The sequence below is a fragment of the Thermobia domestica genome, chromosome 7, assembly GCF_964235325.1.
Source record: "Thermobia domestica chromosome 7, izTheDome1.hap1.1, whole genome shotgun sequence".
Taxonomy (NCBI): domain Eukaryota; kingdom Metazoa; phylum Arthropoda; class Insecta; order Zygentoma; family Lepismatidae; genus Thermobia; species Thermobia domestica.
Genome location: NC_137460.1, coordinates 202,784,470 through 203,026,747, shown reverse-complemented (window position 1 = coordinate 203,026,747; position 242,278 = coordinate 202,784,470). Strand labels below are relative to the sequence as shown.

Below are 242,278 nucleotides of genomic sequence, written 5' to 3'. Positions count from 1 at the left end.
TCTCAATTACTCATTGGATGTAAACAGTTATTTATTGTTATTATTATAAGTGCTAAAGTACCATTCCATACTTTGGACTTATTTTACAAATTATTGCTTGCCGTCACATTCGAGATGTGCACGCAATGAAATGTTCGTTTTATTGGCAACAGAAACGTAAATTTCTACGCCTTAAAAAGCAAAATTCTTAAGAAGAAAAAGAACATAAATAAAAAATACAATTCAATCGAAAATACAAAAGCATGTTTAAGTCAATGATCTTATTGGTTTAAGTGGAGAATTTAATTTATTCACAACCATCATATTGTCCAAAGAATGCACTTTTAGAAATATCTAATAATATTCCTATTGAAATTCAAATATATAAACTTACTGCTAATTATTTACTTTCAAGAATGGGCAAAAATTCGACTCTATTATTCAAATACTTGGACAAATTAATAATATTAAATACAAAGAAAAACACGTCGTATCAAAACAGACTTCCTTGGATATTTCATGTGTATATTGAATACAACCAATATAAGACAAGTATCTCTAAAGTTCCTTCAATAATTCTATTTATATTTCAATATAAAGTAAATTTAATTAAAATTCCATCAATAATCCCTAACTATATACAATTTCATTCAAAAGAGAAATTACCAAACATACATAAAAAACATATGGAACTATTATGGGGCGTTTACACTTACTCGATTTGTGTTCGATTCAGTTGAATTGATGTCACTTTCAACTTAATCGACCGTGTAAACGGGAATTCAACTTAATCGCTTGTTGATCGAAGGCGACTAATCGACTGGCAACTAAATTGAAAGACGCTCTATTTGGGCGTTTACATTTGATCGATTTAGTCGCACGGCTAAATCGACTCGCTGCATTTGCGACTAAATCGAAGCAACTAGGCCGAATCAGATCGATGGATGTGTTCAACCGAAATTAAATACTGCATGTCGACTCGCTCTCCTCTGGTCGATTCGAAATCGACTGGCAATTTTAAGATGTCCCAACAAAAATAATTGGTACAATTTGCGGTGTTATAGCAGAAGAATTAAGGGACGAAATTAAATAGCAGTGACAAGAAAAAGAAAAGAAAATTGTGTTGGATAAGGGAATTTATATTAAGAAAACAGTATTTAGAAGCATAGTATACGTGTACTTTGAACAAAGAATTTTCAGTAGAGAATCTTTGTGTAAGTTTTGCTGCTTCTAGTCTGTGCGCTTTAAATACCATTCTTGCTTTACTTTCAGTGTGAGCGGTCCCGGGTTCGATTCCCGGTGGGGGCATTCGATTGAAAAACTATAAAAAGCTTTTTAATGCGAACCATCCTAAATGAGGTTTCCTTATTCACACTAGGCAAACGCCGGGGTGGTACCTGACATAGATTCTAGGCCTCTTCCTCCCTTCCTTCCTCAATTCTTTCTCTCTACCCTTTCAGTGTGCTCGCCGAGGGACGTAATCCCTCAAAAACGTGACGCGCTAACATGCCTCTTGATGCTGAAAGCCGAAATCTAAATCCTAAATCTAAATTCTCGGTTTTAGTAGCTAACTAACACAAATAGCTACCGAACACACCAAGGATCTTTCAAAGTAACGTAACGTAAGATCTTTTAAGACTTCAAATTATGTTAATGTTGAATTATATATTGATTATAGTTATCTGAAGCTAGCGCACATAGACATTTGTCTACATGTGAGATCGTAGGTTAGCTTTAGTGCTCTGAAAATACATCTATGTTGACATTGTAGATGTTGCATTTGTGTTTCATGGTTTGTCGTAAGACTCGAACAAGATCTGTCGCTCCCAGCCAGCACTAAGTAAACTTTGTGGTAGACAAACAGCGTGTGCGTGAGTTTTCTTGGGGTTCTCCTGTTTCCTCCCATTTACTTCATTCCACCTTTATCATCCGTTTCATCTCACTGTCTTTCTTAGTCTTGGTGCATAGTGATGCAACGTTAAACTTTTAAAAAATGATCTGTCACCTTCAGTCCAAGATGAGTATTCCAGTTCCACAGCGGTAACCGCAACCATTTATTTATAATTGAGAAATATTGTATTCCTGGCAAACACAGCGGAACCTTCTAAAGGTAGACTTTCTCTCTGTGTGTATGTTTCTTGGACATAGCGAAAAGGAAAAAAACATATATTTTTATTAGCTAGTGGTTAATTAACAAACTTTGGTTAATCTCATTATTCGCTTTATGTGGTTAAGGATGTGAAAAAATAGAGGAAAATAAATAAACCTTTTCAAGCAGGATCGCATCCAGATTTATCAAAATACGAAACTCGAAAGCATACACCTCTTTAATCATACAAGACAAGAACAGCTTCATTACTGTATATCATTCGTTAACTTGATATATTTTCTCGTGTTAGCTTCCTTTATAATCATATGAGGAAGATAGGCTTTGATAATGCAATGTGACAAATACAATACTAAACATGGAGAACAAACAACCTTATAACAAAATACTTTGGCTTGAGTAATATTTACCTGTACCTTGGGCAGAAAGTACTCATACATATGCACTATACTTAGTAGAATGTTAGTTTCCTATTAACAAAAGAAGAATGTTTTTAATATATGTAAGATTATTATGGGATAGTTGTTGCTATGGACATGTTTTATGGTTACTTAGCCAGTGAGTTTGTGTACTTCACAGTTTAAAGAAAAGGATATTTAAGTTATATCAAATAATAAACCAGTTTAACACCATTTATAGACGTTGTCATATTTATTAAAAAGGTGAGATTAATGGTATTTACATATCGAAGCTAATTTTTACATGAGGAAGAAATACTACCACTTCGAATTTTTATTTTAGCAAACGAACCAGGTTTACGACTATCATTTTGATAAGTCGTTGTAAAAATTTGGTTTACCTCACCCGGGACTTTGTAAATTCAGTTCCCGAAGAAGAAGAGTAAGGTTGAATTTACTTTTATATTACAGTTAATGAATAAGAACTTAACCATATTGCGAAGTGGTAAAGTAATCATAAGAAAAATGGACAACGAAACATGGCAGCATGAATCAAATACTAGTGACCAAGGTGAAACTAGTGTAACACCAGGTTTGTCATCGGAAGATATCTTGTTAGCTTTACAGCGACAATTAATGCAGATGTCTACCGAGATAAAGAAGCAAAATGAAGAATTAAAGCAGACCATAGATCAAAAGTCTGACGAAGCTAACAAGCGAAATGAAGAATTAAAGCAGACCATGGAACAGAAGTTCAACGAAGCTAACAAACAAAATGAAGAATTAAAGCAGACCATGGAACAGAAATTCAACGAATCTAACAAGACCATGGAACAGAAGATAGAACTGAAGTTTGACGAAGCTAACAAGCAATATGAAGAATTAAGTAGACGGATAGAACAGAAATCAGATGAAACGAAACAGACAATTGTCCAGGTGGTGAACGACATATCCTCACAGTTCGAGGAAAAGTTAAAAAGGATATCCGATGATTGTCAGGAAAAGCACAATCACCAAAATCAAGAAATCTGTGCTGTAAAAAAAGATTTAGAAGTAATAGAATCTTCCCTTAAGCAGCAAAAGATCCAGGTTAGCAACAACTCTAATAACATACGTGTAAATACACAGTTGTTAGCTACTATTCAGGAAGAGATTAGAACGTTACAGGCTAAAGACAACATTTACCGAAATAACTTGGGTAGTGATCGCTTTGAGTTGCCCCAATCACCTGAGATGAACTCGCCTTCGCCGGGGTCTGATGAAGATATTATACTAGAAGAAAGTTGTCCGAAGAGTACTGATGAGCGAAACATAGATGGTGTCACGACACAGCACGTCACGGATAGGAACTATCACTCAGCAAGAACAAGGAATGAGAAAAAGAAGGTAAAATTAAGTATTAAAATGAGTGAAATTAGAGCTATGAGCAAATTCAGTGGTAAGTGTAATGAGAATGCTACTTCTTTCTTAGAGAAATTCCAAGACGAATGCAATATAATGTGCATCGATCGATCCCAATATATGAAATTAATACCCCATGTATTACTCCCACCTTGTTCCTTATGGTTTAAGGCAATACGTGATCACATTAGTACATATGAGGAATTCAAAGCGGCATTGATCGCTAATTATGAAAATGACTTTTTGCTGGCAAATAGAGATGCCACCCTTAGAAATCAACACTTCAATCCTCGATTGCACAAATCTGTTGTAGAGTTTGTTGTAAATGTCTACAACGAATTAAAGGTCGTTAATCCTTTGCAATCGGAATCGAGAATAATAGCATCGATTCGAAATTTGCTTCCATTTAAACTGCAACAGATCTTATTTTCCACACAGTGTATGAGTTTCAGTCATTTATTGATGCTTGTCCAATGCTACGAAACTCAATACCATGCCATGAATTCACAATCAGGAATGGGTAAAAATAAGAATAATTCAGATCATTTGGTGCCTGTTCGGAATTTAAATATTCGGAGTATGAATAATACAGAACCTAACCTAAGCCGAGTATACTCTAGCAATCAAAATGAGCACAATAGGCAAGGTTATGTAGGGAATCCGCCTAACCTAATTAATAGTAGCAATTCATATGTTAGACCATATAGTCAAAGTAGATTTAAAAATCGACGTAATGTATGGCGAAATTCCAGAAATACAGCGAACTATGCGGATAGACGTAATGGAAGGACAAGAGATGGCACTTCGCATCAAGATCCAGGCATTGAAGTAATTTCTGTACAGAACAATAATACGGGTCATAATCACGATTGTGCTGTACAGTGTACCTTATTGGAACCATACACGAGTATGAATTTAAACTAATCGCGGCTGATGTGGTAGGGGTTAAACCCATGTCAGCTGTAGATTCTCATGAACATTTATCTAAAAATTTTAGTGATAATTCTTACGAACATTTATCTTCCAATGTACATGTTCATGCTAATTATGAAAATGATCTTTCACATGACGTCACTGTAAATAATTATTCTGAAATAGCAATTAATAGGTGTCAGTACCAATTTATACCGGTTGTAAATCGTTGTTGGTTTGAAGATGATACTGTCAATGATGGTTTTAATATTGAAGAAAATTTTGTATTTTTAAAGTCATATAGTACAGCTAAAATACCTATTAAAGTCAATGGGTTAAGTACCGAAGCCCTACTTGATACAGGAGCAAATGCCTCTCTATTATCGTATTCATTATGGAAAGCAATTACTAGTAATTATTCGAATCCTAAGCTACAAAAGGCTGAGAATCTTATTATAGTTGATTTTACCGGTAAACATAAAAAGAGAGTAGCAGGAATTACTCGTGTGACAATATCTATTCAAGATTTTGAAATATCAATCCCTATTCTGGTAATAAAGGATCTTAACGAGAAATTAATTATGGGCTTAGATTTATTATCCCAATTACGTGTCATGCTTGATTTTAAAAACCAAACGTTGACGATACCGGGTATACCTCAGGAAATTGTTCAGAAACTGCTTCCAAAATCAGATAATCTTGCTTGTCAATATAATGATATGTCTCCTATAGTGAATAATGTTTCTATTAGTGCAAAAGGTGATAAATTAAATGATCCACGATTGGAAGACAAACAAATTTTGATGAATATAAAGGACGATGTATTATTTTCTGAACATGTTAAATATCTCGAAAGCAGCCTTGATTTTGCTGATAATACAGTAATAGCCGACTTTAAGAACATCTTATATAAACATAGAAATGTCTTTTCAGAACGTCCTGGATGCTGCAAGGATTTTGTTTATTCTTTTAAAGTTAAAACAGATAAACCCATAGTAACCAAGCCCTATATAATTCCATATAGATACAGGGAGAATGTACGACAGCAAATAGCAAATATGTTAAGAGATGGGATCATTAGGCCTTCAAGAAGCGTACACCTTAACCCACTACATGTTGTTCCAAAGAAAAATGGTTCTCTACGTGTGGTATTAGATTTGAGACGTACTAACAGTCACATTGATCTGGAACAAGTGAGGTATCCTCCAGTAGAAGAAATACTAGCTTCTTTACAAGGGAACACTGTATTCGGAAATCTAGATCTAGTGATGGCGTATAATCAGGTCGAGTTACATGAAGATTCAAAACCATATACAGCATTTAGTTTTGAAGGTCACTTGTACGAATACAATCGTGTAGTCTTTGGGCTTATCAATGGTAGTGCAGCATTAGCATCCTGCTTGAACCAAGTTCTAGGTCAAGACTTACGTAGCAACGTGATAACGTATGCTGATGACATCTTAATCATGGGGAAAAATCCACATGAATACCTGAAGTACTTAGATATAGTTTTAGACAGATTGGAAAGTTCAGGCCTTACTATCAATCTACAGAAATCCAAATTTCTGCAGAATTCTATAGAATTTCTTGGGTACCAAATTGATGCCTCTGGTTTACAATTCAGTCAATCTAAAGTTCAAGCCATAGAAGATCTCCCTGCGCCAGTAAATGTGAAACAGACACGACAAATATTAGGACTCTTCAATTGGTTTCGCAAAGCCATCCCGCGATTCGCTGAGATAGCCCAGCCTTTATTTATGATCATAAAGAAAGGGGTACCATGGCAATGGGGTCCTATTCAAGAACACAGTTTTAATAAGTTGAAGGAGTGCGTAAAACGAAACATCCATTTGAACCACCCCAGATACGACGTTCCTTTCTATGTACAGTGTGACGGTTCTCAGCTTGGAATCTCTGCAGTACTCTGGCAACCTAACCCAACCATTCAGGAACCAGCTGTTATACATTGCGCTAGTCGTACTCTAAAGAAAGCTGAAAAGGGATACACCACGACAGAAATTGAACTTTTGGCTATACGTTTTGCAATACAAAAATTCGCTCCATATCTTAGCGGATGTCATTTTATAGTACTTACCGACCATAATTCATTGCGATACCTCAATAGCGTACAAGGATATAATAACAGATTACTTCGCTGGTCGTTAGATCTTCAAGCTTATGATTTCGAAGTACAACACATTAAAGGGGTAGATAATGGACCCGTAGATACCTTATCACGTCTGTTTCCTGGAGAAGAGCAACATATTTTGTCCATTAACGAATTTAAGATCTTACAGGATGAAATAGCTACCATTTCGATAGAAGATTTAAGAGAACATCAAATGAAGTATCATGAATATAAACAAATCATGGAACATTTATCTTCATGTGGCGAGGGATGTAGTTGTCCCAAACACTGGAATTCCAGATTTAAATTAAACAACGGGATTTTACTTATTAAAGATTTCAAATTCAAATCTAGGAACAAAATTTGCATTCCACCTACGTTAACAGCACGTATACTAAAGGCCTACCATGATGATTTCGGACATTTTGGGTATGTGAAGGTATGTGCCTTGGTTAATAAATCTTTTTACTGGAAGGGAATGAGAGCTCAGGTCAAAAATTATATCAATGACTGCATTGAGTGTATGCAAATTAAGCATAATTATCAGGCTATACAAAAACCAATGCTCTCAATAACACCAGAGAGACCACATTCATTTCTATCGATTGATTTATATGGACCGTTACCCAGAGCAGCTACTGGAGAAGTTTATTTGTTAACAACTATGGACATCTTTATAATAGTCCTATGGACTATGGACTTTTTCCTTTATAATAGTTTGAATTTGAGGATCACGGGAGCAGGAAAATTCGGTGTAGGAAAATTCGGTGTAAGAAAACTCGGTGTAGGAAAATTCGGTGTACGGAAAACTTGGTGTGGGGAATGTTCGGTGTAAAGAAAGATTCGTTGTAGCAGACCGTAGGATTTATTAAAAACTCAACTTTGAGGATAAATGAGCGTGTTAGTTTTAAGTTCAAACTTTGTGTAGAACGTACTTTTACTGTCTACTATACCAAATTTTGAAAAATTGTGATCGTGAAATAATTTGAATTCTAGATTTCGACGGATTTTAACATTTCATGGCACTTACATGACGAGAATTTGTTTTTTGATGTCCGTTTGTGTGATTTAGCGAAGCGATCATCGCTACCAATCGACACTTAATTTAAAATTTAAGTTTTTATGCTGCTTTGGAGGATGTCTCCTAGAATTTTCTACTTCAAAAAAAAAAGTAGGTTACTAGACGGGTAAAGTAGAAAATTGTACATTTTTCAAAACTGTTCAGACGATTTTATGTCTATTTTATAAATAAATATTTAAATCTTACATATGTATATGCAGAATGATTCTTTCAAAACTCACGGATTCATTTTCTCTAGAATTTCTAACAAGTCCGGTTTTCATGCGGTTTCTTGCAAATCATCAAGGGAGAATGGAAGATTTATGGGACTATGTTTACTGGTTTAAATTCATCCGGGGTAATATCGAGCAGGCCGCAAGAAAAGCAGCAAATATTCGCCATTGTACGTTACAGTTCAAATGAGATATTGGATATTTGAAGCGAAATTGAAGAATACAAATTAAGTGTTAGTGAGAATACAAATTAAGTGTTAGTGAAATGAAATGAAATTTTTAATTTTTACGTCCCACGGTTATGCCGGTTAAGCTAAAGGAGACGGTGATGATGAGAATTGAGTGAAATGATGGAATGAAGAAAGTGGAGGAGACGAGGGAACTTCGAGAAAACCCACGAGAACGGTGTTTGTCCACCACAAATTCCACACGGCGCGCTCTACCATTGAGCCACCACGCCCCCAAAATTAAGTGTTAGTGGTAACACACATAAATCACATGTTGAATGTCCTGATCATATTGATACAGTAGCACAGCATAATTCTCAATACAACGGCGCAGTTTCATATTTCTTATTGACCGTCGCGAGGTTGCCATCTAACGAAGAAACTCAAATCTCCACACCGCACCTCACCTAATTCCAATTCGGTACAGTGGCGAATATTTGCTGCTTTTCTAGGGGCGTGGCCGATATTACCTCAAATTAATTTAAACCAGTAAGCATAGTTCTATAAATCTCCCAACGTTCCTTGATCATTTGCCACAAACCGCATGAAAATCGGACTTCAGTTAGAAATTCTAAACCCAAATGAAATCCGTGAGTTTTAAAAGAATCACCTTGTACATGTATATGTTCTATGATGCACCTTATAGGAAAGGTGTTTTTAGTTGTTCCTATAACTATTCTCTGAACTTATAGTTGGAAATGTTTTATTTCCGACAAAAAGTGTCAGCTTCATTGTGTGATGAAAAGTAATTTATAGTAATACCCCGCAAAAGACATGAAACAGGTATTGGACTCAAGGCGGAAAAATAAATTTGCTTTTCTTGAAATAGGTAATTACATTTTATTCGTTACATTATATGGTTTTCGTTTTCAAAATATGAAGTGTCGTAAATTATCGTAAGTGGTAATATTCAATATGTATTACATCGATTCTACCTTACACCAAAATTTCCCCACACCGAGTTTTCCGTACACTGAATTTTCCTACACCGAGTTTTCTTACTCCGAATTTTCCTACACCGAATTTTCCTAGACCAGAGGATCACAAACAATGCTTCCCAATTCTATTGTGGATTATTTTTGTCTTCGATATAAATCATTGTTTTGTGTGTGTGCGAGAAGTTAAAAAACATTCATTTTGCTCAGGTTGAGTGCGTCAACACAACTACAGAGCTTAGGCCCCATCCTGTTTCCTGTACTCACAAGATCCCATCTGCCGAGGGCCTCGTTTTTTAAGTATTGATTTCAGTCACGAAAAATATGACATTACATTGTACATAAAGGCAGGCATTTAAAGTGCTGCTCTCTATCTTTGTTTGTTGCTCTAGGAAGATGTCTGATGAACAATTTTAGCGGTAAGATGCGGACTTGTACATTTTGAAGAAATAACCTCCATGATGAATCCAGGGACGAAATGATAATCGAATACCAACTCGATCATCCAGTGCCGATTGAGCCAGTCACATGAAGCTGAACGTTTAATTATTACTGAGACACTATACGCCTCACGCTACTATGAATGAAGAAGGCACTCCAATATAGTATATGTTAACCACATTATAAATCGTGGCTATTCACTATGTAATATTGTAACAGATGATAAAGAAAAAGGTCTGTTTTTTAGAGAATAAGAATACTACTGTAATAAACAGAGTTAACGAGTATAGTGTTTATCGAATTGTAAACAGTTGTTAAAGAACACTGAAGGGTCAGGTGGTCAATAGAACCGTCTTCTCCACAATACCACAATCGAGACAGGCACTGCTGTTGTTTTATTGCTGGATGTGTCTGATCAGTACGTAGACGGAGACAAACAATGATGTTTTAGTGTCTAATATTGAAGAGCTTCGAATTTTCTCCTAGTGAGAACACGTTTTATTTGTGAGTAATAAATCCCAGCTTCTGATTGTCGCTGTTGATGGGTGAGCCATTTGGTTTGCCGTTGGGGCAGCCAGAGCTCGGAGAAAATATTTACTGCTGAATACGGAGATTAGAAGACATGTTCTGTTGTGTTGCATATCAACTAAATATATAACTAGCTTTGTACTCTAGGATGTCGCAGTGGAATGATGTGTGAATTAGTGTGACAAACTGATTATTGATTTCTACGAGTAGTAGTCGAAGATGCTTTCGAATATTAAAGTGTAGCACGTGATTGCAGACGTCCATGGGTTTCTACATATTTCTTGTAGAGCATTAAGGCTAATACTGCAAATGCCAAAAAAGAAAGTTTCCATTGAAGGACAACTTTCAACTTCGTGCGATAGCCCAGGTCTAAGCAAAATTAATTGATATGTTGGAGAGAAATGTCTGAATCTCTGCATAGCTAAGCGCAGGAATATATATTCCCGCTCCAACGATAGGTCCATGTTCATCATGTTGTTGGAACCATCCATGTAGATAAGAATATTATTATAATGATGGGATAAGGTGGTGTTTCCAGAGACGGATATTATCTGAGGCTGGTTACAGGTAACCTGTTTGAAGGAGGTTACCAGATGCTCAAGTTTTGATATGTGTGTATAAGGATTGCATACTGCATTATAACATAGTTCTTTTAGTTCTCGATATAGTAGGTTTAACAAAGTACGGATAAGGTAAACGCGCCTGAATTCGACAGGCACCCGAATTCGACATACCTGTGCTTAAGTGTTGTGAAATAAGCGTAAGATGTCATCCCTGCGATCGTGAAAAGAAGTGGCAACATTATGGGAGTGTCTTTTCTCGTGTCAAAAGTGCGGTTACAGTAGATAAGTCATACGCATGGAGAAAAGAAGTACATTGTTGTGTGTGTGATACACTCTTCGAGAAAAAACATAATCTTAAGAAAATCATAAGACAGCAGGTTATTTTCGTAAGACTTTTATTAAAGTTAGGTTTGCTTCAAGCAAATAGTGGTGCTTTAATGTTGTAAAGGAGTTTCAATCAGTGCGTTTTGTTTTCTTCTGTGAGGACAAAGGTTGTGATGTAACCTGAAAGGGGGGTTGTCGAAAACACGAGCCTTTATTTGTACCGTGAACCGGATTTCGACAAGGTTGTCGAATTCATGCTCAGTAGTGCAAATATAATTTTAACTGGATATCTAAACGTACAAGTATATTCAAAATCTTTCATAAAGCAATTTGTTGCATAATTCTCCGATAGTTGTAACCTCAGTTCGATATGGAATGTCGAAATCAGGGTCCTGCATGTCGAATTGAGGATCATCGAAGTAACTACTCAGTTCAGAAAATTTAAGTTGTGTTCTTTGCCCGTCTGATAATTTCTGCATAATAATAAAACAATATTTGAAGCTGAGAAGAGATTACTACTAATAATAATGACGACTTAATGTTTTACAGGGATATAATTGAAGGTGTCGAATTCAGATACCGCAACTGTCGAAACCAGGTGAAGTGTGTCGAATTCGGGTTCCATTGGCGAGTTCCAGTTTCATAAAAAAATTTAACATTTCAAGAAAAAAAATGGGCCAACACCGACCAATATTATGGTCACAATAAGCAATTGATTTTGAAAAAGGTCCTTAACCTGTCGAAATCCGGTGCGTTTACCTTATTATCATATGCTCAATAAAGCCAAGGTAATTGTTTATGATAAAGGCGTTTGGTGTAGATGTTACTATGATATAGGAGTAGTAGTTTCGGTAATAGTGAGAAGGCATATCACATCTTTTGGCGGAGGAATTTTTTCGCCATAAAATATGCTTTCACACAAAAAGGAATGATTCTAGCGTCTTCTAATAGTGCTGAAGATGATGCAGTCTTTAATTGTTGAAATCAAGTGACTTGTTGCTTGGATATGGATATAAAATTCGCTGATGTGTTTAGGTAGAGGATAAATCCCTGTATTTGAGTTGGTGTCCACACATTTACAATAATAATAGTAAAGAATTTTATTGCCGTTAAGCTATACATAGCAATAGACAAAATATGATACAATATCGATACGTAACTATAAATAATGATCTATAACTAAATTAATGATGAAATGACATTACAAAATAAATGACAATAACAATATGCATTTTAAATAATAGCTCAACACGAGATTAGAAAATACGTTATATATCTATTGAACAATTAAAATACTCCTGAAAAGAATAAAAGGGCGTTGCAACTAACCAATTGTATAACTTACTTTTAAATCTATCTATATGCTCATCTTTTAGTGTTGCAGGCAACTTGTTATACAGTTTTATTCCAAGTGTCTCATAATTATTTAACGATTTGGACCGTCGTTGATATGGGACATTTATGAATTTACTGCTTCTAGTATTATATGAATGGATGTCTTGCCTGAGTTGTAAATTTTGGTGATTACTTTTTGTATAGAGGAGTACTGTGTAAATGTTTAGATTGATTATTGTCATAATTTTAATATTGATAAACAAAGGTCTGCAATGACCTAATTTGTCTGTGTTTGAAATAATTCTGGTGGCCTTTTCTATATTAAAAGAAATTGTTCCATTAGATTGACTACTGTTGCATCAGGTTGTCAATAATATTGTGTACTTCATCTACAAAGTTCACGAAAAAAATACTAAAATTTTCTGGATTGGGGTAAACACAGTCCCGATTACTCTTAACTATAGAATTAATTACATTCCAAGCTTGTTTACGCTTATTAACAGACGTTTCGACTTTTGCCGAAGTATACTACTTTCTCGCTTCATTAACAGCTTGCTTATATGTTTTCCTAGCTTTCAGGTAGGCTGACCTAGTTACTTCATTTTTCTCTCTCTTATATATGTTTAAATGTAACATCACCTCACACTTCATTGAGTAAAGTTAAGGGGTATACCATGTGGAATTATTTTCTTAATGTGGCTTTTTAAGCAGACTCTGATTAACTTCACAAATTCTTTGTGTGATGAAGATGTCAAAGTTATAGAGAAATAAATTCAAGAAGCGTTCAAACAGTGCAGTAGGGTCATTGTAATTCGACAGCAATTCAAACCAATTCATGTTGCAGAGTGAATTCTTAAACGCAGATATTTTACCCTCAGTGATTGGCCTAGAAACAACTATTTTACGTTGTATGGACAAGGCATCACACTCCTTACTTAATAGTGCGTTATTCAATTTTATCCATACACAATCATGATCAGAAAATGGAAAAATTGATACATCACAATGAGTTTGACATAAATTGAAATTTATAAATATGTTATCAAGACGAGCTAGACCTCTTGTTGGCTTCATATTTATAATACTATAATTAAATTGCCTTAACATTTTTAAATTCATCTACACTGCTCTTTGTTGTTGTTACATTAAAATCAGAGTTTAGATCACCACCTATGACTATCTTAAAATGTTTAAAACTAGGCCTACTCAATAAGTTTAGCAGTTCCTCGAGCCTATCTAGAAAGACAATTGAATTACCGTTTGGGGATCTGTATAGTGATACGAAAACCAACTTAAGACAATTAATAACGATACCTGTGGCTTCGAAATCGATTTCAGTACATAGAAAGTCAAGGTCTAATTTCTTACATTTAAGTGAGAGTTTGTCTCTAACAAAAATAGCTAACCCACCGTGAGCACAGTGATTTCTACAGAAACTATTAACAAGTACATAGTAATCTAATTTATTAAACACAATTTCATCCTCTTTACACCAATGTTCACTTAAACCTAAGACATCTAAATTATTATCATTCCCAAAGTCATTTAAAATTACATGTTTATTGTTGATCCCTTGAACATTTAAGTAGCCCATTTTAAAATCAATAGCGTGGCTTTGTTTCGAATTAACCTGTTGTGCTATAACCGCTTGCAGATTTTTGCTATAACTTAATACCCATCTTAATGCTCAACCCGTCCAACATAATGTTGCATTCATGGAACATAATCAACCGCAGTACAGGCTTCGCAACTCAGATCGTTCACCGTCTCCTTCCTACTCCCGAAATTTCTCCCGGGGACGGGATGAACACACTCATCGTTCACGGCAACGATCACAAAGTAGGGAACGGAATGACAGGAACCCAACTCAATCCCCACCTCCTACTCCCACACCACCCTCAGCTCACACCCATAAATGTTGTTCTTGCCGAACTCCGAAGCCACAACAAAACTCTAAGCCCACCACTCAGACCCCTTCCCAGCAGAATGTTAATAGAAAAAGTCGTCCTCCTTTTAGAAAAGGTGGGAACAATCGAAAGGGAGCAAACTATAACGAGGCTGCCTTGGCTACTATATATCCTATGCCTTACCCACAGTTTTACCCTCCACCATACCCATCTCCCTTTCCATTTCCACTACCTACAACTTCCCAAACTCCTTGTGGTCCCACCCCTTTTGTTCCAACTTTACCTTCGTTACCCTCAACAAAACAGCCGCCAAAAAACGGCTAAACTTAGAGGAGGACCATCCTCCTCCTCCTCCAACTAACCATTCTCTCAATGACTTACAATCACAATCAACATCCGACATACACAAGAACACACAGATCCAGCAACCTTCTCCAGTTGCTGAAAATAATCATATTCCTCCTCCCATACAAACAGATGAGCATATTAACCAGTCTGGTAAACAGTGTACGTTGAATGTCCCATTGATCTTTAGATGGCAATTAACTTACATTGAGGGCTCTATTGCTTCAAAACGACATTTAATAATCCTTGACTCAGGAGCAGAGCTAAATTTAATTCCTAGCTATTTAGTTCCTCAAAAAGCGCGACCTTTTCCTTTGGCCACGGTTCTTCACGGTGTCTCAAACCTCCCGTTTACCCTTACCCACGCAGTTACATTACCAATTACAATAGCGGGTCGTACATTTTCGGTTCTTTTTCGCATTTCACCCCTGCAGTCATTCCCCACCATTTTAGGAAATCAATTTCTCAAACAGCATCTGGCTAAACTTGATTACGAAACAGGCACACTAAGCTTAACATATTTTGGGCGCAAACCGGCACAACCCATATCACATAAACCCGAGGAGGTTCATTTTCTTTCAAATTTACTGGCAGTTAAGAAAAACCCCAAATTTGTTTTTCAACTTGCTAAAACACAAACCATTCCGACAAATAGTGTTGGCATGCTAAGATTAACAATTCCTCTAAAAACAAACATAAAACATTTTTACATCAATTCCCCTATACATGCCAATCTTAAAGGGTGTTACACGGTTCACACGGCTACTTCAATTGACAACCTTAAAATACCAATTATTAACCTCTCTCCCTACGATCAAACTTTTTTCAAGGGTCTACCTATTGCCTCGGGCACAATCTTCCCTATAGAGCCTCATACCTATAAGGCATACTCTGTTAGGCAACTTTTTGAACCGACAGAAGAACATGCGGAACAAAATAGAAGGGAAAGGATGGAAAAAATTAAGGATCACATTGATCTCACTAAATTTAACATTAATCCTGCACTTTCTCCATCCCAGAGGCAACAAATGTTGGAAATTTTAGAAAAGCGGGTCACTACTTTTAAATGGACAAAAACTGATTTTAGTAAAATAAAAACCTTTGAAGTTTCTTTGGACTTAATCGATGATAAGCCCTTTGTTATGCCCCAATTTGTAATTCCACATCGCCTTAGGCCTATGGTGAAAGAAAAAATTCTACAGTTTCTTGAACAGGGCATAATCCAACCATCTAACAGTCAGTATAGAAATAATATTATTGCAGTGCTGAAACCAAATAGTAAATCGGACATCCGTCTAGTTTTGGATCTCAGAAATTTGTCTAGCAAATGCCAAACATTAGCAGATCCCATACAGCCCATGACAGACGTTTTGGATAACATGTCGGCTGCTCGCTAAATTATTCATCTTGACCTAGCACAATCATTCTATCAGTGTCCTTTGGCTACTGAAGATCGCAAGGCCACGGCATTTTCGATTCGGGTTTCTTCATTTGCCCCACACGCAATTTGAACTTACAGTGCAACCGCAAGGACATAAATCTAGTACGCTTAACTTGCAACGCATACTACGCACTATCTATCGCGATATACCAGCTCAAAATTTCTCCCTGTATGTTGATGACTTTTTTTATTCTTCTTCATACTCGCATTTATTGGAACTATTAGACCAAGTCTTAGCTATTGCTGAAAAACATTCACTTTTATTTAATGTAGACAAATCTGATTTGGGGTCACTTCTGTTAAATGTCTAGGGCACATAGTTGAAAATGGTACAATTAAGCCAGACCCTGACAAAATCGCTGCCATTACTAAAATACCAAAACCCAAAATCATAAAACAACTCCGTAGTTGGCTAGCGAGTGTAAATTTTTTTCGTAACTTCTTTCCATATATTTCGCTAACTCTAGAACCACTGTACAAAGCACTTAGGGGAAATCCAAAAACATTAACCTGGAATTCTGATATGGATGAAGCATTCGAAAAAATGCGAATAGCTATGGTAAATCCTCCAATCTTACAATTATATAGTACACAAAACACAGAACATATGTTAATGACGGATGCTTCGGCCGAAGGCATAGGAGCGTGTCTCTTTGAGAGAAAAATAGGAGAAAAAATTATCATCCGGTATGCTACGTCTCAGCTCGTCATCCCCAAAGAATTCGACCTCTGCCAATTCACAATTTAGAACTTTTTGCGATTTTCTACTCGCTAATGAAGTTAAAGAAATATCTACTAGGTAAACATTTTACACTCGTAACGGATAATAAGAGTCTGCTAGCATTAAAGACTACTACCCAATTAACTCCTAAACTTACGAGGTGGTTGGAACAGATACAAACCTTTGATTTCACAATAGTTCACGTCAGTCATATCAAAATTCACTGTCAGACCTATTAAGTTGGAACCCTTTGCCTTTTCATGAAAAAGATATGGAACTTTTCGACACTGAAGTTCATCCCTTTCACCTCTTGGCATTAGATGGAAACACTGACATTGCGCAACTCCAAAGGGATGATCCCTTCTTTTCTAAAATAGTGCGAACCTTACTAACGGAAAATAAAAACGATAAAAACTACAAAACATGGCAAAAGCAATACGTTTTCAAAAAGAATTTACTATACCGTAACATGTATTCACCAACACAACCACGCACCTTGTTATGCATACCGAGGGTACTGCGTGATACGGTATTTAACGAGTTTCACAATAACTCTTTACTACATCCTGGATACCTGAAATTATACTACCTCATTCGTAGCAAATACTACATACCGAATCTGAAAAATTGGTTACATCACAAAGTTAACTCATGCTTAGATTGTGGCTACTTTAAACGTAGTTGCCAACAAAACATTGACACAGTTGAAAGAATACCGACGGGTGACTTCTTCGACTGCTGGACCATAGATATATGTGGCAAACTTATGCCATCACAGGGTGACGAATACACACACTTTTATGTAGGTGTGGAACAAGTATCATCATTTACGGTCACTAAACCTATAAAATCTCCTACTACAGATGCATTCATAGATTTCATTACAACTGAAATAATTATACCCTACGGCGTCATGCGCAATTTACGTCTCGACCAGCAAAGCAGTCACGTGAGCTCCAAATCAAAAGCATTTCTCAATTCGCTAGGCATTAAGGCCATATACGCGTTGCCGAATTTGCATAAGTCCATAGGACAAGTTGGATCAAGAATTTCCAATTTACAAACAGCCCTCAAATTTCTTACCAGACAGGACCACAAACAGTGGCCATTGCATTTACACAAGGCTACGGCTACAATTAATCACACTGTATTAACACAGTTTGGGGTTTCACCATTTCACATTTTATTTGGAAAGGAAGTGAGATTCCCAATTCAGAACTTTCTTCATGATAATACACCTCCCACTGACATCAATGACAGGCTAGTTATGCTCAAAGAACTACGGGACCTAATAGAATTCAGGAGGGAACAATTCTTTCAGAAGCATAAAGAAAAAGAGGAAGCAAAAAACACCCCCATCCAATTCATTCCCGGTTCCCAAGTTCTTTTCAAAAGACAGCACAAAGAAGGAAGAAAGTGGACCTTTGAGGCAACTTTATACAGGCCCACACACAGTTCTCAATAAACTCGATGACAATTCATATCAGATTGATGTTGGAGGGAAAATAATTACTGTTGCAAAGAACAGACTTAAACTATACCTTCCAGACACGGAGAAAAATACAGTTTTTGAAACTAAATATAACCAATACCTACGCGGCATCACGGTATAGGCAGCAGACATGGCATACAACCCCACCCAAATCAAACTTATAGCCCAATCCACTTCCACAAAGCACGCAATCTCCGTTGCAGACAACTCATGTAACTCCATTGCATCCTTTCCACGCGTTTTTTTCAACCACATTGCTAAGACCATATTGTGATTATCTAAAACAGTAGTGCTCAAACAGTGTGTCGCTACCTATGTTGTCTCATGCAGCAATAATTATCGTTTCACCATATTAAAGCATCATAGATGAGTTGTAAAGACACGCTGCATGTATCTTTTGACAATCTTTAAGTGCATGGTATAAAAGCGTATAGTCAGTAACGGAAGTTGAGCACCACTACTCCCGAACAAACTCACTGCCATTCATTAAGTATCTCTCCTTAGCCCATCTAAATTGTTAACAAACATCCCTAAGGAGATTTAATATCTCAAACAGTCATGATTTTGCACTTTCAAAACGGTCTAGCAATAGGATTAGTGATTTACATTCACTCTATCCTTCATTCACATTTGACCCTTATCCTTTTCCTTCCCATTCACTAACAGACACACTCATGCAAGCTTGCCGCCTTTGTCTCCCACTCGCATGATTCACTTAATCCTCCTATGAAAATATACACTGCACCTTCAAATTGAATTCTCACAGATAACGAAAATGCAGTTCTCCCCCCCCAAAAAAATCTCTGTACTCCGCACATAACAACCCACGCAGCTGAGGTTTACGCGGATTGCTGATAACATCCAACACGTATAGCAGGACAACGAACTGTAAGGTTATAGGTATTCATATTCTGGAAAAAAATTCTACTACGGTGAAAGTTTACTCCTACTCCCCGCCCCCGGTATTTTGCCTTGAACCAAATCCAACATTTCAACATCACACTCCTTACATACACATCAAAAAAAGTAACGACATAGGTCGTCACTAACATGCGGGCCTACCCAGCAAGTGAACACTCGCGACCACCTCATAAGTTTTAGACCCATTCTATTAGGATAATTGACATATTAAATGCTCCTAATAATAATAGATTAAATTCATTTTACACTTTAGAACGAATATTGCATGACACAAATTACGTCCCGATAGATTTTATAAGTACCGAGTGAGAGACCGGGATACATCAATGACAGAGGCTAAGCCTCACGTATTTAACGTTTATGAATTGAACCAGCCTGAAAAGAGACATATGCATTACGTTGTCTTTCAGGCATAAGTCACATTTTCAAATAACAATAATAAAAACCAAAAATACTTTTAACTGGGGGAAAACGCCCCACCCCTTTCAGCCGATGAATTCAAATTGATAAAAGAGAATGTGCAAAGAAGAGGGAATGACTTATTGAGTGGGCCAAAAGCCCCCTCCCCAAATTGAATACCCATTCCTATCAACAGTTGTTTCACTTCAACTTACGGAAAAAAAACTACCAAAACATAACTTCTTTTTCACTTTTCTCAGTAACACAAATAGAATGAAACATTGACCTTAGCAGGATTCTAAACCAAAAACAAAAAAAAAAAAACAAAGAAAGAAAAAGAAATAAAAGGCTGGGGTTGAATATAGACTAACACCCACCCTCAATAACCTCACATTACAGAGCACCGGATTACATTCAGCTATTTTACATACGCATGTCTTGTAAACGTTACGTACAACGCTGTGAAACTTACGGCCGAACTCACCTGCATCACAAATGCAGTTCGGCACTATCATTTACTTAAGAGGCTCTAATTGTGACGTCATCACTGACATATATGCATCCATCCTTCTTTATCAAATATCTCATGGACAAAATAATCGCGGTCATTTTGAACAACGACTTCTTCCTTCTAACCATCTCGAACATCATTAACCATTCATTAAAACTTCTTACAACTCAATTGGAGACATCTGTTCTTATAGACAAACATCACAAAATAAATATAACATTCAACTCTCATCAGATAGAAGAAATGCGTTATTAACTACACCAGTTCATTAACAGAATGAAAATCCTATATCGTTTCTGAACGAAACTTTATTAAGACCTAATAGGAACGGCTGAAACCTCACAATCTCATTGTGGGCCATGTCGCCTTCAAGGCATCCGCTCCTTTCGTTTTTCCTGTGCCTGAAACCTAAAATCTCTTTTCAGAGATATTTGGCCATGTCGATTTCCTAAGCGAAATCATGCACAGGAAGCTAGCATTTACCTAATGAAATTCATGCAATATTGATAAAGTCACGTTCCAACATTAACTCCAATTCTCATAATGAAACCATAAAATTCAAATTTAACAAAAGAAGAAAACATACCTATTATCTTCTAAATTGATGTCGTTGCTTTACTCAAATTCACACTGATATATTCTCACAAATCTGTGTCCTTTTATCAAGGCAATTTTTAACGCATTAGCTCCGTATATACGCCCTCGGCGACATAAATGACGAACAGATCAATAACAACATACACGTCACACATAACGTCTACAAGATAAAAATACGATTAAAATCGGCAAAACTATGTTTTCGGTAGGCAACAAATTGCTCCGTTGTAGATTACGCCAACCTTGAAATTTCATTGATAACTAGGCTGCAAATGACACACGTTTCCAGTTCATTCCAATTTCATTTTATAAACAACTCTAAGGACAATTTATTATCTCATCGTTAACTAACGTTCATTTCAGTTTATCTCATACTTAACAAAAAAAGACAGAAAAAATAAAGAGCAGAACTAACAAGAAAAATTCTGAAAGTAACAATTAGATAATCATCTTCAGTTCACCTGATAACAAGGAAGTTCGTTTGCAGTACTAAACTTAACACCTCATGTCTTAAAAGAGAAATTCCATAGTATTGCATAGTACTTTAAAAACAATGCTGAATAATACAGAAAGCTTTAAAACGATTTACCCCGCAGCTACTAGTCCGCCTTGTTTTCATCATCCCATTTTCCGTCAACGAGAAACAATACACACACACACACACACAAAAAAAAAAAAAAGATCACGGACTCATTTCCTTCCCAGAACTAAACAACTATATGTCATTGAAAGTACATACACAATATGAAGCATTTCAGTCTCTAACTTTTACCAGAGGTCATTTTCACAGTAACATCCTAATATTAGCACCAAGCAACTTACGCTGCCACACAAGAAGACATAGAACACCACAAGCTTCTTGATATACAGAATACAAATAATAATAATAATAATAATAATAATAATAATAATAATAATAATAATAATAATAATAATAATAATAATAATAATAATAATAATAATAGCATTCATTAACGTCAAAGGGTTACCTTCTCAGCAACCATGTCACTGTATTCAACCATTGTATTACTCATAATATGCATAGGGAACGTTAACAAACCATTACGATTTTCAATTTTATTGACAACAAATAACTATTTCGTTCTTTCATTGCAGGATACTAATCCTCATTCTCTTTCAAACCCCAACTCTCCATGCAACTTTGGATCCGCAAGGAGTAGAAGTAACGATTGGGTTAGATTTCTTAAGAATACACCAAGCAATTACATATACCTCCTTAGCACCCCTCATTTATACCTTTGATATCCCTGTTATTGAAACCAACCAAGTGAACATAGATTGTTCTCCTGTCAACGGCTCAAAATTTTGTTTACCTTTACTTCAGATAATACAAGCGGCTAATAACTTTTCCCAGGACTTAATGCAGGCTACATATAATTCGAAGTATGGGTTTATACCCAAACAAAATAAACAAAAAAGAGCTTTACTTCCCTTCTTAGGTAGTTTTTTAAAATGGAGTACAGGAGTAGCCACTGAATCAGATATAGCACGATTGCATTCCAATGAAGAAGAACTTAAGATACACGTTCAAAATCTGGAACAGAGAGAAATAACAGTGCATTCCCAGTTGCAAAACGTGTCGAAACTCATGTCCCGTCTGTCAAAAGAAACTAAGCAGGGATTCCAGGATGTTCAAACTGCTTTTAACAGAATAATTCGGGATGAAAAAACTATCCAGAACGACATTCTTTCGAATCGGCAACAAATGATCTCTTTTTCCGAATTATTTTTTAATTTAGATACATTACTTTTGAATAGTGTCCATCATTTACTAGAAGCAAGTATTTTTAATGACATTTATACGGCATGTAATGATAATAGGATCACGCCTCAATTACTACCACTCACCATGCTGGAATCCGACCTTAAAAAACTAAATATCAAATTAGCCAAAAAAATAAGCAAATTAACCCCTTATTCACATCTCATGCAGCTTATCAAATGATGGTGGTCTATTGTAACATTTCCCCATTGAAAGTATATCTCACCATCAATGTCCCGGTTATGCCCACAAATACACTTTATACGTTACACAAATTATTTGTATATCCTATTGCTTTACCTAACGAAACATGTACACTGCATACAGGTGTCAAATATGCATTATTTACAACATCCCGCACTATCTCTATGACAGCAGAAGCAATGCGGGATTGCAGTATCACTAGTAAACCATTCCTTTGCAAAGTACCCTCCATTTCACAACCTAATAACGACATAACCACGTGTCTACATAATTTTCGTTTTCCTAAGGTAACAGGCATATACAGGCAGGTCTGTCCTTTCATTTGTACACAAAATCAAACAGTCGTAATCACTCAATTCTCCAACAATGAATATATACTCACAAACCCACCGCATCCTTTAATCGTTGAAACCCCCCAAGGCATACAACATGAACTAATTACGCCAAAAACAAATACCATAAGACTAACTTTACCCTGCGAACATAAACTCTTCTCAAAGGGGACACTACTTATTACACAAGATGATCTATGTGGTACTAATGAAATCATTATGAGACACATCTTAATGCATCACGCGTTGTCAATCAATGATTCCTTTTTTCAGCTCACCCCAGACAGACTCTTTACATATAAGACAAATCTAACCAATATCCCATTTAATTTTACTGACACTATTTCCACAATAAACGCCATAGAAGCAACAGACAATAATCCCTCCTGGAATAACTGGATACCTCCAGAGCTCTCTGATCCTATAACCACTAGTTTAACGACACTTCAATTCCTTTTAACCGTAACTAATTCCATTTTCCTCTTCCGGTTATATAACAAATTTAAACAACTGCAAACAATGTCCACTCCTACAACTCCAGAACTCATCCCATTACAAAATATAAACTAACAGTTCTTTCTTAACTTTTTTTTTTTTTTTTTTTTTTACAGAAAATGGGTCGCAGTGCTATCCCAACTTCCGCATCCTATCCTTGCACTCTCTTATTCCGATTTCACATTAATTACAGTTACTCCCCTCTCTTTCCTACTGTTAATCATTTTAGGGCTATGCTGCTATAAAAAATACCTAGCCCACAAAACCTACCAACAAGTTAGACAGCATGTGGCTATCCCCCTTCAACAGGTGATAGAACCCCCTCTTCCCATCGCTAATCCGTACTATTCTCCACAAAGAATTAGTAATTGTGTTTTATAATAAGTACCTATCCCCAGGTACCAGGAACAGGTACAGTACTGGCGAATCCATTCAAAAAACAAACAAACAAAAAAAACGAAACTTCAACATTTAATATTTTTTAGTTCCTTCTATTTTTTTTTACATTTGTCCTTTATGAACCTACCTCTAATCCACATATTAACCTTCTCTTAGCCCACAGATCTGTAATTTGCTGCATCTTAGTTTAATCCTTCTATATAACCCATTCACACGCATACAGACAAAATATATAAAAATATACAATTATAATTGCACTGGGAATTTGCTGTCATGTCTCTGCCTTGAATTGAGAAAAGCATATCTTTTTTCTATCGCATAAATCTGGTATAACAACAATACCCAACCCACCTACGCACCAAACAAACATACAAGCCTCTCCTTTATTTCATTCCTTTCACGTCATTCATCATACCTCTCATACATTGATCATCTCAAGCAATGATGCTTCCACCAGTAGCATCGAGGAATGGTGCACAGTGGTTCGATTCTCCATGCTCAATTCTGCTTCCGTTGAACGACGCAGACATCTCCTCAAGCAACATCGAGGGCCGCACAGGATGGTGCACATTGGTTCGATTCTCCATGGTGGATTCTGCTTCCGTTGAACGACGCAGACATCTTCTCAAGCAACATCGAGGGCCGCACAGGATGGTGCACATTGGTTCTATTTTCCATGCTGGATGACGCAGACGTCTCTCCCAAAACTCCAAAGAAGAAGATGGTTCCCACACCCATTCAACCTACTGCCAAGCTCGTGTAGTGAATTCTCATAGAAACAGACTTGCCAATGGACTATCATGGTACTTCAAGACAACAACGGATTGTTATACTCCTTCCTCAGGCGGAGTGTATTAAAGATGAGGAAGTCCAGGTGACGAGCACCCGGAAATTTTCACCCCCAATGAACGACAGTCTATCCCCCCTTTCAGCGGACTGGAGGACTGTGTCATGCCATATTCTTGTGTTCATGGAAATTGTGATGCAGTGTAGAACATCGTTATACAGTGATACAGTACGATGTTGTGAATGTGAATTGTGATTCCTATTCTCGTTTATTCCTTTACGAATTCTTTTTTTATTCTTTTTTTTATAACATGATTCACATTATTTTGAATCTAATACATTCTATGATAGTGTTAAGTAGCTCACTACCAGGACAGATTTTTAAAAAAATGAAAAAAAAAATATGGATAAGACAGACACACACTAAACGGTGTTATTCGAATCCTGTACTATTTCAGTGGGGGAATGTATTGGGAAACAGGTTTAAAAAAAACAAATGGATAAGATAATCTGTAGTTAAATGAATTTTAAGAAGATGAACTATTAAAATGTTTTGTTCAAATAATTTGGCCTAAGGGACAAGATAAACAAAATAACAAGGCCTCTTAATTGTGAAAACCATGATAAAGTGGGGGATATAAGGAGAATCCAGACTGGCTAAAGGGGACGGAAGCAGCCAAAGACGAAGGAAAAGTTATTCAGCCATGTGGGTGAGAGGATTCCACCTAACATTCATGTAAGATCTTTTCTCTCTTTGTAAAATCTTAGTTAGAGAAGAATCTGAGCCAAGTAAGGTTTCTCGTGTATAATATTTTGTGTTTACGAAATTTTCTTTATTTCAATGTAATTTTATTGTGTTTTTGCATTTTCATATACTCTCTCTCAGTGTTAATAAAGTTGCTTGCTCAAGTATAATTCCTGGTTCTTTTACTTACTTCCTCAGAGAAGGGATAAGAACCATTATTTTTAAATTGACTTTAGTAGAATACTGACTAAAGATACTCAAGAATGTTGAATTACCAATTTTATTATTCAATAGATTATATAAAAGCGGTGAAAGTACAGCGCCCTGTGGATTACCTGCTTTGATAGATCTAGACGTGGATTTGACACCGTCAACAGACACATGAAATTTTCTGCCAATGAGGTATGAATGAAGTAAGAGTAGAAGACGATCCGGAAAACCTTGAGTGTATATCTTATATAACAGTCCTGATAACCAGACTTTATCAAAGGCTTTTGAGACATCTAGATAGACTCCAAGAGTGTGTTGTTTCCTGTTAAAAGCCGCTGTTAAGTGGTCCACCACTCGTACGAGTTGTGTAGTAGTGCTATGTTGAGTACGAAACCCAAACTGATGGAAAGGTAGGAGGTCTCTATTAACTACCTGTTGTTTCAGCCTCGAGAGTAACACACGTTCAAAGAGTTTACTCAAGTGCGACAGAAGACTTATCGGTCTATAGTTTTCCGGGAGCAGTGGATTCTTTCCAGGTTTGGGGATGGTGATGACACGAGCTTCCTTCCAGGTCTTGGGGTAGTAACATAATTGAAATATGGCGTTAAATAGGTTAAAAAATCAGTAGTTTTCTAGTTGGATGTTTTAGGATCTCAGATCGAATCCCATCAGGCCCAGATGCTGTCTTTCCTGGCAGACATTTTAGGTGTCTTTCTATTTCCTGAGGTGTTACTATGGTGATGTCATGTGTTGGGTTTTGTGTCCTTATGGTATATAGTGTGGTTCGGATGTGCTGTTTGAGGTAGAGATCGAGGCGTGCTCTGTTAGGCTGGAACTGTTCTGACTACCAAAGACATGACCTTCCGATCATATCAGAAGTTACTAGTAATTGTCAGCGAGAATTTTTAATTGGATTTTATTGTTTCCAACGAACAAATAAAGCTTTACGCAGTATATTTGAAATGTTTGCCATGTAACGAATAACGTAATATGTTCAGCTGTAATCGGTCATGAAAATAGTTCTTTAAGCCTATGAACCATCTGAAAACAGTTACAGCGAGTAGCAGTGCTACCACCTATTGTTCTTACGTCCTACCACATAGAAAAACAGACGGTAGCAACAGGTGGCAGAACAGTTTTCAGCGGACATTACCAAGTTATCATCATCATTCAGCGCTCATTTGTCGAAAAGTCTCTGTAACACCGCCTGGCGGGAAAACGACAACTGCCATCTAACGTTACGACGACGACACCCACTTCGCTTCCGCTTGGAACCGAAAGCGGCACTCATTTTTCCTTCACTTCGGCGGCTATTCGCCAAAAGAAGACAGAAGACCGATGATAGTTGGCGGCACTTTCACATAGGGAAGTGATCAGCTTGGTGGAAGTGTCGGGATCTTGAAAGTTCTTGCATCTATAGTAGGCCGATTATTTGTGGCGGCAGACCCATTTTCAGTGGCCCAATCTCCTCCCATCATTGCTTGACTGGCGAAATACATGTGGCGATTCGAAATTTCGCATAATAAAGAGAGTATTTTTCCGGTAGGCGTTGTGAAGTAAAGGTGAAAACTACAATAGTGGTAGGGAGTAACTCATTGCTCTGCCGTCGATATAAGCGGTGGATGTGCGTTATTACATTCTAATTCCTGTTGGAGTTCAACATCCGTGATAATAATGCCCACCCCTTGGTCACTTCAGCTGAATGGATGGCATAAAATGTAAGTCTTTCATCCATTCTCAGTTCACAGTGGATTGCTGAGAAAATCATTCTCCTGGTTGTGTAAAATAAAACTCATAAGATTCCGGTCGGTGGGTTGAAATGACTTTTTCTCTGGCATATTGTGAAATAATAAGACTTAATGAGTGCTTGCGGCAAAGATTTGGGTTAGTGGTGTATAAAGGACTGTCACAAGTACCACAAAATCAAGTAAATGATATTCTTGGTAGTAATTTACCAATACGTGGTGTTGAAAGTGATTTTGGACACTATCGGGGTAACTGTATCTTAAATTGTATTCTCTGTTGAAGGGTCGCTGATCATAGAGTCATGGAAAGGATGATCTCTTCCCAATTATTCAGCCGTGATTACCACTACACTACAACAAATAAAATATTGTTGTAACAGGATGAAACATTGATACTAATATTAGAAGAAAGGAAACAATAGCTAAAATGAATATAGAACGTTGCCCACTTCACTCGCGATTGATTGTGATCATTCGTACACACAATATCTTACGCGAGAACTAACTGTAAAAAGGGCTGCTTTGTGAAACAAGCGATCGCCAGAAAGAGCCAGAACATGTGAACAGAGAGTAACATCAAATTTTGTGGATTTACAATATGTTGGCAAATCTCTCATAGACGTCAATCAGGATCTCAAACTCCGTAATAAAATACTACAATATTTTTCGGTCGTTCCTCATTCGTATTTAAAATTGAATATACATATTTTTATTAATTATTTTTCTTCGTATTAATTCAAAAGGTGCGTGACTTTGTGACTACAATACAGATTCGCCCCTATGCTGATGACATACGATGCAAAACAAACAAAATTTGTGTTACTGGAGTATAATTATCCTTTCCATCGTATCCTTTCCGAATACGCATCAGTCACAACGAACTAAAAAATACTTGTCATGTCAATTATCGCAAATAAAACGCAATTTCCCGTTTACTTCGCAATATTCACTATCATCGGTAAAAGCCCCAGCAGGATACTTTCCAAAGGGGGAAAAAAACAGACACACAAGCGAAATCACGAATATGAACACCATTTTTCATATAACCGTTTATGCACAACAGTTATTATTAATGAGTTTACATAACTGTATTGACTACAGTAAACATACTTAATAAATACTATAGTGGACGAGTATGATTTCATGATGTTTCGAAGAATGAAAATCCTTTTCGAAAATTTATTGTGTGCAACTTGTCTCCTCTGTATGTGTAATGATTACTGACATCATTTAAAATGTGTCTTTGTTTGCCAGAATCAACGTAAGTTATAACTGATTTTTGCGATTTGCTGCAATAAACTTCTCAATTTTTGCGAAAGCTGATACGGAATAGGTCGCTATGTGAATTTGTGATATGACAACGTTAACGCATCTTCTGTGTTTTTCTATTATTCATCCTTCGCAACACTATTCACAAATTCGGCTCTTCATTTTTTTTATTTTGCGTTGAGATCCAGAAATTTTGCACAGTTACGGAATAAGGCTAGTTTTAGACTGAAGCAATTATCTCGTAGCAAAAATCTTATCATCGATATCCTACCGTGTCAAAAGCAAATGCTATAGCATTTCCCACGCCATGGCATATCCTATGGCATTTCTTGTCGATAAAACCTGCTCTACTTCGTAGCATCTTCCCCAGCATTTCTGGTCCGATTGCAGTGCCGTGGTGTGTTAAAAGGAAGCAAAAGATTTTGTGCCAAAATCCATGCTCTTTGTTTTGTGTGGGAAATTGAATTCTAGTAAAGAAAAATGAGATGGAGAAGGGATGCTCTTTGCCCATGTATTTCTTTGCGGTTTTCGTTTTTTTTTTTTAATATAATCGGCGAGAACTGTTGTTACAACCACTATAGCTTTAGCAACCACCATGTTACGTGATTGGTTTATTCCATTTCTGCAAGATCTAGGACTGCTCGGTCGTGTATGGTTTCGGCAGGATGGAGGACCAGTTCATTATGGTATTAGAATTAGTGAATATCTAAATGAAGCAGAGGGTGTCCACATGAATTCTCTCTGTTTACGAATATTAATTACAGGAAACTATTAGTACCAGAGAATAACTCATCTTGAAGCGTCTTGCAGAATCTTGAAGAGCAACTCAAACAGTTTTTTGTTGTTGATTGTTATTATTTGTTACAGGGACAGTAACAATGTTTATGACTTTTTGTTATTTCTTGCAAGTGTTCATGAACAAAGATGATAACAGCACAAGAGAGCGCGCAATGTTGTGGTGTGGTTGGCTGAGACTGAATCACCAATTACCGTGCAAGGGGTCTTCAGACGAAAGTACCAACGGGACCCACTAGACGTCAAGACCATTAAAACATGGTTTGAGAAGTTTTTAGCCACGGGGAGTGTCAACCGAAAGCCTGGTTCGGGCAAAGCACGAACGTCTGAGGAAACTGTGGATGAGGTCAGTGAGGCCTTCACTAGAAGCCCAACAAAATCAATTCCCAGAGCGTCCGAACTGAACATCCCACGTTCAATGGTCCATAAGGTGCTCCATAAAAGACTGCGTTTGTAAGCATATAAGGTGCTAATTGTTCAAGCACTACAGCTCGATGATCTGCCAAAACGAACCAGGTTTGCAATGGAGATTCTGGAATGGATCGAGGATGTCCCGAGTTTGGAAGGGTGATTTTCAGTGATGAGGCAACCTTCCACACATCAGGCAATGTGAATTGTCGCAATGTGCATGTGGAGTTCCGAACCCTTATACGTTGTTCGTGAAGATGTCAGAAATCGCGAGAAAGTGAATGTGTGGTGTGTTTTGGGAGCGACAGAATTATCGGACCACTTATCTTCATGGAGCACACAATAACTGCTGCCGTTTAGCTGGACATGTTTGAACACTTTGCTTTTCCACAGCTACTCCCTTTGCAACCAAACGTGATATTCCAACAGAATGGTGTCCCACCGCACTGGTGTTTAGATGTTCGTAGAGCTTTAGACCAAACGTTTTCACAGCGATGGATTGCACGCGATAGTCCCACACTTTGAGCCCTGCGCTCTCTCGACATAACCCCTATGGATTTTCTCCTACGAGGCTATGTCAAAGATAGTGTCTACGCCAGGTCTGTATGTGATACCCTGCTCTTCGTCACAAAATTGAAGAAGCTATCAACTCGATCATACAGAACATGCAACACAACACATGGCGGGAGATTGAATATCGACTGGATATTCTGAGAACTACTAACAGGACCCATATAGAAGTGCATATATAGACCCAAAAAAAAAAACTTTTGAGTTGCTCCTCAAGATGTCGCAAACTGCTTTTTCTGGCACTAATAGTTTTCATGCAACTAATATTTGTAATCAGGGAGGTTTCATATGGACCCTGTATTTTCTGACAAATGGATTGGACGTGGTTCTGCCCGTTTGTCTGTACTTTGGCGTGGCCACTCCTCAGGAGCGTCATTTCTGATGCCACTCCTAAATTCTGATCTGTCATCTGGCGACAATGGATAATGGGGGTTCATTAAACAGAAGGTTGTTGCAACACGTTACGAGACATTTGGCCAATTTAAGGATAGTGTTCAACGTGCATTTACTGCCATCCTGCCGGTAATGTTGAGCAGAATCTCACTGTATAGTCCGCTGAAAAAAAAAAAAAAAAACCTGCAACATGAGCATGTAAGTTTATTGTGAAACTACGCCTAACAGCGCAGGGAATCAACATAATGTCTAAGTGACACGAATCACGCGAGGAGAAACCTCGTCGTCCTTCCATGCACACTTATTTTGAACCAAAAGACTTCGTTGTTTCACAAATAACTTACATGCTCATGTTGCAGGTTTTGTTCTGCGGATTGTACGTGGAACATTCATTCATTCATTTCTGCATAACAATCATATTCTGTTATGCATGGGCGGCGATTAGGGGGGCACTTTCCCCCCACTTTTCTGAAATGGCCTGTTAATGTATATAGTTTCAACCAGGGAAATTTGTATATTAACATTGATATACAAATATTCAGATCATGTCTTGCCCCCCCCCCCACACTTTTAATGTCCAATCGCCGCCACTGCTGTTATGAAAACGATGTTGTACATACTGAGACTCTGGAATAAATAGTAAAGAATAGTGATACTACTTCAGAGTTGTCCTCCGTAATGATCCAACATTTATACAATGCGACCCTCTATGAATATATGTGGTTACGCTATAGGAAATAACAGAACTTCGTGTTCAAACTGTATGGATCGTAAACTAAAACACTAAGCTCTTCTTTGGGTTATACTACTATGGAATGCGGCCTTTTAATTGTTTCTCTTAGCTGTTTGACAACGTTAGATATCGTTGTATTTACGTAAAGAAGAAGAAAAGGTGTGTGAAGAAGATTCGTTTTGTGTTCTTGTCTATACGTTTGCAAGTCGAAGTAAATATTGTATATTAAAAGGTTGAATTAAAATTGCAGAGAAGTGTGTGAATAGATAATGGCTGAGGAATCAAATTGGAGTGAAAAACTAAATAGTGTGCCAGAAGTGGATATCGATCCTGAAGGAAAGTTCAAATATATTCAAGTGAAAGTTCATCCACCACATGGAAAATCAGATGCAGTAAAGACGGTAGTGCGTGGTTTTCGGTGGGCTGGGTTTCATGCTGATATCTTAGACGATTTAGAAGAAAAAGTAAACAAACTTGGTTTAAAATGCGACGTACGAGGAGGTGGTCGTATAATTCATAATCCGAGCGAGAAATCTATTCTTGTTTACGGCTATTCTCAAGGTTTCGGACGTGCCGACCATCAAGTTACGGTAGATATACTGAAAAGAAAGTTCACTGACTACGAAATCAAATGGTCGAATGAAGGCTATTAGTGATGGTATGCCGTTACATTATTTAATTAACTTTATTACCGTTACTACATTATACGCGAATGTGCCTCAGTGAAATATAGAGGTTCATTGGGTACGGTACAGGATATTTTAAGTTGGAATGTGTCGGAAGTTTTCTCATCCTGTCAGTGATACTGAAACTAGGAGCAGACGTTTGGTGTATAAGGAGTGAAGAGAATATTAAGTGCATGCCATATTCGAAAAAAAAAAAAAAAAAAAAGTGATGTGTAAATGGTGTGTTTAATATTGCTTATTGAAAATAAATTTTGCATAGACGTCATTTCTAAATCACATCTAAATTTTTGTTGTTATTTTTCACTTGGTATACTCGATAACGCTGCAGGTGTTATTAAATGTCCAAACACATTAGGCATTACTCGAGCAGATGGTTCTACCAAATTTTGACACGTTTCTTACATTTTTAGATTAAATTAGAGCGTTGTATTTCTTTTATTAGAGCATGCACTAAATGAGGAGCTCCAAGGCTCAGTATAAATACAATGTGGATGTACACCATAAAAACTACAGTGCATAAAACATGAACCAACTTGTGCTAGATGGCCACTATAAAGCACGAATGCTATTTAACCAAGTCAGCGTAGGAGGGCAGCAGGGGGGAGACAGAGCAGAAAGGAGCAGGCGGGTCAGCAACGAGGGATATGCACGTAAACGATACTAAAAGAGCATATTTGCATATACAGTACTTCCACTGTTACTTAAAATTTATTTTAATATACTGTGCACTAGAGATGTAAGGGTTCGGAATAAAACCGGCTTTTTGGGGAAAAAACTCGTCTTTTTCTGCATTGCTTTTTTGCTTGGGAAATTTTGGGCGCTTTTTTTTTTTCTTTTTAATTCTCCTTTAAATTGATAAAGCAGACATTGTTTCGCTTCTCTATAACAAAAAGTCATTTAATTAATGGTCGATGCTGGTAATATAAAACCCCGAAAATACGTAAACCATGAATTTCGAAAAGATGTTTCAAACAATTTTATTTCAACATATTTACATTATGAATTCCAAAGGATTAACCAATGTACATAATAAGAATCTTTTAACCTCCTATATACAAAAGCAAGCAGGGTTGGGAAGAACCATGGTTGTTTTTGAAAATGTCAAAAATCTGTTTTTTGGGGCGTTTTTTTTTTTCTTTTTTTGTTTAAACCAGGATTTTTGGTTTTAGATATTTTGCTTTTTGTATTTATATTACATATTCACAGAAACAAGTTCGTTTCGCCTTGGTGTTATTATGCAACAACGCGGTTATGCTGGAAGAGGTCCCATAACCTTAAAAAAGTCCGGTCAGTAAATTTTTGTTATATTGAGAAACTCCCGCCCTAGCCATTGGGAAAATCCCGTCATTACTTTAAGTGTAAAACAATAACGGGGAAAATCCTGTTTTGCTTTGTATGTAAAGTTTAAAGGTCAACGTATCATAATCAGTACGCTAAAACTCAGGTATTAAATTACAAATTTAGTATGTATATATCATTGAAATTTCAATCCAAGCTAATGTTGGAAGCTACGTAGGCAATCGATAAATTTTGCCAATTTCTTTATAAAACAACGGGCATTCAGGCATGCAGAAATATACAATTTGGTTTCGTTTCGTATGTTTAGGCTTAACACAAGGGTTTGAAAAAACCCAACCCACCTGGGCCCATGTGGGTTTTTTCGGGTATTTTCGGGCTTTATTGGGTTTTTTCGGGTTTAATTGGGTTTTTTCGAAATAGTTCAATCTCTTTGGGGTACAAATGTTAAAATATGATTTACATTTTATGAGTGTCATTGTCACAACTTGCAACAACTTTCTATTCACTGCTGTTTTGAAAAAGTTGCCGCCATTTTGAAATTTTATATTGGATCGCCGAAAAATCTATACAGCAAATTTAGAAGGTCTTGTGCTTCTGCCCCTTAAATATCAACTTAAAAAGTCCGAAAATTGCACCTTGCATCATGGATACCCGATATTTTGAATTTTATGCCGCCAAAATGTATACAACTAATTTAGTCTCTCGTGCTTCTACTTTGAAAATATCAACTTGAAAGACCTAAAATTGCGCTTTGTAGCGTGGATATCAGCAGCGGAGCAAATTTGTCTTCAACATTGGTTGGACGGGTAAGACGGTATATATATATATATATATATATATATATATAAATATATATGCGATGTACAAAATATTTATGAAGGCGAAAAACAATGCTGGGAGGATTACCCATGTCGGTCCCGGCGTCCTCCACAGGGGAAATAAAATATGACGACATTATTATTGCTTTATAACTTTAAAATCCGACTGGCAACATTGAAAACTGTGTGCAAGGGATGATTCAAATATGATCATTCGCTGTAAACAGTTTACAATGTTGCCAGACTGATTTTAAAGTTGTAAAGAAATAATAATATCGTCATATTTTATGTCCCCTGTGTGGGACTCCGGGACAACATGGGTAGGAGAGCAGAGTTGTCTTCAACATTGGAAGGCGGTCAGATTTGAGGCTTATTCTGGGAGGTATCAATTTCATCTCACTTTCCTTTGTGACAGTTGGACACAAATCATCACATTTCTTCCTAAAAGACACATTTCCAATCGGATTATTGAGGGGGACAGGTCCAAGATTGTAAGAGATATGTCCCCATCTTCCCCCCGGGATTTTCGCCAGTGGATATCAGCTATTTTTTTTAAAAAAAGCGCGCCATTTGTAATTTTACGTTGGTATGCTGCCAAAATCTAAACAGAAAATTTAGATTGTCTCTGGTTTGTATCCTGAAAATTTAAAAGACCGAAAGTTGAACACTGTGTGGTAAAGGCAGACAAACGAACAAATGTAGATCGAGTCATCCTAGGAGCCTCAGTGACGTTCGCCAAATATGAATACCTAATAGCTATATTAATTTAAAACATAATTCATCAAAATGTCTTAAATGCTTTTCAACGTAAAGTAAATGGTCTTATTGTTGAAGTTCACTTTCGATGCTTTGTGCATTCAATTACGGGAATTACCCGAGCACTTGTTGCAAGACCGTTCTTTTCCGAAAATTAATTTAAAACAATTAACAAAGATAGGCCTATAATTCATACTTTATAAAGTAAATGTTTCAAAATGTCTAAAATGAAATGAAATATCCTCCAGCGTAAAATAAATAGTTTTATTGTTGAAGTACTCACTTCCGATGCCTTGTGGGTTCAATTGCGGGAATTTCCCGAAACTTCTTTCACGACAGGTTTTCCTTGAAAGTGCAGCTTGCTTTACTGTACATCGAAACTTCCATTAATACTGAAATTTGAATTCAGCACTTAAAATAGTAAGCGTTACGTAGTCTTGGAAGCTCCGAGCATTAAGCTTCTTAATTTTGACAAGAATTTTTACGCTATTGCTGGTGTTGATTCTGCAGAATGCTAATTTGAAGGGTAGCAACAAATGACTGAACTGTTGTTGTTTCAAAACCAAATTTTACTGAATACTTTTGTTATCATCAAAGGTAAGAAATAATACTAATAGTTTTACTAAACTATTTACATATTTACTGTTAGTACCGGCACCTATGACCTTAAACCCGTCAACATATGAGGGATAACGTCCCTCGGCGGTGTCGAGTCAGGAAACATACTATTCATGGAAAGTATTTTCTAAAACATACAATCGCTTACTTTACTTCAAATAGGCTATAAGCATAATCCACACATTAATTTGTTCTACAATTATCTCAAGCTATGGTGAGGGTTTTATTTATTTATTTATTTATTTATTTATTTATTCATTCATTCAGTGCATTTAGAGCTTTATAAAGGTCTTATGTTGAATATTGTTGTCTATCTTAACATGAAAGCATATAATTCGCCCAAAGAAAGTTTAAAATCTGATAAAAATAACTTTCAATGTGATCACCTTAGTTGTATCAATAATACACTAATAAAAACGTCAAAAACCCAGGTGGGTTTTAAGATGGGTTTTTTCAGGTGGGTCCAACCCGAAAAAACCCGGTGGGTTTTTTCGGGCTGGGCCCATTTGGGCAAACCCTGCTTAACACCCTTACGTAATACCGAGGTTATCAAGAAGACTTTCGCTTAAAGTGACATCGGAACCCCTACTTGGTTTACGCATGAAAGAAGGTTTGTGGTTCGACCGACAATTGAACCACTGACACCTTGATTAAAAGGTGAAAGGGAAATAAAACTAATGCAGATGGTTTGATATGTGGAAACGTCACCATGAAGCTCACACGACTCGCATTTTTCGTTCTTTTTATTTTTTTAGTTTGAACTAGTTATTAAAAAAAAAAAATAGCTGGTGTAAACCAGCCAATCTGAAAAGTAAATACTTTAAAAAAAATATACAAATAACTAGCAAAGTTGTATGTAGTATTTTTACTTCAAAATATACCATACCCTCTTTTTGAAACAAAATAAAATTAAAATGAAACATAAGGTAAATACTTAGATTTATATGATACACTTAAAGGCTGCACATCTAGAGCTTTTGGTTCTGTATATTCTTGGAATTCTACAGTTAAGTTTTATATAACCACCATCAGGGTTTATCCAATCCTGAAGTTTTCTGAATTTTTAACAAGACGGATTCAACATATCATAACGGAACTCCCCCCTCTCCTCCAAGAAAAGGACTACGGAATATATTTAAGTTAAGCTAAATACAACTGAACAACAAACATGACTGAGTGGTTAGCTTTTGCGCTTCTATTGGGAAGTCCGGGAATCAACCCAGCATTCGACCATTCTGACAAAGCTTTTCTTCATTCCATCTGTGAATGTAGAAATAGTGCGGGTACTCTGAGTTGGCCGACTTCCTTTCTTATTGTTTTTAAATCATTATTATTACTAATTACCAGCAGTGACGGTTTTGCGAAGGTTAGGGGAGGGGTCTTTCGGACTGAAGCCTGTTCCCCAAATTACGGAATGTCTGCAACAAACGAAATATCTATTAGTTATGCCTTTACTCATAAACTTGAAGCTCCCGTCAAATAAAAATTACGAATGTTTAGAAAAACTAAACAGTAAGAAAAAAACCCTCCCAAAATACTTGCTAAACATATATAAGAAACGAAATATTAGTTATGGCTGTACTCATAAACTTCAAGCACCTACCAAATAAAATTAGGACATTTTAGAAAACGAAACAATCAGAGAAACCTCTCCCAAAGTACTTTTCTAAATCCGCTACTGATTATTTGTATAAATTAGCATTCAAGGTTGTATCCGGAAAATTATTGTTAAGTCATTGCACAGCTACAGTATAACAGAAATGTGGAAGTATAACAGTATACGGTTTGACGGATATATTGAATAACGGACGCTTTGACGGATATATAGAAAAAAATAAGTTTAACTTTTGCGCTAGAAGCTAGATTACTAAGCTCTTAGAAATGAAACACGGATGACAAACTAAAATGATCTAGAGAAGAAGAAAAAATGTCGATAACTCAAAAGTTAAATAGCCTCTAAAATTGCCCTCAAATACTACATTCTTCATGTTAGCTTTAATTCGTAAAACATGTGCTCCATCCATCTTGATGGTGAATTTGAGAACGAAATATGGCATTTAGGTCATGGAATTCTTATCTAACTATAGAATATACTATAAGAAAGCTATTTAGATAGAAAAATCATGAAAATGAAAAAAGCCAAAATGTCCAAAATTCTCGTTTTTTTCCCAAAAAACCCGGCTTGTTATGTGAAAAAAATCATCGATTCAAAAAAGCCGGCTTTTTTGCATCTCTACTGTGCACTGACACTAATTACTTGTATTCACTCTCATTCCTTCACGAAAAATGTTTCACATCATATCAGGGTTGGCAAAAACCATGTTTTTTATTGAAAAAACAAAAAAAAAAACTGTTTTTTTGGTTTGAACCAGGTTTGTTTGGTTTAAATAATTTGCTCTATATATTCATATCATATTTGGACAGAAATAAGTTTGTTTCATCGTGATGTTATTATGCAACAACCGGGTTATGCTGGAAGGGGTCACATAAGCTTAAAGCGGAATAAAAACCGCTTCTCGAATTACATCCGAGATAAATTGTCCTCCATTTGAACTCGGAACCAGGACTAATTGGCCACAAATGCGATACGTCTGTCGACTCATTCACGAAGGAATCCTGATAAAAATACCTTGAACTGATCTTTACATGCTTCTTGATATAATTGTCAAGAGTAATTTCAGAATAGCAAAAAGATAAACAGTTGCACAATTGAAACTATTATACAGAATTACATATGGACAATTTCAAAGTACTACGGAGTACAGAAGAATTAATTTAGTTCAAGTTAGTTAACAATGACTTTTATTGATCTAAATTAAAGAAATACAACGACTTAATTTGCATATCAGTAAGAAAAGTGAATAAAGATACGAATTATTTGAGTCCACTTTGGCTCAGACTCATTTATACATAAATAGATACAAAAATACTATAAATGATACTTCTCATTTCACTAAATGCCTCTCGTGGGGTCTATATAACCCCCCCTCGCACACACACCCAAAGTACGGCATTTCGAAGTATTTTATCAATAGTAAACATTGAAACGAAACAATATTTAGAATTTTTCTTTGCAATTACATAACAATAATAATATCTACAAAAAAATCACAAAACAAACATTACGGGAGTGAAACGTGATAACCCACAAATAATGTGTGTTCATCAAGATTTTACAAACACTTACACTTTTACGAACATTTTTCGTTTTTTGGTTTAAACTTTTTTTTTTTTTTTTTTTTTTTTTTTTTTTTTTGAAAAACAGCTGGTTTAAACCAGCCAACCCTGCATCATATTTTACTTGTAAATTCTCACCGTCTGCTCGAGTAAACCTGTAATCGGGGTAAGTGCTGTATTGCCGGTCTAATTTTAGGAAATTTACCAGGTCAATTGGAGAATTTATTCAAGTTTATGAGTAAGAATGAGTGAAAGTCAAGTATGGGGAATAGTGAAAGTTAAAAGAAAGTGGTTGTTTTTGATGTAAGCGGCACTGTATATGGAGGCGGATGGACTATTTCTTTCTTTTTTTTTTCTTTTTTTTTTTTTTTTTAATATAGTATACGAATTCGTAGATTGTAATATGTACAGAAACATTTGGACAAGTCTTTAATTTGTCCATGTCATGCGGAGAACAGAACCCAATCAGCCCTACAGGGGCTTCTAACCCGTTCCTACTACTACTAGTTATACTATGGATCCGTATAGTAATACTGGTAACATAATCTAACGTAACTTAACGTTACGTTATGTAATCTGCAGTACATTTTCGAACTTTTCATTCGATTTTCAAATTGGTCCTGCGATACAGCACTAATGCCCCTGTAATCCAGTAAACATGTATGGGCAAAAGTGCACTTTGAGCAGAACATTCATAGATCATACCTAAACGAGCCCTGCATGACTTCTAAGCCCCTTCGCCCGCTCAGGTATAGGTTTTGTGAAGTAACACTGGAGATCTTATATTTGCAAGATTGGCGGAGAAACTAAAAGATACCCAAATCATTTTTTTTCTCAAAGTACACTCTTACTCATTTAGGCCTATAGTTATAAATATATTTTTCTGAAACTCATTCGTGAATATTTTAGAGCATGCTTTCTTCAACGGGTGTGTCGCGATAATTTTTAGAATTTAAAAATAAATTCTATGACACCAAGTCTTAAAATTTCAACTACACATTTTACTTGTACGATGAAGAAGCCTTCAGTAATAAGATAAAATAAATTTTGAGGTAGACTGTAGGAGTCAATGACAGCTAAAATGGTGAATTACCAATCCTTATATACTATACAAAATCTTATATTATATTACTTTACGTATTTGTTCCAAAGTTGGTCATCCGCCTATTTTTAATATTGTGTTGAGTTATATGCAGGCTTAGGGTGAGCTTCATTCTACATGTACGATACGAAGTAGTGTGCAGAAGATACTAACCAACTTATACTTGGTATCCACTAAAAAGAACGAATGCTTTTTAGCCGAGTGAAGGCAGGAGCAGAGTATTATCGACAGGGTGGGTCTGTAGGGAGTAGGTACGTCATCAAAGATGGGTATCCGCGTAAATGAGGATAGTACAAAACCTTGTACATGACAAAATTACTTACCTTACGTGTTGAATTATATATTTGTACGTTACTAAAGACGTTATAGGTATTATCGCGATATTTTAATTGCTTGCTTATTTCTGTTCCAAAGTAACATAACACATGGTTACTAGCTTCCTTATAGGCGAATTCGTGCATAAAAGATTAGGCTTTTATTAATGTATTTTATTATGCAGTGACTTTGCGCAAAATAGTTCCCTCCGTGTTGTAAATAGTTCCATGTTTATAACCGCTTATTGAAAGAAATAAATACTACTTTCGATCTCGTTACATGTTATCAAGTGCACAAACGAGCAAATTTTCAAAGTTGTGATAGAAACGGACGACCAACTTTGGAACTTAACTATCATTTGATATCATTATTAAAATATCTAATAAGTGCGTCACAATATAATTAGCGTCCTGTAAAGTATATGATCTATAAATAGAAAAGACTTTGGTATCACCTCCTTAGGGAGTCTTATTCTAATAATGACTTAAGTTGTTTACATGAGAATTGATTTCCCAGTGCATTGGGAAGTATAAGGTTGAGTAATACAGACAGAATAGTGTCGAAACCGCAGTTGCTGGTGGTCTTTGATATCATTGCACTCTAAAACTTGGGTACAGATCAAGAATTTTCGCAAATTTACGAGTAAAATTTGTTAATTTACATAGTAAGTACATAGTAATTTACAAGAAACTAATTTATGTAGCCAACAAACATCTACTGCTTGTATCAACGTAAATACAGTACTGTAAGTTTACTTGATTACATGGTATTTTGCATATATAAAACACATGTGTTTAGTAATATAACGAAGAGAAATTTAAATTTACAGGCAGTCCCCGAGTTTCTTAAATTTCGTGTTGGGTCATTCCATGTCAGATCATCATTTGTTTTAAAAGTATTTTTATGAAAGGTTACCATACTGACAACGTGCTTCATCTGTCCCCATCTTGGATTTAGACTAACTTTTATTAATACAGTGCGTGAAAGAAGGGGTTTGGGTGATGTAGAAAACTACTGCACGATTACTACATAAGGTAGAAAGTTGCAGGTCGTACGGTATTACCTTAAAGCAAACATTTAAATGCAGACTAACGTTTGGGTAAAAGGAGTTTTCAGGATCTGAAATGCAGCCATCAAAACTACTTGAAACCAGAGGTTAGTGCTTTCTCCGCAAATAATGTGGCAGGAAAAATGTTCAGAAATGGTGAAAGATAACTGAAGTTCATAGTCCTAACTAACTAACTAACTCTATGTCCTATGGAACTCGGAGGTTGAATGCCGCGTTCAAAAAAGCTTTCCACTGACTTCTATCCTTAGCCAATTGGATCCAGTTTGTATTTTGTATTCCTATCTCTGCAAGATCCATCTTAATATTGTCCTCCCATCTGCGCCTAGGTCTTCCAGCCAAGACTTTGAAAGCGTTTCTACTTTCTTCCATTCTAGCTACATGACCCGCCCACTTTAGCCTCCTAGACTTGACGACCCTAACAATGTTGGGTAAACCGTATAAATTATGTAGTTCCTCGTTGTGAAGTTTCCGCCATTCCCCATTCGCGTTTCTCTTGGGTCCGAATATTCGTGTAAGGATCTTGTTCTCAAATACTTTCAGTCTATGTTCTTCCCTCAGAGTAAGCGACCATGTTTCGCAACCATACAGAACAACAGGCGTGATTATCGTTTTGTATATTTTAAGCTTGAAATTTCTCGACAGAATTCGCGACGACAAGAGATTTTGAACCGAATAGTAACTCGAATTCCCTGCTTTTAGTCGACATTTAATTTCTTCGTGAATATAATTTTCGTCTGTTAATATTGATCCTAGATATTTGAAAGTATCCACTTTATCAAAAGTATTATTTAATATTTTAACGCGTCCACAATTTGCCGTATTAGGGTCCCGACGCACTTCCGTGTATTTAGTTTTCTCTGCATTTACTTCTAAACCCATTGTCCCTGCAAGCGTTTAATAAGATCACTGCATTTCTTTCTATTCTTCTATCATCCCCTATTAAATTTACATCATCAGCATATGCCATAACCTGGTGAATACCGTTCAACTCTAGGCCCTGGTTGCCATCTTTGATTTTCCTTATAGCATATTCCAGAACAAAGTTAAATAATAATGACGACAACGCATCTCCTTGTTTCCGGACATTTTTGATGTGAAAGCTCGTTGACAAAAATTTTCCTACCCGGACTTTACTTTGGGATTCATTTCAACATATCTTAATCTAATTAGCTTTCTCGGTATTCCAAGTTCTGTAAGAACGATGTATAATGTTTCTCTCCTAACCGAGTCGTACGCCTTTCTAAAATCAATAAATAGTTGATGTACCGGGATATTGTATTCCCACTTTTTTTTTCGAATATTTGGCGAATGGTAAATATTTCGTCGATAGTTGATCGATTTCGTCTAAATCCCCACTGATAATCTCCAATAATTTCATCTGCGTATGGGGTCAATCTTGCTAATAGAATATTTGAAAGAATTTTATAGGATGTTGACGGAAGAGAAATGCCTCGATAATTATTACAGTAAGTAGCTCAAAGTCCTAGATGTCAATTTTTGGCTTCGAAAACAAAAGATTTCAAGCTTAAATTTATCGAAAGGGGAACAGGCAGAAATTTGAGATTTTGGTCCTAGATACTCCTGTAGTTCGGAATAGAAACTTTGGTTACAGTGGTGAACATTTACAGGCTTACGGGATCCGGGGTTTTGGGGGTATTTTTTAGACTTTCAGTCAAGCAGCTACTGCATCGTCACATCGTCAATATTTATCCTAGGATCATGGTTCATACCTCATTCTACTCAGAATGGAGCAGGCATTCAAATGGTACCACTTGCATGCTCATACCATATACCAGGAGAGGGAAAAATGATAAAAGGAAAATTTCGGGGAGATTTTTTTTTCACACTTTGGGCCCCTCTGGAACGGCCCTGTGGGAACGTAGAGATCTCAAAAAATCTGATAAATAGTACTTGGTATACTGAATGTGTGTGCCAAATTTCAAGTTTCTATCTTTAAGAGCAAGAGCGGGAGAAATTTTATCAAGAATTCCCACAATGCCCTAAATTACCGCAAAACACCATGATCTCACGTAAAAAAATTCCTGAGACATCTCTATTTACCCTAGGACTATAATCCGCAAATCATTCTCTTCAGAATAGGACTGTCTTTCAGGCGGTACCATTCACATGTCTCCATCGTGTATCTAAGGCGGGAAAATCCCGAAAAAAGGAATATTTTGGTCTAAATATCTTTTTTTTTTCAACTTTTAGCCCCTCTGGACCCCCTTGCCTGTTTTAACGCAGAGATGTGAAAAAAATTGATAAATACTACTAGGTGGGCTGAATGTTTATGCACAATTTCAATCTTCTAGGTGCAAAAGTAAGCCAGCCAAAAAATATATATACCGACAATGTACCATGTTCCCTTATACAAAAGGATATTTTGTAAAAATTCCCTGACATCCCTAATTACCCTTGGGTCATGTTTCGCCCATCATTCTCTTCAGAATAGAACTGTCTTTCAGACGGTATGACTCACGTGTCTCCATCGTGTATCTAAGGCGGGAAAATGCCGAAAAAGGGATTTTTGGTAAAAATCCCTTTTTTCAACTTTATGCCCTTCTGGATCCCCCCCATCCTGTTTTAACGCAGAAATCTGAAAAAAAATCTGGTAAATACTACTCGGTGGACTGAATGTTTGTGCAAAATTTCAAACGTGCAAAAATAGCCCGCCAAAAAATAATGAACATAGGCTTCATAAGAGAAAATATATATTTTAAAATTATGACGTCATCACCTCCTATGTCTCGACGCAGCAAGGTGTGAAACCATACTTAAGGTCTTCTACAATGCCTCTGGACTTGAAAAAAAAAAAAACGGACGAAGAAGCTCAAATAGGAGAGTTATAACGCAATAATGTACCATGAAACACCCGTATGGTACAAATTGTAGCATAGGATCCCCAAAGGGATATATATACACACAGGAGGGTGGCCCAATTATCTTAATACACTTTTGTAACTTCTAAAGTAATAACCAAAAGCATTAAAATTGTTTAACCAAGAAATATCGCCAGGGCATTTTTTGTCACACACTGCCATACTACTAGATTAACAGTGTTGCCAGCTCCACATAGAGATATGCTTTTCACATGGCAATATGTCAAGTTATTACGAATTTCAAATCTACATATCAAACGGAAAAACAATGTTCGTTATTCAGTGTTGCAACATAAGTACGCTACAGTATCATAAAGGTACAAATTTTGGGGTCTCTACGACAATTATTAACAGAAGTGAGACGCTCAGGACAGTGCATATCATAAAGTTCTCTAGTGTCTAATTTTGTGATCGTGATATGATAGCTTTTATTGTTTTTTCAAAACCTTTTATTTCGTAAAACTCCTTACATGGTTTTATCATATTGAATCTCGAAGATAGTTTCAATAGATGTAGACACCATCTGTTGCAATGATATGAAAACAATGAGAAAAAATAACCATTTTAAAAAGTCACCATAAATAAATTATTCAAAATTATTTAAATCGCTCTATTCTATCACAAACGACTTCCAAATGTGACAGAAGTCACGTGATCAAAACAAAATGGCGTTCATAAATTTAGCGATACTACAATTTGACGTGACATACTAACTATGGCAGTGGTTCTGAACCTAATTCCTGTCACCCCCCCCCCCCATTTTGTCACATCCTCTTGTCAGCGACACCCTTGTAATTTCTGGCTTTTAATAAGCATGTGTAGGATTTTTAATATACCTATTGCAGGGATCTCACGATATCCATCTATTTCTATAACAGTAGAATCAATTTCTTGTATATAGTGGATACATTAACTTCCCTAAAGATGAATGGATTAAAACCAACTTTGGTCAGTGCATTTATCTTCGGGACCCCAGGTTGAGAAACCCTGTCCTATGATATTCATATATACCACATTCTACCAAACTGTGGTGTCAAACCTTAGATGTAACGTCAAATTGTGGTATCATTAACTTTATGGGTTCCATTTTGGGTCGTGGTGGAACGTGGCTTAAACGTGGTTGTGCATTTCATTGTCTTTTATTTGGTGCCAAAATTATGTAAATCGTTCTATTCAAACCGGAGTTTTACATATTTTAAGTCAACGACTTCCGAATGTGACCGAAGTCACGTGATCAAAACGGCGTCAAAAAATTAGTGATACCATTATTTGACGTGACATTCTACCTACGGTGTTTATATACAACCCATTTTACCAAACTATGGTACGGTATCAGAGCTTAGATATAGTGTGGGTTGTGCCAATTTCGTTTTTAGATGCCTTTCAGATGTTAGCTCCTTTGGTAATAAAATCCAGATTACATACCGCCTCTGGATAAAGACACTGTCACTAGAAATTGGGTGCTAATATATCTTTCATAAATCCATTTTCATACACATTAATTGACGAATAGCTTTGCATGACAAAGATTTTAAGTTGACAACTAGTCTACTCAGCGCATCGTTCTATTATGACCAAGAATCTCCTTCCCACTGCGCATGTTTCCGTACGCAAGTAAAGCATAAGAGACTCACAAAGCAAGTGAATTACTATATATAGATGTTGGAATGAGTTTGTAGCAAATTTGCAGAAGTAACACGATATCAAGTGGAAATATTTTTTTCTAATAAATCTATATCCGTCCGAGTACGCTTCATTGCGTCTCTTGAGGCCTTTAAAGTTGCCAGCATGCAATAGGTTGTGCCATTTAAGCAAAGCGCCTGCAATGCCCCTCAACCCGCCATACGTAATTTCTGTACTGGTTGCCTATCATCTTAGTTTCGACATGCAACAATGTTAATCTTATGGGATCAAAACAACCCCGATAATGTTGAATAGAACAATAACGACACGGTTTTTGAAAATTTGAATGAGAACTGGACAATCTACACAAAATTTGGAATTGACCATCGGAAATGGCACGTTTCTAGTACTTGTGGTTTTCGAGATCTCATTGGGTCGAAAGCATTGGGGACAAACATGTTCTAATGATTTGTAATTATGTATAGGTAAAATTTCCTTGTTTTTGGCTGGTGACCATGATTGCATGGTTGCCATGTGACCAAATAGTATGAAAAATCTGTCCAGGTCCTCATGCACGTGTCGTGAATATTTCGTCCAATGAGGCATGTTAAAAGATATATTAGATGCACCCTCTATCAGATTTGTATAATTTCCTCGTGACTTATATGTCTGCTTATCTGACCTAGTTTCAGGCATAAAATCGCACTCGGGAAAGGTAAGAAGAAAAGGAGGGAGAGAGAATGAAACTTAGATGGATTTTGTTACTAACCTTATCAGTGTCTGCTAAAAAGTTAATAAAAAGAGCGCCTCGTACAAAACTCCGGTGCCTATCACCATGTAATGATTTTATAGGTAGAGACTAAATTAAGGTCCGGGAGAGTCGTTTTTCCCATCACCAATTTATTACAAAATTCTAATTACAAATGTCTGATTTTACAAAGATTAAGTAGTGTCTTCCCTTAACCCTTTGGGGATCCTATGGTACAATTTGTACCATACGGGGTGTTTCATGCTACATTGCGTTATAACTCTCCTATTTGAGCTTTTTAGTCGTTTTTTTTTCTCTCTTTCTTTCAAGTCCAGAGGCATTGCAGAACACATTACGGATGGTTTCACACCTTCCTGTGTCGAGACATAGGAGGTGATGACGTCATAAGTCTAAAATTTATATTTTCGTGTAATACTTTTTTGGGGGGGGGGTTATGTAAAGTATTTTTGGCGGGCTTATTTTTGCACGTAGAAGATTGAAATTTTGCACAAACATGCAGTCCACCGAGTAGTATTTACCAGATTTTTTTCTTCAGATTTCTGCGTTAAAACAGGGGGGGATCCAAAGGGTCAAAAAGTTGAAAAAAGGGATTTTTTATCCAAAAATCCCGTTTTTCCTCATTTTCCCGCCTTAGATACATGATGGAGACAAGTGAATGGTACTGCCTGAAAGGCAGTTCTATTCTGAAGAGAATGATGTGCGACACATGGCCCTAGGGTAATTAGGGAAGTGTCAGGGAATTTTTATCAAAATATACTTCTGTATAGGGGAATTTTGGACATTTTCGGTACTATTTTTGTGCTGGCTTATTTTTGCACCTAGAAGATTGAAATTGTGCACAAACATTCAGTCCACCGAGTAGTATTTACCAGATTTTTTTTCAGATTTCTGCGTTAAAACAGGGGGTACAGAGGAGCTAAACGTTGAAAAAGGGACATTTTTACCAAACATCCCTCTCACGGGATTTTCCTGCCTTAGATACATAATGGGGACAAGTGGATGGTATCGCCTGAAAGGCAGTTCTATTCTGAAGAGAATGATGGGCGAAACATGACCCTAGGGTAATTAGGGATGTCTCAAGGAATGTTTAAAAATTTCCCTCTGTATACGGGAATATGGGACACTAGCAGCGTTCACCCCGCTTCGCTGCGGTCACCCCGGAACGCAATAAACTTTGTTACTTAGATAATTTTTACTTTTTCGCTTTCAAGTGATATGATAAAAACCATAGAAGATTGCATTAAATGTTAACATTATATCGCCTGTCATTTATGTTAACCCGCCCCGCTTCGCTGCGGTCACCCCGGAAGTTTTCGCTTTCAAGTGATATGATAAAAACCATAGTAGATTGCAGTAAATGTTAACATTATATCGCCTGTCATTTATGTTAACCCGCCGAGTGACACGGTCATGCGGGTTGCATATAAATACGTTTATTTTTACCTATGATGAACTAACAAAGGATTTGTACGTTATGGACACTTGAATGGTCAATTATCTCAAGACACTGGTAATTAAAAATTAAAGTGATATGATAAAAACCATCTAGGGTCCAAATCCTAATAACCCCCCAAAAATAAAAGAAATTGGTTCAGCCGTATTAGCGTGATGAGGTAACAAAGGATTTGTGCGTTCTCTTTTATATATATAGATTGTCGGTATTTTTTTTTTTTTTTTTTGGTAGGCTTACTTTTGCACCTGGAAAATTGGAATTGTGCATAAACATTCAGCCCACCGAGTAGTATTTACCAGATTTTTTTTCAGATCTCTGCGTTAAAACAGGGGGGTCCAGGGGGGGCTAAAAGTTGAAAAAAGGATATTTAGACCCAAAAAATCCCGTTTTTCCTCATTTTCCCGCCTTAGATACATGAAGGAGACACGTGAGTCATACCGCCTGAAAGGCAGTTCTATTCTGAAGAGAATGATTGGCGAAAGGTGACCCTAGGGTAATTAGGGATGTCTCAGGAATTTTTTTACCTGAGATCATGGTGTTTTACGGTAATTTGGGGCATGGTGGGAATTCCTGATAAAATTTCTCCCGCCCTTGGTATTCAAGATAGAAGCTTGAAATTTGGCACACACATTCAGTATACCAAGTACTATTGATCAGATTTTTTTTAGATGGCTACGTTCACACAGAGTCGTTCCAGGGGGGCCCAAAGTGCGAGAAAAAATTACTCTCCGAAATTTTCCCTTTGACATCATTTTTCCCGCTCCTGGTATATGGTATGAGCATGCAAGTGGAATCATTTGAAAGCCAGCTCCATTCTGAAGAGAATGAGGTATGAACCATGATCCTAGGATAAATAGTGACGATGCAGTAGCTGCTTGAATGAAAGTCTAAAAAATAGCCCAAAAACCCCGGATCTCTTAAGGGTTAATGACCAGATGAAGGGATACCGATGTTCTGCCGGTTGTCCCTTCCACTCAAGACAGCATCCAGAACACTGGCAAGGTTTATAGGTGAGATTGTGATAACCCCCTCAGCTCACGGCAGCCTCGCAAGGTTTTCAGTTGTAGTTGGGATCCCTAGTCCAGTGCAACTAGTGCTCTCAAACGGGTCGGGTTGACCCGACCCGACCCGAGTCGGGTCGGGTCAGGTCAGCTCGGGTCGGGTCGGGTCAGCTCGGGTCGGGTCAATCGGGTCAGGTCGGGTCGGGTTGTCGGGTCAACTCGGGTCGGGTTGTCGAGTCGGGTCAGTTCACTTTGGTCAACTAAGTTTAGGTTGAGCTTAAACTCGGCTGGAGTCGAAAACTGCTGTTTTACACTACCTGCGTAATTAAAAATAGCAATTTTCAATTGATTTTATAGAAGCCATAAATGTATTTTGAACACTTGCAGCTAGTGTTTTTATGGTAAATGCTTATTTTTGTAGTTGTATGTACTTTAATTTTTAAATGTGGAAGATTGATTTTACCAATCGACTGTAATATTAATATCTACGCCAATATGGAGTCTGGATTTAGAACAAAACTAGAAGTTGTTTAAGCAAGGTCAAAAGAAAGATTGGATATGGACGACCAAGCCCAAGCAGGGCCGCGGTAGCTCAGTGGTAGAGAATTCATCTTTGGTGCATGGTGTCCATGGTTCGATCCCAGCTTGTGTTAAGTAGGCTGTGTGGTGGAGAAACGCCGTGTAGTGGGTTTTCTCGGGGTTCTCCTGTTTCCTCCCACTTTCTTCATTCCACCATTTCATTCATTTCTCATGGTCACCATATCCCTTAGCCTCGAAGCAGAATCGAGGGACCTTAAACTCAGGGGTGTAGCTAAGGGGGGCCATCGGGTCCAGGCCCCCAAATGGTTTCCTGCCCCCCCCCCCAAATGACCAGCTTTAAAAACATCATAGTAAAATTATCTCGCTTCCTTCATTTAAAAGTAACAAAGTTATTGACAATTAATAATATACGGTAAAATAGTATGGAGAAATATTGTTTTTCCATACCGATCGAAAAATAGGATACATTTTTGTGACAGCAGATTACACAATTTACTGCGATTTATATTTGACAGTTTAAAGACAAACATTTTAACAAGATATTATAAATACAGCCATAAAACAAAGGTACTAAACTGATTTGTAAGTACATTATATTTTTATATGCTTTAACAAGTATTTTAAAAGACAGAGAATGGAAAATTTGGTGAGAAACAATGTTTTTATTCAGTTTGGATTTCATTCGCTCTCTTTTATTTCTACTCAGTGTAATAAAATAATTGTTTTTTTTTTTTTTAGTCACGAATAATAAATAAATATTTTTGTCAGGAAACTATAAAGAAATTAAGTGAAATTTAAAGAAAATCAATCTTGTGTACATAGGTTCTGTATACAAGGTCTTAAATTTAAATAAAAAGGTAACCAAGAAAAGTTTTGTTGCTTTTTCACCCACCACCTTCGAACATCGATACGTCACCTAACCTGGAAGATCAAAAATAGTCCCCATCAACATCGACGACCTTCTGAAAACGTTCCTGAAGGCCATGGAATTCATCGCGGTAGAAGTTGGTGGGCCGTGAAACGAAGAAGGTATCAGGTGCATTTTGGACTTTTACTAAGGATTTGAATTGGCGGTCTCTAAGGTGATTGTCCAAAGAATGGAACAGGTAATAATCGGACGGTGCAATACCCGGGGAATATAGTGGTTGCAATATTGTTTCCCATCCAAGGCGGAGAATGGTGTCCTGAGTCATCCTAGCCACGTGGGACTTAGCGTTGTCCCGTAAACGAGGACCTATTTGCAATTCAGAAGTGATGGCTCCAGAGTTTTGAGTTTTTGTTGAGCACAGCTCAACTGCTGACACTACACAGTTGCATTGATACTCTGACCAGCTGGTAGCAGTTCCCGATGCACGATGCACCAAACACACAGAAGGACCTTCTTCTGGTACAGTGCTGGTTTCGGCTGTTTTGAAATCGGTTCATGGGACGCTAACCAATGATGACGGCGCAGTGGAGCTTCGCATAGGACCCACTTTTTATCACATGTCAACGCCCTGTCCAGAAATGGCTCCGAAACAGTAAATAAACGTTTCGGACTGCCGCGTTGCCTTCTGGCCCGGAGTCAAAACATGTGAGACCCAACTTGTAGTGCTTCCCAACTTGATGGATGTGCTGCCGAATGGTTTCTCCACACACTGAATTGTATTTTGATTTTGATTTTGATTTTAGTTTAGCGTCCCGTTCAGCAGCGAGGCTATATGAGACGTGGACCTACTGATTAACGTGGAATCCGAACCACATGAGCTCCCGCCGGGAATCGAACCCGGGTCTCCCACGCCAAAGGCGCGTATGCTAACCGCTTAGCCACGAAGGAGCACACTGAATTGTAGTCCCAGTTCCTCTTTGTACGTACATGTGTTGGTCTTCTGGCATGTGGTGTTTTCGGGTGTTTGGTCATCGTTCTTAAACTGGTTAAACCATCGCTGCACTGTCCGCGTCGTCACGACACCCTCAACAAAGGCCTGGCATATTTTCTGTCCCGCTACAGCGGCGTTTGACCTCCATTTGAACTCGTTCAGCATACATGCTCTTATGACGCTCTGTGGATGTCCCATGTTCCCTCTGTCTTTACGCAAGTTCACTGTGTATCTGAATTGCCACAACCAGGTAGTATGTTGGATATACCCACACCAACAACTGACGTTCGCCTTATCTCCACTCGCATTCAACTCACGGTGTGAGTTCCAATTGAACACAGACCTCCACGAAAAGGGACAGAACTTTCTGGTTATTTTTATAGTTATGCACAAAAGTATAGCGTTTGGTCCCGGGCAGTAGTTCTTGATTAAGCATAATAAAAACTATCTTGAATATAGACCTAATTTATGGATAATAATAATAATAATAATAATAATAATAATAGTAATAATAAAAAGATAAAATAGTGTTTTTAGTTTTCCAGAAGGAAACCAAAATTTTCCTTTCTTTTAGGCCTGAAAAACACTAGCAGCAACACATTTTTTGCTTTGTACATTGTAGCCGCCCCCCTTCAAAAACGACGGGCCCTTCCTACACGAACCTGCTGGCTACACCCCTGCTTAAAGTGAATATTTCATTTTATTTCACCAAGCCCAAGGACATCGATACAAGAACAAGATAAAGATTGGATATGCAAGACGAATTGCATAGTAATCTTGCTCTTGGCCTTGTTTTGGTGATCACCAAGTAGCGATGAGCGTATTTTCTAGCTTTCCGTATAGTATGAAATACCATAATCAAAATCACACTTGGTCTTCATTTGTACCGATGAGGTGAGCATTCTTGGCTCTTGTATAGCATGAAAGATCACCAAGACTACGAAATGCAGGACCAAGACTTGACTGCAAGACAAAGAATAAGACGCAGTATTGATGACCAAGACCTAGGGAGCGAATTGTTTGAATTTCATTTGTTGGGCTGAAAGTGATTAAATAAAATTAGTGCTTTATAATTAAATATCAACCTGTATTTTTAAATTCATATTATGTATCTTCTTACGTGCAACTATATATACTGTAAAATACGTTTTAATTACCGAGAAAGAAAAATCAAAGTGGTACGGGTCCCGGAATCATAAGAACCTATTTTGGAATGAAAGTTGAAGGGTTGGAAAAAACCACAGGTGTTCTCCTGTTTCCTCAACCCTTATCATTGTAGTTAAATGATTTCCTTTTGTCTCCGCCAAGAGACTCTTGCTACTGCCTTCCGAGAAGATGCCCTGCCGTCCCAGCAGGTGAGAACACTGACCTTGAAGAAAAATTTCGTCACATAGAACTAAAGAAAAAAAATAAAATAAAAATAAATAAATAAATAAAATAAAAATAAAAATAAATTTCTCCCACGTCGGACATTGGTATCAGTTATAAAAAGAAATAACCAAACCTCAAAAGTGCCAAATATTCATTAAGATGCATATACAAATCCCCGCTTGATCTAGCTAGTGGTTAACGTGTAAGACTTCGGTACACGTGGTCCGGGTTCAATTCCCAATGGGAGTGCATTTTGGTGTTCACCCAGTGTTGTGACCATAGTGCTCTCAAATGGATCGGGTTGACCCGACCCGACCCGACTCGGATCGGGTCGGGTTACGGGTCGGGTCAGGTCAACTCGGGTCGGGTTGTCGGGTCGGGTCAGCTCGGGTCGGGTTATCGGGTCGGATCACGGTTCGGGTCAGTCGGGTCGGGTCGGGTCAGTCAATTCGGGTCACGGGTTGGGTCGGGTCGGTCTTCAACCCGACCCGACCCGTTGAGAGCACTATGTGCAACACAGGGTTTGGGAAAGGTGTACTCCTAGTCCAATGCGACATCAGAGCAGGTGATGGTTAGTTGACCAGTTAGTCGACTTTATATATAAACTAGCCTTTGGCTAGCTGGGGCTCTGCCCCCATTTCCCCGAGTTTGCTCGGCCTCGCATTTCTTATCTATCACCCTTTGCATCAACAGCGAATTTCGTGATCTTGCTAATAAAACTCCAACTGACCAAAGCAGTATATATATTTTAATACTATATATTTTTGTGTTACAGTTTCGGCTATGTAACATAGCCTTCCTCAAGAACTTGCTATTCATAATTCCTGAATCTGCCTATCTGGGGGCTTCTCCCCCCCCCTCACAGACTGTCTTTGCTCGGTCTACGGCCTCGTATCTCTTGAACCCACAATTCTAACGTTTCTTTTCCTATGTCAATTATCTAAATGATAAAGATTTTGTATCCCAAGAAAACGCCCATTTAAATAACATTGGAATTTCTTTATTCCCCTTTAGACTCCTAAATTTTTTTTTTTTAATATTCACTTTTGGCAATTTTCGTGTCGGTTAGCCCTGGAATGCTATAATCATGCCAAATTTCATCATTCTAATCATGCCGGAAGTGCCTAAACACTTTGGGGTGTAGAAGACGTCTCATATAAATAACATGGGAAAGATTTTTCAGTTCCCCATAAAACCACTCTACGGTTGGGAATTTTTATTTCTGATGATTCACTTAGGTAACGCTTACAAAAACGTACAAGCATACCGAATTTCAAGATTTTATTCCAATTCTAAGTACCTAAAATATTAGATTATATTATAAAAAAAACGGCCCGTTTAAATAACATGGGGAAATTCTTCATCCAATCTTTAGACCCCTCAAAATTGAAGATATTCACTTTTGTCAATTTTTCTGTGGGTTTGTCCCGAAAAGCTACAATGATGTCAAATTTAACCATTGTAGCCCTAAAGGAAGTGCTCAGTAATTTGGGGGTGTAAAAGGTGCCCCATATAAATAACATGGGAAGGATTTTTCAGTTCCTTATAAAACCACTCTAAAGTTGGATTTTTTAATTTTTACTGATTTATTTAGGTACTGCTAATAAAACGTACAAGCATGCCGAATTTCAAGTTTTTATTCCAATTCTAAGTACCTGAAACATGAGATTATAGGTTCAATAAAGGCCCATTTAAATAACATGGGGAAATTTTTCATCCCCTCTTTAGACCCCCTAAAAATTAAAAATATTCACTTTTGGTAATTTTCCTGTTGGTTAGTCCCGGGAAGCTACCATTATGCCAAATTTAATCATTGTAGCCCTACAGGCAGTGATTTATCCAGAATTTTGAACTACCACACAAGAACGACTTTTTAAAAATCAAATAGCATCACTTACTTTTCGTAATTAAAATGAATCGTCTTACTGTAATATGCTGAACGTATTTCAAATGTATTACAGATATAAAAATAAATAGGAATACCCAGAACTTCTCATATAAGTATGTGTGAAAGTAATTAAAGCTAATCTGCCCTTTTATTATAACATTTTTACGTTTTATTGAGTTTTCACTATTTTAAAAGAAAGAAAAAGCTATTTCAGTTGAAAAAATACAGATAACATTTTAGAATATATGACAAAGGAAAAAATAATCATATAGGGTGTGCACCGGTACATTCAAATATATACTGTGGTTTTGTTCCTTGGATTTTGTCCTCGTCAGAATTTTTCTTGCATTTTGACCGCTTGGGTTTAGTTCCCACCCTCGTTACTACAGCCATTTTACATGTGAGTTCCGATCTGCATACAAACACGCTAGGAGTGAAGCTTTTCGGTGCTGCATTTCCCTAAAAATGTCCTCCTCGCATAGAATTCAAGTCTCCAAAGATTGGGCAGAACGAATTGAGTTGATTTTAGTTTAGCGTCCCTTTCAGCAGCGAGGCTATATGAGACGTGGACCTACTGATTAACGTGGAATCCGAACCACATGAGCTCCCACCGGGAATCGAACCCGGGTCTCCCACGCCAAAGGCGCGTACGCTAACCGTTTAGCCACGGAGGAGCTCACTAGGCAGAACGAGTATTTCGGTTCTGCCTGAAGATAAGATCGTCGTGGAGGGCTTTAGGCAGAACGAGAATGAATCCTTTTTAATATTGCACCCCCTAGTTGGGGGGGTGTAAAGGGAGGTGTCCGAAAATTTTAGAGGGTTGCTGGGGGTGTTAGGGTTGTGTAGATAAATCACTGCCTACAGGAAGTGTTCAATAATTTATGTCAGCTCATGTAGTTTTATATATAGTTAGGATTATTTAAATAGATCTTGGTCATAAAGTTTATTTTTTAAAGTTAGTGCTCAAAGCCTTTTTATTTTAATAAACCTTATCCAAAATCAATGTAAATGAATTGTGCTGTCATCTTTGGAGTTCTTTTAAACTATGTTTTGGACGTCTATATTAGGGATGGGACGTTTCTACAAAAACCGAAACCCGAAAAACCGACATTTTGGTTTTCTCCAAAAAGCTGTTCGGTTTTTCACCGAAACCGGGTTCGGTTTTCTCCAAAACTGGTTATGGATTTCATCAAAACCGGTTCGGCTTTCATCGAAAGTGGTTTCGGTGAAAACTTTTGGAAAACACATAAAACTATTTCTGTGGAAAAAGATTCCGTTTCCGGAGAACAACGAAAGACTATTCTGGTCAGAAATTGAACAAATTTTGGAAAAACTGGAACCAGTCTTGAAGAAAACCGAAACCAGGCCCGGTGAAAAACCTAACCGGTTTTGGAGAAAACCGATAATTGGTTTCGGTGAAAATCGAACCGGTTTTGAAGAAAACCGAAACCTGTTTTTTGAAAATTTTCAAAAACCGATTTCGGTTTTTCTAAAAACCGAAAAACCGGTTTGTGTTCCCACCACTAGTTTATATGTTTGTGGTCAATTCTTTTGACAAATATTTCGGAAACTACAGGCTCTAGAAAGATGACGTTTTCACTGAGATTGCAAATTGTACGTAGATTGTCCAATTTTAATTGAATATGGCCATTATTACCCATTATATGGCCATTAAAAACCTGTCAGGATTATATAATATGGCCATTATATGGCCATTAAAAACCATGGCCATTATTTCTTTATTACATTTTTAGAGGTACACTGGAAGTGTTGAAATAAAAGAAAAGCATCATATCCTATGCATTATACATTCCAACACCATATAGTTGTATATAGGGGTTGTATATGTCTCCGGCGTTTGTTTCATGGCCAAATAATAATGAAAAACGAGGGATAAATCTAAGATAAATTTTTATTTTTTGGAGTGTTTTGCCCAATGAACCCCATATATCACTGACATTATAATTGATTGTGTGTGTAGTGTATTTGCTTATTATATACTGCATGCAAGAAGGAAGAAAATACTGATCACACATGAATTAGAAACTCAAACCAGAAGTAGGCTCAAATCTTGCAAACGGTGCGAGAAAATTCAAAATATAATTGAAAAATGTCCCCTTTATGATACGCCTTGTCGATTTTTATCACGATATCTCACTTGTGTCTGTAAAAGGACATGAACAGATATTTTGAGGAATGACAGAGAGATTCATGCTAATATGTGAATGATGCGCTGTGTAGAGAGCGCAGGTTCAGCTAGTCTATATATTAAAATGTTAGGTTTATATTGTAAGGATCTGCACATCATAACAGAAGCACATGTTAATATAACACGTGTTATCGATAGGTAAAATTTTGTTTTGATCACGTGACCGGTCACATTTGTAAGTCTTTAACTTAAAATGTGCATAACTCCGGTTAGAATAGAGCGATTTAAATAATTTATTTCTGGGGACTTTTAAAATGATTATTTCTCATGTTTTCATATCATTGTAACAAATTGTTTCTACATCTATTGAAACTATCTTTGAGATTCGATATGATAAAACTATGCAAGGAGTTTTTCGAAATAAAGGGTTTTGAAAAAAAAATCAAAGCTATCATACCACGATCACAGAATTAGACACTAGAGTACTTTATCGGAACTGTAGAGTTGCCGTCTCCCTTAGCGCAACGTGCATACACTGAGAAAAAAATGTATGTGGCGTACGTAAAATCGTATGTTACATTTGTAAATCCTGTAGTTTTTGGACTTAACGTACAGCAAATATATAACTGAAAATACATGTTTTATATTACTTTCTGTAGAAGTGTTCCATCTGTATGTACTTTCCGTATGAAACATAATAGGCGGTCAGGATCTCACATACAAATTGGACGTATACTCTGTATAACATTAGCTGACGAAGGTAACATACATATATGTATATAATATAAGGAAGACTGTTATATATCTGGCATCCCGCAACGGCATGATGCAACATCTAAGGACAGTGGCTATGTAACATACGGATAACGTATGCTTCGTACTAATTTCTGTAGTAAGTAAGAGGATTCTGTATATTTGTACAATATACCACTGTCCGGAGAACGGGTTTTTCTCATTGTAATCCTGATACGTTGAACTGACAGATTTCATTTCATTTTTTCGAAGTAGCGATGCAAAAGAGCCGATTTCGCTTTCTGACTTCGTTAAGCAGATTTGTTTTCTTGTAGTTCATTCTGCAGTTTAAAAAAATGCCTTTACATCATTCATTACTTATGAGTTCCATGTTCAGTCCTGGGCTGGCTATCTTGATTGATTATCGAACTGGCATCTAATAGGCGAACAGCAAGTGTAAGTTCTGCAACCGAACATACGAAAACAGCATCTAATAGGTGCTCAGCAAGTATAAGTTATGCAAGTTGGTTTCTTAACCATCTAACAAAGTGTTTGAAAGTTGATTTTTTTTTAATTTTAACGATTATGCCGTTTAAGCTTAAAAAATGGATGATTAATGAAAGCGATTAATTGTGAAAGTATATTTTTGAGTTCTTCCACCGGAAATCAAACTCAGGACGGCGTACATCAAAGGTGTAAGTGCTAGCCACTAGACCGGGCAGGACTGCCTGAAAGTTATACATCTTGATATCTATTTCATTGGTTGCCTAAACTCAAACTGTCAGACAAGAAAAGAGTATCAAAAACCAAGAAACAGACAAAAACTCATTTTTGTTTTGGTATAGGATTTGGTTTACATCTCGTTCTCTGTTCGGGAATACTTTATTGTGAAGTTCAGATATTCTATTAACACTAAAACCGCGGATGAGTTATTTTTGACCCAATTCATATTCTTTCCTTTCACATAGCTAACATTTGATTAATACCATAATGAGATTTTATGAATTTTATCCACTTGGATAAAAGTAGTCAATTAATTAAAAACAATTTCTTTTGTCCGTTTGTGTCGAAGATAATTGATAATTATAGTAGAACCATGGCTAGGTAATTTTTAAACCCAAAATATAATGCAAATTAAGAACAATTTTATTTGTACTTGCACAGTTTTAGAGTCTCGCTTGATGTAATTCTTATGACTAGTCTTTTAGCTACCAGTGGACTCTCCAATCTCCACCCCCCATATTATCGAGTCAATTTCCACGTTCAAGCGTAAAGTTCAGCATTTTCTGGAGGCTTTGTATGAGGCTGGAGAAGATAAACATTTGACGACACTAGAAATGTTTTAATCTCTCAATTACATGATGAGTTAGAATCTGAAGGGGAATGTGTAATTTTGAATTTGTGAAACTTAATTTTTGGTTAGACACGTGTGGAATATCATTTTGCAATAAAAATCATAGGTTTCGAGAGATAATGTGAATTTATATTTGAAGTCCATTATATCAGAGATATTTAAATAGTCGAATTTGCTGCATACTATATATCTCTGGGTGCAGTGGCGGCGGTTGGACGTTAAAAGTTGGGAAGGGGGAAAGACATGATCTGAATATTTGCATATAAATGTTAGTTTTCCTGCTTGTTTCTAATATTTTGTTTGACGAAAGGTTGTATAGCTAATAAGATACTATCTTTTTCAGTTAAAATACCGTATATTGTATTTCATATTTTATTGAGTAAATTGACAAGAGCAACGCCAGTAGGTAGTAGCCCTTTGTACTCTTAAACAACAAAATTGTAAGAAAATATTTGATTCCTTGCTCATGAAAATCTTAAAATTCTGTCTGGAAAACTATGTGATCAGATTATTAAATAAAAAACAAATAAATAGAAAGGATAATATTAATCATAATAATAAATGATTATGCTTGTTTTGCAAAAGTCATATTGAAACAGGGATTAATGAACAACTTAATTTTTAATTCCACACATGCTATTAAATGTATTTTTCTATGTTATTACTCTTAGAAAATGAAAGACAGTAAACACTACAAGCATATGCTATGACATTTAAAGAAATATTTGCTTTTGCAACTTCCCGAAACATGTTCGTTACCATTAGGTGCAGTTTTCATTTCCTTGGAGCACATCAAACCACAACGATACTTACAAGTAAACCTTACGTTTGGGTGAATCGAGTTGCTGACTGAGACACATATGAGAAAGTAGTACTAAATGTAGTCAGTATTTCAGTGAAGTTATAGGTGCGAAGCTCCAGGGGTTTAAGAGATACAGCTACCAGAACATCACATGGAAGTACAGAATAGTCTTCATACAGTTAGAGGTAAAGACCCTGTAAAACCTCTTGTAACGACAAAAGGTGAATAACAAATATATGGGTACATATTAGGACTAGGAGGAAGTCATATAGTAAGGGTATACCTGACGGCGGCCATCTTGAAATCCGCCATTTTGAATTAAGGTTAAGTTTTTAAAATAGGAATAAGGTCATGTGATACATGATTTAAGGTGCAAATTTAATCAGAAGAACAATGGTGACGTTAATTTTGATTTACGCGCAAAAATAAAAAGCAGGTGGATAAATATTAGGTCTATGGTAAGAGTTGCCTTGACGGCGGCTATGTTCAAATCCGCCATTTTGAATCAGACAAAAGTTTTAAACAAAACGCATAACAGTGACACCTTATTAATAGCAAATTTTACCATAAATCCAACTGTATAACCATTTTTGCTTGATCATTAACCACCGCAAAATTAAATGGGAATAGAGTAATGCAATAGATGACTTCGGGCTAGAAGTTAATCAGAAATACAATAGTGACGTTACAATGTTAGTTGTTTGATGAGCAAAAATGGTTATACAGTTGGATTTATGGTAAAATTTGCTATTAATAAGGTGTCAATGTTATGCGTTTTGTTTAAAACTTTTGTCTGATTCAAAATGGCGGATTTGAACATGGCCGCCGTCAAGGCAACTCTTACCATAGACCTAATATTTATCCACCTGCTTTTTATTTAATTATTATCATTAACACAAAATTTATAAGGTGGGGTAAAGGACTAATACATATGCTGCAACAATATTTAATTTCCCTGTAACTTTTTACCAATTGCGCGTAAATCAAAATTAACGCCACCATTGTTCTTCTGATTAAATTTGCACCTTAAATCATGTATCACATGACCTTATTCCTATTTTAAAAACTTAACCTTAATTCAAAATGGTGGATTTCAAGATGGCCGCCGTCAGGTATACCCTTACTATATGACTTCCTCCTAGTCCTAATTTGTACCCATATATTCGTTATCCACCTTTTGTCGTTACAAGAGTTCTTACAGGGCCTTTACCTCTAACTGTATGAAGACTATTCTGTACTTCCATGTGATGTTCTGGTAGCTGTATCTCCTAAACCCCTGGAGCTTCGCACCTATAACTTCACTGAAATACTGACTACATTTAATACTACTTTCTCGTATGTGTCTCAGTCAGCAACTCGATTCACCCAAACGTAAGGTTTACTTGTTAGAATCACTCCATACTCCAGTTATACAAAATAACACTAAAACCTAGAATTATGTTGAATTCACTAAATACACTCGTACATCCCTAACACACCACTTGACTCATATATTGCACTACAAAACAATGGAAAAGATAGAAGTTGTTTCTTATTACGCTTTTTTCCTTTAGAAAGAAGAAAAAAACATTTTAGGAACTGTCAATTTTTGTGCAATTAAAAAATAACTTGTGAAAGACTTTTTTCTTTCGCGAAATGGCCTCTGAATTAGTTTCAAAGCGGCTGACTAATATGTCGAGCTCTTGTAAGAAGTGAAAGTATGTTGAAATTGTTGTGCTCCAATAGGTTAATTTGGGGTTATTTTCTGTGGCAATTAAAACGCAATTCCTGTAGTTTTCTTTACTCCACGGGAAGACAACCAATACATACTCACGAAACGGCAAATATATGGCACCATTTTTTTCTATGAACTAGTAAATACATACAGAAACTTTAATTTTCTAAATGAAACTATATACATTAATGGGTTACTTCGAAAATGTGCGGGGGCAACTGTCCACCTTTGCCCCCCCCCCCTAATCGCCGCCCATGTCTGGGTGGACAATTATTGAATACAAACTGACGGAGTAAATTTATAGCACAGAAGCCCGACAAGTGGATATAAAATTAGTGTATAATTACCAGAAAGAGAGAAAATATATCATAAATGCATTTCCGTACTCAAAGAAAGAGGAATCACATAATGAACGGCATAGGAAGGTTTGTTGAATCTTTCTCGAACAAAGGAGAAAATGTCATTTGCAGCAATATTGACACAAGATTATCGACGTAATAAAAGACATTGCGAAACACTGATATACGAGGGTGGGGTGAAAAGTTCTCGGCCTGACCCAGAGATGGCTCTCCAATCAGCAAAATTTTATTGTTCTTGCCTGAGGGCGATTTTCAGTTGTTCGTATAACAAGCAAGTATCAACTTGTTCTCTCATGTAGTTTGTGTGCAGGCATTGTTGCAGTTAGATGTCTTGCGTGTTAGTTGTGAAAATTCATAAAATTGAATATCGTACGGTAATATATATATATATATATATATATATATATATATATATATATATATATATATATATATATATATATCGTTTTGGATGGATTAACCTCTACGGAAATTCAGCCGAAGTTGACAAAAGTTTACGGTGACTCTGCTCCTTCCATGTCAACCCGTTAAAATGTGGGTAGCTGAATTTAAACGTGGTCGTACATCTCTTGAAGATGACCCACGTGAAGGAAGGCCGAAAACCGCAACCACACCGGAAACAATCGAAAAAGTGCATGATATCGTGTTGGATGACAGGCGAGTGAAAGTGAGTGAGATAGCTGAGAGTGTGGGGATATCGGAGGAACGGGTGCGAAACTTCTTGCAAAAAAGAACTAGGGACGCGAAAGCTCTGCGCAAGATGGATGCCGCATTTGCTGACTGCCGACGAAAAGCAAATGCGAAAACGATTTTCGCAGCAATCTTTGGACCGATTTTGTGCATCGATTTGTGACAATGGATGAGACATGGGTTCACCACTACACGCCAGAAATGAAACGCAGTCCAAGTACTGGGTGGAAGTCGGTGGTGCAGCGCCGAAGAAAGCGAAGACGGAAAGGTCATGGCCAGTGTGTTTGTTATGCGAAAGGGATCATGTTAATTGATTACCTTGCAAAAGAGAGAACAATTACAGGCGAATATTACTCCAACCTTCTTGACCAGCTGGATGCCAAAATTTACAATAAGAGGCCTGGCTTGAAGAAGAAGAAAATCATCTTTCACCAGGACAACGCACCTGTGCGCAAGGATGCGTTGGCGATGGGAAAACTGTGGGATTTTGGGAGTACGATTTGCTCGGCCATCCCCCATATTCTCCTGATTTGGAAAGAATACTGATGTTGGAGTAACGCTGGATCAAGTGTATTGAAGTTAAGGGAGATTATGTCAAAAAGTAAAATCAGTTTTGAACTGAAATTCGCAGTCTATCATTGTCAGGCCGAGAACTTTTCACCACGCCCTCGTATGAAGTGTCAGTCCCTACCTAAGAAATACTTAGGGTAACTCGGTGAACGAGCAAAATGTTCTTTTATTACGTCAATAACCTCGTGTCAATACCTAGACGAAAGTCTACAGAACAATCACAGCAGTCCTATTGGTATCTTATTGGTACATTACGGTAATAACTTTACAAACAATTCGTTCTACTTTGAAAACTACAAACAATTCGTTCTACTTTGAAAACCCATTGTGTTCACAGATTTGCCCTTTTTCTTTTCCATCAAATGATTTACTATCCTTGATTATTGAAGTTCTAATGACTTTATTTTCTTCAGAATGCAGTTTTGTTGTTTTTGTTGTTATAATGTGAGAAGAAAAGTAAACGTACTGTCATTTTTTTCATTAAGGTTAAATTTTTTAAAAAAAGCAAAATTTCCCGGCCAAAAAAATCCGGGGAAAAGACTTTATTTTCTTTTTAAACAGGCTTTTTTTTTTTTTTTTTTTGTCCCTTGCACTTCTAGTTCAAAGTATCTCTTTTTAATCCCAGGTTGTATCGTTTGGGATGGATAATTTCTGGTTATTGATTTTTTCAGGAGTCTATGTAAGTATAATATTTCATTCTAAACCAGTGATCGCCAAACCGTTGATCGCGAGCTATCAGTAGCTCGTGGAGACATTTTCAGTAGATCGCGTTAACGCTCCAGTTGGCTGACCTTGATTTCTGTAAGATTAATTCCTTGATTAATGTACTTATTTAAAAAAAAAAAAAGTAGGTAATTCTTTTGGTTGGTACCTCACAGTGGGATTTAAAAACGATACGGTAGCTTAGAAGCTTCATAAGTTTAGCGACCACTGTTCTAAACTATACGTCACGTTAAACTATATTGAAAATTTACATAGATTTTTACGAGAATATTATTTATCAACGGAGCAGAAACTTATAGAGTAGATGGGTATATTGTAATTCTCTAAATTTTGATGAAGGAATACTGGGTATAATTTCTTTGTACTCTTCTCCCAAATTAGCATCCTTTCTGCCCTTCTTTTAGAAGGGCCAGTCAGACTATGCTAATAGGGTTTCCATATTTCAAAAATTAAAAAATCCGGGACGATACTAAATTACGAGAATCTTTGAAATGCTTAAAATAAAAAGAAGTGTTATATACTAATTCACTTTCTTCCATTAGATAGAATTGTTCAAGTATTACGTAATCACATTTTTAGTCATTTTAGTAGACGACCTTTCTAGTTAAGCAAACGTAAGCAGTTGACTTACGCCCTCCCCATAGTAATCATTTAAAAAAAAAATCAGGATCTGTTATGTTTCGTGGCTTTCACAGTCTGTTTTAGCTCATTCAAGGTAGATGCTTCCTTTCACAACATATTTTTCTTCTTGAATGGTCAGCGCAAAATTACCAAAAACATCGGTCAGGGATTATTGATTAAAATATTTCAGAAGCAAGACGCAGATTGAAACAGAGTACTGAAAATAACAATAAGATTGAGCAGTAAAACCTTTGGTCCCTGGTCCAATGAAACGAATGCTTCGTTCATTGTCAAAGTAGTTAAATCGTGAACTTAATTAAATTCATGTTTCATGTATTCGAAGTTTTTTTTTTTTTTTTTTTTTTTTTAACTTTTAAGAATAATTATATACCTAACCCTATGACACAAGGAAACTATAATATTCCCTTTATTTCTTCTTCGCTGAAATCCGTGATACTTAAACGTCCCGAGAAATATTTTCGGGACGCAGATTGATTCCGTGATGGTTCCGGATTTTCCGGGACGAATGGCAAGCCTATGTTAACATCTTATTGCCCAATATATTACATTTCATTTTCATATTCTTTATAAAGACTTGAAATAGATAAAATCTGAGATTTAGAAAGAACAGAAATGTACTACTCTGTAAATACATAATTGAGTATTAAAATGCATAAAGGCCCAATTAATTGCTACTTCGATGAGAAGGAAAAGTGTTATCGAAAGCTTTTTTCTTATTTTCTTCCAAATATCCTATGCTTGCATTCCAACGACCTGTCTTATGACGTCATACATAATACTTAACTATTGTTCTAAGAAAGTGAATTTTCCTTAGAATTGCGTTTCGATGCCATAAAGAGGTCATGTGTTTAAAGTCATTCTCTTTCGTCCTGAATTGGCGACAAATGGCTTATTAAAATAGGAAAATATTTACGTAGAAACTTGCAAAACAAATCGAATGTTTTTAACGCTTAGTGACAGTCACCGCTTTACTCTGCAAGAGAAAGGAACGATCATAATCATCAATAAATCAAAGGAAAAGAGAATCAACATATTCAAGATCGTAGCAGTCAAATACTAACCTACAGTCATGTTGTTACGTTGTCATATTTCACTGTTGCTGTACCTCGTTACAACGTAAGTAATTGGCTCTTAATTAATGTCATTAGATATATTTGATTATTGAAATTGTGCTTACAGCTTATTGAAGTCGGAATCGTCATTTTGCATTATAATTATTTGATGAATAGACTTATTACTAATTATTTTCTTTTCTTGTGGTATAGATATGATAAAATTACTACAATATTATACTTAACTGAGGACAGAAGCTAAAAAAGCCATTTAATTTTCTAAATCAAACTATAATTAGTTTAGCCTGATAACAGCGTTTGCCATGTTTAGAAGTAGATTTTTTACATTATTTCGGGACTAGCAGCGTTCACCCCGCTTCGCTGCGGTCACCCCGGAACGCAATAAACTTTGTTACTTAGATAATTTTTACTTTTTCGCTTTCAAGTGATATGATAAAAACCATAGAAGATTGCAGTAAATCTTAACATTATATCGCCTGTCATTTATGTTAACCCGCCCCGCTTCGCTGCGCTCATCCCGGTGCTGGCATATTGTAAAAGTGTCTGTAAAAATAAGCAAATCAATTAAAAAATTTTAAACAGAAGATTCAAGCTATTTTCCGCTGTATATCGCCTGTCATTTATGTTAACCCGCCGAGTGACACGGTCATGCGGGTTGCATATAAATACGTTTATTTTTACCTATGATGAACTAATAACAAAGGATTTGTACGTTATGGACACTTGAATGGTCAATTATCTCAAGACACTGGTAATTAAAAATTAAAGTGATATGATAAAAACCATCTAGGGTCCAAATCCTAATAACCCCCCAAAAATGAAAGAAATTGGTTCAGCCGTATTAGCGTGATGAGCGGACAAAATTTTGTACGTTCTCTTTTATATATATAGATTATAGTGTTCTTGAAAATTGCAATACCAAGAAAGACGCATGTGAATAGGGTAAACACAAAATTTATACCACATGTACAGTTAACAACAAAAGCAATTTCCTCTGGCTGCCACAGCTTCATAAGATCTAATGCAATCCAGTACTTTGGTTAGTATCACCAGGGTCGGCCCCAGGTAATTTGCCGCCCCGTGCAATGGCATCATTTGCCCCTCTCTTCAGAAAGATATGTCTTAAAAGCCACGATTTTACGTATGCTACCCCATCATCAACAACGAAGGGGAGGAAAGCGCATTCGCATTCAGAAAGACCTAAACAGTACAAATATAATTCGTTGTGTCTCTATTTTTTCTTTAAATAATAATCTGTTATGTTAGTGAAAGATAAATCAAACACACTTGCAAAAGAAAAATAGTAATCCTTTTTATAGAATTCAATGTCGAGCTTCAAATTCAATATATCAATCAGTTTGCAATTCCAGTGCAACTAGCTCTTGATTTTCCTTCTACACCTGTTGTTGTTGTTATTATTATTATTATTATTATTATTATTATTATTATTATTATTATTATTATTATTATTATTATTATTATTATTATTATTATTATTATTATTATTATTATACAAAAAACTTGTTTACACCTTCAATGATAAAAAACTTGTTTATTGACAAAGACAAAACTAGTATTTATATCAAAACTGTGACAACTAACTAAATGGAACAGGAGGGCCGCGGTGGCTCAGTGGTACAGCGTTCATCTCTGGTGCTTGGGGTCCCGGGTTCAGCCCCCGCCAAGTGAACTTTGTGGTGGACAAACACCGTTTTCTCGGGGTTCTCCCGTTTTCTCCCACTTTCTTCATTCCACCATTTCATTCATTACTCATCATCACCATCTCCTTTAGCCTAACCGGCATAAACGTAGGACGTAAAACTCAAAGATTTCATTTCATTTTTTAAATGGAACAGGTGTTCACTACTGTTCGAGAATTGAGTTTCTGTATTTGACAACGATCAAACAATGCATGCCGGGATTGGTTTGACCATTTGCTTTAGAACTGTCTATGTGACCTCAAATTAATGCGATCTAAACGAGTTATGAATGTAGTATTCAAATAAAAAATCAACTTAGTAAATATAACTACCGTCATCATGAAGTCTGTTTCCAACAAGAAATATTCATTTTAAACAATATAGTTACGGCAGATGTTGCCGCCCCTCGAAACTTACTCCCCCATGCAAATACACGTGTTGCACATATGGTAGAGCCGGTCCTGGGTATCATAAACGCTTGAATAAATGCAAGCCTACCTACACGTAACATTTCAACCCTTAGACGACAGTTGGAAGCCTATGAAGCACTGAAGCAGCTTTTGCTGTGCAGTTAACGCAATAGAAATTTTTCTATTTTTCATTTTTATTGTTGAGTCTATTTATCCAATGAGTGCCATATATCAATGACATTAATTGATTGTGTGTACAATATATTATTTCAGTGCATACTGCATGTGAGGAGAAGGTAAAAACACTGGTCATACACGAGTTTAAAAACGATTGAAATTAGAATAACAAAACAGTGTTGAATTCAGACATTTTCGTTCGGGGGGAGTGTGAACTCCTCGAGGGGAGGGTTGTTTTTCTGTATTTTTGCAAGAAAAATACAAAGCAGCATATTTAACAATTTCATTCACATGTACGTCTTACATAATATTGAGACTAATTGCTAATAAATATTCAATGTGAGATTGTAATTTTTTAAATAAAAAAACAATCGTTTAATTTTATCTAAAACATTAAATAAAGACTGGCAAAAATATTTTAGACTAAACTTTAGCTGCTATTTACAATAACTATTTTTGTTATTATTTCCTATATTCAGTAGTGACTGTTTGTTACTAATGTAGAAGTTTTTAAAAAGATTAAAATTAACTCAAATATTTTTTGAGTTAATTTAAATCTTTTTAAAAACTTCTGATTCTAAATCAAAAAATTCTTTCTCACACTTCTGATTCTAAATCAAGCATAGAAAATATTAGCCTTGGTTTCTTCACCGCATACACATCAATAGTTTAGTTTACGAAATCTTCAGTAGGATTAGTGCCGTGTCGTGGAAAATCAGCGCTTAGGGCGAGTGTAGAGATGCACGCGAGACGCGAGAAGTCTCGTCTCGTCTCGCATTTGCGAGACAAGAGTGAAACTTTTATGCGAGACGAGACTAAACCATGCGAGACGAGACGCTAGACGAGACTCGGTTACGTCTCGCACGAGAAGTCTCGCTAGACTTCTCGCAGTCTCGCAACATTTATGAATTACATTTAATTGTATATTTAGTGTTTTACATTTATTGAGTCTTCTAAGTTGAGCGTTAATGCCTCCAGGAACAAAAAAGTGATTGGGGCAACAGACATTTTATGAGATTTATTATTATTCAAGGTTGATTTTCAGAATTAAAGCCTTCTTTAGTTTCTAAAAAAGAAAATCTTTGTAAATTGGAAATTTATTACAGCATCGATTTAGGACTTTATTTTGCGACACAAACACATACACGCGGGCGCGCACGAATACATGAACTTCTGTTTTTGGTCTGAAAAGCGAATAAGACTCACTATTGCTGCGAAATGTGATATTTCTGTTGTTTCTGCCTTTTTCACATTACTACTAGCGATTAATGTTGGGGGATGGCGGGGAAATCCCCTCTCGTCAAAGTTTATCCCCGGCCCGGCTCGCAGAAATAACATGATATTGTCGGGGCCGGTGGCAGGAGGCGATCAAAACTTTTGCGGCCACTTGTGAGGGAGTCCCACCACAGGTCACGAACATAAAAAGAGATTATTAGCGACGCTATCTCTACCGAAGGTTGCCGGAATCAAACTAAAAGAATAATTAATAAAGGACCACGAAAGGGTCTCGAAAATATCACTGACTTAGAGAGTTGCCTGACATATAAAATGTAATGGAGCTGAGCAGTCTCTAGGCTCAACAGTTAATTAGTAAGGTAAAGAGGAGGTCTGTCCTGTTCAAACAATGTCCGACCAACAAGGCTGTCGGCAAGGTGATTTGATAGAGAGAGAGAACAGGATGAGTGCCTATGTATGACAATAACTAATCACAAAGTTCAAGCACGAGTTTAACGAGATTATAAGGGAGCCTGGATTCACGAATGTCTCGCAGGTAATTGCCAGCACTTTAGGGCAGTGGCGGCTCCAAAGGGGGTCACTAGTTAACGTGAAGCCCACACAACAACGAGATTAATTAGCACACCAAAATAATAGACAACTAGGACTGGTGCAAAGAAATAAATATTTGTAGCGGGACGACAACTTAATAATTAGGCACGTATTATACAACAATGAATTAAAATAAAGCTAATACAATGTAAACAATATTATTAACACAATTAATGGACCTCAAATAGGTAAACTTCACAAGACAAGGTCAGGCTTGGCTATCGTTAAATAATTCAGTCTAGTAACAATTTAATCGATAAAACAATAAAAATGGAAGAGATAGTTATCGCTAACAACCTTAGTTGTAGAATCACTTTATAAAAACACAAACATTGAAATCGGATATTGGGTGCACAGAAGTAGACGTGATTCTGAGTCGATGCGAGGAATCAAGATACACAATTTAGATCACTAAAACAATTTAAATCACTCACCTCGTAATGAAACACCTACGGAGATGAAAGAGTTCCAAGTGGACTCTAGAGATATCGTCGAGTCCTGTATAAGTCCAGTTGAGCTTAGCGTGGCAACAAGATGTTCGCTGCGACCAAGAATTCCCAGAAGGCGTCTGTATTGGTTCGAGCGGTAAAACCAACAAGAGCGAAGTCCTTTCTCCAATAGGAATTCTCACGGGCGAATGCAGAGATGGTACTGGGGTCGCAGAGCACACACGAGGGTGATGAGTCACCCAACTTCCCAATCCACATAAAATGAAGAGTTCAGTCCTCAACAGGCGTGACTGGTGTAGTGGTTCACGTATGAACAAGAGAGACGTGATAATAATAGACTTCGACGAACGGCTTCTTCGGAGGTACTTCTGAGAGAATATGAGAGTAGGTGAGGTCGTACTTTGAAAACTTTAGATAGGCGTTATAAATGACTGGAACGCCGAGTTAGAAGTAGTATGAATTTTATTGTATGTTGCTTTTGTACAGCACAGAAGAGTTGATAAGCAATAGGTTGTTATACAGCAGAGGTAACGTTAGATGACACCTAAGTCTAGTGGCGTATGTGTGAAATTGAGAGGGTCAGAATATGGCCGATGTTAGACGAGAAATAAGGGCAGTTCAATGAAGAGATCGAATTACGACTGCCTGCATTTAGTAGTAGTAAACTTACTTGAAACAAAGTTCAGCACAATAACAAAGTTCTTACAGTCTTGCTTACAGTCTTGCGACCCACCGACTCAGTATGATCTACCGACCCTCTCTGCTCACTGCATTGTAGACAGTATATTCTGAAGATTGGTAAATTTGTCTTCGTTTTCCTTTCAAGACCTTCATTTCCCTTCCTTTTCCACTTGTTTCTGTCTACTTACCTGAGGTGAGTATATCTAACCAAGTGAAAAAAGAACTTCAGGACTTTTGGATATTGATACTTGTAATTGTAATAATAGCAATAGGACTTCTACTACTACTTGGCTTTTGAGATCTGTGAGTTTTTAGAGGAGCTAACTACTGGAAAAAATACATTTTTGAATCACTGTAATATACAAATTATTATATAAAGAATTGAATGTAACTATGTGTGCCTGATCATCACAGTCAAATTGCAAAGTCAAATGAAATTACTTTTGGTATATAGTTAGACCTTAATCCAAATTGGGATGTTGTATTGCTTTCATTATAATGCATAATATCCTAAGGAGGTAGTGAGGATCCGAAATTTTGCGAAAAAATTAGTATCTCGCACGCCGTTAAATTTACGGAGCTGAAATTTAGTGTATTAACTCTTTATTAAAAATAAACAATGTGTCCTAGCATTTTTTTTTAATTCTCCTTTATGTATGTGTGAGGGAGGGGGCACTTTCTATATATGGAAAATTGGTAGTGAGTTGGTTTGTAAAAATGATCGAAAACGATCGATGTTATTTAAGAAAAAAAATCAGAAACAAAAAATACAGTGCTTGGCTTCATATATCCATTGCTTTCTACTAGAATAATTGCGGAAGCTCATGTTTATTATATAGAGCGCTTACAGCACAGGGCAATCAACCCAAAAACTTGTGACTAAAATAGGCATAAAATTTGTACTGTAAGTTTAATTACACGGAAATTTGAAGTTTGGATTGTACGCATAATTATATGGAAAATTTTACACTTTTTTTCCCTTTCCGTTTACTTATCTTGATTTGGAACTTTCAAATTTCATCCTTTTTTCCACTGAAAAGTATTGATAATTCAACAAGAAAATAATTATACTATGATAATTTAATTGAAATTCATCGTAATTTGGCACATGGCAAACAGCAGTGTGGTAATTGAAGGGAAAGAAGGAGGGAAATTCCCATTCACCTCTGAACACTTTCCAGGAACCTCGTTTCCTTTCGCTTTCTAGACGGGGGAGTGAATTTGGTAATGGTATCAAACCTTCATGTGTAATTACAAAAATTAAATTTATAAACAAATAAGAAATCATCAGTTTATCAGGCTTTAATTGATAATTTATTCACAAGATTCCCTATCGAAGGCGTGGTAGATGAAGTTTCTGTTCTCCATGAGTCGACACTGCCAACTGACATGGTCGATATGGAAAAGATGTTGTATGGTGATAGAGAGATTATACTTCTTGCTGAGTATTTCAAAACTGACTAAGAAAAATTGTTATCAGACTTAAGTCTAACAAATAGATTGTCGATGAGGAGTTGCAGAAATCGGGTAGAAGTATTATCAATTTCCACGACAGAGTGCGAACGGAGATTTTCCCTTATGAATTTACAGATGGCTGATATTAGAAATAGACTAAGTGCTCAAACATTGTCTAACTTGTTGTTCATCAATGTTAATGGCCCACCGCTAGACAAGCTCAAAGTACACGAGCTAGTTATTTCTTGGCTGAAGGATGGACATTATTCCGCTGCGGATGATTTACTACGAAAAAGTTACCAACAGGAAATAAACCCGATTTCAGATTTGTTTTAAGGTGGAAAATTACGAGTTGTAGAAAATGTATACTTGTATTAGTAATGGCTTATTTGTGTTATTCAACTTTGTACCTATTTTTTAGTAAGTTTCTTCTATGCTTTAGGTAAACTACTTTGAACAAATATTCATAATAATTGCAATTATGCATATTTGTAACTTAAATTTAACGTGGTGTTTTATTGATTACACAAATTACAATTATGAGCATAGTTTATGAAGATGCTCTCACATAGGGTACCCGAGTACCTTTATAAACTATGAAAAACTGATTTTTCAAGTTTTTTTTTTTTTTTGTGAGAAAAATACCGTGAACTGAGCAGGGCCGGAGCTAGCAGTATTGCCGCCCTGGGCGGTACTTTCAAATGCCGCCCCTTTAATCCGCAAACCTTATTTTGACAGAAAACGTTCAGGTATTAAGAAAAGTAAGATACCATATTTAAAAACATATATGAAAAAGAAAATTAAACAAAAAATTGAACTACCTCTCTCGAGTGCTTACGTAATATTTAAACGACTCCGTACATGTCACAATATTCAGTATGCTCGATTTCGCTGTACGTGATATACAGCAGGGCATGGAGATTTTTTTTAAAATATATGCTTTAGTCCGACTAAGAATTTTAATTTTTAAGTTTATTTTATATCAAGAGGTGTTTCCAATATAGCATGGGGCAAAAAGATAATATAGTGAATCAAATATTACGGCAAAAGTAAGTAATTAGTTTAAGACTTATTATGTACTAAAACACAATAGAAGTACACAAATTTAACATACTTTAATTAAAAAAAAAAACTTTTCTTGCTTTGGTATGAGCAAATTCCTTTATCTCTTTCACGTAGTCCAATGTTTCAGCCAATTAATGTTCCATTGATATTATCACTAGACCAAACGTGATTGTTTAACTAGACCAAACGTGATTAACTATCACTAGATTAAACGTGTTTGAGATATGGAAGAACGTAGATAGTTTTTAATAAGCTTAGAGTAAGTTTCGAAAAAATTCTTTCTCAACTTGCCACGATTACTGGTAAGGTAAACAAAATCATAACTGCAACACTGACATAGGGAGCAAAGTCATATTCCTTAATTAGGCCTAATTTTAGTCTCTTTTAGTGAACTTTTAGGCTTAATTATAGCGGTTAATAGTTTCAGTTCGTCTTTCAAATCACTAGGGTTAATATCTTTTGATTCTTCGCGTATTAAAATGCAGGCACTTTAAAGTGACATGGGGCAAAAAGATAAAAGTTCAGGTGGCATATCGTTCAGATTACTTATATCGTAAAGAAAATCAAAATACTCGCAGTGATGTTTAAGTTGCTCAAACCTTTCTCTTAAAGCTTACACAATCACGTCTAGAAGTTTGTAATAAAAATCGATCTTGTATTTTGTTATGCGGATCTTCAATAGCTTCATACTCTGACTCGTACTGAAATCGTCTCTTCATCTTTCGACTTCGAGCTTGCACGGCATTACCTATCCGTTGGTCACCCATGTCTAATGCTGATACCAACTCCATTGCATCAACTAAATAAAGTTGAACTTTGCATAATTTCTGCTTCTCCCAAAGTACTTAGATATATTTTGAAGAAACGCGACTGCACCCAACACATGGATACTTTTGTTTACTATGTTTATGTGGAGTGAAAAGTCATACCAGATAACGAGTGAGCAAAAGTAAGTAAAGCCACGCAGCTGGTTTGCTATACACAGAGCATCATGGGCGATCATTCTATTTATTCTATTGTCGATACTTATTTAAACTAATGTATCATAAACCTCTATTTGATATCTAAGTGGAGTCAGAGCATCAACTCGGCTCTCCCATCTTGTGGTGCTGAATGGTTTTAAAGTGAGGCTGTTCCTTTAACATGTTCCCAACGTTGAACTGACACAAAAAAAAAGTCATAAACTTTTTTTAAACTATACAAAAAATAAAACGGTGGACTGAGATGTTGTGACCGCATCGTTAACGACAAAGCTTAGTAAAGGAACATAGAAGGCTTGGGAATTTATTTTTGCTTTTCATATTGGAACTATTGTCACATCTTTGGCCCTTCATGTCTTCGATAGAAGTTCATTTCTTTTAGCTGTTTAATTATTACTTCTGTCAGTTCTAGACCAGTGATGTCTTTTCCTGGTACGAAACCAAGAAAGTGTTCACAAATTTTTACAAGCCATTCTCCATTACTGTATGTAATTTGTACAAAACGAACGATCCTTTGCTCTGTACCAGAAATATCTGGTGTATTGTCTAGCATTATAATATAATATGTAGCAGCTCTTAACATAAACAGTATTTTACTTTCAATTTACTTACTAAGAATTGGAATAAAATTTTTTTGGATATCTTTTCCTTACTAATGGTGGTATTTATTTTGTCCTCCCATTGTTCTTTTAATGTGTTCGGCCATGACGCTGTCAAACCTGTATTGCTTAGATATAAAAAAAAATTATATATATATATATATATATATATATATATATATATATATATATATATATATATATATATATATAACATTGTTGATAAGATACGATAATGAACAATTTGTAAATTGGTTAAAAACTCGCTGCTAGAACCTAAATGTCTCTAGGTGCTGTAGGCTAGAACGGCCTGTCTCAAATGGGAGTGTACATTTTGCGTACTTGGAGTGGAGCGTTAGAATATTGCTGAATAGAAAAAAATGTAAAAGATACTTGACAATCTTACTCGCCCTAGCTGAAAATTTTATCTACGCCACTGCAAGGGAAATCTTGAACGAGATACCTGTGGCTAGTAGTTTGATAATTGGAAATGAAGGAGAATGCTCTGAATTTCCTGAGTGAATATTTTCCTGAATGTGAGTGAATTAAGTTTAATTACATTCTCAGGGAACACAATTTTATTTTTCCATGTGGGACTATTACGAAGCCTTATATTTTAATAGTATTATTTTCTTTTTCAAATTTTGCCGCCCACTAGACGTGCCGCCCTGAGCGGTGGCACGGCTCGACCCCCCTCGCGCCGGCCCTGGAACTGAGAAACCATAACCTTTTCCATATTGTTCAGGGGTATTTTCCTGCGAATAGAAGTTTCTTTTGGAATGCGTTCAGAAATTAACACTTGCAAGAATACTCTCTTAGTACAAGTATATTGTAGGCACACACTAATTTCCCCCCACCTCGAACTGTTTCAATTTCCTCACTGACAAACACTTTACCATTTTATATCATAAAGGTCAGATCCAGCGTTATTCTAACAGAGTGGTGCTTGAGCGATTGACTAGAAATTCAAACTCCGATTAGTGACAATTTCACTGTCTTGTTTTATTACAAGTGTAAACTCTTTAGTCAGTACAGAAGATGCCGTGGATCGCGTACAGAATGGATGACGATGGATTTTGGTTAGTGATAATAGGTCACAGTGGATGAGAGTAATTCATGGTGGGTGGTGGGTCACGGTGGGTCAGAGTGGGTCACGGTAGGTGGTGGGTCACGGTGAGTGGTGGGTCAGTGGGTCGTGGGTCAAGTTTTCATTGACCCACTCCAACTCTGGTTCGGATACCATGTTGAACTCTAGGTTCCGTCTCCTTAGGATCTTATGAACATTCATCCCATGGAAAGCAATGGCAAACCACCATGGATTCACCTTACCAAGGGACTTTTAGGTCAAATACCTGCCTTCGGACAGAATATCACATCATCATTCATTAACAGCCATAGAAGAACACACAGCAAAATTTTGACCCAGAATATATGCGAGACTGCGAGACCATGCGAGAAAGTCTCGCGCGAGACGAGACTCAAAATTTTATGCGAGACGCGAGACGGGGTTTACATTTGCGAGACGAGACGAGACGCGAGACGAGACCAACATTTAAGGCTGCGAGACGAGACGAGACTTTTCCATTTCTCGTCTCGTCTCGTCTCGCGTGCATTCCTATTAATTATATTTGTATAAAGTAACAAATTACTAGCACATACACAAATATATATATATTTTTTTAGTTTTTGGAAAAGTATGATAAGTGTGAATTTTTAAGTGTGAGGTTGTAGACTCATTTTCCTTTCCTTTAGTAGCAAACACCCACTTGTTCAGAAAGTCACCACTGAAAGCAATAGAGCAACAGAGCAAAGCGATATTACCTCAAGCGTTCTTTGAAATGCATGTTACATCTATGTTTTAACTGTGAAGGCTCTTTTTGAAAATGAAACCCCTTTATGTCAATGAAATACTGGTATGTGTGTGGAAACATGAAGAGAAAATAAAATACTAATTCAATTCTATTCGAGTTCGCTATTCGATCTTCCAGTATGTTGGGAAAAGAAATCGTGTCCACTGCTTAATCAGAACATAATTAATAAACTGGCGTTACTGTCGAGTGGAAAGTAGTATATATCCTGGAACATTATATTCTATTTTTAAACATTCATGTAAGATTCAAAAGAAATGTAACTTTTCATGAAACATTTTATGGTTGTGATATTTAAGCTAAGGAAAACAATGACAAATTGATAATGAACTAAAAAATATTTTTTTACAACAATGAAGTGGGAAAAATTGGATGTGTACTTTCAGTCTTAGAGCGGAAGACTTATGTTCGATTCCAGTGGGAGTTCCTTTGGCTTGGAATCCCACGTTAAGCTGTAGATCAATGTCTCATACGGCCTCGGTGTTTAAAGAGATGCCATATTCCTAATAAACCAACCCATGAATCTTAGACCTCGTTAAAGAGATGCCACACTCCTAATCAACCAACCCATGAATCTTAGACTTCGTAAGATTAAAAAAATGAATGGTTTGTGATCCGTAATGGGTTACAATTCATCTAAAAAGAACGCATGGAGGAATTGGCATGTAAACTCAAAAATATCAAAGTCACAATCTGGGTATAAAACTTGATCTCGCTGAACCATCGTGACCCACAATTAAAATTCAGACTTGTAGCTTCCAAAAATTGTGTTTCTAGGTTCCTAATATAGACTCCAAAATCCATAAATTTGTTCTAAAAATCATGAAATAGAATAAACAGTCCCTTTAGAAATATTGACTGAATAAGTCTTCAAAAGCCAGACCCAAACTAGCGAAAAATTTCCAATCTTCATTTAGAAGAAGTTTATGGAAATATTATTTGCGAAATGTTTAAACCCTTTCCCCCAATGGGATACGCATTTCAATCAAAGTGAAATGGTAAAAGCCCAAGTCAATCCTACTATTAACTATGCTCAAGTTTCATTTTAAACAGTTAAAACACTTTGGCCATTTTATGAATACAAAATTAGAAATTAAGATGTTGTAGCAATTTTCTCCCTTTCTTCCTTAGAGGCAAAACTTTCGGAAACAAAGCAAGTGGTCACATATTTTCATGAGTTTATATGCCGAGTTTAATCTTCTTGTGATGAAAGTTTCGTGAGATTACTTTTTTTTTTATGTAAACTTTTAATTCTCCTTCCTTCCCTTAAGGTATGCATTGTCATTTAAGTAACGTGATAAAAACCTGGCAGAGCTAAGAAATGGTCAGCAGGTGCTCACTCACAAAGTTGGACACTATTTAGAGAATGTCAACTACGCCTAAACACAATTTTAGGTGGAAGTACACATACTGTAGAAGAGAAGTTACGGAGGTTTGAAGTGAAGCTTAGCATACAAAGTCAACGAGAAACACTTTTAATGTAGTATTAATTGGTCAGCAACAATCACAGCGCATCTGAGCAGTTTAGATATCCTCAAGAAATAGTCAACCGGTTTGGGTGAATAATCTGTTAATCACATGTTCATGTCTTAAAACCATGTGGGTCAATCCATACGAAGTAGTCCAAAGTTGGTGAAAATGTTTGCTCGACAATCTTCGAAAATTGTAGAACTTTGAGTGTGACGACTCTTTGTATGGAAAGGCCAATAACACTATTCACCTTGTATGTAGAAGTGTTCCTGAATGGCGGTCATCTTTGTTGTCGGTGGAGTGTCAATTTTTGCATTTGTAAGCGTTTACGAAAACTAAAGTTCCTCAGCACGTACGAAGCAGACGAACACCAAACAAAACTAATGTTTACAGAAGAGAATGAGGTAAACGGAGAATATATTATCTTGCTTCTAAATGAATAAGCAGGGTTACAAACCAATACATGAAATCAACAGGAAAAGTACAGAAAATTACATTTTTTAAAGGGATTGTATTTTGGAATGGCATAAAGTTCGGGGTTCGTGAGTTTTGTACTGAATACTATTGCATGTAAAGAGTTTGCAGAAATATCTACAGCTATGATACTATTTGCACCATAGATATATGCGGGTCCGAAATTTGAAGTTTGTGATCTTAATGCCATTTTTGGGGCGTAATATCACAGGAGGACAAAGTGCTAAAAATTGCTGCTTAGGCCACGAAGTAATTCTGTATGTGAGTAAATTATCGCAAAAAAATCATAACTGATATTACATGGAGAAAAAAGTGAGAACATAGTAAAAACTCGAAGAAAGTAGTGCGTGACGATGGAACGTAGCCCAGAAAAATTTAAGTGTTTGGATATGTTTCATGCTAGATCTCAAAAACTACGCATGATGGAGCAATTAGGCCCGCTTTTTTGTTTGTGTTCAGTTGTGCAAAAGTTTGCGAGTGTTGTTTGTTGCATCTTTTTAGCTCCATAATCATTGCCACGTCTATATGGTGAGGAAGTTAGCTCCCCTTTGCACCCACGACGCCCATCGTCGAACTGGACCGCGGTATTACGGCACTTAATGAATCAGCAAAGTACCATTGAAATTCAATCCCAGTTACGGAAGTTAATGTGTTCAAAAGATTGCGTTATATAGTACAAACGGTTGTAATGAAACTTTGTGAACACTGGGATTAACTTCCGCAACTGGGATTGAGTTTCAGTTACACGTTGCTGATACATTAAGTGCCCTAATACCGCGGTCCAGTTCGATGATGGGTGTCGTGGGTGCAAAGGGGAGTTAACCCCCTCACAATATAGACGTGGCAATGATCATGGAGCTAGAAAGATGTAACAAATGCCACTCCCAAGCTTTTGCATAACTAAACACAAACAAAAGCGGGCCTAATTGCTCCATCATGCGTAGTTTTTGAGATCTAGCATAAAACATATCCAAACACTTAAAATTTTCTGGGCTACGACCATCGTCACGCACGTACCAAATTTCACAAAATTAAATCCCCACGTTAAGCGGGTTTGCATATCCAGGCTCCTAACTATAAAAACATTTACGCTCAGTCCAACCTCAATCATTTCACAAATTCAACCTGTTTTACGTATGTTATTAGGACATAATATCGATTGTGATTTATGCTAAAAACACTTTTATACATTGCAAGAGCTGTAACGTCCAAATATTTACTGAGAACTCATAGTCGTATCGGAATAAACAAAAGCGAGTATGGAACAGTAAACTGCTATAACAAAAGGCAAAAGAAGATGTGCAAAGGCATACAAAATGGTCGAGTGGTTTGGGTCGATACACTATCAATCACATGTTTGTGTGTTCAAACCCGGTAGCAAGTTGTTTCTTTTTTAAGTGTCTTCTTATTTTCATCCGGAGGCTGAAAATATTTCTTTGAGTAACTCATTGAAAACTTCTTTTGTTTCAAATTCGATTAGAACGGAACATTATATGAATTGCGAATCTTAAATCCATAGCTAAAAAAAATGAAGTATACTCACTACTCCATTATCCTCTGATTTGTAACGAAAAACTATTTATAAACAGTGGTGACTTCAGAAAATTATCCTCGGGGGGAATTTCAATATGCGGGTGGAGGGCAAACATTGGTAGTCCACATTGAGCACGATCGAATATATGGTCCTGAAGGCGGAAATTTCTTAGCTCAAGAGGGGTCTCAAATTCTCCCTCAGATCACGTCCTGAAAGCATCATTGCTTAAAAGCTTTTCGTGACAAATATAATATTACACTTGTTTCTCGTTCTACATTTAGAATTGGTAAAATCATAACTTATAGAGGATTATAATAAAAGCATAAAAATTACAATACCAATCATGTATAAATTATCTTGTAAGTTACCAACTTTGGATCAGATTAAAACTCAAATATTTATTTTCGGATTGCACTTAGAAGTAAGTCCTCTCTATATAATCCTGATTGGAAAGCCATGTTTAACACTAATTAATTAATCAATATTTATACGAATATTTTTTTTATTTTACTATTCAATATTATATACACTTCATTTCCAAAATCAAAATCTCGAAAATGTATATTGCTCGAGTGCAGACTCGCAAATAAATGATTATTTATCATATATATTGGTCTCTATTCGAAATTCTATTTAATCGAATCCGACAAGAACACAGATAGAAACATCGAGAACATTTGAAAAAAAAGAGAGAAAAATGCGTTGTACCCGGCGAGGACTCGAAGTAAGTTCGAATGGTGCTTTACAAGCCGAACGCCTTAGACCACTTATTTTTTTTTTAAGTTAACTGACTCACCGAACGTGTCTCAGTAACTTACTAGAACTACTTATTACTTAATGTTACTTGCTTTACTCCTTTACTTGACTTTTTTTTCAATCACCTAGAACGACAGGGACACGAACACAGAAACATCGAGGACAGTTAAAATCACAAAGGTTCTCCCACCGGGAATCGAACCCGGGACCTCGTACACCAAAGGCACACGTGCTAGCCACTAGACCAGCGGGGAGGGCACCACTCGGCTATGGTAACAACTAGTGTTTGTAGCAAAGGCTTCGAGTAGTAGTTCTTATTACAGAATAACATTTTCTATTGCCTAAAATTTAAACCTAATTTACTTTGATATAATATATCTATTAATTTGTTACATGAACACGTTTTCGTTACTTTGATGAATGATGTATGTTGTTGATATAGATTCTATTACACGTTCTTTCGTAAATATTATAGAAAGTATCTGGGTTATTTATGATGTTTCATGGAAATTGACTGGCGCATGAGCAGTACACAGACAGTTCAATTGGAAGGCGAGGAAGGAAACGCTAACACACTGTCAGAATATTTCATCGCTGTGAAGTATAAAGAACAGCTAAAATGTATTTTACGCTTGTCATTGCTTAAAGAATCACCAGGTTAATGTTTGTCCAAGTTCTCACTAATCAACTGAACTCATGAAAAATAATTAATATTGTCATTACTGCACAATATGAAGAATAAAGAACGTATATTACACCACTTGTTCTCGAATTCGAACTTAGCTAAGGAAGGGACAATAAACAAAATGTGATTTATTCATTGGAATTGAGATAATTCAATGAAACTAGAAATTACACAATCAAAAGGAAAAATATCGTTAAAAAGACAATAATACTTTTATCCGAGATGTGAAGTAAAGTTATTAATTAACTGAAATGAAAGTAATATTGGTCATGATATAGAGTAAGAAAAAAAAGTAAATGTATTCTTAGAAACGTTGAAAGTAAATTCACAAATACTTCTTGAAGATATACTACTACTCTTCCTTTACATTTTAACGAACTAATAAGTAAACAAGCAAAGGAAAAGAATGAAGAACGAAAGTATTGTTCTTGAAAAAATATAATAAATAAATGAAACTTAAATAAATGTTTACACAAAAAATAACACACTAGTACTTCGTGTAGTCACGTCCAGAGTCAGTAACTTCTTGAAGTCTGGAGGTAATACTAGATACAACTCTCGAGCAATACGACGGTGTGTCACGAAAATGTTGCCACAGTTCCATAACATGATTTTGAAGAAACGTTTGGTTTCTGTCTTCACGTCTCTCTTCCCATTCTTGCACCATGTAGGCCCACAGATGTTCAATTGGGTTCAAATCTGGGGATAGAGGGGGCCTCTCAATACAAATTAACTCTGGATGTTCACTTAGCCACCCTCGTGTTTGCCGGGAAGTGTGAACAGCACTGTTGTCATGCATAAATATATATTCTTCCTGTTCGGGGAAGTTTCTTTCTAAGGACGGTAACAACGTATTTTCGAGGATATTAATGTAAACACTGCTGTTCATTCTCTCAGGCACCGCAACTAAATCTCCAGGACCAGCAGCCGTCATGTATCCCCAAAAGTGTGCTGATATTCGTCCTGAACAAGAAGTTCTGATAATATTTTGTTCAGTATACCTGGTTCCGCGCGGTCTATACAATATAACTCTGCCTTGTTGGTTAGACTTGAAAACCTTCTCGTCGGTCCAGATGACTAAGTCCCAATATGACTGAGGTTGGGTTATGTTATTCTGTGCCCATTCCATTCGTCTGGCCTTGTGAGTTTCAGTCAGGAGAGTCTTCCTAGCGGGTCTTGAACAGTGTAGACCAGCCCCCAATAATCTTCCTCTTATTGTTTCGTGAGAACAATTATATTCTCTGGCTTTGTCCAAAAGGATTGACGTGTGGCGTAGAGGTCTGTTGATTACTTCTGTAACTAAAGCTTGATCTTGAGCTGCAGTTGTCACTTTTGGCCTTCCACTTCTTGACCGAGACCTGAACCATTCACCACCTTCTTCATGTCGCTGAACCCATCTCTTGACCGTTTTCTTGTCACATCCCAGATCTCTAGCAATCTGAGGCACAGTTTGTCCCATTTTTGCTCGGCCTATGATTTCTCCTCTCAGAGCAACAGACAGTTCTCCACAACCTTTAGAACGAGGCATTTTGAGAACCTGTTAGAAATTTGCGTTCTGGCGTGTATGACAAATGTCGGTAAAGTGCATCTTTCTGTTTCTACTTCGCATGCACCAGTCAATTTTCATGAAAGATCATAAATAATTCTGACAATTGCTGTAATATTTATGAACGAATACGTAATAGAACCTATATTAACAACATCATTCGTCAAAGTAAAGAATACCGTAAACATAAAACAATTTCAACAGACTATTACATCAGGCCAAAATACGCTTAAACTTCAGAGAATACAAAATAAATTTCATACTGTAACAAAAAATTGAACATGAAACACGCTTACTATATTTTCAACTTGTCACATTAGCCGAGTGGACTAAGGCATTCGGCTAGAGATTCTGAGGCACCATTCAAGAGTAGTTCGAATGCCACCACAATACAATTTGGTTTTACCTCTCCTTGACGTTTCTGTTTGTGATCCTGCCGGATTCTATTAAATATAATTCCGTAATACGCTAAAATATACGTAATATTTGAAGTTCTTAACCTCCCATTTTTACATTTTTCAAGCTCAATTGAGAAGAAAGAGGGAAAATGAAAGTACAAATATTTACAATAATTACTTAGCATTTACTGTCATTGTAATTGTGGATATTTTATTTATGAAAATGTATAATGAACTAAAAATATATTTAGTAGGTCACATGTCTCCATTTTTACGATTCTAACTTGAAAGTTAAAGTTTAGGCGGTGACATATCGAAGACCCAGGGGGTTGAGGGGATTGTAACCCCTACCATTGAAACTTTTATATTCTATTGAAATAAAAAGTGTTTCAGTTTATAATCATGGAAAAGCAACAATCACTGTGTGTCGAGGACGGTTTATTTATACTACGATTTATCACTTCCAAATGTGTAGAAGATGTGACTGGATATTGTGTATAATCATTCAAGAAATATAAGAAAACGAAGGGACTTCGTAAATCCTTCACACCACCCCAGGAGGACGAAGTGCGTCCTGCCGTCCCTCGGTTGGGAACTACTGCTTGCGAAGGAAACATTCTAACAGTGTATTAGCGTTTCCTTCCTCGCCTTCCAATTGAACTGTCTGTGTACTGCTCATGCGCCAGTCAATTTCCATAAAAGATCATAAATAACCCTGATACTTTCTATAATATTTACGAAAGAACGTGTAATAGAATCTATATCAACAACATACATCATTCATCAAAGTAACGAAAACGTGTTCATGTAACAAATTAATAGATATATTATATCAAAGTAAATTAGGTTTAAATTTTAGGCAATAGAAAATGTTATTCTGTAATAAGAACTACTACTCGAAGCCTTTGCTACAACCACTAGTTGTTACTATAGCCGAGTGGTCTAAGGCGTTCGGCTTGTGAAGCACCATTCGAACTTACTTCGAGTCCTCGCCGGGTACAGCGCATTTTTCTCTCTTTTTTTCAAATGTTCTCGATGTTTCTGTCTGTGTTCTTGTCGGATTCGATTAAATAGAATTTCGAATAGAGACCAATATATATGATAAATAATCATTTATTTGCGAGTCTGCACTCGTGCAATATACATTTTCGAGATTTTGATTTTGGAAATGAAGTGTATATAATATTGAATAGTAAAATAAAAAATATTCGTATAAATATTGATTAATTAATTAGTGTTAAACATGGCTTTCCAATCAGGATTTTATATAGAGAGGACTTACTTCTAAGTGCAATCCGAAAACAAATATTTGAGTTTTAATCTGATCCAAAGTTGGTAACTTACAAGATAATTTATACATGATTGGTATTGTAATTTTTATGCTTTTATTATAATCCTCTATAAGTTATGATTTTACCAATTCTAAATGTAGAACGAGAAACAAGTGTAATATTATATTTGTCACGAAAAGCTTTTAAGCAATGATGCTTTCAGGACGTGATCTGAGGGAGAATTTGAGACCCCTCTCGAGCTAAGAAATTTCCGCCTTCAGGACCATATATTGCCCTCCACCCGCATATTGAAATTCCCCCCGAGGATAATTTTCTGAAGTCACCACTGTTTATAAATAGTTTTTCGTTACAAATCAGAGGATAATGGAGTAGTGAGTATACTTCATTTTTTTTAGCTATGGATTTAAGATTCGCAATTCACATAATGTTCCGTTCTAATCGAATTTGAAACAAAAGAAGTTTTCAATGAGTTACTCAAAGAAATATTTTCAGCCTCCGGATGAAAATAGGAAGACACTTAAAAAGAAACAACTTGCTACCGGGTTTGAACACACAAACATGTGATTGATAGTGATCGACCCAAACCACTCGACCATTTTGTATGCCTTTGCACATCTTCTTTTGCCTTTTGTAATAGCAGTTTACTGTTCCATACTCGCTTTTGTTTATTCCGATACGACTATGAGTTCTCAGTAAATATTTGGACGTTACAGCTCTTGCAATGTATAAAAGTGTTTTTAGCATAAATCACAATCGATATTATGTCCTAATAACATACGTAAAACAGGTTGAATTCGTGAAATGATTGAGGTTGGACTGAGCGTAAATGTTTTCATAGTTAGGAGCCTGGATATGCAAACCCGCTTAACGTGGGGATTTAATTTTGTGAAATTTGGTACTTTCTTCGAGTTTTTACCATGTCCTCACTTTTTTCTCCATTTAATATGTTATGATTTTTTTTTGCAATAGTTTATTACTTTATTACTTTGTGACCTATTGGCCTGTGACCAATTTTTAGCATTTTGCCCTCCTGAGATATTACACTCCAAAAATGGCATCAAAATCACAAACTTCATATTTCGGACCCCATAAATCTACGGTGCCAATAGTATCATAGCTGTAGATATTTCTGCAGACTCTTTACACATTCATCACACAACTTACGAACCCCTAACTTTATGCCATTCCAAAATAGCCCCTTTAAAAATGTAATTTTCTGTACTTTTCCTGGTGATTTCGTGTATTGGTTTGTAACCCTGCTTATTCATTTAGAAGCAAGAGTATATATTCTCCGTGTACCTCATTCTGTCCCGTAAACATTAGTTTTGTTTGGTGTTCGTCTGCTTCGTACGTTATTGGTCGAACAACCTGCTCTGGACCACTTCGTATGGATTGACTCATAAAGGTTGTACAGTAGAAATAGTTTAGCCTGGATATTTTTCACAAGTTCTTAAAACAAGAGATGTATGTGTTCTAACTATTATATATGTTTTAAGTGCTGATCAATTCTATGCCATTTTGTACAAACATACTGGTACATGTAATATGGTCTACAGGTAGAGTATAACTAATCTTCCTGCTGCAGCTTGGGTCACCTTGGTCACGACTTTACTCACGTTACTCGAGTCTGGATCTTGCTTTTCAGGCCCAGTCTCACCGGACAGACTCGGTAAACAAAACAAACGTAGGGACCCGAGGGCCCGGAAGTAACTGAGATAGCCCTATAGCATTTATAGCACTAATGATGTCCACCAGAGTTGTACGAAGGGGTTGGTCCTGGGGATAGGTACACCCGAAGTCCTCACTTTTCTGTAAATTTAGTGTAATTTTAGGAGTGATTTTACAAATTTTAATGTAACTTATCTTCATATTGAGTTTGGACTCCCCGAAAAGCTTTAAATCCTCCCAAAATAGATTTCTGCGGACATACCTAATGTCTACTACTCGAGCTGGAATATTCACGTGATTGATTCTCGGCGTGGCATTTCTTAATTTACTACGTCTTGACTGTTTCAAATATAATTTTACTTTTATTCGTCTTTCCACATTGAAAGTTAATAAAGTGGTTTTGAACACAGACGCAAAAAGATTTAACAAACACTGAACTCAGCGGCATCTCATACTCTACATAGGTTTACTGGCTCGCTTGATATAATTTTGGCGCCCCCTTATAAGAAAAATGTATAGCCTATCTTGTCTGTGATTCTGGCGCGCTTTCTCTTGTGTTTTGACATACACATCAATAGAAAAGGAAAATTATAGATTTAGTAAGAAGAGGGGACAGAATCTTGTTTGTTAGAATTACATTTTAAAATAAAATGAGCGTTATTGAAAACAATAGTTTAATCTCCCATGCTTTGCTCTTTAAGATGAAAGACACGGATGATTAATGAAAGTAAAATTTTAGTGATATCGAAATCGAACTCGCAACTACATGGCCAAGATCCACGCGCTAGCCACTAGACCAGCGGGAGAAGCTAGAATTACATTAACAGCCTCATACAAATGATCCATGTGTATGACAATATTTCGTAGTCTCCGTATCTGTTCGGGTTTGACTGTTTTTAGGTCACGAAATTTCTAACTAGTTCCATCACTGCTTCTCAATACCAAGCATAATACAATATTGGTTCCAACCCCAATGGGTAAAAACTGACTGCAGTCAGATACCTTTCTCTGAAAACGAGGTTCAATTTCCGGCGGAACTCATATGGTTTGGATCCTACGTTAAGCTGTAGGTCCACATCTCGTATGGCCTCGTTGCTAAACAGGACGCTAAACTCAAATCAACTACAACAAATAACAAATATTTTAGAAGGGCTTCAGCAGTCAATTTTCTTCATAATGAAATTTTATTCGTATCAAACAAAACAAACACCTAGGCCAAAATTCTATAAAACCTTGAAAATTATTCAAAAAGCTTTAACCCTTTCACAGAGGAAGTCGACTTTTGTCCACAGAACCAAATTTCCTTAACATGCGAATGTCGACAATAGTCGACGTGTTAAAATTTGTTTGTCCGTATCTTGGCTTTGTCGAGAGTAGTCGCCAAAGTTGTACCGTTCATTTTTGTTTGTGTTCTATTGTTTTCGATAAACAATAGAAATCACACAGAAAACCTTTGGCGACTACAATCGACAAACCCAAGATACAGACAAATTTTAACACGTCTACTATAATCGACATTCGCAGGTTAGGGAAATTTTTTTCCGTCGCTTTCCACAGTGAAAGGGTTAAAAAAGATTTAGTGTAGGGACTCTTACCAAAAATATGTTCTAACAAGCAATGCAGCAATTTTTGGCATTTGAAAATTTGAGAAAGTTGCTACATATGCTAATGAAACGTTGACGTTACTTATTTTTATTCTTAAATGTATATGCAAAGGAAAAATAGGTTTTGACCTAAACTTTGACGTGTAGAAATATATTCTGTAATTAGTTATGTTGATTTACAAACAAATCGGGCAACATGCGATGATTCAGTGAGCCATTCTCTGGATTTATCGGTACTTCAGTCAGTTTATAACAATATTATATCAAACTTGTGTTAAGTTCCTAAGGCAAAAAGTTCAAAAAGTTCTTAACATATTTCAGAATATCTCTAGAAACGAAAGTAGTATATTTCAAGATGAAATATTACGTATCAATTCAAGAAACTTGTGTTTCAGCATTTAAGGAAGAATATTTTTGCTAATTTTCAATTCCTTGCACTTCATTGAGTTTATTTTAATAAAAAACTCGCTCAATTTATCAGAGAATTGTTCATAATGTTTATCACATTATCTTCGACATTTTCAAGTATAAATGTATTCATTTTTTTTCATCTATTCATGTAGTGAAACGTAATGGCATAGTCGCATTTTGAACTAGGTTCTTTGTTTTGCTTAGAATTAAAGATGAGTATTTGCCTTCTAAACAAAAAGAAATTTTGATTAGTTCCAGAAATAAAGATGACGGAAAGTAATATGCTGACCGTACACCAAATAAAACTGAAATTCATCTTGTTGACCATAGCTGTTTATGGACTATAAGGGAAGAGCACTTTATTTAGTTTTCAATTGTCCTGTTTTTTAATAGAAAAATCTAGAACGGTCTTTGTGCTTGTGAAATCCTACTTCGTCCTCTTCATTTGACAAACAAACAAAAAAAAAAAAAAAGAAAGAAGGGCCCATACCTAAAACTGTAATCATACTTTTATCTTTGCTACTGTTCTACCTGATCAACGAAAAACAGGCAAAGCGCAGCGAACAATCGAACACAGGTCGTATGGGTGTGGGTCCTGTACGGATCCAAATGACCCATGGAACAACATATAGCAGAGCTTGTGCACTCTATAAATATGTTGCTAATAGCTGTAAGTTTCAAATTATAACGCTGCAGTTTTCTTTTCTTCTTTTTTATTGTTTTATGATATTTTTATAGTGTTTTGTGTGAACTACAAAGAGAAAGATAATGAATTTACCGATTTTCGTTGGGATTGGGCTTTTAAAATATTTAATAAATCGCAAGGTGGTAGAAAGGTATGCGTACCAATTTCATTTTTATAGTACACTAAGGGGCAAAAGATACTAATCCGCGAAAAAATACTTTTTTGTGAAAGGTAATACCTATTTGGTGTATATGGTTCATATAGAAAATCAGTTCGTTTTATGACACGATCTCTTTTTATCTCGATACACTTGTCCAACGTTTTTATGATTGCAAAAATAAGACTTGTCACATCTGCAAAACGAGCGTTCGTATCAAGCATTGTAACGTTAATTTCTTTCGTCAGCTAAGTTACATATTCCCTGATTCTAAATGTTTATACACTTCACAAGATTATTTAGAATAACTCAACAGTTATGCACTCCAAATATACATGCTTATCTTTCAACTTATATCTTGTTCGCCACATTAAAATATTATACATTCAGAGTACACAAGATGGTTCTTCGTTACATCTATATTTTTTCAGTTACCATAGCAACGACAATAAACGGATAAACAAATCGTCATAGCAACCAAATTAAGAAAATCTCTCGATAGGATACAAATATTTAAATGATTTCTTTCTATTTTTCTTCTTCTTAAGTACTTGTGCCTTCAAAATAGCACTTTTGCCCGACTTACAAAGATAGACAATATGGTTGTATAATGGCTCCCAAACTATGGGACTCCTTATATTAATCACAATTAAAGGATGAATCCTGGACCGTTAGACATTTCATATACAAGTTGCCTTACTTTTTGAATAGCCTTCGTATATATAAAAATTACAGTTCATAAAATAATATATTATTTTCATTTTATCTCATTATCATTTTTATATTTATTTAGTAATCAATTTTATTTTAATTCTATAAAATTACCGACGAGGACATATTCAAAATATGACAAATTTGTTGGTTATTTTAGGTACTAAATAGACTTTAACTCAATGCCATTTATACACATTAACAATAAAGTTGGTATAAGCTGAAATACAACATAACCTTTCATTTATTCGGGCGTAGTTAGCATAAACTTGATAGACAATATTTGTATCGATGCATAAATGTAATTGCATAGAATGTGAAAGAAGTAAGAATTACAAAGAAATCATAACATTCAAAGTGAAACAAAACAAGAACTAATTAATATCACAAAAAGATCACACAATAAAAAATGGGTTACACTAATGATTAATCTGAAACTTCGATATTATCGATATTAATCTTAGATTAGACTTCCGAAGGAAATAGTTTTTCAACTAATTGCATCCATTTATTTTTTTATATGCTTTGACGAATGCCATAACTTCATCAAGTGACATTACCAAAAAATTAGATTAAGTTGCATTGAATGGCATAATATTGAGTACCGTCCTGTGTTATTTACTTCACCAGTTCTTTGGTTCCTATTTTGAAAATTTCTGCCACCTATGAAATTACTACGAAATCCGAGAGTTCGTGGAAAATTAGGTCTATTGTTTGCATGATTCCTAAATGCTGTAGGATTACTATTACTATTTCTGTTTCTTCTAAAATCAGGTTCGGTTATATTACCGGTACTACTGAATCTAACATTACCTCTCGTACTATAATTACAATCCTCTCTAACATGAATATTTCGAACAGGAAGCTTGATTTCTATTACTATTACTTTGCAATCTAATCTTTCATAATTTTGAACAATCATTATTAAATGATTGAAATTTATACATTGCGACGAAATCAATACTTTAAACGGTAGTAATATTCTTACTGATGCGATAATACGTGACTCCTGCTGGTAAGGATTGATTTATTTCAAGTAATTATAGGCTGAGATTACAAAATCGGTAAGGCTTTTAACGACTTTTGGATCAAAACGTCGATTCCTTATTTGGGCATCCCTGTCTGCTAACATAAAGTCGTTCTTAAAATTAGCTAACAATGTATTTTTAAAATCGGAATAGTTAAGCAAACTACCTCGAATTGCTGTACCATACAGAACAGGGTGGTAATAAAATATGCTGTTAAGATTTTAAGGAAATTGGCCTTATCTATGCCAATTAACTCGCATTCTTCCTCAAATTTCTCTAGAAAGAACTCGCTGGGATGTCTCTTGATCTGCCACTGAATTTAGTTAATACCTTATTTCACTGAATTTCACGCGATTCTTATTATTACTAAAATGCCTTAGATGTCGTTTTACGTGCGTGTGATTCCTTTGACGTGATCTCTCTTCATTCTCAGTATTTGGTGGTGTCCTCTCTGTCAGAATAGATTTCTGATGAGTTGTTTTCTTCGCAGTACCTTAACTCTGGTCTCCTATGTTCATCATACACAACATTGAGGACAGGATCGGGATTATAGTTGGCCGCATTGATTTTCTCTTTAATAGTGTGAATCTCTTCTTGCAGTCTTTGAATTTGATTGGCATGTTCGTTGACTTGTGTTTCGACTATGTCAACAGTACTTCTCACCAATGCAAAGCTATGAATAACCTGTTCCATCCTATTGTCAGTTACTTCCAATTTGCTATTTATCTGTTCCAATCTGGAATCCAACTGGTGTCCTAGTTGTTGTGTCACTTGTTCTAATCTGGTATCCAATTTGGAATCCATTTGTTGTCCTATTTGCTGAGCCACTTGTATCAAAGTATTGTGTCACTCGTTCCAGTTTGTTATCCATCTGTTGTGGCATGGAATTGATTTGCTGTCGTAAAAGTTTAATTACATCTGTTGAAGTCTCACTTTCTGGAATATCAACTTCTTGAACTCCTGTATTCACATTCATTGTAGGTCTTCTGCAAATTTTTCTTTTATTTCGTAGCAATAGATAATCCGTAATGCTGAGGGATAGTTTATTAATACTTCAAACTGATCTCCAAGGTTCCCGGGTTCCGGCACCATTAAAATATGTGACGTTAATTTTTTTCGTCAACTATGTTACATATTCCCTGATTCTAAATGTTTATATAGTTCACAAGATTATCTAGAATAACTCAACACAGTTATGCGCTTCAAATATATATTATTATCTTTTAACTTATATCTCGTTCGCCACATTAAAATATTATACATTCAGAGTACTCAAGATGCTTCTTCGTTACATTTATATTTTTTAGTTACCATAGCAACGACATTAAACGGATAAACAAATCGTCATAGCAACCAAATCTCTCGATAGGATACAAATATTTAAATTATTTCTTTCTATTTTCTTCTTCTTCTTCTTCTTCAGTGCTTGTGCCTTCAAAATAGCACTTTTGCCCGTAACTATAAACAATACTCAAAGTATTTACAAAGATAGATAATATCGTTGTAGCATGACCTCCTCATCAAATACAATCTTCTTCCACTGAGCCAGGTCTTCAGGTCTCTCTGGAGACGAAAAACTTCGAGAGGAACAAATCTGGAGAATATGGTGTGCTATGTAGTAGTTTGTAATGTAGTTGGACAGTTTTGGTCATGTCACTTTCGAAGGTGTGGGCTGGAACATTGTCTTGAAGAATTCTTTCTTTGTTAAATGGAGAATTGTGGTCAAAATATTTACGCTTGATTCTGGTTTCTTTTACAGGGTTCTGGGTGAATGTCCCAACTGCAAAGATGTCTCCTGTCCTGAACATCTCCCATCGTTCTGCCGTCATGGATACACTTATGATGCGTGTGGATGCTGCAAATTGTGTGCAAGGGTAATTGATTTTATACTTTTTTTTTTGGTATTCAGTAAGAGGTACTTCATGTCCAAGGAGAGAGACCTGAAGAGCACCCAGTAATGCCATTTCCTTACGACAGACAATAATCCAAAATAAGTATTTAATACGTATTATTTTGGATTGTCTTCAAATCAGGTTTCAACAAAGGGAGATTAGACGTGTTCCCCATCATTATGGTCGAATTATACTAGATGACCGAACGATATACCGGTACTGTAAAATACTTAAGACAAAAGAATGTACTGCTACTAATAGTATGTGAGTTTACTCTAGGCATTCATTTATTTAGCTTTTATACTTCCAAATTATGCTATACGTAAGTAATGCAAGTCTGACAAAACACCTAGATCCGTTCGTATGTTGACAGGTATAAGAGCCAAAACGCTAACAGATAGCGAGAATCTGTTTCTTTGGCATAGATTCAGAGTACCTAAAAGGCTATAAATTAGGACCCATATCATTCGTTAACCCTTTATTCAAAGTGGAAATGATAGAAATTAATTATTTCTGGTTTTAGCACTGATCGCTATGCAACAAAAGTGGTAACATTGACAAGCAGTTTTCTGGAATCGATTCAGGATCCTAAAGAAATATATCTTTTTCACCTGCATCTCTCTACTAAAACCGGAAGCGGCTAAAATTCAGGTTTGACTAGAGATTTCCTTAGAACAAAATAATGACAAGCGGTTTCTTTTAAATCGATTCAACGTCAATCTACCCCGATAACCTTCTGTGAAAGCTGGAAATTAGCTATTTATGATTTCAATATTGATCACCATAGAGCAACAACGGTAAGACAGCGAGAAGCGGCCTTTTGGTATCATTTCAGCGTCCCAAGAATACGTTTTATGACCTCTATTAACCCTCTATTCAAACCGATAATGGTAGAATTAAACAATTTCCAGTTTCAACATTGATCGCCATAAAACACATACGATAATATATAGCAACAAGATGTTTCTTTTCAATAGTTACAGCATCGTGACAATATGTTCCGTTTCCTGTATATTAACCCTGTATTCAAACTGAGAGCAGGGGCGGATCCAGGGGGGGGGCGATCGCCCCCCCCCCCAGAAGAGGAAACTTTCTTATTTTATATATAAAAATTAAACCCATCCCAAAGTTTGGAGCCCCTAAAAGTAGCAGTATGACAACCCACCGCTCCCCCCCCCCAGAAGTCGGTCCTGGATCCGCCCCTGACTGAGAGTGGTAGAAAGCAATCATTTTTGGTTTCAACATTATTTGTCATAGAACATACACGCAAATAGATAGCGAGTTTTTTTTTTTTAGTCGATTTTGCGTCCAAAGAGTAGATTCAATTTTCATCCTTGTCCTCCTACTAAATCCAGAAGTACCAGAAATTTACTACTTTTGCCGGTTTCAGTATCGATCTCCATAGAGCAAAAGTCATAACAGGTAGCGAGAAAAAGCTTTGATATAGATTCAGCGTCCGAGGTACAAGTTCTATGTTTGATCTTATTCCTCTATTGCAACAAAAACTTACAAGAACTTGCAGTTTCAGTATTAATTCTCAGTTTGAAAGTCTACCGTAGTTTGACAATGTGAAACTCATTTGTTAACATTGAGATTAAAGTCGGGGAACCACCATCCGTGCTCCCCAGATATCAGTCTTTGGACACGGAATAATGCTACAAGTTTATTAAGATCCACTGGAGATCATACTTTGCACTGAGTTGCTAGTTCGATTCAAGCTCTTCCTAATTTAGTGTATGATGTACAAGGTATGTTTTCAAAAAGTATTGAACCTTTGGTTGGCAAAAATACATTTATTCATTTGGAAATCAGAAACACTAATCACTTTCAAAGTAGTCTCCTTGGTAATGCACACACTTCTCGCAGCATTCCCACCATTGTTGGAAACTTCTGCAACGCAGTTTTTTTAAAATGGTGAGCAACTGTTCTGTCGCATTCCGCATGATGTCTTCCCTTGACTCAAATCTTGTCCCATTTAGTGGCATTTTCAGGTTGGGGAAATAACCAGAAGTCACAGAAGCCATGGCGGATGAGTAGGAAACCTGACGACACACAGGAATGTTGTGTTTGGGCGATGGAAACTTGAATCAAATTTCGCAGACACTCTCCTCATGCCCAAATTCTCGTTCAAAATTGAATTTATCGATCCGATTGAATGGTTTCCGCTTAGGTATCACCAAGCTTTTGGCAAAATTTGATGCAATATCGCTGCTCGTTTTTCTATCATTTTACCAAAAACTGAAATCCGACGACCGCTCACTACACGTCTTCACTCGTTGGCCGACTGTCAGCGACTGACGCTTTCTGCGGGCGGGAAAAAATATCTCCTACATCTACACTGAAGAAAGTCTCCCGTGTTTCATGGGTTTAAGCGGGAAAAAATAAGGTTCGATACTTTTTGAACACACCTCGCAGTATGTGTATGAAAGAAAATGTGTCTGTATTTCTCATCTATATTATTCACAGCACTTTTGGTTATCTGTTAGCTTATAAGAGAGAACATCACGATAGAAATATTTAAAATTAAATTTTATTTCACAGTGAGTCTACCACTTAAAATACTTTCCAGTTGATGTGGCGGTTTTTTTTTTTTTTTTAATACTCTTTTAAAAGCAAACTTGCATGGAACATGCATTCAGCTGTAATATTCTTGAAGGTCAATTTCCCTATTTTGTTGAATTTTATATTTTAGTGCTTTCCTTTCCCGTTAGAAATACTTTTGTACTAATACTAATACCGGCATATCTGGGTAATGTTGAAACTTGTAATATATTTTCAAAAAGGGTTTGTAGAATCTCGTTGAAAAATGCCTGGCCATCAACCTTTTAAAAAAAAAAAAATGCTCATGTTGGTATCCGTAGAAATGATACTGGTAATGGTTTTTAACCTTAGAAAACTTCACAAGAAGATACCAGCGGGATGCACCATATGCGAATAGCATTAACAATTGGCACAGAATGTTCGCAGAGTCCGATGTTTTTCTTAAGAGAAAAAAGTGGAAGACCGGCGGAAAGTAAGAAAGAAATTGAACGAGTTCTTGAGACATATTATTTAATTCCACAACAGTCAATTTGGAGAGCACCCAGATAAGTTCCAACTGTTTATAAAATGTTGAACAGAAGCTACAGAACTATCCTTAGTTATGTCGCTGCAACATTTGAAGGCTGATCAGGTGCGATCAGGAGCCAAAGAGATTAATTTACTGTAGATATGTTGAGTAGGATTTGATTTTGAGTTTAACGTCCCGTTCAGCAGCAAGACTATATGAGCTATAGCCTAACTGGCGTTCGAATTGCAAAAGCTACCACCGGAATTGACTCCGGCTTTACCACGCCAACATATTGAGTAGGATCGAACGGAAGTACGATTATTTTGATCGCGTTATTTTCTCGGAAAGGCTTATGAACTGCAAAGTGTGAATGCGAAGATGTGGTGTGACATTATGTGGATTGAATTAATCTTATTCACAAAGGTATTATTAATGCACACTTTATTTTTCCCTCCGAAGGGAGTATTTACACCGGACATCGTTTTCCAGCTTCATGGTGGTTTGCCGGTTGGTCTATCTATACTGTTTCACGATTTGTTTAATCTGCATCTCATTGATAGGTGAACTGGTCGTGATGCCACTTTCGCTTTCTCAACTGACGTCATTGGATTTCTTTTTGTAGATTTTCGTCAAGTATAAGGTCTGCAAAGTGCCTAAGATTGCAGACGTCAAGCGAAGGACCAGACATGCACTTCAAGCGAGTATCACGCCAGACATGCTGCAATACACATGGAGATAACTTGATTAGAAACTCTGAGCAATTAGCGGAGAGAAAAATTTCAATGTTCATGGTGCCCCTCGCAGTAGGGGTCCAATCACAGGAAAAGTGGATAATATTCTGGCAAAAGTCGAGCAAGGCCGGCATATAAGCAGTCACGTCATTGCCAACGACCTAAATATCCATCACCAAATAGTGTTAAATCATTTGGAGAAAGTTACTTCAAAAAGAAGCTCGATGTTTGGATGCCACATAATCTGACTCAAAAACATTTACTCGATTGAACTCCTATCTGCGAATCTCTACTGAAAGGTAACTAACTCGAGCCATTTCTAAAAAGGTTGATCTCGAATGAAGAAAAATGGATAACCTATAACAATGTGCAAAAAAGTTTGTAGTAGAAGCGAGAAACAGCTCCACAGTTTGTGGCAAAGCCCATACTAACGCCCAGGAAGGTTATGCTGTGCGTTTGGTGGGATTGGAAGGCCATCGTGTATCATGGGTTGCTGCGGCCAAGCAGAATGATCCAAGACTGCTGTACTATAGACAGTTAGTGCCAGTGCATCTGGAAATTCAAAAGAAAGGCCGGAACGGGTCAACAGAAAGGGTGTCGTATAGCACGCTGATAACGCCAGAACGCATACATCTTTCACGATCTGTCCGAATTAAGAGAACTTGACTGGAAGGATTTAATGCATCCACTGTGCATCTCTGATTATCATTTGTTTCTGTCCCTGCCATTCACGCGCCCGTATCTTTGAGATTCTCTCACATGTTTTCTTTCTTAAAAGCTTGTTTTTTATTGAAGACAAAAAAAGTTTAAACCAGCCAACCCTGTCTTCAAATAATTATGACTCTACACTAGAATTCCTCCCTCTCAATCAATAGAGATCGGCACTTACGAGACATAAATCTGAATCCCATGGCAAGTAGTAGGCGTTGCAACGTCGACAGTGATAGGGTAAGCAGGTCATCGTCCTCTGATAAAATGATGCATTTTCAGCAAAGAAGGAAGTCCATTTTATAAATTTCACGGCGTAGTGCTACTTAGTGAACGTATCATATTTCTCCAGTCCTGCTTTCTTACTGTCTCTAGGTCTTTTCTTGCGTGTAGTAGAAACTTTTATTTTATTTTATTTTAAGTACGATAGAATTTCTGTCACAGTTTCACCATATTTGTGGCTCCCGCTAATGTTCCTTCAGAGGTCTTCCGAATTGCTTCTGAAACAATTTGAACATTTCCCCCTCCCCTTGCTCGCTGCCTGGCTTCAGAAATATGAATAAACGTTTATCAACAGTTCTTGCACCAATAAAAAGTGGCTTCCCTTTCTTTCTTGCTTGTAACACTGTGAAGAATTTGCAGGCACTGCCTCCAAAAATAGCACAACAGCAACTGAAATATGTTCACCACTTGTAACAAAATTGGTTTTCAAACCAAAAGCATTAACAAGATAACGCAAAATAACAAGAAATTAATACACTAGAGCCCCGTTTAACCGAATTCGATGGGACTGATGATGCTTGGGTTAAATGAAGATGTTTTGATATACGGTACTGTACATTTGATATATTTTTGTTAGTAGCATATGCTGCCTTCAGAACTGAACTTTGCTAAGCTAAAATCGTACGACTAAAACAATGAAATTTAATTCAGCTTGTAAGAATAATTATATTTTCTATTGACCTTTTTTCGTAAAGGATTTCTTTAGCGATTTGGTTAACCCGGAAATCCAGTTAAACGGAACTGCAGTATAACAAGATAACACACACACGAAACAAAAATAAATGGAAAAAACACAATTCACTTAGCTTCTCATACAGGTCACAATGTCGATAAATTCTATTCCCGCCGCCGAATGGCGTGCCAACAGCTGAGTTATTGCTGCCAAACTTACCCTATCCCAAGAAATTTGCTCGAGAAAGAATAACCTTGACCTTTCTGTGCTGATATTCTAACAGTCATTTTTACGTTCATCATTTGCCTAATGCAAAAATCACTAATTTTTTTGAAGCTTTTGATGCGCTGTTATTTGAGCATGGATAAATCTTACAATCTTACTTGCGTCCTCATCTTGTTCTCAGCTGCAGTAAGATTGTAAATGCGGGTTATATAGACCATAAAATTATGAAAGTAAAAATACTTCTATAAATAACTACACAAAGTTCCTTATATCATTCGTCTTCCATTTGTTCTATGAATAGAGGCAAGAGTCACATTTGAAAGAAATCCTGTATTGTATGCATATGTGTAACAGATAAATAACTATCTTTACTGCCAGGAAAGTGGCTCGCTCTACGAATATGACGTACTTCCGTTTTAATGTTCTTAATTTGAGACAGAGAATACATATCCTTTCACTATATGTAACCAACTTTCTTTGGTACTGTGTAAGTTGTATAGAAGTTAGATACGTTAACGTCATTGCTATCAGTGAAGACGTTAATGAATTTACTCTATTAATGAACTCGGCCGAGATAATCACTCTAGTTGTCTATTGTAAAAAAGGCTTTCGTTCAAGAATTATCGTGTACAATAACAACACAATCTTGCAAGTTCCAAAGCAGACCTTTGAAGACTTTTGGCCATTATAGGAATATTTTGGTCAGTAATTTTTTTTCAGGTCAGTAGGCTAATTATGAATATAATAGTTGGGATGATATATCAAACTCAATTTTCATAGAAGAAAAATATTACAAATGATGGTCGATATTAACGGAAACAATCCTTACGTGAAAATCAAAGGGGACGTATTCATGGGAACGCTCCAATCTAAGAGACAGGTGACTCGCTATTAAGATGGAATACTTATAATAACAGTACGAAAACAATAGTGTATAGAGGACACACACTAACTTTCGACGTTGATGGGACTTGTAGCATAAAAATGTCTGTTAATTTTCTCAATTATCTAATCTGTTTTTTCAAATATGCGTATTGAAACTGTGTTGTTTCTCTTTTCAGGGCCCAGGAGAAAGTTGTCATATATTTGCTCAACCATGTGCTCAAGGTCTTTATTGTCGCCAAGTAAAAGGCCCTAAAGTAAACAAAGATTTTGATGCTTCAGAAGAAGATATGGACGACGCTGACTCATTAGAATGGAGAAACCTGTTCGAAGATCCGCTGCCGAAAGATTTTTTGAACACAGGAACGGGAGAACGTGTTACTTATTCATACAAAATATTTCCTTTTGGAAATAGAGAAGAGACTGGTTTTGAACAAGTCGAAGATGATATAGTGAAGAATGAAATCAGCACTCATATTACTCCTCTGATCAAGTTTCTAAACCTTGTTTCACCGCCTGCAATAGTAAACGAGATGTTAGGAAGAGATCAAGCAGTAGAAGATCTACCGGAGCTACCAAGTGCAAATGGACGTTCGTTTGAAACCTTTCCTAACGATGATAATGTACATCATATACGAATCATAGCAAAATTCCCAGGTAGCAGTGTTGTATTACAAAACAGAAGAAAGACAAAGCCATTGATAAAACGTGTTTTGAAGAAACGTCCCAGGAAACTCCGCACAGATGAACATCCAAGAAATGATAGTGGTCATGGTAATGGACAAAAAGTATCCACTGCAACCACAGACATTCCCACGCGATCTTTTACTCTGGAAGTACTTCCAGAAACAACTGATGCAACATCGATCTCTAGCGGAACACAGACACAAGCTATGAATCAAAATTCAACTGTACAGCAACCTGAAATTGATTTGAGAGGTACATCAGACTCACAGGTAGACACTTCGAAAGCTAACAATGAAATGAACAACCCAACGGAAAATTCTGTTGCTATTACTACAGAAACTGGGGCTATCACAGAATCAGTAGTCACAACCACCCAGATAACCGATGGGACAACTACTGAGACTGACGAATCTCCGAAGAACACCTTACACCATGATGTAGTAGACAAGACCACCACTGAACAAATCAACCAAAAACATGACAGTGACGAAGTAAATGACATTGCACTAAACCTTGCGGACAAATTCCCGAACACAGAAACAGAAGTAATGAAAGACACGGAACAGAATACTAAATCAGCTACCCGCGACAAAAGAGACACTTTATCTTCCCATTATGAAGATATCTCCCCTCCTGTCCAATGCATTAAATCCCTTTCTGCAGAATTCCAACCTCTTGACAATAGTGTGAAGCCATTATTCAATATGTTATTCCCTGACCACACGGACTTCAACCACAATGACATTTTAACTCCTCTGGCACCATCTAACTTTGAATTCGAATCTCCGAAACCAGTTGCTGAAACATCTTCACAAATCTTTGGTGGGTCAGGTAGGTTCTTGCCGAAGATTGAAACATTGGGTCGTCCTAATGTAATTGCCAAAAGAACGCTTATTACCCTTCCTATTCAGAAAACTAATATTCAAATGCGTCCAGCAACACCTTCGAAGCAACGCAAGAACCATCTTCTCGAAGAAGATAATGACAACTATTATGGCGTTTGTAGTTACTAATACATTGGTTTGGGTTATACTAACATTGTTGTAATTAATGTGCCATGAAATAAAAGTTTCCATTTTACTTGAATACAATTGACTATTATGTGCAGTTATGCTGCGATGTCTTGCCCATACAATACAAATCAGTAATTTGTCGACTTTTAAGCACTACTATACTAAAGTACAGTCAAATGTTCAGTTACAATTACGGAAATGATATTACCCACAACTAGTTTAAACTGAAAACATCTCAACATTCCTTTTATTATTATTATTAAAAATTCATGGTCTATAAATCAATGATAAATATTTTCATGGTATTCTGAAGTTATTTATAAAAAGTTAGACACAAACTCGAGAATAATTTCCCCGCGATCACTGTGACAAGAACACTGTTTTTTATCTCTAGTATTGGTTTCATCCAAAGATAAACAAAATCGAAAATTTAATGTCCCACGTTTATATTGTAACGAAGATAATAACAAATGCAAATAAAGTTTTAAATGATTAAATTTTTAGTAAAACAATAAAAAAATGGAAGGAAATAAAAGAATCTCACATGCAAAGGTTTTCTGAAAGATGATTAAATACAGAGCTAAGGATACTCAAGATCTGTAGAAAACTTTTTTTATTTCATGTATGTACAAAATACATATATACAAAGAATTACTTTCCTTCAGTTGCTTGACGAGTTTAATGTATTACTAAGAAATACTCATGGTTTCAAAGCAAGACTTGTAAGAAACGTTCTACAGGAACAAAGGTAAGTCACCTTTTTAAATTGATTTCAAAACTGATAATGATCAAAATATAGAAATACATAGCATTTGCTTTCACAATAGAACATACATACACACACACACATACATACAAAAAAAAAAAATCTTCTTGTGTGTTTGGAATACGTTTTATTGTAAAAACTACTTACTGGGAGATAGAAAAAATAACAAAATTATGTTAGTTGTTTTCCAAAACTGTGTACTGTGTTGTTGATCATAGTAGATGCCCACAGAAAAACGCGAGAAATTATAGAAAAACCCTTAAGCGCCATTTGAAATAAAACCTCAATCATAATTTAATTTGATTTCTAGTTGTTTAGTTATCCTATTGCAGAGCACACACTATCCTTATTATGCTTAAAATGTTTTTTCTGTATTCAACTTAGAACAGTATTTTAGGGATAAACTGGAAAACTAGCACTACTGGAACGTTTACGTTTTATCATTAAATTCTCTTCAACAGAGTTTATGTCAAGAGTACGAGAACATCAAAATCCTCAATATCGGCTTCCTATCAAAACACAAAACGAATTATTACTTTTGTTTCTATATACCAGTAATGGCCAAATGGCAGCTTGTGAGATCTCATCAGGCTTGCGAATAAAAATTTTAAAAATATTTTTCTTGGTAAAGATATTCACAAACCTACTTGTTTCTATTAAAAGCAATGCTTCTTTTTCTATTACGCATTAAACATTTTTGTTCTGCCATGTTTGTAAGTTTATTATTTATTTATTTATTTATTTAATTTGTTCTTGCCTGCAGCTCATTATAAATTGGCCATCCTGATCTATACAATACAATATAAACTTCCGCCAACATCTTTCAGTGCAAATTAATATTCCATGTGTACCTAGAAAAGCGAAATTCCGAAATAACTAACAACCATTATATAATAATTTATTTGTGTTTCAATACACATACATTTAAACGATAAATTTCGTATGCAAGAAATTCCATCAAAATTACTTAAGCCATGAATAAGCGTAGCCAACTTCAAACTTCCCAAAAATGAAACATTAATATCGAAATTATCGAATTACAGGAGACAAACTAAAACATTGTTAAACTCTCATTCTTCTGGAGTTCAAACTTACAAGTTAGTTAACATAAATTAGCTGCAAAATTTTTCTCAAAAAATTAGAAATATATATAATTATAATGAAATATTAGAATTCAGATTTTTCAGCTACGATTTCTTCGTACAGAATACACTTTTTATGTACTTGTATGTAAACGAAGCTTTCTATCTTTCATATACAAATTCAAAACGGAGAACATCGACAGTTTGCCATATACTCATGCTGCTGTGAAAAGGATAAAATAAATCAGCACTGTCAGATATTTCAGGAAATAAAATTTTACTCATCTCTTACCATTAGTAATTGTATAGTTTAAGCTATTCTGTGTTATTGGCTAAATGTATTTTATCTTTAAAGTAGTCTACTTACATCCTTACGAACGTATTTTCAAACATAAGCCTAACACTTTGGCAACAACACAGATGGCAGTATGCAACGATGGTACATACAGAGGGAGTAACCATTTCAAGACTCATTTTATACACTACTTAGAACAAGAGTCCTTAATTCTCAGTATGAGCATATTACCAATTTCAATTACGCTTTTAGGCCACTAAGGTATTCTGTGGTATTTAGAATTGTTTCTAATCTGATTTTCATGTTAAGCACATACATTCTGAAAAAGGCGTGAGCCACCTGTGGTCCACAAACCGTGCGTTGAAGACCCCTGACTTAAAATATTAACTCATGTATAAACAAGAATGCAAGCAACTTCACTTTAGTGTATCATTCATAAACTTGATAGCCTACTGGAAAATGCAACTAAATTTCATAATGAACTAACTATTGGTTTTATTAGGTCTTATAAAGGTTCACATTGAAGGCAAGAGTTCCATTAACATTACTTATATTTATCTAATACCAGAAGCATCTATTGAAAAACGTAGATATTGGGTTGACTACATAAATCAAAGCACAGGATTACATTAATCTGTAGGAGTCTTCAAAAACTAATATTCTGATAAATTCGTTCACTTGATATATACAAATCAAATCATTGGATTTGGAACTCGTGACTAGATCAAATAATTCGATGAACCTTGACAAGAAGCATTTCTCAATATATATTTCGTATAAATGAAGCTTAGTGCAATTTGATATATTTATTCGAACAACATCTACCTTATTTTTTTATTCGATGGCATTTATTTTAAGTTCCATTCCGAAAGAAACTTCAAACGATTCTGTATTTTAGTTTATATATGTTAAGCGTGCATCAACTAGCCGCAATCATAAGCAAATTTGGCGGTAATCAGATACGTATGCAAATTCTAAATTACTGTTAAAGAACTTATGTAGCCATACGTCTGAGTGCTACATAATTACATTTTTCTAACGCAGAAGTGTCAGTGCGAAATAATTTTGATTATCATTATTAGCTTATATACGAGGGACGGAAATAAGAAAATGTTCATATTCACACTATTTTTTAATTGCACCAATGCAAGGTAAAATAAAATCATATTTACCTTGCACACATTATAATAATCAATTATGTACACTTCAATATTTCGCTCCATCTAATCAAGTTTCATCATGTAAATCAATCAAAAGGCAAAGGATAAAAAGGTAAGCCATAGCTACGGATCAATTATTATCCTATGGTAATTAAGGAATAAAGTTTCTTCTTTCATTAAGAAAATTTAACTAGATTAACTGGAATATTATGATTCTTCAATTCAACAACTTACCTATGTAAGAAATTTTTAGAGAACATACCATAGAGGTTCTTTTTATTGCTCTTTTTATTGCAATTTCGACTTTTTACATATTAACATCTTGTCTCGAAAAATTTATTTCACAAAAATCTCAATATCTCTGGAAAAAGAAAAATATATTTCGCCACCGAAAATATGTCTATATTTTATTACTCATATACTTGCTTCACACTCGTCAAGCTACAAACACACGGAGTACAAACATACTGCATAAGATACATACATACAGAAACTAAGGTGTTATTTTCTGTTCATGAGATCGATGATGGAAAACGAAGCTAATTCCAGCGTCCCAACACGATTTAAGTATAACATCCACGAGACCCTTTTTGTCAGCACAGTGATTCCACTGGGAAAGGTCCGAGGTGCAGTCAGAATCTTCTGGAGGTGGTTTCACTTGAATACGATTCACACATCGAGTGCATTTAAACCTGAAAAATAGAACAATTCAGTCATGTTACATAAAATTGGCATCGACCTCTTAAAACACGCAACGAATTATATTAAATGTAACTAAAGCAACATAACGGAGAATGAAACCTAAATATATTGGTTCCACTTTGCAACCCCCCCCCACACACACACACACATACATACATATACCAAAAAAAAAAAAAAAAAAAAAAAAAAAGACAGTTCAAACAATATATTCGATACTTGAAACTAGTGTCTACTACATGTTGAATATAAAAGTGTTAAGTGTGACGGCAACCGACTTACGTGATTCGCTACGGGCATATTGAAAGTACTAACCAACTACCTCTATTAAAAAAAAAAAAAAAATGTTGCGGAAGTACCGCAGGATTCTGAGACTTAGATATTTGGATAGGACACATACTAGTTCCATACGAGGTCTTCACATGACTACGGTAGATCCCATAGTTTTGGGGCTATGGGCCTTTAAAGTTCATTTTTTCATGATTTCGGCAGCCTGTAACTCCGAAAGGAAGCATTTGTGCATCCAAGTTGGTCTATACTTTTTGCATTATCTTGGTATCAGGAATCATCTCCCAAACGTTGTCGATGTTGTTTTGACACACCATGTACATACACATTATATAATGTGGGAAACTTTGCTTGTCTTTACGAAAACAAAGATATGAACTTGTATAAACATGTAACTCATAATTTTTAATATACAAAATCAATTTAATTATACAAGGTGCTGTAAGAGCAGTTTGCCGTCACTTTTCTGTTCAGTATGTTACAACTAAAACGCTCTGCACTTAACCTCAAACCTATCACTGAGAAGGAAATGCAAATATACCTCAAATAAAATGCTGATTTTACCTTTATTTCCTTGGATTAACTAACTCATGCATTACTCTGAATAATAATAATAATAATAATAATAATAATAATAATAATAATAATAATAATAATAATAATAATAATAATAATACGAAGAAGAAGAAGAAGAAGTGCAAACACATGAAGTTAAATTTCGCAGAATTCAGATATTAAAATCCCAGCTTAATCCCTACCTACCTATATTCTTTCACAGCAAGATACCAAATTAGAAAGATAACAACTTAACTGTTTTTATGTCCATATATGTACTTTGAACGTCAATTAACTCGATCGTTTATTACATAACTGACACTATCATTAAAACTCAATACTAAGTTCTACTTCTATGTAGTATCTAGTTGAGAAATTTTGGACTTGCAAAGAAATTACTTGATAAATATCGGTTTTTACTTGCAAAGAAATTACTTGATAAATATCGGTTTTTACTTGCAAAGAAATTACTTGATAAATATCGGTTTGTGGTAATATTCGGGAGAAATTCTATCGAGTACAATAAAGAGTATAAATACAGTTTCATTGTTAAGTGTCATTATGTTTTTGTTTAGGTTTCCGATAGTGGTGGAGATATTTCTTGTACTGATTTAGCAAAGAGTTACAAAATTATAACTTACAAATTTCTTTAACAAACATTCGGTTCATGACTGAACCCAAAAAAAGTTATGAATGATGAGCGAATCCCGAATTAAATATTAGCTTTAACAATATCTGACAGCCACTGTCATTTCACTACCGGTAATCTACAGTTTCATCAAGAAACTCGGAATAAGTACGAGTGTCTATATATATATATATATATATATATATATATATATATATATATATATATATATATAAGTAATGAGACGTGATTAAGTGTTTACTCTTCTTTCATATTTGAAGAAGCAAAGACGGTGGGAAGAGGCGCGAATTACAATAATTGCAGTGAGTCCATAATTCAGAATTTCTTACGGTTACAGACATAAAATTTGGTATTTGATCTAGAAGGGAAGAAAAATAGGGTCTCCATATTATAAGATGGCCATATCTGGGAATACGTTAACGTTAAACATGAAATTTGGGCTTTCTGTTTATAGTAATTTAATACGTGTTTCAGTGTTCTTCGATATTTGTCGTAGGAGAGAAGAAAAGATATGGAAATAAAGAGGGCTAGGGGGTTGCAATAATACGATGTCCTCATCTTGGAATTTTCTAAGCTTGTCCTGAAATTTGGTGTTTGGACCCTTCATTTAAAATAATATTTATGCGTTTCATAGTTTTTTGATATTTGTCCTAGAAAAGAGTTGAAAAGGAAAAGGTGTGGGTTTGTAATTATTATAAGATATTAATGTATCGGAGTTCTTTAAGATTAAAGACATGAAATTTAATCTTTAGATTTTTCATTTAAAATAATTACACGCGTATTTCAGCGTTTTTAGATGTTGACCTAGAGTGGAAAATAAAGAGGTGGGAGTACTTTCCTAAGATATCCGTACGGGACGTTCGAATTCTATGTGAGATTTCAAGTTCAGGCGAATTCTATGTGAAAGGCAAAAGGAAGAATGCAATATTGTTCACAGCAACATGTGGGGTGCTGGGTGCAATAAAGGGGTGCGGGTAACTCCCTAATATATATATATATATATATATATATATATATACACGAGATGTACAGGTACATGAAGCATGTGGGGATTCAGATTTAACGTATCGCACCGTTGCCAGATAGGCTAATACATTTGACAATGGTCGAGTATCAGCCGCGAAAGAAGATGGTGGTGGACATCTCATGGCAACAGATTCACACAATCTGGATGCACTTCACACATTACTGAAGAATGATTGCTACAATCCTCTGTATACAAAATGCTAACAATAAAGAACCTCGGCGTGCGTAAGATATCCGTAAAATGAGTACCGCATTTCCTGACGAGGTTCAGAAATGACAGACGGAAATGTGCATATATTCTTAAATTGGAAGATAACGCATTCCTTTCTCGCATTATTGCGATTGACAATACAAACATGAAGAAAATTAAAGCGACATTCACTCAAGTGTTCTGCAAGGAGTTACAGTGAACGCAGACTACTACGTTATTTATTTTCGTCTTACTTTGCGCTCTACTCTTAGGGCAAAAATATCACATCTACAATCAGGACCCTTCATTCTCCACGACAACGCAAGACGTCATAAAATACAAATGATGAAGAACTTACTGTAAGAGTGAGGTTGCAAGGATTGGAACACCCAGCTTACTCGTCTGATATGAGTTCCTGCAACTGAGATTAATTTCTCAAAATGAAAGATCGGTTGAGATGGAAGCGCTTTAGAGACGTCCGAGTATATTTCGGGCATAGAGCGATCCCTGCCACGAAAGGAAGATGTCATTGGATCCAATGCTTTCTAGGTGTGAAAATGTGTTCAAACAACACCAAAAGATTTCTTTGAAGGACTGTAAATGATTCCATATGAGTATCCCACTTTGTCAGACATATAGTCACTTATTAAATCTTGTAGGTCGTTTTATTAAATAAGTATAAAAATATTTACTCTTCCATCGTATCTTAAGTTAATATATGATGACCACATTACATTCATAATTAAAATGTATGACTAACTTGAAAAGGAACTGAGAATATACATACATGTTTTTATTTCAATCAACGTTTTTCTTAAAAGATCTACACTAGTTGAAATAGTTTAATACTTATGATTTGAAGGAAGTTTTCTAATATGGGTGTCTCATTCAAACCTTTTACATTGAGTTGCTCCTTACGATTGAGGACAGCTTACGGATTATAATTAGAACGAGAAGAAAGAATATCTAAAAGATTTTAAGTCCAGCTATATAACTTAGCTTTACAACCTCAATTGCTCATGGCAATTTTATTTCCGCTCAAACAAATATAAAACTTGTAAGAAATATTCACTATGAATATTTTTTGTGACAACGCGATTCCAGCACTAAAAATACCTGTACTTTGGATGACATATTTGGCTTGTGTACAAATAGTGGAATGGTGGCTAAAGTTGTTCCTGTCTATAGTTTTATGGGATTTTTACATGAAAGAGTTTATCTTTTATATATTGTTCGTATTGCTAAACTTATGTAGTAGCCTGCGTATCCAGGAACCGTGTGGCTAACGCAACAATCTTGGATCTCCAGCAGTTACCAGTCAATTTATCGTTGTGATAGCTCCGAACGTCCGAAACAATAATGTGATAGCACACCATTCTGCTGAAAGATGAAGTCATCACATATCTTCTTGGAGCTGAGCTAATAATCAGGTATATTAGCATGTCCAGTTACGAAGTACCTATCACAGTGGCTTCAAAGGAAAAGGAAGGCTTTTATTGTGTGTGTGTGTGTGTGTGGATGGGTGGAGGAATCACATTCCGGTGGCAAAATTATTGTTTCTTCACTAAATATCATGTCTGTGAAACCATCCTCTTCTATGAAGAATTGCAGATTCGCAAAAAATCTAGGTGAGGCGGGTTTAAGATTATAAGCAAGTTCAGAGCACTTCTTCTGGGTTAACTCAAGCTTTACTACAGGTTACCTTATGACCCCACTGCCACCTATCCGAGGAGAATGAATGATAACCCTGATTTACGGGAAAACCAGTTAATCATTGGTTGGAATGGTTTGCGGTGAGTTGCCACAACAAATATTGTTGCTAAACCCTTTCGAAGATGGGTAATGGAATACGCCCACCTCCCACTTATACTTATTGGTGGACGGAACTCTCTTAACGAGTAGGAATCTACCGCCATACCTAGTGCGGACATTAGAGGGTTTAAGACTAGCTATCTTTCCCCCAGTAGTGTCAAGATCGCAGAAAAAGAAGCTCGCAAGACTACGTCTGACCTCTTCAGAGATTGCAGCAAGTGTAAAAAAATAAATAAATCTATATATTACACAATCAACTGAAATCGGGAACATTTAGACTATAACTCTGTAATTTCATCAAACTGTTCGAGCACAATCTTGAGATACTATTATTAGATGTGCATAACAGAAAATGATCCAAACTTTGGAAGTAGTTAAGATGGTGAACAATGTTCTTTATTCTTTTCTTTTTATATGTCAGTTTATTCTCCATCTCCTTAGTGCAAAGATTCGAAATATCAGATCAATTTCTTTCTTTCTTTAACTTTAATGACTAATAATAAACTGTACTTATGAGATTATTGACAAGAAGCCTTCAATGCATCAGGCAAAATGCTTCTATACCATTTTAAAATGACCGGGAGATGATACAGCTCCTGAAAATGCTTTTGAAAAATTTACGTGAAACAAATAGAAATGAGCTCTCTCGTGGCTAAGTGGTTAGTGTACGCGCCTTTGGCGTGGGAGACCCGGGTTCGATTCCCGGCGGGAGCTCATGTGGTTCGGATTCCACGTTAATCAGTAGGCCCACGTCTCATATAGCCTCGCTGCTGAAAGGGACGCTCAACTAAAATCAACTCAACTCAACTCAACAAATAGAAATCTGCTTCGTACCTAATTTTCAAAATTTACAAATCATGACAAAATATACTTAATGACCTTCAGAAAAGCTATGTAAAAAAAAAAAAAAAAAAAAAAGTTGAATCAAACAGTATATTAACTACAGAAATGTTGGAGAAAGGACTTTTCATATTGGCACAATTTGGTTTACAGTCTATTCCATTTAATTGGTTGACTGAGCATTACATCTTATGTAACACCAACGGCATGAAGGACGCTACTTACCAGTAAAGTAGGATCCGAACCACAGTTCGAGTTTACCAGATGTTATACTCCCAGCCCAGCAAGTTCTGACTTGTGAAAAAGCATGCTGAAAGCGAGTGTACGAGCCAAAAGGCTATGAGAGAATTCTGAAGAAACTACTTCTTTCGGTAAGCAAGTTCAATGGCATAATTACACACACAAAAGCATCCAAAGAAAATATACATTAACATAAACTAAATTGTGCAAATTCTTTTTAAAATAAAGTTGAGAAAACAAAATGAATTCAGCAATAGTTACTTTATCACAAACAACATACTTTGCTAATAGGAAATGACAAGTTGATAAATGCTTACTTGTCATGTGTGTCACTGATTGTAGACTCCTCTAACTTAAAGAGGTCTCTGAGATCAGCCAAAGTGAAATGTCTTGCAACATCTTCCTCGTTATCTACTACGCATGAACTCAGAGCTTTCTTATGCGCCTGCCTTTGGAATATCTTCTCTTCTATAGTCCCTGTCTAGAAGGAGATAGCAAAATATGAGTAGAACACGCGTACATTGCATCAAACAGGCTGGTACAGGTCAACCTCAACAACTTCACTGAAAAACCCAAATTCGTCTTCAAAATACTAACATATACTTAGTTAATAAATGTGGTAGATAAGTTTACACCTATTCCAATGTGATTAAACTACCATACCTTAAATCTAGGTCGTAAGTAAAGTACTAAACCAAATCTTGTAAATAAAAACCATCACTAAGTTTTAACGAGACTTCTCATACATAAATCCAGAAAGCATAAAACAAAATTAAAATAATTATAGAACATACAACTGGATATCTTGTTCGGTCCCTGTTACCAATTTAGTTTCAGCATAGTGCTTGTATAAATTTACTTAATTTCATTATTAAAATGACTCTACATGCAGAGTATATTAGGATAATGCGGACTTATTTAATATATATAGTTTTAGTTTAACGTCCCACGTTTAATTTCGAAGCTAAGGGAGATGATGTGATAATGAACGATGAAGAATTAATAAGAGATGGGATCGAACACAAACCCTACGCACTAAAGGTGAATCAGAAAATACATGTTGATACATGCATTACAGTATGAAATAAAGTAAATTAAAAGAAAAGCCAGACACTGAAATAGTTAGTTAAAATTTATTCTCCAATGTAATTAAGTTTTTACTATTGTTTCTCATGTGAGAGATCTGGACTTCGGCACTGTAGGTAATTACCTCACATATTTTTTCTCTGGAAGTAAACGGTGAACACTGAATAGGTGTCATACAAGGATCACACGCTTAAATTAAAGCAATATGATAGCAAATAAAAATAATGAAATGGGATGAAAAATATGTTAAGATATCCGTAGGGATGTAGTAAAGAGCAGACAGTACAACAATGGTTTAATAAATTCATGAACAGCGTTCAATCATTCCAGGACCAATTACGTACGGCATGTCAACAAATTATTTACAACGATGTATTCAAGGCAGCTATCGAGGTCGATGTGACCAAACATGTAAGGCATTGGGTAAAGCAATCAATTGCAGTGCAGAAATCTTTGCCAGCAATTTCACCAGCTTGGGAAACGGTATTAAATAGAACGATGGGTCACACGAATTGAGTTCATCTCTGAAACTGACGCGAAAAAATGTCTGTTGAATCATCACGGGAAGGTTTCAATTCTGGATAAAGTACTAATTAAAATTTTAAAAAAAAGTTCTTTACGATATTTCATGGCCCAGTTGCCAATGGTTGACACCACCGCCGCATCAACAGAATACTATGATCGATATTTCATGGACTGCTTGTGGTAGTTTGCATCGCGAACTGCTGCCACTTAGCTCGTTCAACGCAATTATGTATTCGCTGCAATTGGAGTGCGTGCGTAAAATACTGGAAACTACTTGTGAATCACAAAGGTGTTATTCTGCTTCAGCACACCGGGAATCCACATACTGCTAACATTACCTGCGACACCATTATCCGAATTGGTTGGGAAACTGTAATGTATCTCCCATATTTCCCGGACATTGCACTGTCGGAATATCACTTATCAACTTCGTTAGATTACCATCAGTGGAAGGAAAGGAAAGGAAAGGGAAGAGCGAACAGTTCGGAATCCTCGTCGAGTGATCAAAAGTACTAGATAACTTCTTTGGATTACGTTACGGTAAGTTCGACTACTGTTGAAATCATACTCTGCAGTAGCACTGGGAACAGCTTATTACTACTGAAGGGAAGTTTGTCTAAAGTTTCCATGCATGTCTTATTTCATATTATTGACTTTTTGTTTGTAGGGTTAGGTTTGGAATCAGTGAACGTATTCTGCGAAAATCATGTACTTTTTTCCTCCGGGGATGTATCTTTGCAGCATATGTTTACAAGAAATTAAAATGAAACCTTCAAGGCTAAAGCAGATGGAGCATTTGTGAAAGTGAATAATTATGCAAAAATTGGTGAAATGAGAATGCTGAAAGAAACAACCTGAAAAAACTTAAGGACACGATGTTATCCATCACAAACTTACATGGCCTAGGATCAAGAGCTCCATTGTATCATAGGCAATCACTTTATCACTGAGCCACTGTGTCCTCAGCATACGTTTACAGGTTTATATTAGTAACGAAGAAGAAAATGCCTAAACATAACATATCGTAAGCAACATATAAGTTTCCAAACATGTTCACAGACAAAACAGTATCTTTGTACGGATTTTCGTCTGTACCAGTGACAGTTTTACACTCGCGAAAAATTAAATCAGCCGTGCAAGCTACATCAGAAGCGGGAAAATATTCCCAACCCTGTTCACGTGAGTTAGCTTCTTCGAGAGACCTGCTGCTTTCACGTGAAGTCTGTAAGCAGGCGACTCTCAAACAAATCCAATGTCTGCTGAAAAACAATGTTCTTTTTGATACTAAGCTTAGTGCTTTCAGACAGAGATGAAAAGAAAGAAAGAAAAAAACAATATTTGAATTTGTTACTTAGAAAGAAAAACAATTCATTCATAGTTTATTTGCAAGTGCCAGATTCCTTATTATAATTAATTTAGATATCGAAATACTCATGATCTACTCATCAGTAAATTGAGGTGTGAACCGTGAAAAGTGATTTTGGAAATACAAGACTGTTATTGGTCTAATACTATAAAAGGAAATTGAATTTTTAACAACACAGGATTATGTTATGAAGGCTAAGGGAAACGGCTGATGAGTAAAGAAAATGAATGGTGAAATAAATTGTGGAAGGAAATAACGAACTCTTAGAAACCAACGAACACAATGATGTCCAACACACACTTACATGTCATAGCCTGGAATCGAACCTATGACCTTAAAACCAGAGGCGAGCGCATTATCACTGAGCCACCATATCCCAATTATGGCAGAGAAAAGCGCTCCCGATTACGACGTCGATTGGTTGGTTGGTAGTTGATTTGGAGTTGAGTCTCCCATTCAACGCCGAGGCTATTTAAGACATACGCCAAATATTAACGTGCGATTTGATCCACATAAGTTCCTACCGGGTCTCGTGTGTCTGAGATGAATGCGCTAACTATACAGTTACGACGGCTTTCCCCCCGATCACGGCATAAACTTTGTGATTTTTGGTAGTGTTGCTCACGAAATGAGATTTCGGATTCTCTCGTCTCTTAAAGTATCATAAAAATTCAATTTCGTTTCCAAAAAGGATTACCTATTTCTATTGGACGCGGTTGTTTTGTCTCGTTTCATCGGCAACACTAATTTCTGCACACACTAACACATACAAGGGTAAATAGCATCTGTATGAGTTTTCAATATTATGGTGTTGTGTTTACTCGTCATCCATTTCAATTAAAAGATCACAGTTGTAGCATCTCATACTATTGTAATTGTGTATAGGTTAAATATCTTAGTCACCTATTGCGTAGTTGCCGCTCGTGAAACTTTCACCAATACTGCTTCAAGCGTTTAAGTCAACTGGTTCCACTATTCTTTTTGTTTGTCAAGGGGAAAGTTCGGACCACAAATTCTTTATAAGAAAGATTAGGTGAAGGAAGAATCATGCTTAGTCTCGAAGGAGGTAGTAGAAAAAACCTTACTTAACAGGGCTAAGAAAGATTTCGTAGTGCTGCCCACACATTAAATGGGACATTTTAATTTGCAACATTTAAAATGAAGAATGTTCCAGAGGTCTTCATCTTCTATTAAATAATCAAGAATGAGACATCATATAAAAGAATACAACAAATCTGTTGATTCGAATCGTTGCGAAACAAAATATTTCATCCACTGTGTTTTCTTGGAAGAACTTGGCCGAAAAAGGGGTAACAACATTTTTCAGGCCAGCTATTCTCAGTGAAGTATTTCTTGGAGTTTCCTCATTCACACCAGGCAAATGCCAGGATGGTATCTAACACACAGGTCCAAGCCGTTCCCTTGCTTCCCCTTCTCGGGAATATATGTTGGCCAAGAGATGTCATCACTAGACTTCGGATCGATATGCACTAAAAAACGGCAAAATATGCATGCAAATATGCGCTAAAAATCACGAAAATATGCACTGAAAATATGCAAATATGCACTAAAAAGGGAAAATATGCACCAATCAAAAGCTAAAGTTAAATGAGGATTTTTATTATCTTTAGAGAAATAAACTTGTATTACTTGAACTACATATACTTGGTGTACAACTATGATGCACATGCTACAATAGACAACTATATAGTTTTCGGTATTTTGTGGCAAAAGCTTGCATTTGTCAGTAAAAACATTACTGTACATGAGGGCCGTAAGGGGGGGGGCGAACGGGGCGACGGCCCCGGGCGCCGAAGTAAGGGAGGCGAAAAAATCGGGGAAAAAAGGAAAAAAGAGAAAATTGCTTGGAATATATGTATGGGGGCACCGTCGTATACTCTCGCCCCGGGCGCTGATTTTCTACGGTACGGCCCTGCTGTACATCGAAAATATTCCTTCCGTGTCACGGGTCGTTCAGGGACATTATTTCAAAAAAGCAATGCTAATTGCCGATAATTCTTCAATTCGTGCGTCGTTGTTCCCAGGAACACTTTATTTACATTAGAGAATAATTTTATGCCAGGTTTTTTCGCGTCTATTGACTGTGCTTTTCGAAAAAATGTTTGTCCGATTGGTCTTGGCGGAGCCTGTTTCGTTATTGAATCAAACAGCTCAAATGCACTACAATGTCCTAATCATCGGCCTTCTCACCGTTATGATCTTTGAAATTGAACTGAAATGAGTATTGATAAACAAGTTTGCTTTTAATGTTTAATGTTTTCAGTATCCACGGCTCCTTAAATACATTTGATTTCTTCGGGTTCAAACAGCTCAGTATGTGAAATTGAAATACATCCACCCCATATTATATATATATATATATATATATATATATATATATATATATATACAAATAAAAAAACAGAATGCGCCAAATATTGTGAATAAAGAATAGATATACTCAGAGAAGTAAATAAACATTTCTGGCATAAGCATATAGTAAAACCTGACTAGCGAAATTGAACAGGACTCGTAAAAATTTCCCTTAAAGGTTTTAAACTTAACGGAGATAGATCTATGCAAGAAAATAAATAATGGACATAGGGAGATAAAATAAAATGTTATACATACCCTATTAAATTACAGAATTAGTTATGCTACAAATTCATATACATAAAACTTAGTGAACAAAAAAAAAATAAATAAATAAAAAAGCCTACATACATTTTCCAAGGCCAAGACAAAAAGTATATGCTATGTCCTTTTCAGCGCTCGTCCCTCTACTTTTGGGTCCCTTTGACTATTGTGTATATTATGCTCCTTCTTCCATGTCTCTAGACCAGCTAGAGAAATAGTTATAGGTTTGGAAATTACTATATACTATTACTATTACTGGAAATTACTATTACTATATAAATTGCACTCCGTTCAAAAAGTTGCACGGTATCTAGGGCCTTATATAGCGCTAAACTATAAGTTAAATGTGTAGGGTAACAAGTAAACGAAGACCTTTACAGACAACGTAGTTCATATACCTAACCTCTCACAGAATGTCTAAAATTTTTCTAAACGCTGCATTCCGGAACTTGAAAATTTCCGTTAGAAAGTATATTTTAACACCCGTTGTTCGCAACACAGGTTCCGACTAATCAAGAAAATTTAACACTTTTTTTACCTTTAAATTCATGGGAGATGGGACCGTGAAATATTTCCGTTTATTAAATGGCCTTTTTACTGTAAAAGGGGCCTTTAAAAGCCTGCATTTAAATCCTTATGTTCTTGTTTAAAAGAAAATGAATCCACTTCAAATTACTTTTTGTATCAAATTATGTGTTAATCCCAGAATATTTTCTTCTAGCGTAACATTGTCCGTTTAAAACAGTAAGAATTTACAATGTATAATATTGATACTTTAAATGGAATAAACTGATTTGAGCGAGACATGGAGCATCAATGGGAAGAAGGTAAAGTTATTGAAAACATAACAGAAGACTTAGTAGGAAATTTACGTTTCGAGAGACTGAGGTGCATACCAAAGCAATACAAGCTTATATTTAAATAATCTCATAAACTCCTTAAAGAAAATTCGGTAACTTATCTCAAAAAGTAACTGCTGCGACAAGTTTTAGATTTTGTAAAGCAAATATTTTAATTAATTGTAGAGCATATTTTCAAAAAGGTTGTTCATTGCTTCCTGGAAAACTTTTTAAAATGGTTTATTTGCTGTCGAACAAAATGGAAATGTCCTCTCTTGAAAACAAGCATATTTAGTTTGGAAATAATACTTGTTTAGCACACACTTTGCAAAATATATTTTCTCCTTGAATTGTTAACGTCTCTCGACTTCAATCCATTGTTTCAGAAGGTCCATTAATCGTACTGCTACATCTTCAAATTTCAATTTTAACTAGCTCTCAGAATGCTGTCCATTTTTGTACATTCAAGAAAAATTTTGTACCATTTAAATAAACGACGGAAGGCCATTTCAAAATTTGGGCCACTTCGATCACCTGTCGTACATCTCCAAATTCGAATTTTAAATAACCCAGAATTTTGTCCGGTTTTTGAACATTGGTCAACCACGATTTTTTTTTTAGAATTATTGAAATAAACGAGAGAGAGCCATTTGAAATTTTGGCCACATTGGTCACCTGTAGTGTGACATCTTCAAATTCGAATTTTAACAAGCTTAGAACTTTGTCCAATTTTTTACATTCTTGAACCAGCAACAAAGATATATACCATCCAAATGAACGAGGGAGGTTCATTTAAAAATTTGGCCACTTCTATCACCTGTAGTGATACATCTTCAAACTCGAATTTTAATTAGCTCAGAAATTTGTTGAATATTTGAACATTTTTTACCACCAGGAAAAATTTCGCACCATTCAAATAAACCAGGGACGGACATTTGAAAATTTGGCCACTTTGTTCACCTGTGGTGAGACATTTCAAATTTGAATTTTAACTAGCTTGATGGTACAAAACTCCAAAATAAACAGTGAAAATTCTAAGTTAGTTAAAATTAGAATTTAAATATGTTACATTACTGGTGAACGAAGTGGCCAAAATTTTGAAATGATCCTCCTTTGTTAATTTAAGCGTTCAAAAGTTTTTTTGGTGGTACAAACATGTACAAAAATTGACAGAATCCTGAGCTAATTAAAATTCGAATTTGAAAATGTCACACTACAGGTGATCGAAATAGCAAATTTTGAAATGACCTTCCTCGTTTCTTTGGATGGTACAAAATGTTTTGTTTGTGGTACAAGGATTGGACAAAATTCTAAGCTTGTTAAAATGGAAATTTGAGCATCACACTGATCGATGTGGCCAAAATTTCAAATGATCGTCCCTCGTTTATTTCAATTTTACATAATTTTTCTTGGTGGTAAAAAAAATGTACTAAAATCTGACAAAATTATGAGCTATTTAAAATTCTGATTGTGAACATGTCGCACTACAGGTAAATTGGCCAAATCTTGAAGTAGGCCTCCCTCGTTCATTTGAATGGCACAAAAATTTGTCTTGGGTGAACAAAAATAGACGAAAATTGGACAAAATTGTGGAGCTAGTTAAATTTCAAATTTAATGATCTCTCACTACAGGTGATCGAAGTGGCCTAATTTTGAAATGGTTCTCCCTCTTTTACTTGAATTTTACAAAAAATATTGGGTACATAAAAAGGAACAAAATTCTGACGTAGTTAGATTTCAAATTTGAAGATGTCGCACTACAGGTGATCAAAGTGGTCCAATTTTTGAAATGTTCTCCCTTTGTTAATTTGAATCGTACAAAATTTGTTCTAGGTTAGACAGAAATGGACAAAAATTGGACAAAATTCTGAGCAAGTTAAAATTCAGTTTGAAAATGTTGCACTACAACTAAATGGACCCTGTTTCAGGAGACATTTTCTAGAAGATTTTTTTTTCGGTAATTTTGTCCTGCCACAGGACCACACAATTTCAAATCCACACATACACAACGGTAGCAACTTTAACTTCCGAGATGGGTGACGTGGAAATTTTGTTGTAGGTGATTTGACACCGTTATTTATAAATATCTTCTATTTAATTAAAAAAAAATGTCAATCAACATCATTGCCGGGAGGATGAATCACTCACCCCTTTCTTATTCTCATTTTACATGACCTTGGAAGATATTCGAAACCGACAACAACAATGAATCATTTCAATGTCTTGAGTCTACTTATATTAGAAACTTGGAATTCCATTTATGACGAAAGTTATTGTACATTAAAAATTATCAATTTGGTAGTTTTTTTAAAAATATGCATTTATATGCAATAACGACATAAACATGCACTAACCTCCGAAATATGCAAATATATGCACTATAAAACTCTACTATTTTATCCCAAAACAGATGAAACGAATTTCTGTTTAAAGAGCATATCAATATCACGTCAGGAATAAAACATGCAAATATGCAAAAATCCGAAGTCTAGTCATCACTCATACGTGACGGCCTTAAGACCATAGCTGCCGGCAATGACTAGAAATATGTATAAATAAATAAATAAATAAATAATCCACTGTATGGCCATCCTTAGCGTTTGGCTGAATCCTTAACTGCTGTACCATCTTGCTGGTTGAAGTTGAAATTTGTTTGTAATGTTGCCACGTTAGTAAAGCAAACATGCAAAGTAGAATGGTTACGGTATGCACCTTCGGCGCAAAAGATCCGGATTCGATTCTCAGTGGGACCTTATGATTCGAATTTCATGTTAAGCTGTAGTCTAATGTTAAGCTAAAATTATAGTACGATTTTTATGTTTATTGAAGATTGTTTTGTTCCTGACTAATATTAGTTTGAAGATATAAAGTGTTCACGAGAAAAAAAAATCCTAAGCACTTGGAATCGCCTAGACTGAAATATTTTATTTTGTTTAATAAGTGTAATTATATGTTTCTTTCTTTTTTATGGAAATTAGAAAAGACATTTTGAACGATTTTGAAACACTCAACGCCAAGAAGTAGATAAACAAACTATTTTTATTTTGTTCTATCCCTGAAATAAGCATATAATTTTCTTTCTTCTTTTCTTCATAATGGCCTTCAAGACTCTTATCTAGTCGATCGCCAGTAGTTCGCCTGAAGGGAAAACGTTGCACAGCAGAGAGGATTCAACACGTGCCAATACACCTTTTGAACAGGGTTGGACGTGTATTTTTTTCTTTCATGGTTTCATGTAAAATATATATATATATATATATATATATATATATTCTTTACCTTCTGCACAACCCAATATCCGTAAGTAGTCATAAAAAACGGGAAAATTTTCCAAGGAAATTTTTCAAATAACCCTATATTCCTTTTTCTTCAATCGACACTATTGCGGAGTACTGTACACCGCTCGAAAGTCCATTCCATTGCCTTTCGTAGGAGATATGAGTTAAACCGTTACAACAATTACAATATTTTCTATAAGTATTTCGGGAATGTTGTACAATTTCAAATGAAAAATCAATTAAGTGCCTCTCACACGGAAATTATTAGACAGAAAATATATGTATAGCATCCCCTATGTCCTCCCGTGACTGACATTTCTTTGAAATCATTCTGTTTATATTTAAGGGGGAGAGACGATATATATCATCTCGACAATGGTTTCAGAGAGAAAAAAAGTAAAAAATTGACGCAAAAGCATAAACTTACACACAAAGAACAAAAAGAATATTCAGGATCAGCATATACTATCATCATAGTCACTAGCTGCTTTTCAATTAGTTATGTATGAAACACAAATAGTGTTATTAGTCTTTCAGAATTCTTTTGTTTGAAACAAACATTGAATTACTTGTAAAGAACTTACACAAAGTAAACGATAAATATAACACTGCTTTTTCTGTCCGTCTCTCCACACTCTTGCCATCGCCTGATCATCATTGGCAGGATTCCAATCGGGATCAAACATCACAAGACGGTTAGCACCAATGAGGTTTAATCCGCAGCCCCCTGCTTTGCTGCTCAGCATAAAGATAAAGTCAGGACTACAAGGATCATTAAATCTTTCCACCACCTGCAGAAAAGGAAAATGTGATTATTATTATTTAATATTTAAAAAATCGATATTAGAAATGAAACATAATATCTCACAGTTATGCTCTTTAAATGAATGTGAATAATTACGAAATTAATTTTTTATGCTCTCCCATCGGGAGTCGAACCTGGAAAGACGTGCCAAATTCCACGCGCTGGTCACTAGATCAGAGGGGAGACCTAAATCGATATTACAAATTACTTTCGAAATTTAAGTTGAATAATAGTTTGTAAATTAATCGAGAAACATTAATTTAGAGGACGCTATTTTTTCCTAATGTAGGTGTCTTTCTTCTCTCTCTCGTCTCTTGTTTGTACCACTAATGAATTGAACTTCTCAGATTTCTTTGAACTTAGCACAAAATGGCATTATCCAGTAACTACGCAACTACTAAGAAAATTAGTACTTCGAAGTAAAATAACAGATTGTTTAATGCTGAATTAATAAAGACGTTACCTAATGATGAACTCCACTTACACACCTGTATTTAATAATTTATTCATATACGTTACAATACCTGCTTTTCATCATCATCGAGACATGATTATTAAGGAATATTTATATTGATTTGTGGACTCATACGTCATAGTGGTAAATTTTCAGTCCTTAGACCTTAGGAAAAAGAACATTATTTTAAAATGTTACTTTTTAAAATTATTCTAGTACTAGAAAATAAATGGGAACATAGTATATTTATATAAATCTTCGAATCATTTAAATATACATACATACAGGGTGGTCCCTTTTAGTTTCCACAGTATAGTGTTAGGCATGGTAGAATGTCTGTACACAGTTACCTTGAAGTCTTAAGAGTCATAAACATTGGTATGATCACCATCCACGTCGTAACACAGCTGAATTCTGCGCCGAATTCTCGCAGATGTTTTGCAGAGATAATCCGGAGTCACGAGGGTGAAGGCATGTTCCACAGCTGCTCGTAATTCTTGCGTTGTGTGATATCGAGTGTTTCTTACTTGTTGCTTTATGAAACCCAAGATACATTCTCTGGTGTTGTCAGATCGGGACTTCTTGGAGGCCAGGCAAAGGGAGCTGGTGAAGATGCACAACCTCTTCCAATCCAGCGGCCAGGAAACGTCTGATTCAGGTAATTGCGCACGTGAATCGGGAAGTGCGCTGGTGCTCCATCCTGCTATATTACAACAGTGTCTTTGATACCATTTTCTTCCAGTTGAGGGACCAACCACTCATTAAGCATCTCCAGGTAAGAACGTCCATTGTCTTCGCAGAAGTAAGTCCCAAAAATGTGTTTTGCACTCATTCCAGCCCACACCATCACGTGTGGTGGGTTTCTCTCCATCTCCTTGTAAAACCAGGAGTTTTCCTTACACCACACTCGTCTGTGAAGAGAACTGCACCACGGGATCGTTTGGAAGGGAACGCCTTAAAGAGAGTTCTGCATGCCTCTTTCTGCATGTCGGCGTCACCCAGTTCACTCACATGCATTGGACGGTAAACCTTCAATTTTAGATCTTTCATGTGCCTGATCATGGTGGTCCGAGGAATACCAAGCTCCGAAGACTTTCTATGTGTTGATTTTGAAGGCGACTGTTGCACTGATACTTCCATTTCCCGGCACGTTTCCCCCCGTTTTATCGGTCGACCGCCTCGAGGAAGATCTTTCACACTGCCTGTAGCAAATGCATGTTTTTCCCATCCAAATATTGTTGCCTTTCTTGGTGGATTAATACCAAAGCAGTTTGTAAATTTTGCTTTAACACTTTCCATGGTGTCACCTGCGTAACGCCTTTCGCGAAGCCAAACCGCAACAACCAATCTTTGTTCAATGCTATATGGAGTTTGATCACAAACTGTTGATTACTCCAACTTCACTGCAAATAAGTGTTACCAAACAGAAAACAAATGAATATGGATGGCAATGTTGCCAGACAATGTCAAGCAACGTTACCAAACAAATGTGGGTAAAACCTAAAACGTCAGAGAACACCAATTAGGAGTACGCCCACTTCCGGACCACGCTGTACATACATACATACATACGGTACATACATATATACATACATACACACATACATATATACATATACAGGGTGGAAGGTAACTCCACCGAAAAACTTTCGGAGATAATTCCTTATAAGAAATGAAAGAAAAAAGTTTTAATGAAAAACGTTTCCTTTCAGTTATGAAACGTCGAATATTTGAAAAATCACGTTTCGAAACGCCTTGACTTAGAAACTATAGGACCTATCCAAAGCGGTTTAAGGAATCACACAGAACTAGTATGCGCTCTGTCTAAATATCCGTTTCAGAATTCACCGGTACCAGCGAAACGAACGCACCATTAGTACTTAAAGGAATATCCCTATACCTCAACTTCCTTTTTAAGTTCGTTTCGCCGATAACGGAGGATGGTAAAACATGGATATTTAGATAGAGCGTATACTAGTTCCTGTGTAATTCCTTAAACCGCTTGGGATAGATCCTATAGTTTCTAAGTCAGGGCGTTTCGAAACGTGATTTTTCGAATATTCGGCGTTTCATAACTCTGAAAGGAGACGTTTTTCGACCCATGTTCATTAGAACTTTTTTTCTTTCATTTCTTATAGGACCCATACACGGTCCAGGGTTTCTGCAAACAGTTTGACAGTGTATAGTGCTGTATGAACTGTTTGCGCAAACGTTTGTGCAAACATTTTTCACATCTAACTCGTTCGAAAATTGTTTACACGAGCATGTTTACGCAATCACGTGGACCGTGTATGGGCATGTTTGTACAAACATGAGGTTTGTTTCCGAGTAGACCTAGTCTACAAACGCTTATTCCTTGTGCTATGACGTCAATGAATAGGATTCAAGAATTCTGGCGATAATTTAATGAACTTTATCGAAATTTACCTGAACTGTGGAAGGTAAAGAGTGAAGATTATAAAAACAGGAATCTGAAAAATGTGGTCTCATATGTTTTTATCATAATTTGTCTAAGCGTCTGGAGTGCAATGGCTGTTTCAAATTTTAAATCCTCGTACGTGTTTCCGCACACAAGATCACGCAAAGTGGCAAACAACCTCTGCACGGGAGATATCGCATACCTCATATTTGCATCTTGTTTTCGAATAAGAGGTGTAACCATTTCCATTATTTCACCAAATGTAGTTGAATCCATTTGAAGTTATTTCAAGCTTGGCTCTTAAATTTTGGTGACTAAACTAGACCGTTTCTTGAACCACTCTTTCATCCACAGCCTTTTCTTCCTTTTTGGTTTCGCGGGTCTTTCCGCTTCCAAAGCACAAGCAATTACTATCGCTAAACAAGCTGCTTCAGTGGACACGTTTACGCGATCAAACTCAAAATTGAACTGAAGTTTGTGCAAACAGTTGAACTGTGTATGGCCGAATGCTTGCGCAAACACAGTGTTTGCACAAACCGTGGATCGTCTATGGGCCCCTTTATAGGGAAACATCTCCGAAAGTTTTTCGGTGGAGTTACCTTCCACCCTGTATACATACATATATATAAAAACATGTCAAGTTGAAAGAAAATATTAAATCCTAGTACAACTGAAGTACAAAAATTAAATTCAAGAATTATCTACATTGTGTTTCAAAACGACACCCACAGCCTTCGGGAGATGAATCCTGACACCAAAATAAGACATAAAATATAGGCCAACCTGAGTAAAGGAATGCATTCTTCCAACCAAAAATTTGTCAGAAAAATGCAAAAATAGCCATAACTTCACAACAAAGTGTCGGATCAAAGTCGAGTAAAAGGGAATGTCCATTATTTTTGTTGATTGAAATATTCAACTTCACTATTGTTTATTTTCATTTATTTTCTGATAAAATATCCCAAGAATTCTCCAGTTTCTCCAGGGGTCACCCTTGTGTGTTCATTTCCGGAATCTACGACTAAAGATAATGGACATTCCCTTTTACTCGACTTCGATCCGACATTTTGTTCTCTACTAATGACTGTTTTAACATTTTTCCGACAAATTTTCGGCTGGACATAGCGCCAAAAGGAAACATTTCCACATTTAGGTTGGTCTATATATTTTTGTCTTTTTTGGTGTCAGAAATTATCTCCGAAACGTTTTTGGTGTTGCTTTGAATCAGTCTGTATATCTAAATATTTATATTTATTTCTTCCTATTCAAATTATTGTTGTAAATATTGGTTCGGATGTTTGACTATTTGAATCTATTAATTGTTAATGTTCCCTCTATACTTTCTAACAACACATTTGAAAATAGATTAATTAGGATCTTTCGATTAATCATAGTGTGCATTAATTTTCCCTTAAATTTCCAATAATTTTAAATCGTTAAATGAGGTTGAGTTGACTTGTTTAGGTTTAACCGATCATAAAATAAATAAGTTGAACTGTGTTGCGCTTTGCTCGGTTTGCTTGGAATATGCTCCCTTAAGACAGTTCAGTTTCGTCGAGAACATATGTAGGTATATCACAAGTTTATTGTTGCAAGCTGTTTGAAATGAGACGTACTCATAATTCAATTGATAATTCAAAGTAGTCGAAATAATTATTACAGCAAAATACCAATATAACAAAATTCTAGAAACCTTTGAAATTAACTTGTTATAGTGAAATTTTGTTATATGGCTTGAAGTAAGTCAATTTTAAAGAATTCACCTGTTTTATATCCGCTGTAGAATTTTCATTACTTCAACATTAATTTACAGACAAAAAATATGAAATATATAATTAAACAATGAGGCAGCATGAAGTGTATCGCTCAGCATTTATCCATCCATTCACTGTGCAATTGTTTGTTGAAAAGAGGTACGTGTCAAACAATTCTTACGGAGAGCGCGTACATTGAAATGAGCACAAACATAATTATAACAAATCTTTAATAACTGCAGTTACTTTTTAGTAGTTTATGATAACGATAATCTATATTGGCTACGACTTAGTTCGTTATTCCTTACATTCAAAGATGCGGAAAAACCTTTTTTTACTGGCTACTTTCAAATCGCTATTCTATTCGACCGATCGCGTAATGCATGGAAAGGTTATCATATCATCTGAATAATAGAAATAATGTTAAAAGAGAAATATTTATATTATTTAAGAAAATGAGTTTCAATTATATTTTGAAAACAAATTTAAATACTGGCATAAAAAAATCATTTGTTGTACTGAAAGCTCGAAATTCTATATGCTCTAACGTATATAAAATGGGAAAAAGGGAAAGGCCTAAAAATACTTTTGCAACTCTTCAACATTTCGTTATACTGGTGTTCGTTACAGCGACATTTTACTGTAAATGGTAAATGTAAGAAACAAGCAATTCTTCTCAAAGTATATCCTCTATACGTGCGAATTTAATTAAATTCAAAGATGGAAAAACTGACTAGAGCAGGAGTAGAACTCGAGTCTCCTAACGCACGGTGCCAGTGCATTTACCACTACGCTATACAGTCCACTTCCTGATTAGTTAAATACTTTAACTCCAGAGGTCAGCGCTCAACAATGCAGACCACATGGACTGTATCACACTCAGTGTTGATGTGTGTAAACACTTCAGTGTCTACATTACATAGATGTGCGACACTGTTGTGATTAAGAGAAATCAAACAACAACAAAGGATATACTATGCTACTGAACATTGTCTACAGCGTGTATCAGAAGTCCTGGGCTAAAGGCAATTTCGTTATGAGTAAAGGATACGAAAAAATGGAAAGTTTTTGGAAATAGCTTATTTTCTATCTAAGTTGGTGTAATTTTTCCCACCGTATCAGTTGTTTGGGCTCCACAGCTCACTATGTTAAATGAAAAAGTTATGTTCCAGCGCAGCAAGCTGTTCCCTTGTGTCCTCACCATACCAACAATACAGCATTGTTGGGGAACAATTCGAGGTGTTCTAGATTCCCCTCACACAAAAATATACACCTTCCTCGTGCTATACGTTCTGTTCGAACAGTCTGCTGAATTGCAAACGTTGTTTTTTCTATTTAACACAGGGCGCCCTACCAGTGTGAAGTTCAAACGGATGGTTCGACTGGAAAAATTTTAGATGAAAACCGCCTATTTCTAAGAACTTTTCTCTCATTTCTTTTTTCATATGTTTACTCATAGCCGAACTGGCCAACAGCCCCAAACTTTTGATACACCTTGTACTCTGTTTCATATACAGTGCATATATAAATAAATAATTCAACAGAATAAAAACTATCAACTATATCAGATTGGCGATGAATGATATAGTTTTAAGGCCATAACAATTATATCAATGTAATTGTTGCATAGCAATTAATTTCTTTCGAGTTTCTTCGAAAACTACGCATGAGAATTTACCATGAAGCATGTTATTTTGTTTGGCTAGATGTGATCTATCGATTGATGCATATCTTACCTTTGGAGAATATTATAGTTCGACAAAAACTAAAAATTTAAGAGTTATAAAGAGATCTCATTAATAGTTGTCTTGCTAACATCATAAGGAACAGCTTGATGACTGTATAATTCAGGATCAGTTTTATCTTAATAAGTCGCGTAATTATCGTACAGCATTAATTTCAGGCTTACAAAAAAGGATTCCCTGATTTTCTCAAAGAGAGTTTAGTATATAATTTTATTAATCTCATTGACGCAGTTATAATATTTCGTCTGATTTCGAGCTATTCTTCCTTTCGTGCTTGACTGAGCCTAATTTAAGATGTCGAATCTTCGTCAAAATTACTGTATGAGCTAGTTGGAGAATTTAAGTTCTGAGAATGGATTGAGCAATGTAAGTGTTATAACCTTTTCTAACCATGATCGATTGCTTTTTCTCAAAAGTCACATTAGCAAAATACTTTTCTTATCGCTAATGGATTTTCTTCCGAAGCTGACATAATTGTAAATTACAAATCATAATATATAATAACTATGTCTTGGATATAATTTTCAATCTGACGTGTCAACAATTTAATAAAATGTTTTGGTGAAGGGAAATTTGCATGTACCCTCATTTAACCTGTTTTATTTATTAATTTTAATTTTGCTATGATTCCACTATACTACTTTCACATTAATGAGTTCACTTGTTTTCTAACAATATTCAGACGTATTTATATTTTGAGCTCTCATTGTGTTTATGTGACAATCATTTGAAAAGTGACAATGTTCATTTATACATTTATCTGTTTACTTTCACTTTCATTTCTAATAAGATTGCCTTTGCATTACATTGCTTTTAAAGCACGCAACTCTTTTTAAGTACAAGTCTTAAGCACGTAACCCTTAGAACACGCGACACTATGACGATTGCATTAGGTGGTAAATCAAGGAAACAGTCTTTTTCTTTCTCAATTCCATTCTATACAGCTGAGATTGGATGGGTTAATTAATTTTGTAACTTTCAGTGACGACCAAAATGGAAAGTTTCAGAAGTTGCATTTTTGTTTCCGAACAGTATAGCTCCCAGTTAAGAAAAGTATAGGCAATATATAATTCACATTTGTTTGCATGCAATGTCTTCTTGCCTTTGATCTATTTCTTCCTAAAACTTTTTTTTTTGTTTCGGAAACTTATATAAAAACTACAATTCTCTTCTCCATTGTAATGTTTACAGAAAAACACACAACATAATCAATGTTGTTTGCAAAAACCATCAGAAACAAACGATAATTTGTTAATGAAACTCGAAGAGTGAAATATATTCAAGTGGACCGATAAGTAATGTATTTCGGGCTGGGTAACGCACCAGCACGGTAAACCAGAGATTCGTTCGCAGTTAAAAAAAAAAAAAGACACGGCGCACAACAACTCTGCACTTGAGTGACGTCATGCTGTTCGCGATTTGGTTCCCATCTGACCGTGATTTAGGAGGCAGAAAAGTGAACTTATCAGCGTTGCCAACTGAAATAAATATTCGCCATGAATCTAGAAATTTGAGGTATTATTCATAACTCGTACGTTGTACCTTTTCATTTATGTATATCTAGATCATTACTATTAATAATAGACGTTGCATTCCACAAATAGAAATGAAATTTCAAATATTTTTCATCTATGTGTATGCGTACATAAAGAAAACACTCACCTACATTTCTTCTATTCCGGATAAGTCACCGTCAGTATCCTCTTCTGAAATGAAATGAAATCTTTGAGTTTTACGTCCCACGGTTATGCCGGTTAGGCGAAAGGAGACGGTGATGATGAGTGATGAATGAAATGGTGGAATGAAGAAAGTGGGAGGAAACGGGAGAACCCCGAGAAAACCCACGCACACGGTGTTTGTCCACCACAAAGTTCACTTGGCGAGGGCTGGGATCGAACCCGGGACCCCAAGCACCAGAGGTGAACGCTCTACCACTGAGCCACCGCGGCCCCAGTATCCTCTTCTGAATCACTGTTGCTATCACTATCGACACCACTAAGACTGATAACGACCCTCTCAGAAATTTCATCCATAATTCCTTCTGCTTCCCAATACTGAGTATCAATTTGCTTCACGTGATTACAAACTGATATCCATTCGTTCCTCCCGATTTGTCCGAACCTAATTTGAACATCATTAATTTTGAAAGTTGTGTTTCGTGACGAAACCTATCCTTTCACCAGAGACCAAATTTTTTCAATTGAATTCAGTTCCGGGTGGTAGGGGGTAAACGAAGCACAGTGTCCATGACGTTTGAAAATTTCGTCAATTGCAAATTTTTTAAATCTATATTTATGTGATTGGATTAAACTATACAGTTCCGGCTTCAGCATATTACAATCAAAAGAAATGTTTTTCTCTGTCAGCCACTGCATCATTTGTTGCTTAGTCGAACCAGAGGTAGACGCTTTTTCCAAAATAACGTTATGATAGGATGCATTATCACAAACCACGACAGAATTGTGAGGGAGATTTGGTATTAATTTATCTGTAACTCACTTTCCATAATTTTCTTGGTTTATTTGATTGTGGTAGTCACCTGTAGACTGACTTGCTTTCCACATTAATAATACATTGGGTACAAACCCATTTCCCTCTCCTGCATGAACCATAATTAACCTCTGACCCCGAGAGACTGGTGCTAATAGACCATAAGAGCTGTCGTCGGTCCAAGATTTGTTTGAAACGTGAGATGACAATATGTATGATTCGTCTACATAAACTATATTTCGCGCTTGGTTTCGATATTCCTTTATACGTCTCAAGTAGAAAATTCTTTTTCCCGAATTTCTTGAGACTCGACAAGTACGGTTCTGTTAGTTTTAGTCTTTTTCCACAGAAACCCAAGATCTTTTATTAGAATTTTTCTAAGGCTTGTGCACCCACCCTGAAAACCAGGGTGGATTGATTTAAATCAGTCTGATTTAAATCACGATTTAAATCAAGTTTTAAATCACTTGATTTTTTAAATAAAAATCGTTGATTTAAATCAAATTCCGAAATAATTTAAAGTGAAAATAAGTAAAATCCCGTTTCTGTTCTATTATTTCGATTATGGAAGATGATAATCATAATACAATGAGACTCAAATGTACAGTATGTACAGTAGGGTGGAGCGAAAATATGAAAGAGAAAATTTTAATTTGGCAGACCCATAAAAAGTTTACTACTTGTCAATGAAACACCTCTGTAAAATTTTATAAAATTTCGTGAATAATTTTAGGGTGCTACCAGCCACTGAACTTCTGTCATTTAACCCTTTTAAATTATATCATTCCAAATGGAACGATGGCGTAATATGTTCATTGCTGGCTTAAAAATGAACCAACAAAGCTTTCTACTTAGGTTTATTTTTGTAGAACACGTTTCGTACAGTTTTTCGTCTTTCTGCGTCGGGACATGGGGTGATGACGTCATAAGTTAAAAACAAATTATTGTGCCTATTTTCATTATTTTCTTGCAGGCTTACTATTGCACTTAGAAGGTCGGAATGTTGCACTCACATTCTCTATATCCATTAGTATTTCTTCGATTTTTCCAGATCTCTGCGTTAACGCAGAGGGGTCCAGAGGGGCGAAAAGGTGAAAAAAGGATTTTTTATTTTAAAAAATAAATAAAGTGCTTGCAAAGGAGCACACATTTCTTAATGACCAGAGATCTTCCAGGAAGATGGTCATTGGTTCCGTAGATAAAATTGAGGCAATGAAGTTAGGAAGAGCAGAAGAAAGGAAAAGAAAAGAGGCTTCAAGGATTGAAAAGTATAAAACATCTACTGATGTTCCAACAGTCAGCACTGATTATGTTGCCGATACTGGTAAACTGTTGTCATCTGAGGATGAGGTTGAGGATGACAGAGAGACATTTGAAACTGACATTTCAACATCAAAAGAAAAAGCTTCAAGAAACCAAATGAGATTACAACTTCCAACACTGGCAAGAGTTTCAGATCAGTATGGGGTATCTGATAGATGTGTTGCCGCAATTGCATCTGCAACTTTACAAGATTTTGAAATAGTTTCCAGAGAAGACACATCTCAAGTAATTGACAGAAGTACGGAGAGCACGACAAAAAACACAAGCTACACTTCGAGAAAAGAGAGAGGAACAAGGCACGCTGATAGGAGTCTTCCTTCCTATCCCCTTCGCCTTCCCCTTCGCCACTTATTTCAGTACCTTGATGGAGTCACACTAGGACCTCGTGAATTCTCTGGACCGATTGCAAATATGCTGAAAGATTGTGAACATTTGCCTGTTAAAAGTTTCCAGAAAATCACTTGTAATTTACCAGAAATTTCTGCGGATGATCTAAGTACAGATCAAAAATACTTATACGAAATGTGCCATGCCATTTTCTCAGGAAATTGCTCTGCTGATCTCGCTAATCGAAACCCTGGCAAGTTGTCACATTCAAGGTGGCTAACGATGGCTAACAGGGTACTGAGAGTGTATGTGGGAACTGAGAATCCATCATTTAATCTGATTGTTGTGACTGAATACATTGTCAAAGTGTATGCTCCCCTTTGGTTCAAAATTAAAAACAAGTGGTCCCGTACGGACGTAGCTCAACATGTGTTTGAAACCATAGTGCTATCAAGGTTCTTACTTTCACATCTCAGAAGTGTTGTGGATCCCGTGATACAACGAAACGCATATTTCGGCCACCCTGAAAACCTCTTGTTAGGGATGTTAAAGGATCAAAGAAAGCACATTAGAGAACTTAGAAGTTCAAGCACTGCTGTCAAAGTACGGCAGTTCACAATTCTAAAGTTGAACTTTGATGTGCAAGACTACACTGAAATTATTGACTGCCACAAGTTGAAGTCACAGAGCCCCCAATTTTAACAAATTTTACAAATGAAGAATTGCAGTCGCTTATCATCAGTCGGGAAATGCCAGTATTCAATTTCCCCAAATTTCCATGCCACACACAGGCCGTAGAAAGATGCGTAAAGTTAGTGAATGAAGCATCTTAGGCTGTAATTGGTTCAGAAGCAAAGGATGACTTCATACGTACGAAGATAAAGTCAAGACCCATTATGCCAGTCTTTAAAACCAAGAAGGACTACAACGTTGCATAAAGTGTTGACGGGTCTGCGAATGGAATGGGTTAAAGTCAAACTTGTAATGCAGTGTCTAAGGATTTATCACATCGTGGGGGGGTCTTGTCTTATGTTTCATACGTACGAAGATAAAGTCAAGACTCATTATGCCAAGGACTACAGTGCTACATAAAGTGTTAACGGGTCAGTAAGTGTAATAGGTTAAAGTCAAACTTGTAATGCAGTGTCTAAGGATTTATCACACCGTTGGGGGGGGGGGGGTCTTGTCTTATGTTTCAGAAAGTTTTAATATATCATTACTTGCGTTCAACTATGTTTTAACTGTATCAATTAACATGCTAGAAGTAATCAAACAGAAGGAAACCACTATTTTATATGAGCCTGCTGTATGCCCGATTATTCGTGTAATATGACAGTAAGAAAACAGCTGGTAGCAACCTAAAGATATGTTCAGAATTTCAAAAAAATTGGAATATATGTTATACAACATTAAAGGAAAACTTTAGTACCTATGCCATTAAACATTTCTATTGAAATATTTTTTTCACTACTTTTCACTCCACCCTAATGTACAGCATAGTATGAAAACAAGTGTCATACAGAGGGTGATTAGGGAAAATCCCGTTTTGAACGGGTAACAGGGCAATCCTGTTTTCTTCTCTTCGTAACATAGGGTTTATATTGTAAATCGTTAACTATTCCAACGGGGAAATCACCATCGACATTTAAGACGAAGATTTTTTGTGTGCGCGTCTATATATTTGTTCCCAGATAATAGGACTTATTAGAAATGTTCTATCACCTCTCAAATTTTTTTTTTAGATTTTATAACTTAAAAAAAAATTATGTATTTCGTACCGCAAGCTAGTTCAATTTCCTTTAAAATATGCCCCTGCCAAATATCAGTAACTTTTGTGGGAAAAAAGTATCACTTTGACAAGCGTTGCTGTACTTTTTCCTCAACGCTTAACCTTTTAAATTATATCACCTACTTTTAGGTGATAGGATAAAATCTCCATTATTCGATTAAAAAAGTACCAATAAAGCCTTTTACTTCGTTTTTTTTTTTAGCACTGAAGCCATTGTAGAGCACTTTACACATGGTTTCACGCCTCTCTGCGTCGAGACATAGGATGTGATGATGTCATAAATTTAAAGGATATTTTTTGTTGTGCCTATTTTTATTATTTTTGGCGGGCCTACATTTTGCATTCAGAAGACTGAAATTCTGCACACTCGTTCAGTGCACCCTTAGTATTTTTCAGATGATTTCAGATCTGCGTGAAAACAGGGGGGTTCTGAGGGGCAAAAATGAAAAAAAAAGGATATTTTTAACAAAAAATAGCTTTCTTCGCGATTTTCCCGCCTGAGATGGAGACATATGAATAATACCATCTGAAAGGCTGTTCTATTCTGAAGAGAATGATGTACGGACCATTATCTTAGAATAAATAGGGATGTCTCAGGAAACTGTTACCTGAGATCCGGTTTTATACGGGAATCTGGGGTATTTGGGGATATTATTTTTCGCGGGCTTACTTTTGCATCTAGAAGTTTGAAATTTTGGACACTCATTCACTACACCTCTTAGTATTTTTCAGATTTGTTTCAGATCTTTGCCTTTAAACAGAGGTGGTACAGAGGGGTAAAAAGTAAAAAAAGGGGATATTTCTTAACAGAAAACCCCTTTTTTCGTGATTTTCCAGCCCCAGATACACGATGGAGACATTTGATGGTACCGTTTGAAACTCTGTTTTATTCTGAAGAGAATAATGTACAAATCATGATCCTAGGATAAATAGGGATGTCCGAGGAAATTTTTATATTATTTGGTCTAGGAATTAATTCGTGCGGGTGGACAAGAGATGGCGCAACGAACGGAGCGTCCCATAGTTCCGTGTATCCACACAGGTGTTGCAAACCCCTGTCATCGCGTATCGTTCGTAGTATAGGGCAGTCGATTAAAGCGTCAACAACACCAGTTTGTAGTTAAGTGAACATGGCGCAATTTGTGCCTGATAAAGTGTTTTTGCGGGGTGTCCTGCTGCATTACTTTAACATGTAGAAAAGTGCGACTGAAAGTCATCGTATTTTGGTGGAAGTGTATGGTGACCATGTTCTAGCTGAGCGAACGTGTCAGAAGTGGTTTGCACGGTTTAGAAGTGGTGATTTCGGCTTGGCAGACCAAGAGCGAGCTGGACAGCCAAAAAAATTTCAAGACGAAGAATTGACAGCATTGCTCGAGCAGGATTCGTGTCAAACGCAGGAACAACTTGCAGCAGCATTAGGCGTTGTTCAAACAACAGTCTCCAAACGCTTGAAAGCCATGGGAATGATTCAAAAGATGTCACATTGGGTTCCACATGAATTGAAAGAGAGACGTTGAAAGACGAAAAACCATTTGCGAATTGCTGCTTCAACGACAGAGCAGAAAGGGGTTTCTGCATCGAATTATTACGGGTGATGAGAAGTGGATCCATTACGAGAACCCTAAACGAAAAAAGGCCTGGGTGAAACCAGGTGAACCAGGTCCATCACAACCAAAACGAGATATTCACTGTGCAAAGGTTATGCTGTGCATATGGTGGGATATGAAAGGTGTGGTGTACTATGAGCTGCTGCAACCGGGTGAAACTATGAATGGAGAACGTTATCGACGACAATTAATGCGTTTGAAGCAAGCTCTGGCCAGAACACGACCAGAATGGGAGAACAGACATGATAAACTTATTGTTCAACATGATAACGCTCGCCCACATGTCGCAAAACCGGTCAAAACCTATTTAGAAAATGTCGGATGGAAGTTTTACACCACCCGCCGTATTCACCAGACGTTGCTCCTTCGGACTACTACTTGTTCGATTGCATGAACAACGATTTGATTGGACAGCGGTTTACTTCTTCAGAAGATATCGAAACATGGGTCTCTGACTGGATCGCTTCCAAGGATGAGGACTTCTTTCGCCACGGAATCCGTACATTGCCTGACAGATGGGCGAAAGTGGTGGCTAGCGATGGACAATATTTTTCTTAAGGTATTTATGTATTTTGTGTTTGTACTACAGCTTCAATGTGTGCATACCAACCGCACGAATTAATTCCTAGACCAAATACATCCGGGTCATCTGGGGTATTGTGGGGATGTTCTTAGCTCATTATTAAATATGTTTCCCGCCCTTACTATTCAAGATAGAAGCTTGAAATTTTGTACACACATTTAGTACACCCTTAGTATTTCCCAGATGATTTTGAGATCTGTGCGTTAACACAGGGGAGCTCAGAGGGGATCAAAATTAAAAAAAAAAAAAAAAAAAAAATCAGAAAAGATCTCGACTTCTCTCAAAATTTTCCGCTTCAGGAACATGATAGGGAAAATGTGAATGTTACCGTTTTAAAGGCCGTTCTATTCTGAAGAGAATGAGGTATGAACCATGATCCTAGGATAAATAGGGATGATGCTTGACTAAAAGTCTATAATTTACAAAAAAAAAAAAAAAAAAAAAAAAAACGTAATTTAAAATTGTTAAGAAACATTGTTTGGGATTTATATACGTTAACGATTGGGGATTAATTCAAAATTCAACCCCAATACTTTCACTTAAATAGCATAATTGTCATTTAATACTAATTCGTAATGCTATTTCTTCAGTTCGTGACTTGTATTATACCAGGGGAAAGATTTGATTTAAATAAAAAAAAATAGATTTAAATCAAAAAAATCATCAAAAATGATTTTTTTTAAAAAATCATGATTTTTTTCCACCCTGCTGAAAACCTATTGATTCTGGAAGCTTTTCCCTCAGTGTCGAAACAGTAGGAACTCTGTGTTTCGTTTTATAAAAGTCGTAAATTGTTCTCCGAATAACATCAATGTCAAACTCATCTACCCCAACCACAGGTTTCTGACAACACCGGATTTTATTCGGAGTTTCAAAACAAGTTTTCTTAGCTTCACCTGTTTGCCCTTCCTTTTTAATATTTTTGATCGTCCGTAACAATACCTCTACAGCCTTTGCTGTTCTTTCTAAAGCTTTTCCAACAGGAATTGTGAAGGCACCTTCTCGAGCTTCCATCTCCATAAATTTGATTACATTCCAAATCACCTCACTAGCCTGTGAATGGATCTTTTTGTGCTTCACTCTGGAGTTTATAACATTCATAGTCACGTTTATTCACACACCGAGACACCTACAAACTATTACACTAGCCTATCCGCACTACACTGAACCGGAATACGATAATAACACCCTCGTAACAACAAACACCTTATTTTCAACCTACCAGCACACTACACGAAACCTAGCCAAAGAACAAACCTCGACAAGTATCGGAAATATCTTATTTCGAGGGGTAAGTGAGCCATGTCTCTTGTTTTAGGCCCTAAGCGAATGGAATGCTACGATTGCCAAAATGTGCCATGTGTTATGTTAACCAACAGATGTGTGGGAGTTTTTTTTTTTTTTTTTTTTTTTTTTTTTTTTTTGAAACCCAAAGGTCAAAATAAGAAGGGTGAAAGAATGTTTTTCACGCAGTATTCCTTAGCATTGTATTATAGTGGTGTATATAAATCTGAATTTTTGTGTTTTGTAGAACTAAAATACAATGTGTATCTATTCTTTTGTGTGTTAATATCTGGGATTGTGTGGATATATTTGTATGAGTTCTTTATACTTTTTTTTTTATGCCGGCACGTTCAGGTGTTTGATACATTCAGTTATTCTTAATTCTAATAATTGATTTCAAATTCTCTTATACTTTGGTTAATTAACGCTATGATATGGAAGATAAAAGATCTTTTTTAAAAGAAATCGGGAGCAGTACTACGATCAGAAGTCTTAAGTAGGGAAATGATATATAATGTCAGAGCTTACTTTGAGAAAGAAAGAACAAATGATGGTCTATTGTTATCAATTGTACCAGTTGAAAAAATAGTGGAGAGGATGTGTGATGCTTTGCAAAGAGGCAAACATTCAATAATAAACAAACTAGTTTTTTTTTTTTTTTTTTTAAATAAACGTTTTAGGATCTACTACTGAGAAGTTTGGGTAATCGCGGTTGGCAACAAATCTTGCGCATGCGTAGTATCAACCATTTCCTCTCATTTTCATCTCACTCGCTCGGGAAGTAACGGTTTCAAAGTGCAAAGTTAGCTTGAGCCGTGTCTACCCCAGAAAGAGCAAGGACACGATGTTGTCCATAACAAACTTACTTGACCGGGGATCGAATCCGGTATCCCACGCACCAGAAGTGCTCTACAACTGAGCCACTATGTCCCCCCATTCGCAGTTTAGTCGAACATTTTTTATCCTCTGAATGTCATAAAACATTACATTTAAGATTATATTAAATAACGTAAGGTGCTGCTTGTCAATTCTACAATGAGGAAGTCTCTAATCAAGAATCGAACTCAAACTTCTAGCATTTGTAGCATAATAGAAATTAAATATAGAAGAATACTCAAAAGGGATCTCACTATTGAGTAGTTAGTGAAAGGAGAGGAAGCGGTCTAAAAAGTTGGCATATAATGTATTGTTAGGAGCTGCTACGTGTGAATATTCTGTGACAATTAGTCAATTTTTATTGAAGTTGTTGAGAGTAACGCAATGGTTGATTTTTGATTGTGTCAACCTTGCGGATATTAAGTGAAGATGGAACAGAAAGTATTTGCTTATATTGTTATAGTATATGTATATGAGTTGTTGGAAATCAGTATGTAGGTAAAGAGCATGTGAGATAATAAAATAAGGTGCACAGAATTGGTACAGAGTATGCTTTGGCACTGTCCTACAAGTAAGAAAGGTTCGTACACTATTGCCCTCCCGCTACATAGATTAGGGAGTACCTTAGAAGTGAAACCAGTACTCGTTAAGTTGAAGTATCTCTTTAAAATCACTCACCTTGGCTCTCTTTTTGATTGTCATTGTGCCATCAAGCCGCACATATTGGTAGCTTCTCATCCTACAGAGTCTCTCAAATAAATCCAACGTCTGTGTGTAGTTGGAGACTAGAACAACTTTGTCAGATGTTGTGGTCCGCACCATGGCCAGTAAACAATCCAACACCATCAATTTACCTGACAACTCTGGCTGGACACGTCTATACAAAAATATGAAGAAATCAAAATTATAATAACACGGCTAAGCCATAACTCTGAACATAATAAGTGATAGTTGGACACGGGAATTCCAAAGCGGAATTGAAAATCAATTACTTACCAGAACAACAGTGAAAACACAATTACACACACTAACAGAATACACTATTAGCACTCTTACTAAATACTTTATTTAATAGGAAGGGGAGAAAGTAGGAAGAGAAGTAAAAATAAATAACACGGAGTTACCTATGAAGCGTCCAGATACTATCCATATTGGAACAGGATCAAGTGATAGCATTGTGAAGCTGAAGATAGAGAAAATTAAGTTGCGAAAGATACAACTGATGAGAAGGGTGGGTCGGTAAAAGTGCAAGGAAGTGAAGGAATAATGAAGAAGAAAATTTACATTCGAAAAATAAAATTGGAAACAAAAATATTAGAAAAAAAGATAACAATAAATTATGAATAATAATAATAATAATAATAATAATAATAATAATAATAATAATAATAATAATAATAATAATAATAATAATAATAATAATATGGCGAAGGTCAAAATAGATGTATGGGAAAAGAAGTGAACCGTATGGGAAAAGGAGGCATTTAAACAGTTAAAACCAGGGGAAAGATTTCGCGAATAAGATTGTAATGTATTTCTGGGAGATATAGGAGCTTTTACAACAAGGATTTTGGAAGTATTACGCGAAAGATGTGGTCAAATCTTTATTGTAATTTATTGTACGTTGTAGGACAATTAACTGGGAAATTAAGAATTATAGGAGTAGGATGATACTTGATCGAATTTTAAAAGGAGTTAGCGAGTTTCGCCAAAATAGAAGACTGAACAATAGATCCACTTAAGAATATGAATAAGACTGAAGTACCTAGTTCCCCATCTACTGATCTTAGAACACACAACTCATCACGACAGTATAAGTGACAACATGATAACACCTTCAAAGTATTCTTAAAGCTATTCGTCCAAACTCTTTCACACTTCTCGTCAAAACAAGCAAACAAACAAACAGACAGATATATACATAGCCTTTATTTTTAATAATAAAGGTGCCGGTACGCTTGACCTGACGTTCACAAAGGTTAAAAAGTTGTTTGCATACCTTTCAGGGTATTATTATTATTACTGTATTATTATTATTAATAATAATAATAATAATAATAATAATAATAATAATAATAATAATAATAATAATAATGAGCACAATTGGCTCCCATTGTTCAGACTTGAAACCCTACACTTTTGTGTAGAACAGTATTTTCATAAAAGATAATTGAAATTACAAGCACGTACGCAGGAATTTATTTCGGGAGGGATCAAAGGCATTTGGGAAAGGGAGGGGGTTCAAATTCAATTTGAGGATAAATTATATTAAAATTTGTAAACTTGTTCCTAGAATCAGACCAAATTTGCAGAAAAATCGGGATTTCGGGAGAAGGGGATCGTACCCCAAAACCCACCCCTTGCGTACGTCCCTGTTGAAATATCTACGTTTTATACCCTATCCCAGATAGCAATGCAAATTACGAGAAGACAGCATAATATTTTGAAACATGATTCATAGGATAAGAAATTGTCCTTGGCAATTTTAAAAAAGCGACTAAATTTTTGTCATGTCTGGAGATAACTACTCGACGTTTCTCTACACACTACACACATATACGTTTAAGATTCAATTAAAATGTTCATAATTCGGAAATATTTACAGCTTTCTTGTCTGCACACACCACACAGCAAAACACACGACCAACTGAATTAAAAATTACTTAATTGCTGAAAATCCATCCCACGGCGTTTTAGTGTCCCCGAAACCGAAGCCGCTTGCAAAATGTTCAGACTCAAAGGATCTCTTGAGCCGCTGTAATCGGAACTTCAATCTTCTCCATCTGTAATTCAGCACAACGCGACGAGTTAAATTGCTTCTCAGGAAAGAAAAAAAAAAGAAAAAAAAAACGCAAAGTTTGGTTTACGAAATTGCTTTTCTGAATGTGTCCGCAAGTAACAGAAATAAGCGGGCGTCGATATCTATCTTAAGAAGTTTCTGCCAAAGTTTAATTACTTTTTTCTTTAGCATACAAAGAAACAGTAGCAGAATAGTTTCGATAATATCTGTGCCGTCCTTCGGTAGGCTACACTTCTCGTGAGAAGCTCAATCTTAAATTGTAAAATTGATAGGAGGAAAGGGTAGTCCGTACTGCACCTGTGGCCCAAACAAAAGACTTGTAGATGGCTTCTATAGATAATTGAATGGAAATTTTCAAGTATTTCTGCATCTTGAATGCACATTTTTATTTACTGTCACCCATTTAGTGTATGCATGTGTGTGTGAGAGAGAGAGAGAGAGAAAAAGAGAAAGACTGACTTGCTCACCGTTCAACCCTCAACTTTCCATCCCTAACGGTCATTGAACTTTAGCGACAGAAAAATTTGTTGGATTATTTTGTTGAGAGACGTCAATCTTTCAGAAAAAAAAAAAAAAAATCTGGTCGGTTGAGAGCCTTTATGGTTTATATTACCGTGCGAAAAAGGAATGAAAAAAGGGAGGCGCGAGAGCGTACAAGCGATGGAAAGACAGAAGGACCCATATATTTCTAGTCCCTGAATACTATTAATTGACTTCCAAGAAGGAAGAAAGATTCACAGCTCCTTCTCTAGAAAGAAAAAAAGGAAAACGAAAACAATAAAAATTCTGATTTTGTATAAACCTATATATTTACTATTTGGTATTTTCGAAGTTCCTTGTCAACTCCTTTTTAAGCCAGAAAAGCAAATATTCCGTTCTCACTCCGTACCGTTCTCTCTTCTCTCTCTCTCACTTAAAAAGTATACTTTATGTTTAAGTTTAATGATGTATCTTTATTTACCATTGACTCTTCAACCAATTTCTCTTCTACACAGAATGTCTTGGGAGGATATGTTCATTCTGCCAGGTGATGACATCAAATGAAGCAAAAAAATTATATGAACACATGTCCATTCTTTAAAGTTTCCAATATAGAGCACACAATTGCTTTCATGTTCTCTACCTCAACCATGAAATATCAGGTTTCTAACGATTTGGTTTGTAGATACAAGTAGACAGAAAGTATTGCTAATATGCGGATGCTGAAATGTTTCCTGATTGACATATATTAGCATTAGAGGAACTATGTACCTAGGTTCTTATTGTTTGTTGGAAATTAGTATTCTATTTAACACTCAGGCTATATGAAACGGATCTACAGCTTAAGGTGGACTGCCACCGTAACGTATTCGAATTTCCAATACGCTCCCACTGAGAATCGAACCCGAAACCTCGTGCATGTAAGGGACACGTGCTAGCGACTAGACCAATAGAGAGTGCTATGTGTAGTGTCTGTTGTGTTGCTTTGGTTTGCACTTATCAATAAAGAGATGTACGAAAGAGTCGTATTAATCATGTACATGTCTTTTCATGTGCTTCAAGTACAGTATATGTCCAACGGTAGACACCCACTATGACTAAAGACATCACTACGTTCGTGTGGAACACCAGTGGAGTCAGCTTTGTTGTACTTGTAAATGTCATACAACTGACTTCACACAGAATAAGCAAATATGTGTGTGCATACAGCTATACAGCAATAACAATATGTATGTTGCAGTACAAGACTACCATCGTCCTATCTGTCCACCTCGAATTTCTGGCCTACGTATGTTTCCCAGTACATTTCAATCGCTGTTACACGCATGGTGGCAGCGTGCCATGCTACATTGGACACAAACACAAGGCAGAGTTGTAGAAGGTTCGGTCCCAGCTTGGACCAAATGAGCTTGAAGAAGAAAAAATTCTTGACATGTAGCGCAATACACAAGAACATTCACATATTTTCAAGGCTTTGCTTTTCAAGAATAATATGGCAGACTCTGGAGGACAACTGTATCCGTTTCACCAGCAGGGTGACCACAAACTGCATGAAGGGTAGCGACAAAATTTAGGAGAAAGAATTCCCTGATTTTTCCCGATTTTCCAGATATGTAATTAGCCATACAGATTTTCCCATGTTTATGGAAATCAACATCAAGGAAACATAGACAACGATTATACGTAAGTAATACATTTTTTTAAAATCCACTAGAACAATGAATAATATAAAAACAAATACAATGTATTTTATTATGAACTACAGAACACTTAGCTGATAGAAATTCCTGCACAAAGCAAAAAAATTAAATATTTTCCCTGAAACTTAGTTACGACTTATCTTCCCAACGTTTGTTACATAATGAAAGTTTCGTCACATACGAAATAAAAAAATCCTAGTGAGCCACTCACCGAGAAAGGATGCACGTATATACAAAAACCGACTGTTCTGTATTAACGACATATCTTTAGAATAAAAAAGATCAACAGTATGGCCATGGGGCAGATGTAGTTGTGAGGCACTTCAAAGAGTTTTGTTCGAGTCCAAATTGTAGAACAACTGTGAATCAGTATTCTAGAACTGGTCAGCATTTGGATCAGCTGAAAAAAAGTATTCGTATAAAATACTTTTTTTTTTTAACCTTATGCACACACATAGCAAAATGCAATTTGGGCATGACCTTCTTCAAAAATCAATTAATGTGTTTTTCATTTCTTTCAAACAAAAGTCCATCAATTTATGTCACTGGAATATAGGGTTACAAAAAATTCATAAACCGTGTCCATATAACCCGTGCTTCTTTGGATCTCTTCTATTGTCTGGCAGAATAGCAACGTCTCCTTCGAGAACACACTATATATTTGGGCTTGCATATCTTGAAACTGCTTACAGAAAGTAAGGGAAACTTCGACGTAGTAACGTGCTACATACAAGCAAATAAAGCCAAAAGTATGATTTTTACATAGTTCATAAGTAACGTCAATATATGTAAGTACTACTACAACTTTTTTACCTATCTGTTGCCTTCCTTTGGAGTTGACTCTATGAAAAGTTTTACTCTTATAAATTACTAATGGTTGATCTTAAATACAACAGTATTCACTTATATCTTACCTCATGTCATATTTCTCTGGAAAGTATTTGAGAGCGCCTTCGAAACCCTCACTCTCCTCTTGTATTTTTTCGTAAACCAAGTCAGGATGATTGCACAGCTTCTTTAAGGATGTTATGGACGAAAGAGCTGACAAGCTTACTTTGCCTTCCCTCTGGCCTAAGAAATAATGGAAAAAAGTTTACTTAACATTATAGTGGAGATTCAAGTTCCGTACATTATTGTGGATATTGATGAATGCAAGAAAATAATCTTGAGTGGGTGTACAAAGAGAGGTATCTTCCAAATTGTGAAAATCTAGCTACGAAGAAAGCTTCCGCACCGCTGGGTATTTACTGTCATATCGTCACAAAGAAACCTGACTGAGTAACTCGCAGTAACTGTGCGATCATACGGAGACTAGCACTTTGAGTCTCGTTTATCTCAAAGTCAACTTTTTTGAAGTTAGCTCACTTTAAACACTCACTCAGGATATAGTTCGCTTGTTTACAATCTACCAAGATTTAACTATATATTAATTTGTTTCTTTTTCCTATGAAATCGAATGGTTAGATAAATGGTATTGGTTCAATACGCAGTGGAAAACAGATTTTTTAGTGTTGATATAGCATCGCGTAGCGATTGTGGCGAGGCTATTTGAAATTAAAGACATTGAACTTTGGTCTACGAGTATATAGCATAAATAAGAAAAGAGCAATTTTTAAATTTCTTCCCTTTTATCACAAAAGAGCATTTAGTTGAAACTATATACAATGTAAAACCTCGCTCAGGAATTCTAACTATTATTCTACTTACAGATTTCTGTAATTCCTGAATTTTCTTTAAACTTCCAAGCTTTCGACTCTCCCCTTGAGTCTTGCTCACGGAGGATAAAAAGGAAGAAAAATATTTAAAAAAAAAAAGTCAAGAATAAAATGGGACCGACTTACCAAGGAAAAATCTGTGTTGTACGGAAATACGTTGTTAAGTACATCGGTTGTCTTCGGCTGGAGTATATGCGAACTAAAATGATGTTTTAGTTTGCCTCTACTCCATCCGAAGACAAAAGACGTACCTGACAACGACGTGTTTCATACAACACAACTCTTCTTTTGGTAAGTCCGTTCCATTTTATTCCTTGATATTTCTATTCTTTTTCTTCCTGTTTTTAACCTCCGTGGCCAAGACTCCAGGGGAGAGTCGAAAGCTTGGAAGTTTAAAGAACATTCAGGGTTACAGAAATATGTGAGTAGAATGACTGAAACTTTTCTGAGACTCTAGAACAGTCATTTCCAATTAGTTGATGTATGATTGTAGAAGCAGGCTTTTATGATCATAGCCTGAACAGAAAGAACAGGTAGAGCAAAGAAGGGGAGGGAGCGAGATACACAGAATGGACTAAAACAAGTGCTGGCAGTGTAAGACTGGTCATTATTTCACGAGTACTGAATCTGCAAAATCCTCTTCTAGCCCTGTGTGGTTTACTGATAATATAAGTAGCAAACTGTAACGGCAAAGAGCACCCAGTTGGAAATGACTGCACTAGACATTTCGTCGGAAAGTACAAATCATAAATATCACGATTAGCTCCAAGCAACCCCAAAAATAAATAAAATTAAAATAAAATAAATTCTTAATTTCATTTTGTCTTACACACACAGACAGCCTATAACTGCGTTAATAATGATTTTTATCTGCATGTCATTGATATGATACTGAAAATTATGACACCCAAATTCCTACAACCATCTTCTGAGTCAATGTTAGGAAAGGAAGAGAAATTCGGTGCATTATGATATTCTTAAATATAGGAGGCGCTAATCGATTTTCCTTCTTTAACTGTAAAAATCAAATGTAAAATTGTGTTATGTAAATCTTCTGCTGACAGAATTCCTCTGTTTAAAGATGCTCACTGTTACTAGTTCCTTTAATGTAATTACGAGTTGGAAAAATAGGGTATTGATAGGATAAAAAAAAAAAAAAAAAAAAAATGGAACTATATATATTTTGTTTAATGAAATATTTCGATTTTTTTTTTATTATTTTTTGCTGAATTTTTAATATGTACAACTTCCAATAATACATATACCGTAGTGGCCTGAATATGGTACATTTTTCGTATAAAAACAGTTCCGTAAATACTATAATAGCAGCCTGGCTTATTATGCTCGATAAAAATTTTATTTTATACCACGTAGGACTGGGTATCATCTGTATGTATCACTCTCCCGTGACCACGGCGTACCGCTCTGTGATTCACTAATATTAGATGTACATAGGAAATAAGTAATGGCAATACGTCATATTATGATTCGATTTGACTGACATTTAAAATTTGCTATCAATATGTTTTCACTATCTTCCACGTAGTATTCCAATCGATCTAAATATAGTTTTCGTAACCACCAGAGGAACGTGCAATAAAGATGGTATTTAAATCTTAAAAGGAGCTTTAAAGTTGTAAGTTCTCTATTATATAATATTTACAAAGTGTGTGCAATATTTTGTGCTGGGAATTTTTAATTTTTACTTCTTCATTAAAATCATCTCATGACAAGTAAAGGGTTCAAATGGATGAATCGAGTTGCGGGATGAGACATAGCGCGTCTGATAGAGGATGTCAAAATATGTGTATGTGCAAAGTTATAGCGACTGAGCGCCATAAGAAACGGAGGGGGAGGAATTCAAAGTTGGTGGGACAAGGGCTATGCTATGTTATAGAAATACATCAAATAAACTGTTGAATCGTAAAAATAGTGAAAGATAGACTATATAAACGGTGGTAGTTTCACATATTGGCAAAACAAGAATGGGCAGAGCAGACCACGAGCCTCCGCCGCCATCTTGAAATCCGCCACTATTTACTTTGTGATATTTTTTGAAATGGAAAGGTAGCCATATGGCACATGTGTTAGGACTGTGTTTTGATCAGGAATGCAATGCTACTGTCCATTTTGTCATATCTCTAACCGCTAATGAATTATGGCCTGTTTTATCCCTTTGGATACCGTCATAACACATGCTCGAAATGCAACACGATAGACAATAGAGAAAGCCACCTCACCCGGTAACTTATTTTCCGTTAGAACTTCTTTGCTGTATTCGACTGCAGTAGTTCACTTTTCATCCAGATATCATGTTATGCTCGTCCCAAGTTGCATTGCTTATGACAGTGGACAAAGAAAGTTAAATGGAAAATATAGCAAGTGGTGAAAAAATAGTGGTTTACTTATAGCACGTACTAATTGCATTCCAATCTATCAGATTTTATTATGTTATGGTCTATATTTTTATGCCATTTAACAAAAGGTAGCAATATAAACTCCACATTGTTTTCGACAAAAAGAAAAGAAAGAAAAAAAAAGCGGAAGAGATTCTTTCAGACCGGAACACTTCTCTTCGGCACTATGTGAAGCAAATTAGAAGTAATGTCGTAAATAATAATAATGTAATAATATACAACTCGGATATCGAATTTCACTGTTATTTTTCTTGTATATATGTTTAACTTACACGTGTTTTCATGATAATTCAAACTTTTGACATACGTCTACGAGTATCAGTCCTAGCTTTTAGTTAATAACTATAAAGATGATCCTAAATCTTCCAAATAAGTATAGACAACGATAAATGAAGTTCATAATTGACTTTTTGAGAACATGATGGCCCTAATTGATGTATCATATGACTATCTTTCCATTTCAAAAAATATCGCAGGTTTCAAAATGGCAGATTTCAAGATGGCGGCGAAGGTTCGTGATCTACTTTGTCCAGTCTTCTTTCGCCAATATGTGAAACTACCACTGTTTGTATTGTCTATGTATTTCTATAACATAGCATAACCCTTCTCCCACTAACTTTGACCCCCTCCCCCTCAGTTTCTTATGGCGCTCAGCCGCTATAACTTTGCACATACACATATTTTCTATCAGTCGCACTATGTCTCATCCCGCAACTCGATTAATCCATTTGGACCCTTTACTTGTGAGGTTATTCGAGGTCATTATATATTCGGGCTAATAATGATATGTGGAAGTTTTAGTCACAAATGTTAAACAAGGAAATTACACACACACACAATCCAAAATATTTATTACTCAAAAACAGACATATTTCCAAATTAGTATACCCTATGAATATCCAGTTTTCCCACCTCGTAAGCTTTACTGATTTTTCCAACTGTGAATAATGTATTGTACCTTTCCTATATTTTTAATGAGCATTAATTTATTCAGAACGTAAGTATTCTATTAATTACTACAGAACATAGAAAATACATTTAACTCAATGGGAATTAACAAAATCCAAATCATATATAACTCGCCCAATTGATTCTGGTATGTGACTCACCTTTCATTGTGCTACGAACAGCTTCTGAACTGATGAAATTACGATAGAGATCCATCTGAAGAGGCGACAGCTTACAACAAACCACTTGTTCAATTTTCACAGGCAGATACCGCGACAACAGGGCAGAGGTACGTCTAATGAGGCATCGATTGACAACACTCACAAGTTCATCCAATCGCTCCTGCGCCTTCTTCCTCTCTTCATCAGTTGCGGCCGCGTCCTGACCACGGAGAATGGGAGTCTCAAACTTCCGTCTGAATTCCTACAACGGTCATCAATCAAGTGATTTAACAACGCAGTACCATATTTAATCACAAACAGAATACAATGTGTTAATGAACTATACCAACAACTATAAGAGCTGATTCCTCGCATCAAAATAAGAAAGAAAAAAAGTTCGTATGTGGGCAAAAGTACATAGTTTCAGAGCTAGGGCCATCCAAAAGCGTGGAAAAACTACATTCATGTTCGGAATAATCCATGTTGTGATGTATTGTTTCACGTTTATATGTGTAAAAAATGTGAAATTTACCGTGAAACATTACATTGCAGCATGGGTTATTCCGAACACGAATGTATTTTTTCCACGTTTCTGGCCCTAGCTCTGAAACTATGAACTTTTTTTTCTTATTTTGATGCGAGGAATCATTTCTTACAGTTGTCGGCATAGTTGATTAACACATTATATAATAACATTAATGTACCGTCACTGATGTTTTGTTCACCATATCCTTGATATGTATATTATCGTCTGATGGTATTGAGTTTACGAGAAAGATCAAAATACAAGAAGACAAAGATGATAAAATTTCAAAGGAAACTTACTTAACCCTTCACTTCATGGTGAAGCCGCCTAGTTGCGGAATTGGCTTAAACTGTGTACTTATCCAGAGGTACTTATTATCAGAATAGAATAATTTGTTTGCATTCGATTAGATTTGTTGTAACAGTGTTTAACTATAATCTATTATATAAAAATGCAAAGAATCTTGTTGGTGATCAGGTACATTTGGTGCCGATTTTTCTGTTTACATGTTCTGAAGAGATATAATAATGTAACTTAAAAAAAAAAAAAAAAAATCCGGCTAGCATCACGTCTACGCTTGAGGATGATTTCAGAGCGGATTGAAATATTGTAAGGATAATGACATAAACACGAATGGAAGTTAGGGGTACGAGGGAAGATTATGTGTTCTACACCCTCCATTCCAAAAGAAACCGAACTTTTGAAAACAAATAGTACCACTAGTGCCATCTGTTGTAATATTTTATCGGTAGATGGCGCAGTCCCTCATTGACAACTGGTATAAATGTCATGACATTTGGATGCACGGCAACAAAGTTATTGCGTTTCAACTGTCAGTGTGTTGTGTACATCGGTCGGAAAATGAGTTTCAAACAACGAGCTGCAATTGAGTTTTGTGTTAAACTGGGTAAAACTTTTAGTGAAACGCACCAAATGCTACAAAATGCATATGGTGATGAGTGTCTATCCCGTACGCAAGTTTACGAGTGGTTCAGGCGATTCAAATCGGGTAGAGAGACGCTGGATGATGACGAAAGATCAGGCCGTCCCAGAACCGGATTATCGGAAGAAAACATCGAAAAAGTGCGTGAATTCATCAAACATAACAAAAAAATCGTCGGTGAAAGTTATTGAAATGGAATTAGGCATTCCTCAAACAACCACATACCGCATTTTGACCGAAGTTTTGGGCCTTAAGAAGGTTAATTCGCGGTTTGTACCACACAAACTCACCGAAGACAAAAAAAAGTTGATCGAATTTCGCATTGCAAAGACATCGTTAAAAGTGCTCGGCAGGATCGAAACTTCTTGAAATCGATTGTAACTTGTGACGAGACGTGGTGTTTTGAATATGAGCCCGAAACAAAGCGGCAAAGTGCTGAATGGAGAGCGCCGGATGAAGGAACACCCAAAAATAGTCGCTTGGTGAAGTCAAAAGTTAAGGTGATGCTGATTTGTTTTTACGATTCAAAAGGAATTATCCACAAAGAATTTGTTCAGCCCGGCCAGACAGTCACTGGAGAGTTTTACTTGGGCGTCATGAAGCGTTTGCTGGCAAGAATTCGTCGTATTCGGCCCGAATATCGCGAAATCGGCAGTTGGACTCTTTTGGACGATAATGCACCATCACATCGTTCGCGACTTGTAACTGAATTTTTGGTCAAAAATCACATTTTTCGGTTGCATCATCCGCCCTATTCACCAGATATCGCTCCGTGCGATTTCTATCTGTTCCTGAAACTGCATTTGGCGATGAAAGGAAAGTGGCACGCATCGATTGATGCTATTGAGAAGGCGACGACCGCCGTCCTAAAGACCATTCCAATAAAGGACATGGAGAAGTCGTTTGACAACTTGTTGGAGCGTGCAAATATGTGTATCGATGCAGAAGGGGAATACATTGATTAATAAAAATGATTTGTTCCAAAATGTACATTGCTTTTTTGTTTTTTTAAAACGTTCGGTTTCTTTTGGAATGGAGGGTGTATAATATAACCCAAGAGCACAGCTTACTTTTTTGTATTTTAAAAGACACCTATTTAATAAAGTAATTTTTAATCTATTGTTTATCCCTGTAATTCCCTGACATGTTTTGAGGCAAACTAAAGAAATTTTGAATCAGAATGGCTGGCTAAGTTTGAATCCTCAGTGTAATAGGAGTTTTATTTCTATTTTACATTATACAGAATTATCCCTATTTGTTACTCTACAAAGTTGTCTACTTTCTTCTTTCTAGAGATCAAAATACAAGCGACTGTCAATTGGAGAAAGTGTGCCCACAAAACGCGGATGGGGCTTCACAGATTCCCATGTTTAAAAAAAAAAAAAAAAAAAAAAAAAAAAAAAAAAAAAAAAAAGGTTTCGTTCAATGTCTCACGATTATGCACCGAAGATAAGGAAGACGTCGACGAATGACGATAAGACGAATGATAATGATGGCATGATGAAAGTGGGAGGAAACAGGAAAATCCAGGAAAACCCATGCACAGGGTGTTTGTTCACCACAACGACCCTAGACGGGAGCTGAGATTGAACCAGGAACCCACGCCAGAGATGAGTCACCGCGGCCCCACAAGAGAATTCTATAGTTTCATGTGTACAATAGAACATGATTGCTCAAATGATATTTTAAGTAGAAATATGGCTTTAAATATAGGATCAAAATTTAATAAAAACAATTTTGCCCAATAAAACTCACTAGGCTATATATATAAAGCCTCATGTCATTTGCTGAGTTTCTTAGAGATACTAACGAAGGCAACAGACTGTTCGAACAGTTTAACACAAATGAAGTATAGTTAGACGCAATAAGTTCTACTTTTAACAAATTAAAAATGTCTCCTATATTAGGATGTAAACGCAAACTATTACTATTTTTAATACTAAATTGTTCTACTCTATTCATCATGTTCATTTTTTAAACTGAACCTTTTCTTTATGAACCACTGTCAAAATGCTACAGAATTCATAATTGAAGAGCTCAATTCCAAAAGAGCTTAAGTCAAAAAAAGTATGTTTTTCAGGACACGATTTTCTTGTGTGTGAACTTCCCTCATTCTATTTCTATGAAAGAAAAGTAATCTACATAAAAGAACATTGTAATTGCATGCTTTTCGTAAAATAACGGTGAAATTATCATTTATAGCAAGAGTTTTATAAGTGTTTGTAGGCATGAGTCGGAAAATAATTTCAGAGAATACTGTTGACTAAGGACATTTTGGAGAACAACGCTGTTTTCTTTTGCATACAATTAATTTGATTTATGGAGTTTTGACATGAAACCCTAATCAATCTACGGAGATGCTGAAATGGAACTTAACAGAACAAATATCTCAAAATTGACAAAAATTGACTTAGGCTGTTTTGGAATCCATCCCTTCAATTGATGATAAAGAGGATTTTGAAGCAAGTCTGTCTTTACAAACCGACTTTACAGTCCGATGATTATCGAACTTCCTTCGTACCTTGATATTAGAAATTACTAAAAACTAACCTGAGCGGTCCCAAGAATTCCTTGATTTACAAAATGAACCAGGCTGAAATATTCCAGCAAATCGTTTTGAATTGGTGTTCCGGATAGAAGTACTCGTCGCTTGGCTTTCAAGCCCATTAACGCTTGGTACGTTTGGTTTTCACAGTTCTTCAAACGGTGGCCCTGAAAGATCAAAAAGTTTAATGACTTACATATTTGGTAAAAATTTGTGTGATTGAAATAATGACAGGAAGAAATTGTCTGACATACTCGGTAATATATGAACAGTTTGACATCCAAACCTTAATTTTTATTTTTGTTCTTTTCTTTCTTTTTTTCATTGCATTACATCACATTGGAAATCTTTGAGTTTTACGTCCCACGATTATGCCGGTTAGGCTAAAGGAGACGGTGATGATGAGTAATGAATGAAATGGTGGAATGAAGAAAGTGGGAGGAAACGGGAGAACCCCGAGAAAACCCACGCACACGGTGTTTGTCCACCACAAAGTTCACTTGGCGGGGGCTGGGATCGAACCCGGGACCCCAAGCACCAGAGGTGAACGCTCTACCACTGAGCCACAGCGGCCCCTTACATCACATTATTACGTACTTCAAATTCACATGTTCAACAAAAAATTACAATATCACATTTATTATTAAATGGTGAAACTAAGGATGCAACAGTGTGACAAGCTTCCAAATTTTGGAGACTTCAACAATAACGCAATTGAGACGACGGAGGAATGTACACTCATGTCCAAAATGATTGTCGAATGTCTATAAATATGTTGTTGTAGGAGTATAACTTGATACGGATTTTCCCTGTATTTCTTATAATGTTAGTATGTGTATAATCGGCAAAGACATGTATGTGGCAAATTTCATGTCAAAAGAGCAGTAGGTAAGAACAATAAAACGAAAATAAAAGTTTATTGTCCATTTAGCAACATTTTGTTTTACTCATTCTAATTTTCGTATTTATAATTCTTTTCCTATGAAATATTCCACAATTATACATTTTCCGATTATACATATAGTATCAGTATTAAAAGTACCCTGCAAAATTATTATCAAATTATATTCTTACAAGAAGACAGTTATAGATATGCGACAATCATTTTGGACATGAGTGTACGTCTAAAGTACTTTGGTATAGATACTATGGTACTATGATCACGATATAACGCATTTTGAATAAACAGGAACAAAGTTAAATGCGATTGAAATCTTGACTATTTTACTAGGTAGAAAGTCTTTACTTCAAAAAAGTGCTTAGACAAGTGTTACATCTAAGGATTTATATGGTTTATAATAGAAGAAAATACTTTTACAATATACGTAATCTGACATCTCAACCCTTTCCGAATATACAATAAATTCGATGATAAAGTCTCCAATACTGTTCACATAATTTGGGTTTGTGATATTGTAGCATCCTTTGTCTGTAACAGTGCATAATGAATAAGGTATTGCAAGTTCTCGTTTAACTTATAGATTTGCAATACGTAATTAATCTGACGTAGTATTGTACTATTTGAAACTCTTTGTTTGGATGGTAATAGCTGGTTAAGGTGGTGCTATTGCACGTAATATCTCTATTTACATTTGCTTCGTACAAAATCTCAACATTTGTTATTTATCACTTTAAAACTTACAAGGAAATTTCAAGATAAAGAGTCCATCCTATGCAGCGTGTTCCATTCAAATCCCCTTAATTAAAATTCACTACTGTGAACGAAGTACGAAGAACTGTGAATGAAAAACCTGATCTTTAAGTTATCCCTTCTTCTTCCTTCTTCATGACTTGAAGTTATCCGTTTACTCACTACGCAACGCCACGTTCGCATAAATAAAAATGGCGACTGTTCAACAATACTGCAGGCAGTGGTGTAGTATGATGAGGGAAAATCTGTGATCTCAACGTAACTAAATTTCAAATGAGTGTATGGACGAGTTACACCGCTAAATCTATTAAGCTGTGGCTCAGTAAGTTCCTAACAACCGACAGTGTCCTAAATAATATGGTGGAGCTCGCCGTCGTGTTTCAAATGAAAACGTGGAAGAAATTCGAGCAGAGTTTCTGAGAATCCGAAGTAAAATCATCTGCCAGGTATCTAGAGAATTTAATCTTCCTTATAAAAAAAAAGTGCAACAACTGAAGCAAGATGAAAAGCTGCGACACAAAGAATTTGGTACGGCAATGCTGCAGCTTATCGACATAAATCCTCATTTCATTGACAACGTCCTGTTTTTGACAGAGCAATGTTTCACGTGTTGGGGGATTGTCAACCGTCATAACATATGGATCTGGCGATCTGAAGACCCACATGTGTACAAACAACTTATCCCCAACAGCCCAAAATTGATTGTTTTGTGTGATTTACTGAAGGACAGGATCACCGGTCTGTAATATTCAATGAGAATACAGTAATAGGCCTTGTGTACTTGGACATATTGGAGCACTTCGGGCACCTCTAGGTAGTTGCTCCACAACTGGACATCATCTTCCAACACGATGGGGATCCCCCATATTGGAGTCTGGATGGTCGGAATTCCCTCAATTCGGCATTTCCTAAACGCTAGATTAGACCGATATGGTGGTCACCATGTTCACCAGACTTCACTCCGCTGGACTCTTTCCTCTGTGGGTTGTGTCACCACTCATGTGTTTGCGATTCCAGTAAATAACATTCCAGTTACGAACCCGAACCCGTAATACGATTGCAACAGTAAAAGGAGACATGTTGGTGAGAATATGACAAATAGTTGAATACAGACAGAATATATATTGATCATGCTGCCAATTACCCTATCATTCATACTTTCTTTTCTACGATTAATTGAAATTACAGAGGTTTGAAAGTAACTCTCTGTATCCACATCAACAATAAATATTGATACAACCTGATAAATGGTGACCAACAAATAGGTTTAACAACATAGTAAGTGACAATCAATAAATCAATGTGAAGTCCACCACAGTCAAGAAAACATGCTTTATAAGCGGATGAATGGAGTACAGAGATCGTGAGAACTGGGTTGCTACTCCGTACCATCAAAATATTTATTTAAATTGGAATTGTTAATTGCCCAAGTAAGAGGAGGATGGTCACAGAAAATAAGGACGAAATACCTGATGACAAAAATGAATGTTCCAATTCAGAAAAACCCTGTCAGAAAGCAAGTGGTGGTTCGTACGCTAAACATCCATTAAATATAGATTATTTACTAATAGACGCTACAGGATACGCACGCAAAAGTCCTGTTTCAGCGTTATGCAGAAAAATCCGACACAAAGATACTTTTTACTGATGATGAGATCTTTATGTTTAATTGACAGGATTTATGTTAGAAGTTTTCTAGCTTATGGTGGACCACATCCTGCCATTAACATGGTTTGGCGTGAAGTATTTTACGTGAGTTCTAGTTTAATTCTGAAACAATGAGTTAAAACTTCTACCAATACATATCAAGAAATGATTTGCAAGCCTGTGGTCATGTTTTTAACTATATTTTTAAACAAAAATGTGCTTCCAACTAGAGGCGACTCGTGAGGGGTGCCATATCGGTAAATATTAATGTTTCATTACTTGAAACTAAGTGGAGAAAACACATCTAATGTTCTAGTTCTTGTATACAATACAACAATTAGAATATTAGAGAAGTCTTCCTCCCTCAGTTTCAAGTAACAAAACTTTTTTTTTACCAATGTGACTTCCTGACAAGTCGCGTCTGCCTTCAAAAACTTTTTATTATTACTTTATTATATAAAGTTAAGTGTACTCACTGCTGAATGTAGCGGACTTGATGTCTCCAGCAGATTAGAGTTTTAGCACCCCCGACTTCAAGTTGTTTGACAATAGGATGATCCATAACTGAAAACATGATTTGAAGGAAGATAGTGTTCCAAGCTTCAAGCATTCCTTGATTGTCTCCAGTGATGCGATTAAAGTGTAAGTAAAGGACGAAAATATATCTATTGCTTATATTTCAATTCTTTGCACTACGTTCCGAAAGATCCTTAGATTAAGAGTTCGTACACCAAGCCTAAAGAAGTCGGCACAAATTGTGGGCCGAGCTGAGCACTTCTAATGGCATCATTTATCAGAAACCCGTTGAGTTGTCAGATCAACAAGTAGTGTCCAATGGTACCCCTGAGCTGATCCAAGCACAAGCTCAAAAGCGGGTTGATATGTGTTTATAATGCCAAATTTTCATGCCAAAACATACTATAATGCCAAATTTTCACCCTTTGTTACGCAATAACTTTTTAACCAATAACGGTTAGGTAAAAATGGACTGCACCACTGTTTCCCTAAAACCGAGCTCGTGTTAAATGATGCCCCCCTTCCCATTTAAAAATCCGAAGTTGAATCAAGATGGCGGCATCTAAGATGGCCGCCATGGCAATCATGTCGTGCAATATGGTCCATTACCACCCGAACAACATATATAATGAATTAAGTGTGAATGCCAAGCAGTTCGTGTGCTACAGGGGTGTTAACCACTTATGTCTCACCCTGTATATATCTCGAAAACTGCAGGTGAGATTATATGAGTAGGCACATAGAAACTCAAGAAGATAACGAAGCGGACGGGGATGGGTCTGACAGACTGAAAATAAACGCTTCGTTGTGCACAGACTAAAAGCAACTAAGTTACTTGTATACATTGTTATCCTCAGTAGGCATTATCTGAAAGGTACAGAGACTACGATTGACGCAGATTAAAAACTACGAAGAAAATATCAATCTTCCCCCTGTTGTGAGTCTGACAGACCTATAAACTCTTTACAGTGGTGCAGGCTTCTTCATGAAGTACACAAATTAGCATCAGTTCTTCCTGAAACAGCTTTAAGAACTCAAATGGTGAAGAATTAATGACATATGTAGTAGAAAATGCAGTTGAAAGTTCTCAAGGACAACCTTTTACACATGTAGTGTCCATTTACACCGATGGTTTTGTCCTAAGTTTTGGTGTCGTTTTGGAAGCTCTGAGATAAAATACCTTTTTGTTGCTGCCTATTGTGTTATAATCTTTTCTGCAGTTGGGATCAAGGTCAATCACCGTGTTTCAACAAATGCAGCGTAAATATTATCTCATATGTTTATTATTGATTGAAAAGCAGGAAACATAGGACTTATTTTCAACAGTATGGCTTTCCATACTATGCATATGACTTGATACTTTCCTATTAAAACGTACGAGAAAAGAAAAGTAGGACAAATTGAAGCTCTGCGCCACTGTGCCACCTCTTCCTCCGTGTTTTCGTGTGGTAATGGCGGTAATCCACATACGAAATTGGAATACGATCTGAAGAGTGGAATTACAATATTAAAGCATTCGCCAATTAGGTTACTCTAAGGGACTGACTGAGGATCTCTTTAACTAATTATGATCGGTTTACCTTTGCTCCAAGTGTTCTCGAAGACCTGTCTTTAAAATATACACTGTTTCAGAACGGAAGCCTACTTACCTCATCACAAAGGACCAGTCCTACTTCACCTTGATGTAAAACATGTGCGTGTAGTCTGAAAGTTTCATATGAAATGATGAGAATAGGATTCACTGGACGCTTACAATACGTATTCATGAATCCTGAAAGCTTTCGATCAATTTCATCTTTAGAACCGGAATCTATGGCCAGAGCATTGACTCGTCCTCCAAGCCACTTATTAATCTCATTGTACCAATTCTGAAAAGAAAGAAAACTATCAGATATAGTTTTTAATTTGATTTTTATCCCCCAAATTTTATTCTAGAAACTTTAATGCTCTGCGTGTAAATGTTTCGAACAAATATAACGTTTACCCACTAGTAAATATATGTTTTTCTATATATATATATATATATTGTAAAGACCAATCTAGAAACGGAAAATTGCAACAAATACTGAATACAAATTATAAAAGCTAAAACTTCAAACTTGTGGTGTACACTAAAATTATATAGGCGCATGAGAGGATGATTCAAATTAACAAAAATTGGGTTACTTACCAATATGTCCTCCCGTGGGGAAACTTTATATCTCCCACATTATATTTATTTGGTGGCATGTATCCCTTTTTCCATACCATTAATTCTCTCATCCATTTCTATCCTTGTTACTTTACCAGAAGATGGAACTAGCTTGTTCTGATACGTTTGGAGAATCTTTAGTTCTCACAGGAGGACATATTGGTAAGTACCCAATGTTTGGTCAATTGTGGTTTATATACACAGCGAACTACAATTTTCAATTATGAACTTTTGCACACTGGAAGGTATAAACACTGAAATTCTTACAACTTGATGATTAACATTCTATATTGATTTACCTTAAATGACATTAAAGATATAATTTCTGATATACATAATTTGAATCTGTGAAATCTTTAAAACTTTAAGAAATATGTCGACTTCTGCTTGGCATCGTCTTAAGAGCTCTCAATTGTTGTATAGTACCGAATTGGAATCGTAAAGAGTATATTCAAACTATGAATATATTATTTACTTGCGGCATGTATTTAAGAAGTAGAGAGTGAAAGGAGAAGATGTTGAAAATTTTAATATCAAAATAAGGTTTATTCAAAAATTATTCTCCTCTAACAATACAGTCAGGGTAACAGAAAATCGAAATGACTGTAGACATATCGAAAAGATGAGAGGAACTTACAACTACAGTATTAACTTCGCCATTTACTTAAAATGGTCTGAATTTTCGGAAACCTCACCATTACTAACTTAATACTGATCATGAACTCGTGATTTTAGTTTCTCCGTATACATTCCAACGACTGCTTGTCGTTATCTTCAGTACGTGTCCATTACGGAATTTTTACGTTGCTTTGTGCATTCCTATTATTGAGCTGTTTGAAAAAACACTTTTGGAATTACGTACATGTTCAGCGATCTGGTTTACATAATTATTTATTATAAAATGGAATATAGTACTTTTTATTAAAAGATTTTATTCTTTCAAGTGAATGTTTAATCTTTAATATTGGAGGCGGTATAAGTAAAACTTCGGTTTTAAAATCTACGTCATGTCATCTATAAACGAACGCTTAAAATTAGATTTAAAACAGAGTACTTTCCGCATTTCCAGCTCACGTGAGTTTTCAGATTTATGGATGTAGATTTAAAAAGTTGGATGCTTTATCCCAGAGTTAGAACCAAAGAAGCGAACTGGAGGTCATAAATTGTGGTGAAGTACAATAATCATTCAAGTGGATTCTTCTAAAGTAAATTCGGCATTGTATTTGATATCAATGAATAATGTTTATACGGTACAGGAATATTACCGGTAATATGAATCCACAAAGCAACGTAAAAATTTGCTAATGGATACGTATTAAGGATAACCAGTCGTTGAAACGTATACGGATAACTTAAAACCATGGGTGATTAGTTTTTCGCACTAAGAATTTGAAAATTTCGCGTTTCGATTTTCATATTTGGCGTTTTTTTCGCATTTTCCGAATAAAGTTCCGCATTTTGAAGCTCTTGCGGAAAAGAATTCCCTGACATTACAATTGTTTCTTGTTATTCATAGGTCACTATAAAAATAAACCATTAATTACTAAAAACAAAATACACAGAATATTTCACTTGACATTGTCAATTTCACTTATAGAAAATTATATTTAAAAAAAATCAAACTGAAGGAAAATCGGTAACTAAACTTACTATGAGTAGGGAAGTTTTGCTGTCTCCTGAAAACAGATAGCGACAAGTTACATTTAAGCATTAAACATAAACATGTTATATGTTTCCACATTTTATTCCTTCATTTTGTATGTTTGTCACTCATCACCAGTCCATACTTGAAAAAACCTCTCACAATTAGCATCACTTGTTGGAAGCCACACATATATAAATGCATTTACAACAAACTTCAATCGATCATCACTTCGGAACTCCCCATCCAGCTGCGATGGCGATAGCTAACGTGCAACATGTTCCCTGTAGCCGTGTCCGAATCACCCAAAATGCACCGTTCATGCCACGTTCTACCATTCCGTCAGTTGAAAACTAGCGTTTTTAAAGTAATGAAAATGTATTTTTAAAATTTCGCGTTATGTTGCGTAGTTAGAAATTTCGCGCAAAACTGCCAATTTTGCGTTTTATCGCGCAACGGAAACCAATGGAAACACAAACAGAATATCGTAAAATGTTAAGAAACTGAAAATTACTTAGTTCTGATGCAATTCGTTTTATCACGCATTGCAAAAATCTCGTGCCTCTAGTGATTACGTGAGTTCAAGGTCAATATTTTATTATTCAATAGGTACCCTATCTGTTCACTACGAATATTACTTATTACTCTGTAAGTTAACCAGTTGTGTGTATGTATGTATGAATTTGGCACACTACTAAGGTTACTACCCATCCCGATTCTCTCAGGATAGTCCCAATTTAGGAGAAAATGTCCCGCATCCTGATGTGGCTCTTTTGGGACTTTAAAATGTCCAGATTTCATGTTAATGAAATTGGTGATTACTACTATTATTATCAGGATTCCCACTATCTTTCACACACACACACACACACCCAAAAAAAAAAATCCAGGACGTTTTCAGGACAAATCATCAAGTTTCCAGGACTTCGACACAGAAAGGTATAACAGGATTGCAACTGTAAGTCAAAACTCACAGCAGTGAAATGAAAAGTACATAGCTTATGCAGTGAATATTAATGTAAGCACAGTATTAATACATAATAATTAAATACACAAAGCGCAGCGTAATGTGCTGCTTTTTTTACATTTATTTTATTTTATTTATTTATTTATTTATTTATTGTGGCCTCTTAACTCCCCTTATAGCCACCCGATCCACTCACATCCAGCACATGTATTTTTATTCTTTCTACATGACATTTTAATTGTGCACCGAAGAAATTTACAAACAACAAAAATCTATATCACAATATTGCGAGCGGTGATTACATTCAGCGGAAAAGCGGAAAGCTATTACTCACTACAAAAAATAGGTAGCAGAATTTTCTTCTACATGCAACAGGTAGCGCTTTCGGAAGATGCTACTTCCTTCATCAGCCTGTGGTAGACTTCAAAAAGGATAAAAAACATGAAGGATGGTTAAAAAATGGTTAAAAGGTTAGGATATGTAAAAAACAAATCTTCTGTCAAACATTAAAACACACGGGAATAGAAACTCAATGACATTGTACACTGCTGTTCACTGTTTTCTGTTCTCGCTTTCCAAATGGTGAAAGTATGTAGTGAAAAGATTATCCAAATAATATTTATTTCTCCTCTATCCAGGTTAAGTGAGGGCCTTTCTTTGTGAATGACATATGATTCCTTAATTTTTCGTTCCATTATTGTCTTTGCTTTTTCAATTAAATATGATTCCACGATTTGATGGTTATAATCTCTAAGATGCGTTGCTAGACCGGATAACTGTTGCAGATTCCGAGATTTCGATGTACGAACGTGCTCAGTTACTCTAGTACAAATGTTCCTTTTTGTTTGACTTATATACACTTTATCACACTGACATTTCATCCGATAGACGCCACTGCTTTGTAAAGGGTCGGTAAAAAATGTTTTAAAATTGTTTATGTATTTATCTATAGATTTTGGAGGAACTTCTGAAATTTTGATGTTGTGTGTTTGCAGAGTCTCCTTGATTTTTGCTGAAAAATGTGGAACTAAAGGGACACCAATCCATCTGTCAGTTACGGCATCTGTTGTTGGTTGATGATGGATGCCGACGATCTCCTGTTGTACTTGTTTGTACCATTTTAACAATAAAGATTTTTGGAAACCATTTTCCTGTCCAATTTGTAATAAATACTGTATTTCCTTCTTGAGATCCTCAGAGAGGTCTGAAAGTAAAAGAGCTCTCCTAAAAAAGTTTTTCCAAACATTTAATTTCTGAAGTCATGAATGTGATGATTTGAAGTTGATATATTTCGTACCAGCAGAAGGTATGCGGTATACCGAAGTAACAAATTTATTGTTATGTCTTTTAATGGTAATGTCAAAAAAGTTATGAGCATCATTTTCTTCAAGTTCCTTCGTAAATTTTATTCTAGGGTGAATTTGCTTAAACTCATCGAACAGTTTATTTAATTCTTGAGGATCCTTTGTACAAAATCAAGGTATCATTAGAATATCGAAAATATCTAATATAAGGAAATTTAGGAACGATATTTGTTTCAAACATGTCCAGTACCAAATTAGAAAGTATTGTAGAAAAGGTATTACCCATAGCCAATCCATCGTCCTGTCGAAAAATGGTGTCTTCAAATTGGAAGAAATTGTTCCTTAGATAAAAGGCTATTAGTCGAGAGATTAATTGGATTTCGCATGGGTTCACTTTTAGTTTAAGTAAAGCCATTTCCACTGCCTGTAGAGCCAGGTCTACTGATATTGATGGATACATTTCCACAACTTCAAAAGATGCCAAATAGATTGAATTTGCAGCAACAAAAGAATTCAAGCATGTTTTCAACTCTAAACTGTTTTTAACCGTAACTGGAATATTATATGATACGAGTTTATCATACAGCCATTTTGAAAGTAAATAAGCAGGATGATGAAAACCAGCTACTATTGGTCTCAATGGAACATTAGGTTTATGTATTTTTGGAAGCCCATGTATGATTGGTAAGGTTGGGTCATGGATTTTCAGTTTTGTTTTGATTTCATCAGGAATTATAGGAGAGCCATTAATCAACCGATTGGTTGCTGTTATCGAGGATACTGTTAGTGAATACTCAAGGTTGCTGTTGTACACTTTGTATACACTTTATTCCTGATCAAAAGGATGCTAATGAAGTGAGAAAACAATGTGCTTCGGTTCTATCTCAGTACAACAAACACAAAGATTCTACCGGACATATACAGAAACTTATAATTCAATTCAGGTCCTTTTTACATGAACATCAACCAACTAATAATTCAATTCAGGTCCTTTTTACATGAACATCAACTTTTTTGTATCAGAGCCGATAAAGGCAATAAATACGTAATAATATCAAAACAACAATACAGGGATAAAATATACGAGTGTGCCAAAAAGTCTCGTTTTACTAGATGTAAGGATAACCCATTGAAATCCTGGATAGAGAAGAAATAAATATTATTTGGAGTAATCTTTTCACTACATACTTTCACCATTTGGAAAGTAAGAACAGAAAACAGTGAAATGCAGTGTACAATGTCAGTGAGTTTCTATTCACATGTGTTTTAATGTTTGACAGAAGATTTGTTTTTTACATATCCTAACCTTTTAACCATCCTTCCTTTTTTTTTTTTTTTTTTTAAAATCCTTTTTGAAGTCTACCACAGGCTGATGAAGTAGCATTTTCCGAAAGCGCTACCTGTTGCATGTAGAAGAAAATTCTGCTACATATTTTTGTGGTGAATAATAACCTTTCCGCTTTTTCTCAACAAAAATCTAATTTTTCGTACATGGCATCTTCATTGTGTGACAGTGTGACAGATATAATTAGAGGAAAAAAAGGAATTATATCACAAGCTTTTCAACTGAGTATGGAATTGTGTGATTTTCTCATCTATAGATATAATATCTTTCTTCTTTAGCGAAGCTGCTCGACGGATAGCATTTGAGTTGGTCAATAAAGTAAAGCAAAACCTCGACTTGTCACAAATAGCATTCATATGAAATTTTACTGAAGAGTAAGTACTGTTGCGAATATAGACTGATTATGGAGGACTGATACTGGTACAATGCAGGGGTGGATCCAGCTGAACGTTTGGGGGGGGGGGGAAGTCGTTCGAAGTCAATAGGTTTTATTTTAGATTTCTAATACAAAGGTGAAAATTCTTAGGATTGTTTTTTTTTTTAAATAAAAAATATCCTATTCTGGGGGGAGGGGCCGATGGCCCCGATTGCCCCCCATGGATCCGCCCCTGGTACGAAGCACTGTTTTCGGAGGATAGCGCTAGTAAAGACAGCATCCAAGAATGGATTGACAGACTAGTGGATGAAAGAAGAAGAGAGAAGTTCTTCCAGCCAACTACCCTGCTGGGAGAAAAAGACCACCAACCACCCACATATGTAGATCATGACAAATTATTATTCAGCAGAAAAACAGGAATAGCAAACAAAAAAAATCTTCATTATGATTGTGAAAAATCTGACATACAGTAAATTTCAAGGACAGAAATGCATTTCCAAGGATATTTCCAGGATGTTTCCAGGTCAAAATCAATTCAAGGACATTTCCAGGTTTTCCAAGATTTCCAGGACGAGTAGAAACCCTCTATTATTGTTGGAATTTAATTTCCAGATTACACAAAACCTTCAAAATAACAGGAAACTTCATGAACACCCAGCGCCGTAACTTAGATTCTTTTCTGGGGGTGGGGGGCAAGCATTAATATTTGGGCCCCTAGAAAAAGTTGTTTTGGTCTCTCCCGCAAAATTCGAAAATAGGTTCCTTCTTTCCATCTTTCTCTTACTCTTTGTGGGCCCGTTCTATACATGACAAATTAATTAAAGGGACAACATTGACAAATCTGAAGACATGCGAATAAATATTATTTCTAGGGTTAATAATAGTAGATTTTTTTTTTTTTTTTTTTTTTTTTTTTTTTTTTACTGAAATGGGCCTACGACTCATTTTTGTTTTATTTACCTTTTGTGTGCTGTTTTGTTTATGTAATGTAGTGAACCTATTTGATGCTTCATTTATAATTTCATGTTCGTATCGTATATGGAGTAAGAAAATTTTGTCTTAAAGTGAGCTCCACTCGAACGATGGCGAGCTTCGCAAGTTACGGCCCTGAGAATAGCGGCAGACAGGTAGCAATATGCCCGGCAATAGGAAGTCTGTACATAGGCTACACACTATTTAAATTGGTCATATTTTTATTATATGATATAAATAGGGCCTATTTCCGATTTGCTGCTGTATGGCGTAGGATCCGGCTTTTACGAACAGAACCAAGAGCAAAAGTTAAGAAAAAAAGGGAAGGGAACAAGATAAATGGAATGGAATAAAGCAGGTGATGGAAGTTTAAGATTAGCCATTAATCCACGAATAGTGCCTACAAAACCATTGATTACGCTTTATTTGCCTGTCACCGATGTCTTCTTTCAACAGTAGGAATGCTGTCTTCTTGTTCCCTGTGAGTGTTTACTGAGAATCTGAGAAGCAAGTTGACGTCACAGAGCATCTAGTTGCAAATTACTGCTCTATTACCAATTAGATAGATATGAGCTGCTCTTTACTACAAAGAGTTATATTACATCAGTGCTTTAAAAAAAAATTAAAAAAAAAAAAAAAACTAGAAGCCAGTTTCAAAATTAGGCGCCATACTAATATATAAATCCAATTTCATGCATAAACCTACATATTTTGGCCTTAAATTATCTAGGCACGAGTTTCGTATTTCCAGTCCCATGGCGACCTGGTGCCCAGGATTTTTCAAGCCTCTATTACATTATTACCAAAAAGAACCACTGAACCCCCCCCCCCCCTCCTAGAGTGACCTGCGTTATGTGATGCTACATTTTGGTTTGGAAAAGTGGCAACCCTACGAACTACGGGTTCCTACACTTATAACGTTTAATCTAAAATGTCACAAAAAGGGGTAATTTTTAACATAAACGAAGTTTTTATTATTATTATTATTATTATTATTATTATTAGTGTTGTTGTTAATATAATACAGAACATTTCTTGGTTTGTTTTCTAGGCTGGCACCAAATCACGAACATTGTAAATTTTAAGGTTTTTCTTTTAAATGCAAAATTCTTTTATGTAACACTACGTAATCAATTAAACATACCTTGACTAAACTACTTGGAGCCACAACAATAGCCTTGTCAATTGTCGGCTTGCAATCTGGACTTTGCCTCAGTAGCGTCCACATAAGCGTGATGCACTGGAGGGTCTTTCCGAGACCCATTTCATCGGCCATGATACAGCCAAAGCCTCCATCGATTTTATTTCCAGTCACGCAGTCATACATGAACTTCACACCCTGAAAAATATACATAATTTCACACTTAGTAATGAAATGTTGCAAATGGTAATTTATATATATATATATATATATATAAAATGAAATCGTTCCATCTCAATGAAATATAAAAATATAAGCAATCTCCAGGATTGACTTTAGCACTGAAACCTTGAAGGGTTTGTCTTATATTCGTTAAATCAGAAAAACTGATAACGTGATTATTTATTGTAATTTAAAGTGTACGCTTTGAAGTTTTAAATCACGCTTTCTTCTGTTCAGTTTTAGAGCAGGAGACAGAACGGCCGCAGTACAATATAAGAAAACTCTAAGAATGGGCCAACAGAAAGTTAAAAAGCTAGGTAGGATTAGAAAAGAAGTTCGCAAGGTATTATCACGACTTTCCCTTTGACTCGCGACCCGTAAAGAAAAAAAGTAGCAAGCCTGTGTTAAGGAAGAAAAAATAGTAGCTGTCACTATCTTTTAAAAATGAATTAATAAAATGTATGAATATTCGTGCTTCTAATATTCAGGAGCGTGTTTTGTCTCATGGAAATACATTTCTTGCTCCCCTACTTTTCACTCTTCATTTGAATTTTCTTTTCAATCAATCAATCACATTGGCAGTATATGTCGTATACGATTGATGAAACTCATTCCATCTTGAATCGAACTTGTCGTGATAGTCTTCACGAGCTTAGTGCGCATGTGAAATTTCATGCTGTGGAAATTGCTGGTTTATGGAGTATGGGTATTGTAATTGGGGTTTGAAGTTAGTCAAAAATGTCTTAATTGCTATTTAGAATAAAAATGCTTGGAACAAAGCTATTAAAATTGAAATTGACCCATAATAAACTATGGTAGACAGTAAAAAGGATCACGCACTACAAGTCTCAATTTCATCAGCCAATGATGTTTGGTGCCATCTACTGGCGAGTTGTGTAATTTCCACTACCTTTGTTTCAACAGTAGAAAGTGGGATATGGATAACTAACGTTAAAGTCGGCGATACTCACGAAGAGGTTAACGGATTAATTCCATTAGCGAACTCGCCCGAGATAATCACTCAAGCCATTGATTCGAAAATTCGCTTTCCTTCAATGTTATCATGTGGACTAACGGATAGACGTTAACTTGCTGTTACTCGTTAAAATATTAACGGATTGTCATCATTAAGCAACTCGACCGAAATTGCTCTAGTTATCCACTACAAAAAAAAAAATTCAAAAAATTCAGTTCCGTTCAATGGTTACCGTTTGCAGACGTGCGTACGTATTAATATTACAATATTATAAGCCCCACTTGCATGATGCTAATAAAGTAAATAATGAGACGGAATATCTGGGTCATGAACTATTTTACTTTAATACCAGGTTTCATTTTTATTAGTTATATTGGAATTACTTATTTTAAAAAAACAACAAAAAAAGAACTAATTTATCATGTGCAATATAAAAGAGAGAAAGTTAAACTTAATAAGCAATTTAACGATATAGAAAGAGTATACTTACCTCACGTTGATGTGGTCTTAATATATTTGACAGGATCGGATCTACCACTACATGCACTGGTTGTTTCTCACTGAAAAATTAAGTAACAAGAACAAACTTAACTAATTCAAATGTTGTCAAGTAAATACATAGTTTTCAAAACAAACCAATACCGTTGAAAAGCAAGCAATACATCAGAGAGAATTGCAGCAGAAAAGACTGAAAACCAAGCAATATCTTCAACATGAAGGTGAATCACTTTTTTATTGATAACAACCAGTTGTTCCACCCGAGTCTTCAGTCCGCTGCACAGTGTTCCGGATAGCGAAAAGGCGGACAAAAATATTTTGACGCAATTAACTGAAGAAATTATACCCTACAATATAAAACAGTAACTTGTAATTAGCTAAACTATTAAAATAAATACTCACAATACGTTTGAAATCTTTAGGGCTTCAGTCTACCTTGCCTTCGGAAGCAGATTTTATAGTTTTCATCATCATGCTTTCAACTTCACTTCTTTAGATACGTACAGAATACAAACCATTTCCAAAGATTGTTTTCTATTTCCTTCTTTTTCCCCACCCTTTTGAATTCAAATAAACTTGCAATTAGTAGATCAAAACTTAACATTAGCCTGTGGAAGAGATTAAATTGGAGCCCCTTCTTGAATCTTTCCATTGCCTTCTTTATGTTTTCTAATCATTCTTACAAGATTCAATGATCTTTCCGGAAACTCCTCCAATTTATAAAATGGCTGCTTTTACAACTACTACTTTTTCAATAAGGATTTTGTGTATTATTGGTGGCCACACGTATGACTTCAACTATTTCCATATAGTAGGTTTGGAATACTATTATATTCATTTTGTGCCTACGTGAAGTTGTTCCGATCGAGAGATCTTTTACTACTTCTGTCAATTTTAAACCTATTTCAGAGTTCTCGGAGAATCTTTGAGCAGTATTATTATTTGTAATACCATTACTGGACTTAAGCACATCCACAGTGAGTCCTATTCTACTCTTAAAGATATCTTGGATAAGTTTCTTCCAATATATCACGACTTCCAATATACTGGTCGCATGGCATACTATTTTGTTACCAACCATTAACAATGTCAAGGAATAATGTAAATTACATTGGGTCTCTGGTTCGATAACCGGCCAACTAAGTTTGTGGTTGACAACATCGTGTCCAAGGGTTTTCTTAGGTACTCACGTTTCACCTTATATTCTCATTCCTCTAATTATGCGATCATCATTCACTTGCCTTAGCCTAAAGAGCATCATCCGTCTCCCTTAGCCTAAAGAACATAACGTGGGAACATTAAACTGAAAGATTTCAAAGATTTTACAATAAAAATGGAAGTTACTGTTAATATGCAATTTTTTAAATTGAATTCTTTGTCTCTTGCTACAACTTAATCAACCTCGCTGTTAAACTTATAAGACTACATTGCTAACTATATAAATGCACATGATATGATGTGTTAAAAATACTCATATGTTCCGATGTCACGTTTAAACCTCAACAATAAATTATAAAACAAATAAATAATATGCTCGACTTAGGTATACACAGGAAGCATTTTATGTTTAGCACTCCATAATAATAACCTTGATAGAATTTACTTGTCATTCCAGCTACACTTAGTAGGCTCTGGAATGTCATCTCAAATCAACATTTGTGTTTAATTCTTGATCAGGTGTTAAAACATTACATAAGGGTTTGCCCCATTACACATTCTTAGTTGAATTAATATCGACTCCATTTGAACATTACAATACTTACGCGTCTATCTTCAGCTTGTCATGTGCACTAAGTTCCGGAGGAGCGTAGAGAACAAGTGCGCCAGGCTCATCTGGGTCATGCAATGCTCGGCGAACACCTTGTCGCCTGACGCCCAATGCTTTCGATCCTAGGCTGGAGCCTTGGTAATTCGGAATAGGGATTTTAAAAGGCCGAGACAAAATCTTTCGTATCAATGCTTCCTGTAGAATAAAAGAAATATGTGAAAATATTCACGAACTAATATTCATAAAATAATCTGTATGTAAGACGGGTGACAAGTGGTCAGAATATTATGTAGGATATTAATTTATATATTAAGTAACAGTGTGGTATGAACATAAATAATAGCGTTGTATTATTGTTAACTCATTAATGATTTCATATTCATAAAAGCAACTAAACTAGATATAGTAAAATGTCGCTAGAAAGTCAGTATAGCCAAATCTTAAGAATTATGAAATAATTTTTAGCTCCGTTCTCTTTTCCCTATTCAGTGTGCGTTAAAACACTATTTAAACGAAATTTGAACTTTCACTATAAAGAATGAAACATTCGTCTTTTTGTCCATATTTAACTTTATTTTTTTAAAATGTAATTAAAATTTATCCTGTTTTATAATATGAATATTTTTCTTACTAAATTATTTTATGAATGAAATTGCGGTAGACATTATTAGTGATAGAAATCCTTGGCATGAGGTGAAAGAGGAAGAAGTGCTAGAAAGTCAGTATAGCCAAATCTTAAGAATTATGAAATAATTTTTAGCTCCGTTCTCTTTTCCCTATTCAGTGTGTGTTAAAACACTATTTAAACGAAATTTGAACTTTCACTATAAAGAATGAAACATTCGTCTTTTTGTCCATATTTAACTTTATTTTTTTAAAATGTAATTAAAATTCATCCTGTTTTATAATATGAATATTTTTCTTACTAAATTATTTTATGAATGAAATTGCGGTAGACATTATTAGTGATAGAAATCCTTGGCATGAGGTGAAAGAGGAAGAAGTGCTTGAAAGTGATCGGCAGAGTTGACTTTTGTGCAGCCAACGAACATCACACACAATAATTTTGGCGCTACATTAAAATCACCTACGAAATCAGAGTACAACTTAACAGGATATAAAAGTTATTGTGTGGGCAATCTTAGCTCCTCTGGTACGTACTTAGTGATGAGCAATTGAGAAAAATCTTACATTGGGATGACAAAAAGAAATGTGTCAACGAGGAACAAAGAGTATATTAGAGACTCCAAGGATCAAGATCTCACGATGTCTGCATTGTCTAAACATTTGGCGACCTCTACGCACAACATTAATACGGTACAGTTGCTCCATAAGATCTCGCAAACTGGAAACTACACGTACGAATCTTACTTAATTAGGATGAGGAATCCAGAATTAAATTTGGATCAATGCTTGCTACATAAAAGCTGGAATTATATTATCTAGCCAAATAATACTAAAAATAATTTATAACTACAGCTGATTAAGAGTGGGGGAAAAATCACACTTTTCTTCGGGATTTTTCACCAAAATTTCCATAAGTATAAGAAACATTAATTACTGGGACTAGCTACTCTGATCTATTAGCAACACCAAAAATAAGTTGTAACCGCATAGATCGGGCACTAAAGTGTTTTCCTACTGCTCTACAGAATTGTTTACAGAAATTTTTCGAAAGTCCAAGCAATATATTAAACAAAGGTATTAGCTACTCTAATTTCATATGGAGATTTGATATACATAAACATTGGAGCAATTTTGCTAATTAGCCTACAATACGTTTTTTATATCTCCGAAGTAGAGTGTTGAAGTTCTTAAGATTTCCTTGCAGTGACTTTTGAGTATTGTTTTAGTGGAATATATGGATGGCGGTAAGGAGGTGACAAACAGGCAATTATCAACCGATTCATATTCTAAGGTGAAATCCTTCCTGAAGAAGATATCAGAACCGCAAGAGGTATTGAAATAATGGATTAAAAATATAAGTAATACGCACTAGTATGTGGAATATATTTCTTTTCTTTATTATATATAATGATGTATAAAATGGTAATTTTAATTGTACTTCAAGCAGCCTGCATCCTCCGAAGCTTTTAAGGAAAGAAATTATAAAAAAATATAAAGTAGGTACAGATAACTAAGTTCTCAGCTTCCAAGGTTGAACAAAAGTTCATCATGTGGATGAAGTTCTAATCTATATTAAGTGAACGAAACGTTTGCTACTTAACATCCAGCAACTCTCTTCTACTACTTCCACTAACGAAACTTCAAGTTTTAAGATTTTTCTGTTTTAAGTCCTCATGGAACACCGAGATTATAAGAAACAGAACCTGTCATAATTATGGGCTTGAAAAAAAGCAGGCCTGAGGCTTGGGTTCGATATACAGACCATCACGCAAGATAGCTCTTACTGTAACCCGTTCCCCACCAAATTGTATCGCGTACAATGAAATTGCGTATTTCATCCTCTTCTATACTTTTCATCACTGGTAGCTGTGAAATTAATCATGATAATCAGGGTGTCCATTCTTACGGGATTTCAAAATTCCCTGACTTTTTCAGGTTTCCCAGACCAAAATTGTAAAAGTTCCAGTCAAACTTTTTATAAAACTATATTAAAAATTTAGTGATTGCCAGCATTACACAATATTTTAAAGATTTTGCCAAGATTTCACACTAAGATTTTAAAACAAAATAATACAGCAAACAGGAAGATAATAAAATCGTGTTAAGCTACTTAACCAGAATGTATTTGTTGTTTAATTCTTCAATTTTCTTCTTTCAAAATTCAAAACACTCCTAGCTAATGTAATTAGACATAAAGACAAACATATGTAGTCAGTCTGTGCACTGTTCGAGGTCTTGACGCAGTTCCATTTTCGACCTTATGCATTACCCATCCTGTAAGCTAAATCGGTCACTGGACAAAGGCAAGAGCGCCACGGGCATGTTGTTCTTGCTCTCAGCTTTTTTTCATTACGGTACGAAACACGCAGAAGATACATCAGCTCGTGGCAGTAACGCACCCGATTAATACATTCGAAGAATTACTGCCGCAAGCTGGACGTGTAGGGTAAACACTGTTGAGGGGAAACAACGTCCTCGTAGCAAATTAGCAGTGTTCAGCGTAGTTTCATTGGAGGGAGAGTCTAATAATGGCAATGAAAGAGCAGTGTTGAACTAAACTTCCGAACAAGAGTAACTGATTGCGTATTCTCGCAAAAGACAGCCAATAGACACGAAAGTGAAACTGAAAAAATGAGAAAGTTGTTTGGGCACCATTTCCACCCTGGTTAAAATTACTTGCTAGACCAGTATTAAGAGGGGGTCTGTGGGACGGAGCCCCTAGAAACCAAACTTTTTTTTTTTTTTTTTTTTTTAATAGGCAAATTTTTATTCAATTTAGATCTTCACAAAATTTCCAGAATCTAAATAGAATTATCTGACTCTTCCAAGGTAAACCGAATTCCTTGACTCTTCCCGATTTTCCAGGTTTCCAGGTCGAGTGGCCACTCTGTATGGATTCTAAAGAGTGAAAATCTAGGATTGAGCTAGGGATCGAACCTAATTCTCTGACTTACTGTACTGATGTGTGAGTGAATCATCTCGTAACCCAGTCTTTCCCAAACACCCGCAAATCTTTGCTATTGTGACACTGTCTCGTGCCACAGACTTTTTATGAATATAAAATCAAGACAAACAATAAATCGAGCACATAGAGATGTACTTGTATGAACCCTTGATGTAATTAAAACAACTTAATCTCTACAGATACTGGCTCAAGAAAAGCCAATACACTTCCAAGTGGTAAAACAGGGTTTTAAAATGTGGACAAGGAACAAAGAAACAACTAAAATTTACAAATTCCTAATAATGGGAAAGAACTAGGTAATATTATTGTAAGGAAATGCCAAGAGGAAATAGGAATAAATAACTAAAGGATAGAAAGTAAAAGAATATATATACCAATGATACAGATAAGGAAAGAGTTGCTAAGCCTACACAAGAGGATCATGGAAAATACTCTCTGGCCATGGTCACTTCAAGTCACACTTACACAGACTGAAAATAGAAGAAAATTAGACATGAGCCTGCGGAATGGCTCAGATACACAAACGTATTCTATGGATATTTGCGCACTTCATAATACAACGATAATGTATATTTCTTATGTACTTTTAAGTATTATTTTTATTTACTGGCAAAAGGAGCTATTTAAAAGGCGCAAGCTATCAAGAAGAAGAAGAAGAATTTGTTACATAACGAAATAATTTAAATATTTTGTATTGTATTGAGATTTTACTTGTTGTCGTTGCTATGGTAACTAGAAGAATATAGATGTAACGAGAAACCATCTTGTGTAATCTAAATGTACAATATTTTAAGGTAGCGAACAAGATATAAGTTGAAGGATAATAATATATATTTGAAGTGCATTACTGTGTTGAATTATACCAGATAATCTTGTGTATTGCATAAACATTTAGAATCAGAGCATATGTAACGTAGCTGACGACAGAATTAACGTTATAATTACAGCGGAAGACAAATAACAAATATTATGGATTAGCTTAAAAATGATATATTGCAGAACATTAGACACGACATAACAAAATTACAAAAATTACAACAATTAACAACACATATAGTGAAAAACATGTGAAACAGAATAAAAGAAGAGATTTTATTTTATTTTCAGTTTAGCGTCAAACGTTGACCTACAGCTTAACATGGGATCCGAACCACATGAGCTTCCGCGGAGAATCGAACCCGTTCTCCCACGTACAAGGCGCGTACGCTAACGCTTAGCCAGAAGGGAGCTCAGAAAAGAAGAGAAAAGAGTAAGACAACATTTTTAAACAAAAATGAAATAAACAATATAAAGAATTTATTAATAAACAAGGAAAACTACCTGGCATAATCCGGAACAGAAACTTCACCTCATTTTATGTGTTCAGTTTTAGTTTTAGCGTTACTGTCATATTATTACTGTGTTAATTGTGAGAATCAATGCGACAACAATAGGAAGTCAATCCAAAAGATTAGGAAATTAAAAAAAAATGAACAATAAAACTCTGTCTTTCGTTTATATATTTCTTTACTATTAACTTTTCAATTTAAGTTTTTCTTTTTCAAGCGGTGGTAGCGGAAGCATCTTTGAAGAATACAACCTATGGGAAATTTTAGTGGATGATTAATGGAAGAGAACAAGTTATCACATGTATTAACTGTCTGTATTCTTTTACAGAGTTTTCGCCTTTTGTAATAAAATAAATATGTAAATAAATAATAAAAAGTATATATAAAAAGAGCACGATTTAAGGTATTAAGATACCATACTATCAAAGCTATCTCATCTCAATTTACTGAGAAATGGACAGTCGAATTAAAGAGCGAGATAAAATGAATTAAAAATAGGAGAGAGATAAGAAAGGTAAAGTGGTGACTGCCCTATAATAAGTCCCAAGTAATTGGTCTTGACAGAAGAATGTGGGGCTTTAAAATGAAAATAATAATTTAAAAAAATCAAAGTAAATAATCGAATCCATGGCTTTTTCACGGTCCATAATTTCTCAATTTCCCGGTCGGAAAGTTTACAAAAATAACCTTTATTAATACACAATAACACACTGAGCAAGGCTATGTGATAATATGTATAAAAAAAAAAAAAAAAAAAAAAAAGTCTCACTTAACAGTTTCAACACAGTAACTGTGTCTTCATCAGACTTCCCTCCTTCTGACTGCTTGGGAGTTGATCATCACTTATATATACTCTCCGGAGATCAACTTTTAATTAGGCTCCGCCCCTTCATTAAAAAGTAGCACTTGGTGAGAAAATGGAAGGAAGCCAGGGAGATTATGAAGGCAGGAGACAAGGTGATGAATTGGAGTGCAGGATTCTCGATAAATAAAGAATGGGAGAAGATTCTGCTTAAAGAAGAAGAAATGAAAAGGAAGAAAGAAAAAATTAACAAGGAAAATAAGGATAATTAGAGGATAGTAAATTATGTATCCAGCGAAAAAGTAAACTTTTAATTGGACACGTGTGCAGCTAAAAAGTCAAAGTGAAAGCCACACAAGTGTTACTTTTTAATGAAGGGGCGGAGCCTAATTAAAAGTTGATTTCCGGAGAGTATACATAAGTGATAACCAACTCCCATGCAGTCAGAAGGAGGGAAGTCTGATGAAGACACAGTTACTGTGTTGAAACTGTTACGTGATACTGTTTTTTACATATTATCATATAGCCTTGCTCAGTGTGTTATTGTATATTAGTACAAAATGGAAACAAGGCCTGATAAAATAGTTATAGAAATCTTTATTAACCGCACAACAAAAATAAAAGCGGCCCGGTACGGCTTTTGATAAGTATCTTTCAATTAATTTGAAAATTTTTTAGGTTTTCAAGGTTTGATAATGAAATGTCCGACTTAACGGTTTCGTGGTTGAGTGTGCACCCTTTCATTTACACGTTTTGGGAAATTCACATTCTCAATTGCATTCGGATTCAGTGGAGGCGCTCCTTTAGCTCAAAACATCTGTTGTACTTGGGCAAAAAAAAGTTAACTCCTTTTAATAAGCTCTTAGTGGTTGACATATATATATATATATACATTTGAGAAATGCGGGTAATAGGCATTAATATTAACACGTAATTTCTGTGCTTTATTGATTTTTCTTTAAAAAAAAAAAAAATCAATATCACAAGGATAGCATATACATTATGTAGGGTACGGGACTGTCCCTTATTGAGGTCATGTCCTGGCGTCCCTCCAAAGTTCTTCGAAGCGCAGAATTTTTCCTTAATTTGTCTATTTGTACTTAATATTCCTATTTTTAAATTTAAGCATCTAACAACCAAGAAAACGATAACTCTTTTTATTAAAGTAACGTAACAATTGGCTTTCAGTACTATTATATTGCGAGAATTGCCACTAGCGGAGACACTAATAACTAAGCACGGTTCACTTGATATGACACTGATATGCTATGAAGAAGTATGAGTTTTATTTCGTGTGCATTCAAAACGCCGAAGAGAAAGTATGTTCTCACAAACACCTAAGGATTTAATATCCTTTTATTATACCATGTAATTATGATGGAAAAGTAGCCCTTTTTCCTATTTCGACCGAAGCCCTTTTTCCTTTCGTGTTTCTCTCTCTCTTTCATAAGTATATGAACTCTAATTACTTGTCCTCAGATGGACTCATCCGATCTTCATCAAAGTTAGGATAGTGGCAGACCCTTACTTGCTTAGTATGCATATGAAATAGTTTCCTTTGCAGGCCGTTTGTTCCAGAGTTATGGAAGTTAAGCTTTAAACTTAGTAAGATATCTAAAAATAAATAAATAAATAAATAAATAAATAAATAAAATAAAATAAAATTGTAAACGTCCTCAGATGAAGTCATCCGATCTTTAGTCAACTTCACACTGTGATTGACCTTGACATACTTACTATGAAATATTATCCTGTGCAAACGTTCGGTTGTCGAGTTATGGAACATCAAACCTGGGATTTTGACTTAGTCAAAGTTTCTAAAACCTTTTAAACATTTTTAAGCCATAAGAAAATCAATGATAAGACAGTTGAGTAGATATGTTGCAAATGTAATTAATACTTATTTTTATATGGCTACACTCACTTTCACAACTTTGGGGTCGTGACATAAATACAAGAAGTCGCCAAGGGAGGTGAAAAATATGAATGTAATTAGGATCTAATAGTGGAAGAATATATTTTTGAAGGTTATCTTGAATTTGTTATTTTTGCAGACATACTTTTATTTCTATACTTATTGTTAAATATAGCAAAGAATATTAGCAACATTTTAAGCAAATAAAGGATCTCTTTCTAAAGAAAAAAAAAATTGGAATAAAAGAATTAAGCTGGTGAAGAACTGCATATTGAAATACAAGAAAAATACAAATACAGCGATGCAATTCAAACTGAAACTAAGTATGATTCCACTAGTTCGACAATGTCTGGCTGTAGCAACTATGACGAGCAAAACAATGGATTATTTTCTTGGCGATGCCGTGGGAATTACAAAGGCTAAGCACCAATTTGCAATAGGTGTCTTGTATTTATTGATAGATCGTCGACAATTGGAAAGGGATTGGTGTCGTTTGGAATCCTTTCTTATTCTTTGCAGAGTTGTATATGTGTAAGGCTTACACGTGTGTAACAACCGAAAGCGACAAGCAATAATAATTGAAAACCTTATTAAAAACCGGAAATTACTTATGGGAGTACGAGAATGTGATAAAAGGGGATCGTGATATGAAATAGATTGAGGAAGCCTAATCTATATAATTGAACTATTTACTTTGTTCAGAAGCCAGTAAAACAATACACTGCCGACAGTATGTTTGAACTTGTCATGTGTTTTATTTTTCAATGATAGTATCACTCTTCCAGTATTAGTAAGATTTTCAAGTGTCTGGATTCCTTACAAAATGTAAGAAATATTTGAATGAAAAGCGGACGAGTTTACTTACATAAGCAGAGATAGCCTCCGGTGTAACAGGCACTGGCTTCTGGGAAAGTGGTTGCAGAGGCTCTCGATACGTAGAGGACAACAATCCTTTTGTTTTGGCATCTTTTCTCTTCTTTTTCTCCTCTTGCGAGGGACTCCACTCAGCGTCCTCATCCTGACCAACGCGGCGCTTCAACAGCTGGCTGGGCGCTAGGCTGCGTCGCTGAAAATAAAGAAGATTACATCATCATCTCCATTGCTGATTTTATCTAACGATATACAAATGCATACACAGATCCTGCTCAACTTTTCTCTTTAAATCCTGTTACCTGACGCGATCACCATTTCGTGATTTAGTTTTTGTCATGCAGCATTTGATTGTATTTAGCCAACATCTGCAAAAATTAACGTATTTATATTCATTATTGTTGCGTTGGTTCTTCTCAAAGCCAACTGTCTGACTTCTGTTATTCATTTAGGGATCATAATTAAATGCGATGACATTATGAGGAAATGTAAAATGCACACTAAAAATCATTTTTAAAAAATGGCAGTTAACAGGTTTTAATATGGTTTGTAACTTTGTCTTTTTATGTATCGCTTGAAAACTTTCCTAAAGTATCTCATTATTACTTGTTGAAGCTATAGGGTACATATTACATAAGTATCTGTACGACTACATTGTATTTCGGAGATATTCTATTATTAGGGCATCATTTTGATTAGCTCTGAAGATGACTTAATGAATGAATGAATGAATAAATAAATAAATAAATAAATAAATAATAAATAAATAAATAAATACATGATATTCTATTATTAGGGCATCATTTTGATTAGCTCTGAAGATGACTTAATGAATGAATGAATGAATAAATAAATAAATAAATAAATAAATAATAAATAAATAAATAAATACATAAAACCCTAAATAATTTCAAATCATTTGTTAGTTTAATGTGCTATAATTGTCCACAAAGGCAAAAGGAAACAATGACGTTAAGAGGATTATATTTGTGGAATGAATAAAGGAGAAGGAAATGGGAGAAGCCGGAGAAAACCCTTGCACATAATGTTTGTCCACCACAAAGAATACTTAATGGGGAAAACTGGGTCTGGGTCGACATAACACCTAAAGTCTCCTTTCTTTATTGATAAAATGTCCAATGTGAAAAGTCGGCTCATACAGGCCTGTAAACTATTAACTAAAAATGAAAGAATATGTTCCAGCAGTTTTGAAAATTTCTCCCTCTAAGGAGGAAAATGGGGATATATTCATAATATTGAAATTTCTCTTTAGTTATTCGAAGTGGCATAGTGGAGATTTGCTTAAGTCAGAGACGTGAAATTCGATATATAAACTTAAATGCAAATAATGAGACACCTGATTCAGCATTTTGAAAAATTCTGCTCCTTAGAAGAGAAAATTGTAATATCCAAATTTCACTTTCTTTATTGACAAGATGCCCATTGTCAGTAATTGCTACTGAAGTTGGAGATGTGAAAATTGGTACATTAACTCTGAAATAAAAATGATTAAGTGCGAAAATGTCGCTTTTAATGAGTGTAAGGAGACAATTTCTTTAAATTATTAATGGAGAAAATACTGAATGTAAGGATTCGAATAAGTTGGGAGCATGAAGTTCGTTATGTAAACTCTTAATTTAAAATAAGGGAAAGACATATATAATAATTTATGAAAATTCCGCCCCTAGAAGTAGAAGGGCAGCAATATGTACGATTAAATGGAAGAATGAGCAATTCACTAAAAATTTAGCCCACATTATTATATTTATAAACGTAAAGTTCTGGACGAAAAAAAAAAAAAACTTTTGTTAAAAGAGCAATGAATAAGATACTTTTTGAAGCACCTATGCTATGATAGTTAAACGGGTTTTAAATGTTTTGTTCAGCATAGAGTACCACATAAATCCCTGACCAACTTTTTAAAAACTTAACTTTCAAGAGGAAAGATGCATTTATTTATTATTGTCAAGCGATGTTGTTTGTTGTTAGTGAATGTATCACGGAAAAATGGCTGATAATTTTGAAATGACATTCCGAATACTTCGTATCTATCTGGAGCTAGATTTCAATCACCACTTAGATTAAAAGGCATATCGTAAAGGACTATGAGGTTAAAAAATAATGCAAAAAAATAGTGTATCTCATGAGATGTCAAGTTAAGAAGGTGAAAATCTCTATATAAACTCCTCGTTATAAATCACTTGACCCAGTATTTCGCACAAAGTCTGTTTTGAAAGGGGGAGTGCAATTTCTATATTTTTTTCGCCACATTGAAATAGACGTCTGTTGTTTGTGATCACATCAGAGAAAATAGCTTACTCGTTTGAAATGAATCATTGAACATCGTTATTTCCTGCCTCAAGAGTTTTTGGGCATATTTTGGTTTCCCCTCCAATCTTGCACATACAAGAATGTCTCCCAATTGACTATCTAACTGAACTATTTACAACCCTGGTTTGAGTTCATCGCTATTCAAAATATATTGCGAAAATGCGCACAGAACAGTCAACTGAACTTTAATCAGGGTCGGCAAAAACCATGGTTTTTATTGAAAAAAAAAAGTTTTTTTTGTTTAAATTTTTTTTAAATAATCTGCTCTATGTATTTATATCACATATGGACAGAAACAAGTTAGTTGCGCCTTGGTGTTATTATGCAACAACCGGGTTATGCTGGGAGGGGTCACATAAGCCTAAATCGGAATTCAAACCGCTTTTCGGCTTACATCCGAGAAAAATTGTCCTCCATTTGAACTCGAAACCGGGATTCATTGGCCGCAAATGCGATACGTCTGCCCAAGGTTGGCAAAAACCATGGTTTTTATTAAAAAAACCCAAATAAACCGGTTTTTTTGGTTTAAACCAGGTTTTAATGGTTTAAATAATTTGCTCTATATATTCATATCATATATGGACAGAAATAAGTTTGTTTCGCCTTGATGTTATTATGCAACAACCGGGTTATGCTGGAAGGGGTCATATAAGCTTAAAGCGGAATAAAAACCGCTTCTCGAGTTACGTCCGAGAGAAATTGTCCTCCATTTGAACTCGGAACCAGGACTAATTGGCTACAAATGCGATACGTCTGCCGACTCACTCACGAAGGAATCCTGATAAAAAAAATACGTTGTACTGATCTTTACATGCTTCTTAATATAACTGTCAAGAGTCATTTCAGAAGGACAAAAAGATAAACATTTGCACAAGTGAAACCATTACACAGAATTACATATGAACAATTTCAAAGTACTACGGAGTACAGAAGAACTAATTTAGTTCAAGTTAGTTAACAACGACTTTTATTGGTCCAAATTAAAGAAACACACCGACTTAATCTGCATATCAATAGAAAAATGAATAAAGATACGAATTATTTGAGTCCACTTTGGCTCAGACTCATTTATACATAAATAGATACCAAAGATACTTATTTCACTAAATGCCTCTCGTGGGGTCTGTATGACCCCCCCCCCCCCACACACACACACAAAAAAAGTACGGCATTTTCGATGTATTTCATCAATAGTAAACATTGAAACGAAACAATATTTAGAATTTTTCTTCGATTGCAATTACATAACAATAATAACAACTACAAAAAATCACAAAATAAACATTTATAAACTTATAAAAAAAAAGTTGCTTTTGTAGTATAATCTTTTTGAGTAATGAATGGGTAATTTAGGTCTGAATATAATACGAATAATATACGGGATTGAAACGTGATAACCCACAAATGTGTGTTCATCAAGATTTTACAAACACTTACACTTTTACGAACAAGTTTTTGTTTTTTGGTTTGAGCCAGTTGGTTTTTTTGAAAAAAACAGCTGGTTTAAACCAACCAACCCTGCGTCTGCCGACTCACTCACGAAGGACTCCTGACAGAAATACGTCGTATTAATCTTTACATGCTTGTTAATATAACTATCAAGCGTCATTTCAGAAGGGCATAAAGATAAACAGGTGAAACCATTATACAGAATTACATATGGACAATTTCAAAATACTGCAGACTACAGGAGAACTAATTTAATCCAAGTTAGTTCACTACGACTTTTATTAGTCCAAGTTAAAGAAATTCAACGATTTAATTTGCATATCGTAAGAAAAGTGAATAAAGATACGAATTATTTGAGTCCACTTTGACTCTGTCCCATTTATACACAAATAGATACGAAAGGTATTTCTGATTTCAATAAATGCCTGTCATAGGGTTTGTATGACCCCCCCCCCCCTAACAAAAAAAATACGGCATTTCGATGTATTTTATCAATAGTAAACATTATCAAAACTAAACAATATTTAGAATTTTTCTTTGATTCCAATTGCATAACAATAATAATTATAACAAATCAGAAAAGAAACATTCATAAACTTATAAAAAAAAGTTACTTTTGTAGTATAATCTCTTTGGGTAATAAATGCGGAATTTAGGTCTGAATATAATACGAATAATATACACGAGTGAAACCTGATAACCAACAAATGTGTGTTCATCAAGATTTTACGAACGCTTACACTTCTACGAACATTTTTTTCTCGTTTAAACCATTAAAAATAAACTGGTTTAAACCAGCCAACCCTGCCTCCAGTATTACTTCACAGAATATAACTGAGTGAGCGAAGGGGGTTAGAAGTCCAGCAGAGCTTGTTGTTTTCTATCTTTATCACAATTTATACAAAAACACGGTACTCTGTTCTGGAGCCATAATACGAACTGGGGGACATTCTAAATGCCATCCAAGATTTTATTACATGACATTGATTAGCGGGCGTATCCTAAGGAGGTAGAGGAGAGGTAGGTAAGCTTATACCAAAATAAAGATTCTTACGGATTTTTACAATTACATTTTCATTAAAATGCGCCTACTAAAGAGGAAAAGGATTCAAATATTTTCCACGAACATATTCTTCCCGTGCGAAGAGCGGGCATTAGAGCTAAAGAATGTTTGTTTTATCTTGGTACACTTCCCGCCAATGCCCCTGGTTGGCGTTTAAAGTATTTTCTACTAGCACTCACGTGAACGTTTTAATCCAACAGACGTCTTATTGGTTTTGTCGTGTAGGTTAGTTGTCAGCTAGCCCATCAAATGAGGTCATTGCTATTTGGCGGGTAGTTAAAGTGCTTAGTTGCCACATGTGGACAAGTGTGTTACAGTGATTTGTGAATATGGTGGTGCTTGGCAGTGGCTAGAAGAAAACAATATTCATTTCGATAATACGATGCTCAGAGAAACACTTTATAAGCTAATTACTAAAAATCAGGAGCAAAGACGAAAATATGAAATAGATACTATAGCAAAATCTATAAAACACACTGTTATTAGGTTACCACCTTCCATCAGCGCAAATCTGTCTTCATCGTTGGGGGAGGGGGGGGACGGGTAAGACCGTTACCATACTTTTTTTTTAAGAGATGTTCAAAATATTTATGAAGTTGTAAAACAATGCTGTGGAGGATCAGAGTTGGGAAGTGAGCAGATTTGAGGCTTATTCTAGGAGGGGGAAACGAGACTGATATTACGGTAGATGAATCTGATTTCTGAGGTGAACCTGTTGTATATTATACAGCAAGGGACATCAATTCCATCTCACTTTCCTTTGTGGTGATCGGACACAGATCATCATTCTACCCCCTCCTCCAAAAAAAAAAAAAAAATTCAAATCGAATAATTGCGGTGGACATGACCCCTCATCTGCCCCGGGATTTGTGACAGTGTACCTTACCATTGTAATTTTAATCCAATAGAATTGATATGGGCTCAAGTTAAGAATTATGTGTCAAAACGGAATAGAACATTTAAAATTTATGCTGTTTTGAAACTCTTCTGCCCGAGGCTGCAAGTTCAGTTCAGTAACACCTGAAGACTGGAGCAAGGCGGTAGAACATGTAAAACGCGAAGAAAAATTTTATTGGGAAAAGGAAAAACTACTGGATGAACTCGCTGATCGTTTAGTGATTAACTTGTAATCTGATTCAGAAGATAGCCAAAAGGACGACGAAAGGGAAGCAAGATCTTCGGGGGATGGCCTTGGAATTCGACCTTTTCCTCCCTAAAGGTAAATGAAAACAAACTCTACCACGGCTCTACAACTGTAACTTACTGTCTTCCCGAACAAATTTCTAATATCGGGATTTTCTCAACTTTTTATATGTGGGTGAGTTGTATACCCTAAAACGAAACTCTTGCATGAGGTTTAACCCCTTTAGGATCCCATGGTACAATTTGTACCATACGGGTGTTTCATGGTACATTGCGTTATTTCTCTTCTATTTGAGCTTTTTCGTCCGGGTTTTTTATGTTTTCCAGAGGCCTTGCAGAAGACATTACGTATGGTTCCAGACCGTCCTGCGTCAATACATAGGAGGTGATGACGTCATAAGTCAAAAATTTATTTTCTCATTTTCTAAGCCTATGTTCAATATTTTTTGGCGGGCTTATTTTTCTACATAGAAGATTGAAATTTTGCACAAACATTCAGTCCACCGAGTAGTATTTACCAGATTTTTTGTTCCGATGTCAGTGTTAAAACAGGGGGGAACCAGAGGGGCAAAGGTTTAAAAAAAGGGATTATTTTACCCCAAAAATCCCGTATTTCGTCATTTTCCCGCCTCACATACATGATAGGACCACGTGAGTCATACCGTCTGTTAGGCAGTTCCATTCTGAAGAGAACGACGGTCGAATTTTTATTCTAGGGTAATTAGGGCCGTCTCAGTGAATTTTTATCCAAATATACTTCTGTATAGGGTAAAAGTGGGGCATGGTAAGGAATTTTTTTCTGGCAGGCCTATTTTTTCACGTAGAAGATTGAAATTTTGCACAAACATTCAGTCCACCGAGTAGTATTTACCAGATTTTTTGTTCCGATGTCAGTGTTAAAACAGGGGGGAACCAGAGGGGCAAAGAGTTAAAAAAGGGATTTTTTACCCCAAAAATCCAGTATTTCGTCATTTTCCCGCCTCATATACATGTTAGAACCACGTGAGTCATACCGTCTGAAAGGCAGTTTCATTCTGAAGAGAACGACGGTCGAATTATTATTCTAGGGTAATTAGGACCGTCTCAGTAAATTTTTATCCAAATATACTTCTGTATAGGGTAAAAGTGGGGCATGGTAGGGAAATTTTTTCTAGCGGGCCTATTTTTTCACGTAGAAGATTGAAATTTTGCACAAACATTCAGTCCACCGAGTAGTATTTACCAGAAGGTCTTTTCCGATTTCTGCGTAAAAACAGGGGGGGTCCAGAGGTGCAAAAGTTGAAAAAAGGGAAATTTTGCCCCCAAAAATCCCTTTTTTCAGGAATTTCCCGCCTTAGATACATGATGGAGACATGTGAATGGTACCGCCTGAAAGACAGTTCTATTCTGAAGAGAATGATTGGCGGATTATAGTCCTAGGGTAATTAGGGATGTCTCAGGATTTTTTTTTCCCTGAGATCATAGTGTTTTATGGTACTTTGGGGCATTGTGGGAATTTTTGGTACAAATTCTTTCGCCCTAACTATTCAAGATAGAAACTTGAAATTTGGCACACACATTCAGTATACCAAGTACTATTTATCAGATTTTTTTTAGATGGCTACGATCGCACAGGGGGGGTCCAGGGGGGGGGGGGCAAAGTTCGAGAAAAAAATTTTCCCTCCGAAATTTTCACTTTGACATTTTTTTCCCGCTTCTGGTATATGGTATGGGCATGCAAGTGATACCATTTGAAAGCCAGCTCTATTCTGAAGAGAACGAGGTATGGACCATGATCCTAGGATAAATAGTGACGATGCAGTAGCTGCTTGACTGAAAGTCTAAAAAATAGCTTAAAATGCCAGGATCCTAAAAGGGTTAATAATAATAATAATAATAATAATAATAATAATAATAATAATAATAATAATAATAATAATAAGCATAAGCATTTCGGCAATACTAAAGATTTTCCACATTTGTTTATTGATTTAATTTACCGGGTCGCCGGACCAATTTTAGGAAATTTACCGGGTCAATTGGTGAATTTGTTTGTGAGAAAGAATGAGTACAAGGCAGGTAAGAGGAATAGTAAAAGTTAAGAAAGTGGTTGTATTTGTTGATTGTTTTTGATGTTGTTAGCGGCACTGTATGTGGAGCCGGATGAACTATTTCGCGGAGAAGTACACTTGTTTTACTATACGAATCCAGAAATTGTAAAATGTACAGAAAAAATTTGACAAGTCTTTAATTTGCCCATTTCATGTCGAGAACAACCCAACCAACCCCTGCCGGGCTTCTAACCCGTTCCTACTACTACTATTACTACTCTTACTCCTGCTTCTTTCTACTCATATACTATGGATCCGTATTAAAGTAATACTGTATGCCTAATGTAACGTAATTTAACGTAAGTTAATGTAATCCAAGAAAATATAATCGAATGCAATACATTTTGGTGCTTTTATTTTTCAATTTTCAAAATGGTCCGGCGGTACGGCACAAATGCCTTTAACTTAGTTTTATACCTAAGATTTAGACTCGGTTGTTGGTACAATAAATTATGATTTTATGTTCGTGAAATGAGAATGTGTCAATACTACGATACCATGCTAGAAAATGTTGTGGGTTAAATTCCAAAGTTGGGCGTCCGTTTCCAGCGAAATTTTTAAAATTTACAGGAAAGATATGGATAATTTGATCGTTTGTGTGCTTGATAATATATAAGAGTCTCGAAAAATCTGTTTATTTGTTATATATAAGCGGATATAAACATGGGACTATATGGCGAGCGGAGGGAACTACTTGGCGCAAGGTAACCGAACAGTTGCATTGTGGAAAAGAAACGAGCATTTATGTTATCAACATGGCGAATGTTATCAACATTTGTGAAGCAATACGTTGATAACGAGCAAAATCTTTTAAAAGTTTGTGAAGAGCACGGATTAATGAACCTAATAACAAATTGCAGAAAGTGTGGAAGGGAGATAACAGCGAAAAAACTTGACGAAAGTGGACGCCCAACTTCGGAATAAATGCCAATGTTGTTCCTATTTCACACTAAGGTAAGTCTTTACTTTGACTCCAACTGTGACTTTAATCGGTTCTTATAGGTTCAGTTACTTCCTAGAACTGTTCGTGCCTTTGGTGTGACGTCTTAGTTCATATTTTTCCCACTAGGTGTCTGTGTAGTCATATGGTAGTTGGTTAGTGTGATGTCACATGTTCTGTGTGCATGTATGTGTGTGCCGTGTGCGTTTGTGGCATGCGGGAAGCGCGTAATTGAATTGGTTGAATTGAGTTAGAGAAAACCTATCATAGTTGTGGTCTAAACTGAAGATATTTTCGACGTATTGTAAAAGTGGACGTTTATTGGTTTCTTGTTTGTAATAATAGCAAGTGTGCTCGGTTTAATAAAACGACGTGTGTGCGGAAAGGAACATTTTTCAGTAATGTTGAGTATTGTGCATGTGTTCTTGGTATCTTATTTTTTCGTGTGTGGAATCAGCAGTTATGAGTTCATTATTCATGAGTGTTCTCCTATGGCGAAATGGTGAGTGTTTTCTATTTTTTAATTCATATTATTTTTATTCTTGATTTGTTTTGCATTTGAGTATTAGGCAAAGTATTTGGTTTGCTGCTGCTTGTCCTATTGTCTTGTTCAGATGTAATTTTTTTTTCTTTGTCATGCACTGATTTATGATTAGAGACGAGTGTTTTTTTTTTTTTTTAATTTTTCCCTTCTTATCTTAGCTTTATAGTAGTGGTGTGATTATTTATTATTATTTTGGATGTTTTTATGGTACTTGAGCGGGGGGTTTGGGGGCCGGTAGCCCCCCATTTAGATCTGAAAATTCATAATAATAATCTGCTTCACCTGAATTGATGTTTAGTAACATTGTGGCCCTTGTACTTATAGTATAATTCTTAACATCGTATAGTAACATTGTGGCCCTTGTACTTATTTTATAATTCTTAACATCGTACATTACTTTCAGTGTGTTAGTAATTGTAATCGGATCACATGAATCGGTTGAAGTCACTGTTTGGCTCAAAGTAAAAATTTGCCCATACTAAAAATCGGACTTGAAAATTCAGTGTATCGTACTAACTCTGAACGCGTAGCACTAGCAACAACGCATTCCAGACAGACCCATCCTATTGGTGGAAAGCATGCCAAGATAAAACAAACACACTCTAGTACAGGGGTTTCCAAACTTTTTGCAGTTGAGGCTCCCCTCAACTACCAAAATCTGAACGCGCCTCCCATGTCAAAAATGGAATGTGTCAACAATATAAATAAATTTGTCCCTAAAAGAAAGACTAGCACTATGATACACTATGTTTCTTTTATTAATCACCAATGGAAATATTTCATTAACACAGTGATTACATTGTACACACTGACTACACCTTTTAATATTATTTGCCGGTGTTAATAATTATAAATTGTGGTCAGATATTTGTTAAAATTGAAAAATACGAGCAGAAAGGGAATTTAAATAATAAAAACCGGACCTCGTGCCTCCTCTGACAACCGTCGGCGCTTCCCCAGGGAGGTGCGCCGCAGTTTGAAAACCACTGCTCTAGTAGAAATATATATATATATATAAAGGGGACGCATTTAGCTTTTTTTTTTTTTTTAATCTTTAAGTTTTACGTCCCATAGTTTGCCAGGTAGGCTAAAGGAGACGATGATGATGAGAAATGAATGAATGGTGGAATGAAAACAGAGAATCCAGAGAAAACCCACGCACCAGAAATGAGCGCTCTACCGCTGACCCACCGCGGCCCCAACTTATTTTTGAGTAGATAGAAATATTTATAAAACTAGACTGAAAATATAATAATAATATGCGTTAAGGAACTCCATGCGTGAGTAGACTCCTTTATAAGTATATATACAATTGACACTTCTGCGAAAATATCAATACGTCTGCTAGATATATACTATACATACCATTATTTAATTGAACGCAATACATTAGTAATATTTTTAAAACATTACATGTTCTGAACACGATTAATTCAAATATCAAAAACTGTCACTCAATAACGAATGGAAACCAAATCCAGTTTATTTCAAAAAATATTTAAATTTTCCTTCACTTAATTTCACACAACGATCACAGCAGAAACACATTTCATGGATTCCCGCCATACTTGATTTTTTAAAGAAGAGAAAGAAGAAAGAACTTATTCCTTTTGATTCTCAGATAGTTTATTTAATTGGGAAGATCGAAGATATCATTTTCTAAAGTAGTTTTTTTTTTCTGCTACCCAAGCGATAAAATGTGCAGGTCAAGTGAAGGCAAACCACATTTTGCAAAATTTACTGGTAAAATTCCATGTAGTCCCAGTATAGGTAAACATACTTACATTCATGATATATTAACTTCTTTCATGAAGAATTTCACTCTTAGTATGTTAGAAACTGTTTCTTATTATATTACTAAGTGCGAACTTACTTTGGGAGGGCTTACCCAATGTAGCTATAAATACAGTGCGTGGATATATTTCATAAAAACGACAATGCGAAAAACACGAACCATCCTGTTCTACGTGGCCACTAGGAAGCATGAATGTCATCTAACAGAGTTAGTGCGTTTGCATACGGCAACGATAATATCGGTGGAACCACCGATAATGTCGGCAGTGAAATCGACTTCAATGTATTCAAATCGTAGCTTGCACACGCCACCGATATTATCGGCCGATCCTCCGACACGCATATGCTGTCGGCCAAGCCCCCGATACTGTCGGCGGTATCACCGACACCGATTTTGTCGGGGGCAATGTTTTCTTATGATTGGATGCACACGCCACCAATAATGTCGGCCGGCCAGCGAGTTAGATGAAGAGAGTGAGTGACAAGGCGCTGTGTATTTTTGTTTCGTTTCTTGTCTTTGGAATTTTGTTGTTTCCATTTTTCCTATTACAATTGTATAATATTATTATTATTATCTTGTCCCATAAACAACTTCAGAACAGCTTATTATTTTTTACAGTCTCTGTTTTGGAGTAGCTAATTCCCTTTATTAAATAAATATAAAATGTGGGAAGTCTGAAGAATACTGGTTTCCCTCTAAATAGCTATTACCAAATAGAATATAGGAAATTTAGATAACCAATTTCTTGATTATTTTCCACTCCTTTTTTTATTTTTGTTCTTTCTCTCTCACACACACACACACTCTTTGATGGTATAATTTTTAATCTATTAATGCTTTTAAATTTTAATACATTCTGGAAATTAATTTAAGCGTAATTTTCAAAGTTTGATACACTGTGAACATAAGCACATTGAAAAATTCCTGATTATTATTACTTTCTTTTATTTTCATCAGAATTGTGTGCAGATCACTTTTCCCGGTTCCACTCAATAAGCAATGATCGAATAGAATATTTGTTGACAAGTCAAAGTAGAATTATTATTATTTTGAAACGAAACCAGCACAATCAAACACTCTTTCTAATGCTCTAAGGACAAGTTACTCATTTGGCATTTTCTTGATTGTGATCTCAACAATAGGGATGTGACTTCATGCTTCACTTGTTGCAGATTTTTTCTCTCATTTCCAAAACTATCCCAAATCCCCCCTTTTTAAAAATAATTTGTGGAATGGCAATTGAAAACAAAGACCAAAGCTATGTATCCAAGTTTTCCCTCTCCCCTTTGTACCGGGATAGACCCCCTGATAGAGTTCTGCAGTTTAGCTACAGTGACAATGAAAAGGTTGTGTATTATTGCATTCGTATCTTTCTAGTTTTGCTTAGATTTTTAGAGATGGCAGGAATTTTTCCATTCGATATTTTAACCCTTATTGAACTTGTGGAATGTAGACCTTGCATATGGGATAAGATAACAGACTCTTTCAAGGACATAATTGAAAAGCAAAAAGCATGGCGAAAAGTTTATGCACGCCTTGCCCAGGATTTTGAGTTCATGGACAAAAAGAAACGAGAAACGACAGGTATGTATGCAACAGCGCAAATCTGTCTTCAATATTGGGGGGAGCGGGTAAGGTCGTTCCCATATTATATATATAGCGATGTTCAAACTATTTCTAGAGTCGAGAAACAATGTTGTGGAGGATCAGGGGAGCAGAGTTGTCTTCAGCAACAGCATTGGGAGGCGGGCAGATTTGAGGCTTATTCTGAGTGGACATTAATTTCATCTCACTTTTCTTTCTGGCGATCGGACACAATGAAATTTCTCTCCCAAAAAACACATTTCAAATCGGATTATTGGGGGGGCGGGGACAATCTCCCCAGTTCCAAGATTGAAGGGGACATGCCCCCTTCATCCCCCCGGATTTGCGCCAGTGTATTATGGAGCAATGTAAAACAGAATTACTAATTAGAATCTTATCATTTAATCTACTATGACATTAATGTTAGTTGCATGGAAAACAAAATAATATACATACAATATGTAACAGTGTTCCAACAAATATTAAAACTAATATAGTTTGCAATGTACAGCAGCATCAATTCTCATCGAAACGAAAATAATATGTTAACAGCATCTATTTAAAACGGTACTGTTAAATCTAAACATGTTTAGGCATAGGGCTATTTTTTCTAAGTTTTGTACCGTCCTCCACACCTCTTCAGAACAGTTTTTGTAGGCCTTGTTTTAAAAATAATTTTCCCAATTATTATTTTTTTATTTGTTTTCATATATGGAGATTTTTTTGTGTATGTCGCTTACTTCGCTCATCACCGGCAACGATATTGTCGGGGCTTCCACCGATATTGTCGGCGACGTGTGCAAAGTACGCCGACACCGACACCGATATTATCGGGGCTTCCACCGATATTATCGTTGCCGTGTGCAAACGCACTTAAGGCAAGAGCATAACAGAAGGACCCGCACCGATGTGCGTCCATAGGAAGCAGGCGCACCAGCAATACTGGATATGCTTATAAACGAGGGTAGTGAAATATACTTCATACGGCATAAAAACACATTACTTTCGTACGATAGAGCTTTACGACACTTCTATGGTTCATGATCACTACGTACTTTGCCTTCAAATAGCACTTCACTTGATCATGGCTTTCTAATGGAATGTTACGTGCTAAAGAGCACACCTTGCATTTCGTATTCCAATCTAATTATATAGATTGGGTGATATTAATGTGACATCAAATACATTCGTGGAGCATGTTCACCACAACACTTATTACCAACTGCGTAAAACACATTGCAATGGACAGGGGGATTGCACTGTGATCAGTGATTGAAGACAACATCACTAGTGAAGTGGTATTTGAAGGCAGTGTACAAAGTTCGTTTCTTCCACAGAATTGTCTCAAAAGCTGTGCAACGTCCAAAGCATATGTTTTTATGCCGTATAAAGTATTTTTTCAGTATACTCCTTTAATCGTATACTTATGGTAGTTGATGAGCCTGCTCCCTACAGACGCATTCCCACTTGAGCCTCCGTGACTTGACTCAATTTGATAGCGGTGTTCGTAGGTTTCCTTCAGAAAATTTCCCTCGACAGACACAAAATTTTCCCTTTCCTTATCAAATTTTCCCTATCTTGTTCAGTGTGCAATTCCTGTGATAAAAATTATATAATAAGGTTGATTTAGCTATATTAGGGATGGCTAAAATTTTCCGGAATCCGGATTCCGGAAATTTTGTTTTCCGGAATCGGAAAATTTACTTTCCGGAATTCGGAAAAATTCCGAATTTCAGAAAAATTCCGGAATTCAGAAAAATTCCGGATTTTGGAAAAATTCCGGAATTCAGAAAAATTCCGGAATTCAGAAAAATTCCGGAATTCGGAAAAATTCCGGAATTCAGAAAAAATCCGGATTTCGGAAAAATTCCGGAATTCAGAAAAAATCCGGAATTCAGAAAAATTCCGGATTTCGGAAAAATTCCGGAATTCGGAAAAAATCCGGATTTCGGAAAAATTCCGACATTCGGAAAAAATCCGGAATTTAGAAAAAATCGGAATTTTTCCGCGATCCGGAATTTTTCCGACTTTACTTTCCGGATTCCGGAAAGTAAAAATTCTGGAATTGGCCATCCTTAGCTAGTACAGTAGCTGTTAAAAGAGAAACACAATAATGAATAGGCTATATATACTGTATTAATTTCTTGTAGTTGGATATGTCTTTATCATTTACGTAGACAATTGCTACTGCAGTTATTTACTACTTTATGAGAAAGGTCTTATTTTCACACACAAAAAAGTCGCCGGTATGTCTCAAACATTATCGCGTTCCCACCTGCAGCTGCCCCAAAGCACTGCAAACTACTTTTTAACCAGGCGAAAGGCAGTGAAGGAAAATAAATCTTAACAAATATTCTAATAACATTCGCTTATTGTCAACATACCTACAGTGAGCGCAGAAAGTGTTCGTACACCGTGCATACTTTAAATATATATATAACCAGAATTAAGACTACACATTCATACATTTTATTTCTATATACAAGAGAAAGGCCAAACAAACACAATCACTGTTTTGTTCAGAAGAAAAGAGAGAATTCCTTTTTTGTAAACGCAAAAAGTCACCGTACACTTATGCTTGAATTAATGCTTATAAAGTATATTACGTTATTTAATATTTTGTGGTATTACCCTGTGCGTTAATGATTGTCTGTAGTCTTCGTGGCATTGATTTCACCTGTAGTAGTTCGTAGTTCTGTAGCTTCGGGACTGATTATGTCCCTTTCTTCTTGAATAGCTTTTCTTAGGCCTTCTTTAGTAGACAAGCTGTGCCTTCTGATTCTTGTCTCCAGAACAGATCATAGATGTTCTATGGGGTTCATGTCTGGGGATTGGGGAGGTGTGCGAAGCTGTTAAGCTCAAGGTATTATAGAGTCAGGGGCGGATCCAGAGAGAGCGATCGGGGCGATCGCCCCCCCACAAGAGTAAACTTTCTTATTTTATATATAAATAAACCCATCCATAACAAGTTTGGAGCTCTTAAAAGTAGCAGTATTACCGCCGACCGCCCCCCCCCCAGATATCCGTCCTGGATCCGCCCCTGGCAAACCTTGCAGACAGGCCTCGTTCAACAGTACAAACAATAATTGCGATCTATAATGTTTCTATCACTGTGCGAAACTATAAAAAATAATAAAAAAAAGAACTGGAAGACCAAGAGTGTTGAATGAACAAGGTAAACGTTACATTATTAGGGAAAGAAAAAAGGTTCCAAAAAGTAGTGCTGTGCAATTGGCAACGGATCTGGAAACACGCGGTGTTAAAGTATCAGCCAGTACAGTGCGGAATATTTGCAGGATATCATGGTCGGATAGCCAGGAAAATGTTCTGGGTGAACAAGACAAATCGTATAAAGAGACTAAAGTTTGAAAAAGAGTATAAAGATAAGGGATCAGGCTTCTTTCTGGAATAGGGTCATATTTTCGGACGAAAGTAAATTTAATTTTATCGAGTCCAATGGGAGGCGTATGGTATGGCGCAAGGTGAATACAGAGATGAATCCTCAAAATCTCGTCCCTAAAGTAAGACACGGAGGAGGGTCCGTGCTCGTCTGGGGTTGTATGAGTGCCTCAGGAGTGGGTCGTCTCCACCTTATCGATGGAGTGATGATCCACAAAGTGTATATTAACATATTAAAGGAATATCTCCATACTAGTGCGCAGAAGATGGTTCTTGAAAACAATTTATTGTTCAGCAAGACAACGACTCCAAACATACAGCGGAAAATACTCGATTGTGGCTACTCTATACAGGGGCGGATCCAGGACGGACTTCTGGGGAAGGGGCGGTCGGCAGTAATACTGCTACTTTTAAGAGCTCCAAACTTGTTATGGATGGGTTTATTTATATATAAAATAAGAAAGTTTCCTCTTGTGGGGGGGAAGCGATGGCCCCGATCGCCCCCCTCTGGATCTGCCCCTGCGGTTTGCTATCTTTCCCTTCTTATGCACTTTAATAATTACTTTTCTTGTCTCCTCATTTGTTTCTGTTCGGTTGCTTCCCATTTCGACAGCCCACCGTGCAGTTTTTTCACTCCTATTCACAACTAAACTCATTCTGTTACTCGTCATGCTATACAGAGGTGTATACTCAGGTGAATACTAGTGAACCCCAGTTGTGGTATCTTTGTTTCGTATTCGTACGTCAGGTGTACGATCACTTTTTGCGTCTACTCTATACATTTTCTACGGAATTTATTTACTTTCTGACCATTAAACTTGTCTTTGTAGTTCTTTATTGATATATTCATAAAGCTTAGTTTTCATTATTCATATTGTGTGTGTTATTACACTTCTTAAATTTTCTGTTTCTTTTTCGCAGGCATTCTCGTTTCAATAGCATAGGTGTACGAACACTTTCTGCGCTCATTGTATGTACAGTAAATACAAATTTATATTTTTTGACTTTACGAAGTATACAATGTAATTGTTCAATAATTAACATAAGCAGGCATTCATTAATTTATATTAATATAATAATTAACAAAACTAATAAGCGGGTGATTGATGACTCAGTGGTAGAGTTTTCATCTATGGTATTCTAACCCAGGACATGTGGGTTTTCAATGGCTAATTTTGTGTTCGAAAATTTTCCCGGTGGTACTCTTGGTTCCCTTTCTTATATTTGTTCCATCATCACTCATTAACGAATTTAGTTTATCAAAACTCTATAGCCATATATTCATTCTGTTCGTCAGTGAAACAAACAGTCTCAAGAACTATCTGATGGATTACCAATAAATTTTGGCCATGATGTACAGAGTCAATAGTTAAGAATCGAGTTCCCTGATGAATGTAATATTCAAACCGGAAGCGGTACAAATCAACCATTTCCGGTTTTAACGTTAATCACTATATAGTAAATATGGTAATAGATAGCGAGAAGCGGTTTCCAGTAATCGACATATATAACATTCATGTAGATAGAATGTTACCCAGTTTGTGCATCTGCTGAAAATAATGAGCTTAGGTATTTAGAGAGCATTTTCCGCTTTAGAAAATGTGTGCTTGGTAAAGAATGTAGAGAATTAGCTGATTCAGGCACGTAGCTAGAATATGGTAATAGGAAGGGGGGGTCTGTCACGAAATACTGTGGTTATTTACCGGGGGCTCAATCATTCTAAACTATTTTATTGGCAACATATATTGGTTCGTTTAGCCAAGATTTCTAATGGGGGCATGATATGAAATACTGTGGTTACACACCAGAGGCTCGATCAATCTAAATATTTTACTGACAACATACCCATATTGATTGGTTAGGACAATAAAATGAGGATATATTAATAAGTATTTTAATAAGAAGCTATGAAGAAATCTCGAGTAAAAGAATATAAAAAAAAGTATTGAAAAAGATATCGTCTTCCGACGTCATTCGAATGGTGTCAAGCATTTTGCGTCTGGGAAATTTGCGCCCTACCTTAAGAACAGGGAAAATTGCGCCTGCGATGTACCTCCACCGGGAAGTTTGAGCCCTGCGAAATAAAAGAACCTATTGGAGCTTACGCATTTGCTCGGAGGGGCTGACATTACAGCATAAACAATCCTCCCCCCACAACCATGCCATTTGTGATTTATTTTCATTGTGGCTATATAAGGGGAAAATAAACTTCAATATAAGCCAAAAGAACACAACGGATCAACGCAATCACTGCTTCTTCCAGAGATGATTTTGGGGGAACACTGGCCCCCCCAGAGCTCTCAGAGTGCCCCCTCGGAGGAGACCAAAATAATACGTCTATAATATAATAATAAATAGAATAGTACCAGCAGTGACCCCCCTCCGGAATACGGTACTAAATGTGCCCCCCGGAACATTTTTCCTGAAAGAACGACTGAACGCAATTGTGTGTTTGAAGTGTAATTCCAGCAAGTAAACACACTGTACATAGTTTTCTTGATAATATTACTGAACTGATTTTACATTCACTTTACATTTTCTTTTCTATATTTTGTGTCCTGAAAAGCCAAACAACTCGCAAGGATTGTGAACAGAGATATCTGGGTAGAGCCAAACAGCCTTTTGTAGATTAAATTATACTCTTTGCTTATATTAATAAATAATTATATATCAGTCATTTATACGTTTATTGTAAATTTTGTAGTATAATGAAAAATTGTATTTGTATGGATTGCCCTTTAGTGAACTAAAATTGTATTTTTTTTTCATTTGTTCGGAATATTATAACGGATGGAGTAACTCGCTGAGACGATGAGAGGCAAGCCTAGTTCAAGTGCGAGTGGAAGTTACTTTACACAATACAATAATAAGTTGAATTGTAGGGCGCTAACATCCCAGTGCAAATATATAGCCGGCGCATTTTCCCCTCTTTTTGGGGTAGGGCGCAAACATCCCAGTGCAAATATATTGCGAGCACATTTTTTCCTATTTTGGTGGTAGGGCGCAAATTTCCCGGGCGCAAAATTCTCGCATTCAAGGAAAATATAATGTCCGTGAAGTTGACAAGCCACTTATGTCAGACTCCAATTTCGACTTTAAACGTCGCTAGTGCTACGTTAGTGTTCGATAGTGACGCAAATCGTTAGTACTCCAACTGCATGCCAACACGCCCACTTCTAAGAATCATCTCAAAAATGAGGTTAACCGTTGGAGCAAGTAAGTGCTCATTGGTGCCATTAACATTAACGTTAATGCCTCCATCGTAGGCCCTTTGAGTAATAATAACACCACGTTTTTTGCTAGTCTCAATGCGTCCCTATATTCTCGCGAACATTCTGACGTGCCCAAGTTAGTTACTTTTTTTGGGGGGGGGACTATTGTTTATCTGTTATTGTTTATTGTTTATTGCTAGTCTGCAGAGTAGTCCTTATATTAATATGCCATTGTCCTTGATAATCATTGCGTATTTACAAGCAGTTTGTTATTACTGTTAGAAGATATCAAAAAACAACAGATAAAATCTATTACTTAACGGTTCACATTTTTCTCTTACAGTACATAAACGATTAATAATAATAATAATAATAATAATAATAATAATAATAATAATAATAATAATAATAATAATAATAATAATAATAATAATAATAATAATAATAATAATAATAATAATAAGACTATTCCAGCATAAAACTTATCAATTGCATCACACTGGCAACAAGCGACGCATATTTTAACTTCATAAAAATCGTTTCTCACGATTTTCTGGAAAACTACGTATGATAACATTTTCATTATGTCTCAGTGTGATATATGTCTTACCTCTGGACAATATCACAGTAAAACAAAAATTAAATATTAGGAGTACATCGTACTTTTGGACTACATCTCATTAACCATGGGAAGATTGAGTAGTCTATACTTTAGGATGTAAGTTTCAGCTTAACTTGCATCATACATTCTTAGGATTACAAAAAGAAAATTTGTTCCTTTGCATTTGAACAAAATTCTTAGGATTACAAAAAGAAAAAATAATTTTTCCGAATTCCGGATTTTTTCCGAATTCCGGAATTTTTCCGAATTCCGGATTTTTTCCGAAATCCGGAATTTTCCCGAATTCCGGAATTTTTCCGAATTCCGGATATTTTCTGAATTCCGGATTTTTTTCCGAAATCCGGATTTTTTCCGAATTCCGGAATTTTTCCGAATTCGGGAATTTTTCTGAATTCCGGATTTTTTCCGAATTCCGGAATTTTCCGATTTTACTTTCCGGATTCCGGAAAGTAAAAATTCCGGAATTGGCCATCCCTAAGCTATATTAAAGAAAGTGTCAACCATATTTGTTTTATTCATTTCTTTAGTGCTTCTTTTTTTAACTTTTTAACAAAAAAATACAAATGAACTCAACCAAAAGTGGGTGCAAATAGAGTTGCCAAACGTCCCGTCAATTAAAAAATTAACAGCCCGAAAAAAGGCTTTCGGGACTCCTGTTTGTCCCGGTTTCCAATCTTCAGATTGAAAAAATCAACTTGCCAGAACTAGTATATCTCACCAACAGTGCCGTAGCAAAACTCTTCGGGGCCCCGGTGCAAGAGGATAATTGGGGGCCCCCCCACAAGCGAACGAATTTTTCAATATAATAGTAAAAGCAACAAACAATATTACACACACACACATACACAGAAATATTTTTTCCAAAGCAGTGGTTCTCAACCTAATTGCTATCACGATCCCCATTTTATCACATCCTCTTGCCAGTGATCCCCCTTTCTCTGGTTTGTAATAAGCTTGTGTGGGATTTTTAATATATCTATTGCGGAGATCTTATGATACCCATCTATTTCTATAATAGTAGAAACCATTTCTTGCATATAGTGGATACAGTAACTTCTCTAAGAGCGAATGGATTAAAACCAAATTTGGTCAGTTCACTTACACTACAAATATCGAATCCGATCATCTTTAATCTAAATTGATCTTTAAACAACTCTTAGTTGAAGATGTTTAGTAGACCTATTTTTGTTGTTCTAAACAGTATGTATAAAAATAAAAATATACCTATCAGAACAAAATTCAAAATAATAATTATTTTCCGGTATTAGATTCTAATTACATTTATCTCTTCCGTTTATCTTCGCGACTCCCATGAAACCCTCTCCAAAGTAATCTTAAGTAATAGAATAACATAAGATAGAAAACATATTTACATACTACAGCATTTCACAATTTACGATAATTTTGCAGGGCTTTTAAAAAGCACAGTACCATATCAATCGTTCAAAGTAAGTAAAATGTCTTTTCAATATTTTTCAAAATGAAAAAGGTATTTTAATCACATACATTTTTTAAAAGAAAAAAACAAAAAAACGTAAGAAATGATATTTACACGTTATTTGCAGAGAAGAACATCATGATCAAGAAACAAAAGGAATGTCAGGGATGCTGCACTACTACTAAAACAACTTATAAATAAACTTATTGTAATGGATTCAAATATTCAAACATGCAAGCAAGGGCGCCGATTTCTCTGTAAATTTTGGGAGGCCCATTCAGATGCAGAAGGTATATATATGAAGAGTTTAAGACAAATTGCACTCAAATTATGCCAAATATTGCATATTCGTAAATACAATAGAATGGCCCACATGAGCTTTGGGGGTCCCGGGCCCTCTCGATCCCCCAGGATCGGCGCCCTTGCATGCAAGGTACCTTAAAATACAACAAAAATTTTAAGTCGTTTCAGAAAGCTGCTTCTCCTAGCTTTAGCATAAGAAAAATCTGAAATAATTTTGTCTATGTTGTCTTGAAGTTTGTTTTCGTTCTACTTTTAATATAGCAACATTTGTTAACCTTTTTTTGTAAGGTATACTTCTCAAGTAGTTCTTTATGAACTTTAATTTCGAGATCGAGCATTCAACAGAAGCCACACTTACTGGATTTGTTAGAAAAATTACACATAGACCCGCATGTAGGTAAGTGTTATTCTGTGCTCGAGCACAGGGCGGCAGAATTTTGGGGAACGGCAAAATTCCGGATTTTTTAAAATTCTATATTTTATTATTACAATGTTAAAAGTAAATATTTAAGAAATGCAATCATAATGCAAGTGAGATTATAAAATATAAAAATGACATAACGGTTGATTAAGAATTAATTGAATGCATTTTCTTCGGACAGTAAATTAAAACCTACATGAATAAATTACATGCCAGTGTTGAGAGCATGTGTCCCCCAATGAATGAGTGGTTAAATTCGTTGTCTTGCAATCAATGGGTGCCGAATTCTATTCTCGGTGGGGACACAAGTGGTTCGGATACCAAGTTAAGCTATAGGAAACTTAGTACATCATCATCCCATAGAAGGCCACGGTAAAATACCATGGGTTCACCTTCTCCCGGGACTTTTGGGTTAAACATTTACCTTCGGGCAGAACACGACATCATAATCGAGATAATTAGCCATTTAAAATTACATTGTAACTTTCGCAAGTTATAATACCTAAACTGCTAGTCATCAAGAGCTGGTATGTTTACAAAATCACGGCTTGTTTCCTTGTTTGAGACATAAGTTTGTGCAGGAAGGAGGAAGAACAAATTATTTAGAGCGCACAATATATAGATACAGGCTTGATTACACATTAGGGTGGTTCGAAAAAATCATTTTTCTATTTCCGGAACGTTATAGTGCGCAAAAGTTGCCGTTGGTATAGACAAGAAGAAACCTAAAAAGATAGACCTTTATTTATATATATTCCGGTCCCGCCTCGCCGTTCAAATTCGAAAAATCCGGTAAAAACAATAAATTTTCAATATTTTTCTAAAAGGACTGAAGAATGTAGAATGATGACCGTATATAACCCAAAGGTTTCTTCAAGTATGTAAAAACGACTTTAAAATAAATAAACTATATTTATACTATATTCATATAGTATCTTCTGGTTGCACATCGCTGTCAAAAATTAATAAATTTTGCGAATTTAACACAATTTGAGAGTTTAACATATTTTTTTTTATTTTCTTAAAACAAGTGTCACGTACCCGCCACGAAGTACAAACGAAATTTCTTTTATCTTTAAGTGTTTAAAATAGTTCAAGATAGGAAATGACTGAAAACGATGGAAACCAGTACGCAACTGGATAAATAAAACTTGATCCCGCATGCTAACATCCAACCTTTAGATAAGTATCAAAGTGGTTTTTAATAACTAGACAAAAGGAAAAAAACAAAGATAAACTCCCAAATAAAAAAAAGAAGCTGGGTGGAAACAGCGGGGTCATCTCACTCTCATCGCCGCTCTTCTCATCTGGTCACTCCACTGCAAAGCGATTGAGGATCAGACCTTCCTGGAGCATGGAACTGGAGACGATAGTGTAAGTCATTTCTCTTTTCTCCGATCTATAAGCTGTGGATTGGGTAGCAAAATCGGAATCCTGTGAGAGGATAGTACATTCACAGGAATCCACTATACTATTTGCTGACTTTGCAACTGTAACAGCCAATAAATCAGATTTTGTTCTAACTGAATGAATTTTTCAATAGCCACAGTTAACAATTAAGTTGCATCTCTAAGAACTATCTCTTTAAAGGGTCGAAATCGATATTTTAAAAGATCGAAACACAAGTAAGATAAGAACGCTACTCACAACGAGGGGGTGACTGCACATGGTGTTCTACTACCCAACCACCCATCCAACGATTAGTATTATTTACTATTGTATTAACAAGTTTATAATTTTGCATAATTCGTCCCCTACAAATTTCCCTTTTCCCCTTTATTTTTGTCCATTACTAATGACTTTAAACTCTGCTTTATGCGGGGCAGAGGTGACACAGTGGTAGAGCGTTAAACTCTTGTGCATGGAGTACTTGGATTGATCCCAACTCGTGCGAAATGAGTTTTGTGGTGGACAAGCACAATGTGTGGGTTTTCTCGGGATTCTCCCATTTCCTCCTACTTTCTTCATTCCACCATTTCATTCATTTCTCGTCATCCTGTCTCCTTTAGCCTAGCCTGTGGCATAACTGTGGAACGTAAAACTTAAAAGCTTCTATTTTTCATTTTTCTGATTTATCCGAAAATGTAGGAATAGATGATCTTGACAATAGTGTAGTTCATATGAAGCCGTCTCTAGCACTGTGTCTACACACTATACCGAAAGCTTCCGTCACAAGCTTAACATATCTGCCGACAGCATGAGTATGATATGGGAACTTCTTGAAATTCATATCTAGCTTAGTGTCTGCTTATAAACTATCTCATTTCGTTATTAGTCAATGGTCTTAACAAAGAAGTAAGATTACAAGTACCCAATTGTATTAATTCGTTGCAATCTTTAGCTACAAAGTTCATGTTTGTTGGCAAAAAAATGTCTAATAGGATCACTTTGAAAAGCTGCTTTCTTTGCCTTCAAAAGTCGTCTATACCTAAGCTCCCTAATGTGTTTTCTGTCATCAATGATTATCGCCAAAAGCAAATTTTCGGGATGAGCAAAAGAAGCATTCCGGGGTCTACAACCTATTTCGGCTCTTCTTGCAAAATATCGAGTTTTCTGAATGTTCTCATAAATATGTTCTGGACTTTCGGTCAAATTTTTGCTCAACTTAATGGTAAACCACATAGGCATATACAACTTTAAGATAAAGGTGACAATTTGTCTCATTATCTGAAGGACTTTCCACACTAATGTAGGCCGCAGAACTCTGTAAGCTGTAGTGAGCCACCTTGAATGTGACAAAGAGCCAGAGTCACGAAGTGAAAAGTCTTCAAAGCAGTGCCCTAAATGTATGAATTTTGACGTATAATGTTTCAATTTTCGAAGAATTCACTGCTAGCATTGTAAGAATAATATAGAAGGTTACCTGAGTATCTGTTGTATTTAGATCCACAGTCTTACATCTATGTTTCATTTTAAATCCCACTCAAACGATTACAGAACAGAGTAGTCTTTAATATACCTTCCTATGTGTGGATAAATATTTCTAAAGATGCTGTTCACGCATTCAATAATTTTGCATTAATATTTTTCCTTTATCTGATAAAATTTTCAGTAATTTTCAGGTTAAAATTCCGTAACAACTTATTCTAGCACAAGAAGCGGCACACATGAAGGTATGTGTCTTGTTTAATTTTGATACTGGATTCTTTCTTTCTGCCAAACTTTTGGAGAGCCTGCGTAATTTTATTTTTGTTTGTAATTTAGCGTCAATGTATTTTCTTCCTAAACGCTAAATTTGTGCTTCTTTTAGGATAGTATTTCTGACTCAGGTGATGACGCAACGAAGTAGAAAGTCTTTATTCAATCATAAATGGGAAGGTGTGTCGTAACTGGCGCAAGATTTAGAGCCTGTTAAACACAACAAATCGAAATTCGGAATAAGGGACGCCATGCAGCTCTTATGTTACCCTTTCACATTCTTTATACATCCCTTGGGAGGCTTCATTTGTGTTAACTTTATACAGAATGAACTGGAAAATTGTGAGTAGTAACCTGAAAAACAGGTAATTAATTCATTGATTCTGACAAAATGAGAAAAAAACCTGACCTTATGTAGCCCAAGATTGGTGTTCCGGTTTTTCGTTTACAAAATCTGGCACCCTAGGTGCAAATTATGCTAGTTTAAACACACACATACAAACCATTGCTATTTTTATTGATTTATTTCTGAAGAACAAAGAAAACATTATGCATTTATATTACCCAGTCAGCCAGCACGAGAATTTCCCTGAATTTTCATGAATTATCGAAAAAATTGCCTTTTTACTAACTTTACTTATAAAATTTCCCTAGATTGCGGAAATTTCCCTCTAACTAGGAACACTGTTTGATAGCATTAATGCTTTTTGTGCACACATAGCACAAGTTGGTTTGTTTTAAAATTAGTTCGTGTGTTAATCACTATCTTAAGTAAACACAATCCGCCTTATTCAGAGTTGTTTTGAAGTATGACTAGCGTCATACTAAAACAGGACTACCGGAGGAAACAGATTTGTCGAACTCTTTAGTATGATACTAATACTCGTTAGAACGACTGTGCATAAGGCCCGCGGTATTTATACTCAGCCCTCATAAGTCAATCTGCACTAAATAATGCAAGTACTCACTTAAGGAACATTTTATAAGGCAGGAAGAAAACATTTCCTGCCAAAACTAGTTAATATTTCATGAATATAAATATGCTCTCGTAAGTGGGATAGCACAATGTATCTGTTCCCAAGAATTTTTGGGCATTATGCAGTCTTGACGTGTGATTAGTACCATACTAAAGAGTCCGACTATTGTATGTTTCCTACAATAGTGAGACTTTTCGTATGACGCTAATCATACGTGAAAATAACTCTGCATAAGGAAGAAAAATACCTTGGACCTTGAACGACTATGACCAAATCAGAGCAAGGGGTAAATGTTTAGTAATGGTGTCCAACACTAACGAAGATACAAAACAATGTGCCCTGTGGGGCTCTAACCCGCCTTCACTCGCTATGCAATACTGTCTTAAATAAATGTTATTAATATAACCTTATGGAATGTAAATAGAGTATAGCAAAAACAAGTTGTTAGGAATCTTACCCCCCAAAGTTAAACAATAGGCGATCAAGGGACAAGCGTCTGAGAAGCTTAGCTTAGAGCTGTGTACAAACTGTTCATTGTTTAGAAAAGAAAGAAAGAAAAAAATATGCCAATGTTTACGTTACGTGAATGTGATTGAAAGACTTAGCAGATAGTATCTTTGAACAAATTATGAATTTAGGTTCTCAGTTCATATAATCTTTCATACAACCCAAATAATACTTAGTATAATTCACAATCATGGATGGAACAAACGTTAATACTAGAAGACGGGCCTTAACAACTGCAGTATCTTATTTATTAACAGAAGCTGGTTTCGAGGTAGCCGAAAAGGAAGCAATTGAAACTTTGACAGAAATGACACAAAGTTGTGAGTAGAAATTTTATTTTTTATTACCTTTTCAGCACCAAGGCTTGCAATACTTTCAAATATTTGTACTATTCTATTTTATGGATGGATACGTAACTTCATTAAATTTGCATTTTATTGTGTAGATAGGATTAAGGGGGCCACTTTATAAAATCGTTTTAGGCAAGTGTTGAGCAGACGGAGCAGGTGTACATGAAAAATACAAAATTTACGGCAAAAACGGAAAATCCAAGTACTTAGACGTAACATATCCTAACCTTACTTAACCTAATATCAATAGAAATAAGCGAAATTCTATTATTTTTCCGAAAATTATGCCGAGCTCCTACACTAATAGAATCTAACATAAAGTAACCTAAACTAGTCTAATCTGAACAGAAACTACCGAAATCGTAACATTTTATAGAAAAAATAGCTGGACCGCTTCTGCTAAACATTGTCCCAAACTCCAATTAATATAACTGAAATAATACCCTAATATGCTTCAGTGTTATTTTCTTGGCGCATGCTCAAATAGCTCCTGCACATTGATAATATGCCGGCAAACTGATATCCCATGAAAACGGTTATTCATGCAAGAGAGTATATATTTCCCTAACCCTCAGTAGCTTTTCAATATGACAAGAAAGTGCAAGAAACATAAACCAATTGGTAAGTTTTCACGGTAAGTCTTTACTTTGACTCCAACTGTGACTTTAATCGGTTCTTATAGGTTCAGTTACTTCCTGGAACTGTTTGTGCGTGAGTCACTTGTTGGAAGTGTTCGTGCCTTTGGTGTGACGTCTTAGTTCATATTTTTCCCACTAGGTGTCTGTGTAGTCATATGGTAGTTTCTTAGTGTGATGTCACATGTTCTCTGTGCATGTATGTGTGTGCTGCTGTTTGTGGAAGCGCGTAATTGAATTGGTTGAATTGAGTTAGAGAAAACCTATCATAGTTGTGGTCTAAAGCTGAAGATATTTTCGACGTATTGTAAAAGTGGACCTTATTGGTTTCTTGTTTGTAATAATAGCAAGTGTGCTCGGTTTAGTAAAACGACGTGTGTGCGGAAAGGAACATTTTTCAGTAATGTTGAGTATTGCGCATGTGTTCTTGGTATCTTATTTTTTCGTGTGTGGAATCAGCAGTTATGAGTTCATTATTCATGAGTGTTCTCCTATGGCAAAATGGTGAGTGTTTTTTTTTTTTTTTAATTCATATTATTTTTATTCTTGATTTGTTTTGCATTTGAGTATTAGACAAAGTATTTGGTTTGCTGCTGCTTGTCCTATTGTCTTGTTGAGATGTAATTTTTCTCTTTGTCATGCACTGATTTATGATTAAGAGACGAGTGGTTTTTTTTTTTTTTTTAATTTTTCCCTTCTTATCTTAGCTTTATAGTAGTGGTGTGATTATTTATTATTATTTTGGATGTTTTTATGGTACTTGAGCGGGGGGTTTGGGGGGCAGTGGCCCCCACATTTATATCTGAAAATTCATAGTCACCGCTTCACCTGAATTGATGTTTAGTAACATTGTGGCCCTTGTACTTATAGTATAATTCTTAACATCGTATAGTAACATTGTGGTCCTTGTACTTATAGTATAATTCTTAACATCGTATAGTAACATTGTGGCCCTTGTACTTATAGTATAATTCTTAACATCGTACATTACTTTCACTGTGTTAGTAATTGTAATCGATTCATCTGATCCGGTTCCCGGAGCAGTTTATGAATCATTCCTAAACTGCTCCCGGAACCGGATGAAATGAATCGGTTACAGTTACTATCACAATCAAAGTAATGTACGATGTTAAGAATTATACTATAAGTACAAGGGCCAAACTGTTACTAAACACCATTCCAAAAGTCTTCCGAGAAATCAATTCAAGTGAAGCGGTCACTATCAATTTTTAGATCTAAATGGGCGGATACCGCCCCCCAAACCGCCGCTCAAGTACGATAAAAACATCCAAAACAACAATAAATAATCACACCACTACTATAAAGCTAACATAAGGGAAAAAATTAAAAAAAAAAAAAAAGACACTCGTCACTAATCATAAATCAGTGCATGACAAAGAAAAATAAATTACATCTCAACAAGACAATAGGACAACCAGCAGTAAACCAAATACTTTGCTTAATACTCAAATGCAAAACAAATCAAGAATAAAAATAATATGAATTAAAAAAAGAAAACACTCACCATTTCGCCATAGGAGAACATTCATGAATAATGAACCCATAATTGCTTTTACCCACTTTTACCATACGTCGGAAATATCTTCAGCCTTAGACCACAACCATGATAGGTTTTCTGTAACTCAATTAAACCACACACTACTGCAAAGCGATATGAGTTAATATCCGAATCTAATACAAACTTATTTAAAAACGGCAAGTTCAGATTCTTTCTATTAAATACATGAAACGGTTTCTCAATAGCATTTGCTCATTCGATCGTCGCCATGAAACGAAAATTCAGTTACGCTCTCCCGCATGCCACCAACAACAGCAAACACATACAAGCACACAGAACATGTGACATTACACTAACAGACTACCATATGACTGTATGCAGACACCTAGTAGGAAAAATATGAACTACCACCATGAACTACGACGTCATACCAAAGGCACGAGCAATTCCAACAAGCGACTCACGCAGAAACAGTTCCAAGAAGTGACTGAACCTATAAGAACCGATTAATGTCACTGTTTGAGTCAAAGTAAAGACTTGCCGATGTGAGTCGATCACCACACAGATATTTGCCATCGGACTTCATTCCACATAATGTGAGCCAGAACTATCTATCCTACTATACCCTACCCTAAGTAACCTAAATCACCTAGATCATATCTGTGGAGTATATAACTAATACATATGCTGTATACGTTGTTTACATAGTATAATATGATGTTAATAGAGGCAACTTTGGGTTGCATTTATGGGTGCAAACTCAGTTTAGGATGTGTTTAGTCAGGGGTGCCCACAAGGGGGGGCTATGACGCAAAGTGCGTCATTGAAATATTTGGGGGGGGGGTAAAAATCAGTATAAATATGTTTGAGGGAGTGTAAAAATTAATCGAAAAGAAGATTTTTTCATGGAAGAACACCTACGGGTAGACAATGGGGGGGGGTGCGTCATGGACATAAGGGGGGGGACCACTGGTTTAGTGTACAGTGGAAAAACAAACAAACAAACAAAAAAATCAACCTGTCCTAAATGGCCACTAAAAGCAAGTGTATCTGACAGTCAGGGTAAGGTAAAGCTGGTGTGCCAGTGTGTGCTAGTGAGTTGGCGTGTTAGCGAAAGTGGGTGTCTGCCTAAATGTGTATAGAGTAGAAGACACGAACCAGCCTGTGCTAGGTGGCTTAACGTTAATAGGGATGTCAGAGGTTATGATATATAATTATTGTTGATTTTCTTGGAATTTATTCCGAAGTTGATCATCCACCTGGTTTTCGACAAAAACCGTAATAACAGGTATGAACATTTAAGAATGATAAATTTTTAGTATCGCTTTAAAAGAGTATAATGCATTAAGGTTGGGTAAAGTAAGATAAGATAAGTAGGGTAGAGGGAGGTCGGGTTAGCTTAAGGTTACGATTGTTTGGACCCATTTTGTTAAAATTAATAGAGTATAATTGCTATGCTTGTATCTATGTAAGGATACCAACTGGAGCATCTCTGTACACCTGTAGTCATGTTCAGAATACAAATGCTCGTTACTTTCCCACGATTCAAGCATGCGGTAACCTTGCATGAGGTAGCTCCCTGCGCTTGCCAAATAGCTCCATGTTTATAACAACTTATATATAAAAAAAAAAAATAAACACAACTTCCGTTCTTCGTACATATTATCGAACACAAACGAGCAAATTACCCATTTTTTCCCAGTAACTTTTCAAAATTTTGCTAGAAACGGACGACCAACTTTAGAACTTAACCCATTTTCTCAAATAATATTCCATATTTCCTCCGGAAATTACAAATCTATGTACTCCTAAAATAGGACAGGATCCAAATTTCAATGCTCACTCCTCGGGATTGAACTTGGTCCTCCGTGAACCGAAGGCTCGCACGTTAACCAAAATTACATAGGCATATGGGGCTGAAAATAAATTGAATTTGTATATATTCTGTTAACCCCGTCAATTCATAAAACACGTGTTAGGTTAGATTAGCTTAGACTATAATTGGTTACTAAGCATAGGGACCAGATTATAATAATTAAAGCTAATCTGAATAATTTATTTTAAAAAATACTAAAATCATGCACATTTTCGTATTTATGTTTTATTTAATCATCGATCATTTAGATGTCACACTGATATCTTTTTCCAGACCAGTACCTTGAATTTCTTGTTGAGCTGCTGATAACTTACATTTTTATTATTGTGTCTCCCTATTCTAACTGGAATAGCATTTCTTAACACTTCACAAATATTAAATGTTAAAAACACTAATGCGTGCAGTATAATAAACTATATTACTGTTTTCAAATATTAATTGTGATCTTACAATGCTGCCAATACTATTTTGTGCAGTTTATAAAACTAGAAAAAAATTGTTTGCAATCAATTTTTTAAATTAATTTTAAAAAAATGATTAAGCAACTAAGCATGTCCTAACAACAACTAAGATTGAACAACAACTTTAGCCCTAACAAATATTTGCCTTATAATTTCAATAATTTCCACTGTGTTGCTGAAACTAAGCATGTGAAAAATTTTGTGTATATTATAACCTCAACTTGTATTTAATGCCGATGATGGATACTTACCGGTACTTAATCTGTTTGAGATATAGATACTGAAAAGACATACTTTACACAGGAACATTAAGAAAGGTTAGTAATTTGAATATAAGTCATGAGAAGCTCTGTGACTTCTCGGAATGTGATCTTGCACATTTTGTATGTACCCATTGTAGAATATTGAGGTAAATCTCTCTTGCTGGGTAATTTCCTTGTACGCGAACAGCTCTTCTTTTGAATATATTTATCTTGCAACAGATAATTCGGACAAGAACTTCTTTTGTAACACGTGCAGTTCTAATTGTAAACTTATGAAATTATATACTGTTTAATTTACCACTCCTTTATGAAATTTCTTGTTTTCAAATTTCAGCAGAAACTTTATCAAGTTTTTGAGAGATCATTATAATTTTTGTACTACATTCAAAGTTCTATGTATTCATAAACGTTTATCATGATAATGAATCACATAAACTTGTGTGCATTCATTTTCAGATTTCACTGTATTTGTTCTTTCTTAGATTATTGACAAGAAGAAAAATTATATAATTTTATTTTAAAAAATGTGTACAAACACCAACACAAACATCATGGTATTAATACTTTGTTGTCAAATATACTAATAATGAGGAAATTCCTATATATGTACAAATGACACAAATGTAATTCTTACTATTACAGATAGATAGAATTGCAAATCAATAGAACAGTAGCGTAGCCAGGATTTTTGTTTGGGGGAGGCCTTAGTGTTGAACATCATATATATAAACATCAGTCACTCGCTTCGCTAGGTTAAATTAAGAAAAAATAGTAATATGTTCCGTTAGTCAGTCACTTTTTACTATTACTAAAGCGCTCTCTAATATCAGTCAATTTCGATCATTTTCATACGTCTCCTCACTCCTTCCCTTGTTGCATGGCTAAATTTGGATTTAAACGGGATCAGATGTGCCACTGGTCAACTCAGCAACCCCGAAAACTATGGATTCGACACTGATATTGGTCATTTTCGATATTTTTTTTTCGCTCCCTCTTTCTCCCCCCGAAGTTGCACCGTCAAGGTAAAATGATAAAAGTCATCCTAGGTCCGAATCTCATCTATGTTGAAAATTTGATCGAGAACCTAGGTCCGGTGGTTCAAGAGTTATTAGATTTTATTTATTTTTTATATCTCCCCTCCGCCTCCAACTCCTAAGTTCTACCGTGAAAGTGAATAGATAACCATTTCAGATCCAAACTTCAGCAATGTTGAAAATTTGATCGACATCGTTTGGGTGGTTCAAGAGAAGCCTAGTCACTTTCACTTTTATAATATAGATACATATGCATTTCTTGCGTCTGAATGTTTAATTTTAATAATAATAATAATAATAATAATAATAATAATACTTACATCTTTCTCTAAAGCACTGGCTTCTTTAGATATTTTTTCGTTGTTTCTCGATTGCTTTTTTGCACATTTTCTTCGTCAAAATTAACACCATTACTGTCTTTTTTCACTCTAGCCATTTTTCTGGAACGTTTTTCGAGCCTTCCTCTGAATTAATATCTTGTTTAGAGTTTTCCCCGTTGTTTTTGGTTTCTTTACACATTTTCCTCACAGAAACTAGCACAATTGTCTTTTTTCCGCTTCAACCACTTTCGTAAAACGTTTTGCGACATTTTGCAGTTGCAAATTAAGTTTTTATTTAGACACGCCGAACACATCTCCTCAGGCAAATCTTCTGAACTGCTTTAATTGATCAAACATCAGAGACTGAATGAAACCAAAACAACGAAGGAAAATCTTTATTTTTACCCCTCCTTTCTTTCCTTTTCCCCCCTTTCTTTTTGTAGGTAAGGAAACTAACTGCTGAGGCTTTATCGAGATCCATTGATCGCTGCTTTCTTTGATGCCAATTGCGGGATGTTTCCTGTTGTAGTTAATCCTATTGGGAACGCGGTGAATGATTCAAAATAGGCGATGACAGGACACGTGTTTTATTATTTTTGTCGAGGTCAGTGATTTCTTGGGCTCAAATATGTCCATTTCCTCTTCAACTTTAACCCTTCAACTAAGGTAAAGTAATTTTTTTCGGAACCTCCTTTTATGACTAGAAAGAAACCTATTATTTTCAGTATTGCTTGGCTCAGTCTGCAAAGGCTTTGGGTCAAAACTTCAAGGTCACATATACATATTGTCACATACTCTTTCCTTTCTTCTCTTTGAACAACAGGGATTCCTGGAAAAAATCGATTTCCACGCATCACAAAATGCCGAAGTTTTAAAGAATAAAGACGACGTTCGCGAACATAGCTTGTCTAGGAACTGTTTAGTGACATATTTAGTTTTGAAATAGAGTACGTGACAGTCCAATACCAGTTTCTACCGAGAAAAAATTACAAACATCAAAGTACCAAAGTACATTGTCGGAAGCCTTTAGGGGGAAGGGGTTCTTCCCTATGCCACTGCAATAGAAGAAGCATATTAAATCAGACTATAGATATTAAAGGTTCGCCGATAAAGATGAACTAAAGCGTTTAATTGATATCAGTGGATCGTCAATTTTTTAATCAATTACAAACAATTAGAAGCAAATCCTCCAATTACTGTATCCAGGAGAAACAGTTTTATAGTAAAACACTGATTGCAAAGACTTCATTAATGTTTCATTGTACGGTAATTTCGTGTGTAATCTTGTGTTAAGAATGTAATTACTTAGCCATTGCTTCAGATGATGTCAATGCTCTCTTTTGTTTTTGCAGTTCTGACAGAGCTCGGTATCAGTGGTCGAAACTTCTGTGAACTCTCCGGTCGCACGGAACCAGTTATAGGAGATGTGATTATGGCCCTTGTGGAGATGGGGATCAGCATTGAAGGCATTGAAGCGCATGCGTATCGCTCCCAACGCTCAGTTTTGTCACCAATGTCTCAGAGCGGCCAACCGAAGCAGTTGCAGATTCTGCAAGCTGGGCAGAAGCAGCCTCACCCATCACATATTCCAAATCATCTTCCACCATTCCCTGATCCTCATGCCTACATTAGAACGCCGGTAAGTTGTTGTGCTATCATATGTCAAATGTGTTGGTTAGTGTTAGTTGGTTACCGGGCTCTGGCTGCCAAAGGCAACAGGATTGATGCCGAAATCATACTAGGAATAACAATTCAATTAGGATTCCAAACGTACATAATACGAGGATCACCGCAAAAGTCATGCTTCATATATATGTACAGTAGAGCGTCGATTCTCCGAAGTAATTGGGGGACATGGGTGTTCGGAAAACTGGTTTGTTCGGATAATCGAACTGTACATGTTTATTTGCAAAAAGAAGTACTGTACAGTAAATTTATTCATAAAAACAGGCATCTCTTTAAGTATTACAAAGTAACGTACAAAGGCAACTTTAGTAGGAATATATAGTATGTGGTACAGTTTATTAAACAAAAATATGTACATATTATATACGCATTTTGTATGAACAATACACACAGTACACAAAATTAACATTTAACAAAATCCTTTAAGCGAGCGAGTACACAGTTCGGTTAAGCGGTCGTTCGGTTGACCGATGTAAGAAACATTTTCTTCAATACTTGGGAAGATCACAGGCATTTTAACAAATGTAACTATAACGGAAAAGGTTTTTGGAACTCAACTTGGTCCGGAATAACAATCTAAACAGTCTGAATAGACAGAAGGTATCACTGAGTAAATTGGAGGCAGCGAGGTCAGAAACGGATGTTATATAAATACTGAGACATAGGGGAAAGGTTGCAGCCGGTATTCGAAACATCATGTCTGTTCAGAGTCGTACGACTGGATATTGAGGTAAGACTATTTTTTATAATGTTGCATCTCCAGTATGCTGTATGATAAATATAATTTTACAAGTTCTTACTTCCGTGTTCCGTAAGCCAGAAGCTTAATAGCTTCTAAATATTTTGAAAACTACTTGGGTGTCCTTTATTAGAGACCAAGGGTTCTAATCAAATATGTCGTGGAATAGTATCATATATTTTTTCCTGAATAACCTTCTAGTGGAATTGCGTAAATATTAGTGAAATAAGTATATTCTGCGTACGGTTTGTGTCAAAGCAAAATCATCTTTTCTATAAGGCAGTAGGATAAATGAAATGAAATGATTTTTTTTATAGTTTAACGTCCCACGGTTATGCCCTTTAGCTTAAAGAAGGTGGAATGATTAGTGAAAGTGAATGATTGTGAAATTAACTTCGTGTGCTCTTCCATCGGGAGTCGAATCGGGGACCACGTGCATGAAAGGCACACAGTCTAGCCACAAAGCCAGCGGGGAGGACAAAGTAAGTATAAATACACAATACTTAAATAGGTGCACCTATTATATTTAATTCTGACGCACGAATTAAATATATTTCTGTAACTCCTAAATTTATTTCAGTTGCTTATATAAAGAGATCCTTGTATAAACAAAATAAAAAGAAATACCATCACTTCTGTTTAAACAAGTCAGCCATGCTAATGTTTGTATGTGAATCAATGTTTCAACCTTCAACCGTGGATTTATCGTAATTGGTGAAAATTTCTGAAATCTAATGATTTTATGTATAACGTAAAATTTATTATAACACTTACTAAATGTTAATAGAGGAGATGAGTAAAGTCAGTTTTAATAGAGGTAATCTACTAGTTCTTTTGTATACTAATTTCTGATATTAATGTATTTCATTTCCCAGCGTTTGAAGCTTATTTTGTAATAATAGTCGGCTACTCATTATTGGAATATATTAATAGAAGTGATTGTATTGTTTCAGACTCACAAGCAGCCTGTCACCGAGTATGAAGCAATTCGTGAGAAGGCCGCCAGTCAGAAGAGAGACGTAGAACGAGCACTTACGAGGTTTATCGCACGAACAGGAGAAACTCACAGCTTATTTCTTGTTGAAGATACTAACGTTTTCCCACGTAAGGGCATTAAGCTGCTTTTCTATCCTATGATTTGATCTGTCTTATGTTTCAAATGAGTCTTTAAAGATCAATGTGAATCATTCTTGATAAAGTACATTTTACAGACTGTCCATAAGTGTCATCAATGTTCTGAGTAATGCTGTACTTCCAGCTCGGTAAAAATTTGTTTTAAAATAGCGTCAGTCAGATTATTATATAGAATACCCATATAGTGGTATATGACTTGCTGAAATGATTTTCCATGCTGTTTTGCAATATTTTGTTTCGAGTGTTAAGTTCACACTTCAAAAAATATAATTAGAATGGTTAAGATTCAAAGCCTGAATTCCTTTTTAGAAGTCCAATAACACGCTAATCAATGACTACCTCGCGTATTCCTAAACTTACCAATATTGGAGACTCACTTTTATCTCTTACTAGCTGAATTACACGTTCGTTGCACGGGGAGAATAACTTTATGGAAAATATTAGAACTCTTTCGTCCCTTAAGATACGCATTTCAATGGAAGTGTAGTGATCGCAATCCACAAGATAATTTATTGTTAGCCTGAATGTTTGAACCCCTCTACTCATTCGGAATACGCCATTTAATCAAAGTGACATGATAAGAATCCTGCTTGAGGTGGGTACTAATTTCTAAAGTTCATTTCAGACGGATTAGACGTTTTTTCGTGATGCGACCACAAACAACAGATTACGTCGATTTTGAACTTCTTTAGCCGTTTCTATGCCCGTGTCGAGGGGGGCTGAACTTGAATTAAGTGACATTGAATGTGTCACTCACTATTTATCTCAACGACCCCGAAAACTGTGGGTTAAACACTTAATATGTCTTTTTTTTTTTAAATATTATTACAGGTCTTTCCTTTCCCATCCCCGTAGAGGAGATAAGAATGTCTTCCCGTACATTATTTATTTATTTATTTATTTATTTATTTTTTTTAGTTTCTAAGTCATATGTGTATCAGCTTTGGTTGAAATTGCTCCAGGTGTTCCAGAGGTATGTTGGAACACACACACACACACACACATATATATATATATATATATATATATATATATATATATATATATATATATATATATATATATATATATCAGATGTTTTAAAAATGGCGCCCACGGACCACAGAACGCCATTCTACATGTCAAAATAAAGCGAAAATACTATATAATGAAATACCCACCGTGGCTTCCTTCAGCCACTACGGAAAACTGAAAATTTACAATGTGGCAAAATTGTAGATAAATTTTGATACATTAGCAGTTCGAATTCTTCACGTAGTTACATCGATTATTGCCAGATGGAGTTATAGCTGACAGGCGCAGAGTAAATGAAAATTATATGATATATTTCATAATAGTCATATTGAGAGTATCTAGGGATTTTATCGAATATGCTGATTGGCTGATCATCTGTTTCAGCGTTCTTCATTGGCTAATATTTTCTTAATTGCAAAATAAGTTGTCATTGCTTTTTTTTTTTTTTTTTATTCTGATAGATATTCATACTAACACCATCTATTAGCATCGGCAGAGTTATATCATGGTCCAATACAACTAGAGTAGTAATTTATAGGCTATGTATGTGTGTGTTACACAACTTACGCAGCGGATTGATACAAAATCAAGTCTCGTTTATAATAACAAACATTAAATAATGACGTAAATATCCTTTCTCGCGAAGGTCGTGCACAGAAAAAAAGCCCGCAGACTGTATCTATAAAATATACATTATAACAAATATCTAGCAAGACAGCATTTAGCTGGATTATATAAAGTCAGAATATGATTCGTTTTGTCGTTTTTTCTCAATTTCCAGACTGTACCTAAGTCTTATAGGTTTAACTTCAATAGATGTCCAATTTTCTCAAGGTGCTGGGTTAACAACAAACATTTTGAGACTAATACTGGGAAACGAAGCTAGAATTACGCTTACAGCTTTCCTAAGACAAACTGCAAAAGACTTTAGTGTAATAGAATATGCGTGAAAACGAGTAAAAGTGTTACGTGTACATCCCGTGAAAGAGTTTTTTATATTATATTATATATTTTCTCAATTAATATTGAAACCGGAAGTGGTAGTAGATTTCTGACATTTCCAGCTTTAGTAGAGAGGTTAGTGCTTTTAATATGAATAGCTACTGTAGTTCCCAAAGCATCTTCGTTTATGCTTACGCCTATACCCACCGTCACTTCGCGCCTGCTCCCTACGGGCCAACCGCAAGTTTCGTCCAGACCTGAAGGGGAATGTATAGAATTATTGTATAATAGGTGCATGTTTTTCGCATCAATAGTCTTTTAAAGGTGTATCAGTGTGCAGGCATTATTGATCGGTACGATTATTTGGACATGTACGACGATAACAACACTCTAGAATGGATTAAGGTATTATTTTAAGAAAGGAAAATTAAATAAAATAATATCATAAATAGACGACAGCTCGTAAAACTACACACCACGTTACTTAAGTAGTGATCAAGTAACGTTACTTAAGTAGTGAACGATACTCTTCTGTTCTCTCAAAACTGTAAATAAATAAATACAAGTTGAAAATATACTGTAGTATCAGTTTCCTACACTTAAGAATACAAATTACACGTTATTCTTCCACAAAAAAGTACGCCATAAAAGATGTTACCTGTTGTTACTGCATGAGCTCGTAATTTTTTGGGAATTATATTTTAGAAACAAAGTTATCAATTATCTAAATAACCAAATTATATTCACTTATTTGTTTAAATTTTATAGTATTTCAACTATACCAACAAACAATCTACCACTTCAAAGTTTGGAATGTCAAATATTCTGTTACTACATACAATATATTTAAATTATCTTTGAAAATTATTACTTAATCTTTGCTGACTGAGAACAAAATAATACTTTGTTTACGAACGACAGTAATGAATAAAAATGAAGATAGTCGTATGGATTATATACAATATAGTATTGTAACAACAGCTGATTTTGAAGTTGGTTCGGTAGCCGAGTGTGCTAAGGCATGTTTCTTCTACGCTTATTTTGTAAATTTGAGAGATAACTTTTACCTGGTTCAAATCCCACTATATTCTACTTTTTATTTTTTTCCTACGATCTAATTGTATAATTAATGTATTCATTTCAAATATCTATATCATGTAATTACTCCTCTTTTAGAAAGAATATTAAAAATTTATGTATAGACCTATATTTTGAGGTCTCACTAGATTGCGATGAGGCATTATAAAAACGTCTAAGCAATGTAGCAGAATTTATTAATTAAATTTTTCCAAGTGTTTGATCTGACTCATTTTTTAAAACAATTGTTTATTTGTGATTCATTACAAAACAATAAAATTACACTGAGTTAGCTGGAATAGGTATTTTTTATAATAGCCAGTTTTCTAGTGGTCACTTTTTTCATCCCGTGTGCAGTTGAATGGTAGAATACTGTGAATGGTATCATTTTGTTCCCTATAAGGTAGGGAATAAAAAAAGTGATGGTGGACACCCGAGACCTGTGATTGGGAGGGGGTGGGGGAAATGAGTCATCGTTCGCTTAACCCCTTATAACTTCGCTCCGAATCATTCGATTTTAATTTTCTTTGTTTTAAAAGAAAGGTCTAAGTACGTTCTACACACTATGTTATTAGCACCTTTTACGTAAAGATAGCCGTTTCGGATAATTTTTTTAAAAAGGATTTTTTATAAGAAAAAGGATTTCATTTGACAAAATAATCATTTTTGTATTATTTATTTGTGCCAAATAGCTAAATTTATAAAAGGAGCATGAAATACGAATACATTTGTGTTTTCAAAATCGATGTTACATAAAACGTAAGGAAAAGAACAGTATACAAAATTAATATTTCACTCAAGAGAAGCAATTAATATTTTTTTAAATTATCATTACACCTATTTCTACAATTTATTATATTATGTGATCCATATTAATATTAATTCTGTAGATGTTCACAAGTATTTTAGAAATATGTTTTAATTATCATGGAATAAATACTACAGTCATATGTTTTCTTATTATACTTATTTACTGAAAAATAAAATGATACTCTTCTGGTAGCTATCGAGACACTTCGAGAATCCGAAGTTGTCCTTACTTCAATCTTCCTAGCATTAATTCTTCTTAATATTTTAATATACACTACACTACGCTGTGACACCACATTCAGAACGCACTAAGAAAAAATAAGAAATGGTAAAAAGGGGGACAAAGGAAACACAAACGCTTCCGGATTTCCGTTCCTTCACGTCATAGGGATTTTACGCTGTTCAACCGATTGGCAGCAGGTCGGAAGACGAACGGACTGGTTCACGAAAGAATAGAATAAGAAGTCACATAACAAAGGGATTCCCTTAATCAAGTTATGACAGTGCTCAGCCTCTTCTTGTTTCAGAGAGATTATTTCCTTCGCATTATTCTAGTAATAGATTCTCTATCTGCGTAGTCCGCTTCGAGGTACCCCTCTCATAACCAAGATTCAAATTCATCACTGAGAGAAGCTCTTTAGGTCCACAAGGAATATCACACATTATTGTTTCGTATTACCTTTTTCCATTAACAGTCCTACCCCAGTCAGTCACTGTAGGTAGTTCAGGATTCGCAATATGTGCTTTACACCATATTATGGCTTGAAAATGTACCAGACCAGAGTATCTTGTGTTGGAGGCATGCATGATCCATCGACTTGTTTTGTAGTGAAAAACCACCACCGCAATTCTTTCAGGTATGTTATCTTTGGGATTCTTAAGTATACAGAGCGTATAAATGCTTCCAAAACTCGGAACGTTTCTTCATTAAAAGTATCTTTACCGTGATGACAAAGCGTCAAGTACTGTCTTATCAGCGCCCATAAATATATTAAAGGAACTTGCTTTCGTTTTATCATAAAATGGTCTGGTGATATCAGTCCCTGAGAGAGAATACAATCTAATCAAAGCCTCAGCTCGTTTGTGACCTAACGCTTGATATATCATACGAACATAAATCTCACGTGTTTTATATCCTGAGACAACAAACCAGGTGTCCTGTGGAAGTTGAGGGTAGAAATTCATTGCTAGTACTAGGACATCAATATCAGGAGAAAATATCTTTAGAGTTATGATGATTTGAACTTGCGAAGAGTGAATGTAATATGATTTTTGTATCAACCTCTTCTTGTGTTGTTACTAGAGTTTCAACATAAATTTGGCTAGTTCAACTCAAGATGAAGGAAAAATATATTCAATCGCATTTGTTGATGGAATAGCAGAGGTCCACAAACTGAAAGCAGACAAGGACAATTTCTAATTTGACAGATCAGTTCTGCAATATATATATATTTCAAAATATGGTGTTTTTTTTTTTTCTGAGATTTATGTTGTCTTTGACACATACGTAGATAATTCTCTTAAATATGCAATAAGAGATCGAAGACAAAAATCCTTTCGAAAAACTTCTGTCACATGATAAAAACAAGGACAGACTAACGGAAGGTTTCATTACTTCTCTAGTGAAAACCAGCTTGGATAATGGGAAAAATATTGTAGTATCCACCGGAATCAGGCTCTTGCTACTAATCGATATGTTGAATCTCTAGTAACAACACAAGAAGAGGCTGATACAAAAATCATATTTCATGCACTCTTTGCAAGTTTAAATGGAGCATAACTCTAAAGATATTTTCTCCTGATATTGATGTCCTAGTACTAACAATGAATTTCTACCCTCAACTTCCACAGGATACCTGGTTTGTTGTCTCAGGAAATAAAACACTTGAGATTTATGTTCGTATGATATATCAAGAATTAAGCCACAAACGAGCTAAGGCTTTAATTAGATTGTATTCTCTCTCAGGGACTGATATCACCATATCATTTTATAGTAAAACGAAAACAAGTTCCTTTAATACATTTGTGGGCGCTGATAAGGCAGTACTTGATGCTTTGTCATCAAGGGAAAAGATACTATTAATGAAGAAACGTTCCGAGTTCTGGAAGCATTTATAAGCTTTGTATACTTAAGAATCCCAAAGATAACATACCTGAAAGAATTGTGGTGGTGGTTTTTCACTACAAAACAAGTCAATGGATCATGTATGCCTCCAACACAAGATACTCTGGTCTGGCCATAAAAAGAACACATTTTCAAGCCATAATATTGCGTAAATCACATATTGCGATTCCAGAACTACCTACAGTGACTGACTGAGGTTGGACTGTTAATGGAAAAGGACAATACGAAACAATAATGTGTGATATTCCTTGTGGACCTAAAGAGCTTCTCTCAGTGATGAATTTGAATCTTGGTTATGAGAGGGGTACCTCGAAGCGGACTACGCAGATAGAGAATCTATTACTAGAATAATGCGAAGGAAATAATCTCTCTGAAACAAGAAGAGGCTGAGCACTGTCATAACTTGATTAAGGGAATCCCTTTGTTATGTGACTTCTTATTCTATTCTTTCGTGAACCATTCCGTTCGTCTTTCGACCTGCTGCCGATCGGTTGACCAGCGTAAAATCTCTGTGACGTGAAGGAACGGAAACCCGGAAGCGTTTGTGTGTTTCCTTTGTCTCCCTTTTAACCATTTCTTATTTTCTCTTAGTTCATTCTGAATGTGGTATCATAGTGTAGTGTAGTGTTTATTAAAATATTAAGAAGAATTAATGTTATGAAGATTGAAGTAAGAAGGACAACCTCGGATTCTCGAAGTGTCTCGATGGTTACCAGATGAAGAGTATCCTTTACTTTTCAGTAAATGAATATAATAAGAAAACACATGACTATAGTATTTATTCCATGATAATTAAAACATATTTCTAAAATACTTGTGAACATCTACAGAATTAATATTAATATGGATCACATAATATAATAAATTGTAGAAATAGGTGTAATTTTAAAAAATATTAATTGCTTCTCTTGAATGAAATATTAGATTTTTTATACTGTTACGTGCGCTATCCAAAAATTCATGTTTCAGAATCCTAAGGTACTCACGCAACAATTTTTATAGAATGAGTTTTTCTGCGGGCATATAATTTGAAGTACTCAACAACTACCTCTACAAAAATTGTTGTGGAAGTACCACAGGATTCTAAAACTAAGATATTTGGATAGGGCACATGCTATTTCGTAAGTAAAGTCTTGACCCGACTGCGGTAGGTCCCATAGTTTTGGAGCTATGGACCTTTAAAGTTCATTTTTCATATTTTCGGCAGCGTATAACTCCGAAAGGAAGCATTTGTGCACCCAGGTTCGTCTATACTGTTTGTCTTATGTTGGTGTCAAGAATCACCTCCCAATTGTTGTCGGTGTTGTTTTGAAACACCCTGTGTATATATATATATACATATATACAGTGTTTGAAGTGGAAAAAAACAGAGGCGGAGTGTCTTATTACGTTTTTGACTCGACATACCGACTACCTAAATGTTGAAATGCAGTGAGGGTATGTTGTCTAAAAGATTGCATTTCTATTTACACAATGACTGAAAACCTTGGAGACCTTCTTTGTAGTAAGGAGGGGGGGGGGGTGAGATATGGGGAGAGACTGAGAGACTTTGATCCTGCCAAAAACTTTCTGGAAAAAAAAATTAAAATATCCCCTTATGTTGTATTATAGAGTATTATACACGAAAACACTCAAACCCGAACGAGTATATTAATAATTTCCTGCGGGGAAACTCCTGGTCTCCCCACTCGACTGTTGGATATTCCAAAAACCCGAAAGATCCGCCCCACAGCAGATAACCTCTAAATCCGCCCATGCTTAAAACACGGTATTTACATGCATTAACGCAAGAAAACACACACACATACAGTACATAAGAAAGAAACAATTCAATATGGCACATCAAAATATAAACTAGATGAACTTCTTTGAAGACACCTCACTTTAAAAACAAAAGGTAGGAAAAAGCAAAAATGTCGGTGTTGTTGTTAGAAATTATTTCTGTGTAAAAATAAAATATTTTTACGTGTAAAGCTATTCCTCAATTACTATGTATAAAAATGGATTTATTAAAGGTATTTAGCGTCTACGTTCCAGTGACGGTATGTTTAATCATTGAGAAAACAATGGTGGTATGCCTTCATCACCAGAGGCGGTATGGCATACCACCGCATACCGTTTCACTTCGACCACTGTATATATATATATTCAGTGAAATCGTAACGATAAAACCCATAAGATACTGTATTTTTGGGATGAATGTTGTATCCGTCTACTTCCTTAGGATGCGCCCTAATCAGAATCACATGATAAAGCTGCGGATTGAAGTAGGTACTGTGTTTCAAAATTGATTTTAAACGGCTTAAAAACGGGACTATCACCAAATCACCTAAGTGATCCCGACAACTGTGGATTCAATAGTAATCTTTTTGAACGTTTTAGTTTTCACCGCTTCACACCCCCCATGCCGATAGGAAATGGACTTGGATTTAAATGACATCGGAAGTGTCATTAGTCATCTCAGTGACCTCGAAAACTATGGTTTCGACACTAATATCTAAAGGTGCCCGAACTCGATGAGGTCGGCGCTCGTGAGTTCGGAACTTACCCTCTCTAGACCTCATCGTCCCGAAATGAACGTGAGGTCGATTGAGCATGATGTCAAGGTGATGATATGAGCGTGATGTTGAGATGATGTTATGAACGTGAGGTTGATGAGTATGATGTCGAAAGGATGTTGTTCTGAGTTTGAGTGAGATTGGTCCAAAGTGGACACCTGTGCTAATATCTGTCGTTTTCTATTATTTTTGGACGTCATCTCTTCTTCACCCCGTAGGGGGTCTTGACCGCATAGTATTCTTTTTTGTTTTTTCAGATTGTAAGTCATATCTGTGCCAAGTTTGGTTGAAATTGCTTCAGACGTTCCAGGGATATGTTGGAACATACATACACATTTTTATATATGTAGATTACATGATGATTTTTTCTAATCTACTTAAAGGAAGTATTTTGATATGATTATTCTCAATATCAGTCTAAAATTTCTTAAAGATGATTCCTTTCCAGCAATTTTGTTATATCAGTTCATATATTATTTTAAATCGGTTGAGAGCTATCCTCTTCGAAATTACCTTCATGAGGATGAAGTGTTTTCATGTATTTAGCAATCTGTTGGTCGGAACTTGAGCTCTTAATCTTTTCGTATTTCACTCGAAGTTGGCAGTACTGTTTCATCCTGGACACATACATTTGGTTCGGTCCAATAAGACTGTTTGGTTGATAATAGTACTGGAAAGAGAAGTTCCTCATAGATGCTTTAATGATATTTTTCTGTTCTGTAATTTTTCTTTCCCTCATCTGATTAAGCGTTTACCGAAAATGCATTACTCTGGTAGTGTTGTGTGATGTTTTCACTTTTCTGGTGAGAAATTCATTTTCCGTGCCCGCTTCGGGATTCCTTTGTTTCAACTATCAGATAAGCAAAACAAATTGCTTTGTTCATCTTTTGCATTGTCTTTTCTTTGGGAACACGGTGGCCCAGCGGTAGCGCTCTTACTTCTGGTGCGATTAGTCTTTGGTGAGTGTGAATTTATGGTTAACAACATGTCCAGAAGTTTTCCCGAAATTTTCCCGCTTCGACTCTCATTCCACCATCACTTTATAAATCATCTGTCCCTTTTAGCCTACAAAGATATTCGTGGGACGTAAAACTAAAAGTTTTGTTTAATTTTAATTTTCTTTTCTTTTCTCTCCTTAAGTCCATTTGTGGTTTGTCCTCATCTTTTGTAATTATTTTTTATTATTTTTATTTAGGCTACTACTTTATTCATTTAGTACTGTCATTATACCTTTGCACTTGTTCATTTTTCGACTTGTAATTTTCCCTTTGTCATTTTTATTTCATTGTTGCCTTAATTTTTTGTGCTTCATATCAACTATAATTCTTTTATTCCTATGTGTCGTTTTTTCTTTTCTTTTTCTTTTTTTTTCGTCTATTCGTTTTCCACCTGCACAATTTTACATATAGCTGCATCTGCATCAGAATTATGACTTTCCATTCTAATACCCTTAAATTTAACCGAACCGTAACTCATTTGCCACGTCTGGTTCCCAAAGGCCTAACCTACCATCTCACTTTTCGGTTTTTCTCCTAGTACCCATCCTTTTTACTGATCCATAGGTGCTGAGTTTATAACTGTAGAAACTCTTATATTTTGTGCCAGATCTTTTATCAAATTTATTGTTAACTTACAACGTTCATGTGTGGAAGTTTCCCAACTTTTACTAGAACACAGCACTGAATGTCTATCCAACCTATCGACTTTGTTTCATTACTCATACGGCCGGCCACGCACTTTCACTGTCCCCTCTCCACTTCAGTTGCTGCCTTATTGAACTGACCTAGCAAGACCGAAAATAACAAACAGAACTCAACTAGTGACTCGAATTGATTGTACTTTTTGTAATTCAACTAATCTCAACCAGTTTTCCATCTCGTTTTACGGCTTCTCACTTAACATTCTTATCTTGTGGCGTAACATTCTCCTCCTGCGAAGTCAATGAAGCGATTTCTTTTCCTTTGCCTACAACCTACCTTTGCCTACAACCTACGCTGGCAATATTACTGGTCTACCTAATATTACCTAGCTAAACGTAACAATGCGTGTCACACAAAGATTTATTTTAATATCCAGAAATCCCTCCATCTTCCCCAGAGGTACTCTTTCCCGCTCCTAACAGCCATCTCTTGGAGATATCCATATCCGTATTTTTCAAACTAATTTCTGACCCTCCTTCTCCCTCGCTCTCTCTTTTGCCGAACACTTTCCAAATAAAACATATCACATGTGCTGAACGTAGTGCAGTGTTTGCGCTGCGTTCTGATTGAGTCATTATCATCCGACCCTTAGATAAGTGTTCTATCATAGTGGTAATAGAATGCGAAGACTTGCAGTAACTTTCCATTCATATCCATACGCATCTTTGGAGAAGAATTAACTGTGATTTCCTTAATCAAAATCTAGTTTTGCTTAACCAATCCAGGGCCTATCCCATTTTATTGCTTGTCATAGACGAATAGATATATGCCTTCATGTGACATTTGCATCCATAATTTTTATGTAGAAGTGGCCCCGCGTAGCGTAGTCGCTAACGCTCTTACTTTTAATGCGAGCAGTCCCAGTTTCAATTTCAGGTGGGGACACTTGGTCGAAAAAGTGTAAAAGCTCGAATGAGGTTTTCCTGGGGTTTTCCTCATTTAGAACAGGTAAATGTCAGGATATTACCTACATACAAGTCCCAAGCTCCTTCCTTCCGCATGCATTTCGTCCTCCCCAGTTCCCCGGAGAGTGTGATCGCCGAAGGATGTCATCCCTCACATGAGAGGGCTAACATCGTCGTAGCTGCCGAAAGCCCAGAAATGTAATTCCTAATTCTAATCCTGACATATATGTAGACTTTTAAAGTTTACAATCATTGATAGAACGTATGAAATAGCTACATATTTCAGGATTAGAATAGTATTCACCTAATTGTCTTTGTAGAAGAGCAAAAAGCTTTTCGATACATCAAATACGTTAGCAAGTATTCTTTGTTGAGGACCAAAGAAGCGTAATACATGTTCCGCAGAAAGTACATCACATGCTTGTATTCTCGGTATTAGTGGATTTTTGTCATTTTTGTTAATCTCCCGCGTAAAAGGGAGTCCATTAAGTTAGTCGTCTTTTAGATAAATACTCTTTAGAAACTTAAACGCGCCCACTGATAATGAGAATAGAAGCATCTGAAGTACTTTTTGCGTAACATGTATTAAGCCTCTGTGGTCCTCAACAAAGGACCCTCTTTAATGTATCCGAAATATCGAAGAGCTTCTTTCTCCTTCTAGGAACACAGTTAGGTGAGTACTATTCTAATTCTAAACTTTAGTTTGTGTTTCGTGTTTGTAATACACAATTTGTATGATAAAAATATTCTTAAAACATTCTTAATAATTAAATCATTAAATGAGAGGAAAATTAACAATTTTTAAGTTTACTATTGTAAATATTTAAATAAATATAATCATCATATTTCATGTACCACAAACCGTAGCGGAATGAATGGTAATTCAAAGTGAGGCTAAAATCTCCTGCAAAGGTAATGTTCCCTACGCGGTATTCCTACTCATGGTCAGCACGTGACATCTCCCAATAACCAGTCGGAAGCTGCTGCTTTCCGTCACATGATCAACAGCACGAATCTTGACGTGAATACTAGGGCTTTTAAATGCCCTCAGGTAAAACTCTAAGGGCTGAGATCTAATGACCTAGACGGCCATTCCAACTATAGTAAATGCCGATCAATGGGCAAAGAAAATGTTTGTGTCTACACAGGGAAATACTCATTTTCGTGTAGGATGATGGTAAAGATATGATCCTCAAACATTAGATACGAATCATATTCAGGCTACCATCCATGAAGAAAGAACAGTTCTGTCAGTCTAGATCTCTCATAATACCTGACATGCCATGAGTCCTGTTGTTAATTAATTGATTTGGAGCTTAGTGTCCCTTGCAGTAACGAGGCTTTATGAGACATGGGTCAACTGCTTAACGTGGGATCCGAACCTTATGAGCTCCCACCGGAAATCAAACCAGTCTTCGGCGCCAAATGCGCGTATGCTAACCATATGGCGACGAGAGAATTTGTTTTTGAGGTAAAAGTGCTTGAACAGAAAAGAGTTAGGGGTGCTAGCAGCTAGAAGAGGATCAATTTGTTAGCTACAAAGCTTGGGTCATTCTTGCATAGTTGTATGAGCTTATCACAGAACAACACTCAAAGGTTAGGATCGTCTTCCGTCACACAATGTTCCAGCTACATCTGGTATGGATGCCACTTATTATGTGAATAATACTCCTTGAAATTCCGCAGCCCTTCTTGCTTTTCGCCATTGTGGACATACCTCCATTTGTATCACTCTTTGGCTGCATTTTTTAGTTACCCAAATCGGTGAGTCCTCAATGGAATCAGTCTTTCCGCCTTCTGGTATTTCTGGATCAGTTTGGACACAGTGTTACCCATTACCTCTGTTTCATGCATTCTATTTACCGTTTGTATTAGCGACGGGTGGTATCATTTCCTTTATAAAGGATAATGTCAACCCGCTCTTCCTTAGTTAATGGCGTCTTACTCGTCCAACTGGCTGCCTGAAATTACACAAACAAATAATGATAAGCATTTGTTGGGAGACTTTCGCCTCACCTTGCTTATATTGCCAAATAAAAACTATGTGAAATAAATAATTATTTTCTATTTCAGTGGTTGCGTGTAAGCCATTGTCAAATCCGTACCTGCATGCGCTGATTCCCAAAGATCAGATATTCGAGGAGGATGAAGAGGAGATATTATCTCGCAAGCGAAAAGAGGAAGATAAAGAAACAGAGGAAGATGATGCACCTAAAGATCGACCGGAATCAGCCAACGAAAGTGATCTTATAGATAATCCATATTTACGGCCAGTGAAAATGCCTAGGAAAAAGAAAAGATAGTTATTGTGCTTCATTTCCATTTTGTAATGTACTTAAATATAAAGTGTTTGTGTTATTATATATTTTGTGTATTGACGAGTGACGGTGTCATTGATGTATTTTTTGGTTATGTTAATATATATTATTTTTCATCAAATACTTCTTAGTTTCTTTTCTTCATTAGAATTAAAACCAGAAGAATGTTTATCACAGTTCTGGCTTTCGTTTCAATCGTAGTGCTCTATTTACGTTGTAGGTCGAGATTTATTTACTTTGGATCCTTCGTGGAGGTGTATGTTTACATTTTTTGGCCCAATTCTGAAAAGGCATGTTAAACATTAGACAAACAATTTTGTTTCCAATTTTTATTTATTTTTTCGTTCATGGTGACTCAGAAAAGCATATATATAACAGCTCTGGCAACTATTATAATCACTTGTATTTTATTTGCTAGTTAACGCATCACTTACAACACAAATATATATATTTGTGTTGTAAGTGATGCGTTAACTAGCAAAGAAAATAGAAGTGATTATAATAGTTGCCAGAGCTAAAAGAGATCTTGGGGGGAAGTCCTTAGCAATGCAGTATGCTTGGATTGTTCGAATTTTTTCTATAGCAGTACCTGCCATTTTTAGTTGGAAGGGAGCTTCCAAATAAAACATGAATGAGGTCTATGAGGTGCAAAATCATCCTCATGAATGCTTGGAATATTAATCATAATGCGTGCACACCCTAATAGTTAAGGTAGTTTGATACTTTGCAATGAATGGAGAGATTTTGTAGTCTGGTTTTGTTGACGTAGATGGTTTGAATATTGCAACAAAATGAGACTAGCATTTCGTCTATCACAAAATGCACTTATATATATATATATATATATATATATATATATATATATATATATATATATATATATATATATATATATATATATAACAGTGTATGTGAGTTTCCTGGGGAAAGTTATTCATCGCGATTGCCCGACCATTTTTAAAATTCTGGTAAGTTGCACACTTATTATTACATGTTTTTTTGTAAACATAGTGGTATCATTATCGGATAACCACTCCATATATCCACGGCGACCATATTTCCAATATGGCGTATGGCAAATCATGAGAAAATCAGGATACACAAGAAACATAATATTTCAAACGAAAATAGGTACAGGTACAAGACAAATATCAGTGGAAAGGTTAGCAAGTGACCTTTAATGCGGTGCTAAAAACTTTTTACCATCTCAGTTTGAAACGCCTCAAATAATACCACGAAGTCATAAGTGAGCATAAGCCAAATTACCAGTTTTAAAACCCAAAAATTCTGGAAAGAAATTGAGCCAAAAATGTCCTAGATGGAGTTTGTATTAGTCTCCACACAGTATACTGCTGGACGAAATAGAAGTTCGTAGAAATGAATAGTGATGATTTTATAGGCCACAAATGGAATTTTGCGAATGTTTGCGCTTGAATATCTGGTGGGATAAGTACGAGTATTCTGAAACTTACGCTAAATGACCGTTAATTCATAATATACGTACGTTTTTAAGGAATTTTAGAGTTGGTAGGTATACAAACTTTAACAATCGAAAGTTGCGCATAAAATGATGCCAAGATAAAGGGCAGTGTCGTATATTTCCTTCAGCTATAATACGGACAATACGGATAATTGAACTAAATATGACTAGAGCAGTAAAATACCATGTTACTAACCAAGCATGGACAAAAAACGTCCTAAAGAGCACCAGTGATAGTCTAATAGCGGTGCATTTGTAACAGAAATTTCGTTGCAGAATTTTTCTGTATAATACGATAGCCTCTCTTCGAATACGATAGTTTTGTCAGTTCAAAAGGTGTAAGTATTTGCAACACATGTGACAGTTTATTTTGCAAATGAGATCCCGCTGGTTTAAAGAACCCAACGTACAAATCATTATGCTCCAAATTGACATCTGCAACCACTGCCATCCACCACTGGTGGTCATAAATTCACGCAACGAAATCCTGGATGGGAAAATTAGAACAGTGGAATTCCATGGGCATTGATGTTATCTGTACATCGTTATATTCACGTCAATTTGAGTTGAGTTGATTTTGAGTTAAACGTCCCTTTCAGCAGCGAGACTATATGAGACGGGACCTACTGATTAACGTGGAATCCGAACCACATGAGCTCCCGCCGGGAAACAAACCCGGGTCTCCCACGCCAGAGGCGCGTACGCTAACCGCTTAGCCACGAAGGAACTCTCACTTGAATTTGATGTTCTGTAACATCCCATGGCAGTATACTGGGCCAAGCGGTCAAATCTGTGTTTTGACCTAATGTCAGGTACGGGTTTGCATTTGGCAAACCTCCTCTCAAGGATAGAAGCATACCTTTGGCAAACTGGCCTTCCTCCATATCCTCGAAATTTATCGAGATATTTTGGAAAAATAAAGTTCAAATTGAAGAGAAGCACCTTGCTGTTTCCTCGGTATAAACTCAATACTCTACAGTTTTGGTTCACCCTATATATTTGGTCTAGGAATTAATTCGTGCGGTTGGTACGCACACATTGAAGCTGTAGTACAAACACAAAATACATAAATACCTTAAGAAAAATATTGTCCATCGCTAGCCACCACTTTCGCCCATCTGTCAGGCAATGTACGGATTCCGTGGCGAAAGAAGTCCTCATCCTTGGAAGCGATCCAGTCAGAGACCCATGTTTCGATATCTTCTGAAGAAGTAAACCGCTGTCCAATCAAATCGTTGTTCATGCAATCGAACAAGTAGTAGTCCGAAGGAGCAACGTCTGGTGAATACGGCGGGTGGGGTAAAACTTCCCATCCGACATTTTCTAAATAGGTTTTGACCGGTTTTGCGACATGTGGGCGAGCGTTATCATGTTGAACAATAAGTTTATCATGTCTGTTCTCCCATTCTGGTTGTGTTCTGGCCAGAGCTTGCTTCAAACGCATTAATTGTCGTCGATAACGTTCTCCATTCATAGTTTCACCCGGTTGCAGCAGCTCATAGTACACCACACCTTTCATATCCCACCATATGCACAGCATAACCTTTGCACAGTGAATATCTCGTTTTGTTGTGATGGACCTGGTTCACCTGGTTTCACCCAGGCCTTTTTTCGTTTAGGGTTCTCGTAATGGATCCACTTCTCATCACCCGTAATAATTCGATGCAGAAACCCCTTTCTGCTCTGTCGTTGAAGCAGCAATTCGCAAATGGTTTTTCGTCTTTCAACGTCTCTGTCTTTCAATTCATGTGGAACCCAATGTGACATCTTTTGAATCATTATCATGGCTTTCAAGCGTTTGGAGACTGTTGTTTGATCAACGCCTAATGCTGCTGCAAGTTGTTCCTGCGTTTGACACGAATCCTGCTCGAGCAATGCTGTCAATTCTTCGTCTTGAAATTTTTTTGGCTGTCCAGCTCGCTCTTGGTCTGCCAAGCCGAAATCACCACTTCTAAACCGTGCAAACCACTTCTGACACGTTCGCTCAGCTAGAGCATAGTCACCATACACTTCCACCAAAATACGATGACTTTCAGTCGCACTTTTCTGCATGTTAAAGTAATGCAGCAGGACACCCCGCAAAAACACTTTATCAGGCACAAATTGCGCCATGTTCACTTAACTACAAACTGGTGTTGTTGACGCTTTAATCCACTGCCCTATACTACGAACGATACGCGATGACAGGGGTTTGCAACACATGTGTGGATACACGGAACTGTGGGACGCTCCGTTCGTTGCGCCATCTCTTGTCCACCCGCACGAATTAATTCCTAGACCAAATACATTATTAACATAAAGAATAATAAAAAAGAAAAACATAATCATACTTTGAACTTCTACACATCATAGATGATACAAAATGTTAAGATTAACACAAAAAAAGCTACCAAAAAATGAAATGGTTACCTATTGTTGATCAAGTATCACTTTAACCCTTGCACAGCCAAAGAGTAAGCCATTGTTATGCCGCAGAATTGATCTTCTTACCTCAAATCCTCGAAGTTTATCGAGAGATTTTGACGAAATAAAGCTCAAATTGAAGAGAAGCACCTCGCCTTCTACTACGTGTAAACACAACACACTGCCGTTTTCTGGAGGACTGAAATTGTAACCAGTATTCGGCCTTTCTAATTGTTTTTACTCTACATGGCCGATTCGATTCCAAGATGTTTCTCCATTAAGGTATCATATTTGCCATCATCAGATACACGAACCTAACCTGAACAGCTGCCTGCATATTCCCATATGATCTAGAATAGAACCCCGTAGAAAAAATTAGTGTTTCTACGAGAAATAAGAAAGAAAAAAAAACTTACGACAAATCTTATATTTTCTTTATTTACCCAGAAAGACAAATGAAATGTAGTTGAAAAATTATATATTTTTGAACCCTATATACAATTGTAACGTAAACAATACAAAACGTAATCTTACTTTGTAAATCTACACATCATAAATAATACAAAATGCTAAAAATAACAAAAAAATTCGGAAAAAATGAAATCGTTACCTATTGTTGATGATGGATCACTTTAACTCGTATACAGCCAAAAAGGTCATATGGTCGTTTCATTCTGTCCATGTTCCTGTAGTGGTCATATAATCATACTTTAAACTTTTACATATCATAAATGATATAAAATGCTAACATTAACACAAGAAACTACCAAAAGAATTAAATGGTTACCTATTGTTGATCAAGTATCACTTTATTTAACCCTTGCACAGCCAAACAGATCATATGGTCGCTTCCTTCCGTTCGTGTTGGTGTGGTCGTCACACTAACTTTCTCATTTCGTAAATATTTTTTTTAAATCTTACGCACAAATACTACTTGGCAACAATACAACAATATATAATAGCCCATTCTACACTTGAGAAATTCTAAGGCATTGTTATGCTGCAGAATTGATCTTCCTCCATATTTTCAAAATTTATTAAGATATTTTGACGAAATGAAGCTTAATTTGAAGAGAAGAACCTTGTGTTTATACTGTGTATAAACTCAACACACTACTGTTGGCGGGAATTTTGAAATTGTAACGAATATTATTCCTTTATAATTGCATTAATTTATGTCGTATTCGATTCCATTATATTTCTCCATTAAATACCATATTTGCCATCACCAGAGACACGAACTTATCCTGACCACCTGTATGCACAATCCCATATGGTCTCTACGAGAAATAAGAACAAAACTTATATTTTCTTTATTTACCCAGAAAGACAAATAAAAATTTGTATTTTAAGAAATATTTTGTGGCATCATATATAAAATTTTAACGTAAACAATACAAAACATAATCTTATTTTGAAAATCTACACATCATAAATGACACAAAATGCTATGAATAACGTAAAAAAAATAACGAAAAGACTGAAATCGTTACCTATTGTTGATGAAGTATCATTGTAACCCTAGCACAGCCAAAGAGATCATATGGTCGCTCCGTTCCGTAAATAGGCGTTGGTTGGTGTAGCCATCACTCTTTAACTTTCTCGTTTCGTAAACATTATTTCTCTCGTGCAAAAATGTTGCTTGGTAAGTGTACAACAATATATAATAGCCTATTTTACACTTGAGAAATTGTAAAGCATTGTTATGGTGCACAATTGGTCTTTCTACGTATCTTGGAAATTTATCGAGATATTTTGACGAAAACTCAACACTGTACCGTTGGCGGGAAGTGTGAAATTGTAACGAGTATTAGGTCCTAATTATTTTTATTTTACAGGACCGATTCGATTTCCTGATATTTTTCCATTAAGGTATCATATTTGCCATCAGCAGGAACACGAACCTATCCTTAACAGCTGTGTGCATATTCTCATATGGTCTAGAATAGAACCCCGTACAAAAAATTCGTGTTTCTACGAAAAATACGAACAAAGATTACGACAAAACTTGTATTTTTTTTATTTATCCCGAAAGACAAATGAAAATCTATATTTGAAAAATTATATTTTGTTGCAACCCATATACATTATAAAAAGAAGGAATACAAGACATAATCATACTTTGAACTTCAACACATAAATGATACAATATGCTAAGATTGACATACACATACAAAAAAAAAAAAAAAAAAAAAAAAAAAAAAACCGACGAAGAGAATGAAATGATTATCGTAATTATTTTATATCATGCAAAAATGTTACTTGGCAACCATACAACAATATATTATAGCCGATTCTAAACTTGAGAAATTGTAAGATATTCTTATGCTGCAAAATCTGTCTTTCACCATATCTTCGACATTTAAAGTCATCTTGACGAAGTAAATCTCAAATGGAAGCACCTTGTCTTTATACTACGTATAAACTCAACACTAGCGTTGGCGGGAAGTCAAAGACTGTAACTAATATTAGGCCTTTCTAATTTTATTATTTAACATGGCCTATTTGAGTCCATGACATTTCTCCAATAAGGTACCATATTTGCCATCACCAGTAACACGTTAAAGTGTTAACTATAACATGTTATATACTAATCTATATTAGGTTAATCACCTTATAATCAACGAAGGCTAACTTTACCTCGAATAAGTATAGTTGTAAATGTTGCAAATTTAAAAAAAAAAAAAAAAAAAAAAAAAACGACGAAGAGAATGAAATGATTATCGTAATTATTTTATATCATGCAAAAATGTTACTTGGCAACCATACAACAATATATTATAGCCGATTCTAAACTTGAGAAATTGTAAGATATTCTTATGCTGCAAAATCTGTCTTTCACCATATCTTCGACATTTAAAGTCATCTTGACGAAGTAAATCTCAAATGGAAGCACCTTGTCTTTATACTACGTATAAACTCAACACTAGCGTTGGCGGGAAGTCAAAGACTGTAACTAATATTAGGCCTTTCTAATTTTATTATTTAACATGGCCTATTTGAGTCCATGACATTTCTCCAATAAGGTACCATATTTGCCATCACCAGTAACACGTTAAAGTGTTAACTATAACATGTTATATACTAATCTATATTAGGTTAATCACCTTATAATCAACGAAGGCTAACTTTACCTCGAATAAGTATAGTTGTAAATGTTGCAAATAGCATTGATACATACATACATAATTTATGTATTATTCAGTTAATATATGTAATAATTAAATAACCTTGTTACTATTCTTGCTTGTCACCTTATGACGAGATGTAACGGGATTTAAAGTTAATGTTAATTAGTTCAATGATTACGCAACAATTCCTAGTCTATCATTTTGTTAAAGTGAATGAGTCCTGGGTTCGATTTCCAGTGGGAGATTTTTTTAGTTTAGAATTCCACGTTCCGCTGTAGGTCCATGTTTCATATAGTATCGGTGATGAACGGACGCCAGGTTTTAACCAACAAACCTATCTTCTTTAGAGCTCATAAGATTGAGGGAAGGTAACTTGTTTGTGATCAGTGAAGTCTTGTAATTAATCTAAAAGCCATGTATGGAGCAATTTTGAAGTAAACTCAAAAATACATCCAAGTCACAAATCTGGGTACACAGGGTGATCTCTCGCTGAACCATCGTGGCCCATAATTAAACTTCGAATTTTTAGTTTCCATAAATTGTGCTTCTAGGTTCCTAATATAGGCTGGAAATGTTCTTCAATATATTATAAAAATCATGATCAGAATAAAAGGTTTATGTAAAAATATTGACTGGATGTCTTCATGAACTGAGATGAAATTAATTTTTTTTTTTTTTTCATTTTATCGTTCTATGATTATGCATTTCAGGCTCAGGGAAACGGATGATTAAGGCAAATGAATGATGACAGAACAATTGGTGAAATGAGAAAGTGAGAGCAAAGAGAAGTAGCCCGAGAGAGCCACCTTGGATAAATTTAACCCTTTATTTGGCAGTGTTGCTCTCAAGCAACATCGCATTCTATTGCGTCATCCGCACGAATTATAACTTCAGTCATTTAATTGGCATTAATGCTTTCATACAATATTCTGATACATCTTTTTTTTTTTTTTCTGGTCGCTTATTTAGATATTTCTAATCTTCGTCAACAGGGGACAGTCAAAGTTAGTATTGTAGAAGCTTTATCTCCTACGTTCCGCGAAAGTCTTTTTATTTTTATTTTTTTTATTTGTGGTTTCTTACTCTGTAGGAAAATATTTCAATAAAAATGCTGCTAATTACTGAAAATATTCTTATGATATTTGACCATAATAGGGCAATGCTGCTCAGTAATAACACACAAGACCTATTTAATCACAATGTTGCTTTGAAATAAACATTCTGTACTTTGTAACCAAAGTACAAAAATACTTTTAAAATTACGAAATTATGATCAGGAAGACACGGTTTAATCATAAAAGCAAACTGAATATTTTAATGGTAATGCTTTCAATGCTTGCCAATTAAAGGGTTAAAAGCTAACCGCAAGCTAGTTGAAATTTCCGTTCTTCGCAAAAGAAGCAAGTTTTGGAAATATTTGTGAAATATTTTGATCCTTTCCCAAATACGATACTATTTCAATCAAACTGAAATTATAAAAGCTAAAGTCAATCCAAGTGCTATATTCAAAATTAATTTTAAACAGTTAAAAACTCTTCCTCGCAACAGCCATTTTACGAATACATAAAGGGAATGTAGCAATTGTCCCCTTTCTCACCTAGAGGCAGAATTTTCGAAGACGGTAGAGCACGTGTCACATTTTTAAAAATAGAATTTATGTCGAGCATCATCTTTCTATGATCAAGGATTTCTGAGATACTCCAATTTATGATATACATCTTTAATTCTCCTTTCCTCTTTAGGATATGCAGTGTAGAAAATAACATGATAAAATCTCGGCTTGATCTAACTAAGAAATGGTCAGCTGGCAAACTTCGACAAGTTTAGAGAATGGGTCATTATGCCTAAACACAAAATTTCAGGAGTAGTACTTATGAGGGAAAACTATGCAGGTTTGAAGGTAAGTTTAACATTGAAAGTGAATAAGGAACATATTTTGATGCAGCTTTAATCGGCCAACAGCAAGTAAAGCATAGCTCAGCAGTTTAGACATGTGTAGTAAACAGCCGAGTGGCTTGGGTGAGTAATCTGTTAAGCAGCTGTTTTTGTGTTGAAACCTCGTAACAAGTTTTCTTGTGCATCAAATTCTGTTTCTCATTGACTTCCAATGCTAAACTTCAAACCCTCAGTACGTTTGCCTCCGCATGTACAGGTACTTCCACCTAAAATGTCATGTTTGGGCAGAGATGGCCAGACTAAATTGTGTCCAAGTTTAATCGAATTTCCAGCGGATTTCAGCTGTCCATTTGTTAGTAAGCAGTAAATATGTTCAAAAATTCATTTTAAACGGTTTCCTCTTTTACTGGGACTAGACACAACATCAATATAACTTTTATATATACTGAACAAATATTTGGAACTTGCCCTCTTTTCACCTTAAAATCGGAAGTTACGAAGACGATGGAGGATGTGTTCACGTTTTTAAAATAAGTTTTAATATACCAAGTTTCACGTCTCTAACATAATGTGCTCGTGAAATACTCTATCTTTGGCATAACTTTTAAAACCCATTTTTCCTTATGATACACATGTTAATGAATGTAACATGATAAAAACCTGGCCGGAGCCAAATGCTAAATACGCTATGTTAAAATACATTATTTCAAAAGGTTTATCCCTTTCTCTGTGATGAGACATAAGATCTCGATGTCATTCTTAAATTTTGAGAAAGAATTAGAGAAATTCTCCCTTAAGTGGAATTTCTAAAACGCTTGAACACATGCTCTACCATTTTTAATAACAAATTTGTATAAGAAGTTTCATCTTAACGTGAGGCACAATTTTTGACATGTATTTTGGACTCCCTCTTCTCCCTTAGGATACATGGTTTAATGAAAATGACGTGACAGCAATCCAGTTGGAGACAGGTATTAACGATATTCAAGAAATCCTTACAAATGGTTGAGCCATTACTCGTTATGGTAGACAAACTCATTTTCATTTATATAATATTGTAGTTGGCCAATTGTAAAGTTTATCTTTATGGTACTTTGACTTCAACAAGAAAAGCATTACTACATGATTTCATGTTAGAAAATCCATTGTAAATGTTAAGAATTATTATATAATCTCAACTGTGAATTTGTTTTATGTGCTGATAACTTACATAATTAACTTTCTCATTATGTAAATTTTGCATTGACAGATTTCCATCGTCTGACCAAACTCCGATTTGTATATACATGAACCCGGATTTATGGGTCAGCTTATTGAGCGCATGGCTCTACATCATAACCATGGACACTTTCCATAATAACCGCAGCAAAAATAATAGTATAAAACTTTAAGATATTTGCGGGATTACATGTGTAGCTGGATTTTACATCATACTTTGTCGGTCTGAGACTGGAATTATATCTTGACTTTTAACTCCAAAGATCATCGTCAATGACTTAATTGTATCTGTGAAAGTTCGGAAGGGTAACAGTTGACATCAAATAATAACTATCTCTGTGGATTTCTAGTAAGATCTAAGTACTTGTGCTGAAATTGTGCTCTGAGTGACCAGGTTATAGAATATTCACATCAATTGGAAATCATCAGGTATGTTGTTAATTGAGATCTGTCAACTGCCATGCATGTCACAACCCAAACACTGTGATGCAAATAATCAATATCATTAAAGTAATTACACATTGAGGCTTGTATCTTTTCTTCACGCCTAGAATTATTGCTTTCATTCATTTCATAAAACTTTACTGTCAGGAGATAATAGAGAGTTTGGTTATGCTTAGTTTACTAAAAACCTCTTGCAATACACCCCAAATAAGATTACATGGATAAACCTTAAACAGAACCACATGGTGAAAGACGTTGGACTTACACCCTTATAAGGATCCTATGTTAAAAAAGTGAACTTAATCTCTATATAATGAAATTAGAATAAAGGTTTAATTTGTAAGTTGACTGTTTTATAAAGGTAACAAAGAATGTTCTGTCGCTTTTTGAGGAGGTCTGGGTTCAATTGGCCCCCACACCGTGAGTTGAATGCGAATGGAGACAAGGCGAAGGTCAGTTATTGGTGTAGGTATATTCAACATACTATCTGGTTGTGACAGTTCAGTTATACTATGAACTTGCGTAAGGACAGAGTGAACATGAGACCTACACAGAGCGTCATAAAGGCGTATGTGCTGTACGAGTTCAAACTGGGGTCAAACGGCACTGCAACGGGGCGAAAGATATGTCAGGCCTTTGGTGAGGGTATCGTGACTAAGCGGACACTGCAGCGGTGGTTTAAGAAGTTTAAGGACGGTGACGAAACACTCAAAGAAGCACCACGTGCCGGAAGAGATACACATGTACAAAATGAAGATTTTCAGACAGCAATTGAGGCGAACAGTGATCAGACATGTGAGAACTTTAACTACATTTCAGTGCGAGCGGAGAAACCATTCGGCAGCACCTCCATCAACTTAGGAAGCACTACAAATTGGGTCGATTGGTTCCACATGATTTGACTTCGGGCCAGAAGACAGCGCAAGCAGACACCTGTGTTTCTTTGCTGTCTCGTCTGAGGAGGGAGCCATTTCTGGACAGAGTGTTGACATGTGATGAGAAGTTGGTCCTGTACGAAGCTCCACGGCGCCGTCATCATTAGTTAGCATCCCATGAACCAGTTCCAGAACAGCCGAAACCAGCACTGCACCAGAAGAAGGTCCTCCTGTGTGTTTGGTGGACTGCTCGCGGCATCGTGCATCGGAAACTGTTAACAGCTGGTCCGAACATCAATGTAACCGTGTACTGTCAGCAGTTGAGCCGGGTTCAAGAAAAATTCAAAACTCTGAATCGCAAAGGGGTCCTTCTGTTACAGAACAACATAAAACCTCACGTGGCTAGGATTACGCGGGACGCCATTCTACGCCTTGGATGGGAATCAATATTGCATTCGCCATACTCCCGGACATTGCACCGTCCTATTATCAACTGTTCTATTCCTTGGCCAATCACTTTAGAGGACGCCAGTTCAAATTCCTAGTAGAGGTGCAAAATGCACTTGATACCTTCTTCGCTTCACAGCCCACCATGTTCTACCGCGATGGAATCTATGGCTTTCAAGAACTTGGCAGAAGGTCGTCGATGCTGATGGGAACTAGTTTTGATCATCCAGGTACGTCTTAGGTGACATTCGAAGTTGGTGGGTGAAATAGCAAAAGATCTTTCTTGGTTACCTTTATAGTTAAACTGTGAAAACGTCTTTACTACCGAAACACTATTTAGTTCTTGAAATGGTTTAAATTGCTTCTAAACAATTGCTCTTAGCTTCTGGAAGCTTTTCTTTCTTTCTTGTTTTAAATAAATAAGTTGCAGCAGGAAATAACTCCTATTTTATCTTACTAAATAGATCTACACGTTAAGTGCTATAGGGCCATTCCACGCGAAAGTGAGCCTGAACCCAAATTTTCGAAAACTGTCAAAACCAATACATTTTTACGTATATATGAAGTAAATAGAACAAATTTACTTTTACACAAAGAAAAACTTATTTATACTTAGAATTCACGTAAAATTTTAAGTCTAAGTTGTGAATTTGTAACATGTCAGCTGCGAGGAAATATTTTATTGTTGTTATCGACAACATTTTACGGTATATTGTGCATGTTTGGCTGAAGTAACTTCGAGCTATTCAAGATGCTTCTCTTTGCTACAAGCTGCAGTTGAAAAAGTGTTTACAGGATAAAAATTGTTTATAATATCATAAAAGATATAAACGTCAACTTGAGTGTCCTGCACGTGACAGAAAACTACCAAAAGTTATTGTACTGAATTACTAAATTTGAGAATGTGGCTCGTACTTAGTAGAAGTAACAATTTGCACGTGTACTTTACATTTACCATATTTTGGACTAATGCTAATAATATATTTCGATTTATTATAATTTGAAAACTTGTCCTGCCCGTGACAGTGGGCATGCCACTGGTGGGATAGTTTGTGTACATTGGTTATTCATGATAGAAAATGATTCCATGTGTACTAAAATAAAGTTTTCTAAGCATGAACATTATTTACTAAAATAGAGGATTATCTATTACTGTCAGTATGATGTTTTAACTTAAAATAAGTGTCATATAAATATTATCATTAGCGTCACCTTTTTGTTCGTTTCAAGGGAGAAATGGATGGGATTGGAGTACGTACAAAAAGGCCAGTATGGAACTTTGTGAAACAAAAGAAAGTAATTATAGAATGTGCTGCTGATTTCGTAGCAGCGTTAAGCTCTTCGTTTCAAAATATATCTGTTTTACTACTATCATCAGCAGAAATTGAAGAAGAAAAAAAAAAGACGCTTTGAATAAAAGACGGGAAAATGCTCTTGTGAATTGAAAGTCTCCAATCAAAACAGTTTTCTTCCTGCAATTTGACAGCGAAAATTTGGTAGTTCGTCGAACTTTTAAATCAGAGCTTCATCCGTGTAAAATCTTTAAATTTCTAACAGACTTTTATTCAGATTCTGAAAATGATGATTCCGAAAGCCATAAAGCTATCCTGAGGGACGACTTAGGTGTGCATATTAACATG

At 35.8% G+C, this 242,278-nt stretch overlaps 4 protein-coding genes across 4 annotated transcripts; 3 read left to right on the top strand and 1 right to left on the bottom strand.

The window, feature by feature from the left end:
- The first annotated feature begins 31,901 nt into the window (after positions 1–31,901).
- Positions 31,902–32,742, top strand: LOC145690671 (14 kDa phosphohistidine phosphatase-like). The gene has a single exon (XM_081765797.1). The coding sequence runs from the start codon at positions 32,042–32,044 to the stop codon at positions 32,423–32,425; it is 384 nt and encodes a 127-aa protein (XP_081621923.1). The 5' UTR covers positions 31,902–32,041; the 3' UTR covers positions 32,426–32,742.
- Positions 32,743–65,688: 32,946 nt separating this feature from the next.
- Positions 65,689–101,653, top strand: LOC145690670 (uncharacterized). The gene is made up of 3 exons (XM_081765796.1): positions 65,689–65,846; positions 93,193–93,307; positions 100,055–101,653. Exons 1-3 carry the CDS (start codon positions 65,800–65,802, stop codon positions 101,573–101,575), a joined length of 1,683 nt encoding a protein of 560 aa, XP_081621922.1. The 5' UTR covers positions 65,689–65,799; the 3' UTR covers positions 101,576–101,653.
- Positions 101,654–102,173: 520 nt separating this feature from the next.
- okr (DNA repair and recombination protein RAD54-like okr) lies at positions 102,174–189,476 on the bottom strand. Its single transcript, XM_081765795.1, has 13 exons — positions 189,248–189,476; positions 178,318–178,518; positions 169,811–170,010; positions 168,040–168,109; positions 166,355–166,549; positions 158,063–158,281; positions 152,605–152,766; positions 148,586–148,847; positions 144,259–144,415; positions 139,043–139,241; positions 121,493–121,699; positions 111,495–111,658; positions 102,174–105,570 (listed from the first exon to the last, which is right to left on the bottom strand). Exons 1-13 carry the CDS (start codon positions 189,248–189,250, stop codon positions 105,372–105,374), a joined length of 2,238 nt encoding a protein of 745 aa, XP_081621921.1. The 5' UTR covers positions 189,251–189,476; the 3' UTR covers positions 102,174–105,371.
- Positions 189,477–205,318: 15,842 nt separating this feature from the next.
- Positions 205,319–228,867, top strand: Taf8 (TBP-associated factor 8). Its single transcript, XM_081765794.1, has 4 exons — positions 205,319–205,598; positions 213,089–213,375; positions 215,115–215,265; positions 228,500–228,867. The coding sequence occupies exons 1-4, from the start codon at positions 205,469–205,471 to the stop codon at positions 228,727–228,729; spliced, it is 798 nt and encodes a 265-aa protein (XP_081621920.1). The 5' UTR covers positions 205,319–205,468; the 3' UTR covers positions 228,730–228,867.
- Positions 228,868–242,278: the final 13,411 nt, after the last annotated feature.

What these genes read in the sequence shown, in the direction of transcription:
- Taf8 (XM_081765794.1), top strand. Translation starts at nt 205,469, where the DNA reads ATGGATGGAACAAACGTTAATACTAGAAGACGGGCCTTAACAACTGCA. An exon ending in GACAGAAATGACACAAAGTT is followed by an intron (nt 205,599 to 213,088) that starts GTGAGTAGAAAT and finishes TTGTTTTTGCAG; the next exon opens with TTCTGACAGAGCTCGGTATC. An exon ending in AGATACTAACGTTTTCCCAC is followed by an intron (nt 215,266 to 228,499) that starts GTAAGGGCATTA and finishes TTTCTATTTCAG; the next exon opens with TGGTTGCGTGTAAGCCATTG.
- LOC145690671 (XM_081765797.1), top strand. Translation starts at nt 32,042, where the DNA reads ATGGCTGAGGAATCAAATTGGAGTGAAAAACTAAATAGTGTGCCAGAA.
- okr (XM_081765795.1), bottom strand. An exon ending in GACAAGCTGAAGATAGACGC is followed by an intron (nt 168,110 to 169,810) that starts GTAAGTATTGTA and finishes TTAATTTTTCAG; the next exon opens with TGAGAAACAACCAGTGCATG. An exon ending in ATCAGTGACACACATGACAA is followed by an intron (nt 105,571 to 111,494) that starts GTAAGCATTTAT and finishes TCTATTTTTCAG; the next exon opens with GTTTAAATGCACTCGATGTG.
- LOC145690670 (XM_081765796.1), top strand. Translation starts at nt 65,800, where the DNA reads ATGTTGTTACGTTGTCATATTTCACTGTTGCTGTACCTCGTTACAAC. An exon ending in TTGCTGTACCTCGTTACAAC is followed by an intron (nt 65,847 to 93,192) that starts GTAAGTAATTGG and finishes TTTCTTTTACAG; the next exon opens with GGTTCTGGGTGAATGTCCCA. An exon ending in GCTGCAAATTGTGTGCAAGG is followed by an intron (nt 93,308 to 100,054) that starts GTAATTGATTTT and finishes TTCTCTTTTCAG; the next exon opens with GGCCCAGGAGAAAGTTGTCA.